Source organism: Trachypithecus francoisi, unplaced genomic scaffold (assembly GCF_009764315.1).
Source record: "Trachypithecus francoisi isolate TF-2019V2 unplaced genomic scaffold, Tfra_2.0 Lachesis_group17, whole genome shotgun sequence".
Taxonomy (NCBI): Eukaryota; Metazoa; Chordata; class Mammalia; order Primates; family Cercopithecidae; genus Trachypithecus; species Trachypithecus francoisi.
The window spans coordinates 77,533,502-77,821,859 of record NW_022681462.1 but is presented as its reverse complement, the minus strand read 5'-3'; the positions used below and the strand labels follow the sequence as shown (position 1 = coordinate 77,821,859).

General features: G+C 39.6%; 1 protein-coding gene and 1 long non-coding RNA gene across 10 annotated transcripts; one reads left to right on the top strand and one right to left on the bottom strand.

The window, feature by feature from the left end:
- The first annotated feature begins 47,329 nt into the window (after positions 1-47,329).
- Positions 47,330-263,673, top strand: LCLAT1 (lysocardiolipin acyltransferase 1). 9 transcript variants are annotated; one of them, XM_033176140.1, is made up of 8 exons: positions 79,364-79,609; positions 89,671-89,799; positions 91,973-92,053; positions 133,665-133,833; positions 141,225-141,423; positions 169,569-169,715; positions 175,445-175,561; positions 259,614-260,116. In XM_033176140.1, the coding sequence occupies exons 4-8, from the start codon at positions 133,669-133,671 to the stop codon at positions 260,114-260,116; spliced, it is 1,131 nt and encodes a 376-aa protein (XP_033032031.1). In that variant the 5' UTR covers positions 79,364-79,609; positions 89,671-89,799; positions 91,973-92,053; positions 133,665-133,668. The 9 variants fall into 9 exon arrangements, with proteins under 9 accessions (XP_033032033.1, XP_033032034.1, XP_033032036.1 ...); XM_033176145.1 differs by lacking the exons at positions 79,364-79,609; positions 89,671-89,799; positions 91,973-92,053 and adding exons at positions 47,332-47,657; positions 160,511-160,667 and having other exon boundaries at positions 259,614-263,673; XM_033176137.1 differs by lacking the exons at positions 79,364-79,609; positions 89,671-89,799; positions 91,973-92,053 and adding exons at positions 47,335-47,657; positions 63,831-64,001.
- A 5,975-nt stretch (positions 263,674-269,648) lies between these two features.
- LOC117063013 lies at positions 269,649-272,302 on the bottom strand. Its single transcript, XR_004428669.1, has 3 exons — positions 272,262-272,302; positions 270,569-270,703; positions 269,649-269,756 (listed from the first exon to the last, which is right to left on the bottom strand). It is a non-coding gene; the product is annotated as an uncharacterized LOC117063013 (long non-coding RNA).
- Between the last annotated feature and the right edge of the window lie 16,056 nt (positions 272,303-288,358).

The window sequence follows — 288,358 nt, the reverse complement described above, 5'->3', positions numbered from 1 at the left end:
AAAGATTACATAATGCAATGTATGTCAAGGGCTGGGCTCACTGATGAACGGAAGTTCCCTCTACCCTAAGCAAGGTGGATAGGTGGTGCTGGTGCCCTGGAAACACTCTGGTGCTAGATTTTACATTGGGCAGTTTAGCATGTGTGAATTGGACTTTTTGTAGAATTCAAAACAAAAACAAAAACAAAATCCATCACCATTGCTCCAGTGTCTACTTTCCAAAAGAACCACTTGTATGGACAGATTGTGGCAATTCTGTGAATAGGATAAAAACCACTGTTTCATACACTTTAAACAAGTGAATTGTGTGGTATATAAAAAAAATCTCAATCACATTATTATATAATATACGAATATATAATATAATATATAAATTATATTGTACATATTATTTCTATAATAATATAATAAATTGACTTTTTTCTCTTTGAAGTACCCTTTGAACAATTTTTAAATTTTGTATAAGTAAAATAATTTGTGGGGGTACAGTGCGGTTTGGAGACATGGAGATGTTGCATAGTGGTGATATAATTTATATATAATTTATATTTATAAATTTATTTTATAAATACAATTTATATATAATTATTTATATAATATATAAATAATATAATATGTATAAAAATATATTAAAAAAAGATTATTTGTAGATACCGGTTTTCCACTCCCAAATTATTTGGCCACACAAAGAACCAATGAGAATGAAATAGAATCACATATTGAAATATCAGTGTTTGTGCTTTTCTTTTTTACAATTCCTCAGTCTTAATTATTGTCTTCAAAACATCTGTGTCATTTGCGGGGGCGGGAATTAAGATTGTTCAAACAATAGACATTGGACACTCAGAAGGGTGGGAGGGTGAGAGCGGGGTGAGGGGTGAGAAATTACTTACAGGTAGTTTGGGTGATGGCTATCCTCAAAGCCAAGGTTTCACCACTACGCAACATCTCCACGTCTCAAAACCGTCCTATACCCCACAAGTTATTTTACTTATACGAAATTTAAAAATTGTTCAAAGTGACTTCAAAGAGAAAAAAGTCCATTTTTTTGTTCATTTGTTTAACTTCCAAATTCAAAATTTTTTTAAACCAATTTTTTTTAAAAATTTATGCAAGGAGGGTTTTGTTGGAAGAAGAAAAGGCTCTTGACAATCCAAAGGAGCCTCCCTGAAGAAAACAAGACAGAGAGTTTATGCTCAAGATTGACTGGGAGGAGCGCGGGGGAAGATCAGGCCACCCCACTTTAGCCCCCCACCCCCAGAGAAACCAGATAATGGTCCCCCAGGTTTAAAACTGTCTGGGAGTAGAATAAGGCAGGATCCCGGAGAAGATCGGTGGACTGAAGGGGTGTTAGGTGGGGGTAGAGGGGCAAGACCTGGAGGATTAATGAACAAAAATGGAGTCAACAGTGACCCAGTGAGCCTTCTCCATTGACAGGAGGCTGCCTGCTCCCGAAGGCATACCTGCAGCTGCCGTCATCAGCCTGCATGCACAGCCTGCAGAAGGTGCTGAAGAACAGCATGGTACAACTCACTGTCCTATGAGCGCCTTTTCCCCATGGCTGCGTGCTTGTCACCTGTGGATGTGATAAGTGACATTTGTTCATCCTCCCAAGATTTTGCTGAGCCTATCCTAACTTCTCCAATTGCCCAACCTGATTACTCCTTGTCAATGGCCCTGGACAGGAATAGGTCCTAGGAACAGAGAGGGAATCCTGTAAGTATCAAGTGAGCACATACTGTGGGCAGAGTCCAGCTCTACCTGGCCTCCAGCAGCAACCTGAGATCTACAGCCGTGCATGGGCCCCCACTGAGTGCTCTTTGTAAATACTTTTTGTAGGATTCCTTAGCTACAGCCAATTTCTTTTTCTTTTTCTTTTTTTAAGCTCAACTCCTGCTCCATTCAATTCTTGCATCAGCCACTGCTCTGCTCCCTGGCACCAAATGTGAAGCATGAAGAACCCATTCAGCTCATTCTGAATCATTTGACGGTTTCCAGACTCCTTAGCCTAGGGGTAGCCAAGAGGAGGAGACCTAGGAATGTGACCCAAATATGATTTGTCACCTCCATCTTTACTTTGTCAGGAAAGTTTCCAGCTCAAAGAGTGGAAGAGTTGAAAGGGAGGACAGGGAAGGACAGATTCTTCTTGTCCAAACAGAAGAAAGGAGAATGCCCCAGGAAAAATGGAGTCACTCCAGTTCTCCAAGAAGCCCCTACTCAGAGAAGTGTCCCTCTCCCACAAAGCCTTCACAAGAGAGTGCTGAGATTAAAATGAGGCGAATAACAACTCAGTGCGGATCCACGGCTGAGCTGAGTTTGGGGATGACATTTGTGTCCGAGTCAAACCCAGGCTTACCAAGCTGAGCCAAACTTTTAATTTTAAAATTATGATGAGGCTTTGTTATGATTGCTTCCAGAGGAAGATCAAGAAGAGGAGAAGCAAGACTGCTTTAAATGTTCTTTTTTCACCCCACAAAATGTACCTGATGTTGAAAAGGGACAGAGCTAAAGCAAGTTCCTGGGTGTAGTATACACCCCCAGGAGGAGCGTTGAGAATACAGAGGGGCATCTACAATCCACACTTGGGCTTTCCTTAAAGGACAGGGCCTGCAACGTGGAGATGAGGTCCCTTTGTGCCCCTTGCTGCTTGGACCATGTCTGAAGTGCTAAGATAAATGTTGACAAAAAAGAGGCCTTCCAATTGGCAGACACCCTCAGCTCATTGCAACTGCCAGCTCTTTCCACTGCCCCAGCCTGAAACTGAATACCCCAGCTCCAGAGCTAATCTGGAGTGAGGCATCGTGTAGACATCTATCATCTGTGCTTCACCAGGATCCAGTCCCATTTCCCTTGGGGAAATTGCTTCTCCATCATTCTCTGCATTACAAGGTTAGACCTCCACCTCCAAGCTCCAGAAATGTGCACGTGATCCAATTCCAATTCTGGGACTTTATTTTAGAATTTTTAGGAAACAGAGGCTCATTTTCAGTTGAGTTTGAAGCTGAGAATAAGTGAACAAAAGCTGCAGAATCTACCACTCGGAAACAGCTGTCTGAAAAGAACATCAACTTGGAGCTGGCAGATAGAGAATCACCTGAGTCCAACAGTTCCTAAAGCAGGACCTACCCTCAGTACCAGTACCTTGGGGTTGTATGAACAAATAGATTTCCTTTGTGCATAAGACAGTATGAGTTGGACGTCTGCACTTTCATGCAAAGGAATCCTGATAATACAACAAGGAGTAGGTCAGCAGCTTTGGCTTCACCTTCTGTTACACCTTAGGGTTAAACAACAATTCTTCACCTAGACTGCTCCTCCAGCTTCCTCCGAGCCTCCCACATGTCATTTAGACCCAGGACTCTGTATCCCCTAGGTGTGAGACTTAGGCACTTGGGTTACATCTAGTTGTAGGTAACTTCCTTCTCTTTCTACATTATCCCAGCCTGTATCTCTGTATTTTTTCCTCTACTCTGACTCTGCAGCCTACACCCCTAAATTGCTGTGGATTCTCTGATCAAGGCACTCTATCTGCCTGTTTGGACTTCCCAGAGCTGTTGTTTAATTGACCAGGGTCTGAACTTGCTGTGAACTTCGGGCACTGGCTGACATCTTCTGAAGTGCTCTGCACAGCCGGGTTCATTCTTCATCCTGGGAACGAGGGTCTTCAGCCAGGCAGACTGAGATCCACCCCTACAGACTCTTCTTGACTCCAGTGTGATTCAGACACATGCTCTAATGGAAACCCCAGAGGGTACCAATCAGGACAGGAAAGAGTCTGGAAACCAGGGTCTTAAAGCAGATTCAATAGCGTAGTGATATTATTATTTGGCCTGGAAAAGAGAAGGTTAAAGGAGAAACATGATGCCTTTCAGCAAATATTTGTAGGATCGTCATATAGGACTAGGGCCAGTGGGCAAATGTCCTTGGGAGATGAGTTTGGGATCAATATAAGAAATTAATTTGAATTGTTTTTATGCACTTGAGACTTTCCCTTGACTATGACAGGAACATCTTTAACATCCTTGTAATGTCTCAGATGCCTCTGACTGTGGAGGTCAACAAATATTCGTGGATGGATTCCTGGGAATGGCATCTGGGAGGAGTCTGGGAGGCTAGAGTGAGTTGGAGTGACTTTTATGGACCATATCAATTGCCCAGAGCTGGAGCAAACTCCTGAACCTCAGGAACCTGGGAATAAGAATCATTGCCCACTCACTGAGCTCATTTCCAGGGAGCTGAAATATTTCCTCACGGGGGAACAGAGAGGATTGCCCACTGCACTAAATGAGGAGGCAGCCATCTTCATAAGGCTGGTGGGAAGTAGGAGTCCATGTTTAATAATGGTAAATCTATCAAAACCAAACGGACACAGCTCACATCCTGTGGACAATAAATATTCACAGGTGAAATTTTATGAGGTTTTAAAGGGAACTTTATGAGCTTTGAGGGAGCCTTAGTATAAACTGAAACCAGCCATGGAAAAACAATATAATGTGAACTGTGGAAAGCAATCTCTGAAAATTTCTGTCACCGTTACCAAACCAAAGAAATTGTTCTGGGGGAGAAGAAAGATATGCTAGACTTTTTGCCTCTGTCTCATGATTTCTGGTGAGGTGGACGGTCTCGCCGGCAACACTTTCAGCTCCGTGAGAGTAAAGGCTATTAAAGCCCGCCTGTTTCCCACACAGCTCCTAGCGCAGTGCAGGTGCACACGTGTGCACACACAAACACACACATACACAATTTCTAAGAGATGAGGAATAACAGTTGTGAGTACTTCCACAGGAAGGCTTCACCGCTCTGGGGACTTTTGTATCACAGGTAGGAAACTTGAACTCTGAGGGTTAAGAAATGTTCCCGGCCGGGCGCGGTGGCTCAAGCCTGTAATCCCAGCACTTTGGGAGGCTGAGACGGGTGGATCACGAGGTCAGGAGATCGAGACCATCCTGGCTAACACGGTGAAACCCCGTCTCTACTAAAAAATACAAAAAACTAGCCAGGAGAGGTGGCGGCCCCTGTAGTCCCAGCTACTCGGGAGGCTGAGGCAGGAGAATGGCGTGAACCCGGGAGGCGGAGTTTGCAGTGAGCTGAGATCCAGCCACAGTACTCCAGCCTGGGTGACAGAGCGAGACTCCGTCTCAAAAAAAAAAAAGAAAAAGAAATGTTCCCAAGGCAGATAATTAATAAATGACTGACCCTAGATCTGAACCCATCTCTCTCTATCCCTAGAGCCTAGGTCCTTTCAACCACATCTGTAGTTGCCAGACTTTTGGATTTCATCAACCAATACAGTTTCAAAAACACTCAGGAGAGTTGCCAACATTTTATTCAGAGGATACTGTTAAACATTGAGAAAGTTATATTAATAACAGCCCCAAAAGATAGAAAATGATCTAGGAATAAAGAAAATGAATTGGGCTTTATGAAATACTTCGTTTCTTGACACACATGCATGTGTATGTGTATGTGTGTGTGTGCGTGCCTCTAAAAACATTGCTGTTGACAGGCACCAGACTGGCTCTTGGAACAATATTCTCTGCCCACACTTTCTCCTCTATCCCAATAGCACCTAGCACAATAGTACAATATCTTACCCCAGGTAGGCGCTTAAGGCTTGCTATTGAATGGCTACTATTCTTTGCTCTGTTCTGTTTGGTCCTCCAAAAAGATTCCAGTGAAAGAAGTTTACTTGTGTTACAGACCCAGGCAACTTGCTTCATGTTGTTTAACTTTGTATTTATGGTTCATAAAAGCTGGACTTTGCCACCACCTCCTCCTCATTTTCCCTCTAAAACAGCAAGATTTCTTCTCCTGGCAGACTTGGGAGACTCAGGATCCTCCTGACAATACAGCTTTGTTTCTTTTCACTAAAGCGATTCCATCACTTTTCCTCTGGCCAAGAACCTCATTCCCCGGGCTTCTCTGAGAATGGGGTCAGGGAGGGCCACACAACCCCAAGAGGCAAGTTGGCACCTTGGCCTGGGGTCCTGTGATTCAAGAGTCCCACCCTCTTGACCCAGCTCTTCCACTGGGTTCCCTTGGGAAATTCTCACCTTTTCTTTGGATCTCAGTTTTTTCACACACAAAATGAGAGGGATTGGACCAAAACATTCGAAGGGTGCTCCCAGCCTTGGCAATCTGCACTTCTCTTCCATCTGGCTGACTCCAGCTCCTCCCACATCAGGGCTCCTTTTGTTTGAGAAAAGCTGGAATTTGGGGATGAATTCAATGACAAGCTGGCTGTTGAGGAAGATTCTGTAATATGATCGTGCAGCTGTTCGGTGATTCTACATGAGTGTAGGATCGCTTCAGGGTGGAATGTCAAGGCTCACCAGACATTATCTTGGACCAATTCTCCTTTTTCCATGAGACCAAGTCATTATCCTCAAAAGTATTACAAATTATGCACATCCACCAGATGCTGGGAGGTGCTGAGTGGGAAGCAGTGGACCCACGCTGGGGGTCGTCCACTTCAGGTTTCTCTTTGGCTGAGATTACACTGGAGGCTAGCGAGAAGCCAGGCTATGCCCTGGAATAAATGACTTGTCAAGTCCCCAGCCATGGCCCCAGGAGGTGCGTGCACCCCCACTTAGCCTCCCATTTATCTTTACAGCAGTGAAACCAGCCACCCTGGAAGCCTACCTCACTGAGGGAAAGGCTAAGTTGCAGAGCCCAAGTTTTTTTAAAAAATGTTTTTTTGAAAAGACATTCTTGCCCTTTAATTTTAGAATAATTACTCTCTGGCACTCATCAGAACAGGGCTATTTGGATGTCATCTAGAGACAGAGAAGAAAAGGAGAGAGCTAGCAAACTGGGCTGCCTGCTGGATTGACTTTGGTTGCTTTTTCACATGCAGATCAAAAGCTTCCTGAGCAGTTAACCCTCAGCAAGGGAGTGTCATCCTCTGCAAGGAGGAGGCTCCTACAAACAGAATTTAGCAGAAGTAAGCACTTCATGCAAAGGCCTGGCATCAGCCAGCACTGGAGATTTCTGGTCGCCATATAAATATCCTGAAGATGAGCTTTGGCTCCACTCTGGAAACATCCAGAATAGTCCCCTGAAATCTACCAGCCATAAAGTTCCCCAGACTCTTGGAGATTGCCTGGTAGCCATTTCTCAATAGAGATAACTGGGGGTAGGGGTAGAGGTAGGGAAGTTCCAGTCTGCAAGATCTCTTTCCCTTCAGTGGCATCTTTCTAGGATTAGCCCTGGTGATCACTCTGAGAGCTAGAGTAAAAACAGAAAATGAAAGTCTTGGAGAAGGGGCGAGACCAAGAAAGCAGAGATGCAGAGTTGTGTATCCAAACAACAAATATTGGGAAGGACAAAATGAGCATGAGCTGATTCAGGACAGGCCTTCAAGGAGTGGCCACAAAAGAAATTTGGGGAGCAGGCAAGAACACAGAGGTCTTCAGGAGAGCTGCCTTGGGAGAAGGAATACCCAAAACTAGGGACACACCTCTGAAGAAATATCTGTGAGTGGGAGAATGGGAAAGGACACTGCTCAGGTGGTCAAAGGACCTGCTGAAGTCAAGTCCAATCTGACCTCTGTTGAAGCCTGGGGAACCCAGAGAGAAGGGTTCCACTTGCTCAGCAGTCAGAGACATCAGGAGGGAAAAAGCCACACCTAAGGGCAACTAGGAGGGTACGAGAGGGAGGAGAGAGAGCTAACAAGCTGTGCAGCAGAAATTAAAGGAGGTGCTAACCACCAAGATGGAGTCCAGGCCTTCTAAGAAAGAGCATTTTGATTTGTTACAAGGGATTATGGAGAAAGATTCAAGAAATTGAAAGGGCAGAGGGAAGCCTTCTCTTTAGGAACCATTTGGCCATCTCACCACAGAGGCTGTTCTCTTGCTCCTATTGCCTGATTCCTCCAATTTTAAGTACAAAATATGACAGCATCACAGATTCAGAGATCAACCCTGTCTCCTGATTTTACCAATGAAGATACCTAAGGTCACAACAAGATCTGGTGGAGCCAATGCCTCCTTCCTAAATTCCTTCCTCTTCTTCATCAATAACTGGCACCTACAGGGTGTGAGTCACTGGGCTGATGCATCTCTGTGCCCCCATTTTTGGAATCTGAGTCTCCTGTGGTATCTTTCTGAGTTTCTGCCCTTAGAGATTCCCCAATCTCAGCCTCTTATTTACATGAACCTGTGTCTTCTCCAGTCATAGCATATCTGTGTCCCATAGGTTCATGAGTATGCATCAGCCTTTGCCAGTCATAGTGGGCCTGTCTGCTGCCATCATTCACTGACAGCTTGGAAGCCTGTCCTGGCCACCTTGAGAGGGCAGACTTTTGTTCTCAGGCCCACATGCTCCCCATCTCCTCTCAGGGTAGGCGTGTGTGTGATTGGGTGCCAAAGGAGTGGGGAGACATGTTGGAGAGCTGGATAACATAGCATGCAAGCAGCCACTAAGACCTGCCCCGGGGTCCCTACGCATTTGAAGACACACAGATGGGAGTGATGACCATGCATGGGCCCTAGTCCAACAATGAAACTCTCTTGAAACTGTGAAACATGGATTCCCTAGATTTCGGATTTGTTATGGGTTTACTACTGAAGCCAAAAGTTTCTGTCACTTTGAGAATGGGTTAAAGTCTAAGAGGATCAATAGGGGGCCCAAGAGGATGTTTAAAACAAGTTCCGTTAAACCAAGATCCCATACAAATCCAAGACAAAAACCAGAAATGAGTCTTAGGGACGAGAAGCGAGGCTTCACGGGAGGAGCTGGTTTCTGTCTGAGAGTGATAAGCTGCCAAATCCTTGCTCCAGAGAGGAGAGTCATGGGTTACCGAGTGGCCTGTGAGTTGGGATAGAGTCAAGGGCAGAGGAAGGGCTTTAAGAAATGATCTGACAGCCGGATGTGGTGGTTCACACCTGTAATTCCAGCACTTTGAGGGTTTGTGGCAGGAGGATCACTTGAGCCCAGGAGTTTGAAACTAGCCTGGGCAACATGGTGAGACCCTGTCTCTAAAAAACAAAAAGGAAATAAAATAAATAAATAAATAAGTAAGTAAATAAATAAATAAATAATCTTTCTTCAGGCCCAGCATGAGGGCTTTGCCTAAATCTCTAGATTCCAGAGACTCCATCCTTTGTTCTTTAAAAAGCTGAGTGACTCTAGTTCTCCCTCCAAGACTCTCTAGATGCTATTTATTTCTGTTCGAACGAAAAAGCACCTATTAAGATCTTCTTCCGAGCCAGGCACAATGACTGGGACCTAGGGGTATGGAAAGGTAAGTAGGTTTGATGCCTGGTTTCACAGAACTTAGAACAAAGTCCAGAGAAGCCCAGCTGCTTCTCTGGAAGAAGCCTCAAAATATGTTGCCCAAAATGCTGAGGCCCACTCCCCCACAAGCCTGATTCCATGTAGTATCAGAGCCACTCTCAGATGGAAGCAGGGAGTCATTATCCGGCTGGGACCCTCCCATTTCCCACTCTGCAGTCATTCCTCGAGTAGCTGCCCAGAGCCTAGTGCCGAGCTGAGGCTGGTTCCTGACCTCGAGAGACATTCCTGGTCTGGATGTCCGGTCAGCTCAGCTTTTCCTGGTGAAGTAGGGGTGGGGTCATATCTGTGCCACCTGTGCCTCCTCACGTCCTTAGCATGCCCCCAGGGAGACACAGGATGCTTCTCTCCATTTCTCTTTGTCTAAAGCTTTCCTTAATGTCGGGGGATGGGGGTATGGATGGACCCCCAGGGAGGCTTTAAAAATTGAAAGCCAGTCCAGGCCAGGGCCCCCACCGGATGGCAAGAGAGCACAGGAGGAAACAAAAGTGCTTGTGTTAACAGAATGTCATTTCCCAACATGATTCAGGCCCCGGCGCTGAGGCAGGAAAAGGAGAGCAAATGCCTTCCCATTCATCACATTGGACACAGTTATTTATAGAGCAGCACCAGCTCAGCGCTGGGCTCCAAGGGCCCTGCCGTGGAAGGAAATGAGGCTGGGCTGATAGAGTCAGTGAAGAGTGAAACTCTTGCAGGCATGTGTGTGTGTGTGTTTGTGTGTAGGATAAAGAGGAGGGGTGAGCAGGCAGCTTTCCTCCCAAACTGCAGACCCTGAGCCTGGCTCTTTATGTGAGCACGAAGGAAATTGGGTGTGGAAGTGATCATCTGAGGAATTGCTGGGGGAGAAGAAAGGGAGACCCTCTTTGTCTGGAACTGAAGTGGGCCTTTGGCTTGGAAAGGGTCCCCTCGCATCCCCACTCTGATCTGACCTGCCTTTTCCCTTGTGGATGGGCACTTCCCAGGCTGAGGGCAAAGCAGACTCGTCCTAGACTCGGTAGGACATTGGTTGTCTGCAGGGGTTCTTGGTTTCACTATCACAGCCTTACAAACATCTGGCCAGCATGAACGCCTCCCTCCACCCAGATGCTGATGGTGAGCTGGCATCTGAGAAATGGATTCTGCCCTAATCAGCACCTCCATGCTCATTTTCTAGAAGGAGAGTCTTAACTGGACATGGTAAGAGAGTCCTTCTTTTGCAAGGGACAGATGGAAGGCTTCCCTTCTTTTTGACCCATTTCTGGTCTTCTCTCCTCTCTCAACCAACTGAAGGAAAAGGAAGATCTGGAGGTTGAACCCAGCCCTGAGACAAGATTGGGGTCAGGATATCATTCCAGGCTGCCTTTCTTCCTAAGCTGGATTATTCCTTCTCCTTTCATCTTAAATACCCTGCTCTCCTGTTTTCTACCTCTGGAAAGTTCTTGGCTCTATAAAAGATGAATTAACTATCTTGCCTGATCCTTACTAACACAAGCAGTCACAGCCTAGGATGAAGCTAAGGCCCTCTTTCTTTCCACAAGACTTTCTAGATGTGCTTTCAGGTCTATGGAAATGCAGTTTCTACTACATGGGTCTTTAAGGGCCTCAGATTTGATTTACTTTCCATTAATAGCTGAACTGTCCCTGAGGTTCTGGCCAGTTTTAAACATTCTTACTGGCAAAGAGGGTTTAGATAGATGACTTCCTGCACAGTCATTGGATGAATTCCCATAAGCCAAGGCTAGTGGACAGAGCATCCCATAGCAGCAAGTCACTGCTATTGCTTCCACCAGGAAAGCAAAAAAAAAAAAAAGCTCATGTGAAGGTTTGATAGGGCTGTCAGCACATTGATAAGAAATCTCCCTGATGCCCGTGTTAGCACCCACAAGATGGAGAGCTTATCTGCTTTGCACAACAACCCAGGTGCGTAAAGGGATTGCAAAGTAATGAAAAGGGAGGCCTCTGGTTCATTTATTTTTACCAATATTTTTTCTTCTGAAGACTTACGACAAAGATAGTCCAGTCATCATTTTAGCAGAAGCAGATAGGTAAGGAGGAAGCAGTATTGTCTGGGAACCAGGTGTGCCAACCCAGCTTTGCCACTGATCTACATCCCAGCTGTGATGTTGAATCAGCCACCCACCTTTCTGGACCACAAAAGGAATGACTTGAACCAAATGAACTTGAAGCTCCTTTCCAAAGTATCATAAAACAACAATAACTGGGGAGGTGGAGGTGTTGCCTGGAGAAGTTAGTCCTCACACTGCTACTAGAAGCTAACAGAGAGTAGAATAATCCTGGCTGACAGTCACTGATCTCCTAACCAATGCCAGGCACTGTACGCATCTCATCGTCAGTCCTCACAAGATCCCTGAATGTTAGGAATTATTTTCCCACTGTACAGATGAAAAAACTGAGGATCAAAGAGGTTAAACCAACTGCTCAAGGTCAGTAAGTGGCAAAAGCAGGCTTAGGCCTATGTCTTTCTGATGTTCAAGCACATGTGTTGTCTGTCCTACCGTATTACCTCTCAAGGGATCAAGGAGAACAATGTCTGTTTGTATGTGTGTGTGTGTGTGTGTTTCTTATTACTGAGTATCCTTTTTAAGGTCTGTCCCTTCTCTATACTTCATTTTTCCTTTCCATAACATTACTTATTATTATAAAAGAGCTGCAATTCTACCCACCTTTTGCTGTGCTGGGAAGAGTAAGGAAAAATGTTGATAAAGTACCTAGCCCCATATGCCACCAAATCAGAGTCTTTTGCAAGTCATGACCAGATGATCTCATCTGAAAGCTTCTGTATGTGCTGGGTGCTTTCAGTTGAATAGGATGAGTCAGATGTCAGCCTACTTCTTTTCCAAGCACCTGAAACGCACCAACTTCCTGCTCTTCTTTCCTTTGAAGCTCTGTGTTTGGTTGTGCTTGGGAGTCCCTGGCAGGGCCAGACTGTTTTTCCAGGTTTAACACAAGGCTTGGGGTACAGTAGGTGGAGGTACCAGTATATGTTCCAGTCTCTGCTAAATCATTTGTCCCTTTCTCTTTGGCTCACCCTGTTATTTTCAAAATCCATTACCCACTTTGCATTATGAGTTTCTCAGTCATTTTTTCTTCCTTCCTGTCACTCTCCTTGTGTCTCTTTGTCCTTCTCCCTCTGATCTCTATGCCTTCTCATTCTTTCTTCTGCTTAATGACTAAGTGGCTGACAACTGGGAGTCACACAGCATTATACACACAGCAGATTGTAGTCACCTTCCCATAGACTATGACAATCGTCGTGATGCCACAGTACCAGGTGTGGGGGTCCTGGAGGACTGATAAACAAGACATTCCACTTGACACCCAGCATGGTATGGAGCAGAAAAAAACACATCATCAAGAAATTGACTCACAAATAACAGTTCCTAGACAGAGACCTTGGCCTGCAGTACGTGACTATGAGAGTTCGTGTTTCTACTTTTTCCTTCTCACTGGTACCTGAGTTAATCATGAGGCTCTTTGGGCATAAGGACAACAACAGAATCTTAGAGACACAGGATATTGACAGCATTCCAGAATAATCTGGCACTCTTCTCTTGCTTCCATTCCTTACAAGTTCTACTTCAGAGGAACGTTGCAAGCAAGGTCCCCAAATGTACGAGTCTCAAAGACTCTAATCGATTTCCTATAGGCCCAAGAAACTCCAGGTTGGAAAATGAAGTTGGCATGCTTTACTGTACCCTCAGCACAAATGACTTCATATTCTTGGTAGATGGGTGAATAGCGACTGAAAAGGATTATTGCAGTAAGTAGAGGTGATATCTAGACACATTTATCTATGGGTTAAAAGGAGCTTGTCTTATTCTCAGTTCCCTCTCTGACTCTACCTGACCTTTAACATTGTTTTTCTTTCCCTGTGTCTTGGTTTCCACATTTATAAGCTAGGCTTGCACCAAGAAGAAACCAATACATAATTGGAAAAAGAAAATGCTATGTAAATAATATGAGAGGTTCTCCTGCTGTTTGCTTGACAGCAGTTCACTCAGAAGGTTCAAGATCCTTTTGATCTTAGATGAGAGGGACCAGCTGCTGAGAGAGATGAAGTCTGATTTAATCCAGAGTTAACCTTCCAGAATATCTTTGTCAATAATTTGTGATGCTTCTTTGTAGTCTAAATTCAGGATAAAGGAGGAGAATATGATTTGTGGAACTGGTAATCACTATAAACTGTAATTTCTGATCAAACCATTTTCTTTTGTATTGTTCGTGTTTCCCATATATGCCCTTCTGTGCAGACTCAAGAAACCAGTATCTGGACAGGTACTTAGGAACTCGCAAAGGCCTTTTATCCTGACTATTTAAGCAAAAATAAACAATAGCTCAAGATATCAGAAGCTACACAAAATTCAGAATGGAAAGTATGTCCAGCACTTTTGACTCCTGACTTTGAGAGGCTTTAAGATAATGTGGCTCCACAGAGCCAAAATGGAGAAAGGCTCATTTTGTTTAGGCAGGATGGGGGGGGTCACAAAACGTACTTACTGGACTACATACAACTGTCTCCCTGCAATCCTCCCTCACGTCTCCATAGCCAGATTGGAGCAGCCTGTGGAAAAAATTCCTGTCTATTTTCAGAAACAGATAAAAGCATTCAGATTATGCAGTACAAATCTCAGCCTGAAAGCAGCTGGAAAAATCTGTTTCTTGCCACTGTCACTGACCCCCCTGACCCTTGCAAGTAATGACATTCAGGCCTGCTTCTCCCTCCTCCCTTCTCCCTCCTCCTCCCTCCCAGTACCGACTGACCCATCCGCTGCACATCTGGTCCTTGTCTACATTTCAGAGCATTTATCCCTCAGAGAACTAGAGACCGTGGAACAGGAATTAAGTTTTCTTGGGATTGAAAAAAAATTATCAAGTGGTTCAAGGAGAAGATAGTGTTAAATCCACATCTCCTATTTGGATTTGGGAGGAGCATATTTACAACACTGCCTAGTCCTCTGCTCTATACTCAGGGGTCACAGGGCAGCAGGCTCAATCCCAGGCAAGCACACAGGCTTCATTTGCCAAGATCCTTTCCTGGGTAGGACAATATTCTACCCTGGGTAGAGCTGCTTGAGACCAGATGTCTCCCTGTCCTGATCTCTCATAAGCACATGAGGTCTGGGAACACTGAAGAGTTCATCAAACTGGATCTCTGGTGCAGGATTAGCTCTGGCTTTAGAGAAAAGACTGGACATCTCCACTGTCTAGGACATTCATGTTTGCAATAAATCAGTTACGGTCTGAAGATACAAAATTGTAAACACAATAAAACAGGCTTATGCTTAGTGCATTGGGGAGCAAATGTCAGTCATGCACACTTGGGAGGATCACTCTGTTAGTTTTTCATCTGGGAGGCATTAGGGGCCTCAGGGCTCAATACTGAAAATATGTCTTTCCTTCCAGAATGCTTTCTGCTTAGCATTCCTCACTGAACAATTCATTAGGTACCATACTCCTCTTACAGAAGCACTTGTCTCCCCAAGCTCCTCAAGGCAATGGGTTCACCATCCAAATAGAAGCCAAATAAAGCCAGCTGCCAATGGAGACAGACAGGATGACTTTTCTCAGGAGAATAAGATGTGTCTCTTTCCCTCCTCCCTGGTTTCCTCCTCCATCAAGCAAAAGCCTTTTCAAGAGGGAACAAAAGCTTGTCTGTCTGGCAGGTGGATGGAGCCAGTCACTGCAGCAAAGAGGGCTTCTCAGAATGGAGAGACATACAGGAGCAGAGCCATGGGCTGAAAATGTCCCAATGTGCAGACAACCCTAAGAAGGATATGGAGGCCTGGCACAGTGATTCATGCCTGTAATCCCAGCGCTTTGGGGGCCAAAGGGGGCAGATTACCTGAGGTCAGGAGTTCAAGACCAGCTGGCCAACATGGCAAAACCCCATCTCTACTAAAAATACAAAAATTAGCCAGGCATGGTGGTGGGTGCTTGTAATCCCAGCTACACGGGAGGCTGAGGCAGGGATAATCGCTTGAACCCAGGAGGTGGAGGTTGCAGTGAACCGAGATCGCACCATTACACTCCAGCCTGGGCAACAGAGCGAGACACTGTCTCACAAAAAAAAGGATGTGGACACAGCAAGAGAACTTAAGAGATGTTGCCAAGCCTTACCAAGGCTCAACAACATTTCTGTTTCTCTACTTTTACATCGAAGGCTCATATTCTGTGAGACGAGAGCCAAGGATCAATGTGGATAATGGTTATGATGTTTAATAAAAAGCAATGACTGAGTGCTAGCTAGAAGAAGAGAGAAACCATAGCTTTAATCATACCATCCAGTTAATGTGAATATCTTTGAATGCCTTATATACCTCCAGACCTCTGCTCAAGTTGGCCCCACTGCCTAGATGGCACCTTCTCCACCTGTTAAACTCCTACTCATCCTTAGAAGCCCAATTCCAGTGTCTCCTCTTCTGTAAGGCCTTCCCGTCTTCCTTCAGTGAGAATACACCACTCCTGCCCTTGCATTCCAGCAGAACCACCTCTATCCACGGTGGCATTTACTGTCTTCTGGCTTGCATTCTAGTTAGTGCAATGGGCCTGTGTCTTCCAACAGGCAATGAGCACCTTGAGGATAGAGCCAATGTCTTACTGGTGTTTTCCTACCATTCCCAGCTGAAACCTTAACATAAAATGCTTCTCAAATTGTAACATCTCACTTATGGTCACAGTAGAGTCCCAAATGCCAGCTTAGGTTCAGTGTAGTAAAGTTTAAAGTCTCTCTGCATTCCTTTTTCAAAATTTTTTTGAGATAATATTCACATAACATCTGACTATTTTAAAGTGTACAGTTCCGTGGTTTTTAGTATATTCACAAAGTTGTGCAGCCATCATTACTATCTATTTCCAGAAGATTTTCATCACATCAAAATGAAAGTTCTTCATCCCTCTTCCCTTCATTAGCTCTTCATCCCTTTCTCCCTGGCCCCCATACCTAAGGAATCACTAACTTACTTTCTGTCTCTACAGATTTGCCTATTCTGGATATTTCATATAAACGTAATTACACAATATGTGGCCTTTTGCATCTTGCTTCTTCACTTAGTGTAATGTTTTTAAGTATCATTTATGTTGCAGCATGTATCGGTACTTCAACTCTTTTTATGATCAAATAATATCCCACTGTATGGCTAGACTGCATTTTGCATATCCCTTCATCAGTTGATGAACTTTTAGATTGTTTCCACTTGTTGGCTGTTATGAATCATGCTGCTGTGAACACTCGTGTACAGGTTTATGTGCAGACATATGTTTTCAATTCTCCTTTGTATATACTTAGGAGTGGAAGTGTTGGGTTATTGGTAATTCTATGTTTAGCTTTTTGAGGAACTGCCAAACTATTTTCCATAGCAGCTGTGCCATTTTACATTCCACTAGCAGTATATGAGGGTTTTAATTTCTTCACATTGTCACCAATTCTTGTGACTTTCTGTTTATTTTTTATTTTTATTATAGCTATCGTAATGGGTGTAAAGTAGTATCTTATTTTGATTTTTTTATTGCATTTTTCACTAATAACTAATGATGTTAAGAATATTTTCATGAGTTTATTGGCCATTTGTGTATTGGCCATTTGTATATCTTCTTGGAGAAATGCCTATTCAAGTCATTTGCCCATATCTAAATTGTGTTGTGTGTCTTACTGTTGTTGAGTTGTAAAAGTTATTTATATATTCTAGACTCTTAGCAGATTTTAAGTATTTTCTCCCATTCTGTGGGTTGCCTTTTCACCTTTTTGGTAGTGGCCTTTGATTCACAAAAGTCTTTAATTTTGATAAAGTCCAATTTCTCTACTTTCTCTGTTCCTTTTTTTATTTTTTAAGTTTTTTGCATGTGCTCTAGTGCCATATCTAAGAAACCATTGCCTAATACAAGGTCATGAAGATGTATAACTGTTTCCTTGTAACAGTTTTATAGTTTTAGCTCTGCTATTTGAGTCTTCAATTTATTTTGAATTAATTATCATATATGAAGTGAGACTTAGGGTTTAAATTTATTCTACTGTATGTGGATATCCAGTGATGTCAGCACCATTTGGTGAAGACACCCATCTTTTTCTATTGAATGATCATGGCACTCTTGTTAAAAATAAATTATTTATTATTTTTTAACTGTTACCTTCTTGTATATAGCACTTGAAATAAACTCATTGGTTCATTCCTCAGATACAGAAAACTTGATAACACCAAGTTTTTTTTTTTTTAAATATAGCAATTACATTAACCTGAGTTCTTCATACACACCTCAGAATTCATCCAGGAAAAGTTAACAACATCCAAGCATTTTCACAAATAGAAATTGCCTGGAGCTGGACGTGGTGGCTCAGACCTGTAATCCCTGTGCTTTAGGAGAAGAAGTGGGAGTTTGGCTTGAGGCCAGGAGTTTGAGACCAACCTGGGCAAAAAAGCAAGACTCAGTCTCTACAAATAAATAAATAATAAATAAATAAAAATACAAGCATTTGCCTGTAGTTTCAGCTACTCAGGAGGCTGAGGCAAGAGGATTGCTTGAGCCCAGGAGTACAAGGTTACAGTGAGCTATGATCGCTCCGCTGCATTCTACCCTAACTGTGCTGTCAGAGAGAGAGGCTTCTCCAGCAGAGCTGGATAATTAAAAGGACTGAAAGGATAGCTATGGTGGTGTGCACCCATCATCCTAGCTACTCAGAAGAGTGAAGTGGAAGGATCCCTCAAGCTCAGAAGTTCCAGGCTACAGTGAACTATGATGGCACCACTGCACTCCATCTGGGTGACAGAGCAAGCCACTGTCTCTATAAATAAATAAATAAATTGACTGAAAGGAGTCGATCCTGGTCTCAGCCACTAAAATAGCTTTCATTTTTAAAAGCATCAGGGAGCTGAAAGATAGTTTTCCTTAAACTCAGTCTGCTTGTTTCCTTTCAGGCTGGTCTTGGCTAATATTGTTTCCTCTGTCTCAAGCATCCTTTATCCCATCTCATCGCACCCCATTCTCTCCAACCCCACTTTGCTCCCCACCTCATGCCATCTCCAAATGTCCAGGTTGGGCCAGAACCTCCCTGATGTTTCCCAGAGTGTGATGCCAGATTTCAGTCTTGGGACTTAGCACATTTCTATAGGGAAGAATTTTGGTTTAATGTCTATTTTCCTGCTGCAGAGCAAGCTCCTTGAAATCAGGGACTGTATCTTGTACATCTTTGCAAGCCGTGGGCGTGGAATGGAGTGGGGCACTACAAGGCTGCTGAACAGACGTGCAGGTGCACATAGGGTCAACTTACAGAAAAGAATAGTGACTCAAGAATTGGCCCTAAGAAAGGAACTAGAAAATAGAAAGGAAGAGGAATAAGAGATAACTCTTAATTCCTTCAGGAATTCTTTTTCAACCTTCTCCATACTACTTGCCTATGCTGAGATTATGTACTTGTAAACAGCTAGCCTGATCTTTCCTCTCACTATTGTGACACAGCTGAGCACGTGACCAGGCCTGGCTGCATGCGCCCTTCTCAAGCAGGCCCTGTGGGACCAAGAGGGATGCTGCTATAGGATGGAGAAAGGGAAGCTGGGAACCCTGAAGTGATCAGAATAAAGCATTTCCTTTCTTGTTTGCTTCCACGGTCATGGTAACACAAAGAACTCTATCAGGAAGCCAGTGGCAGCCAGATCATTGGAATTTGCCCTGTGGTGGAGCTGGGGATGAGGATGGGAGGATCTGTCTACAAACAACAGGTCAAAATAGAAGTAGCAAGAACTAAAATAAAAATATACCCAGAATTTAAGTTCAGGCCAATATGAAGTGGATTTTTTTCTCTTCTTAATTTTTTTTTCCTATCCAAAATGTATAAGAAACTCAAATAACTCAATATTAAAACAACAAACAAACAACTTGATTAAAAAATGAGCCAAGGGCCAGGTGCTGTGACTCATGCTTGTAATCCTAACACATTGGGAAGTTGAGGCAGGGCAGGAAGATTGCTTCAGGCCAGGGGTTTGAGGCCACACTGGGCAACATAGTGAGACCCTATCTTTACAAGAAAAATTTTAAAAAGTAATTAAATAAAATTTAAGAGAAAAAAATTGTAATAGAAAAAGAGGAAGACATACAAATGGCAAACAGGTTGCTCAGCATCACTCACTAATCATCAGGGAAATGCACATTAGAACCGCAAGAAAATGTCACCTACAACTGTTAGCATGGCTGTCACCCAAAAAGTGATAGATAAGTGTTGGCAACGATATGGGGAAAGGGAGCCCTGTACTCTGTTAGTGGGAATGTAAATTAGTACAGCCATTATGAGAAACCATATGGAAGTTCCTTAAAAAATTAAAAATAGACTTGCCATACCGTCCAGCAATCCCACTACTGGATATTTATTCAAAGGCAAGAAATTAGTATGTCAGGCCAGGCATGGTGGCTCACGCCTGTAATCCCAGTACTTTAGGAGGCTGAGGTGGGCCGATCACCTGAGGTCAGGAGTTTGAGACCAGCCTGGCCAACATGGCGAAACCCCGTCTCTACTAAAAAAAAAATACAAAAATTAGCCCAGCATGGTGGCGGTTGCCTGTAATCCCAGCTACTTGGGAGGCTGAGACAGGAGAATCTCTTGAACTCAGGAGGCAGAGGTTGCAGTGAGCCAAGATCATGCCACTGTGCTCCAACCTGGGTGACAGAGCAAGACTCCATTTCAAAAAAAAAAAAAGAAAGGAAGAAATTAGTATGTCAAAGAGCTCTCTGCACTCCCATATTCACTGCAGCACTATTCATAGTAGCCAAGATATGGAATCAATCTAAGTATCCATCAGCAGAGGAATAAAGAAAATGCATTATACATTTACAATGAAATACTAAACCACTTTGAAAAAGAAGAAAATCCTGTCACTTGTGGCAACATGGATGAACCCGGAGGACATTATGTCAAGTGAAATAAGCCAGGCACAGGGCAACAAATATCACATCATCCCACTTTTACATGGAGTATTAAAAAAGTCAGACTTACAGAAATAGAGAGTAAAATGGTGATTATCAGATACTGGGGGTGGGGTGGGGAAAATGGGGGGATGTTGACCAAAGGACACAAAATTTCAGTTGGGAGGAATAAATTCAAGAGAGCTATTGTATATCACGGTGACTACAGTTAATGACAATATATCGTATCCTTCAAAGTCGCCAAGAGTGTAGATTTTAAGTGTTTTCACCACAAAAAAAAAAAGCATGTGAAGTAATGCACGTTAAACAGCTTGATTTAGCCATTCTGCAATGTATACATATATTAAAGTATCATGTTGTACATCATAAATATGTACAATTTTTACTTGTTAATTAAAAAAATTAATTTTTTTTGCCAAATCAAGTCAGCATAGCACAATTAAGGAATCTTTCTTTTTAATTAAAAACAATCATAATTGCATAATATAATGCAACTATTTTTATACTTTTGCATACTTTCTTTTGGTTCTGTTAAAATGTATAACTCATTCTACATAATTATAATTATTATACTGTATTTATATAATATTAAATTTTATACTTTATCTTTTATCTTTTATTTTTGGAAACAGAGTCTCCCTCTGTTGTTCAGGCTGGAATGCAGTGGCACAGTCATAGCCCACTGCAGCTTCAAAGTCCTTGGTTCAAGTGATCCTCTGGCCTCAGCCTCCCAAGTAGCTGGGACCACAGGCTCACACCACCATGCCCAGCTAATTTTTAAAAAATAATTTTGTAGAGACGAGGTCCTACTATGTTGCTCAGGCTGGTCTCAAACTGCTGACCTCAGGCAGTGCTGCTGCCCTGGTCTCCAAAAGTGCTGGGATTACAGGTGTGATCCATGGACCACCATATCCAGCCTCATTTTAATTATTTTATCATAAACATTTCTGTATTTTAACCTTTTTATTATCATTATTTTAATACCTACATAGTGTTCTTAAGGCTCATAGTCATCATACTTTTCTTTGCTGTGCCCCTTTTTTCAGCATTTAATTTATCATCAATTTTGACTATTAAACAAAATTTTAACAATGTCAATCATGAAGCTTTTCTGTTTTTTATTTCTTCCTTAGTATAAACTCTTTGGAGACCGACATTAAGCTCAAAGGGTGTGAATATTTTTATGGGTTTTGATATGCATTGTCATTTTATTTCTCAGACAGGTTATAAGAATTTATATTGACATTGGTAGTGTATGGCTCTCCAGTGTCACTCACAACCAGACCATCATTGACCATCACATTTTAACTTCCTTAAGTTTAACAATGTAAATTGATGTTTCGATGTTGCTGTAGTCTACATTTATTTAATTATAACGACAAACTTTTTCTAGGGTTTATGGGCAATCTATAGTTTCTTGTTTGTAAATTTGTAAATTACTTGTTCTTTTTTTTAATTCACCTATTGAAATCTTGGTGTTTTATTTTATATTTTTTAATGAGTAATTTTTAAAGTATCAGTACATACCCTTTACCATGATTGATAAAAATATTTCTGCAGTCTCTCTCTGTTGGTATTTTATATTAGAGTTACCAGCTTTCACTACTTGAAAGCTCTTAAAATATTTATTTGGGCCTGTCAGTCTTCATGATTTGTTCTATTGCTCCAAAATTGAGAACCTATTTCTCTATTGATCTGGCTGTTTCTATGCTGAATTTTTGTAGTTTCGTCGTATAATTTGTCTATTTATATATGATTCTTAGCCCATTGCCATTTTCTATATGATATGATATAAAGAATTGATCTAAACAAAATATTTTCCAAATTTATGACCAGTGATACACATAGTTCTTATTAAATAATCTTTTCTTACTTTCATATTTATCACATTTTAAATTTATATAGTGAGATTGAGTTCTGGATCCTCTTTGTGGTTGTTTTGATATAATTCCTCTTTTTGTGATAAGTGTCACAAAAACATTTTGTTTGAATTATTTCTGTGTATTTTTCTTGAGATCTCTGGTGTTGACTACATTGACTGGAATGCAATATGTGTTCAACTGATTTTTATTGACCTTTGTTAAATTTACAATATATACACATACCTTCTAAGTTTCAATCTTGAGTATTTTTCAATTAAAAAAAATCCATTACTGGCTGATTGAGTCAAACCTAGCAATCTTTTTCTCTGTGATCTCCAGAGCATCTCAATTCCTCCCCACCTTCATTTGTTGCCACATTATTTTGGGAAGTCTGAGAAGTTGAGATAGCCCAGAATGTGCAAGTAGGGAGGCTTCCGGGTTACTTTCTCATCCTAGTCCTTGCAGCATCGCCACACCTGCGAAGCAGGCAATCTCTTCGCAAGCAGGATGGAGAAGCTCAGAGAGTGTCACCGACTTGCTCAGAGTCACATAGTTTGGAATTATGGTTCAAATCTGGATCACCTGGCTCTGAGTTTGGTATTCATACACATCCCTGACTTTATAGATCCTAAAGTTTTTTGTCTTAGTTATCTAGGCAGTACAGCTAGTAAGTTAGTGAATATTTTTAGGCCAAAGGCTGACATAATGAGATTTGTTTGGAAGGGACACTCTGGCAGGTCACCCACAATAAGTAAGAGATACAGCACAACTCCCATCTAGAACTAATTCTCACCACAACACAGACTGCAGGTGGAGATGCAGGGCAGCATTGAGGGAACCCTGACACCCGATCTGATGCATGGCATACAAGGAGGTGGGGAGGGGACCTGCAGAGCCCTTTCACTGAGTTTTGGCACACAGATTGCTAAAGGAAAGCCTCCGTGGTGGGCTTGAACATGAGCATAGAAGAGCTCTTTTTAAACACAGGCCTTGAGCTGACTACAGGGGTCACAGGCAGAATAGCAAACAGAGACAGAACTATAAATAACAGCTGCAGCTGGAAAGCAAAAGACAGGCCTGACCTGTGCATAGTATAGAAAGGACCTCAGGCAAGCCATCAGTCTCACCCTATTGCTCCCTCCCCTTGCAGAGGCCCCTCCCTGCAACAGGCATCCTCAGCTCAAGCAGAGAAAGACTGTGCATTATCATTGGAAGAGCTGCGAACCTGAACAGATTTCTTCCTCCCCAGTCTAAGGAGTTAAGACTTAAAATACAGCAAGTCAACCTCAGATCTGGGGACAAGGCTCCTCTGAGTCCACCCTGCAGGGCTGTGAGCCGATCCTTTATTTCTGCTGGGTTGTCATTGTTCAGTTCTGTCTGCTTAGCCAGATTGGAAATGGTTTGCTGGGAAAAATTATGGTGCTGTCTAACATGATGTAACAAGATGTCATCTTCTAGCTCCAACGCATAAAATGGATTTACAGGAAGGAGAGGAGGAAAAAAAAAAAAAAAAGCAAAGCCCCAGGGAACACTTGACTCAGATAAAAACCACTGGGTTTTGTTTGTGAATGTCTAAAAGCTGCATGTTATTTTACTTAGAAGAACGTGAGAACAGACTGGCATTTCAGGGGAAACAAAAGATGTGGGCTACACAGCCGAAAAAAAAGTATGCTGAGAAAACTAAAACTAATATTCATTTCATATTGCACACATATACAAACACACCGCAAACCTTATCTACCAATGACACAGACACACAAAACATGTGCCACAAATACCACCCCCCCCACACACACACACAGGGATACACACAGGAACACATACCACACCCCTTCAAAGCCTCGCCCAGGCATGACACGCACTCACCACCCACACACATTGTCGCATATCCTCCAGTATCGCCCCAACACCCTTGCCACAAAGACAAATATGCTCATTCTTTTTGCTCAAGAATCCTTTAATTCCTATATCACTGAGCCATGTGGGGGAGCATATATTCTGGGTCTAAGCTTTTCTAATGAACATCTACAAGACTGTCGTGGGCTTTTCAGAGCTCCCTTTTAGGAAGACACATACTGGAAAAGACAGTGGAAAGAAGGCCAAAGGTTTTGTGGTTCTTTTTAAATATACAATGGTTCTAGAAAGGCACATTCTAAGCCAATCCTAATATAGTACAGGGAAGTAACATGAGTAAGAAAAGATAGGATGGGGCTGGGAGTGGTAGCTCATGCCTGTAATCCTAGCACTTTGGGAGGCTGAGGCGGGTGGATTGTCAGCACTCAGGAGTTCGAGACCATCCTGGGCAACCTGGCGAAACTCTGTCCCTACTAAAAATACAAAAAGGTAACCAGGTGTGGTGGCGCATCCCTGTAGTCCCAGCTACTCCAGAGGCCGAGGCACAAGCATTGCTTGAATCTTGGAGGTGGAGGTTGCAGTGAGCCAAGATCGCACCACTGCACTCCAGCCCGGGACACAGAGCAAGACTCCGTCTCAAAAAAAAAAAAAAGAAGAAGAAGATATGATAAGGTTCCATGGTCATTTGTGTTTCTTAGAACTCCATTGCTTTCTTTCTACATTTGAAGCAAGTTCTCATTTTGCCTCGGGGGACGGTCAGTGCCTCAATTACACACATACACAGAAAATAATGGCATAGAAGGAAAGGGAAAGATTGGGCAACGCATGGTCTTTTTAGACCTTCTTCACTCACCAGCATGCTGAAGGCAGGCAGTGTTGGTAGGATGTTGTAGATTAGGAAATGACATAAAAATAATTGAATTAGTTTTATGCAGTTTTCACTGTTCTGCTAAAAAACTAAGTCCATACACATGGATGAGCTATAAAATTTGAATTTTGTAATTTCATTAAATACTCTTATGCTTATATTTAAAACTGGCATTATACAACAGAAACATAAATGATAAAATTTATGGTGATAATTTTTAAATGATCATTTTTCTTAGAAGGATCTTATATAGCAAATTTTAAAATGCCATGACAAGTTGAGAGGGAAACTGCAGAAAACAAAGGAAAACAACTTTATATTTTAATACCTTTAACAACACTCTTCTCCTGCTATTTGAACAAAAGACCCTAAATTTCCATTTTGCATGGAGCCTCACTAATTCTCCAGCAGGCCTGAGTATCTATTCTTTCTTTTTTTTTGGAGACAGAGTCTCACTCTGTTGCCCAGGCTGGAGTGCAGTGGCGCTATCGATCTTGGCTCACTGCAAGCTGCGCCTCCCAGGTTCACATCATTCTCCTGCCTCAGCCTCCTGAGTAGCTGGAACTACCGGCTCCTGCCACCATGCCTGGCTAATTTTTTTGTAGTTTTAGTAGAGACAGGGTTTCACCTTGTTAGCCAGGATGGTCTCGATCTCCTGACCTCGTGATCTGCCTGCCTCGGCCTCCCAAAGTGCTGGGATTATAGGCGTGAGCCACCGTGCCCGGCCTATCTATCCTTCTTATAAGAATGTCGGCTCCACCTGAATAAGAGTTTATCTGTTTTACCACTGTTGATAAAACGGCTTCTATATTAGTGTCAAGAGCATAGTAGGCCTTCAACACACAATTTTTGAGTCATAAATGATTGAATAAATTAATGTAAGCCCAAAATGCCACCCCTGTTCATCTGAAGGCAGAATGAGTCAGAATGCCTGGCACAAATAGCATATTTCATTCTAGAACCAGCCTATTCATTCAATTCCCCTCCAGTGAAGTGTTTATTCATTCATTTATTCAACACACATTTATGGATCATGTTTTCTGTGCCAGGCAAAGACAAATAAGCCACGGTTCTCAGCTTCAAGCAGATTACTGTCTAAAAATGGGGAACACAGTTATAAAGGGCTAAAGGTAATCAAGTGTTAAAAACAGCTTGAGAGAATTGTATGCAGGGGACAGTTGGAACACAGGCCAGTGATGCCGCGAAGGCTCTGGAAAAATGCTAGGAGAAGGAAATATGGGGTTCCCCATCATGAACCCTGGGCTCCATTATAGCAAGTCTTACTTCCCAGACTATACTGTAGAAAGCCTAGCCCTCCTCACACTCGGGATTCTCAGTGCCACCTCCACCACTCGGTACGTGTTGTCCTTCCAAGAAGGTCCTCTTCATTTCTCTAAATTTCTTTTATCCTCCAAGGACTTTGTGGGTTTAACTGGTCTCTCCCTGTAGCTGTACAACTGCTAAGCAATTTAGCCCTTGAACACACATTATTTTGAATTGTTCCATTATTGCATCTGTGTATAAATCTTATCTGTTGCCCTCCCCTCTCACATCACACAGACACACCAGACTAGGTTGGAAGAACCTGTATTCTGTCATTACATGCAGTGGGTGCTGGGTACATCATGGGTGAAGTCATCTGAACTATAATGAGAGGCACATGTGGACCCCACTCTCAAAAACTATAGGCTGTAAAGGCCTCTAGCTCAGATGCTCACTCTTTCAAGAAAGACTAAGTCTGCTTAGACAAATGTGAAGTCTTTTTCTTCTTCAAGGCGCCAGCCAGACAGGATAGGACCTGGGTTGGGAGGTACAAGGACCTACTACTGCCACCTGGGAAATGTGAAAAGAGTAAATCCAGGCTCCCAGACCCTTGTGTTAAAGCCACTGCACTAAAACAGAATCATCTGATGCAGATGAAAAAGCAATTAATTAGCTAACCAAGAGCTGTTTCCTCTCTGACTAGCCTGGGCAGATGTTCATTCTGGATTCAGCTTTTCCGTGACAATCATAAAGAGTGCCAAGACATTGAGTCAGGCTGGCAGCCGCCTGTGCCTCGGAGTCTTGTATGTCCCCATCCACTGTGGATAAAATACTGAGCTGCCAATAATGAGAATTTGCTCTGTTCTTTTCCCCACACTGGGTCACAGTGGCCCAGGGCTTGAGGCTTGAAAAATGTGTTACTTCACGTGGCTCAAAGCTGGCCAGCTGATTGGAGGACCTCAACTGATGAAAGAAGAGATCCACAGGCCCAGCTCAGTGGCTCGCGCCTATAATCCCAGCATCATGGGCGGGCAAGGCGGGCAGATCACGAGGTCAAGAGATCGAGACCATCCTGGCCAACATGGTGAAACCCCATTTCTACTAAAAATACAAAAATTACCTGGGCGTAGTTGTGTGCGCCTGTAGTTCCAGCTACTCGGGAGGCTGAGGCAGGAGAATTGCTTGAACCTGGGAGGTGGAGGTTGCAGTGAGCCGAGATCGTGCCACTGTACTACAGCCTGGCAACAGAGCGAGACTCGGTCTCAAAAAAAAAGAAAAAGAAAAAAAAAAGAAGGGATCCACGCACCACTGCAGTCCAGCCTGGGCGACAGAGTGAGACTCTATCTCAAAAAGAAGGAAAGGATGAAGTGATGATGATAAAACCCTCCAAAGCAGGCTCCATAAGGCCAGTGGATGCATGATGCAGCTGTGAGCATCAGTGAGCTCATTTCAAATAAACTGAACAAATATTATTTATTGAACACCTACTATGTACCTCACCTGAACCTGTAGGGGAACTCATGTTTGAGCTAGGAAAAATAAGACGATAAGGAGAAGTAGAAGGTTTAAGCAAGAGCGTAGGCTAATAAGTAAGGTGGCAGGCTCTAGACTTGACTGCCGGGTGCGTCACTCCCCAGATGCTTAGCCTTGAGCAAACTAACCCACAGTTTCCTCATCTGTACAAAGGGGATAATAAATAGTGCTTTCTTTATAATATTGGGAGAAAGATTATATAACATATTACACATAAAGCTGTCAGCCTAGTTGAGCCACAAGTGGAATATCTATTCGTATTATGATGATGGTGATGATGATGATAATAATGGCGGTGGTGGTGGTGACGAAGATAAAAGGAGAAAGTCATTGATTTTCTGTGGAGTATGAGACAAGTTATCCGTTTGTAAATGTATCCTTTCTCCAAACTGGTCTTTTTTCTTCCACCTCAGAGTGTACATAGGGAGTTATTGTACCTTGTGGTCACCCAATAAATACTCATTGGTGATGGAGATTCTTTATTTATTTTGAGACAGGATCTTGCTCTGTCACCCAGGCTGGAGTGCAGTGGCGGGATCTTGGTTCACTGCAGCATCAACTTCCTAGGCTCAAGAGATCCTCCTACCTCAGCCTCCTGAGTAGCTGGCCCCACAGGCACGTGCCACCATGCCAGGCTAATTTTTTTTCCTTATTTTTTGTAGAGACAGCCACCACATTGCCCAGGCTGGTCTCAAACTCCTGTACTCAAGTGATCTTGCCATGGTCTCCCAATGTGCTGGGATTATAAACATGATCCACTGTACCCAAATGTGATGGAGAGTCTGAATTGAAGATCCTGGGATAGGATGCCAATGGGTCAACTAAGAGTGAAATCTGGAAGGCAAGATTAGAAGCACTGGGTTTGGAGCCTAGGTAGGAAAGCCGTGGTTCACCATACACAGGGCTCCAGCAAAGACCTAGATACAGAGAGGGTGAGGGGCAGAGTCTGAAAAACACCAAGTCAGATCTATGCAGGCCTCAAGTCTGTGCAAAATCTCACATGTTCCATGTACAGGGATTAAAAAGGCCAATACCAAATCCTACACTGCGGTTTCTGTGTCTCCTCACCCAGGAACCACAAAGATTGGGGATCTCAGAAGCTGGGGATCTCTGTGGTATTTGGCAGAACTACTATTGCGTTCTCTCATTGTGGGGATGACCCCTTGACTTTAGAGACCCCCACATGTGTTCACTGACATAATAATGTAGGACAATAGGATTCCTCTCTAGAAAAGGACCAAGATTCCTGAATGCTTCCAATTTTCCAATGTCTCACAAAATTTTCTCATTCTTTGCCCAAACGATCCATTCTAACCCCCAGTTTTTCCTCATTCCTCTTTGGTTCTCACACTTTCCTCTCTCTTCCTGTCACACTGGACTTCGCCATTTATTTGCATTGCACCACATGTGCCTTTGCCAACCCTAGTAACTAAATAAAATAAATCTTTTTTTTCATTGCCTTGTCCTTTATTATTGCTTTGCCTTTGTTATTACTACACCATCAGGAAACTTGGATGTGATACATTGGCTGTCAGTATCCAAAAGTAATAAAACGTTTTCCCAAATCTCTTTCCAGCAGTCCATCATCAACAATCTCTTCCTACCTTGAAACGTTTTGTTTTATTGCTCCCCCTTGTACTTTGCCCATCGGCCAATCCACGTTCTGCTGGTGCCAGTTTTCCTCCTGCCACTCAGACCCGACCTTAGAGGCCACTTTCATCTCAAGCTCTGATACGTGACAGTCTCAAGGTTGTTGCTTTACTGAGTTCCTAGCTGCTCTTGGGCAGAGACCCTCCATGAGCTGTAATATTTTGCTTGCAATTTCCCAGGGTATCCACCAGCCCTCATCTCGATGACTGAGCCCAGGAAATAACTATTCTGTCTTCTTTATCTAGCTCCAAAGCTGTCTGTCCTACATAGTAAACACTCCTGTGCATGCTATCTGAGTCCTCCATCTCTTCATCACTTGTAGAATTGCTTTTATTTATGTGCTGTGTCCTATTTCATGTTCAGATTCTCTCTGACAGGATTGTTAGGGTTTGTGTATGTGTGTGCCTCAAAGTCTGATGAATCAGGAAAGACCTGGTTATTTACTTCTCAACAGAGAAGACAAGAAATGATGAAGAAATTCCATAGCTACTCTCACCCTCTCTCTAAGTTGATTTTCAGAAGCAATGCGTGATGCTTTTATTCTTTACCCCTGAAATATGCAACAGTTCCAACTTGCCTTTTGGTATGTAGTCCTTTCAATCTGAAGACACCACTTGGATCTCAAGAGCTAAGTACCAGACAGTATTTGTGGAGTAATTGTATTATGTCAGAACCCAAAGTTCCCATTCTATCTTCCTGTTGTCCCCTTAGGGGTGTTCTGACGCAGACTGGAAATTTCCACCTCCCTAAATCAAAATTGAAGTAATATAAAATGTTGACAGCCCCCAAATACCCTCTCTTTTTCCTGAATCTCTGCGTGCTGGGCCTCAGGCTGCACTTCCTGTTTACCAGTAATCTTAAGGAACAATATTGTGCTCTCTAATTCAAATTTACTTTTTAGAGGAACCATGCTCAATATGAAAAGTTTGTTTCTGAGACCCCCTAGAAGTCATTTTCCTCTTAGTTTCAACCTCCCTGTCTTCTTTAGAGGGGTGATCCTGGAGCACAAGGGGTGATTCATGGAGTTAAAGTCAAACTGGGAAGTGATTTTCAGGTTCAGCTGTGATAAACCTCAAGGATAGTGTGAACCATAGAAGTTCACACAGACGTCATTAGTGAGGAAAGAGCATTGTTCTACAACTTCTTTTCCTTTACCCAGAATCAAAAATAATGTTAACTCTAGTGTCTCTGAAGTACAAACAAAAAAGGAGAAAAAAAAGGAAAAAGAAAAAGAAACCAGCTTCCCACATTTCAGGTCCCATGTCCAGGCCAGGGACCACCCCTGCAGGCAATGCCAGTCCAAGGACTGAGCTACAGTTCGCTTGAAGCTGGTTTTATTTTTTTTCTCTCAATTCCATGAACTTCTCTCCCACTGGTTATCTCATTTAATAAAAGCTGGAGCTAGCTGGAGGGACAGGTATAGTTGGTGGGATTTTGCTCAAATAAAGCTTAGCTTTGAGGGTTTAGATGAAGGCAATTTATAGAGTCTGGTCTTAAAACTATAAAAGTAATATAAAGTAAGTCTAGCTGCACCATTTACTAGCTATGTGTTCTGAAGCAGTCTGCTAACCTCCCTGATTCTCAGTTTCCTCATCTGTGACATAGAACTAATAACAGTATTAACTTGGTAGAATTTTGTAAGATTTAAACTAAACATTCCACAGTTCTTGGCACATGGCAAATTCTTAGAAAATACTATTTATTGATATAACTATATTATAAAAATATTAGAAAATAACAGAAAAGCAATTCTGTAACTGAGGATTTCTGCATTTCAGCTTCTTTTTTTCTTTTTTTAAATAGAGACAAGGTCTCTCTATGTTGCCCAGGCTAGTCTTGAACTCTTGGGCTATAGTGATCCTCCCACCTCAGCCTTCCAAAGTGCTGGGATTACAGGCGTGATCCACCATGCTCGGGCATATTTCCGGTTTGATTTTCCAGGATCAGAAGACTTAATATTTTTTAATGTGTCAATTCTTCCCAAATTAATATAAAGATTCAATGTAATACCAATTAAAATCATAGCAGGAGTCTTTGTAGAAATTGATGTTGATTTTAATGAAAATGGAAAGGACTTAGAAGAGCCAAAACAACTTTGAAAAACAAAAAAGACAAAGAGAACTAATATTACCTGATTTGCGGACTTACTATAAAGCTACAGTAATGAAATATGTTTAGCATTGGTATAATAATAGATCAATGAAACAGAATACAGAATTACAGAGTCCAAAAATAGTCCCACACATATAGGTACCATAGATTTTTAAGAAAGATACAAAGGTAATTTAGTATAGGTATAGGAAAGACAGTTTGTTCAACAAATAGAGCTGGAACAACTTGATATCCACATGCAAAAACATTTAATAACTGATCCATATCTCACACCATGTATAAAAATTAATTAAAAATGTATTTCAGACCTAAATGTAAAAGCTAAAATTATAAAACTTCAAGAAAAAAAAACATAGAAGAAAAGCTTCATGAAGTTGGATTAGGCAAACATTTTCTTAGGCAACACAAAAAGCACAAATTGATAAATTGTACTTTCTAAATTTTTAAGCTTCTGCTCTTCTAAAAACACTGTTAAGAGAATGAAAAGACAAGCCCCACAGAAGATCTTGGCAAACTACATATCTGATAAAGGGCTTGTATACAGAATGTATGACAAACTCTCCAAACGCAATAGTAAGAAAAAAACACAGTTTTTTAAATGGGCAAAATATTTGAATAGACACTTCACCAAAGAAGATAGAAGAATAAGGAACTTCTGGCTAGCTGAACATGTGGAGGCTCCCAGAGGATGGCCTGCCAAAAGAGGGTATGAAAGCTTCATGCCCCTTCCCCTATACCTCACCCTAGGCACCACCTCATTTGCCTCCTGATCTGTGATTCCAGAATTTATTGAATTTCCCACCCACTGCTGCCTAAAAACTTCTGCCACCATGTTGTTCCCTGAACCTCTTGGATGCTAAGGCTTACCCAGTCCAGGTAAGTCTAGAGCTAGATCTGGCCTTTCAACAGGGAAACATCTTGTCTTGGATATAATCCAGTGTCACAGTTCTTCAGCTTTCCTTTGTCTTTCTGGATATTGGCTTTTCTTGGAGAGCACAAGTTTGCTGTGTTTTAGAATTTCCCTTGTGGGTTTGTCTGATTTTGTCTTATGATGTGATTTAAATTATGCATTTTAGCCAAGGCTACTTCAACTGTAGTGTATTATCTTTTTGAATGCATCACATCAGGCAGCATTTGATATCATTAACACTGATATCATTAAGCAATAATTAATATTTTTGGTTATGTTAATTTTGACCCCTTGGTTGAATAATAATATATATAGTCATAAAATGTAACAATATAATATAAATATAAACATGTAACAATATAATACAAAGGCAGAATGAGCTGGGCACTATGGCTCACACCTGTAATCCCAACACTTGGGAGGCCGAGGTGGGCAAACTGCTTGAGCCCAGGAGTTTGAGACCAGCCTGGGCAACACGGCGAAACCCCATCTCTACAAAAAATTAAAAAGTAAAAAAAAATAGCTAGGTATGTTGGCACATTCCTGGAGTCCCAACTACTTGGGAGGCTGAGGTAGGAGGATCACTTGAACCCATGAGTCTGAGATTGCAGTGAGCCGTGATCACACCACTGCCCTCCAGCCCGGGCTACAGAGCAAGACCCTGTCTCTAAAAACAGTAAAAATGAATATAAATAAAGTGTATGATTTGATACATTTGGTCTTAGGTACACCCACAAAACCATCACCACAATCAAAAACATGAACATATCTATCACCTCTAGAAGTTTTCTCATCCCTTAGCCACCCCCTTCTCTGACTTCTTTCCTGCCACCATTCCCAGGCAACTCCTGATCTGTTCTTTGTCACTATTGGTTAGCTTGCATTTTCAAGAGTTTTATGTAATGGAATCACATGGTATGTACTTCTTTGGCCTGGCTTATTTCACGCAACATAATGACTTTGAGATTCATCCATGTTGTTGCATATGTCAATAGTTCATTCCTTTATATTGTTGAGTAGTAGCCCACTGTATGAATATATTAGGTTGGTGCAAAAGTCATCGCGGTTTTTGCCACTACTTTCAATGGCAAAAACCGTGATGACTTTTGCACTAACCTAGTACTACAGTTTGTATGTCCATTCCGCTTTAATGGACATTTAGGCTGTTTCCAGTTTGGGGCTACTACAGATAAAGCTGTTATGAATATTCCTGTACAAGTCTTTGTATCGACATCTGCTGTCTTGTCTAGAGAGTAAATACCTAGGAGTGGAGTAGCTGAGTCATACACTACCATATGGTAAGTGCACGTTTACCTTTTTAAGAAACTGCCAAGCTGTTTTCCAAAGCAGTTCTATCATTTTGTATTTCCACTAGCAGTGTGAGAGTTCTAGTTCCTCTATATCTTTGGCAACATTTGGTATGGTCAGGTTTCTAAATTTTAGTTCATCTAATGTGGTTTTAGTTTGCATTTCTCTAGTGCTAGTATCTTTTCATGTGCTTATTCATTATTCTTTTTTTTTCTAGCACAAAATCTTTCTCTTTCTTAATCTTCTTCCTTTCTTTCTTCGTTTTTTCTCTCTTTATTTCTATCTTTCTTTCTTTTTTCTTTCTGACAGGGTCTCAAAATACCCAGCTAATTTTTTATTTTTTTGTAGAGATGGGGTCATGTTATGTTGCCCAGGCTGGTCTCGAACTCCTGGGCTCAAGTGATCCTCCCACCTCAGCCTCCAAAAGTGCTGGGATTACAGGAGCAAGACACCACTCCTGGCCAAACTGTACACTTTAAATACATGCAGTTTATTCTATGTCCCTTATACCTCAATAAAACTGTTTATACATTTTTAAAATCCTCATCTACATAAAAAGGAGGCAGTTTAAAGTTTAAAATTGAGGGGTCAGGAAATAACAATATAAGCATGATATTTAGGAATATGAAGCTAAGCACCAGAACTGCCACAAAAAAAAAAAAAAAAAGTTTCGGAGTAATCGCCTTTGGTAGCTAGAACTAGGACAAGTCAGTAGGGAATGGGTGGGGAGCAGAGACAAGAGACTAACGTTTTTCATTATGGATCTTTTGGTTGTGTTTGAGTGTTTGAGTTTTAAACAATGTGCAGGTACTACTTGCTTTCCATAAATAGAAGAAAAGAACATTTTAAATAAGAATTATCTAATTAGAAGGTAATTGAAAATCACTCGAGGTGGCCTTTTGGTTAATGGATGGTGAAGAAAGGCATCAAGAAACAAGGGGTCCCAGTTCAGAGACTTCTGCAATAATTTTGGTGGGAAGTACGAACCTAGAAGGGATCTGAACGTAAGCTCTCCTTGCGTGACATGTGATGCGTGTGACACCCACTCACTCTCTCTCAGTCTGAATCCCAACTCTCTCCCTGCAAGCCCCCACCTCCTCCCCTCAGCAGTCATCAAGCTTCCCATTCTGAGGCACAGCATCTGCAAGAATCTCGAGGTGGCCTGTGATGTGGGCACATGGGCACTTGGCCAAGGAGCATTGTAAGATTGGGGGACAAGGCCCCAGGGGAGGGCTGGGGGCTTCCGGGATGCTGTTAGCTAGTTCCATCACTGCCAGAACCCTAGCCTAGGTTTCTTCTTTACACAAACATATATTACAGGTTTACTACCTTACCTGCTTCAGGGAGGGCCAATGCCTGGACCCTCATTTCTGAACCCCGATGACAGAAGCCGGTGCCTTCTGGTCATTTTCACAGAATTGTTGCCAGTTACCCATAGTCTGTTCGTCAAATTCTTCCCTTCCTTTGAATGCCTGCATTCCTTTCTTGCCTGTTGACATTGGCTGTGGCAATGGAATTTTCCAGTTTCATAGAAACCATAGCAGTTTTAAGGGTATGGCTGCTCCGTAAACTTGTTGTTTCTGTTACAGCCTGAGCCCTGGAGCTCTCGATGAAACAAATATTTTATAATATGTAGGGTTTGTCGCTGAGCAGACACCACTGGTGAAAGCACCCATTACCAGGCACCAGTTAGCTAGAAAAGCCCTGCACACCGGATTGATTTGTCCTGTTCTAATTTATGTTGCTCAGTTTGTAAATAACTGTAAGCAACTCATGGCAGTAGAAGTGGACACATGGGGCTCGAGTAAATAATAGGGCAAGATGACTCTTCAAGGCAGTGGAACATTATTAAGTGAAAAAGCAGGTTATAAATGGCTAAGTACAGGATGACCCAATTTTTCTAAACATGTATATATACATGTGTGTGTATCTGGTGGATACACAAAAATAAGAACATTAAGCAGTGATTCTCTTAGATTGAGGGATTTGTGAAAGATTTGTACTTTCTTAATATTTGCTTGCCTGGTTTTTCCAAATTTTTTCAAACATGTGTTACTTTGTAATAATAAGAAAAACAAGTTATTTAAAAACATAAATGAAAACAGCAAGATCCTGGGCAAACACCATGTGTTTTGTCTGAATTCCACATTCCCCTTCATGAAGAGCCAAGACTGGTCTGACTAGTGGGGGGCCCAAATTGCTGGGGGCAGGAGAATGGGAACTTCTCACAGGTGGCAGTAGGGGACATCCAAACTGAGGAGTCAGCAACTCATGTCCCTTACAAGAAACCACTCCAAAGTTGTCAGATGGGTGGTCCAGAAAGTTGCCACAACAGAAAAGGCAGAGGCATGTATTAAAGCTGCACTCAGAAATCCAGGGACACTCATTCATGCATCCACTGATCACCTACTCCGAGCCAGAACTGTGCTGAGAAACAGGGAGATGGCAACAAGGCAGCAGGGGAGGGTCCTTAGTGGGACCTGAGGTGCAAGGCTTGTTGGCAGGGGTTGCGATGTTGGTCAGTCACCACGGCTTCATGATCCCTGTCTTGGTTCATTAGGGCTGCTACAATAGAATACCATAAACTAGGCCGGGTGCAGTGGCTCATGCCCGCAATCTCAGCATTTTGGGAGGCCAAGGTGGGGGGATCACTTGAGCCCAGGAGTTGGAGACCAGCCTGGGAAACATAGTGAAATCCCCATCTTTAAAAAAAACATAAAAAATAGCCAGGCGTGGTGGCAGCTCCTGTGGTCCCAGCTACTTGGGAGGCTGAGGCTGGAGGATTGTTTGAGCACAGGACAGGGAGGTTGCAGTGAACTGAGACTGTAACACTGTACTGCAGCCTGGGTAACAAAGCAAGATCCCATCTCAAAAAAATTTTTTTAAAGGCCAGGCATGGTGGCTCACGCCTGTACTCCCAGCACTTTGGGAGGCCAAGGCAGGCAGATCACTTGAGGCCAGGAGTTCGAGACCAGCCTGGCCAGCATGGCGAAACCCTGTCTCTAGTGAAAATACAAAAAATTAGCCAGGTGTGGTGGTGCGTGCCTGTAATCCTAGCTACTCAGAAGGCTGAGGCAGGAGAATGGCTTGAACTTGGGAGGCAGAGTTGCAGTGAGCCGAGATCGTGCCATTGCACTCCAGCCTGGACAACAGAGCAAGACTCCATTTCAAAACAAAACAAAACAAAACAAAAATAACTTAATAAAAAAGAAAGAAAAAGAAAAAAGAATCATAAACTGGGTGGCTTACAAACAGCAAAAATATGTTGCTCATAGTTCTAGTGTCTGAGAAGTCCAAGATCAAGGTGCTGGCAGATTCCGTGTCTGATGACGACCTGCTTCCTAGTTCATAGATGATGCTTTCTGCTGTGTCCTCCTATGATGGAAGGGGAGAGGGAGCTCTTCTTTATAAGGGCATGAATATCCCCCACAATCTCCACCTCCAAATACCATCACATTGGGGATTAGGCTACCACATGTGAATTTGGGTGTGGGGGCACAAACATCCTATAGAAATCCCCCCATACAGTAATCACACTGGGTTTAAACTAGGGGAACACGAACCACATGGCTGCAGTGTGGAGTCTGCTTCCCACTCTGACCCTATAGTCAATTTCTGCATTAATTCACATTTCCAAGTTTTATTTAAAAAAAAAACAGTTGGCTAGGATGGCTGTTATGATTTATTTTTAACAATTTCTCAATATGATGTACACATATGCAAAGCACTTTGACATGCACTATCTTCACATAAAGCAGGTACTATTATCCCCTTTTCACAAGAGAGTAAATGGAGGCTCAGGGAAAATAATTGCTGGTACAGTATTTACACAGTGATTGGGCCAGGGCTGGGAATATGGTTTTCTGGCCTTTAGTCCAACACTCTTGCCACTACACTATCTCACAGTTATTTGTTCATTCATCCATTGATTCATCCAACATCAGTCCTACTTAGAGCCTGTCAGGGTTATTGCAGGTGTGTCCAGAAACTCAGAGGTGGGCCCCAATAATTACACTCCAGTATCTGACCTAAATCAGTAATTCTCCATCTTGAATGCACTTACAATTGCCTGGAGAGTTTTTTAAAAATACCACTGCCTAGGCCCATTCTAAACCAAATACAATGATGATCTCTGCTATTTTGAAAGCTCCCCAGGTGATGCTAACGCATAGCTAAAGTTTAGAAGCATGGTTCTTGAGAGTAAGCACAAAGTGTGACTATTTCAGTGACTCTCTGAACCAACTTATTCTAGTGGAACTGTTCTGAATGCTGGTCTTGAACCCCTGAGCTCAGAAGTTCGTCTTGTCATCAGATACTCGCTGAGGGGTGGAGACTGAGTGTCATAGACATTGACTTTGTATTAAAATAGGATGGTGCAGAATGGTGAGAGTTCTGGGCAGCAACCAGAGGCCCCAAACTGTGCCTGGATATACTGGAGAGAATCTGAGCTCTGTATAAGGGATTTGCTTAGCTTTCCATAGTTGTTTCTATTTTCTGAGTTTTTGTATGTAAATGGGGGTATAGGAGCAGAAAAGAGAACTGAGAAGAATTAGACAAGGCTTAAAGAGGATCTCATCCAAGCTCATGTTACAACTAGCTAGGAAATTGAATCTCAGAGAGGGGAAATAACTTGAAACAATTAGTGAACAATGCTAAACAGGACATGATTCAGTGCCAAATTGTGGCTGCAGGCCACAACTGCCTACTCGCTCAGTGCTTTTGAGGACTAATGGTTCTCCATGGGTCATAGTGCATACGCACTTTCTTTCTAGGTTGATTGACATTCACATTTTCATCTCCCCTGAGGCATTTAACTGGAGCAAATTCATAAGCCAAATTAGATAGAGATGGACAGAAGGAAGAAGTAAAAAGAAGGCAACTTTCATTTGTTAAGCATATACTACATGTACTAGCACCTCCTCACAGCTCCACAAGGCCGGGACTATTTATTATTCTCATTTTGCAAATGAGAAAACCGAGGCTCAGGGAAGTCAAACTAGTTTGCCTCAAATATAGAGTTGGTATGTGGCAGTGGAACTGGATTGCATCTCGCTGTCTTTGCTATGCTTAGCATTTATGAAACCATGACTATAAATCTTAAATTCACTTCTTACTGGTAGTTTGCCTACAGGTCGATGAACTGGATGGTGTTTTCTAGTGACAAACCGAGGATCGAGACATCTACTATTGTCTCACCTCCTGTTGTTGGTTTGTTTTTTTTTTTTGCTTGAGTTATTTATTCCTATTTTCCTAAATCGATTGATGTAACCAACATAAGCTGATGTGATCATGAAACATGCATGACTTTGGTGGAAGAGATGAACACAGAGGTCAAGAAACAGGAAGTGAATCCAAGGTGAACTTGAATCATAGCCTAGGGCAGCCCCATCCAAGATAGGGAAGCCGTGGTATATACTATCCTGGGAAGAATTCCAGGGTAAACTAGAAATGAGGACTCTTTTTTCAAGCTATTTTCAATTTATCCAGGAATAGAAGATACTGTTTTCTAAACACATGAACACATTGATGACAAAGGATAAAAACACACAAATGACGTTGTCTTCTTTTGAAGAAATCCTGGAAACAGACGGGTTCCTTAACCAGCCAGGAGTACTGTTCTGTTTCATTTCACCACTATGACCCAAGCATGGCATATCAGTCAAAAGAGCTTTGTGACCTTGGATACAGCAATCATTTTTCATATCATTGTTTCTAACTATGGGGCAGCTTCCACATGCTTGCCTCCCCCTATTTGTTCCTGGAAACTGTCTCTCATCACAAGGCAACAAAATGAACCAGCCTAGATTTCTGCGAATAAAGCATGTATATCTGATCCTGGGTGTTGCTTTGCATTTTATAGCCTGGGACATTTATAGCTGAGAATACCTGAAGGTAAGGCCTATTTACTACTCTGTTGGCTTCATACGGTATTTTTCTTGGATGCCTTTCTCTCTTTTATGAAGAAAGTAATAATTTTCAGATTCTGTAAAACAGAATATGTTCCAGGATACTTAGAAACTGGCTAGTCGGTAGGCCTAAAAGGGTAAAGGGAAGGAAATGACCATATATTGGACATCTAGTATGTACCCCCATTCCTAAGGAGCAAGTATTACCATCTCAATTATATAGACGAGAGAATAAAGAAGTGAGGCACCATCAGAGGCATGACCTTCGGTATGACATGGACTCACCTGAGTGTGCATTTTGGCTACACCACCATCTAGTTCTGCAGACTTAGTCAAGATTTCTGAGCCTCAGCTTTTTTTGTGTTTGTTTTATTTTCTCATTTAGTTTTCTCTTAACAGCTTTATTGAGGTATAATTGACATGCAGCACACTGCACATATTTAAAGGTCTGTGTTTGTTCTCACGCTGCTAATAAAGGCATACGTGAAACTGGGTAACTTATTATTATTATTATTTTTTTTGAGAAGGAGTCTCGCTCTGTTGCCCAGGCTGGAGTGGAGTGCAATGACATGATCTCAGTTCACTGCAAGCTCTGCCTCCTGGGTTCATACCATTCTCCTGCCTCAGCCTCCCGAGTAGCTGGGACTACTGGCGCCCGCCACCTTGCCCGGCTCATTTTTTGTATTTTTAGTAGAGACAGGGTTTCACCGTATTAGCCAGGATGGTCTCAATCTCCTGACCTCGTGATCCACCCACCTCGGCCTCCCAAAGAGCTGGGATTACAGGTGTGAGCCACTGCGTCCAGCCGAGACTGGGTAATTTATAAAGGAAAGAGGTTTAATTGGCTCACAGTTCTCCATGGCTGGGGAGACCTCAGGAAATTTACAATCGTGGTGGAAGGGGAAGCAAACGCATCGTTCTTCACACAGTGCCAGGAAGGAGAAGAATGAGAGCCAAGTGGGTGGCGGCGGGGGGGGAAGCCCCTTATAAAACCATCAGATCTTGTGAGAGCTCACTCACTACCACAAGCATAGCATGAGGGTAACTGCCCCCATGATTAAATTACCTCCCACAGGGTCCCTCCCATGACACATGGGGATAATGGGAACTATTAATTACAATTCAAGATGAGATTTGGGTGGGACACAGCCAAACCATATCAAGGTACAATTTAAGTTTTGACATATGTGTGTGTACACCCACGAAACCATCATCCAGTCAAGATAATCCTAACCTTCTCCCCAAAAGTGTTCTACTGCTCCTTTGTAGCCTCTCCGTTCTCCTCCTTCCCACCCTGTTCCCCGGCAACCACAGGGACTGCTTTTGGTCCGTATGTGGTAGGCAGTAATAATGGCCCCCCAAAATGTCCATGTCCTAATCCTCTAAATCTGTGAATATGTTACCTTGCATGGCAAAAGGGACTTTGCGGATGAGATTTTCCTAGATTATTCTAGGCCCAACCTTATAAAGGAAAGAGAGAGGCAGGAGAGTCAGAATTAGTGAAGGCTCAGTGATGATGGAAGCAGAGTTTTCAGTGTGAGATCTGAAGATGCGACACAGCTGACTTTGAAGGTGGAGGAAGGGGCCACAAGGCAAGGAACTCAGGTGGCCTCCAGAAGCTGAGAAAGGCAAGGAAATGGAATCACCCCTAGAATCTTCAGAAGCAATGGAGCCCTGCAGACACCTTGATTTTAGCCCCGTGAATCCCAGTGTGGGAGACTGAAGAATAGCTCTTGAAAATATCCAGGTCCTAATTCCTGGAGCCTAAGAATGTTACCATATATGGCAAAAGGAACTGTGTAATTGTGATTAAATTAAGGATTTTGAGATGGGGAGATAATCCTGGATTATCTGGTGGGCCGTAAATGCAATCACAAATGTCCTTCTAAGAGAGAGGCAGAGAGAGATTTTACTATGGAAGAGAAGGTGAAGTGATGTTGGAAACGGAGACTGGAGTGATGTGCCTTACAGATGGTGGCAAAGGCCACAGAACAAGTAGTACAGATACTAGAAGCTGAAAAAGGAAAGGAAATGGATTCTCCCTTTGAATCTCCAGAAGGGACCAATGCTGCCAACGCCTTGACGTTACTCAGTAAAACTGATTTTGGACTTCTGACCTCTAGACCTGGAAGATGATGAATTTCTGTTGTTTTGAGCCCCTAAATTTATGGTAATTTGTTACAGTAGCAACAGGAAAATAATACACTGAGCCTTGGCTTTACATCTGTAGAATGAGGATAATATATTATTTCTGGGGTCATAGTAAAATTAAATCACTTAGTTTATAGCATATGGAGTTATTTTCCTACAGTCCCACTTCTTTCTCCTCAACCCTGAAAGAATGTGGTCTTTGGCATAACTTAAGTTATACTTCGAGAGGTGGTGAATATTAGCAGGGCAAGATTTGTTTGTGCTGTAGAAGCTCTGGTGGGAAGACTTTGAGATATATGAGCCCACTCTAGGGAAGGATCGTACTATACAACGAATTGTAGGCTAGGACCAAGATCTCCACAGAGCTGGTCCCTGGATAGAGAGGGCAAATGGTTAGAAAACCACCAAGAAAAAGAAGGGTTTTGTTTTTAAAAAATTTTCTTGTTATTCAGGTATGGCACAGCCAAAAGATGGGGATATAACTTCCATTGAAAAGATAATTTGTTACAGTCAAGATGACAGCACATGTCACTCCACGTGGGCCCACAGCGGGGAGCACAAAGGTTGGTCAGAATGCACAAGCAGGCCAACTGCAGTGGCTCACGCCTGTAATCCCCTGCTTCTGGAGGCCAAGGTGAGGAGGATCACTTCAGTCTAGGAGTTTGAGACAAGGCTTGGCAACATAGCGAGATCTCATATCTAAAAATAAAAATTAAAAAAAAAAAATACACACAAAGCAGGAGGAAATCATGGGAAAGGCCTTTATTGTGGTTTCCATGGTAAGGAATGGGCAAGGCAGGGTATGCAGGCTTAGGATAGGCTAGTTTGATCTCAGCAGGCTCTGGGGTGTAGAAGCTATCCCAAGTTGTCTGCTGCATTGGCCCTGGGGTGATTAGGGCAGAGGAATATTGGCCTGGAGTGTAAGAACTAGTTAGAGAAGGTGGGGGTTTGTGTGTCTGGATTAGTTGGTTTGCTTAAGAAAGGCACAGTCCTGGGAGAGTTATTTGCGATCTCAAGAACTTAGCTAACCCTGGGACAGGTAGTTCTTTAGTGAGGCCTTAAATGACAAAGCATCGAGAACACAGAAAATAAGAAAATACAGTCAATATAGGTTTCGGGATGGCCATCTCACAGTGATTATGTGGTCATCAGAGATGATTCAGTGGGGGTCGAAAATAGATGTTGAAGAGATTGGAAGGGGGCCTTAAGGGTCGTTACTATTTAGAGAAACAATAGAGAAAAGGTAACAAATATTTCTTTTTATTTTTTTTTGAGATGGAGTCTTGCTCTGTTGCCTAGGCTGCAGTGCAGTGGCACGATCTCAGATCACTGCAACCTCCACCTCCCAGATTCAAGAGAGTCTCCTGCCCTAGCCTCCTGAGTAGCTGGGATTACAGGCATGCACCACCACATCCAGCTAAGTTTGGTATTTTTAGTAGAGACACGGTTTCACCATATTGGCCAGACTGGTATCGAACTCCTGGTCTCAGGTGATATGCCTGTCTCAGCCTCCTAAAGTGTTGGGATTATAGGTGTGAGCCACTGCGCCTGACCCATTGTTTCTTGCCTTTGGATATGACTGTGACGTCTGGAGTTGTGACAACCATCTTGCGGCCATGAGGCAATAAACATAAAAATGTAAGGCCAATATGCTAAGGAGGGCAGGGCAGAAGGAGAGAAAGAACCTGAGTTGGTTGGGTGCTGTGATTCACGCCTTTAATCCCAAATACTCAGGAAGCTGAGGTGAGAGGACTGCCTGGGGCTGTGAGTTCAAGACCAGTCTGGGCAACATAGCAATACCCTGTCTCTGAGAAATTAAAAAAGCTTAGCCAGGAGGATCCCTGGGGCCCAGGCTACAGTGAGCTATGATGAAATCATGCCACTGTACTCTAGCCTGGTGTCAAAAACAAACAAACAAACAACAACAAAAAACAGAAAGAAAAAAAAGAAATGAAAGAACCTGAGTCCTGGATGTCATCTTTAAGTTAGAGTTAATTCTGAGACCACAAAGGTACCATCAGGGTTAAGAGAAATTAACAGAGGGGAATGAAGCATCCTGAGGCTAGATACAGTAAGTTAGGCCATCACACACTGTGGGCCCTGCCTGAAGGGACAAGGCGGGGAGTGGGTCCCAGAACCCAGTGAGAGCTGGGCTCTAGACAAGGAGCTGTGGTAGGTGAAGCGTGAAGCCACTGCCACCCTGCAGCCCCACAGGGAGGGAGCCAGGGGAATGCAGCCTTGAGCTCTTTCTCAGCCCACCCTGCAGAGTCCAGCCAGGGCCTCCCATTGGCTAAACCCTGCCAGAGGCAAAAGACCAGGGAGTCAGGAGAGGAAAGCAGGACAAGTCAGCATAAAGATGGGGGTGGGGCTGGGCGCGGTGGCTCATGCCTGTAATCTCACCACTTTGGGAAGCGGGGGGGTGGGGGGGTGGGGGGGTGGGGGGGTGGGGGGGGGGTGGGGTGGGGGTGGGATGGGGGGGGGGGGGGGTGGGGTGGGGGTGGGATGGGGGGGGGGGGGGGTGGGGTGGGGGTGGGATGGGGGGGGGGGGTGGGGGGGTGGGGGGGTGGGGGGGTGGGGGGGTGGGGGGGTGGGGTGGGGTGGGGGGGTGGGGGGGGGGGGGGGGGCGGGGTGGATCACCTGAGGTCAGGAGTTCAAGACCAGCCTGACCAACATGGAGATACCCCATCTCTACTAAAACTACAAAATTAGCCAGGTGTGGTGGCACATGCCTGTAATCCCAGTTGCTCGGGAGGCTGAGGCAGGAGAATTGCTTGAACCCGGGAGGCGGAGATTGTGAGCCAAGATGGTGCCATTGCACTCCAGCCTGGGCAACAACAGCGAAACTCCATCTCAACAACAACAACAACAACAAAAAGATGGGGGTGGGGAATGGGGAAGGGGAGAGATGGAGCAAAAAGAGAATAATCAGAACTATTAATAATTAGACTCCACAGCTGTTTTGTGTTAATGTAAATTTGTGACTACTTCCAAGCTGTACATTCTAGCACCAAACTCCTCAGCTACCAAAGACATGTCTTACTCCATGACTCAAGAAATCAAAACATTTCATTTCAAATGCCTTTTGAATTTCAGAATCTCACTGGATGACTGATGATATTAGGTAATGCGGAGTCTTATTCATAGAAGTTTTTGCAAACAGGGAGACTGTAGGCTATAATAAATGGGCCACTCTGGGCCTCCAGGTAAGTATCTGTGGCCTCTGCTGGCACTGGGCTGCATGTTCCTTGTATTCACTACCTTGGGAGAGACTTGCTCCGATTTTATTGGCGGCGATGTACTTGACTCTTTTCTGAGGTCTGTTATTGAGCACAGATTTTCCCTTATTACTCTCACATTTTGAAGAAGAGGGAGCAATTACATGGGCATAATAACAAAAGTACAATAAGAACTAGGACTTGAGATTTCCTGTGTGTCATAGCGTGTCCCTGAGCATTACAGAGAGTGCCCTATTAAATGTGACTATTAAGTCAATGGCTCATGAGGTTCAACAATTCATCAGCTGTGATGCTCTGTTATTGGGGTCAGGAAAGATTCAGAAACTTGTCCCTTTGGGACAGCAGAGCACAGATTAACACCACTTTTTAAGTGTTATATACTACAATGTAATACTAATAGAAATAAAGTGCACAATAAATGTAATGTGGTTGAATCATCCCAAAATCACCCCCTTCACCCTTCACCCTGTTCATGGAAAAACTGTCTTTCATGAAAGCAGTCCCCGGTGCCAAAATGGTCAGGGACTACTTCTCCAGACACCTTGAAGAAATAGATATATTTCAAAGGTGGATAAACCCCACAAGAATTCAGGAGCTTGCTACATTGGTGATATTTTAAAATAATTATTTAAAAAATTGGGGGAATAGTTTTAGACTTAGGAGAGATGTAAAAAGAGTACAGGGATTTTTCCATATATTCTTTACCCAGCTTGCCTTTATGTCAACATCTTGTGTGAGCATAAAACATGTATCAAAACAAAGAATGATCCTGGTATAATAGTATTATGTAAATTACACATCGTTTTGGATGCTGAAGTGGTCCAATGATCTCGGGCATGTCAGAACATTTTCCCCAGGATGAAAAACATGTTACTACACCTTGCACCTCTACCAAAAGGAATGAAGCATGACATGACACTTAGTAGATCTCTTCGAGTTTAGAAAGCAGCATATTTTCCCTTGGGAATTCTGTTCCTATCCATTTAGCAGTTGATGTGGAAGGTGGCTAGTGATGAGTAGCTCAGATCAAGAAAGGGCTCAGGGCCAGGTGCGGTGGCTCAAGGCTCTAATCCCAGCACTTTGAGAGGCCGAGGTGGGTGGATAGCTTGAGCTCGGGAGTTTGAGACCAGACCTGGCAACATGGTGAAATCCTGTCTCAACAAAAAACACAAAAATTAGCTGGGCATGGTAGCAGGTGCCTGTAGTTCCAGCTAGTCTGGAGGCTGAGGTGGGAGAATTGCTTGAGCCCAGGAGGCGGGGGTTGCAGTGGGCCACAATCATGCCACTGCACTCCAGCCTAGGTGACAGAGTGAGACCCTGTCTCAAAAAAAAAAAAAAAAAAAGAAAGAAAGAAAAAGAAAAAAGAAAGGGCCCAGAACTGTCCTCTGTAGTTAGTGCAACCTTGCCCTTTGGGCTGTATCACCTGACACACCTCATGATGCTAGAACTCTCTGCAATGGAGTTGCAAAGGCTATGAAGAGCCTCTGGCAAGCCCCCAAAGAACCACAGCATAGCCCTTGAAGGTTCTGGAGCATAGCCAGGCCAACTCTTAACAACAACCGAAACGAATTTAGAGATCTTTTATTCAAGTAATCTTATTTTAAAGGTAAAAAGGAGGCCTAAGGTCATAGGCGTAATAGGCAGAATTGACTTTTGTTTTGGTGTTTCTCTCTGTAGCCATTCTTCACTTTCTGATGCAATTTTAGCACATCTTAAATACTAAAATGTTTTGGAACAAACAGAGAAATTATGAAGCTGATTTAGGAAAATAGCACAGGAATCTTTGATTTACAGGGAATTTGGGGATATAATTTAGCTATGTTGAAGCTATGCAGCCAAAATGTAGATGGTCATTATTATTATACCATAAATTTTGTGAGGTCAGGAACTTTGTAATTTTAAAAATATTCACTCCTCTGTGCCTTGTTGAATAAACGGATGAGACGTATAGACACACATGAACTACTGATGAGTGGCTGTGTGTGATGTGTAGCTATGTTTATTATTTATAAGATTCTTATTCTATTTGTTGAAGGCCAAGTTGAGGAGGGTATTGCTTAAGGGAAATGAAAAGGGGTTTAACCACAGTCCCCACCATTCAGGGGCTTGCATTCTAATAGGTTAGGGGACAGACACACCATGGAAGGTGACGGAGACCTTTGGAGCAGTGTGATTAAATTGCTATGGGAACCGGGAGGAAACATTTTCTAGGACTGGGGAAACACTGAGCGTGCTGGAAAAACTTTGTGCTCCTGATCAGGGAACCGAGGTTCTAGAACTGTTTCTACTACTGATTTGTCCTGTGACTTCGCGCACCCAATTTAGGCTTGTAAATTAAACTCCCAGATTTCTGTTTTCCATTTTGCAGCTCTAGGGGTTGAATGAAATATTAGGTTCCCTCGGACAAATGACCTCCGCTAATTTCCTATTTCGTTGTTTTATTACCCTTACACCCCACCGTTTCGTGGGTCCCTCCTCTCCAGGAGGGCAGACGAGGAAATAAGCGCGGCCTCTTTAAAGGAGCTCTCAAAGAAAGGCACCCGGGGTATCCCGGGCTGTGGAGCAGGCGCGGGGCGCCGTGGACCCGGGCTTCCCACGCAGCTGGGGACGCCGTTGCGACACGGCTCTTGCAGCCAATCAGGACGTAGCCTTCCGGGACGCATTACTAGGGCGACGGCCGGACGCCTCCGCGGTTCTGGATGAATTAACGGCGGGTTCCGCACGGAGGTTGTGACCCCTACGGAGTCCCAGCTTGCCCACGCACCCCACTCGGCGCTGCGCGGCGTGCCCTGCTTGTCACAGGTGGGCGGCTGAAACTGTCAGGTGGGGATACGGCGCGAGGAAAATGGCGGCGGCGGGGGGATCTCAGAGGTGAAGGAGCGGGAGCTGTAGCCCAGGCTTTTCCTCCTGAGACTTGGGCCTCCCGCGGGCCGCGACCTCGGGTAACGGCCCCTGGCCTGGGAGTTGGGGTCCCGGTGCAGGTGGCGGTGGCGTCGCTGGCTCAGGTGGGAGGAGGCGCGGGAAACGAATTCTGGGGGGTAGAGGAGGCGTCGGGTGCGGAGGGGCCGCGGGAGCAGCGAGGGCTAGGTAGCAGCTGGGCGAAGAGTGTCCCGTCGCTGTTTACGCTAGGAGCGTCAAAACCTTCCTCCTGCAACCACAGCGGGTCTGGGAGCTGCGCCCTCCCGGAACGCAACCTGAGCTCAGCCACTGTGGAATGCCATCCACTAAAACGTCTCAGGTGGCCACCACGTGCAGGGCTTCGACGAGAGCTGTGGAGAGCAGGGGCTGCGGCTGCCTTCCCTTTGAGTCCTGCAGGCGCCAAAGGCCTGCCTGTAGGTGCCAGAGTGGCAGTGCCGCGTAAAGAAAGGTAGGCCCTAGCCAGGGCGGATACCAAACCTGATTTTTAAAGTGTATTTTAGCTTCTAATTGCCCATTTGAAGAAAAGAAGTTGAAAGATAAGGCACTTAGACGTGGGCGTGGAGATGATTTGGTTGCTTGTACTTCCTTGGTTCAGATGACTTCCCTGGAAACATTGCATCTGCCTTTAAAGTTCATTAACTGTGTTTCTTGTGTACCTGGCAGTAGATGATATTAGGGATTGAGAGTCACTTTAAGCCCAAGAAAAGTATTGAACAAATGTGTTGAAGGCATTACCAAGGTGAAATATTTAATCATATCATTAACTTATTTGTTAAAAGAAACATCATGTCATGAAATATAACTACTTGGGTTAGTTTTCAAAAAACTGACGATGAAAGCCCTTTTTGTGAAACATATGTTTTTTGAGATTAGTAAAAATAAATCTTACCACTTTTTTGTTTAGGTTTCTGTTGCACATTGGACTTAGATATGCTTGATATGACAGATAAGCATAATATTAAGTGACTTTTGTTTTTGGTAGTAGACTTGATTTTGTGGAGTAGTACCTTGTTCTGTAACTGAGAAAAACGTAATAGTGCTTGTAAGTTTCAGTCAATAGCTGCCATCTCTGGAGGGCCAACTATGTGTCAGTTTCTGTGAAAGCCAGGCTTCTCCTACTTTTTAATTTGAACATGTGGTCCTCTGCATTTGCCCCCGTGAGGTCTTTAGGCTGGCTGTTGCTGACAACCAGGAAGAAGCAATGGGGAAAACCCAAAAGATTCTTTCTTCCAAACTGGATCCGTGGAGATTTGGTCAGTTTGGCCTGGGGTTGAGATTATGTGTGGATTCTAGTCCAAACTCTGCCACTTAAAAGTGTCTTAGGGTGGCCAGGCGCGGTAGCTCACGCCTGTAATCCCAGAACTTTGGGAGGCCGAAGCAGGTGGATCACGAGGTCAGGATCCTGGCTAACACGGTGAAACCCTGTCTCTACTAAAAATACAGAAAAAAAAAATTAACTGGGCGTGGTGGTGGTGGTGGGTGCCTGTAGTCCCAGCTACTCGGGAGGCTGAGGCAGGAGAATGGTGTGAACCTGGGAGGCAGAGCTTGCAGTGAGCCGAGACCGCGCCACTGTACTCCAGCCTGGGCAACAGATCGAGACTCAGTCTCAAAAAAAATAAATAAATAAAAATTAAAAAAAAAAATAGCGTAATCATACAACTTCACTATTAGTGTCTTATCTCTAAAGTGAGTATTTCGTATTCAAACAATCTCATTGCACTGTTGGGAGGAAAAGAAAAGACAGTATGTGTAAAAGGGCTTAAAAAAGTTAAAAAAACAGTGAAAATATTTGAAATTTATTCCTCTGCATTCATGTCCTCTGCCAGGCTCTGAATCAGGGGACTTACATGTGCCAACTCAGTCATCTAGCATCACTGTGAGGTGGATACATTTATTATCTTTATTTTGCAGATGAGGAAACTGAAGCACGTTGAGGTTTAAGTAATTTGTTCATGTCACACAATTAACATTGTGTTTCCAGCCTGTGTTCTTACTGTCTTACTACTGCTATGCATACTATCTTCCTGCGACATACAGATGTGTTATGTGTTAAGGGGAAACATTAATATATGCACAAATTTTTCATTTTTAATATATATATTTTTCTTTTTCAAAGGCTCCAGTGATGTCCTAGAATGAACACATATTCAAGCCAGTAGTTTTGTTTGTGATCTTTTAGTTGTGTAAATAATCACGTTTTATTCCCTTGGCATCCAGTTGTGTGGTAACAGTTACATTTACCTTGGTTAAGTGGTATATTCATCTTACTTTTGTTGCCCATTAGTTAAAAATTTATTTTGGAACAGAGTTATGATTGATTTCTTTTTTTTTTTTTGAGAGGGAGGTTTGCTCTTGTTGCCCAGGCTGGAGTGCAATGGAACCATCTCAGCTCACCATAACCTCTGCCTCCTGGGTTCAAGTGATTCTCCTGCCTCAACCTCCCGAGTAGCTGGGATTACAGACATGTGCCACTACGCCTGGCTAATTTTGTATTGCTAGTAGAGACGGGGTTTTTCCATGTTGGTCAGGCTGGTCTTGAACTCTCGACCTCAGGTGATCTGCCTGCCTCGGCCTCCCAAAGTGTTGGGATTACAGGTATGAGCCACTGTGCCTGGCCAGTTATGACTAATTTCTATCAGGAAGCACAAATCAGTAATTGAGATTTTTGTTTTTATTACATTTTTTAAAAGAATAATTTGCTGGGGGACTTTTAAAAGAAAACTAATTTTAGTTAAGCTTGCTGTTTTGATATACTTGTGCTAATTTTTCCGGTCTTTATTTATTGAAAAAATAGGATGAGTAAAAGTGGCTAGGACATTTATTCTTTCATTGAACCTTTATGGAATAGCCGCGCCAAGTCTTTAGGATGTAAACATTAACTCCTGACCCTACCCTTGAGGAATTCGGGGAGAAGTCCCAGGTCCAGAAGTTTGTAGACAGTTGAGACAAATAAATAAATGATTAACTAAAGTGTGATAAGAACTCAAATATAGTTGTGGGTCCAGAGAGCTGTGAGAGCACGTAAAAGGGAACAGTTACCACTTCTGGGGTGGGCCTGGCCAGGAGAGGAAGGGAACTAACTGGAGGATAAAGGCACAGGGAGAAACAGAGCAAAGCCAGGACAAGTGAGAGCTCATGATGTCCAGGGGTCAGACCAGAGTATTGTAGGTGTTGCTGGGAGGGAAGCCAGGAAAGGTTAGAGCCAGGTTGTGAACTCTTAGCTAAGAGAGTGACTTTATCCTGCGGACAGTGGGAACTGTAGAAGGAGCTCGATTAGATGCATAATCTCAACTTTATGTTTTTGAAAGGTGACTTTGGTGACAGGGTGAAAGACAGACTGTAAAGAGGAGACCAGTTAAGGACAGTTTGCGTACTCCAGACAAGAGATGGTGAGGGAAGGAACCAGGCATTGGCTGTGGCAGAGCAGAGTTCACATTCCACACACATTCTGAAAGCATATTGTGAGAGTGATTGGATGTGAAGATAACAGGGTTGTGGAGGGGAGTACGTGCTTGCCGTAAGAGTAAGGTTTATTTCTTTGGAACTATATGGTTGGAAACTGGAGGTCTTCTTAACTAATTTAGGAAAAAGGATAGAGCAGGAAGTTCTTTGTTTAAAAGGTGTAGAAAGAATCATCTAAGGTATGTTTGGGGGAAAAATGCTAGGATAATGGGTATTAGAATTTTTTTTCTTTTTACATTAGGTTTTGAATATATTTGTACAGGTATCATTGTAATATGAAAGTAATCACTGATGATTTCTCTAGTTTTAAAGCTGATCTCCACTTAAACATGTGTAACACTAAAGTTGTCCAGCACCTAACAACATAACATGAATGCAGTGCAAATCGACTACAAGGTAGGGGGTGCAAATCTTGCAAAAGAGGCAGGATTTCATGAAGTCAAAGCTAGGGGGAGAACTGCTGAAACCATAAGCGCGGATAAAGAACTAGTGCCTAGAATAGGCAGAGATTCTTAAAAAGGACTCAGAAAGCACTGATCATGAAAATGATTGATAAATTTGTCTTCAGAGTTCATTAAACTTGGGAACTTCTCTTCATCTAAAGACACCACTAAGAAAATGAAGAGCAAAATATGGACTGGAAGAAGAAATTTGCAATTTATATATCTGACCAAGGACTCATGCTGTCTCTGTGTGTGTATTTGTATATGTGTAGCATAAAATAATTAATGAGAAAAATCATTTTAAAAATGTGTAGGCGTCTTGAACAGGCACTTTCTATTAGAGGGTCTCAGAATGGCCAGTATGCATATAAAAAGGTACTTAACATTATTTGTCATTGGGAAATATAAATTAAAACAATAATGAGATACTGCTATACACCTTCCAGAATAACTAAAATTAAAAAGATGGACAGTTCCAGTGTTGGCAAGAGTGTAGACCAGCTGGATCTCTTACATATTGTTGTCAAATGGTACAGTCACTTTGGAAGACTGTGGCTTTGTCTACTCCTTCCCATGATCAAATGCTTGCATTCGTTCCTAGGTATACTCAAGAGAAACTAATGCTTGTGTCTACTAAAAAAAAGTTAAAGAATGTTTATAATGCCTTTATTCGTAATCAAAAATTGGATATAACTCAGTTGTACATCAGCATAGAATGGATGAGTAAATTGTCATATATTTATAAGATGAAACACTGCAGAACCAATTGTCCATCAGCAGTAGAATGGATGAGTAAATTGTGATACAGTTATAAGATGAAACACTGCAAAACCAATAAAAGACAATGAATTACGGATATATGTATCAACATGGATGTATCTTACAAAGTCAGACATAAGATTGTACACTGCATGATTCCATTTAAATGAAGTTCAAAAATAAGTACAGTACTTCTCTGGTGACAGAAGTCAGAATAGTGATTACTCTGGGTTGGTGGTGGTGGTGGTAATGACTGGGAAAGGGCATGAGGGAACATTTTACACATTGAGATGTGTGGTGGTTACATGAGTATATGTATATGTAAAAATTCAGAATGTGTAAAAATATGAAGATTTGTGCTCTTTATGTATATACTTCAGTAATAAAAAAGAGGCTCTAGTGAGAGTATGGCAATGCAAGAACACTTTAAATGAGAAAAAACAGCAGGGATAATTATGAAAGAGGTACTTTAAAAGAATTTAAAAGGGGTGTGAGAGGCTCCAGGAGACAAATGAAGAAAAGTATAATTTTTTTTGGCTAAAATGACTGTTATATAATTGTTTTGCAAAAGGCAAATGTGAAATTAAGGCTGTCACATCATGCTGTTTTACAATTTGGTCACAAAATTGTGCCCCAAGCACTCCATCTATTCATTACTTTTTTGTCCTAAGAATTAATGCATAGTTGCAAAGTGTAATCTAAATTTTGGTCAATATAATACATGATATTTTATGAACATACTGGATTTTTTTGTTTTATTTTTTGGGAAAATTCTAAGCAGATCTCTTTTTCTTCGTTACAAAATATGGTCCTTGTTAAAGAGAAATGGCTGTGTGGTCCTCTCCCCGTGAGACACTAATTGCTGTTGGATAGTGAGGACTGCTGTAATTCCTTTGGCTGCAAGGTTTTTAATGCAGTGAGCTAAGAAAAACCTTCGGTGTGTTCCCTATGGCTGTGAGGTAATGCCCCAGGAAAGTCTATGAGGTTTATTCACACCTTTACCTTGTCCTCTCCTTGTGGCAGTAGGGCCATAGGGATCCTACTGTAAAAACTCTGGAGGCAAATGGAAGAGACATATGAGGGGTTGCCATCAGTGAAAGCTGATAGTAGAGGATTAACCGCCTTTCACAGGTGGTTACAGAACCATCTGCAGCCTTTCACAGTTGAGATTCCTGAAGACTTCAGTTGTTCACTTCCTCAGAGAAAGTGGATTACTGTTTTAGGGACAAAGATAAAGGGAAGAGTTATGGTACTCTTAGTTTTTCATCTCAAATAGGAGATCACATCTGTTTTATGTAAGTGTATATAGTTAATTCCCTTGGGAGAACTCATGGAGGAGAGGGATAGTATGTGGTGAGCTGCTATCTAGTGGTGGTGTCACAAAGAAGGGAAATGCTAGATGAAGATAAGAATAAATGATGAAGAAAGAGGAATGAGTGGTGGTGGCAGTTTTTCCAGCTCTTCCAGCTACATGTGACTGGGAGCATGGACTGAGGGGATTGTTTTTAACTCTTGACAGGGACTCTTCCCCCACTGGAATGTTTAGGTATCTTGGGAAAGGCAGCCTTGGCTGTGGCTCTGACCATTTCTGCTTTCATAATATAAATGCTGTATTAGAATTATTATTTTCTTTTTGTGTAGCCTTTAAATAAAAATTTACCTGTGTAGAGTTAGGGAGGAAAATGATTGAAAGTTGGGGTAGCTTAAACACCAAAATATTTCTTGACTAAACTTGATCATTTTTGGACACACACCATGGACTTGGTGATGGGGACAGAGTTTTAAATAAGACACGATTTATGTCTTTGAGCTTTACTGTGTAGAGAAGGAGATAAACACAAATCAATGCCTTCAGTACAGAGGTCACTGAGATTTCATCACCTCTAGGTTTTCTATGATGAAAAGTAAACATGGTAGCCATGAAACTGTTATGAAGACCATAGGTAGTAATAGCGACCCTCTCTTTTAATAATGTGTGAGTGCCAGGTGTATACTGAGTTCTGTTCTAAATGCTTTAAGTTTTTAACTCCTTTTTAACCCTCTCAGCTTCCACTGTGAAGTAAATACAAGTACTGTTATTATCTTCATTTTGCTTATGAGGAAACAGAAGCCCAAAGAAGGTACAGGGCATGGATTTGAACCTATGCAGTCTAGTTTCAGAGTCTGTGCTCTTAATTGCTATGCTATAATGCCTGTTTTAATGTACTGTAAATTTAAAATATACTGTACTTGTGTGGCTTTAAGTGTAAGGGATCATTTCAGTGAGTGTGCCTTGTATTACAAGTTATATCCAAAGTTTCTGAATATCCATGCTGAATGTAACTTACTGTAGCTACTTAGGGTGAGTCTGTCTATAATGTGGGAGATTTAAATGAGACATCCTTTTTGCCTTTTCCCCTTTCATGTGTTATAATGATTGTTTTGATAGTCTTGCATGTTCCATTATATCATTTCGAAATTCAGTAAAATATATTACCAGGTTTATTGTTTGTGTTGTACACATAATGAAATTTTATGATGTAGTGCTCAACCTGAAGAGTTTACTGGGTTAACATACTTCTTAATGAGAGTGACTACAGATTTAAACTTAGGTTTTTTTATTTTTTATTTTTGTAGAGACAGAGTCTCACTCTGTTGCCCAGACTGGATTGCAGTAGCCTGATCACAGCTCACTGTAACCTTGAATGCATGGACTCAAGTGATCCTCCCAGCTCGGCTTCCCAGAGTAGCTGGGACTACAGGCATGTGCCACCGCACCTGGCCAATTTTTCTATTTTTTTTTTGTAGGGATGAAGTCTCTCTGTGTTGCTTGGGCTGGTCCCGAACTCCTGAGCTGAAGTGATTCTTCCTCTTCGGCCTTCCAAAGGACTGGGATTACAGGCGTGAGCCGTTGCACCTGGCCCTAGGTTGTTTACAGTTTTAATGTGGTGGTTCATTAAGACCAATTGATTAAATTAAAGCAAGGATTATGTTTGCTTTGTTCACTAAGAATGGGAAGGCGGTGGAGAAGCAGGATGGAAATAATCTAGAGGACTCCAAGGAGTGCCAGAGTGACCTTATTTTGTTGAATTTCTTTATGGTAGTAATGAAACCTATACAATTTAGCTTCTCTTTCCTTCAGAGAAGAAATATACTAGAAGTCAGAGTTAATAAAGATTGAGTCTTCAATTTTGCTAGACTACTTGATAAACAGTTCTTGTCTATTGAGTAGGCTAATCTTCAGGGAACTGAGTATACATTGGATATAATTGGATCCAGTGGATATAATTTCCAAAGCTGTATTTATTTCTCTTTTTATCTATACTTTATAAAAAAATTAGGAGTGTTATATTATCATTTTGAATGGGGAACTCTGAAATTGTATCTGATTTTCTCTTTTGCATTTGTACTTAAGACTAGTCAAATATGTATGCCTTTTGCATACATATTTATTTGGAGATGGGGAGGTATTTATACCAGTTTCCTGTGGCTGCCATAACAAATTACTGCAAACATGGTGGCTTAAAACGTCAGGCATTTATTTCTCAACGTTCTGGAGGCCAGAATTCTGAAATCAGTATCAGTCAGCCAAGATCACAGTGTCAGAGGGCCATGCCACCTCTGGAAGATCTGGGGGAGAATCTGCTCCTTGCCTCTTCTAGCTTCTGGTGGCTGATGGCATTCCTTGGTTTATGGTTGTATTATTAATCTCTCCTTCTATGGTCACATTATGGCCTTCTCCACTTCTATCTGCAGTTAGATCTCCCTTTTAGGTTGAGTGTGGTGGCTCACGCCTGTAATCTGGGAGCCCGAAACCATCCTCTGGGAGGATTGCTTGAGCCCAGAAGTTGAAAACCAGCCTGGGCAACATAGGGAGGCCCTGACTCTATAAAAAAAAAAGTTAGCCAGATATGGTGGCATGCACCTATAGTCCTAGCTACTTGGGAGGCTGCAGCAGGAGGATCACTTGAGCCTGCAGTGAGCCGTGATCATGCCACTGAACTCCAGCCTGGGTGACAGAGTGAGACCCTGTCTAAAAAAAAAAAAAAAAAAAATTGGAAGTGCTCCCTATGCTTCTGTTTTCTGGAAGAGATTGTGTAGAATTGATCTTAATTCTTTAAACATTGGTAGAATTCTTTAATGAAATGATCTGGGCCAGATTTCTTTTTCGAAGGCTTCATTCAGTTTCTTTAACAGTTATTAGGGCTATTCAGATAATCCATTTAATTTTGCATGAGTTGTGGTAGTTTGTGCTTTTGAGGAACTGATCCATTGACACACAAAGTGGACGTCCTCATTACTGCTGGGCAGTTGTAGGAGTGTGAACCCCTCTTTAGGACTCTACTAATACCACTGGGAGGGGATGGCCTTCTTACCCCTGGGCTGTGGTGAAACTGACTCTAGGCCTCCTCTGATAGATACCATGCCAGTGGGGATCAGAAGGGATGTCTCATTACTGCTAGGTGGGAGGAGAAACCCAGGCTCTCCAGGTGTCTCCACAGATACTTCCTGGCAGGGGAAGGTGGTTTTATTACCACCTGGCAGGGAAGGAAGTCTAGAATTCTCCAATATCTCCCCTGTAGGGATAAGGGGTAGACACACCTGAACAACATTACTGCCTCATAAGGGTGGAAACTTAGGCTCCCCACATGGCTTTTGCTTTTGTGGGGGGTGGTGGGCCAGTTTTTTTCTGTGGTATTGGCTGGAGGGCATGTTGTTGTTCAGTTCTTTGGCTTAGGAGAGCAGGGGTTTGTGTTTTGTTTTTTGTTTGTTTGTTTTTGTTTTTAAGCTTGTTGTCTATGGTATATGTTGAGGCGAAAAGAAAACCCAGGGAACTCACCACCATGTTTTCCATGGGTCCCAAGGTGCCTATCTGGTTTGCCTTATCTGTATCTTCAGAGTCCAGAGTCTTCCCATATTTGTTTTACATATAATGGCTAGGATTTTTAGTTGTACTTAGCTAGAGCAGTAGGAAAAACTATATCTATTTGATCTTGCTGGAAGCGAAAGTTGGACAGGGATTACTTTTTTGTGGAGGAAAACATAGGGTAGAAATTGAGATGCATGAATTGGCCAGTAAGACACTGTAGGAGCTAGTTTTATGTTGTCATATACCAGGCCAGATTGATTTAGATAAAAACAACACTCTTCATTTAACAATATAAAGTCCCCCCCCCACTTTTTTTTTTTTTTTTTTTTTTTTAGTAGTGAGTAAGTCAAGGCCTCTGCGATTTTGGAGGAAAGACAAATGCAAAGCCAGCAAGTGTTTGTTAAATAAGGATTAGAAACGGCTAGGAGAGAGTGACTGAGATTGATAGTGTGATGGAGATAGCTGGGGATAGGTAGAGGGTGGCATAAGAATGGAAACGAGAATAAGAGTAAGTATAAAAGTAAAGTATAGGACTTCATCATGGTGAAAGTATTGGAGTGTACTTTGTCACTGAAGATCTTCTGTCTACTTAAAGTGAGACTTAAGAGTGGCGGTTTGAGGTAAAACCAGGTGCCACTGAATACCAAGAGCCTGAGAAACTGCTTGGGTGATTTGACTAGTAAAGGCCAGTCCGTTATTGGACTGTATAGGGGTGGGAAGGCCAAACCAAGGAATTACGTCTGACAGAAGGGAAGAAATGACCGCGGTGGCCTTCTCAGACCCTGTGGGAAAGGCCTCTACCCATCCAGTGAAAGTGTCTACCTAGACCAAGAGGTATTTTAGTTTCGTGACTCGAGCCATGTGAGTAAAGTCAGTTTGCCAGTCCTGGGCAAGGGCAAATCCCCAAGCTTGATATATAGGGAAGGGAGGGGGCCTGAACAATCCCTGAGGAGTAGTAGAATAGCAGATGGAACAACTGAGAAGTGATTTCCTTGAGGATAGATTTCCACGATGGAAAGGAAATGAAAGGTTCTAAGAGGCGGGCTAGCAGCTTGTAACCTACATGGAAGAGGCTATGAAATGACGACAGAATAGAATGGGCCTGTGAGGCTGGAAGAAGATATTTTCCTTGGTCCAAGAACCATTTGCCTTGTGTGGGAAGAGATTGATAGGCGGAAGTTTCAGTGGGGGAGTAGGTGGGAGTGACCAGATGAGAAGGAGAAAAACTGCTGTGAGGGACAGAAGTTGGAACACTAGCTGCAATTTAGCTACCTTATCAGCATAAGCATTGTCCTGAGCGATGGGATCTGATGCCTTTTGATGGCCCTTGCAGTGAATGACTCTAGCTTCCTTTGGAAGTAAAGTGGCCTTGAGAAGAGTTTTTATTAAAGAGGCATTAATGAGGGAGGACCCTTGTGTAGTGAGGAAACCTTTCAGCTCATAAAACAGCATGGTGGTGTAGGATATGAGGTCAGTATAAATATTGATGCATAGTCCCTTTACAAGAGTAAGGGCCCAAATTAAGGCAATGAGTTTGGCTTGCTGAGAGGTAGTGGATGGGGTCAGAGCAGTAGCCTCAATGATCGATGGGGAAGATACTATAGCATAGCCTGCCTTTGATGGTGTGTGGCGATTAGGCCTGGTGCAATTGCCATCACTTAACCAAGTGTGATCAGGGTGAGGAACAGGAAAGAAAGAAATATGGGGAAATGGGGTGAATGTCAGGTGTATCAGGGAGATACAGTCATGGGGGTCAGGTGTGGTATCAGGGATAATGTGGGAGGCCAGATTGAAGTCTGGGCCAGGAACAATAATAATTGTGGGAGACTCAACAAAGAGTGAGTAGACCTGAAAGAGCTGGGGAGGGCAGAAAGTATATGTGTCAGGTGTGAGGAAGAAAACAGATTTTGGAAGTTACGAGAACTGTAGAGGGTGGGCTGAGCATAATTTGTGATTTTGAGGGTCTCTAAAAGTATTAGGGCGGCTGCACGGAGGCATGATGGCTAGGCTAAAACAGTAAGGTCAAGTTGTTTGGATAAAAAGGCTACAGGGCACAGTCCCAGCTCTTGTGTAAGAATTCCGACCACACAGCCCTGCACTTTGGCTGTGTGTAATGAAAAAGGGTTGGGATAAGTTAGGGAGAGCTAGTGTTGGGGCAGCTTCTAGGGCTGTTTTTAAGGAATGGAAAGGAGTGGTGAAAGGATTTATGGTCTGTGGGGTCAGCTAGGTTTGCTTTTGTGAGTTTATGTAATGGTTTAGTCAGGATGGTAAAACTAGGTATCCAAAGGCAGAAGTCTATAACCATGCCTAGGAAGGAAAGGAGTTGTTTGTAGAAGGGATTGGGGTTTGGGAGATTAGCCAGACACGATCAGCAGGGAGAGCCCATGTGTTTTCATGAGAATTATGCCGAGATAGGTAACAGATGAGGAAGAAATTTGGGCTTGACTGAAGTAATGGGGGCTTTCTGTGAAGCCTTGCGACAGTACAGGCCAGGTAATTTGCTGAGCCTGATGGGTGTCAAGGTCAGTCCAAGTGAAAGCGAAAAGAGGCTGGGATGAAGGGTGCAAAGGAATAGTAAAGAAAGCATGTTTGAGATCCAGAACAGAATAATGGGTTGTGGAAGGAGGTATTGAGGATAGGAGAGTATATGGGTTTGGCACCACGGGGTGGATAGGCAAAACAATTTTGTTGTATCAGGCACAGATCCTGAACTAACCTGTAAGACTTGTCCGGTTTTTGGACAGGTAAAATGGGGGAATCGTAAAGAGAGTTTATAGGCTTTAAAAGGCCATGCTGTAACAGGTGAGTGATAACAGGCTTTAATCGTTTTAAAGCATGCTGCGGGACGGGATACTGGCGTTGAGTGGGGTAAGGGTGATTAGGTTTTAATGGGATGGTAAGGGGTGCATCATTTGTTGCCAAGGAGGGAGTAGAGGTGTCCTATACTTGTGGGTTAAGGTGGGGAGATACAAGGAGAGGATGTGAAGGAGCCTTTGAACTGGGGGAAAAGGTGGCAATAAGGTGTGGCTGTAGCCCAGGAATAGTCAGCGAAGCAGATAATTTAGTTAAAATGTCTCGACTTAATAAGGAAGCTGAGCAGGTGGGGATAACTAAAAAGGAGTGCTTAGAAGAGTATTGTGTAAGTTGGCACCAGAGTTGGGAAGTTTTTTTTTTTTTTTTTTTTTTTTTTTTTTTTTTTGTTGAGACGGAGTTTCGCTCTGTCGCCCAGGCTGGAGTGCAGTGGCAGGATCTCAGCTCACTGCAAGCTCCGCCTCCCGGGTTTACGCCATTCTCCTGCCTCAGCCTCCCGAGTAGCTGGGACTACAGGCGCCCGCCACCTCGCCCAGCTAGTTTTCTGTATTTTTTAGTAGAGACGGGGTTTCACCGTGTTAGCCAGGGTGGTCTCGATCTCCTGACCTCGTGATCCGCCCGTCTCGGCCTCCCAAAGTGCTGGGATTATAGGCTTGAGCCACCGCGCCCGGCCTGGAGTTGGGAAGTTTTAAGAGGTTTAGAAGCCTGGCCTTCAATACTCATAACAGTTATGGAGGCAAGGGAAACACGCCCTTGAAAAGAAGGTAATGTGGAGTGGGTAGCCTCCGTATTGATTAAGAAGAGGACTGACTTATCTTCCACCGTAAGAGTTACCTGATGGTCCAGGGAGTTTTCTGAGGTGATCGGGTAGCGTCAGTCTCCAGCTGCTAAGCCAAGGAGGTCTGGGAAAGAATCGGCCAAGGAACACTGGGTTTGGGCTCCAGGGGCTTTAGGAGCAGCGGTGATACGAGTCAGACAGTCCGACCTCCAGTGGGGGCCCGCACAGACAGGGCACGGCTTAGAAGGAATCCTGGGCTGCCGGCATTCTAAGGCCCAGAGGCCAGGCTTTTGGCATTTGAAGCAAGGTCCACGAGAATGTTTTGAAGGAGCCTCTGGGAGCCTTGGCTTGGAGGTTCTGAAGTTCTTGTATGCTGGAGACGTGGTTGTGGGTTGTCTTACTGCGGAGGCAAGTAGCTGTAACTCAGAAATGCGTTGCTGTCTGGCTACCTCCTCTCTACTATTGTACACCTTGAAGGCGAGGTTGATTAATTCCTGTTGTGGGGTTTGAGGGCCAGATTCCAATTTTTGGAGGTTTTTCCAATGTCAGGAGCTCACTGGGTGATAAAATGCATAGTAAGAATAGGGTGGCCTTCTGGCCCCTCTGGGTCCAGGGTGGACTGGGCTGGGTTTTTGTCTTTACCTTGGGTAGTTTCTTTAAATTTGTTAAAATTAACAGCTTTGTAAGCTGCCTTGTTAAGCCCTTCAACTAGGCAGGAAACCATGTAATCTCGCCTAGCTATACCTAGGGAATCTGCCTGATAATTCCATTGGGGATCTTCTCAGGGAACTGCTCTAATGCCTTCCTGGAGGTCTGGCTCATGAAGCTGGTGGTTATCATCGTGAGATTGGGCAAGGGAATAAACTATTTCCTGTTTATCTGGGGAGAGGGTAGAAGTTAGGATGACATTTAGGTCACTCCAGGTTAAATCGTAGGACAGAGTTAGATATTGGAATTCCCGTATATATTTAGTGGGGTCGGATGAGAAAGAGCCTAAACACTGGCTGATTTGGGAAAGGTCGGATAAAGAAAAAGGAGCATTAACCTTGACTATGCCTTTAGCTCCAGTCACCTCTTTAAGAGGAAATTGTTGGACGGGTTGTGGAGGGCTAGTCGTGGAACGAAACTGTAAGCCAGACCGGGTGTGAGGAGGGAAGGTGATAGAAGGATTATAGGGTCGGGGAGCAGAGGCTGAGGACGAACTGGGACCTGGCTTGACCTGGCGAGGGGCACCCTGGGGAGGAGAGGAGAGATCAGATGAGTCCATAGAAAAGGATTCAAAGGACTCAGAGCTTGGGGTGGAGACTGAAGGAACAGACAGGAGAGAAAGAAGAAAGATTTGGATGAGTCTCATTGGGAGCAGAGACTAGGGAGGAACCAATGTGTAAAAGAATGCCTGGACGTCAGGCACCTCAGACCATTTGCCCATTTTTCGACAAAAATTATCTAGATCTTGTAGGATAGACAAATCGAAAGTGCCATTCTCTGGCCACTTAGAACTACTGTCGAGTTTGTATTGGGGCCAAGCGGTATTTGCAGAAGAAAATAAGACACTTAGATTTTAGGTTAGGTGAGAGTTGAAGAGGTTTTAAGTTCTTGAGAACACAGGCTAAGGGAGAAGAAGGGGGAATGGAGGGTGGAAGGTTGCCCATAGTGAAGGAGGCAAGTTTAAAGAGAAGGGTAGAGACACGAAGAAGGGGGTGGGGAGCAGCCCTGGGCTGCAACATGGGTGAGCAGCCAAAGCAGGCGTCCCCGCAATTGACTTGCCACCAAGGCAACGTGGGTGAATGACCAAGGCAGGCGTCCTCGCGGAGATCAGACACCAATGGAACGTGGGTGAATAATCAGAGAGGCGTCCCCGCAATGATTAAACACCGAGGGAAGGCTGCCTTCCCGAATCCATGACCAGTGCTAGAGTTTTGGGTCTACGGATAAAATGTGTTTCCTTTGTCTCTACCAGAAAATGAAAGGAATTGAAATTAAGAGAAGGGAGAGATTGAAGGGTGGCACCAAGACTGAAAGGAAAAAGAGGTTGAGGGATATTGGGAGAGATTGGAGAAGATAGTAAAAAGAGGCCACTTACCTGATTTAAAATTGATGAGATGTTCCTTGGGCTGGTTGGTCTGAGGACCCAAGGTCGTAGGTAGATCTCTTCATGGAGTGAGGATGAGGACAGCGAACTGGTCTCCTGAAGGAGTCCCACTGACCCGGGTCTTTGGCACCAAATGTCTCACGTGTCCGTGTGAGGAGACCACCAAACAGGCTTTGTGTGAACAACATGGCTGTTTATTTCACCTGGGTGCAGGCGGGCTGAGTCTGACAAAGGAGTCAGCAAAGGGTGGTGGATTATCGTTAGTTCTTATAGGTTTTGGGGTAGGCGGTAGAGTTGAGAGCAATGTTTTGGGGAGAATTATAAAGAACCTTCTTAAGGGTGGGGGAGATTACAAAGTACATTGATCAGTTAGGGTGGGGCAGAAACAAGTCACAATGATGGAATGTCATCAGTTAAGGCTATTTTCACTTCTGTGGATCTTAAGTTGCTTCAGGCCATCTGGATGTATACGTGCAGGTCACAGGGGATATGATGGCTTAGCTTGGGCTCAGAGGCCTGACACTTGGGGCGGGATCTAGGCTGTGATTTTGCCCTTGCTGTTCAATTCTGGCTCAGGGAGAAGCGGAAGTTCCAAGGACCTGGCCAGTGTTAACATTTCAGCTGCCCTCTCTCTCTGGATCTTTACAGAGGTGGCATGCATATTGGGCTCTCACCTCAGTCTTTTGGCATTCCCTTCCCAAGCACTATGACCCAGCTTCCTGAGTTGCCCTGTGCGTTAATCCATTCAGTAGTCAGATGTTTCAGGTCCCTGGGCCCATAACTCCATGAACCATCTGATTAGCCCAGTGCACTGTTCCCAAACTCTGCTTTCTCTTTTTTCTCCCATTTATCATGTTCACAGGCTGAAATACAGAGTGGGTACTCTCTTCTGGGAAGCTGGCAACAAATGGATGATGTGATATATGCATTCCAGGGGAAAGTAAATTGTGATGCTTCTGAATCCATGGTCAGTTAACGAGACAGTTTCTAGCTACTGAACGTACTTTAAAAAGCAGGACTCTAAAAGCTCTGGGTAAGTCTTTGTAATGATTTAGATGCTTGAGTTTTTTGTCTTGCTTCATGTATCTGAACACAACGCTTTTTGAATTGATCATAGTTGTTCCTGTTTATGTTGTATTGTTGACATGTTCTATGCTTGTTCTGTAACCTTTTCATTGAAAAATAAGTATTTATTTCTGTTGGAGGGAGATAAATGTCCTTTTTTAGAAAATAAAGTAATACATTTCTGTGAAAGAACAAACTCAGCATTTCTGTTTGGCATTTGGTTGTGTTATTCTTTTTGGATCTTTATTTTAAAGATTAGGTACCATTTTGTTTAGAGTCAAAAATACTAAATCTTTTAGACGTTATCCCTTACACTCTCTGCTGCATGCAGTAACTTGCTTTTGTTTGACATAGCAGCTTAAGTGACACCATTAGCTGATATCCTCCTTTGTGAGGGTTTCGGGAGTCTTGTGGTGGGGGGGCGTTCCATCTATGTGGATAACTCTGACAACTGATTCTGGCCATATCCTCTCTCATCTCTAGGCTTATGATCTCCATCTGCCCAGTGTTCATCTGCAATCTCTGGTTGTCACCTCAGTCTCAATTTGATTAAAACTAAATTCATTCTCAATCCCATATTCGGTTTCCTGCCAGGATATGTCTGTCTCTGTCTATTTAATTGTCCAGGCTTGAACCTTTGTAGATAATTTCGACACCCTCCCTCTCAGCCTTTTTCTATTGCTGCTGCTTTTGTAATGCTTTTGATGTTTTTTCTCCTGATCTTTATGCTTTGCATTACTTCAGTAATCTACTAGTCAGTTTCTGAAATTATAGTCTCCATTTCTTGTGTATGTGATATGATGAAGAATCTAGTATATCTGGCCTTTGTCTTTGGTTCCTGACAATGAGCTTCAAAAAATCTTGGAATTTCCTTATAGATGTATCTTTTGTTATTCATAACAAGAGTCTCTCTTGACTACACCTGAGTTTATCCTGATAAGGTGACTCTGGGTGGGCCCTTAGATAGTTCAGGAAAGGAGCTGTCCACATCAGAGAGACCTTGGAACTTTTAGCCCCATCGCCTGGTCTCTGGGGAGGGGACAGTGACTGGATAGCAAAGCCCAGTCATCTGGCTAGTGATTTAATCACTCATGCCTGAGTCATCAAGCCCCACATAAAAACCCTGGAATAGCAGTGAATGTACTGGTTTGCTAGGAGGATGACACCTGGATTTCTTCAGGAGAGAGCAGGGAAGCTTTGCGTCCCGCTGCCCTCTTTCCTAGACCTTGCCCTTGTTCTATGTACCTCTTCCATTGGGCTGTTCCTGAGTTGCAGCCTTTGTAATGAAACTGTGATTATTTAAGTATAGGGCTTTCAGTGATTTCTGTGAGAATTGTTGAAACTGAAGGGAGGTTTTGGGAATCTCTGAATTTGTAGCCAAGTTGGACATTAGTGTGGATAGCCTGGGGATGTCTGAAGTGAGGGCAGTCTTGTTGGAAACCTTGCTCTTTAACTTGTGGGATCTGATATTAACTCCAAGTAGTATCAGAATTGAGTTGAATTGTAGAACACCTAGTTGGTGTCAGAGAATTGGTCTCAGAGTGCAGTGTGCTTACCCTTTGACAGGCATTGTGGCATGTGTGCTGTGTGCATTATTTCATGTAATGTCCACTATGGTTGGGTAAGACCTAGGGTTTTAAAAATTTGTTTCTAGTTTTTGGTGTTTTTGTTGTTGTTGTTTTGTTTGTTGTTTGAAACGGGGTCTCACTATGTTGCCCCCACTTGTCTTGAACTCCTAGGCTCAAGCAGTCCTTCTGCCTCAGCCTCCTGAGTGGCTGAGACTACAGGTGTGTGCCACCAGGTGTGGCCCAGGTCTGGTTTTATCAGCTTTGTTTTACTGGTAAGGAAAGGAAAGCCATAACTTTCCCAGTGTCAGAGAGCAAGGAAGTGTTGGCGAAGTCAGTGCTTTCTGACTTTAAAGCCCTTTACTTAACCCTTTATGTTAGGCCAACTATCTTCCTTGCTGTAGACATTATTACCTTCCTCTCATCTGGCTGCGGTGGACCACTTTTTCTAAATTGAACTTTTATCACATCATTTTTGAACTCAGAACTTTACTCTCCATTACTGTAGGATAAAACCCATGATTTGCAGGCAGCCATTCAAGGCCCACTGGAGTACCATAGGCTCAAATTAATGCTGTCCCAGTCTTTATATACAACAAAAGAAAACAAACACCTATTGTGTTTCTTGGATAGGCCACTCAGTTTTTATCTCCAGCAAGTTGCACTGGAGATGAAACTGTGTCTTCTAGTTACTTGTAAAGTATAATTGGAAAGTTAGAGTATATGAAGAGAAGGTCTGTGTAAAAATAACACATGCTGACCAAGTCAGTAGTACAGGCGAGAAGATGCTTCTGGAGTTCAAAAGAGGCACAGCTTCACTAAGCAGGTGTATCTTGAGCTTAGCATTGAAGAGATGGTAGGATTTTGAGAATTGTGACTGAGGGTAGGTAGGCCCCTTCTGCTCAGGAAGACCATGAGTGAACTGGAAAGACAGTGCTGATGACAGTGAATACTTAAGTTTACCTGGGGGAAACTTCTGAAACCAGGGTCTATTCCTTGTCCCCAGACAAGTTGAAAGTTGCAGCATAGTGTTTTAACTGACAGAGCTTGTGCTAATCTTTGTCCTTTGAAGCTAGAGTTGTTTAGAATGAACCAAAATCTATTTCAGGGCTAACCTATGTGATGAGGTTGGATGATTATGTTAGTTAATACTAATTTTAAGAATTACCTTTTTTTGGTGTTACCTGAGCTGATCAAAGGAAATTTTAAACTATAAAAGTTCAAAAATATTTTTGGTAGTGGAACATGAGAATAAACATATTCAAGGTAACCAGTCTGAACGAGGGATCATTCTTCAGCATAGATAAGATTTGGTAAAATAGATAGTTTTAAAAAGTCTTCTTTGTACATGAACTCATATCATTATACCCAATCTCTTGGTATTTTTTAGGGTTAGAATCTCTCCTGACCATAGTGCTAGCTACTTGGGAGGCTGAGGCAGGAGGATTGCTTTAGTTGCTCAATAGTTCAACACCAGTTTGGGCAACATAGCAAGATCCTCTCTCTTAATAAAGAAAGTTAACTTGAATGCTATATAAGTAATATTTATACATTTTGGAAAATAAAAAAAATATAAAGAACAGCTCAGAATTACATTACTCAGAGATAGTTGATAACTGTGTTTATTTTATAGTGCCACTTTTATTTATGTTATTACCTATACAATTTTGTAGCCTACTTTTTTCACTTTATATTAATTTAGGATTTTTCTATGTCATAAGATTTTTCGAAAACATGGTTTCTATTAATATATACACATATTATTGTACATAGATATTTCTTTTTGTTTTCTCCTTTAAAAACAGTCATTTATTTTGTAAGTTGCTTTCTTCATTTCACATGTCATGTCTGCCTTTCTGAATGACTGCTTATGTTAATGTCTAGTCAGCCCTCTGTATCCACAGGTTTTACATTCGTAGATTCAACCAACCATGGATCAAAAATATTTGAAAAAGAATTGTCTCTGTACTGAACATGTACAGACTTTTTTCTTGTCATTGTTCTCTAAACAATATAACTATTTATATAGCAGTTACATTGCATTAGATATTATGAGTAATTTAGGGAAAAGTATGTTAGAGGATATGAGCAGGCTGTATGCAAATATGATATCATTTTATATGAGGAACTTGTGCATTTGTTGATTTTGATGTCCTCAAGAGGCGCTGGAACAGATCCCCCATGGATGTTGAGACGATTGTGCTTCACTTTTTAAAAACTGGTTGCATAATATTTCAGTTATATGGCTATGCCGTAATTTAACCATTTCTCTGTTGATGGACATTTATGCTATTTCTAATTTTCACATACAAATAGTGCCTCCATGAGCATTTTTATCTTATCTTTTCTTACTTTTATGAGTACTTTTGTAGGATACAAGTTTAGAATGAAAATACTAGGTAGGCCGGGCGCGGTGGCTCAAGCCTGTAATCCCAGCACTGTGGGAGGCTGAGACGGGCGGATCACGAGGTCAGGAGATCGAGACCATCCTGGCTAACACGGTGAAACCCCGTCTCTACTAAAAAAATACAAAAAGCTATCCGGGCAAGGTGGCGGGCGCCTGTAGTCCCAGCTACTCGGGAGGCTGAGGCAGGAGAATGGTGTAAACCCGGGAGGCGGAGCTTGCAGTGAGCTGAGATCCGGCCACTGCACTCCAGCCTGGGCGACAGAACGAGACTCCGTCTCAAAAAAAAAAAAAAAAACAAAAAAAGAAAATACTAGGTAAAAATGTATATGCATTTTATAATTTGCCAGCCATGCTGAATTTGCCTTTTAAAAGGACTCTATCAGTTGATTCTCTTAGCAATTTATGTTTGAGGCCTTATTTTCCTATACCCTCACTTTGCTGGATACTATCATTGTCAAATATGAAAAAGTAATTGGAAACATGGTATCATGTTACATTAGTCTGATTTCTTTGCCTATTTTTAGTGTTCCTTTTTGTATATGACTCTTGATTCTTGGCTCATTTTCCTATTGTAATTCTATAATGTTTTCATATTTTACATGTAACTCTTAATTCATCTGGAATTTATTTTGATTTTATGGAATGAAACTGCTTGATTCTGGAGGAGATTCAAGGGCTAGTGGGTCTTGAAATTGTGTGTCTGGAAAAATTTAGAGGATAAAAATAAATTTTGCTGCCTTTGGAAAGTAGTTTGTCTCAAATTTATTTAAAAACTTAGTTTATTATTACCCAACTCTATAAAGTATGTTGGAGCAATAAGAAAATCTTACCAACAAAAAGACCCCTTCTTACCAATATAGAAGAGAAAGAACGCTTTGTTTTTATTTGCATGTCAGATACATGCAGATAGGTAGTTTGAGACTACAAAATTTGAGCAGAATTTAACTCATACAGTCAAACAGACAAAACTTCTCTTGTATTCTTGGGACAAATGTGATAGTTTCCTGTGCACCTGATGAAATTCCCGAGTTAATTTCAGTGGTGTTTGTTTGCAATGTCTAGGATCAGAAGGCCTATGACTTTGGCATTGTAAATCTGGAAACTAAGATAGTATCTAATTCCTGACAAAAAAGCTTGGCCTATTAGGGTTTTTTTGTTTTTGTTCTTTTTAAATTTTTATTTACTTTTTGTTTTATTTTTTACATAGAGATGGGGTTTTGCTGTGTTTCCCAGGCTGGTTTCGAACTCCTGAGCTCAAGCGGTCAGCCCTCCAGCTGGGATTACAGGCATGAGCCACCACACCTGGCCAGGCCTGTTAGGTTTTTAAAGAGACCATCTGTGGTAGGCTGAAAATGGTTCTCTAAAATATTCAAGTCCTAATCCTGGAACCTGTGAAATGTTACCTTGTATGTTAGAAAATGGTTTTTGTAATTAAATTGAGGATGTTGATGTCTAGGGCACTTATCCTGGATTATCTGAGTGGTCCCTAAAAGCAATCCTGTGTATCTTTATCAAAGGGAGGCAGAGAGAGATTATATATATACAGAGGAGGTGGAGGCACTGTGACCAGGAGGCAGAGATTTGAGTGTTAGGGCCACAAGTCAAGGCATTCCCACAGCCATCAACAGCTGGAATAAGCAAGGAACAGACTCTCCCATGGAGCCTTTGGAGGGAGTGTGACCTTGCTTTTGCTCTAATGATACTGCTTTCAGACTTTTTTGGCCTCTAGGAGTGGAAGAGAATAACTTTCTGTTTTAAGCCACCAAGTAATTTGTTACAGCAGCCATAGGAAACAACTGAACACCCTAAAGACAAGAGGGCTGTCTCCCTTTTATTAAACAAAGATTCATTATATGTACTATGTTAATTATTGTGAATGACTCTTAATTCTTATCTCCTCTTTGCTAATCACCGTTATTTACTGGTTTTCAGTGTTGAATAACAGGCTAAACACTCTACCAAAATGATGTTAAAATGAAAAGTTAACCTCAATAGTAAAGTTCATAGGGAAATATTTTGACTTTTTTTAAGCCTGGAAAATGAGTAATTTAGAATCATTTATATTATTTTGAGATTTGCTTTTGAATCGAGGACAATAAAGTCTATTTATTTCTCTTATTAGTGAAGAAAGAACAAAAGTCTTCTTTAACAGAAAGAATTTCAAGTCCATTATATTTTGTTAAAACTTTCCCCCTGCTGTACAAATTTTATTTTTTTCAACCAAGTGGTAGATTATATAACTAATGTTACAATTAATTTTTTTCTGTTTTTTAATGACATATAACTTCTTATATTTTTGATAAAGTAACTCAAGAGTTGTCTAGATAAGTTGTATTTTTTTCAGTTTGCTGACACTTATTTTTCTTGCTTGATTAAAAATGATTAATTTCCTAATTCTGCTTTTGCCTGTTTTTGCTGACAAACTTATTTTTCTTGCTTGATTACAAATGATTAATTTACTAATTCTACTTTTACCTATTTGATAATTCTTTATTTTATTAGAATTTTTAGCACTTTGTAAATTTTTTCGTAAAGAACCAAGCTCATTTTAAAGTTCCGCTGTTTTTTTATGTTTCTTTTCCTTTTTTTTTTTTTGTTTGAGACAGGGTCTCACTGCCACCTAGGCTGGTCTCGAGCTCCTGGACTCAAGTGATCCTCCCACCTTGGCTTCCCAAAGTGCGGGGATTATAAGCGTAAGTCAAGGTGCCTGACCCTTTCTGTGTATTGTTATCAATCATTTTTACTGTCATCCATATTTCTATTTTTGTTTTTTAATCATACCTTTTATTTTAAAATTTCGACTGCTTGATTTTAAAATTTGGATTGCTTAGTTTATGTTCTGTTTATTTAAATATTATTTTAGAAAGTAGTTCAGTACAGCTTTGTATGAATCCTGTAACTTTTGATATGTGATATCTTTATATTTTTTCTAAATATTCTCTTGCACTGGTTCTAAACTTTGGTGAATATCAGTCTCAGCTGGCAGGCTTATGAAAAATGCAGATATTCCAACTCTGCTTAACACTCTGGGTGTAGGGCCTGAGCTTCTGCATTTTTAACAAGTTCCTCACCCCTTGGTAATCTGAATGCAAATCAGCATTTGGGAACTACAAGTCTTGTATATTTTTAATTTTTTTCATTAATTCAGCAATTATATAGGAAGGCTTAAGAATTTCTAATCATAGGCCGGGCGCGGTGGCTCAAGCCTGTAATCCCAGCACTTTGGGAGGCCGAGACGGGCGGATCACGAGGTCAGGAGATTGAGACCATCCTGGCTAATACAGTGAAACTCTGTCTCTACTTAAAAATACAAAAAACTAGCCGGGCGATGAGGCGGGCGCCTGTAGTCCCAGCTACTCGGGAGGCTGAGGCAGGAGAATGGCATAAACCCGGGAGGCGGAGCTTGCAGTGAGCTGAGATCCGGCCACTGCACTCCAGCCTGGGTGGCAGAGCAAGACTCCGTCTCAAAAAAAAAAAAAAGAATTTCTAATCATTAGGGTTGTTGGTTTTGAATTATTAATTCTTAGTTTTATTGTGTCGTAATCAGAAGCTTGCCTTGCAAAATTAATTGAAATTTCCATTGTGGTCATTTGTAAATGACCTCTACTGTGGATAGTTGGAAGAAAAAATAGCCATTTGATATATATCTATTTTTTTTAAATTGAGGTGAAATTTACAAGAAATAAGCATTTTAAAGTGGACAAATCAGTGGCATTTAGTACATTCATGTGTTGTGCCACCACCACTGCTATCTAGTTTCAAAACATTTTTATCACCCCAAAGGAAACTATGTACCATTAAGCAGTTGCTCCCTTCTCGCCGGCCTCTGGCAACCACCAGTCTGCTTTCAGTTTCTGTGGATTTGCCTATTCTGAATATTTCATATAAATAAAATTATGCAATATGTGACCTTTTGTGTCTTCTTCACTTAGCATAATGTTTTCAAGGTTTATTTAACTCTTTGAGAAACTGCTATTTTATATTCCCACCAGCAATATATGAGGATTGCAAATTTTCCATATCCTTACCAATGCTTGTTATTTTCCATTTTTAAAATTGTGCCCATGCTAGTGGGTATGTAGTGATATCTCATTGTGGTTTTGATTTGCATTTCCCTAATGATGTATGACGTTGAGTAGCTTTTCATATGCTTGTCAACCGTTTGTATGTTTTCTTTGGAGAAATGTCTATTCAAGTCCGTTGCTCATTTAAAAAAGTTATTTGTCTTTTTGTTGTTGAGTTGTAAGAGTTCTTTATATATACTGGATACCAGACCCTTGACTTGTGGATTTTTCTTCCATTCTGTGGGTTGTCTTTTAATTTTCTTGATGGTAGTCTCATGTGCAAAAGTTTTTAATCTGGATGCAGTCTTGATTTTTTTTTTCTTTTGTTGCTCATGTTTCTGGTGTCACATGTAAGAATCCCTTGCCAAATCCAAGGTTGTGAAGATTTACCCTTGTTTTCTTATAAGAATTTTGTAGTTTTATCTTTTGTGTTTAGGTTGCTGATAGATTTTGAGTAAGTTTGAGGACACCTTCGTTCTTTTACATGTGGCTAGCCAGTAGTATCATTTGTTACAGATACTGTTCTCTCTCTATTGAATGGTCTTTGCACCTGTCTTGAAAATCAGTTGGCCATAGATGTATAGTCATAATTCTGGACTCTCAATTAATTGGTCTACAGGTCTTGACCTCAGTCTCCCAAGTAGCTGGGACTACAGGCCCGCCACCACACCTGCCTGGGACTACAGGCATGTGCCACGGTGCCCAGCTAATTTTTTGTATTTTTAGTAGAGAACCAGGATGGTCTCAATCTCCTGACCTCGTGATCCACCTGCCTTGGCCTCCCAAAGTGCTGGGATTACATGCGTGAGCCATCACACCCGGCCCTAATTTTTGTATTTTTTAATAGAGATGGGGTTTCGCTATGTTGGCTAAGCTAGTCTCAAACTTCTGACCTCAAGTGATCCACCCACTTCAGCCTCCCAAAGTGCTGGGATTAGAGGCATGAGCCACCATGCCCAGCAAGAATCTGCATCTGATTGGTTGGGTCAGGAATGAAATCACACAAGTGTCAAAATGGTCTTGTGTGCCGAGTCAGTTTCTGGGTGGGGGTTACAGGGCCAGTTGAGCCAATTTCATGTTATGAGTAACCCCGGTGGTGTCAGTTGGTCCACCAGAATACTAGGTCTGAAAAATACCTCAAGAATCAGCCTTGGGTTTTACAATAATGAGGTAATCTATTGGGGTAATCGGGGAAGTTACAAGTCTTATGACCACTGGCTAGTGACTCTTGTCTAGTAAGTAATTACAAAAAAGACAACCAAAATAATGTCTTGTTATTATTTAACTATGCCTAAGTCTTAGCAGAATTCAGGCCCCTACCATAATTCGGACTTTGTGTCCTTTTGTTAGTTTTTACAAAGATGGTTTTGGTCTCTAAACAAGGAGGGGATTAGTTTTGGGAAAGGACTATTATTATACTTGCTTTAAGGTTAAAATATAAACTAAATTCCTCCCATAGTTAGCTTGGCCTATGTGCAGGAATGAGCAAAGACAGTTAGCTTATGAGGTTAGAAGCAAGATGGAGTCAGCTATGTTAGGGTTTTCTCACTGTTATAATTTTGCAAAGGTAGTTTCAGTACCACACTGTTTCGATTACTGTAGCCTTGTAGTAAGTTTTGAAATTGGGAAGCATGAGTCCTCCAGCGTTGTTCTTTTTCAGTATTGTTTTGGCTATTTGGAACCACTTGCAATTCCATTCATATTTGATGATTGGCTTTTCCATTTCTGCAAAAGTTATTGGAATTTTGATAGAGATTGATTTGCAACTGTAGATTGCTTTGAGTAGTATTGCCATAACAGTATTGTCTTTTATTTATTTATTTTCATTTTATTTATTTATTTATTTATTTTGAGACAGAGTTTTGCTCTGTTGCCCAGGCTGGAGTGCAGTGGTGCGATCTTGGCTCACTGCAGCCTCCACCTCCCGGGTTCAAGCAGTTCTCTGCCTCAGCCTCCTGAGTAGCTGGAATTACAGGCGCCCACCACCACGCCCGGCTACTTTTTTGTATTTTTAGTAGAGACGGGGTTTCACCATCTTGGCCAGGCTGATCTTGAACTCCTGACCTTGTGATCCACCCACCTTGGCCTCCCAAAGTGCAGGGATTACAGGCGTGAATCACCATGCCCGGCCTATTTATTTATTTTTTAAGACAGAGTCTCACTGTGTTGCCCAGGCTAGAGTGCAGTGGTGTGATCTCAGCTCACTGCAACCTCTGCCTCCCAGGTTCAAGTGATTCTTCTGCCTCTGCCTCCTGAGTAGCTGGAACTACAGGTGTGTGCCACCACACCCGACTAGTTTTTGTTTTTTTAGTAGAGAGACAGGGTTTCACCATGTTGCCTAGGCTGGTCTTGAACTCTTGACCTCAAGTGATCCACCCGCCTCAGCATCCCAAAGTGCTGGGATTACAGGCATGAGCCACTGTGCCTGGCCAGCACTGTCTTTTAATCCCTAAACCTAGTGTATCCTTACATATATTAGATTTTCCTTAATTTGTTAATGTTTTGTGGTTTTCAAAGTGTCTTTAACCTCCATGGTTAAATTTATTCCTAGGTTTATTCCTTTGATGATATTATAAATGAAATTATTAATTTTCCTTTTGATTTGTTTATTGCTGGTGTATAGAAACATAGTTGATTTTTATGTGTTGATCTCGTACCCTTCAACTTCGCTGAATTTGTTTATTAGCTTCAGTAGTATTTTTATGGGTTCCTGGGGATTTTCTGTACATAGGATCATGTCATATGCAAATTCTTCCTCCTGATTTGGATGAATTTTATTTCTTTTTCTTGCCTAATTGTTCTCACTAGAAATTCTAGTTCAATGTTGAATAACAATGATGAAAGCAATCATCCTTCCTGATTTCAGCAGGAATGATGAAAATTCCTGATTTTAGCAGGAAAGCTTATAGTCACTTTTTCCCTGAGTATGAAGTATGAACATCATTGTTATGAACCATTGCTGTGGGTTTTTCATAGTGTCCTTTTCTTTCTTTTAAATATTTAACATTCTTCTGAGTGGAGTTAACTAGAAAACTTTAAAGAAGCTAATTTAAAGTTTTTGCTAGTTTATGGGACATAGTTTCAAAATTCAGAACAGAAGAAACATCCACATAGTTATAACTTTTGTCCTTAGGGCTTACATGGGCAAGAATATACAGAAAGCATTTATGGAAAAGGAGTTAAAAGGAGACAAGACTTTCAGAACTCACTGAGTAGAAGGTTCCACTTGTTTATTTGGCTTTACTCTCTAAACTGTTGGAGTTGACAGTTAATCCCCTTCTAAGGCTTTACTTTTTGTCACTGGCTTGTAAAACTGGAAAATTTGCCCAGATTAAGCCTTTTGATGTTTTATTTTGTGTTAATTTCTTTCTTGATTTGAGATAAATGTTTGTAAACATCAACCAGTTTTTGTTTCTGAGGCCTACACTGGAGGAAAGGACCGTAATTACTAATGTTGCATCAGAAATTGCTCAGACAAATGGAAACTTTTTCTTTTCTTATAAAAGTGGAAGTGCTCCTAGTGTTAGAATGCACATTATTCGTGCATTTGGTAAAGTGTTCTATTGTCTTTTTTGTAGGCATTTTAATGACATTCAGATAGGTTTTATGCAAAATATTTATGGTAGGCCGGATCTTAAAAATATTTTTTGTCAGGAGGTGGTTACCTTTCCAAGTAATTTCAGGAATTTTCAGTTTTCCTAAATATTTATAGGAAGAAACCCAGGTTCTATTAGAATATTTTGTGTCCACAAGTCTTGCCAGTGCCTCCTACTTGCCCCCCACCATACCTTGTAATGGAACATTTTGTGCCATGCATTAGATGAAACTTTTAAGTCACAGTGATGAGAAAGAAAAAAGATTGGCTGTGGATAGTGTGTTGCAACTATTTTTGCATGAAATTATAATTACACCTTTCTATCTTCTCTGGAGTTGAAAAAAAAAATGATTTGTTGTCTGTGAATATAGTTGATATTTGTGTACCATGTATCCATGGCCTCACCAGTCAGGGGAGAGCAGATTTCCATCTTGGAAAATAGTTTGTCTGGAGTGAATGTTTCTGATTAATTCATTATGTGTATATGACAATTATATGTGTATGATAGTTACATATGTTAGACAATTATATGTGTCTAACTATATTACATATATAACTACCATACGACAGTTACATATGCTATACATGAAGACATATATGTGTGTATATACATATGTAAAAAGTTCAGAACAAGGTTATATGCTTCTTATAGTAAAAGGAATCTGAATCTGTTACGTTGTTTTAAGTTAGTGTCCTTGGGATAAAGAGAGCAGTTAGATGGAAGAGAATCTGGTAGGCTTAAAAGCCACCTGATTCTCCTGATTTGGGTCACCCGCATCTGAAACATCCTCTTTAATTTGGTTATCAACATGTTTTTTCATCCCTTTATTTCTTCTCTAATTCCTTATAATCTTGATAATTTATGAACCTAAACAAAGACTTTTTGTGTTGATTTCTTCAGTGACATAAAAATTAACCTACTTCTATAAATGGATAAATGAACATGGATGCATTCTATGGAGCAGAGTCTACCAAAATTAATTTTTTTAATCATCTGAAGCACATTGTGCTGTTGGATTGACCATTTTCCTCAGTTGTTTTAACTGTTTACAGGGAATGAAGATGAGTGAGCAACAGGTTGTGGTTGCTAGAGTTCATGTCTTCACCATTATCTGCAGTCTGAATATTGGCTCTGAAGGTTCTGAAACCTGGTTTCCTAGTTGTGTGTGGTGCTCATGACTTAATTTATACCAGTGAAATTTATAAGGGATTGATTTTCAAAACCCAAAGGCTTGTTTGTTAATTTACATGGGCAGTGGACCTTTCCAGTCCAATTTGCTGTTTGGATTGTTTTTGTGTTGGTATCGGAGTATCAAACAACATCTTACCAATAATAAGAAAGCTGTGTAGTGTGTTAATATAATGACTTTGCAGCTATGAAAATACATGTGTAAAAGAAAAACTCATAATCAGGAAAGAAGACAAATGTTATACCTGGTTCAATAGAAAAGTAAAATAACCCACAAATTTATATGGAGTAAAGAAATGTTGAAATGAACCCAAATGGAGACAAAACTGGTTTGTTGGGGAGGGGGAGCTGTGGAGAGACCCTGGAGGTCAACTGAACCTCCTGCCTGACAGGATAGAATTTACATGTCCCTCAGTTAACCTATAGCCTACAGAGTTGTAAAATAGCTCCCATCAAACAGAATCTGATAAAGTGTAGAACTATGCTATAAATCATGCCTAGTTTTCCATCATGTTTTTCTCTACATATTACTGTGAATTGCAGTGAGTGGGGATTAAAAGATTTTTTTTTAAATTTGAGAGACAGGGACTTGCTATGTTGACCAAGCTGGACTTGAACTCCTGGGCCCAAGTGATCCTCCTGCCCCAGCCTTCTGAGTAGCTGGGAATACAAGCATGTGCCATAGATATTTGAGTATAGTTCTGGATCCTCGTTGAGCATGATGAGGTTTTAAAATTGTACCATTACCTGGTTAATGAATGAACAGTTTTAATGATTTGGTTTTAAATAATTTAACTTTTTTTTTTGATAGGACCTCACTCTGTCACCCAGGCTGGAATGCAGTGGCATAATCTCGGCTCACAGTAGCCTTGACCTCCTGGGTTCACGTGATCCTCCTGGCACAGCCTCCTGTATAGTTGGGACCACAGGTGTGTGCCACCAAACATGGCTAATTTTATAAAAATTTTCTGTAGAGATGAGGTCTTATTTTGTTGCCCAGGCTGGTCTGGAACTCCTAGACTCAAGCAGTCCTCTCACCTTGGCCTCTGAAAGTGCTGGGAATACAGGCATGAGCCACCACACCTGGCCTTAGATTTGTTAGTTATACACAAATCCAGGTTCAGATTTACCTTGCTAGTCTTTGTGTGTGTGTGTGTGTGACAGAGGTTCTCACTGTTGCCCCCGCTGGAGTGCAGTGGCACAATTGTAGCCTTGAACTCCTGGGCTCAAGTGATTCTCCTGCCTCAGCCTTCCAAGCAGCTGGGATTACAGGCATGTGCCACCACCACTGGCTAATACAAAGTTTTTTGTAAAGTTTTTTGTGTTGCCCAGGCTGGTCTAGAACTCCTGGGCTCAAGTGATACTTCTGTCTCAGACTCCATAGTTCTGGGATTACAAAATTGAGTCATGGTCCCTTACTGGTCTTATAGAAACTTACAATTTTCTTTTTGGCACTGGGTCTTTTTTTGGATAGCTGGTGGTGACTTGGAGGCTGGCTGCAAGGGGCAGTATTAAATGTAATCTGGTACTGTATGCTTTTTTTTTTTTTGTAAACAAGTAACCATTGAAATTGTATACAATTATTGGGAGGCTATATAATGGTGTTGGAAAGAGTCCAGCCCTGTGTTAATCTGTATTACTGACCTATACAACAACATTTGCAATTACTATGATTTTCGACCTAATTTGTCAGAATCTTCATTTTAATTCATTCTGAACATTTTAATGCATGTTTAAATAGAATAAAGTTTAAATTGGCGTGCCTGTTTTATACAACTCAGCCCAGTATTTTTCTTTTAGGCAGAATAAATGTTGAATGATTCCTTCCTTTTAGTGATGATTTCTGATATAGTTTCTCCTAATATGTGATGCCCTCTAGTGAATTCAGCCTTGCAGAAATATTTTGAGAAGTGGTAGTCAGTGTAATGAAATCTCAAGGAACATTCTAATAATTAGAACTATTCCTTTATGCTTTGTTGAGATGCAAGTTTCTGTCGCTGTAAGTGTTCAAGCAAAGATGTGATAATCCCCTATGAGTCTTATTGTTGAATGGAGTGAAACTTTTCCAGATGACTTCTAAAGTCTTCTTCAGCTTTGTGGTTCTAGCTTCCATATAAACCAGTAGTCTTCAGCCAATAAATATTGAACATTCACTGGGCCTTAAGCACTGTCCTGGAGGGTTGTTCAAAGTTCCAAAGGTAGTATAGGTCATAGATGTGATTTCAAATAACTAATGCATCAAGAGGATAAAATAATAGTAACTAACCTTTATTGAACATTTACTCTGTTGCTGGAGCTGCTGAAGACAGTTACTTTGTCATTTAATCCTCACAATAGTCTTTAAGTAGCTACCACTTTTAGTCCAATTTATTTTTGTAGATATTGGGGCCACAGAGGTTAAATAATTTGCCCAAGCTCACACAGTAAGTGGTGGAACTAGGACTCGTTTATGTAAAATAATAGTGGATAGGAGGTGAATGGCAGGCCAGCGATCAAAGTTTCATCTGTCTTTATAGCCACTCCACATCACTTGCATTATCGCCTGAATTCCACCTCCGCTCAGATCCGTCACTGCGTTCGATTCTTATACGAATGCAGACCCTGTAACTGTGCATGCAGGGGATCTAGGTTGCATGCTCCTTAGGAAAATATAATGCCTGATGATCTGTCACTGTCTCATATCCTCCACTCCTCCAGATAGGACCATCTAGTTGCAGGAAAACAAGCTCAGAACGCCCGTCGATTCTACTATTATGGTGAGTTGTATAATTATTTCATTATATATTACAGTGTAGTAATAACAATAGAAATAAAGTACACAATAAATGCGCTGTGCTTGAATCATCCTGAACCGCCCCTGCCCCTGCCCCTGCTCTCCATGGAAAAATTGTCTTCTGTGAAACCAGTCCCTGGTGCCAAAAAGGCTGGGGACTGCTGGTTTACAGGCTGTCAGCTCTCTGAGGGTGTATTTAGTGGTCTATATTAAGCTAGCTCAAATTACTTTTGGATACCTCTTTACATTGTTACACTTAAGTGTATGATTCTCTTATTAACTTCAGTCACAGAAGTGATAGTTAATAATTTGTTCCTAAGTTTTGCAGTTCATTTTAATTTTTGGCCCATAAGGTATTTTACTTACTGTAAAGACTTACTTGATAAAATGACACAGTCTTATCTTCTTTTTCCTTTAAAACATCCGTTCTTTGAGGTTTAGTGAATCAACTCCTCATTCCTATGCCTAAGAATCCTTTGAGGGATTTATGACTTGTAGGTTTCTTTTGATTTTCAGAGACATTTACCATGCTCTTTATTGGATTTTAAGGCCAGGGTAACTGTTGTTCTTTTAGTTTTTATCACCTAGACTAAATAGAAATCGATTTCTCCATTTGCAGGTAAATTAATTTCATCAAATTAGAGCTAGCCTTTTGATGCTTTGCATTGTACCTGTTTGTGGTGTATTCAGGTCAGTGCTTGTTGTATGGAGAAAATATAGAATATATCTTCAGTCTAATTACTGGAAAGATAATGTGAGCCTTAAAGAAGAAAGGAATATTATATTGTGGTATATAAGGTAGATTGTTCTCATTTCTGGAAATTTTTTGGTGTCCATTTATGAAATGGTTTATTTGCTTCAAAGTATCTGTATATAGCCTCTAATGGGTACACAACTAAGTCACAGATTGTGACCGCAATGGCCTGAGCACCCCTTAGTCTTCATCTCTCCCTGATTTCACTTCTGTGCATACCTAAAGACTTGATGTTATCAACATATCACTTTATCTTTCCATTTAGGCTATCACTGAGTAATGAGAAGGAATGTGAGAAGAAATTAAATTGGAGACTTTCCTAATGAAAGGAGAGACACTCAGAGGTGCCCAGCCTAGGATTTTAAGAAGTCTAGAAAGATTGAGCAGGGCTCTCGAGAAGAATATTTTAATGCAAATAGGAGGTTAGGAAAATCCTGCCTGCCTCCATGCCCGTTTTGGTAAAAACAGAACAACTTTTTAAGACTTCTTGAAATTTTACTATTTTCCTTCTATTTTTCTAATTTCTCTCTCTCCCCGCAGAAAGTTTCTCTAGCAGTGAAAAATCTCAAAGGGTTATTTAAGGGATAGGAATTAAGGAATTCTGTGGTCTGAATTCTGTGGCCCAGGATTTGGAAACAAAAAGTTAAAAGTGTTAGTGAGGGGTTAAAAAAAAAAAAAAAAAAGGCGTAAGCCAGTTACAGAAGCATTTGGAACTGGGGCTCCCATACTTTAGGAGTTAAAACAAGAGACTGGGGTGTTAGGAGATAGTTTTATAAATCATTATTTGAAGTTAAGCATTTATTCATAGTGGTTAAAGACTGTTATTAGTGCTATTTTCAGGTACATTTTTGTGAAGTTGGCTTTTGTAGGCTGACCTGAAAACCTAATCACTTTGTATAATGTAATTGTTTGGGAAAATGCATCTGAATTCCAAACAGCTGATTTAAATGCAGAATTTTAGAATGCTACCTGCTCATAAGTTGGGACTGTTGTCTCTGTTCGTATTTTGATAGAATTCCCAATTTGGTTCATTTCTAATCCGGGAAACAAAATTTTATTTGACTGTAGATGAGGTAAATCTCTATAGAATAGTTAGATGTATAAAAATAAGTTACTTCTTAGCTGAGTGTGGTGGTGTGTGCCTATAGTCCTAGTACTTGGGAGGCTGAGACGGGAGGATCACTTGAGCCCAGGAGTTTGAGGCTGCCGTGAGCCATGATTGTGCCGCTGCACTCCAGCCTAGATGACAGAATGACAGCCTGTCAATAAATAGATAGATAGGTAAGTAGGTAGCTAGATAGATTTAAAAAACCGGACATAGACACACTTACACAAATAAAGTAACTTTCATAACCAGAAACTACAGTAATCTTTGGCATAGTATTTGTAACTTAAGACTTGGTTTTATATTGTGCAATAATTTTAAAAATCTTTAGGTTAAGATTCAGATGGACTTGCTGACTTGTGTTACATTGTAAAAGGGGAATCAAGCCTCCAGGGATATACTTGGTTGCCCAATTGCTGTGTTTCTTTAAGTATTTTTTCCCTTTTAGGGCCTTTGTTTCTTCATCTACAAAATAAGAATGTTTGTAATGGTATTATTCATATAGCTCAACCTTGAAAAATACACAGATGTCAAACAGAATAAATACATTTTGGGATATTTATACAGTGAAATACCGTATAGCAATGAAAAAGAAGAAACCATTTTGGCACTTACTTATATGGGTGACTCTCACAGACATGTTGAATAAAAGCAGCCAGATGCAGTAGAGTATATCCTTTTTTTTGAGACAGGGGCTCATTCACTCATCCAGGCTAGACTACAGTGGTGCGACCATAGCTTTCTGCAGCTTCCAACTCTGGGGTTCAAGTGATCCTCCTGCCTCAGCCTCTCAAGTAGTTGGGACCACAGGCGCACGTTGCCATGCCCATCTATGGAGGATCGCTCAAGCGATCCTCCCATTTTTGTAGAGATGGGATCTCACCATGTTACCCAGGCTGGTGTAGAACTCCTGGGCTCAAGCAATCCTTCTGCCTCAGCCCCCCAAAGTGCTGAGATTATAGGTGTGAGCCACCACACCTGGCTGTGTCTATGTTTGTTAATTCCATTTAGATAAAGTTAAAAGACAGGTAAGACTAATGATGGTCATATAATTCAGAATTGTGGTTACCAGTGGAGTAGTTAATTATTGGGAAGGGACATGCATGAAGGAGGCTTCTGGGTTGCAGGCAGTACTCTTGTCTCAGTCTGGATATATTGACTTGTAAAAATATTATGTCATATACTTAGGATTTGTATATTTTACTGAACACTACAGTTTTAAGAAGGCTGAAAGTGTGTATCAAAATGAAACACAAAAAAGGAGAAAGTAAAAAACAAAAGATTGACTGGATTGGGAGCCAGGAAAACTGAGATCAGACTTCAGCTCCACCACTAAACATCTGTGATTTTAGGTAGCTCATTGACCTCTTTGCCTTAGTGATTGTATCTGTAAAATGGAAATAATCCCTGCCTTCTGTATTTCAATTAGGGTAAACACTTTCATCCTTTTATATTGCGTTTCATTACATCATAGAGATAAACCTTTGAAAGCACATTGGAGGCTATTAAAAATATTCTGGATGTAAAGTGACATTATTTTCCTGTTCATACTTTTATACTTGTTGTATTAGTATTCTGTTTAATAAAAAGGACCCCATATAAAAATAGCAAAAGGGCCAAAGACTGGTCAGCTGAACCACATTTGTTACACTTACCTTTTTTTCTTTTTTCCAGACAGGGTCTTGCTCTGTCGTCCAGGGTGGAGTGCGGTGGCCCAATCTTGGCTGATGCAACGTGCCCCTCCTGGACTTAAGCTATCCTCCCACCTCAGCCTCCTGAGTAGCTGGGACTACAGGTGTACACCAACATGCTTGGCTAATTTTTATATTTTTTCTTTGTAGATGTAGGGTTTTGCCATGTTACCCAGGCTGGTCTCCAATTTCTGAGTTCAAGTGATATACCTACCTTGGCTTCCCAAAGTGCTTAGATTACAGGTGTGAGCCACTGCACCTGGTCTATACTAGCTTTTGAATTCCTGGAAAAAATATAAAGTGACAGGATCAATTTATCTGACTTTTTCTTTTTTATATTAAGCCCTCCATCAAGTAGAAATTGAGCTCTTTCATGCAGGGTATGATGCTTCATGCTTGCAATCCTAGCTCTTTGGGAGGCCTAGGCGAGGGTATCAGTTGAGGCCTGGAGTTCAAGGCTGCAGTGAGCTGTGATCCGTCACTGCACTTTTAGCCTGGGCAATAGGGTGAGACCCTGTTTTCTAGGGTCGGGGAAAATTCGAGCTCTTTCAAAATGTGCTGGGGTTTTATGCCGAGGATATAATAGTGCACAATATCAATATGGTCCTTACAACTACAGAACTATAGAACTAAGATTCTAGAGGGAATGACAGGTGGAAAACAAGGAAACAGACAAATGAATAAACAACCGCTGGCTGTAATAAGAGCCATAAACGAAGCACTCAGGACTGAGACATAATCACTATTGAGAAGAACTTGTTTTAAGTAGTGGTCAGCCTTAGTGAGAGCTTGTTTAAGGAGTTGACATTAAGCTGACACCTAAAACTTCAAGAAGAAACAGAGATAGTGAAACAAAGTCTGAGAAGGTAGCCTGGACAATTTGTACTAAGCGCTGAGGTACGAAGTGGCCTGTTGGAGAACCTGGCAGAAGAGGTTAGCACGGAGGTGGAAGAGGAGTGGTAATTCGATTTTTACTCTAGGCTCAGTGGAAAGCTGTTAAAGGCTTTTAAACTGGGAAATTGTGTAACTGGATTTACATTGTAAGATTACACACAAGTGTTGGGTAAGTAGATGAACCTGTGGGTCTGGAACTAAGATAATGTGTTGGAGATATTTTGGTAATATCAGCATAAAGATAGCACAAAGGAAAGAGGAAGGAGGAAGAGGATAGAGAGAAGACAACTGATGTCTGAGTGATAGGAAGCTTCAGCATTTAGAGGTCTGGTAGAGGAGGGGGAGCCAACCAATCCAACCAGGAGAGAAGGATCACCGACATCAGAAGAAAACCTGGAGAGTGGTGTCACAAACCCCAAGAGAGGCTAGCATTTCAAGGAGGAAGTGGCCATGCGTGTGGAATGCTGCCAAGAGGGTAGAGTAAAATGAGGACAGAGAAGTAGCTCTTGGATGTGGCTACATGAAAGTGGACTGTTTTGCCAAAGTGGTTTCAGTGGAATGGTAGAGGCCGAAAGCTGACTGAAGAGGGAAGTTGATTGAAGAGGGAATGGGAAGTGAGGAAGCAGAGACTGTGTGTGTAGTTAATGATTCATTTTTCTGGACAATCAGTTTAGATTTATACTTTGCTACCCCCAAGTATTTGAGGAGTCTTAAAAACTCATTCAGTAAGCCTAGGGGTTTGCATTATCCATAAATGGCTGTAGGAATTTAGTATTGGCCTTTGACTTCCAGTAATTTTTCTTTGGTTAGCATTTAATTATTAATTTGAGAGATTCTGAATTTTGTAGGAGGCTTCCATGTATAGTAAAGCTGAGTATTCAATCTGTTAACTTCTAGAGAACTAGTATTATAAATAAATTGAAACTTGGATTGTTTACCTTTTCAAGGAAGTAATTACAAGCCTTGAAAGTTGTGCAAAAGCTATTTCATCTTGAAACACTTAGAAATTCATTTTGGTTTTTTGTGATTACAGTGTTCAGTAAGACAGACATCTAAATAGGGATTGCATTTGGCGGTTATGTACATGTTCTTGTTCTAAACTAAGCACTGTTTCTGTGGTTTAGATTTTTCCTTTATAAATAGAATTTTAATCAGTGTAGGTTAGATATTTTTCCAGGCATGTTATAATTAGCACTGGCTACAACTTAATCCTAAAATGTGTATAGTAAATCTAATAATATTTTATAAGCACTCCTGCCATTAAATGAAAGCAGGAATTATTTGAATATTTTAAAAAATCTCTAGTGTATATCTTTCCAAAACTGTGTGGAAAGAATGTATGGCTCTTAAAAAAATATTAATATATAACTTGCTTGGTCTTGTCACTGAGACTGATGTTACTTATATTTTGGAGCCACATGGTCTTATATGCCATGATAGCTCATTCATATATTCTTTTGAATATACTATGTAGTAATGTAGTTACTGGAAGAAAAAGCATTGCTATAGGATCTACTTTCCAAATGTGATATGTCTGCCAATTTAGGCCCAGTGATTTGGGAGGCTGAGGCAGGAGAATTGCTTGAGGCTAGGAGTTCGATTAAGAGCAGCCTGGTCAACATCGTGAAATCCTGTCCCTATTTTAAAAAAAAAAAAAAAAACCTAAGGACAAGCAGGTTGGATTACAGGACATTATTTAGTAGTATGGTTAAGGAGCACCTTCTCTGGTGTAAGATACACTTGGGGATCGGTCTCAGCTTTTTAGAATCTTAGATCATCATGAACAGGGAAAGTCAGAGAAACTGGCATAGCCAAGAGGAGCCACGGGAGACATGATGGCTAAATGTAATGTGGTATTCTAATGGGACCCTGGTGCAGAATAACGTTAGATAAAAGCTAAGGAAATTTAGATAAATTTGGACTTTAGTTAATACAAATACAATATTGCTTCATTAGTTGTGACAAATGTATCTACTAATATAAGACATTAATATTAGGGGAAACTGAGTATAGAGTATATGGAAATTCTGTCCTATCATCACAATTTTAAAACTACTCTAGGCCAGGCACAGTGGCTCACACCTCTAATCCCAGCACTTCAGGAGGCTGAGGTTGGGGGGATCACTTGAGCCCAGGAGTTCGAGACCAGCTTAGGCAACATAGGGAGACCCTGTCTCTATAAAAATAAAATGAAATAAAATTAAAAACTACTCTAAAGTAAAAAAGTTTATTAAGAAAAAGAATGTATTTTTATAACCATCTTTAGAAAATACAACCTGCCATACTTCGTAACTCTGATTATATGATTTAACCTTAGTAGACCTCACTGTCTTTATCTTTAAAGTGAGGATATAATGTGTCTACCTCCATAGGGTTCTTCTGAGGATTTAATGAAGCACTGCAAGCAAAAGAGCCTGGCAAAGTGTCTGGCATAGTGAATGCTCAACAAATGCTACTAGTGATGATGAAAACTCATCTTTAATTTTGTTTTAATGTCTGCATGAGCAAACCCACATTCCTACATTTTGGTTGAGCTATACGAGATCTGGCATTGCAAACCAGACCCAGTTTAGGGTCTAGACCTACCATATCCATTTCCAGTTGTCTTACCTTGAATTTAAAACTAAAACTCCTAATGGATTTTAAAAGCAATTCTACTTTATTCTCAAGCCTTAAATTTTATGGGCAGCATAGTGAATGGGAACGAGTACTGAATAGAAATTAGGAGACCTGACTTTTAGGCCCCAGTTTGCCACTAAATAGTTCGGTGATTTGGGGAAATTTCTTTTACCTTTTTAGAAACTTCATTTTCTCGTTAGTAAAATGAGAATGTTGAACTGGATGCTATTTATTTGTGAAATTGAGTTACATTGATATCTAAGTGAGAAATGGGCTTCGGAGCAGTAGTCACCTTAGAGGTTTTGCCTTCCCAGGAGGCCTCCTAGGAAAATTAGTCTATTACTCATGTTTACATCTCATTTCGGACCAAATATAAGTGGCCCTGCTTGCTGATCCATCATATTCTCTGTATTAGGTCCCATGAGACTCTTTAATTGCTTCAGAAACTCAAATTCGCTTTCAAAGTTTGGAGATTTGTTACCATTCATTGAGGATAATTAATAGAATGTGCTAAAAGTTCTGCAGGGATTTCCCATAAAGGAGTCCTAAAAATATTATAAGTATTGACAGCATTGTGGGAGTAAGTATTGTGGCCTTCCTAAATCAGTCATTTTGAAAGCCACAGGGCTCTTTTGGAAATAATTCTGGCATTATTATTATTTTTTTTTTAGTGTATTTACTCATTGTACAATGTGATTCTAGTTTTGAGACTTTTAAACTTTTAGGGTCCTCTCAGTTTCATTATAACTTCCTGGCTTTGCCATTAACCAATATTATTTTATTGTAATTTTAAGATAATAGCACTAGGAAAGTACTGTGGGCAAGAACTGTGTTGTGCAGAATAAAATCTCTAATGTAGATCTAGTTTCTGTTTCTTTGTCCAGAAAGCTTGGCCACACATTGTATAAATGTTAGCCATCAAATTTTAATATGACTAGAACTATTTTGATCAGAGTGTTTAACTGTGTGTACATTTGAGAGTGTAACATTTAGTAACATATTTGACAGTTTAAAAAAAGTGATTTCATTTTAAAATAAGTTGAACTATTTATTAAATATTTCATTTTTCCATATGTGTTTTAAATTGAATTTCAGTGACCTAAAATTCTGTTTTTAGAAATAACTTTGCACATCTTTTACTATGGTGTGGTATGGTATATGTATGTTAAATTTTTTAAAAACAGTAACTCACTTAAGGAGAAAGTTTGTTAAACCCTGACTAATTAAATTATCCAAACATGAACAGACTGCTATATGGTACCACTACTGGTTTTTGTAATATTAACGAGTCACTTAGTGTGATCTTTCACCAGTGAATAATTGCATATTTTCCATGGAAAGCATTGTGATAAGAGTTATATACTACTATTAGAAACCATTAACTTTAGAAATTATCAGCAGATGTTTTCCATGCATGGTCGGCTTCATTTGGTTTGGTTCCCCCTTAGCCGAATAGTTCTAACCTGACTGGAAAGATATATGGCTAACATTTACATGATGTGTTTGGAACGTAATGAAACACTACACTAGACTTTCAGTTAATGGAATTGGTACCGTTTTAATTTTTTGGACAGCTTTTTTCTCTATTTTTAAGGAGGTGTCATATGCAGTGTCATCTTTTTCCATACTTGCCATTAGTGATATGTAAGGAAGAAAGGTTGAAGAAGTGATTTTTTATAGAACTATTATTTTATTAGAGATTAGGAAATAACTTTCTTTAATAAATTCACATTTCCATTGTCATAAATGGTTCCTCTTAAGTGTTCACTTTTTTTAAGATTAAAGTTTAACACTTTCATTCCAAATAAAATTTATTTTTATCTCACGGTTGAATGATGACATTTGAATTTCCCTAGCAAAAAGAGCACTTTACTTTCTTCATTGCTATCTTTAATGTTAACTAAACATTTTCCTCTGTAACCTGTAGTAAATAGGAAAATAGTAGATTATGCCATTTTTAGTGAAAAGTAGTTCGTTTAGGAATGGAACTTTGGGTTAATGCTATAGGAACATCTGGATTAATGCTATAGCAGATTGTTTTTAGCATGCTAATTTACTACTTTCTTAAACTCCCTTTTTGGCTTAGTATTTGTCATATATGTTATATATTTATAGAATAGTTTGAAATTGGGTTCAGAAGAGTCAGATACCTTTCTACCTTTTCAGCATATATTTTGAGTATAGTTTATATGTGTGGTCTGGTAAGCCTTTCTGCTCACTCCCAGGTAACTCTTGTTTTGTATATTTAAACCCTTATGGCTTTTAGGAATAAATCTTTTGTAATTTCCAAAGCAATACAGGCTTGTTAGAAAATATTAAACCACTAAAAATACATGGTAAACTGGAAAGTGACGGTAAATCCTCATTGCCTGTGGCATAAAGACTGACTTTGTTATAGTCAGGAAAGAGCATTATCTTAGAAAGAACTTTTGACAGCCTTAACTGACCTGTTAAAATTTTTTTTTAATATAAAAACTTAAAGCATGAAATTTTTATATTGTTACCACATTATATATAAGTTACAGAAGTTGAATTATAAAATTCAGCATTATTAACAAGATATGAACTTGTATTTATTCTCATTTCATTGTAGAATGGTAGAAAATTTGACATATATTGGGGATTGGTTTTAAGTTTAGCGTTTGAGAACCACTGAACTAACCACCCTTATTCTTCTCTCGCTGCTCCCCAGAATACAGCCAGACTTGTCCTCACTCTTCTAGTGTACTGTTACTTAGCTTTGATTTGCTTGTTTTTGTTCATGTGGTTCCCTCCTTCCCAGTCATGTGCCACCCATCCTCCACTGTTCATTTCAAATCCTCCAGTGGCAGAGACTACCAGATTCCTACTAGAATTTGTTCTCTTCATCCTGAACCTGGAGCTAGCTAGCTCTTGTTTTCCTTGTGACTGAGTTCTAGCCAATGGAATGTGAGTGGAAAATGATATGTAGTGTTCCTCCACATTCTTTCCTTTTTTACTAGGTAATGTGAAACCATGGAAGTGCAGAGCCACAGTGCAAGCAGCCTAGGTCCCTGAATGACTATGTAAGAGAATTGCCCCACCAATGTGAGCCTTCCTCCTCCACCCTGTGATTATTACATATGCAAGAGGTAAATTACTTTGTTAAGCCATAATGTGTTCGGTGCTATTTGCTACTTCAGTTCCACCTACTATAATAACACTACTTTTTCTAGGAGGTAGTTCCTGACCATGCTAGTTCACGTAGATTATTATTATTTTTCTCCTAAAATTCTATGATATTTACTAGGTATTTTTAATTCACATTTTTAAGAACCGAAAACAAAGGCAGAAAGTAAGATGGTATGCATTTAATTTATACATGTCTTGCTCACATAGATGGTAGGCCTTTGGAAGAAAGTGACTTTGCCTTATAATTCTTTTGTATTTCCCATGGTACCCAGCTAAGGCACTCAGTAAAGACTTGAAAGAATGCAAAGTTGGGAACAAATCTTTAAAGCATAGATACTGGAGTCTGCAATGGTGTTAAGTTCAGTGAACTTCATTTATTTTAGTTTTCTCTGATTAGACGTCCTTGATTATAAAGGAGAAAAATGATATAGAAAATCCATAATTTAATAAGTTGAAACAGACATAAAATAATGACATTTGTAGTACGGCAGCCATTTCCTTCTTTCCTCTCTCTCCCTTTTTCCCTTCTGTAAACATTAAACTTTTACAATGTGTCATGTTTTGGGCCCCGGGGAGTACAGCAGTTAATAAAACAAACAGAAATCTGCCTTTTGGAGTTAACAGAAAATAAGTAAAACATTTGAAATGCTAAATACAACCAGTCCTAAGAAAAATAGAGATTTAGGGTGAGTGAGCAGCAATATGAGTGGTGCTTGAAGTGTGTTAAATGGGGATGAGATGTGTTAGGTGGAGTTGAAGTGTGTTACATGACGCTGGTGTTATAATTTAAGTTGTACAGTCAGCAAAGTCCTGTCTGAGGGAGTGACTCTTGGGCTAAGTGCTGAACCAGGTGAATAGAAACCATGTGGCTACCTGGAGAAAGAGCTGTTAAGGAGAGCAGACCACAAGCACTCCTTAACCCAGGGTGAGAGTGATGTAAGTGTTCTAAAATTGTGATTATTGCACTACTCTGAATATACCAAAAATCATGGAGTTGTACACTTTAGAAGTGTAGATTTTATGGTATGTGAATTATATCTTAATAAAGCTGTTAAAAAGAAAAACCATCAAAGCTTTAGAGGTCTTCAGCATCAACCCAGGGAAAAACCCTGGTTTCCTTACTGCCCTTTTTAGAGTGTTTGGCTTTGTAGTAGTTGTAGTTACCACAGTGAATCACATGAATTTTTTTCCAGTTAGGTCTAGAGACCGTGAATCACAGCAATCATTAGGAATATTAGTAAATTTGTATCAGATTGCTTTGGCTGTAAGATTTTAAAATTTCCAACACTAAAATTTGGTCATGTATGTGCAATCTTCATAGCTTGCTGCTAAAGTAACAGTAGATTATTATCCACTTATAACTTGGAGAAAAAAGGTAATGTTGGCTTCATGCTCAGTAATGACTGATTTGAGATTGAGATTGTGCTGACTTTGCAGCCACATCCCTCACCAACATGGCAAGTGCCTGATGGCACTGTCCTTGAAACTGTCCTTATTTTCTATTTTCTTTTAATGGTTTATATTGAAAACAGCTTGGTTGTCCCTGACTCTTGCTTTTTCAGATTCTGACTCTTAGATATTATCTTTCATTATTTCCTCTGGAAATAAGTTTTAGCACTCAATAACTCCCACATTCCAGATTCCAGCCACCTAGGCTGCATTAATTTAGACCCCTTTCCCTAGACACTGAGAATTGTAGAGCTATAAAGAGTCTTAGAGTGCAGAGTTGTGTAACAAGTCAGTGCAAGGCTTGTGTTAGGTTCTCAGCAATCCTGAATTCTGTCCTCAATGTCTGTTTCCCAATATCATTACTATATTTCCATAAGGGATTAACAAATGATGCTCCCCCAAGGCAGTCACCTTGACCATAAGGAGATTCTTCAGATCCTATTACAATGTTAAAATTATGGACTCGAACTTTGTATAATCTTAAACCATCAAATCATTTCCTCTCAATCTGTAATCATTTTTTGGCCCAGGATCAGTTTTCCATTGTACTGATATGTTAGCATATGACCTCATCCTGGTTTACAGTTGAGAACATGTGACTTAGACTATAGATCTAGCCCTAGATCTGCTACATTGTGACCCTGGCAAGTATCTTAATCTTATTAAAGACATTTTGTATTTCAGATATAGTTCTGATAGCAGCATTCCCCTTTCCACCTTTGTACCACACAAGTGAGTGGGCTTGGAGAATACAGTTCTCAACATGTGAGTACAGTGAAAGCGTATTTAATGTTATCTTCTTTACCTTCCTAGACTCAGTGGGGAAGAAAGGGAGGAATTTCCACTCCAAGAAGTACAACTTCTTCACAGTTTCTTACTACATAGGCAAGACAAGGTGGGGAAAGAGCCTATTCTGTCCCATCTGGTCAAGGAAGAAAGGGTAATTCTGCTAAGAAGTCTGTGTAAGGCAGGGATCAGGGGGTGCTCTGTGGCTGCACCCCATCCTGAAGAGAGCCAGTGAGGACTCTAGTTGCTTCGTACAAGCAACCCACCATTGCACTTAAAACATGCAAAAAACTGGTCACACTCTTAAACTTCACGTGAAGCGTTTGTGTCTAAATCCAAACTGATGTGTCTTAATCTAGCTATACCAGCCTCCTTTTAATAACTAATAATAACCAGCATTTACTCAGTATGTGTACTCTGCTCCAGTTGCTGTTCCAAATACTTTATATGTATTAACTCGTCTGATTTTCACAACCCCTTGATGTGTAGGTACTGCTATTATCACCTCTGTTTTTTACAACTGAGGAAGTAACAGGTTGGAAATTTCAGTTATTAAGTGCCCAAGCTAGGCTTCAAACCTGAATAGTCTGACCACAGTCTTAGCTAATTTAGGGGCTACCCTGTTTTTTTTTTTTTTTTGAGATGGAGTCTCACTCTGTCGCCCAGGCTGGAGTGCAGTGGTGCCGTCTCCGCTCACTGCAAGCCGCGCCTCCTGAGTTCAAGTGATTGTCCTGCCTCAGCCTCCCAAGTAGCTGGGACTACAGGTGTGGATAGGTGCGAGCCACTGCGCCCGGCCCGGGGCTACCCTGATTTTGAAGAGGAGTTTGACTGTAGGAAGACCTAGGACTCAAAAAAGGAAATTTTCCTGGTAACCCTTACAATACACTAAATTATTTTACTTCTCTGGGTTTCTTCATCTGTAAAGTAGAGTTTTGAGAAACTAGGTATTTTAAATGCTTCCTGTTGGAAAAGTCTAAGATTTTGAATTATAATACCAAATTGTTACTTGTTTTCAACAAATTTAATACAGCGTGGAATATTTAATTTTGTAGTCATCAGTATGCAGTATACACACCTATGTGCAGAAGTATATTAAGCAGCACTGTCCAATATGGCATCTACTAGACTAATACATAGCATTGACCATTTGTGATGTGGCTAGTCAAATTGAGATATGTTTTAAGTGTAAAATACACACCAGATTTCAAAGACTTAGTATGAAAAAATAAATGTACAGTGTCTTGTTAATAATTTATTTTGGATTGATTACATGTTGAAATGGTAACATTTTAGACATACTAGGTTAAATATATATTTACTTTTAAAAAACGTAGCAACTAGAAGAATTAAAATTACGGTTGTGGCTTACATTATATTTCTGTTGGATATTGCTATTGTAGAAAGTCCTAAATGAGAAAGAAGGTATAGTTTATATGGGAAGGAAACTCATCTGGTGAAATAGAAGATAGTACGTATCTGGTAAGCCCAAGTACATCTGTAAATATATTGGCCATGGATAAAAGTATATGTTTGATAAAATATATTAATTGAAACAATAGATATATTAGTGCCATGTGTAATTCAGTAGTATATTTATTGAGCACTTACCATATACCAGCCACTCTTCTAAGCACTTTACATATATTAACTCAATACTTATCATAAGGTAGGTACTGTTATTACTCATGGAGGCACAGTGAGGTGGTTAACTTGCTTTTAAGGCTGCATTGTTAGTGAAGTGAGTGATAGAGTTAGACAGGGTCTGTATAGTTTGCTTCCAGAGCCTGTGCTGTCAACCATTGTGTTGTATTGCCTCATTAAACTAGGTGACCTTATGATTTACTGTATTTCTGACTCTCATTATTTCATATGGTAGTATGTGCATAGATAACTCACTAGAATTTAAAAGCTTAGCAGATGGCCTTAGTACCAGTTTGTATTTATATTTTGCTTGTAGATTTATTTTTAATTTCCCAAGAGTGAATATTTATTTATAGCTACCACTTCTAAGGCTGGTTGTTTATGCCTTAATTTTAGCCTATTAATTGCATTTGTGGTAGTACTCCACAACTTTTGTATGTTATATGTAGATGGTGTAACTGTACTTTCAGGGAGAAATGTACATGGCCAAATAATAATTTAAATTAGTGATAAGAAAAGGGAATATAGGAATTTGCTGTTGGATTTACTCTGCTTATAACCTTTAATTGCAAAAAAGATAAAAAATGTGTGTTTTAAATGGTTTCATTCCTAAAGGGAAACTGTAATGCTATGTCTAGGTTGAGCATACATTAGGCATGTATATATCATATGTATCAATACATATATTTAAGTACCATCTTATTTAACTTGTAACCTAAAATTTTAAAAAATACACATTTTCTGGCTACCCAGTAGGTGAGGATCATACAAGAATAGATGTAACAGGTCTCTGACATGTAGAAATAAGACATACATGAAAAAAAGTGAGATAAATATCAGTTTAACACAATAACACTATGTACGTTATGAATAGATAAGTCTTATACTTCTAGGGAAAGAAGGAGACTTTTTTGAACTGATGGTTTGGGTAGGGTTACTGTAGGAAGAGAGAATTGAGCTGGACTTGTAGGATGGGGTTGAATTTCCTTAAGAGGAGTAAAGCGGGTATATGAGCAGATGCTTAGACATGAGGTATAAATTGAGCTTGGGCAATAGAAAGAATTCAGCTGTGGCTTGAGTAGAGCGTTAAGAAGCTGAATAGTTAGAGGAAATTTCAAAAATTAACTTGGGGCCAGACTGTAGAATACCTTGAATTTTAACAGTGGGAGTTTGGACTCCTTAAGAAGTTAAGAGTTGGGGGCAGAAAAACAGAAAAGAAAAAAAAAAAACCCTTTGGGTATAGGATACTTTTTCCTTGAGTTACTGCTTATGTGATGGACATCACTAATAAGTTATATTCTTGACCTAAAATGCTAGATATTTTTAGTTCTTGGTGATAAGCAATACTGAAGAGCTTGCTTTCTTTGTTACTAGTAAAATCTAGTGCATGAAATTGACTTGTTAGCATAATGTCAGATTTCTTGGTTGGAAGAATTTTTATCACATAGCAAATAACTTGACAGTTGTCTATTTTTAGAGATGACAAATCAGTATTTTGCACTGACTCTGTGAATTTCATTTATACATTTCCACATACTGTAAATTTATCCCTTTATTTTTGGGGCACACTTTTTTTTAAAAGCTCTGGCTTATTTTGGCACCACTACCTTATTAGCCCAGACCCGTGGGCTACATTGTTTAACCTGCTGAACCCCATGTTTTTTCTTTGTAAAACTGGAAAGGCACTGCCCTCCCAGGGGTGGTGAGATTGTCTAGTGAAGCAAGACAGTTGCAGTGATGTCTGGCACACGTGGAGGTAGATACTCAGTAAATTTTGTCTCCCTCCCTCCTAAGATTGAAATGGTTGTGAGCAGAGACTTAAAGTAGACTTTCTTATTATTTAATACAGACTTTCATATAGTGGAGCTCAAGGAAATTTGGAAGGCAGTAACTTTTGTGAAGTCTGACTTTGTTGTAACTTGGATTTTTAAAATGTTGATATATCAATAGAACTTAGTGATGTTTTAAAAAATAAATTGGCAACTGTTTCATGAGAATGTACATAAAAAACTGAACAATCAAAGGACTGAAGTATTTCTACAAAGTCATTTTATTTCATGAGCTAAAAACTGTGGCATTGAAAGCAAATGAAGTCCAGGAGGAATATTGTCATACCAAGTATGTTCTAGATCATGCTGTTAAAGAAGTGCAGTTAAATTTTTTTAACTGACTTTTTTTTTCTTTTGACATACATCAGTGTTAGTATATGTGTAGCTGTGTAACCCCCAACTCTAGTCAAGATACAGAACAGTTCTGTCACTCTAGAAAACTCCTTGTGCTATCCCTTTATTGTCACATTCTCTCCCTAACCCCTGGTACCACTGATCTTTTTTCTTCTTCCTTTATGGACTAGAATAATGGGGGCTGTCAAATCAGATGAATATCTTAAATATGATACCAACTAAGATAAAATGTTGAAATATCAAATTAGGTAATGGTCATGGAAGTTCTTAGTACATAGAGGCATTAGTTATTTAAAAAGTAGTTTTGACCAGGCGCGGTGGCTCAAGCCTGTAATCCCAGCACTTTGGGAGGCCGAGACGGGCGGATCACGAGGTCAGGAGATGGAGCCCATCCTGGCTAACACGGTGAAACCCCGTCTCCACTAAAAAATACAAAAAAACTAGCCGGGCGAGGTGGCGGGCCCCTGTAGTCCCAGCTACTCGGGAGGCTGAGGCAGGAGAATGGCGTGAACCCGGGAGGCGGAGTTTGCAGTGAGCTGAGATCCGGCCACTGCACTCCAGCCTGGGCGACAGAGTGAGGCTCCGTATCAAAAAAAAAAAAAAAAAAAAAAAAAGTAGTTTTGACTGGGCGAAGTGGCTCGTGCCTATAAACCAACACTTTGAGAGGCCGAGGTGGTAGGATCTCTTGAGGCCAGGCGTTCAAGACCAGCCTGGTCAACATAGTGAGATCCTCCCATCTCTACAGTCAGTCAGTCCAATAACTCAATAACCAACTAAGTAATTAAAAATAAATAAAATAGAAAAATAAAAAAAAATTGGCCAGGTTATGATGGTGTGTGCCTGTTGTCACAGCTGTTCAGGATGATGAGGCAGGAGGATCACTGGAGTCCAGGAGTTTGAGGTTGCAGTGAGCTATGATTGCGCCACTGCACTCCAGCCTGGGCGACAGAGCGAGACCTTGTCTTAAAACCAAAAAACAAAAAGACCAAAACCAAAAACAAAATAGTTTCATATACAATATTAAGTCAGTGGGTGAAGTTTAGCAGAACTCTTCTACAGAGTCAAGTTTGTGTAAACTTTGACAGCTTTTTTCTTCAGAGGCTTTTAGGCTTATTTTTGAAAGACTTGTTTCACATGGTCCTGATGGCTGGAAATCCCTGTATTGTCTTTTAACCTCATATTGTTCCTAAGTGAAAGTGGACAATAATATTTGCCTTGAAAGGTTATGATTATTAAGTGTTATGATATGCAAAAATATAAACCTGTAAATATAAGTATACATACATATATGTAAGTGTGTGTATGGGGGGTGCCTAACCTATAGTAGGCATTCTTTTATTTATTTATTTTTTTGAAAAAAAAAAAAAAATCTGCAGTAGCTTTGGAATGTTGGCTTGCTAAAAGGGTGCCATGTCTTCTTAATTTCTGTATTCTCTCCCCTGCTCTTCCCATGGAAAAATTGATCAGTTGATCCTCAAAGCTTCGTCTTTCTGTTTTAATCATTTTTGATACTTTTTTTGAAATGTATCACCAATTTTTCTGTTTGCGGGTGGAGGGAAGTATATTAAATCTATATATTTATCTTAATGATTCCAGGTTCGTTTCACGATATAACCATTCCATGAAGTGTGATTTTTTTTTTTAATTTGATCATTGGAGCATATGGGCTGAATCTTTGCCAATCCCAGAACTTGCTTTTGAACTTGTGTTTGTCAGTTCCTGTTATAAGATCATTTTGCTTTTGACATTTTAATCTTTTCTTAAAAGTAAAGTACACAGTATTCTGATATGTAATATTTTAGGCAGTAAGATGTAATTGCTTTCCTACAAATTTATTTATTTAATCAAGTGCAGAAGCAGATTTAGGATTTTTTGTTCTTGCCCACAAATCATTATGTACACTCTCTTTATCAGTGTTCTTTGTCTCATTATTTGTGCTCAAAATATTCATAAAATCAGTAAATTATAGAACTGGAAAGAACCTTCAAGATCATCTAGTCTGTTAATGTTTAATTCTGTCTAATCCAAAGCCCCCCTTTCATATTAAATATTTCTAATAGTCTTCTTACTAATACTCTAATACTCTCAGTGTCCTGAAATGAAATTCCTAATGAAAATTTTTACCCCATAAAAAAATGAATCAATATAGTAATAATTCTCTATTTGCAATATAAAGGAAAAATAAAAGGAATATAATTTAAAATGCAATATAAGGTATGATTATGCTAGAAGTTTAAAAAAAAACAGAAGAAAGAAAAATCACCAACAGATTCCAAAATGTTCTTAGAGGGGTAGTGCCATTTTGTTGAGAACCACCAATGGAGCCCCAGTCTTCTCATTTCATAGGTAAAGAAAGTAAGGGTGGGGATGAAAGGACAGACGAGAGGGTGTTGGATGGATTACACAGGTGTGGTTGTTAGTAGAGTGTGAGTCCTGGAGTATAAGTCTAAGCAGTCAGTAGGTATCAAACTTCTTTGCCTCATGATTTTTCTAAAGATTTACATGAAAACATTTTTTGTTTTTTGATGAGATAGGTGGTTATGTATTATTCTTGACTTCTTGCTGTGGAGATACACATAATATATTGGGGTCTGTATTAGTCTGTTCTTGCATTGCTATAAAGAACTATCTGAGACTGGGTAATTTATAAAGAAAAGAGGTTTAATTGGCTCATGGTGCCACAGGCTGTACAGGAAGCGTGGCTGGGGGTTCTCAGAAAACTTACAATCTTGGCAGAAGGCAAAGGGGAAGCTGGATTGTCTTACATGGCCAGAGCAGGAGGAAGAGAGAGAAAGGGGGAAGTGCTACACATTTTTATGAACAACGAGATCTCATGAGAACTTATTATTATGAGAACAGCAAGGGGAAAATCTGTCTCCATGATCCAGTCACCTCCCACCAGGCCCCTCTTCCAACACTGGGGATTGGAATTCGACACGAGATTTGGGTGGGGACACAGACCCAAACCATATCGGGATCCCTCTTTCTGAATTAGTTGGTTGCGGGAATCCTGTAGGGTAAGGCCAGCTCACTGTACCTTTTGCCTCTGATTCTGTCCTTGGCACAGAGTAGCCTCTCAGTTAGTGGAGTTTCCTGGGGTCTTTCTTCCGGGTATTGTATAGGTGATGGACATGTGGACACGCGTATGATAACTAGAGGACATTCAGCAGGATCAGCGATACCTCCAGTGCTTCCATTATCTGGCTTTATGACTTGGGCACAAACCCATTTTTTCATTTGTAAAATTCCTACCTTTTCTGTCTTGTAGGTTGCCGCAAAGGTCAAATGAGAGTGTAATGGAAAGTGATTTGTAAACTCTATGTAATGTGTCATATGCAAATGCAATGGATTAGTGTTAAGCCTAGCATCCTCTCTCTCTAGAGTTATAAAGATATTGTGGTCCTATTTTTTATTATTAAAAATGCTTATCTGAATCTCATTTCAGTTCCTTGAACCTAACAAATACCTACCTGCCCAGGGATGTGGGATACCATACACACTGCTTTCTTCAGCCCTATCTTCACCTAGGCAGCCCCCAGTAAACCCATAAACAAAAGCCGAAAACCAAAACAAAACTTCTCTACTTTAGCTCTACTACTGTTATTATTTCTGGCCTTCCTGTAAGAGCATACAACTCTTGTTATAGCTTTCATAGCCCTTATTACAATGTCACTATTTACTTATTTCAGAATTAGATTCCTCTGCTAGATTGTAAGTTTCATGAGACTTTTATGATCTACTTTATGTGCTTGTGTATGAAGGTAAAAGTATTCTTTCCAAAATATAGTAAAACTGATACTTAGGGAAGATGCCCTGTATATATCCTCTAGACTCCACATTTTCTGATATAAACCAGAAGTGCTTGGAGTAAACACAATACAAGGCAACCCTAATACCAGTTCCTTTTTACTTTAATCCCACTAACTCATTTAATTTCTTGGAGAAGTGCCATCCCCAATAACTTCTAGAATGTTGCTTTTGTAATTATTAGTTATGTGGAATTTTAGTAGCTTAACTTTTTATATTTTTTAATCTTTACACTGAATTGCTTTTTTATCAGGATTCTAGGTATAATCAAGGATAAAAATCTTTTAGAGAAAAACTGAATTTTTTTATTATTTTCTATTTTTTTTTGAGACGGAGTCTCGCTCTGTCGCCCAGGCTGGAGTGCAGTGGCCGGATCTCAGCTCACTGCAAGCTCTGCCTCCCGGGTTTATGCCATTCTCCTGCCTCAGCCTCCTGAGTAGCTGGGACTACAGGCGCCCGCCACCTCGCCTGGCTAGAAAAACTGAATTTTTATTAAGAATGGTAGACTTTGCATTAATAACTATTTTTGTAGCATTTTGTTAAGTATCTGAAAAACATTTTATTATTTTGTAAATAATTTTGTTGCAAATAAATTGTAATTTACTCATTTGTAGCAGCCTCTGGCAAATTTTTTCTCATTCACTTTTGGACTTAATGCTTTTGCTTAAGTTTAGTGATTCAATTTTCATTGTTGATTCTTTGAATAGTTATTTTTAAAACTTTCTTTACATTCATAATCTAGGCCTCATTAATTTAAACTGAGCTTTGCTTTGTTGGTCTTCTTGTTACTTTGTTTCTTCTTATTTTTTAATGCATTGTCAGCCATACTCTTCATCACCTCATTTCAGCGATGCCAATAACTTAGGGTATTCATATTAGTAGATAACTGTCACTCTGATATTATTGTGAACAATATATGGCATTTTTCTCTGCCTGCACCATGGAGTCCTCCTTTCTTTCATAGCCTGGAATTTGTGCTACACAAATGTAAAGTTGTTTATTAGAAACAGTTCAGGATTTGGAGTTAAATGGATGTAGGTTTAAATCCTGTCTCTGCTGCTTGCCAGTTATATGGTCTAGGTGAAGCAATCTTGTTTGAGGTGTTACCCAGAGTTCTTTGTCTCACGACCAAGAAAATTAAGGAGCGTGGCCACCGGGAGTGAGGTTGGAGCAAAAGTTTTAATAAGCGAAAGAGAAAAACTCTCTACAACTGAGAGGGGGCCTGAAAGAGGGTTGCCAGCTGTGAGGCTGAGTCCAGGGATTTTATGGACTGGAAAGACGAGGAATGTGTTGACTGGTCTGCAGGCTGTTTTGGAGAAAGCACCACTTAGAGGTATGTTAGTGTAAAGAATTGGAGGCAGAGGTGGAGGCTCGGCCCAGGACCTCGGCCTGGGACCAGTCGGGCTGAAGTGAAAGCTTGGCCTGGGACCAGTCAGGGGCTGAAGTGATGATTCACCATATATAAATGAAGACTTAGCCTGTGGCTAATTACAGAAAGGTAGACATATGTCAGTAGATAAAAGTAAGAGACTAAGGCATGCCAAGGGGAGGGAAATGTGTCAAAGGGTTTTGGGTTCACAGAGTAAGCATTCCATTGAAGGACATGGGCTCTTTCTTATGTGGGGCCTGCAGTTTGATTTTCAGGCTTTTTTGTTTGAAGGAGTTTTAACAAGCAAGGACCCACCCCAACTGCCTGCCTGACGGGTTTCTTACTTTATCCTCTCTCATGGTTTCTTACTTTATCCTCTCTCATGGGCATGTTTAAATGTTTCTGAACTCACTTTCTGCATCTGTATAATGGATATTATGGTTAACCACCTTACAGAGTTGTAAGAATTGGAATATTGTATGTAAAGTTTTTTGTACGGTATTTCTCTTTTCTTCCATGTCTTTTAATGATTTCTGAAAAAATACTCATTTTTAATGCAACCAATTTTAATACAGGTAGAGTAGACTGGAGAGACCAGACTGAGAGTGGGAAGCCTGCCCTTAGGCTCCTTCTATCTCTAAAGTTATATGTTTGTGACTAACTTTAAATGAAGATTATATAAGGTGTAAAACAACTACCAGGCAGTCTGGATAAAAATTTTCTTAGCAGTAAGGAAAATAAACTGTCAAAACTGAATCTGATCTCTGTTACCTCATCTAGAATAGAAAGGGTTTGCCTGGGCCACTGATTTCAGATGATGTTCTTTAACACCTCTAAGAAGGAGAGGTCCTGGCAGAGGTGAGGAGTGGGGCTGGGCTCTGAAATAGAGACTGTGTTTTGTTGTTGTTGTTGTTTTTGGAGACGGAGTTTCGCTCTTATTGCCCAGGCTGGAGTACAGTGGTGCAGTCTTGGTCCACTGCAACCTCCGCCTCCTGGGTTTAGGCTATTCTCCTGCCTCAGTCACCTGAGTAGCTGCAATTACAGGTGCCCGCCGTCACGCCTGGCTAATTTTTCGTATTTTTAGTAGAGATGGGGTTTCTCCATGTTGGCCAGGCTTGTCTCGAACTCCTGACCTCAGGTGATCCACCCACCTTGGCCTCCCAAAGTGCTGGGATTACAGGAGTGAGCCACCGCTCCCAGCCTGCTGCTGTATTTTTACTTGTTTTATATGAGACTTCTTGGTGGGATTTTTGGATGAAGAGTTTCATGATCCAGAATTTTGCAAGCCAGTGGACTAAGTTATCTCTAAAGCCTCTTTGAACTCTGAATTTCCATGGTATATGATTGTATAAGCAATGTGGTTTTTAGATTGATCAGATTTTCAAGGATGGCTTCCATAGTATTTTAATGATTATACTGTTCTGAAAATAGTCTCTTTTTGTCCATCAAAGAGTTACATCTGTATATCCTATAAATAAATTTTTTTTGTTTGTTTTTTTTTGTTTTTGTTTTTGTTTTTGTTTTTTTTTTGAGGCGGAGTCTCGCTTTGTCGCCCGGACTGGAGTGCAGTGGCCGGATCTCAGCTCACTGCAAGCTCCGCCTCCCGGGTTTACGCCATTCTCCTGCCTCAGCCTCCCCAGTAGCTGGGACTACAGGCGCCCGCCACCTCGTCCAGCTAGTTTTTGTATTTTTAGTAGAGACGGGGTTTCACCGTGTTAGCCAGAATGGTCTCGACGTCCTGACCTCGTGATCCGCCCGTCTCGGCCTCCCAAAGTGCTGGGATTACAGGCTTGAGCCACCGCGCCCGGCCCTATAAATAATTTTAAAAACATCCTATGAGTACCAATTACCTTTCTTAAGTCTTCATGAGATTTTATTACCAAATAAAGTCTTTTTATTGACAGTCACATTAACTATCTATGTTTTTATTTATTAATGGTAAGAATGTGCTACATGAAACACTTTAGGATAAATAGAGTTCTATGGTCATTCTCCATCTGTTACTTAACTTTGATTTTTATAAATCTAGAGAATAAAAGGGTCAGCATTTTAATAGCCAAGCAGATGTTTCAGTAATTAACCCTGTTATTATTTGTACAAAATATACTTTTATATAAAGCCATTGTCTTTGAGAATAAGTAAAAAAACCCCACCCATTTTATTAACATTAGTAACATTCACACAGAATTCCTTGGTTGATAGAATTCAATCAGAAATGCTTTGAATAAAAAATTATTTGATTCTATTCATATTATGAGATGTTAATCATGAAAGCATCTCAAGTATTTAATAAACAAAACCTAATGCCAATAAGTAGAAACAGAATAATACTGCCTATAATATATACATAAGAAATAGATCTCTTATTTCTACTTTTTCTTCAGTACTTCATGGTTTTTTGACTTCTCAGGTTAGAATTATTTTGTAGAATAGTGACTATATATACTTTATCTGTGGCTCTACCTCATTGCCTAGATAAGCTTGTTTCATGAATGAAAATTACACAGTATAGTTTTATGAGAGTTAAGCATGTCTCTAGAATTTGTTTCTAGCAGAAGACTCTCTTTGGCTGCTGCTGAATTGTTTTTCTAAAGCAATAGTGCCTTAATTCTTTTTAGTTACAAACTCCTCTGAAAAATGTTAGGGATCCTCTCTGCAGAAAAATACTTACACATAGTAAACAGATTTAGGGGGCCAAACCCTTGAAGACATTTCATGAATCACTGTGGGTAAACTACCCTTTGCTGTGTGAAAAACAGATTGTAAGAGGGAAACTGATTTAAATATTTTCATCATTTTGCTTGTATTTGTTAAAAGAAAAAATAATATGAATGACAGATGTGAAACCAGCCCACTTGTCCCATGGAACTGATTTTATAGTTTCTTTTGAATAAACATAGAAATTGACCCTCCCAGGCTTAAAACCCGAGAAAGTTACTGTTGTCTTATCTGAGTTCCTTTTTCAGGAAACCAACCATCAGGCCTCCCAGATAGTATAAAGAGAACTGAAACTTACCAAATCACCGTATCTGGACAGTGAGACACCAGCCTCTTCACCCGTCATGATTGACCGACCCAACCACCTGCTGCCTGTTGACTGTCTCCTCTTCCTTACCACTCCGTAATTCCATTTTTTGTTTTGTTTTCTCTCTCTCTCTCTCTGTCTCTCTGTCTCTCTCTCTCTCTCTCTCTCTCTCTCTCTCTCTCTCTGTGTGTGTGTGTGTGTGTGTGGTGTGTGTGTGTGTGTAGTTACATTTCTTTCCTGCTTATAAACTCCTGATTCTAGTTGGGCAAGAAAGTGAATTTGAGACTGATCTCCCATCTCCTTTGCTGCACATCCAGTTAAAGCCTTTTTCTCTGGCAATACTCATCTCAGTGATTGGCTTTCTGTGCTGCAAGCAACAGGGACCTAGACTAAACCCTCAGTGCTTTGGTAACAGATGTCTTTGTTTTATTTGGCAAAATGGTGGTGTGTTCATTCAGTTTGCATTAATCTGTAACTTTAGAAAAGTCTTTTATTAAAGATAATGACATAACTATAGATTTTGTAAAGAATGTGAGCAGTTTGTGTTTTAAAGATTTGATTATAGGCTGAGTGCGGTGGTCAACATGGTGAAACCCTGTCTCTATCAAAAAATACAAAAAAAAAAAAATTAGCTGGGCATGGTGCCCCATGCTTGTGGTCCCAGCTACTTGGGAGGCTCAGGTGGGAGGATCAGTTGAACCCAGGAGGTGGAGATTGCAGTGAGCCAAGATCATACCACTGCCCTCCAACCTGGGTGACAGAGTGAGCCTCTGTCTCAAGAAAAGAAAAAATAATTGATATAATATGAAACATGAAGGAAAGCATTTTATTCCTTGTCTAGTCAAATCACTTATTGGATGCCCTCCCCTGAAACAGTGGTATTTTATGCCTTCCAGTGAATATCAATGATGTTATATTAGAAAAAAAGATTAATGTCTGAATATCAACTTTTATATATATGAAAAACATTGGACCCATTTAACATTGTATAATTCAAATTTTATACTTTATGTTAGTGGCTAGTGCTACCCTCAGTGATACGTATGTTAGTGATGGACTTTTTGTCCAGTCCTTTAATACAAGAAATTCCAACTTCTGATTTTTCTCTTCAGAACAGATGTTGCTGGGATATTTTTTGTTAATATGTAAGAATAATACTAGTTGCACACAATTTGCAAAATAAAAGTAAGGGAGGAAGGAAAAAACTATAGTCTCACTATGCAGGGACAGCCATTGGTAACATTTTGATGTATTTCTGTCTCGTGGTTTTTTTGTTCGGTGATTTCACTCTTTAGCTCTTTAGTTTTTGGTCCCTTTTTGTTCTCTTGCTTTGCTTGTGTTTGTTCTTGTTTCTAATTTGTAAGGCGATGGGTATCCTCACAGTTTCTCTTTTCCTTTGGCATTCATGACTTCCAGGGCAGAATTGGTTAGTTATTCATGTCTTGGTAATCTCTCAGCTAAGTAACATATTATTTTTTTTGTTTTGAAATATAATTCACATATACAATTCACTCATTTAAACTGTACAAGTCAATTGTTTTTAGACTGTTCACAGAGCTGTGCAACCATCACCACTGTCTAATTTTAGAACCCCCCCCTTCATAAGCTTTGTACTAATTAGTATACCTCACATTCCCACGGTCCCCCTAGCCCCAGCCCTAGGGAACCGCTGATCTGCTCTCTGTCTCTGTGGCTTTGTCTGGTCTGGGCATTTCATATGAATGAAATCATTTACTATGTGGCCATTAATGATTGGCTTTTTTCACTTAGCATAGTGTTTTCAAAGTCCATCTATGTTGTAGCATGTGTCAGTACCTCATCTCTCTCTCTTGCTCTTTTTTTTGTAGTATAATGTCTACTGATAGATATACCACTTTTGTTTATCCGTTCAACAAGTGAAGGCTATTTGGGTTGTTTCCACCTTTATTATGAATAGTGCTGCTATTGATGGAGGACAAGTGAGCCTCCAAATTGAGGCTTAACCCAGGAGGATTCTTGGCTTTACCCAGGAAAGAATTTAAGGGTGAGCCAATGACAGCAATCATTTATTGAGCAGTACTGTTCCTTGCGGAACAGGGCTAACTCATAGGCAGCGGGCCCAGAATAGGCAACGTATGGTCTCTTGGCAGTTGCACTTATGCTTACTTAAACCTACTTTCAGTTACATGCAAATTAAGGGGCAGGTTATTTAGAACTTTCTAGGAAAGGAGCCATAACTTCCAGGCCCTTCCCAAGGAAGGGGTTGGTAACTTCCAGGTCATTGCCATGGCATTTATAAACTGTCGTGGCGCTGGTGGGAGTGTCTTATGCTAATGGACAATGAGGGCAGCTAGGGATTGCTTTCCTTGCCATCTTTGGATGACTGCCTGTTTTTTCACTTCATCTTGTCTGGGCCAGATCCTGTTTTGACCAGTAGGGTTGTGACCAGAAAACAAGTCCTGTGGGTCTCCTATCTCATATTTTTTTTGTGTGGACATATGTTTTCATTTCACTTGGGTTTATATATCTAGGACTGGACTTGCCGGATCATATTGTAACTCTGTGTTTAACATTTTGAGGACCATAGTAAGTAATTTGAAAAGTAGTCCCTTAAATAACAGCTAGGTGGAATATAATAGAGTTACCCTAATCATTCTGAAATAGTTTCACATAGTAGAGTTCCACTTAGTGTGGGTTTATGTGGTTTTAACTTCTACATCTCGTAAGGAAACTTTGTGTAGTAACAGGAAGTTGTTGAAATATAGTGTACTTGCTATTTGTGCAGAAAAAGATGGTGATATTTTAAAAAGTTTGCTGCTAATAATTCAGATTGTTTGAAACAATTCGGAGAAAACAAAACCAAACAGAAATCTGAGACCATGGAAAAACTTCCTTGTGACTAAACCAGTCACTGTGCAGTGTGTACCATAAAAAATAATGTCAAGAAGTCCGCTTCTTTATGTCTTTGCATTTTGTCCTAGCTTGGCTGAGCACTGTCCTCCCTCAAGACTTAGGCCTTGTTTGTATCTTAATTTCTTTTCTGTGTTTTAGTTGATTTTCCTTAGCCTTCTAAAGGCCCCTTTCTAATGGAAAGAACACTTAGCCGGTCACAGGAGATGTGAGGTCTTAGCCTGACTGTCACAACTGGCCTCTGTGAGTACAAACCAGGACCTTCAACCTTCCGGCTGCTCACTTCCTTCATAGGTGTGCTGAAAGATGTTTAAAGCTCAGTGATTTTAATTGTAGATCTAGGCCTGTAAGATTTTATGAACTCACTATCACGTACCTGCTAATTTTCTCAGAATGTGGCATTTAATATATTCTTTTTTGTCATTTCCTTCCTCCCTTATTGAAATACATTATTCTCTCCCCACCTAGGTGATACCCATAGGAGGGTGCAGACTCCATGTTACTATCCTTGTACTTTGCCCAAAGATGGTTAATATTTGATAGTACAAATAATATATGAGTTTTTAATGACTGTGGAATGACTGACTGATGCTTATTTGCTGTTTAAATGAAATGATTAACTTGGTAAATTTAGACAGATTCTTTCTCCTTTTTATTTTTTTCAAGTATATGCTTTTGACTAAAGTAAACATGAGTATAGTCAGGAATGACCATTCTGTTTTTGGTGACTTTTTAAATATCTATTTTCTGCTAGAACTTTCTTCATGCTTAAGGGACTTGTGTGTGTGTGTGTATGTGTTTATATATGTATGTGTATATATAAACACATATATTACACATATATATACAACATAAACATATATACTACATATATTACATATAATATGCGTTACATATATATAACATGTTACATGTAACATATATTTATGGGCTCATGTTTTGTGTAGATGTATTTAATTTCAGTAAACCTGCTTTCTGACAGTCTATATGCCTTCATAACTTAGTTATTTTATTATATATTTTTCTGGTTGTGTCTCATGAAGGGAAAAATAAAACATGAGCTTAAACTTCAAGTGGACAGAGATAAATGCTACTCAGTAAACCAAATGATAGTTTTATTAGGCTCAGGATCCTTGGTGGTACCAATGTCGTTTTAGTTTACTAAGATACTTTTATCATTCCTATCTCAATTTATGTTTTCAGTCTTTCTAATTTGTCTCTGAAAATTTACTTTGGGCTTAATGTATGGCAAGCAATCATCTGCCTAAGCCGGTATGGGTTGTTTCTACCTTAACATTAATCATTTTTGCTTTGATTATGGGATCATGGAAAAATCGCAGTTACTAGCAGGCAGCTTACTTTGGCTATGGCTAAGCTACTTCTTTTTTCTCTCCCCTTCTTTTTCTCCCTTCTTTCCTTTTTACCCTATAAGTAACAAATGGAAATGTTCTCTATGAAACATTAGAGAAAGGTTTAATTTCCTTTTACCATCATCCTCAGTCACAGCTGTCCCATCCCATAGAGGCAGCCGTATGTGTCATGGGCAGGTATTCTAGACAGATCTCTGTGCATTTGTAATTATTTATATAAACCATATGGCATTAAGCTTTTGGGAGGAGGGTGTGGTTTCCTTCCTTCCAAGAATGGTATTGCATTTTCTCTTAGCAATACATCTTGGAGAGCAGATCAATTTAGAAAATACAGCTTGATTGCATTCTTTACAGCTGCTGCATATTGTGTCATAGTGTTTGGATGTGCCATAGTTAGTTTAGCTCTCTCTCCATCAGTGGACATTAATGTTTCTCCTTTTTCTGTTACAGACAATGCTGCAAGGAAACATCTTTGTACATTCAGTTGAATATTTCTCTAGGGTAAATACTAAGAGGGAATTAATGGTTCTCAGAATAGCAGTAGCTACTTAGCAGTTTGCCCTCTAAATTGGGTATTCCACTTGATACTCTCTCCAGCTCTGAAGGCGAGGACACCAACAATGATTTTTAGAATATCGGGCCAAACGTATACTTTTTTTTTTTTTTTTTTTTAACAATCTACAGGAGAGGGGAATCAAGTTTTATTGTTTTTCTTGAAAATAGTGAAGTTGAACATTTCTTTGTATATTTATTGACCGTTTGTATTTTCTTCCTATAAATTGCATATGTCTAATTAGATGATTTACAAAATATCCAGGTTAAATTATTTTATACATGTAACATTTTTGGGTGAATATTGTTATAATATACATATAGAGAAGTACATAAATCACAAATTTCAGTTTTAATACAGTGAATGCACCCTGTGTAACGAGCAACCAATTCAAGACACAGAGTATTACCAAAATCTTAAAAGGTCCCTAGTGCTTTCAGTTGCTACACCTGCTCCACACCTCCCAAGGATAACCAGTACTCGGACTTGTAACATTATAATGTAGCTTTTCTGTTTTTGAACTTCAGATAAGTAGAACCATACAGCATATACTCGGCTTCTATGTATTATCTTGAATTTTAAGCAAGATAATTATATCAGGGTTTAGAGAACTGTGAATATTTAATTCACACTAAACCTTTCAGTAAACCTCTAGAGGTAAGTAATAAGAGATACATCATGTCATTTTGAGATAAACCTAACCAACTTTGTTCTGGTTTAAGAACTCTCAGAATAGACTCCCCCCAGGGAATTATCAAGCTTGTTTATTGAATCCATTAATGGTTCAGAGTCCTTCCTTGCTTCATTTTGGGTACATATAACTGAAGTTTGGCCCCATTCTGCTCTTTAACTGTCCTGCTGTGTTTGCTCAGAATTGGTGAACTGGGCTTTTATTTCTGCTAAGTTCTCCCTAACTAAAAAGCTTGTTATCTTGTAACTTCTTTTTGTTCCTAAGAAAGTATTATTCTTTTGTACTGTTTCCGGAAGAATAAAACTGTGTAGTTTGTTCCTTTCCTGTTGTCTGTTTCTTTTTTCCAAAGGGATAAAGGTTTTTTCTTTTGATGATTTGTTTATTAAAGGAGTATACTTTTCTGTCTTTGGAATATTTTTAACATAAATTCTTAAATATTTCTAGTGGTTTCTCAAAACCATACTTTAATAGAGACATTGTTTTAAAATTAATAAGTAAAGATGAGTAAGGTCACTAATGGTGACATTCTATTTTTAATTAATAGTCGCTTCCTAAAAGTAAAGTTTTTTAATAATAAAAGACACATGTGATAATGCTATTAAAAATACAAATAAAAGATTGAAAGAGGAGAAAGAGATAGTAATAGCCACAATCTTTCTTCCTGGAATTGAATGTTAAATTTAGCTATGAGCATTTGAGACTCAAAAGGAAAACAAATATGGTTCTCATTGAGGGAATAAAGAAGCATACCATTTCTTCAGGGAGGACAGTTTATGTTACTAAGTTCTGAAAGAAAATTACGTGGATTCTTGTAGATTGCACAGAAAGGCTTGCATAAACTCTTTAACAGCAGTTAGAAAATACAGATATGTTCATCAGCATGAGGCTGTGCAAATTAGCATCTATCTATAGATTTAAAAGAAATTAATTAGCTCATAAATATTTCACTAATGTTTGTGGAAAAAAACAGTTTGTGTCTAGTTCTGAAGCTTACAAGAAGAGTGGTACATAAATAATGAACATAGTTAAATTCCTTCAGATTGCAGAATAATCTCAGTAATCAGGTTCTGATTATTTTAGCTGTCTTTTAAAATGTTTCTGTTTTTATTGCTAATGATAATTTTGTAATAATGACTTATTGTATATGCATATACTTTATATGCAATAATTGACATTAGTGTTCACTTTATTTGATTTTGTCATTTGAATCAAAATCAATGTGTTGCTTATAGTTGTCTTGGAAAAATTATAAAGTTGTCTGATATATTTGTTTTAACTGACTCCCAAGGATTGCTTTTCTAGTAGAGTATTTGATTGGAGATTATAACAAAAAATAATTCCAACAGGGATTAATTGATGTCTTTTGAAAATTTTTATTAAATATTTTTATTTACGTTCAGGCTTACATGTGCAAGTTTGTTATATAGGTAAACTTGTGTCATGGGGGTTTGTTAAACAGATTATTTTGTCACCCAGATATTAAGTCTAGTACCTGTTACTTATTTTTCCTGATCCACTCCCACCCTCTGCCCTTCAACAGGTCCCAGTGTGTTTTGTTCCCCTGTGTGTCAATGTGTTCTCAGCCTTTAGCTCCCACTTATAAGTGAGACCATGTGGTATTTGGATTTCTATTCCTGCGTTAGTTTGCTTAGGATAACGGCCTCCAGCTCCATCTATGTTCCTGCAAAGGATATGATTTCATTCTTTGTTTATGGCTGCATAGTATTTCCTGGTGAATTTGTACCACATTTTCTTTATCCAGTCTACCATTGATGGGCATTTAGGTTGATTCCATGTGTTTGCTATTGTGAATAGCTGCAGTGAACATACACATGCACGTGTCTTTATGATAGAACAACTTATATTTCTTTGGGTATATATCCAGTAAGGGGATTTGTGGGTTTTTTAGGTCTTTGCAGAATTGCCACACTGTTTACCACAATGGTTGAACTAATTTACACTCCCACCAGTAGCATATAAGCATTCATTTTTCTCTGAAACCTTGCCAGCATGTGTTATTTTTTCTTTTTAGTGATAGCCATTCTGACTGGTGTGAAATGGTATCTAATTGTAGTTTTGATTTGCATTTCTGTAATGATCAGTGATGTTCAACTTTTTCTCATATGCTTGTTGGCCACATGTATGTCTTCTTTTGAAAAGTGCCTGTTCATGTCTTTTTCCCACTTTTTAATGGATTTTTTTGCTTGTAAGTTTAAGTTTTTTATAGATGCTGGATATTAGACCTTTGTCAGATGCATAGTTTGAAAAAATTTCTCCCTTTCCATTAGTTCACTCTGTTGATAATTTCTTTTGCTGTGCAAAAGTTTTTAGTTTTCTGAAATTCCATTTGTCAATTCTTGCTTTTGTTGCAGTTACTTTTGGTATCTTCATCATGAAATCTTTGCAAGTTCCTATGTCCAGAATAATGTTGCCTTCTGGGTTTTTACAGTTTTGAGTTTTACATTTAAGTCTCTAATCCATCTTGAGATGATTTTTTTGTATAGTGTAAGGAAGGTGTCCAGCTTCAATCTTCTTCCAGAGTCATTTACTGAATAGTGAGTCCTTTCCCCATTGCTTGTTTTTGTCAGCTTTGTTGAAGATCAGATAGTTGTAGGTGTGATGCCTTATTTCTGGGTTCTCTATTCTGTTCCTTTGGTCTGTGTGTCTGTTTTTGTACCAGTACCATGCTGTTTTGTTTGCTGTAGCCCTGTAATATAGTTTTAAGTTGGGTAGCATGATGATTCCAACTTTGTTCTTTTTGCTTAGATTTGCCTAAGCAAAAAGCTCTTTGGGCTCTTTTTTGGTTCCATATGATTTTTAAAATTGTTTTTTTCTAGTTCTGTGAAGAATGTCATTGGTTGTTTAATAGGAATAGCATTGAATCTATAAATTACTTTGTGTAGTATGGCCATTTTAATGATATTGATTCTTTCTATCCGTGAGTATGAAATGTTTTTCCATTTGTTTGTGTCATCTCTGATTTCTTTGAGCAGTGTTCTGTAGTTCTCCTTGTAGAAATCTTTTCACCTTAATGATTAACTGTATTCCTATTTTATTCTTTTTGTGGCAGTTGTGAATGGGATTGTGTTTGTGATTTGGCTTTCGGCTTGACTATTGTTGATGTATAGGAATATTAGTGATTTTTATACATTGATGTTGTTTCCCGAGACTTTGCTAAAGTTGTTTATCAGCTTAAGGAGTTTTTGGGCCAAGACTTTGGGGTTTTCTAGATATAGGTTCATGTCATCTGCAAACAGGGATGATTTGACTTTTTCTCTTCCTATTTGGATGCTCTTTATTTCTTTCTCTTGCCTGATTGTTCAGCCAGGATTTCCAATACTATGTTGAATAGGAGTAGTAAGAGAGAGCATCTTTGTTTTGTGCCAGTTATCAAGGGGAATGCCTTAACTTTTGCCCATTCTGTATGACATTGGCTGTGGTTTTTGTCATAGACTGTTCTTATTATTTTGAGGCATTTTCCTTCAAAGCCCAGTTTATTGAGAGTTTTCAACATGAATGGGCTGTTGAATAGTATAGCTGTCCAGTGGGAATATATTTTCTGTTTCTAAATTCACCATGTGTTGTCTCCATATTTCAGGATTAGGTCAAAGCAGAGAGTACTTTTTTTTTTTTTTTTTTTTTTTAAGGCAGAGTCTCGTTGTGTCCCCCTGGCTGGAGTGCAGTGGCCTGATCACTGCAACCTGCGCCTCCTGGGTTCAGATGATTCTCCTGCCTCAGCCTCCTGAGTAGCTGGGACTACAGATGCGCGCCACCATGCCTGGCTAATTTTTGTGTTTTTAGTAGAGACGGGGTTTCGCTTGTTGGTCAGGCTGGTCTCAAACTCCTGGCCTCGAATGAACCACCCGCCTCAGCCTTTCAAAGTGCTGGGATTCCAGGCATAAGCCACCACGCCCAACAAAGCAGAGTACTTCATGACAGATAAAATCAGTGTTATCAGCTGATGTGGAAGCCAAATGTTGCAGGGAGAGCAGGAATTTTATTAGCACGTGGTCAAGAAGCCAAGTACAGATTAGAATTTGTGCCAGGTTCACCTGGGCATTCTATTCTTGACTCAAACAGATGGTTTGTTTAGTAGCAAGGATTTTGGTGATACAGCTTTCAGAGAGTCTTCCTCTTGTGCCATCCTCTCAGAATTTGGACTGAATGCCTTCTCTACCTAATGTATAATTGTCATCCTGAAATCTCCCTTTCAGGATCATCTTTGTTGACCTCTCATCTATGATGATCTCTTGTTTGCTGTATTTCAAATCCCTGTTAGTCTTTGTTTACTTCTTTTAGTGGAGCCCATTTCCCAGTAGCTTCTTTTTAAAAGATTTTATGGGAAGTCACTTTTACACCTGGCATGTCTGATAGTGTTTTTCTACTAACTATTCTAACACTTGCTACAGGGACGGATTGGAAATAATTTTCTTTAGAGTCTTGCAGTCATTGTTGTTTTTGTCTTGCTCCTGGTGTTGGCTGCTGAGATGTTCAAAGCTGGTCTAATTTTTAATCCTTTGTATGTGACCTGTGTTTTCCTCTCTAGAAGGTTTGTGGAACGTTCTTTGTCTCCACTGTTCAGTAAGTTACAGTGGTGTTCCTTGGTGAACATCTGTTTTCATCCATTATCTTTGCTTTTAGTAGGCTCTGTTAATGTGGAATGTCATTTTCTCCAGTTCTGGGGGATTTTTTTGAGATTGTTGTTGCTGATTTCTCCCCCTCCAATTTCTCACAACTCTCTTTTTGGCCCTTGTATTACTGGCATATGGGACATCATGTCCTGGCCCTTTCATATATTCTTTCTACTTGCCATCTCTTCATCTTCTGCTGGGCTTTTTGGGAGATTTTTTCTCAACTTTATTTTCTAATTCTTTAGTTGTATATAATTTTTGCTAATCATTTTTGCTGTTTTAAACTTTCAGTAGCTCTTTTATTCTCTGGATATTTCCTTTCTTCATTTTATTTTCCCACAAGAATATGTTATTGTTTCCTGATTGCAGTATTTATTGTCTTTTTGAAAATGTTATAGTTTTCTTTGAAGTTTTCTTTTCCCCTGAATAGTTTATTTCCTTCAAGTATACTTTGTTTTTTCCTGTTTAATTTAGTCTCTAATGTCATGTTAGAGTGTTTGCACAGAAGTCTCATTATCTATTCCTAATAAAAAATGGGTGACTTAGAAAGCCATTAGAGGCTTGCACATAGGTGAGGCGTGTGAACTTTGGGCTTTACTGAGGGGTGATTTATGTGAGCTGTTTATTAGGGAATCCCTCAATGTTTCTGTGTTTTCGAACTCCTGACCTCAAGTGATCTGACCGCCTCGGCCTCCCAAAGTGCTAGGATTACAGGCATGAGCCACCGCGCCTGGCCTGTTTCTGTATTTCCGTCTTTCCTCATAACCTGGTCAGGCTTCTCAGAGAGTATACTCCTGTCTTCTGCCTAGGAATGTGCTGTTCAATCCTGTGGCCACTACCCACATGTAGCTATTTAAGTTGAAATAAAATTAAGTTAAAAATTCATTTCCTCAGTGGCACTAGCCACATTTCAGATGCTCAGTAGCTACATGGAGCTAATGGCTGCAGTTTTGGAAAGCATAACTAGGGAACATTTCCATCATTGCAGAATGTTCTATAGGACAACTGGCATAGGACTAAGGATCTTGTTGCCAGCCATCTGAGAGCTCATCCAGGGAAGATGGTCTGAGGTTTTAGCATTCAGGATTGAGTGTGTATATGGTCACTCAATCCCACTGTTCTTAGAGTGGTAACCATGCCCTAAACTGTGCATTTCCTAATTGGGAAACTCAGTTTTACCTTCTCTAGAGAATAGACATGCAGGTTTATGCTGGGGTAGGAGAGGGACAGTTACCCAGAGGTGCAGAGAGAGAAGGGAATCTAGGAATCCACCTGCCCCTCCCTCATTACCTAATCGTCTTTATTTTGGCACACTGCCATTCATCTCCATTTGCTCCAGCAGTACCTGATGCTTCCGCTTCCCAGGCCTTAGGAGGATTCTGTGGGTTTGTTCTCAACTTTTTCCTCTGCTGGCTTACACTTTGTCTTTTCAGGTCTGCCAAGATAGTCAACATTTGGCTTTCTGCTTTCCAGCTTTTAAAATATTGTTCTTTTTTTTGGTTATTCTTTGTAGGTGTGGGATTTTTAGTGTGTTTTTTGAGAGAGCAAAATTAGATATTTCATCTTAATGTGAAATCTCTTCAGACCTTTTTAGTTTTTAGTTTTTTGGAATTCTTATTTTATTTCATGACACATTTGTTTTTATCAAAATTAACAAATACATGTAAGCAAAAATATAAAAAATTAACCACTGTATGTCATGCGCATCCGTGTGAAGAGACCACCAAACAGGCTTTGTGTGAGCAATAAAACTTTTTAATCACCTGGGTGCAGGCGGGCTGAGTCCGAAAAGAGTCAGCGACGGGAGATAAGGGTGGGGCCGTTTTATAGGATTTGAGTAGGTAAAGGAAAATTACAGTCAAAGGGGGGTTGTTCTCTGGCGGGCTGGAGTGAGAGTCACAAGGTGCTCAGTGGGGCAGCTTTTTGAGCCAGGAAAAGGACTTTCACAAGGTAATGTCATCACTTAAGGCAAGGACCGGCCATTTTTACTTTTGTGGTGGAATGTCATCAGTTAAGGCGGGGCAGGGCATTTTCACTTCTTTTGTGATTCTTCAGTTACTTCAGACCATCGGGGTGGACCTGCAAGTCACAGGGGATGCAATGGCTTGGCTTGGGCTCAGAGGCCTGACATTCCTGCCTTTTTATATTAATAAGAAAAATAAAACAAAATAGTGTTGAAGTGCTGGGGCAGCGAACATTTTTGTGGGGTGGTATGGAGAGAGAATGAACACTGTTTCTCAGGGCTGCTTCAAGCGGGATTAGGGGCGGCATGGGAACCTAGAGTGGGAGAGATTAAGCTGAAGGGAGATCTTGTGGTAAGGGGCTATATTGTGGGGTTGTTAGAAGGAGCATTTGTTGCATAGAATGATTGGTGATGGCCTGGATGTGGTTTTGTATGAATTGAAAAACTAAACGGAAGACACAAGGTCTGAATAAAAGGAGGAGAGAATTAAAGGACTAAGAATTGGGAGGACCTAGGACATCTAATTAGAGAGTGCTTAAGGAGGCTCAGCATAGCCTTTCCCTGCAAAGATTATTTATTTACTTTAAGAGGGAATTTAGAGTAGCGGTTTGGGATAGCACCGGGAGATATCAGCTGTGATGGCTTGGAGAAACAGTGTAAACTAGCAGTGTAAACACCAGTAGGGCATTTATGAGTATTTGAGAACAGTGAATAGGAGTATGACTAGACAGAAGATAGTAGGGGTGACAAGTTATTTGGGGTGCAGTCTAGTTGGTCTGGTGTCTGGAATGAGACTGGGACTTAATAAAAAGGAGTGTCCACACAGGAGCTCAAATGGGCTGGAATCTGTAGCATTCCGAGGACAGGCCTGAATTTTGAGAAGGGAAAATGGTAAAAGTATTGTCTAGTCCTTTTTAAGTTGGTGACTGAGCTTGGTGAGGTGTGTTTTTAAAAGACCATTAGTCCGTTCTGCCTTTCCTGAAGATTGAGGACGGTAAAGGATATAAAGGTTTTACTGAATACCAAGAGCCTGAGAAACTGCTTGGGTGATTTGACTATTAAAGGCTGGTCTGATATCAGACTGTATAGTGGTGGGAAGGCCAAACTGAGGAATTATGTCTGACAGAAGGGAAGAAATGACTGCGGTGGCCTTCTCAGACCCTGTGGGAAAGACCTCTACCCATCCAGTCAAAGTGTCTACCCAGACTAAGAGATATTTTAGTTTTCTGACTCGGGGCATGTGAGTGAAGTCAATTTGCCAGTCCTGGGCAGGGGCAAACCCTCGAGCTTGATGTGTAGGAAAGGGAAGGGGGCCTGAACAATCCCTGAGGGGTACTAGAATAACAGAAGGAACACTGAGAAGTGATCTCCTTGAGGATAGATTTCCACGATGGAAAGGAAATGAGAGGTTCTAAGAGGCGGGCTAGCAGCTTGTAACCTACATGGAAGAGGTTATGAAATGACGACAGAATAGAATGGGCGTGTGAGGCTGGAAAGAGGTATTTTCCTTGTTCTAAAAACTATTTGCCTTGTGTGGGAAAAGATTGATAGGTGGAAGTTTCAGCAGGGGAGTAGGTGGGAGTGGCCAATGTGAAGGAGGAAAACTGCCTTGAGGGATAGAAGTTGGAATGCTAGCTGCTTTTTTAGCTAACTTATCAGCATAAGCATTGTCCTGAGCGATGAAATCTGATGCCTTTTGATGGCTGCTTTTTTAGCTACCTTATCAGCATAAGCGTTGTCTTGAACAATGGTTGGGGGAAGAAAATAGATTTTGGAAGCTATAAGAACTGTAGAGAGTTGAGCATAGTTTGTGATTTTTAGGGCCCCTAACAGTATTAAAGCAGTGGCAGCCGCTGCGCCCAGGCATGAGGGTTAGGCTAAAACAGTAAGGTCAAGTTGTTTGAACAGAAAGGCTACAGGACGCGGTCCCAGCTCTTGTGTAAGAATTCTATCCGCACTAACCATGCCTAGGAAGGAAAGGAGTTGTTGTTTTGTAGAAGGGATTGGAGTTTGGGAGATTAGCTGGACACGATCAGCAGGGAGAATGTGTTTTTATGATAATTATGTCGAGATAGGTAACAGATGAGGAAGAAATTTGGGCTTCACTGAAGTAATGGCGGTTGTCTGTGAGGACTTGCAGCAGTACAGCCCAGGTAATTTGCTGAGCCTGATGGGTGTCAGGGTCAGTCCAAGTGAAAGAGAAAAGAGGCTGGGATGAAGGGTGCAAAGGAATAGTAAAGAAAGTATATTTGAGATCCAGAACAGAATAATGGGTTGTGGAAGGAGGTATTGAGGATAGGAGAGTATATGGGTTTGGCACCACGGGGTGGACAGGCAAGACAATTTGGTTGATAAGGTGCAGATCTTGAACTAACCTGTAAGCCTTGTCTGGTTTTTGGACAGGTAAAATGGGGGAATTGTAAGGGGAGTTTACAGGCTTTAAAAGGCCATGCTATAGCAGACGACTGATAACAGGCTTTAATCCTTTTAAAGCGTGCTGTGGGATGGGATGTTGGCATTGAGTGGGGTAAGGGTGATTAGGTTTTAATGAGATGGTAAGGGGTGCATGAGCAGTCACCAAGGAGGGAATAGACGTGTCCTATACTTGTGGGTTAAGGTGGGGGGATACGAGGGGAGGATGTGAAGGAGCCTTTGAACTGGGGGAAAAGGCGGCAATGAAGTATGGCTGTAGCCTAGGAATAGTCAGGGAAGCAGATAATTTAGTTAAAATGTCTTGGCCTAATAAGGGAACTGGACAGGTGGGGATAACTAAAAAGGAGTGCATAAAAGAATGTTGTCCAAGTTGGCACTAGAGTTGGGGAATTTTAAGAGGTTTAGAAGCCTGGCTGTCAGTACCCACAACAGTTATGGAGGCAAGGGAACCAGGCCTTTGAAAAGAAGGTAATGTGGAGTGGGTAGCCTCCGTATTGATTAAGAAGGGGATGGACTTACCCTCCACTGTAAGAATTACCCAGAGCATCTGTGATGGTCCAGGAGGCTTCCGAGGAGATGGGGCAGCGTCGATCTTCAGCCGCTAAGCCGAGAAGGTCTGGAAAGGAGTCAGAGAGCCTTGGGCCAGAGCTCCAGGGGCTTTGGGAGTGGCTGCCAGGCGAGTTGGACAGTTCGATTTCCAGTGGGATTCCACACAGATGGGACACGGCTTAGGAGGAATCCCGGGCTGTGGGCATTCCTTAGCCCAGTGGCCAGATTTCCGGCACTTGTAGCGAGCTCCTGGGGAAGGAGTTTCTGGAGGAACCCCTGGCAGCTGCGGTTCAGGCATTTGGAGTTGTGGAGATGTGTGCTGGAGATGTGGCTGGGGTTTGTCTCACAGTGGAGGCAAGGAATTGCAACTTAGAAATAAGTTGCTACTTGGCTGCCTCTAGTCTATTATTGTACACCTTGAAGGTGAGGTTCATTAAGTCCTGTTGTGGGGTTTGAGGGCCAGAATTTAATTTTTGGAGCTTTATTTAATGTTGGGAGCAGATTGGGTAATAAAATAAAATGCATATTAAGAATAAGACGGCCTTCTGACCTTTCAGGGTTGAGGGCTGAAAAGCATCTCAGGGTTGCTGCTAAACAGGCCATGAACTGGGCTAAGTTTTTTATATTTGATGAAAAAGAGCCTAAACGCTAACTGATTTAGGAGGGGTGGGATAAAGAAAAAGGAGCATTAACCTTGACTGTACCTTTAGCTCTATCCGCTTTTTTAAGAGGAAATTTCTGGGCAGGTTGGGGAGGGCTAGTCAGGGAATGAATCTGTAAGCAAGACCAGGTGTGAGGACGGGAGGTGATGAAAGGATTGTAGGGTGGGGGAGCGGAGGCTGAGGAAAAATTGGGACCTAGCTGGGCCTGGTGAGGAGGGGAGAGGTCAGATGGGTCTGTAGAAAAGGAAGACTGGAAAGACTCAGCGACGCTTGGGTTTGGGACTGAGGGGACAGGCGGGAGGGAAAGAAGGAAGATTTGGGATGAGGCACATTGGGAACAGAGACTAGGGAGGGACCGATGTGTAAAAGAATGCCTGGATGTCAGGCACCTCAGACCGTTTTGCCCATTTTACTACAAGAATTATTTAGATCTTATAGGATGGAAAAATTGAAAGTGCCGTTTTCTGGCTATTTGGACCTACTGTTGAGTTTGTATTGGGTTCAAGAGGCATTGTAGAAGAAAACAAGGCATTTAGGTTTTAGGTCAGGTGTGTGTTGAAGAGGTTTTAAGTTCTTGAGAACACAGGCTAAGGGAGAAGAAGGAGGAATGGAGGGTGGAAGGTTGCCCATAGTGAAGGAGGCAAGCCCAGAGAAAAGAAAGAGTAGAGACACGGAGAGAAGGAATTGGGGGTTCTTGCCCTCCAGAGAAGCGGGAAAGGGGTCAGGGTGTGAAAAGGGATTGGGGTTCAAAAAGAGGTTGGGGCGCAAAATAAGAGGTTGGGGTGCAAAAATAAGAGGTTGGGGCACAAAAATAAGAGGTCAGGGTTCAAAAATAAGAGGTCGGGGTTCTTGCCTCTCCCCCAGAAAAGCAGAGAAGGGATAGAAACAGGGAGAGAAGGGGTCAGGGTGCTTGCCCCTCCCCCAGAAAAGCAGAGAAGGGGTAGAGACAGGGAGAGAAGGGGTTGGGGTGCTTGCCCCTCCCCCAGAAAAGTGGGACTTACCACTTAGGGTGAAGGACCAAGGCAGGTGTCCCTGCAGCGTAGTCAGACACCTCTGAAACGTGAGTAATCAGAGAGGCATCCCTGCAATGATTAAACACCAAGGGAAGGCTGCCTTCCCCAGTCCATGACTGGTGCCGGAGTTTTGGGTCCATGGATAAAATGTGTCTCCTTTGTCTCTACCAGAAAATGAAAGGAATTGAAATGAAGAGAAGGGAGAGACTGAAGGGTGGCGCCAAGATTGAAGGGAGAAAGAGGTTGTGGGATAGTGAGAGAAGTTGGAGAAGAGAGTTAAAAAGGGGCCGCTTACCCGATTTAAAATTGGTGAGATGTTCCCTGGGCTGGTGGGTTGAGGACCCAAGGATCTTTCTCATGGAGCAAAGAGCAGGAGGACAGGGATTGATTGATCTCCCAAGGGAGGTCCCCTGATCCGAGTCACGGCACCAAAATGTCATGTGCGTCCGTGTGAAGAGACCACCAAACAGGCTTTGTGTGAGCAATAAAACTTTTTAATCACCTGGGTGCAGGCGAGCTGAGTCCGAAAAGAGAGTCAGCGAAGGGAGATAAGGGTGGGGCCGTTTTATAGGATTTGAGTAGGTAAAGGAAAATTACAGTCAAAGGGGGGTTCTCTGGCGGGCTGGAGTGAGGGTCACAAGGTGCTCAGTGAGGGAGCTTTTTGAGCCAGGATGAGCCAGGAAAAGGAATTTCACAAGGTAATGTCATCGCTTAAGGAAAGGACCGGCTATTTTCACTTCTTTTGTGGTGGAATGTCATCAGTTAAGGCGGGGCAGGGCATTTTCACTTCTTTTGTGATTCTTCAGTTACTTCAGGCCATCTGGGCAGACATGCAAGTCACAGGGGATGCGATGGCTTGGCTTGGGCTCAGAGGCCTGACACTGTATAATGTATGTGTAAAAGGTTATCATATTCTAGATAATGCTTTGTAACTCCTCATTTTCCTTATGCTCATATTGTTCTACTGGATATCTTCTCTTTGCCCTCTAGACACGCTCACCATTCTTTTCTTTTGTCTGCCTCAGGAGACCCGGGGGTGCACTTTTCCCTTATTTCCAGCTGGGTGAGGTCAAGGAGAAGGGAGCCCTTACAGGAGGTAAAAGGGTGGATGGAGATTAAGGAGAGGATATTTATCTCCAGATAGCCTCTTTGTGGCATAGTCGTGAGCTTACTATGCCCCTCTATTAAAATCAGACCTATTAATACACCTAGAAATACATGTACTGACATGCACAGATATACACAGATGTATACATTTTTTAAAAAATTGACTTGTTAAGGCAAAAATGGGAGCATGCCATCTATTATATTTTGCAGTTGGTTTTATTTACTACATATCAAGGATACCCTATCATATCAGATGATGTGAGTTTCCTTATTCTCTTGAATGCCTGCTTAGTACTTCAAAATAAATGTTAAAATAAATGTTCCCCCTTCTCTTATTGGTAGGCTTTATTATTGCCCACTGTTTATTATTACAAATTATACTTACATGAACAATATTGTACCCATTTCTTTGTGTACTCCTATAAATATTTCTGCATGATAGAGTTCTTGAAGTATAATTATTAATTAAACATGCACATTTTGTCTTGACAAGTACTGCCTTATTACTAACCTAAAGGGTGGTACTTAATTTACAATCTTAGTAGCAAGAGAGAAAAATACATTTGTATCTATAACCCTGCGAATGTTAAATATTGTGAGTATTTTCAGTTTTTCTAATGAGATAGAAGGAAAATGGTACTTTATATTTTACTGATCACTAATGAACATATTTCACAAAAGATGTGTTAGGATTTTTCATTGGAAAATTTGTTGAATCTAAACTGAGTTTAGATTAGTTATTAATGTGTAGTTATATATAAATATACAGTTTTGCTATATTTAGCTATATGTATTTAAATACATAAATATCAATAAATTATATGTAAGTCAGCACAAGTTAATTTTTCATTTTCCTCTATTTTTGGAAAAAATGGGGAATTTCTAGGGTTCCCTAGTTACTAGAGTAAAATGTAAGAAGTGCAATTGTAGTGTAATGTAGTTGGGTGGTTTTGTGTGTACTTTATTGACCCCTAGTCTCATGAATAAATGAGCTTGCATTTGCTTAAACAATATGCTTAATTTGTTATATGCTTTTATTATTCATTATTTACTTTTTAGCCTTTAAACTCTCTGCATTTGAACTCCTTTCTCTGTGAAAGGAAAATATCTTGGGCCCCCCAAATCACTAAGCTAAAGGAAGAAGTCAGGCTGGGAACTGCCTAGAGCAAACCTGCTTCCCATTCTATTCATAGTCTCCCCTCTGCAAACTGAGATAAGTGCATATCTAATTGCCTCCTTTGGAGGGGCTAATCAGAAACTCAAAAGAATGCAATCATTTGTCCCTTATCTACCTATGACCTGGAAGCCCCCTCCCTGCTTGCAGTTGTCCCACCTTTCCAGATGGAACCAAATGTTCATCTTACCTATGTTGATTGATGTCTCATGTCTCTCTAAAATGTATAAAATCAAACTGTGGTCTGACCACCTTGGGCACATGCCATCAGGACCTCCTGAGGCTGTGTCACAGGTGCCTGTTCTCAACCTTGGTAAAATAAACTTTCTAAATTAACTGAGATCTGTCTCAAATTTTCGGGGCTCACACTGCATTTTCTGAGAATCTTCTTGGTTATAGGTTTCTTACCTCACTCAATATAAACAGTGTCAGGAACTCATTAATAGAACGAAATCTTTCATTCCTTTACCTGTAAATACTACTGATAAATCAACAGCTTGCTTTTGAGGCTTTTGTTTGGATGAGGTGAGAATGTAAAGTGCCAATTTTAGGACATACTTGACATTGTCAAGGGATATAACAAGGTCCTTTTGAACCTTCACATTTACAAATCTATGAAAGCATATCACTTCCCCAAAGAAGTGCATATGAAGTAAGTAGAAGAGAATAAAGGCTTTTTGAGATTAGGATACTAGACCATTGGCCAGAGTCATTAATTACTACCTAAATGGTTTGTTTTTTGACATCAGCCTTGCAGTGTTCACAATTGAGCTTTGAGTTTCAGCACATTACTTCCATGTTTTGACCTTTGGATTATTCATGAATAGTTGAATCTCTAGGTGTTAGATATGTAAATGCCAAGAGCCCTCTGTTAAGTTCCTGATAAGTATTCGGTGAGCAAAAGATAGCGTATATTTAGAATTTCTGTGTTAGTAGAGGCCCCAGAGACGTTTTTCCCTAACCTCCTAACTTTATAAGTGAAGTGTCCAGGTTAAGTAATGTGATTGTGATCCTCTGGCTGTTGAGTGTTGGAGCTGCATCACAGACCTCTGTGATACCAGCGTCTGTCAGTCCTGGGATTTTTGCCAACAAGTCCCATGCACTCTGTTTAGATCCAGAGAAAGCTCTGACTCAAATGGTTATCTACACCCTCTAGGAACTATTGTTTACGGGAATGCACCTTGATGGGGCAACTGGTTTGTTATGAAGCACTCAGGAACCCATCTTAGCTCTAGAACTCAACCCTGAGCACACAGGCAATGTTGGGCACGCTGGTAAAGGACCACTGGAATCCAGCAGCCCAGACCCCTTTCTTTGTCGGTCAAGAAAGGCGGGAAAACAGGTGCAGGACTGCTGCATCAGTAGCGTAACTAATCTGATAAGCAGAGGTCCATGGTAGTTACGCACCCTGGAAAGGAATAAGCATTAGGACCATAGAGGACGCCGTAGGACTAATGCTCATCGGAAAATGACTAGGGGTGCTGGCACCCCATGTTCTTTTTCCAGATGGGAAACGTTTCCCCCAACGCAAAAACGCCCCTAAGATGTATTCTGGAGAACTGGGACCAATTTGACCCTCAGACGCTAAGAGAGAAATGACTTATATTCTTCTGCAGTACCGCCTGGCCATGATATCCTCTTCAAGTGGGAGAAACCTGGCCTCCTGAGGGAAGTATAAATTATAACACCATCTTACAGCTAGACCTCTTTTGTAGAAAAGAGGGCAAATGGAGTGAAGTGCCGTATGTGCAAACTTTCTTTTCATTAAGAGACAACTCACAATTATGTAAAAAGTGTAATTTATGCCGTACAGGAAGCCCTCAGAGTCTACTTCCCTATTCCGGTGTCCCCCTGGCTCCTTTCCCAACTAATAAGGATCTCCCTTCAACCCAAACTATCTCCAAAGGAAATAGACAAAGGGGTAAACAATGAACCAGAGAGTGCCAGTATTCCCCGATTATGCCCCCTCCAAGCAGTGGGAGGAGGAGAATTCGGCCCAGCCAGCGTGCTGGTACCTTTTTCCCTCTCAGACTTGAAGCAAATTAAAATAGACCTAGGTAAATTCTCAGATAACCCTGATGGCTATATTGAGATTTTACAAGGATTAGGACAATCTTTGATCCGACATGGAAAGATATAATGTTACTGCTAGATCAGACACTAACCCCAAATGAGAGAAGTGCCGCCATAACTGCAGCCCAAGACTTTGGCGATCTCTGCTGTCTCAGTCAGGTCAATGATAGGATGACAACAGAGGAAAGAGAACAATTCCCCACAGGCCAGCAGGCAGTTCCCAGTGTAGACCCTCACTGGGACACAGAATCAGAACATGGAGGTTGGTGCCGCAGACATTTGCTAACTTGCGTGCTAGAAGGACTAAGGAATACTAGGAGGAAGCCTATAAATTATTCAGTGATGTCCACTATAACACAGGGAAAGGAAGAAAATCCTACTGCCTTTCTGGAGAGACTAAGGGAGGCACTGAGGAAGCATACCTCTCTGTCACCTGACTCTATTGAAGGCCAACTAATCTTAAAGGATAAGTTTATCACTCAGTCAGCTGCAGACATTAGAATAAAACTTCGTAAGTCCACCTTAGACCCAGAGCAAAACTTGGAAACCCTATTGAACCTGGCAACCTCGGTTTTTTTTATAATAGTGATGAGGAAGAGCAGACGGAACGGGACAAATGGGATAAAAAAAGGCCACTGCTTTAGTCATGGCCCTCAGGCAAGTGGACTTTGGAGGCTTTGGAAAAGGGAAAGGCTGGGCAAATCAAATGCCTAACAGGGCTTGCTCCCATTGCGGTCTACAAGGACACTTTAAAAAAGATTGTCTGACTAGAAATAAGCCGCCCCCTCATCCATGCCCCTTATCAAGGGAATCACTGGAAGGCCCACTGCCCCAGCAGATGAAGGTCCTCTGAGTCAGAAGCCATTAACCAGATGATCCAGCAGCAGGACTGAGGGTGCCTGGGGCAAGTGCCAGCCCATGCCGTCACCCTCACAGAGCCCCAGGTATGCTTGACCATTGAGGGCCAGGAGGTTAACTGTCTCCTGGACACTGATGCAGCCTTCTCATTCTTACTCTCCTGTCCCGGACAGCTGTCCTCCAGACCTGTCACTATTTGAGGGGTCCTAGGACAGGCAGTCATTAGATACTTCTCCCAGCTACTAAGTTGGGACTGGGTAACTTTACTCTTTTCACACGCCTTTCTAATTATGCCTGAAAGCCCCACTCCTTTGTTAGGGAGATACATCCTAGCAAAAGTAGGAGCCGTTATACACCTGAACATAGGAGAAGGAACACCTGTTTGTTGTCCCCTACTTGAGGAAGGAATTAATCCTGAAGTCTGGGCAACAGAAGGACAATATGGACGAGTGAAGAATGCCCGTCCCATTCAAGTTAAACTAAAGGATTCTGCCTCCTTTGCCTACCAAAGGCAGTACCCTCTTAGACCTGAGGTCCAACAAGGACTCCAGAAGATTGTTAAGGCCCTAAAAGCCCAAGGTCATGCAATAGCCCCTGCAATACTCCAATTTTAGGAGTATAGAAACCCAACGGACAGTGGAGGTTAGTGCAAGATCTCAGGATTATCAATGAGGCTGTTGTCCCTCTATACCAGCTGTACCTAACCGTTATACTCTGCTTTCCCAAATACCAGAGGAAGCAGAGTGGTTTACAGTCCTGGACCTTAAGGATGCCTTTTTCTGCATCCCTGTACATTCTGACTCTCAATTCTTGTTTGCCTTTGAAGATCCTTGAAACCCAATGTCTCAACTCACCTGGACTGTTTTACCCCAAGGGTTCAGGGATAGCTCCCATCTATTTGGACAGGCATTAGCCCAAGGCTTGAGCCAGTTCTCATACTTGGACACTCTTGTCCTTTGGTATGTGGATGATTTACTTTTAGCCACCCGTTCAGAAACCTTGTGCCATCAGGCCACCCAAACGCTCTTAAAGTTCCTCGCCACCTGTGGCTACAAGGTATCCAAACCAAAGGCTCAGCTCTGCTCACAGCAGGTTAAATACGTAGGGCTAAAGTTATCTGAAGGCACCTGGGCCCTCAGTGAGGAACACATCCAGCCTATACTGGCTTATGCTCATCCCCAAACCCTACTAACTGTCAGATGTGCCTCCCCCTGCACTTCAGGCCATACATTTCAGTTCCTGTATCTTTAACCTCCTTGTTAAGTTTGTCTCTTCTGGAATCGATGCTGTAAAACTACAAATAGTTCTTTAAATGGAGCCCCAGATGCAGTCCATGACTAAGATCTACCTCGGATCCCTGGACTGGCCTGCTAGCCCATGCTCTGATGTTGATGACATTAAAGGCACCCCTCCTGAGGAAATCTCAACTGCATGCCCCCTTCTATGCCCCAGTTCAGCAGGAAGCAGTTAGAGTGGTTGTCAGCCAACCTCCCCAACACACTTGGGTTTTCCTTTTGAGATGGGGGAACTGAGAGACAGGACTACCTGGATTCCCTAGGCTGACTAAGAATCCCTAAGCCTTGCTGGGGAAAGTGACTGCATCCACCTTTAAACACGGGGCTTGTAACTCAGCTCACACCTGACCAATCAGTTAGTAAAGAGAGCTCACTAAAATAACCATCAGGCTAAAAGCAGGAGGTAAAGAAATAGTCATCTATTGCCTGAGAGCACAGGGGGAGGGACAATGATCAGGATGTAAACCTAGGCATTCGAACTGGCAGTGGCAATCCCCTTTGGGTCCCCTCCCGTTGTATGGGAGCTTTTTTTCACTCTATTAAATCTTGCAACTGCACGCTCTTCTGGTCCGTGTTTGTTAGGGCTCGAGCTGAACTTTCGCTCGCCGTCCACCACTGCTGAACGCTGCTGTTGCAGACCCGCCATTGACTTTCACCCCTCTGGATCCGGCACGGTGTCCGCTGTGCTTCTGATCCAACAAGGCGCCCGTTGCCACTCCCGATCAGGCTAGAGGCTCGCCATTGTTTCTGCGTGGTTAAGTGTGTGTGTTTGTCCTAACTGAACTGAACACTAGTTGCTGGGTTCCATGGTTCTCCTCCATGACCCACGGCTGCTAATGGAGCTATAACACTCACCACATGGCCCAAGGTTCCATTCCTTGGAATCCGTGAGGCCAAGAACCCCCCAGGTCAGAGAGCAGAAGGCTTGCTGCCATCTTGGGAGCGGCCCACCACCATCTTGGGAGCTCTAAGAACAAAGAAAGATAAGAAAGACATAAGGCTTTCTCACTAAGTTTCTATAAATTCTAAAATTCAGAATAATTTTTGTATGAGGTATTAAAAATTTGGTTTATAACTGTAAATCTTTATTTTATAGCCTATTTAAAAACAGGTATATATTTAACTACAGATGTAATATATTCTTGAAAAGGAAGCATAGTGTAACATTTTAGCCCGAGTGTGGACGCTGACACCAAGTTACCTGGCTTCAAGTTCCAGTTTTGTTATTTACTAGCTGTGTAGCCTTAAGTAAGTTACTTAACCCCTTGCTGCCTCAATAGCTTTGTATGTAAAATTAAGGTAATGAAAATACCTACATTATGAGATTGCTGTGACTGGTGAACAGGTCGGCATGTAAAATATATGAAACAGTGCCTGGAATATTTTAAAAGCTAGATACATTTTAGGTGTTACTGTAATTGAAATAATCCAGAAAATTAGAATTCCCCATATTATAAGAGAACAGTAAATATTGTCAGATTTTATATCACATGGCATAATTTTTTAAAAATTTATTAAAAAATCTACAAACAGTAAAGTTCCCTTTTTAAAAAATATACTTTCTATGGATTTTCACAAATGTGTATAGTCTTGTGACTGTCACAGGTGTGTGAACTGGAACAAATCCATCTTAAATAGGAGCTGGGTAAAATGAGGCTGAAACCTACTGGGCTGCATTTTCAGATGGTTAAGGCATTCTAAGTCACAGGATGAGATAGGAGGTCACCACAAAATACAGGTCATAAAGACCTTGCTGATAAAACAGGTTGCAGTTAAGGAGCTGGCCAAAACCCACCAAAACCAAGACGGCGACAAGAGTGACCTTTGATGGTCCTCACTGCTACACTCCCACCAGCACCATGACAGTTTACAAATGCCAGGGCAACGGCAAGAAGTTACCCTATAAGTTCTAAAAAGGGGAGGCATGAATAATCCATACCTTGTTTAGCATATCATCAAGAAATAACCATAAAAATGGGCAACCAGCAGCCCTCAGGGCTGCATTGTCTGTGGAGTAGCCGTTCTTTTATTCCTTTACTTTTGTAATAAACTTGGTTTCAGTTTGCATCATGGACTCGCCCTGAATTCTTTCTCGTGTGAGATGCAAGAACCCTTTCTTGGGGTCTGGATCAGGATAGCTTTCCTGTAACATAACCTAACCAGGAAATAGAACAGTTTCCAGTTTCCTCAACCCCCTAAACTTCTTCTTTTTTTATTTTTTATTTATTTTTTTTGAGAGGGAGTCTCACTCTGTTGCCAGGCTGGAGTGCAGTGGCGCCATCTCAGCTCACTGCAACCTCCGACTCTGGGTTCAAGCGATTCTCCTACCTCACCCTCCCAAATAGCTAGGATTACAGGCACATGCCACCATGCCTAGCTAATTTTTGTATTTTTCGTAGAGACGGGGTTTCATCATGTTGACCGGGATGGTCTCGATCTCCTGACCTTGTGATCTGCTCCCCTCGGCCTCCCAAAGTGCTGGGATTACAGGCCTGAGCCACCTCGTGCCCGACCAACCCCTACACTTATATTGTGTTGTTTCTTTGTAGTCAAACCATCTCCCTACTTCTAATCTTTGCCAACCACTGATCTGTTTCCCTATCCTTTGGTTTTGCCTTATCTGAAATGTCATATAAATGAAATAATCCAGTAAAAGATTTTAAAACCATATCTTTTGTTCAGCATAATGCATTTGAGATTAACCCATTTGTTGCATGGATCAATAGTTTGTCTTTATTCTGAGTAGTATGTCATTGTGTGGATGTACTACGGTTTTGTTTATCCATTCTCCCTGACTGACAATTGGGTGGTTTCCAGTTTTTGGTAATTATGAATAATGCTGCTGTAAATAATTATATATAGGTTTTTGTGTGAACATACATTTTCATTTGTCTTAGATATTTAGTAGAATTTCTGGGTTTTATTGTAGTGTATATTTAGCATTTTAAGAAACTGCCCAACTTTTCCAAAGTGGACATCCCATTTTGCATTCCCACCAGCAGTGTTTGCAAGTTCTGGTTGCTGCATATCCTTGTCAGCTCCTGGTATTGTCAGTAGTTTTATTGTTTTTAAAATTTTTTTTTAAGCTATTCCAAATAAGTATATAGCTAGCATAATTTGGAACCAAGTTTGTCCATCAAACTCTTGAGACTTGGAAGAAGATACAGAATAGGGCTAGATTAAATGCAGAGCCACATAGGAGCTCATAAGAAAGAGATGGAGGGACCATTAGATTTGTGAGAGCTTTGCAATTTCTGTCATATTCACTGTTATAATCTCCAGATGACTAACATAGTGTCTGGCACACAGTAATTGGGATATCTTTGTATGTTTATTGAATCATTGAAAATCAACAAATGATTGAAAGGGAAGGAATAGAAGTAGAATGGAAATAATTTTAGATTAGATTTGGTCTGAGTAATCCCAGTATATTCATGTGACACACACCTTTCTACCCGTTTAAGTCTATGTTTAGAGGCATATTTCAGGGCTAATTTCTGGCTCCTTAATAGGAGAAAGAGAGCATGATATAGCAGAAGCAGCAGTAAGCAGAAAAGATTTGATGCTACTAATTTGTTGTGTGGATTTAGGAAAGTCTTCTTAACTCTCCTAAGCCTCAGCTTCATCACTGCATAATGAAAATATTTTATTATATGATAGCTAAGTTACTTTATTTTTTTTTTCTGTTAATCACATCAAATCAGAAATTGGTGAGGAAGAAACATGCCAGAGCCTTGATGGGGGAAGCATTATATATGGATACACCGTGAAGTGTAGCTCTGCAGGGAGTTGAGGGGTGAGTGTCTAAACATAGAGCTAGCTAATCACTAATTGGCAGAAAAAAAAAAAAACAACAGTAGATAAAGGTAGTTACAGGGGTTTCAAATAGAGCAGCAGCATTGCAGGACTGGGGGGCGGGGCGGGTGTATAAAAGGAAGTAGGCATTGAGAATACCAAATTTAGATGTTTATAGGGTTTTTTTTTTCTTTTTCTGGGGAGAAGCTAGCTATAGTGTCATTAATGCAAAGAGGAGGACCTGAGCCTCAGAGAAAGCAAAGTTGAGGATAGGTGGTAACAGACCACTCCAGGCCCCACGTGTGAGCTCTGGGAATTGTTCAGCCTGCTGCTTTCCAGTAGTCTTTTTCTCTACCATTGTTACTCCATTACCCCACCTCTTAAAAGTTTAGATCTAGAGTTTAGCAAAAAGCCAGCTCTTAGTTGATATTTATTCAGTTTGTACTTTGAAGGATTTTGTACACGGTACTGTCAAGTATCAGTAGAAATTTTAAAATAGTAGTCGGTCAGGCGCAGTGGCTCACGCCTGTAATCCCAGCATTTTGGGAGGCTGAGGCGACCAGATCATGAGGTCAAGAGATCCAGACCACCCTGGCCAACAGGGTGAAACCCTGTCGCTACTAAAAATACAAAAATTAGATGAGCATGGTGGTGCGCGCCTGTAATCCCGGCTGCTCCAGAGGCTGAGGCAGGAGAACCTCTTGAACCCGGGAGGCAGAGTTTGCAGTGAGCCGAGATCGCGCCACTGCACTGCAGCTTGGCGACAGAGTGAAACGCCGCCTTAAAACAAACAAACAAACAAAAACTTAGTAGTCAGTCTTGATTGTGTGTTTTAAGGGATTTGACCTGTTTTGTTGTTTGTCTGATATTTTTAAAAAGCACCATGACATTTGAAAATGTATTCTGTTTCCAAAATATTCAGAGGTCTTGATCTCTGAGATACCTTTTTGCTACATAGATTTTAAGGCCGTTTTTTTTTCATCATTTCAATGTTTCTAACAATTTTATTCTGAGGCAAAACACAGTTTTTCTCTAACATAGTTTAAGTTGTAAAATCAAATGTTTATTCATATTAGACTATGTTTCCAACAAGCATTTATTTGAAAACATCAGTATGATGTTCTGGTTATGAGGACCCCCTACGGTAATCCTTTGGAAATAGCCAGTGAAGAGTCTAAGTTCTACTTAACCCTTCAATTCTACTTAACCCTTCAACTCATAAAAAGCCAATTAAAGACCAAGTACCCAAGATGTTATTTTCAGATTCTAATATAAAGAATTAATATTTCTGGATTTTAAAAAATTTCAATGTACTCTGCTAACTTGCGATTGTTTTTAGGTGTATAGTAGTCCCCTCCTTAGCCACAGTTTTGCTTTCCGCAGTTTGAGTTACCCAAAGTCAACTGTGGTTTGAATGTTTTATGGAAAATTCCAGAAATAAACAACTGATGGATTTTAAATTTGTGTACCATTCTGAGTAGCGGGATGAAATCTGATGCCATGCCTCTCTGTCGCATTCAGGATGTGAATTATCCCTTTGTCCAGTGCATTGATGCAATATATGCTATCCTGCCTGCCTGTTAGTCCCTTAATAGCTGTTTCTGTGATCAGATTGACTGTCGAGGTATAGCAGTGCTTGTGTTCAGGGAGCCTTTATTTTACTTAATAATACTTTATTAATAATATTATTAATCTCTCACCACACCTAATTGGTAAGTTAAACTTCATCATGGTATGTATGTAATGTATATGAAGGGTTTAGTACAGTCTGTGATTCAGGCATCCACTGGGGGTCTTGGAATGGATCCACAGTGGGGACTGTTATACTCAACTTGGGAAACTTGTCTGTAGTTTTTAGTCAATTGCTTCTAGTTCTGGATAGGAAAACACTCTGGAATATTTTATGAGTTTGTGTTAGATAACACCTTAGAAAGGAAAATACATGGTTTTATGATTTAAAAAAAGGCTTCTTAAACTAGATAACTCTTTTTGGAGGTCGGATATTTGCTCTGTTGAGAGTATCACTTTCTTTTTTTTGAAACAGTCTCACTGTGTCATCCCAGCTGGAGTGCAGTGGTGCGATCTCGGCTCACTGTAACATCTACCTCAGCCTCCCATGTAAGTGGGATTACAGGCACAGTACCACACCTGGCTAATTTTTGTATTTTTTGTGGAGATGTATTTTAGTGTTTCACCATGTTGGCCAGGCTGGTCTCGAACTCCTGGCCTCAAGTGATCCGCCCCCGCCACCCCCCAGCCTCCTAAAGTGCTGGGATTACAGGCGTGAGTCACCACACCTGACCAGAGAATATCAATTTCTAATGTACTGGCAACTTGTTAGACCAGTAGAGCATGTAGGAGGGTCACCTCTTATATTGTTTATTAGAGCCTTTCTGTAGCCCTAAAATTAGTGATCATTTTGTGCTCCATCATCCTGAAATTGAATTCGAGCCGTTAAATGTATAGTAACAAAATATATCCTTTTTTTTTTTTTTTTAATATCTTTCAGAATCATGGCGTCATGGAAAGGGATTTACTTTATACTGACTCTGTTTTGGGGAAGCTTTTTTGGAAGCATTTTCATGCTGGGTCCCTTTTTACCTTTGATGTTTGTAAACCCGTCTTGGTATCGCTGGATCAACAACCGCCTTGTGGCAACATGGCTCACCCTACCTGCGGTAAGTTACACACCAGAGGAGACTATCTGCTTGTACTAGAGTGCCCCCTACCCTTGAGAGACACCTAAATCCATGGATGTTCAAGTCTCTACAGTATTTGCACATATCCTATGCACATCCTTCTGTATGCTTTATATATTCTTTAGATTGCTTATAATACCAAATACAACATAAATGTTATGTAAGTAGTTGTTATTGTTAGGGAATTGTATTGCTTAGGGAATAATGACAAGAAAAAAAAATCTGTGCATCCTCAGTACAGGCTCAACCATCCTTTTTTCCCATGAATATATTTGACCCATGATTGGTTGAATTCACAAATGCAGAACCCAAGGATGTAGAGGGCTGAATGTGTTTTGCTTTGTTCCATTGGGCTTCTTAGATCTATAGGTTGGTTGGTTTTTGTTTTTTTTTTTAAACTGGGAAATTTTAGACCATTATTTTTTTCACATTTTTTTCTGCCTTATTCTCGCTCTCCTCATTTTGGGAACTACAGTTATATGTATGTTAGATTGATTATCTTGTCACATATGTCACAAAGGCTCTCTTCCTTTTCTTCCCCTGTATTTTTCATATTGAATGATTTCTATTTATCTGTTTTCAAGCTCAATGACCATTTCTTCTGTCATGTTTAGTCTGGTGTTTGTTCATCTAGTAAATTTTTATTTAAAATACTATAAGTTCTGGAATGTATTTTGAAAAGGGTTCTTTATTGGTTCTGTTACTTTCCTGAGATTTCTCATCTATTTATTAATTATAGCCATATTTTCCTTTAAGTCAGCTGGATGATGTCTAGTACCTTTTACTCTGTTAGGGCTGGTCTTTTAGGCAAAATTTCTTCTTGCTTTTTGTAATGTAAGTATGCTTTGTTTTTTGATTGGATTGCAAGAGTAGTTGGCAGGATCTCTTAATGTTCATCCAGCAACTTGTTATTGTCTACCATGTACCTAGTATTTTGCTAGGATGCAGTGATGAACAGGACAGATATGATCTCTGTCCTTGTGAAGATAATAGTCCTCTACCTAAAATGTCTTATCCTAATTGTCAATTAACAGAGTTGACTAATTTCTTTTCTGGTTTTCATTTGACTAAAACTCTTTTTCTTTTAGAGGACAGAAGTTGACTTCCCAGACCATTAATTTTTAGAGTTACATTTTTAAATTAGCTTTAATGATATGAAGCCCAGTGTTTCATTGCAACCCTAAACATACCATTTACCATAAAATACTCATTTTATGTTGCTTAACCACTATCACTCTCTATTTACAAGGTACTTCTCTATATACATATATTAAGTAAAATAAGAATACTGTTCAGTTTACATAATATTAATCATCACAAGTAGATACTTCTAAAATGTCATCTACAAACTGTATGCTAAGTAATGTTACTGTCATCGTAAAATCAGACATTTCCTACTGTCTGATTTTACAAAACAGACATTTGACTGTTTTCGTGTCATTTATATAACTATTTTTAGTGTTTGTTTCATCATCTGTAAAATAAATTGGAGTAAATGATCTTTGAGATCTATTCTAGATTCAGAATTGTATATCTGATTGTAAAGCAAACATTCAGAGGTAAATGATTTTTTGTAATAGTCATGTATTGTTACTGTACTTCATTTTCTAAATGTCATCAGTTTTCTGTAGTATATAATCTTTTAATTATGAACCACACATTTTTGTTGAATCTTTCTGCCAAAACCTTGAGAGTTCTGAGAATTGGTAAAAATTAATATAATTGTAATGCTTTTACCGTGTCCAGTCACTAATTTTTGGAGAGCGAGCATAAGCAGGGTGCTTATTTTCACAGACATTGCAGACAGGTATTTGGTTTCACTGTTGGCCTTCCCACTTTCTAGTCATTTGAACTTGGCTAAGCTCCTTAGCCTCTCTGTAAGCTTTTGTTTCTTCGTCTCTATAAAAAGGGATCTTAATACTACCTACCTATATCAGAAAGTCATTGTAATGATTAAACGAGATAATAAATATATAGCCTTTTTAGTATAATGCTTGCCATTTGGTAGATACACAGTAAATATTTGGTATTATATTAATTTTAGTTTTAGTTTTAGTTTTGCTTTTATATTTTAGGCTAAACTGGTGTTTTAAAGAAAATTCAAAATCTAGTAGCTCAAATACGGTAGAACTGTATTGACTTACAGGTCCAGGCTGGCAAGGTACCTATGGTCTCTGATGTCATCAAAGGGTCCTGATGTCATCAAGGGTTCAGATGTCTTCTATCCTATTAATCCACCTAGCTTGGCCTCCAGCCTGGTATAATGTCTTCTTGTATTTGGTCAAGACTGGGTCACTGCCACTTCTTTGCCCCACTCTGGAGGAAGTCCAGAGCAAATGCTTCCTTTCTATATCAGTGACTCACGTGTCTAGTACATAGCAAGTTGCACATATCACTTTTGCTTACTGTACTGGTAAGAGCAGCTAAAAACTGTAGTAGAATCTGGGAAATGTCTTTTTTTTTCTGGGCAGCCATGTACACAGTTAAAACTTACTCTGGAAGAAATGCTGGTATTCATAGGACAAGTTACTAAACAAATTCTGCAATAGCTATTTCTACTGTTATTAATATTAGTAGCATTACTATTACTGCAGAATTACATTATACACCCACAGTATTTGTACAGTTTCAATTATATACACTAAGATAGGTAAGGGAAGAGTGGGCAGAGAAGAGAATGAATTTTTTCTGTTTCATATGAGATGAAATGGGAAGTATGAGTGGTTCTCTACTGAGTATGATTCTTATGTTTAAAGATAGATATTTTTAAACAATATACAAACCAATCACTTTGTCTGATGGTCAGGTAGGGTAATAGCAATATAGTACAATTTTGGGAGAAGATTGGCCGAGCTGGACTTACTGATAGTGTAATCTTTTGAGATGCACTATCCTAGGAGATTTTCAAAGATAATTTCACCTATTCCTAACTTTTGTCTTATTAGCTGTTTGGACAGTTTAACACATAGGTAAGATTTAACTACCACAGTACTAGTAAAAAATTAGTATACATTTGGAAAACTGCTGTCACTCAGCTGTTTAGTTTACTAGTTACAGCATATCAGGCAGAGAACGTTTTTTTAGTTAAGAAATGTATAGATGTTGAATTCCTTAAAGCTAGGTTACAGAAAAATTGATATCCTAGTTTTGAGATAGTGAATGTCTCTGTTGAAAGAAACAGAGAAGAACTATCAAGGGTGTCTTTAATCGCCTTTTATCTCATACTTGTACAGGGAGCTAAAGGAGTTTTTAAGCAATAATAAAATATATTATTTTTAAATTCAGAATGAATTTAATCTGAAATTTATTCTTATCCCTTATTGATGTACTTTATTTTAAGCAATCCCAAACAGTTAAAAATAATTTTCCGCTAAAAATAAATTAGGATAAATGCACTTAAACTAATTATTGCTTCACAAAAATAGTCACAAAATGATCTTCTCTTTCGTTAAGTTTCTCTTGTGGATTAAAATGATTTCGTTGGCAAGATTTTTCTTGTCTTACTATTTTTAAGGAGCACATTTTCTGTGCTAAAAGAGGCATAGCAGTGAAGTGTTTTAGAATCTTAGAATTAGATGAGACTTAGAGGTCACTTTGTCTAACCTAACTCTGTGGGCAAGAATCGCTTCAAGAACAATCTGCAGGGTGACCATTCAGTCTTTGTTTGAATGTTTCTATAATTTGGAGTGCATGTCTTTGTTCCTTTCATTTTTGGACAGTTCTGTTCAACATAATCAATATTGTAAGGGTCAAACTCAGCATGTGCTCAGAGCAGTTTTTGCTTCTCAAAATTTTAACTCTAACCAAACAGTCTGATTACTACCTGGGATTATGAAAATTACTTGGAGTTCTGTTCTTTCACCATAAATCATGCCTTAGGAATTTAGAGGTCATTTTCTAACTGTCTACCTAGGGCACAAGTTTCTTCCACAGCCTTCTGATCTTTTGATACCATTCCAGTCCTAGCATAAAACAGGTGTTCAATAAACATAGATTGCTGAATGTGATTTTTGTTTGTACTGTTGCTCTTAACAAAGTGGGTGCTCAGTGTCTTGAAGAATGAGTTGGGATTGCAAAGCCTCAAGTAGCTAGAGATTTGGGGAACCAGACTTAAGCTGAGCCTGAAAAGCAAAAGCAGATGTGGAGATGAGTTGTTATTACCTCAGACTAAATAAAGATCCATCAGAATGATAAATGAGAGTGAGAGCAGCAGGCATGATGGCAAAACTTTCTCTGTCATCTTGAGAGGAACCACTCTCATCTTTGTGTTTTTATACATGATGGAACACTTGGACATAGTAAGTAGTGGTATATAAAAGATTCTTGGAAAATGCTTCCATATTTCTATTAAATAATACACAGAGAAATCTTTGACCAATTAGGTAAAAATTATCAGAATTGTTACTCTTCAATATAAGAAACAATGCATTATAAAATTTTGTAAGATTTATTACTGTTGACACTATTATCTCTCTCCTATACTAGAAATAAAATAAACATGAGAAATATGAGAATAGTGTCTTTTTTCCCAGTCTTTTAGTCTGGATTATTTGAATTCTGGAGTTCTTTATAGATATTACTTTATTTCTGTGTAGTATATTTGTTTTTCTGCCTTTGCAGGAGCTGTAAATAAGGTTGACTGGATATGTCTCATCTGGTATTACAACTGATTAATGTGGACTTGAGATCTTGGCTGTCCAAAAGGTTATTTATAACTTTCAGGCATATTCTGATAGAATGCTGGATATCAAAGGAGAGAATGTCATGTTATATGAGATGTTCCTGGACACCTGGTCTTGGTGGTGGTTTTTTTTTTTTTTTTTTGAGACAACATTCTCTTGCCCAGCTGGAGTGCAGTGGTGCGGTCAGATCTCACTGTAACCTGAAATTCCTGGACTTGAGCAATCCTTCTGCCTCAGCCTCCTGAGTAGCTAAGGCTCTGGGCATGTGCCACAATGCCTAGCTTTTAAAAATTTTTTGTAGAGCTGGAGTCCTGCTATGTTGCCTAGGCTAGTTTTGAACTCTGGGCCTCAAGCGATCTTCCTGCCTTAGCCTCCCAAAGTGCTGGGATTACATGTGTGAGCCACCACACCCATCCCAGTCTTGGATTTTTAAATTTTGTTATTTTTCATAATGAAAAGCAAAGGATTGTTTGGAGTCCATAGGTATCATATGTTAGAGATTGCATATATAGGGTTAGATATGAGGTTTGGGATTTATAGGCTTAAGATTTTTAACTCTTGGCCAGGCACGGTGGCTCACGCCTGTAATGCCAGCACTTTGGGAGGCCGAGGTGGGCGAGTCACGAGGTCAGGAGTTCAAGACCAGCCTGGCCAACATGGTGAAATCCCGTCACTATTAAAAATACAAAATATTAGCTGGGCGTGGTGGGCGGGCGCCTGTAATCTCAGCTACTCGGGAGGCTAAGACAGGAGAATCGCTTGAACCCAGGAGGCGGAGGTTGCAGTGAGCCAAGATCACGCCACTACACTGCAGCCTGGGTGACAGAGCAAGACTCCATCTCAAAAGAAAAAAAAATGACATTTTTTGCTGTGGGTCCAAGCCTGGAGGACTCTGCCATGATCCTTTTTACCAGGACGTCTTACATGTAGGTATTTCACTTTCAAGGGACTTTTTAGAGTAGGGGTTATAATTAGTTGAGCAGTTATAGACCCTTTTGAAAATCTGATGAAAACTGCAAGCATTTTACTTAACAAAGTATGTGTACACATTGACATATCTTTATATACAGCTTAAGAGGAATACATTTTTATTGACCTCTTGGAGGCCATCCTTCTAGGACATAATAGGTACTGGATTAAATACCCATGCTGAAAGTGAACCTCAACTGTGGGAAAGTAACTTAATGAGGACCTATGGGATATCTGTAGCTACTTAGACCAAATGGTTTTGTATCAAGATGTTAACACCTTGACTCTGTAGCAATTTGGACATACAACTTTTCTAACTTCTTTTTACTTTCTAGTATATTTCTTTAGCTAGTATTATTTTGAACCTGTGTTTTATTGATCCTGTTATGTTTTTCAAAGTCTTACTGTTTCCTATTTCATTTTTTTAAAAATGCTTTTTTTGTGTGTGAAGTGTAGCAAACATACCAAAAAGTTATTAAAACACAAATGTACAATTTAATGAAAAATTTTGAGTGTAACTATCAACTAGGTCAAGAAATACAGCATTGTCAGCTCTCCAGCAAGCTACCTAGACTTCCAATCAAAACACCCTCCTTTTGGTAGAAATAGTTATTCATCTGACTTTTAAGATAGTTATTTTCTTCTTGTTCTTTATAATTTTAGCATCTATATAATCATCTTTAAAATATCTTAATCTTTTAGAAAGTCTTGTATATTGACATTTATTGTATATATTTTTGTTTGTCTTGCTGTCTCTCAAAATTATGCTTCTGTGTGTCTTTCATGTTGCTGTAGGTACTCATAGTTCATCTACTTTCATTGTTGTATCATTTTTCCATTATATGAGTACACCACAGTTTGTCTATTGGCTGTACCTTGTTTAAGATTATCATGATATTCGCCAAGAGAACTTTTGATTCTGTACTGTATATTTGCCTTTAGATAAATTTCTCTCTTTATTAATAAGTCAAATATTAACTAGTAAATTTGTTACATGTAAATAATTTGAGAATTCAAATAAGAGTTTGAAATCAATAATCAGGTTTTATTATAATCTGTTATTTTACTTTCAAGAACTCGTAAGTCTGTAATATATTGTTTTTCTAAATATTTCATATGTATTGTATACCTGGCCCATCAGAAAAGTGAATTAAGCAAATTCAGCAAATATTTGAACATTACTATGTTCCAGGTACTAAGGCTTGTAGTATTTTAGTAGATGTATAGTTAATTTATTCTTTATATAGTGTCAAAATAAGTAAGATCTATGTTTTTGTTTTTAAAACATCATAGTACAGGAAGCTATAAAGTGAACAGTTTAACTTTCTGGGATTTTTTTCCCCTGTACTCAGTGCTAATTCTTTGACTATTCTTTCTAGAAAAAAGGTAATAATGTTACATATCTATATCCTTAAAATATTACACAGTAGAATCTTGATATACACCTTTTATACTTTCTTTTTACTTAATAAGGTATCTTGATTTCAAGGACAATTAGCATTTTTTAAACTAGGAAATCACAGAAACTTAAAATAGAAATAGTGCTTGATATTCTTATTCTTCTAGATAACGTCACCACCCAATTTTTTATTATAGAAGCAAGGATCATGGGAAATACTAACTTTTGTATATTAGAAATCTTAAGATTTATTTATAGGGCATGATAAAACTTACCTATGGAAAATCATATTTTTCTCTATGTCTGCATTATTTTCTTAGGCATTATTGGAGACCATGTTTGGTGTAAAAGTGATTATAACTGGCGATGCATTTGTTCCTGGAGAAAGAAGTGTCATTATAATGAACCATCGGACAAGAATGGACTGGATGTTCCTGTGGAATTGTCTGATGAGATATAGCTACCTCAGATTGGAGAAAATTTGCCTCAAAGCCAGTCTCAAAAGTGTTCCTGGATTTGGTAGGTTATTCATACATTATTTTAAGTGGCTTATTCATTTTGCTGTAAAACTGACGTAAGCATTAAAGCAATTCCATTTTTTTCCTCATTGGGCTAGAAACAATCTCAGGTTCTTTTGTCTTTAGTGGATCTGTTATGGCAGATAACTTTATTTTAATCTCTTTTTAAAAAATCTTACGCTGAAAGAGAAAATAAACTGTTCTCAAGGAAATGGATATATAGTATCTGAGGACCACCACATTGAAGAATATGAATTAATAGTTTAGTAACTTTTTATTGCAGGTAGTACTTGTGATTTCGGCCAGAAACTGGTCTGTGCTGATAAACTACTTGACATTGACTGATTGATTGATATGCATGTAGTAAATATTAATTGAATACCTAGGTTCCAAGCATTCATTATACTAGGTGCTAGTACTTTCTGAACTTCCCAATCTATAACTTTAAAATGTTTTAAAAGTCTTTTTATTTTGCTTGTATAATATAATAGTAAAGTTCCTGGAAATGTTTATTTTAAATGGCTAGGAATACAGCATGTTCACTGTGTGTTGGAGAAGTAGGGATATTTCAGCATTGCATGTTAAAAATAAATGGCCTCCTTTCTCAGCTTGCTACTTAATGTGAAATAAGGGAGGGGAAAGATTATAAATATATTCAAATCAGTTATTCCCATGGGTATATGAAGTACCCACTGTATCCTCCTGACAGCCTCATTAATTACATTTATACTTCTGTGGTTTACCTAGGTAACACTTCTTACTTATTTAAATTATGTACCCTCTTAAACCATGCCTCTATTAGTGTACTGACATGGTTTATGATTTGTGAGGGCAAAGGGCAGGCCCTCACAGGATAGACTAGTAAGGTGTTTGTAGTTGATTTACTGTTTTTTTTTTTGTTTTTTTTTTCGTTTGAGACAGAGTCTCGCTCTGTCACCCAGTCTGGAGTGCAGTGGCGCTATCTCGGTTCACTGCAAGCTCCACCTCCCAGGTTCATGCCGTTCTCCTGCCTCAGCCTCCTGAGTAGCTGGGACTACAGGTACCTGCCACGATGCCTGACTAATTTTTTTGTATTTTTAGTAGAGACGGGGTTTCACTGTGTTAACCAGGATGCTCTCGATCTCCTGACCTTGTGATCTGCGCGCCTCAGCCTCCCAGAGTGCTGGGATTACAGGCGTGAGCCACCGCACCTGGTCAACTGTTTGTGTTTTAATTGCCTTTATACTTATAGCTTTATCTTTCTCTTTGCCACTTTTCCATATAGTGATCTCAGGGTAGTCAGATTTCTTACATGGCAGCTGGCTTTCCCTAGAGAACAGTCTCACTTGAGAACCAGCAAGAAGCTACAAGGTATTTTATGACCTAGCCTTAGAATTCAAACAACATCACTCCTACCGTATGTTATGTTGGTGGAAGCAGTTACTATCCTCAAAGATTCTAGAGGACGGAACATAGACCCCACAGATTGAAGATGTGTCAAAGATCTAAGTATTTAAAAACTGCCACATCCCTAAGAGGACTGATAAATAAAAGAGAAGGCACATATTACCAGTAGCAAGATTGATTCTACATGAGATATACCAACAGGATATTAAGAATAACATTATGCCAATGACTTTAAAAGTGTATATGAGATTTAAAAAATACAGAAATGCAACTGACAAAATCTGACATCAACAGAAAATGAAAAAGCCACAGTTATGTGTCTAATAGAGATTGAATCCATAATTAAAAGTCTTCTTACAGAGGTTTTTGAAGGACAATGGCAGCTGTATATTTTTCTTCTCCCCAATTTTAAAAAATTTATGAAATCAAGCAGGAGAGGAAAGAAAACCATGTATTACCTATCTCTTTTAGTATGAGAAGACAAATAATGCCATAAGCTTTCAATTGATTTATGAAGAGAAGTAAATTCCAAAACATTTCCTTCTGCCCTCCCATCTTTACAAATTTAAGAGTGCTAAGAGTGGGGAGAAGAAGAAGAAGATTAAGAGTGGAATGGCATGCACCTGGGGCTTGCCAGCAATTCTGTCCCTTCTAGTGGTAGAGCATTGTGTGCATGCATGTGTTCACCCCCCAGGGTCAAAAAAAATTTGCCTTCCCAGCATTCTTGCTTCCAGTAAAGCCACACTACAGCATCCACAAACAGCTGCAGCCTAGGCCAGTGAGGCACTCAGTAGACACCACTGATGTTGATGAAAGCTGAAGAAATCATATGGAGTCTATATTATTGTTCTTGCACGGAACCAAAGTCAAAGCACCCTGCCCAACTGAGACTATACAACATATCTACAGGAAAAAGTTTTTCCGTATACAAGCTATATCATAAAATTGGAAAAAGTGGCTGTTCTATTGTATGCACAGATACCAGTGTAGGGACACAGGAAATGTGAAAAAGCAAGGAAACTTGATACCTTCCAAGGAACACAAAAATGCTCCAGTTAATATACCACAAAGTAAAGGAAACCTATCAAATGCTTGAAAAGGAATTCAAAATAAAGATCTTAAGGAAACTCAGCAAAATACAAGAGAACACAGATAAAGGATTCAACACGATCAGGAACCAATTCATGATCTGAATGAGAAATTCAGGAAAATGGTAGATACCATAAAAAGAATCAGAAATCTCAAAACTGAAAAATTTAGTAAATGAAATAAAAATAAAATCAAGACCTTCAACAATAAACTAGATGAAGAAGAAGAAAGAATTTCTGAACCTGAAAACATGTGTTTTCAAGTAACCCAGTCAGATCAAAATAAAGAATGAAGAAAGTGTACAGAACATGTGGAACACCATTAAGTGATCAATTTTTGCATTATGGGAGTTGGAGAAGAAGAGGTGAAAAAAGGCATTGAAACCTACTTAATGAAATAATAGCTGAAAACTTTCCAAGTCTTGGGAGTGATAATGGACATCCAGATACAGGAAGCCCAATGATCTTCAAATAGGTTGAACCTGAAAAGGGCTTCTCCAAGGCACTTTATGGTCAGACTCTCAAAAGTCAAGAGAGAATTCTATAAACAGCTAGAGAAAGGTGTCAAATCACATAAAAGGGAATCCCCATCAGACTAATGGCAGATTTCTTAGCAGAAACTTTACAGACCAGGAGAGAATGGGATGATATATTCAACGTGCTGAAAGAAAAAACTGCCAGCCAAGGATACTATAACTGGCAATGCTATTCTTTAGAAATAAAGGAGAAATAGTCTTTCCCAGACAAGTGAAAATGAGGAAATTCATCATCACTAGACTGACTGTAAAAGAAATGATTAATTACTTCTGCATCTGGAGTAAAAAAATGATATCTAAGCATTATGAAAACATGCAGATAAAACACACTGATAGAACAGATATGTAGATGAAAAAGAGAAGGGACTCAAACATTAACACTACAGAAAAATCACCAAATTGCGTAGATAAACAATGAGACAGGAAGAAAGGTACAAAGGATATACAAAATAACTGGAAATCAATTTAAAAGTAGTGGGGATAAGTCTTCACCTATTAATAACCTTAAATGTAAAGCATTTAAATTCCCCAATTAAAAAATGTAGATTGGCTGAATGAATTTTTAAAAAAAGACAAAGCAGGACCCAACTATATGCTGCCTACAAGAAACTCACTTCACCCACAAAGATACACATAGACTGAAAATGAAGGAATTGAGAACGAAATTTTATGCACATGGAAACCAAACATGAGCAGGAGTAGGTATAGAGTATCAGACGAAATAGACTTCAAGTTAAAAAAAGAAAAAAAACCCACAACATAAAAAGCGACAAAGAAGGCAATTACTAATATATAGTGATAAAGGGATCAATTCAGCAAGAGGATATAACAATACACACACACACCCCCACACCCACACACCCGAAACACTGGAGCTCCCAAATATACAAAGCAAATATATCTATATTTAGACCCCAATATAGTAATAGTTGGGGATTTCAACACCTCACTCTCAGCAACAGATAGATGATCTAGACAGAAAATCAACCAAGACATATACTGGATTTAAACTGCACTATAGACCAAGTGGACCTAACAGGTATTTAAATAATATTTCATTTAACAGCAACAGAATATACATTATTTTCATCAGTTCATGAAACATTCTCCAGGACAGATCATGTGTTAGGCCACAAAACAAGTCTCAGCAAATTTAAAAAGATCGAAATTATGTTAAGTATCCTGGCAGACCACAATGAAATAAAGTTAGACATTAATAACAAGAGGATATTTGGAAACTATACCAATACTTGGAAATTAAACGTGCTTCTGAATGACCAATGGGTCAGTGAAGAAATTAAGAAGGAAATAAAAAAAATTTGAAGCAAATGAAAATAGAAACATAACATACCAAAACCTATAGGATACAACAAAAGCAGTAGTAAGAGTGCAGCTTATAGCAGTAAATGCCTACATCAAAAAAGTGAAAAGACTTCAAATAAATCACCTGATGCACCTCTATGATCTAGGAAGGCAAGAACAAACCAAACTGAAAATTAGCGAAAGGAAAGATATAAGAAAGATTAGAGCAGAACTAAACAAAATAGAGACTAAAGCATACGAATGGTCAATGAAACGGAATGTTGATTTTTTTGGAAAGATAAATAAAACTGATAAACCATTAGACTAAGTAACAAAGAGAGAAGATAAAAAAAAAAAAAAAATTAGGCCAGGTGCAGTAGCTCATGCGTTTAGTACTTTGGGAGGCCAAGGTGGGTAGATCACCTGAGGTCAGGAGTTGGAGACCAGCCTGGCCAACATGATGAAACCCTATCTCTACTAAAATACAAAAATTAGGCGGGCATTATGGCAGGCACCTGTAATCCCAGCTCCTTGGGAGGCTGAGGTAGGAGGATCACTTGAACCCAGGAGGTGGAGGTTGCAGTGAGCTGAGATTGCACCACTGCACTGCAGTGTGGGTGGCAGAGCCAGACTCCATCTCAAAAATAAAAAATAAAAAAATAAAAAAATTAGAAATGTAATAAAAAATTAGAAATGTAATATGAGATATTACAACTGATCCCACAGAAATAAAAAAGATCATTAGAGAATATTATGAGTTACTATATGCCAGCCAATTGGAAAACATAGCAGAAACTGATAAATTCCTGAACATATAAACTATCAAGATTGAAATAGGGAAACAGAAAACCTGAGCAGACCAATAACAAGTAATGAGATTAAATCAATTATTAAAAACATCTCCCAGCAAAGTAAAGCTCAGGATCAGATGGCTTTACTACTGAATTCTACCAACCTCCCCCGAACTTTTTTTTTTTTTTTTTTTGAGATGGAGTTTGGCTCTGTCGCCCAGCCTGGAGTGCAATGGTGCGATCTTGGCTCACTCAAATCTCCACCTACCTGGTTCAAGCGATTCTTCTGCCTCAGCATCCTGAGTAGCTGGGACTATAGACGCGCTCCACCACGCCCAGCTAATTTTTGTATTTTTAGTAGAGATGGGGTTTCACCCTTTTGGCCAGGATCTCTTGACGTCGTGATCTGTCCGCCTCGGCCTCCCAAAGTGTTGGGATTACAGGTGTGAGCCACTACGCCCGGCCTTTTCTTTTCTTTTTTTTTTTTTTGACAGAGTCTCACTCTCACACATGCTAGAGTACAGTAGCATGATCACAACTTACTACAGTCTTGAACTTCTGGGCTCAAGTGGTCCTTCCACCTCACCTTCCTCCTGAGTAGCTAAAACTGTTACTACAAGCTTGCACAATGATGCCTGGCTAATTTTTTAAAAAATAAAACTTTAGAGCCAAGCATGTTTAGTCAGGATCTAGACACTACTAAATGTTCTCTTTTAATGTTATATATACTGTGTTAACAGGCTTGGCTGGTCTACCTTCAATTTATTTAAAAACATGTATTATAAAACTATATAAACAAAAACCGTATATCACTGTGTATGGATCATGCTAAAGTAAACCGCTAATCATTTTAAGAAATCTTCTCTTGGATAAATGGTTTGTATTTCTTAATCATGGTCTATCTTAAATTAGATGTCAAAAAAAATTTGAGTAATTCAATTTGGGTATAATTTCAGGAGAAGGAAAAGGTAAAAGAATCTCTATTGTTATTATGTGCTGTGTGCAGAATACTGTGTAAGGGACTTTATGTACATTATCTTATTTAAAGGTCACAACTGCATATCATAACATAATCCTCTTAAAGAAAATGGAGTTTAAGAATGTTAAATAATTTGCCTTGTTCCACATAGATACTATGGAGTGGCAATAAATTATGAAACCGGGTCTATTTAGTTCTAGAGTCAAGGCATAAAAATATTTAATTTTAAATAAAATGTTTAATTACTTAAATTTTTATGTATTATAACTAACAGGTACATTGTACAAAATCAAAAGCTACAAAGAGTTGTATACAGAAAATAAATTTTTGTCTCATCCTGGCTCTGTAGTCATTCGGTTTCCCCAAAACAGTTGTTAACAGTTGTTTTCAGAGCTATTGCATGCATGAACAAGCAGATTGTTTTCTTCCACTTAATTTTGTTAAATAGAAATGGGTGTAACAAAATACATACACTGTTCTTCATATTATTTTAAAAGTATTTAGCAATATATGTTGGAAATTATTCCATGTCAGTGTATCTGTTGCTGCATTATTTTAAAATGATATCATAGTATTTAAGGATACATGATATTTTTAACCCATCCACTGTTTAATTTTTTCCAATCTTCAGCACTTACTAATAATGTTGCAGTGATTTTCTTTGTCTATGCAGTATTTCACATAAAACTGAATTTATCAGCAAGAGTTGAAACCTGGATCAGAATATGAGAGATATTGTCCATATCCATCCATAGGGATTAAATCAATTTATATTTTAAACAATGATACATATGCTGTTTCATTACACTCTCAAAAACATGGTGCTATGAAATACCTGGGTCTTTGTCAAACTTATAGTTAAATAAAGAAGATATTTCAATGTAGGTTTATGTTTATTTTTCTTTCTTTTCCTTTCTATTTTATTTATTTATTTATTTATTTTTTTTTTTGAGACGAAGTCTGCCTCTTGTCCCCCAGGCTAGAGCGCAGTGGTGCAATCTCGGCTCACTGCAACCTCGCCTCCCGGATTCAAGCAATTCTCCTGCCTCAGCCCCCCAAGTAGCTGGGATTACAGGAACCTGTCACCACACCCAGCTAATTGTTGTATTTTAAGTAGAGACGGGATTTCACCATGTTGGCCAGGCTGTTCTTGAACTCCTCACCTCGTGGTTCGCCCGCCTTAGCCTCCCAAAGTGCTGGGGTTATAGGCGTGAGCCACCACACCCGGCCATATTTTTTTTTTTAAAGGTGATGAGGCTGGACATTTTTCTGATCAGCACGGGAGTTTTTACCTGCTCCATTTCCGACCTGGGCGGGTTCACCCCTCCTTAGGCAACCTCGTGGTCCCCAGCTCCTAGGAGGTCACCATATTGATGCCGAACTTAGTGCAGACATCTGATAGGGATAGCGCACTACAGCCCAGAACTCCTGGACTCAAGCAGTCCTCCAGCCTCAGCCTGCCGAGTAGCTAGGACTGCAGACACGCTGCACCGCGCCCAGCAGAGGCTGAACATTTTTCTATTGGAATGTTAGTCTTTATCCTTTTGGGTTATACGAATTCTTAGTAGAAATATTAACATTTTGTCTGGGGTGAGTTGCTAATATTTTCTCTGTCTTTTGTCCTTTTTCTTTAAGTTAATTTTTTTCTAGTGGAAATAATGTTTTTATGCAAACTGATTAATCTTTTATGTCATCTGGATTTTATAGCAAACTTAGCTTTTCCATCATGCTTTTATGGTTTCACTTGTCATGGTTATTCTGGTCTAAGCTAGGAGAGCTGGGCATGGTAATTCCAGCTTTTTGGTTGGCTGAGGAGTTGAGTCCAGGAGTTTAAGGCTACGTTGAGCTATGATTGTACCACCGCACTCCAGCCTGGGTGGCAGAGTAAGACCCTGTCTCTTAAAAAAAAAAAAAAAAAAAAAATTATTAAACAAAAAAATCTAGAGGAAAGGGACTTCTTGTTTATCGCCCCAAATAGCTACTCAGCCCGGTACTCTTTTCTGAATAAGTAATCTTTTCTTGATTAGTTTGAAAATGTCACATTTTATCAGGTTTTATTTTATTCTGAATTTCCATTTGTTATAGGTTCTATTTCCAGGCTTTCTGTTCTCTTCTGTTGATCTAATTATGCATAAGTACCATGCTGTTTTATTTACCATACCTTTCTATTACTTTTAATGTATTACTTACATTCAATACAATTAACCAGTTTTAAATTGCATATCGTCATGTGACTCACAACAGATGAGTTAATTGTATCCTTGTGCCCTTTTGCACCCAAACCCCTGGATAATATGGTAAATGTGTCTTTAACTTTCTAACTTACTTCCATACAATTTTTCCCCATTTACATTTTTACCAGTAATGTAAGAGAGAGTTCCAGGTGTCCCATATCCTTGTCAGCATTAGGTATTATCAGTCTTTCTGACTTCAGCTATTTTTGTGCCTTTGTTGTGGCAACTTACTGTGGTTTCAATTTTCATTTCTTTCAAGACTAGGGATTTTGATCCTCTTCTCATGTGCTCATTGGCCATTCATACAGCATGTTTTGTGATATTTCTAGTCATATCTTTTCTCCTTTATGGGTTGTTTCTTCTTTATTGCTCTATAAGAGTTCTTCGAAAATTCTGGCTTTATAGATATGATTTTTGCAATTTTTTACCCCAGACTATGGTTTACCTTTTTACTTTTTTTAACCTGTCTTTCAAAGAGCACACGTCATCTTCATGAGGTCTTTTTAATCCATTTCTTCTTATTGTTCTTTCTTTGTCTAACCTTGTGTCACAAATATTTTCTTCTCCCAAGAAGTTTAATGGTCTTACTTCTTAACTTTGTGTATGACCCATTTTGATTCAATTTTTATTGTGAGTCAGGGTCAAGGTTTATTTTTTTTCTATACAGCTTTCCAGTTTTCCAGCAGCTTTTATTGAAAAGTCTGCCCACTATCCACTGAACTAACTTAACACCTTTTTTGAAAATTCGTTGTCCGGTAAGTGTTATTTCATCAATATCACACTGTCATGATATTGTAATTTTATAGCAAGAATTGAAATCAACAGTTATTTTAAAGTTTTTTTCAACTATTTGAGTATTTTTCCTCTCCATTAAAATTTTAAAATAAGCTTGGTAATTTCTTCAAAAAATCCTCAAGATTTTTATTGTGATTTAATTCAATCTAATTTCCCTTTGCAGTACTTGTAGTTTTTCATATAAAGGTCTTTCACAACTTGCATTTGATTTGTTTCTGCATATTTTTGATTCATGCTATTTTGGAGTTGTTTTAAATTTTTACTTTCCAGTTGTTTGCTGCCAGTTTATAGAAATGCAGTTGAGTTTTGTATCTTGCAACTTTTCTAAATTCAACTATTCTGCCTGCTTTGTGGGTTCCTTAGGGTTTCTATATTCATAATCACATTGCTTGTATGTAAATATTATTTTAATTTTAATATTCAACTTTTATACTTTTTGGGTTTTTTTGCCTTACTGCAGTGGCTATTCTTTTAGTAAAATGTTAAGTAGAAGTGTTGAGAGCAGACATCCTTGCCATGTTCCTGATCTTAGGTAGAAAGCCTTGAGCCTTTCACTGTAGAGTATAGTGCTAACTGTAGATTTTTCACAGATGCTCTTAATTAGGTTGAGGAGTTCCCTTCTATTCCTGATTTGCTGTGACTTTTATCATAAAATGGTGTTGAATTTGGTTTTAATGCTTTTTCTGTACCTATTAAAATGATAAGATGAGTTTTCTCCCTTGTTCTATTAATATGTTAAATTGCATTGGTTAATCTCTGATGGTAAACTAACCTTACATTTCTAGGATTATCTCCACTTTTTTATATGTTGTTGGATTCAATATGCTAATTAAAGGGTTCTTATATCTGTGTTCATTAGGGATTTTGTTCTTTTTTCTTGTGAGATACGTATCTGTTTGTGACCTCATAAAATCAGATGGTCAGTGTTCTCTCCTTGCATGTTTTCTGTTAAGAGTTTGTATAGGACTGATGTTATTTCCTCTTTAAATGATTAAAGGAATTCACCAGTGAAGCCATCTAAGCATGGAATTTTCTTTAGTGGGTGTCTTTTTAATTACAAACTCAATTTTTTGAGTTGTTATAGAATTCTTTACTTCTATTTCTTGTAATTTTTCTTTTCAAGAAATTGTGTTATCTAAGTTGTCAAACTGAAATGTCAAACTAAGGCATCAAGTTGTTAATAATATTTTGTTAATTTTTTAATGCTTAAAGAGTCTGTAGTTAATCCTTTCCTTTATTTCTCACTTTTCTTGTTCAATCTAGCTGGAGTTTTGTCAGTTTTTTTGATTTGTCCTTCTTCCCTAAAATAATCAGCTTTTGGTTTCATTGATTTCTTCCCCTCCCCTCATCAATCTGTTTTTAGTTTTACTGATTTCTATTCTTATCTTTATTATTTCCTACCTTTTATGTTCTCTGGGCTTAATTTGCTTTTTAAAAAGTTTTTTAGTTTCTTAATATTGAAGCTTAAGCCATTGATCTGATACCATGTTCCTTTTTTAACACAGGTGTTCAGGACCTACATTTTCTTTCAGCACTGCTGTAGTTGTATGTTGTATCCACATATTTTTCTGTGGACTGCCTTTAGCCCGAGGCTGAAAGCTTTGGAGAAGGGAACATACTCTTAGAGCTTTCCATCTTCCTTCTTGCAAGTGAACATGAGCTCCCACCAGTCTGTCTGATTCTGCTCCCTCTCTAGTACCTTCTGATGATTACCTTTATCTTATGTCCAAATTTTGTCATTGTTTTCTACAGAGACGATTTGACCGATAGGGTCTTAACTCCATCATGCTAGAAAATGGAAACTGCTTAAGGACTTTTTTCCTTTTTAACTGTTAAGAAAAAGATTCCTGAAGCATAGGATTTTAGACTTGACATAAAATTTAGAGATTACTTAGTTTATCTCTGTGCAATACAGGAATCATTCCTGACTCATTCTTTCTTCAATTAGTTACTAAATCCTAGTTTTTCTCAAAATATGAAAATGTTCTGTTGCCAATTATGCTGTTAGTAGCTTCCAGGTTACAGCTGAGCTCCTGATAGCTTGGTCCTTTGGATTATCCTTTCCTTCCTTCAGTCCCACCTTTAAATACCCAGTAGGGCTAGAGTCTTCTCAACTTCCCCTCTGTGTGTTACTTCTATCAGCTTTGAATACCTGATGTATGTCCTGTGCCTAAGGGATTATTCTCTTGTTTATCCTGAGGCCCACTTTGGATATTGGTTTATGAAGGTGGATACACCCTCCTACCCCTTACCTTACAGAAATTCATATTAGACTTATGGTCCATAATCTCTTTCCTTGACGACTGAGTGTTTATTTCTCCTACTCTGTACTGGTATAGTCATTTTTATCATTCCAAACCTGTCCTTCTGCAAGACAAGAGGAAAATTCATCTTGAGCCCCTGTTTAAGTATTTCGTTTTTAACTTTTCCATTTGTTTATTTTCTTTTCCTTCCTGAGTTATAAGCTATTTATAGAGTATCTTACCCATTGTAGGCTCTTAACTATTTGTAAGCTTGATAGGATTTCATGAGAATGCAAGCTACTAATGAGAACAGATTTTGGATTGGAGAAAAAAAGATTTTAGAACCTCGAAAGCAAACAAATACAGAGTAATTTAAGCAAGGCGTAAGTGTAAGCAGCAAACAAAACAGCATGTTTGCCAATGAGAGTTAAAAAGGGAATTAAAGTTGGAGTTTGTAGGAGGAAATGATAGGGAAAAGAATGGATGCATTGTAGTGGTCAACTATATACTGTTTGAGACTATACCAGTTTTAACTTGTTGACAATTTGGTGTAATTTTAGGGAGTGTATTTAAGATTGCTGTTCACGTTTTTTTTTTTCAAATAAATGTTTGCTTACCAGATGTTTAGAATATAATGATCTGGTCTATTTAATTCTTGTGCAAATGACTAAAGGAAAACACTGTATCTGTAATGCCAGATTGGGAAATGGATGAGAGTTTAGAAAGTTCTTTTCTTAAAGTATAAAAAAGCAACAGACCTATGTAACAGGGTAGGAAATAAATCATTGTGGGTATTTAGATTTTAGGTCAAGTTATAAAGAGTTTGTTAAATTAACTAAACTGTTTAGAATTTATTAAGATATACAGAATGGATTTTAAGAAAAAATGTTTCGTAGAGTTCAACTCTCTACCATCTCTCTGATGGTACTGCATATGTAGATTTTTACTTTTAGCCAATTTTATGACCACTTAATAACTAGTGAAATGAAATATTAGACTTAAAACTGTCATAAAAAGTCCATTTGCCTAGTGATTTTGTGCCAGGAAGTGCATGTGCCAATTGTACGTATCCAACTCATGGCTTCTTGGTTTCTCTGGATCATTAATCACTCTAGAGTGAGAAAAGAGTTTGAGCCTTTTAGAAAGCATGAAAAGGAGAGTAATATTAAAGAGATAGTGATTTAAAACCTGGCCAAGTCATGGATTAAGCCAGAAATTTTCCTGATAAGACCTCATGATTTCATATTAAATTGTTATGTAATTCTGGAATTCTAAAGCATTACATTCTGCAATGTAGTGTGGTGGTGAAAACTAGGAAGGTCACACATTGTAACATATCTGGATTATTCAGAGTGAGATCAGAGAGAAGCCAGCAGGAACAGCGTGGCCTCTGATGAATGCTTTCATCCATTCTCAGTTCTTCAAGACATACGAAGACTGTTACTGGATATGCAGAAGTTCCTGTAGTGGTCTGCTTTCACAGGATAATGGAAATTGGTTAGGAAGCTGTTCAGAAGTTCAGCCTGCCAGAATATAAACTGCCAAAATATTAAATAATTTTTTTAGTCAAATCTGATGAAATGATTAGAATTTTATTTTACATGCTGTTGGTATTTTACATATGAATTTTTCTTTTTAAAGATCGTGAATAAAAACAACTCAGTTACAATGTGTTGTTTACCTTTTTAGTACACTATAGGAACATGATTGTAATGCATGCTGCTGTTAACATGAAAGTGGTTCAATACAGTGATATGGGAATTGGAAAGACTCATGTGGTCAGATTTCCGGTTTGATCTGTAGTTTATTGGTGTATTTATAAACATTACTATAAATTTGTGTAAATAAATGTGCCACTGCCAACACAGTTTTAAGAATTACTAAATTTATTGAAGTCACCTTAATTTTATTTACTATCACATGTTAACCACAAAGAATAGATGTCTATTTGACATATTTAAAATTTATAATGCCTAACTTTACCTCCTGTGAGAAAGAAAACTCCCCCTTTCTTACCAACTTCCTCCTACTTAAAACAGACATTCACTAAAATTAGAACAAAGTCATGAATATTTTCAACTCTGTCCAGTTTGGTGGGTTCTTTTTTAAATTCAACACAATTTCATGCTGCTCTCCTGCTCATAACAAGAAGAATAAGATGAATGGATTCATCTTATTGATGAATCTGTTAAGATGAATAGATTCATCTTATTGGTGATTTTGTGCCAGGAAACGTACATGCTAGTTGTCCCTTCCCAAATGGTAGAAGACGCCCCATGGGACTCAGTAACACTCCACTCCTGCCAGTTCCTTTAGTGCAATCATAGGCATCAGTTTTTCTACCTACACTAGGTAAAGGTGCCTTATTACCCAAAAGTAACAACAGCTCGAGCCTTCCTGGAATGAATCTCTGCAGCTAGTGTGTTTGAAGCTCCACCTGTGACTCTTTCTTCAAAGAGGGCTTCTATTCAAGGATTCCTGGCTACTTATTAACTGTGCTATAGCTATTACTATCACAGCAAAATTTCTGATGTCCTGGCCTTCTTTATTGCATTGATTAGATTATGATATCCTATTAACTGATCATATAAAGCTTCACAACAGCCTTCCTCTCCTGTATTATTCCACATATTAACTAAAGGCCAGAAGTAGGATTTTACTAATCTTAACAGTGAACCACTGTGATGCACACATCCTATGGCAGAGAATGAATATACTTGATACTGGCTTTCTCAGCCTCCTGTCAGCAGGGATGGTTGTTTGAGCCAGTCTAACCAAAGGGTCTTATGGGAGAGTGTTGGAGTCTCTGCAAAAGATATTCCTCCTTAATAAGATGAAAGAAGTCAGTGAAGGGCCGGTGCCACTCCTTTTCGGCTTGTGGTCAGTATTGTGTTAGCACCTGAGGCTTGCAGCTTTTGCAAACATTCCCTCAAAGAGGGGGAGGTCCTCAGACATCACGAGGATGGCATAGTAGAATGGGAGATACTGGCTCCTGAACTAGCGTTGGGGCCAGACTTTATTTTATGTAAGAAGCATAAACCCAAATTGTTTATATGACTTTTAGATTAGTATTCTGTTATTTATAGCCAAAAGCATCCTGATGTAACTTGCTTTCCCCTATTTCACCAAGCCATAAGAAATGTATCCATTGTTTGATTTACTCATTCAGTAAATTTTATTAATGCTAGTCATGAATGAAAATTTTTATGAAAACCATCAAATAAAGTAGAATATATTAAACATATTTTAGTTCTGTTGCCTGGAAGACACACATACATCTCTGCTTATTTTTAGATATGTAACAAATTATTTCATTTTAGCAATTCTACTGGCATTTGAAACGTAAGTTTTGGTAATTATTGATTTTGTAGTTTTGGTTGCCAGCGTTGCTTGGCTGAGATGAGTTTTCATGCATGGCCTGGTAAGTAGTGGAGATACACTTTTGTGACAAAAAGAGTCAAACTGTAAAATATTTGAAGAGATTTATTCTGAGCCAAATGTGACTGACTATGGCCCATAACACAGTCCTCAAGAGGTCCTGAGAACACGTGCCCAAAGTGGTCAGGGTACAGCTTGGGTTTATATATTTTAGGGAGCCATGGGACGTCAATCAAATACATTTAAGAAATACATTGGTTTGGTTCAGAAAGGCAAGACAACTTAAAGCAGGGGCTTTCAGGCTATAGGTAAATGTAAACATTTACTGGTTTACAATTGGCCGAGTTTATGTGAAGACCTGAGATTAATGGAAAGGATTGTTTAGGTTAAGGTAAAGGATTGCTGGGACCAAGTTTTTTTTGTGCAGAGGAATCTCTCAGATAGCAAACTTCAGAGAGAGAGAGAGCAGGTTGTAAAATGTTTCTTATCAGATTCAAAAGGGTGCCTGGCTCTTAGTTGATTACCTCCTAGATCTGGAAAGAAAGGAAGGAAAACAAAGGGTGATAGGGATTCTCTATAGAATGTGGATTTTTCCCACAAAAGACTTTTCAAGGCAATTTCAAGGTATGGCAAGGTAATATATTTTGGGGTAAAATATTTTGATTTTTTTCCCTTGTTATGCCTGAGTAAGACTGGAAAGTAACTCACAATATACAGGGTTAAACAAAGCTCATGTGATGAGAATTTATGGTTTGTAGGGCGTGATTCTCTAGATCCCTTAGAAAGGAATTTGAGCAAGATAAAAAATTAGAGCTTAGTCCTCACTTTCTTCCATTGGGAAGAAAAGAAAGGTTTAATTCATTTAAATCACCTGCCAGGCAGTTTACCAGGATTACCCTTCTTTCTAGAATGACATTGAGAACTAAGTAATTTTTTAGGATGACACTGAAATCTAAGTAACTTAAATGAAGCTTTTGTTTTGAATGTGTTAGCTGACTTCTGAATAGAGCTCAAGCCCTGAGCTGTGTGAAGTTGACAGTTTCTTTGGCCAGGAGAAATGGCTCGGAGCTTTAAGGTTATCTAATCAATCACTTACTGACATTAATGCAATTGGTTACCTAAATTGGATATCCTGTTGATGTGTACTATTTCTAATACCTCAGCAGATTTACATTGCGTTAGGCTGCTAGATGTCCCAGATGTGAGCTAGGAAGTGAATTTCACCTCTGCTACTTTTAGTACCCTCAGGTCTGCTGAAAATTGAGGAATTCCTTTGCTTAAATTAATAATTACATTCTAAAATTATCTGAAAGATGTGCTTTTATAACGGTAACTTCAGTAGAAAGAAATACAGAATTTGGAGAGAGATTTAGGGTTTTGAATCTGCTTTGTATTTGATGGAAAAACACAAATGAAATAAATCATATAATAATCAGTTTTGAACCAACTTTGAAATGGCACTTTGCAATAATAATAGAAAAGATATGCAAGATGAACCCAACTGTATCTCAGAGTTGGTAACTTTAATAGATAATTTGACTCCCGTGCCTTCTTTGTTGTTCTTTGTCTTGTGGCTAAGTATCTGTAAATTGTGCAGCTATTTTAAAAGAGAAAGGCAACATTGTAAGACCTGGGGGAAAAATGAATTCGCTGTTGTATTTATTTTATATGTCATTAAAAATATATGGCTTTTCCCCATTTATTTCTTATAACAAATCTTACAGAAAATATTTTCCTTATGCTTGAAGTCAGATGTTTCTGAGTGTTACACTGTTGTGTAATGAATACCAGGCAGGGACATATTATGTAGCCAAGAATTAAAAATGTTCTTCCACAATGAAAATAATGTCAAGACTGTATCTTTAGAAATGCTGTTAATGATAATCTTCAGTTATTACAACCAAGTAATATGGTATAGTAAGCAAACTCCAAATAAGATTATTTAGGTCTTGATTTTGAATGGAAAATGGCCATTAATTGTGTATTTTTTTAGTCAAACAGAAGTTTGCATCAACAAATAGATGTTCTAAAGTAAACTTTTTATATGGAATCATTTTAGATTTATTGAAAATTTGTAAGAACAGTACAGAGAATTTTCCTATCTTTTTCACCCAGCTTCTCTGATGTTAACATATAGTATATCTGTCAAAACAAGAGGTTAATTTTGATACAATACTATTAACAATGGACTTTATTCGGACTTCACCAATTTTTCCACTAATGTCCTTTTGTGGTTCTAGGATCCAATTGAGAATACCATCTTGCTTCTAGTCATTGTATCTCCGTAGTCTTCCTTCATTTTGTGATAGTATTTTCTTGCTTTTCATGGTGCCTTTGAAAAGTACTGGTTGGACATTTTGTAGAATGTTCCTCAGTTTGGGTTTTTCTGATGTTTTCTCATGATTAGACTAGAGCTGTAGGCTTGGGGGTAGAATACTGCAGAGGTGAAGTACCCTTCTCATATCAGAGAGATTCATGATATCAGCCTGACTTATCCCTGGTGATGTTAATCTTAATCACTTAGTTAGGTGGTATCTGTCACGTTTCTCTACTGCGAAGATGCTGTTTTCCCCTTTACATTTACATACTCTATCCACTAAGCACAGCCCACACTCAAAGGCTGGCTGTTGGGGGAAAGGAATGAAGCTCCACCTCCTGGAGCATAGAGTATTTATATATATTATTCATACCTCTGTGAAAAAAATTTGCCCCTACTCCCCATTTATTTAATTAGTAATTTAATTATATCAATATGGACTCATTGATACTTATTTTATTTTTTAGATTATAATCTGGTACTATCATTATTTTGCCACTGAAAGTAATGGCTAGCTTTGGCCATTGGGAGTTTTCTTTTCTTGAGACAAGGTCTTGCTCTGTCATCCAGTCTGGTGTGCGGTGGTGCGTTCACAGCTCACTGCATCCTTGACCTCCTGGGCTGAAGCAGTCCTTCTGCCTCAGCCTCCTTAATAGCTGAGACTATAGGTACATGTCACCTTGCCTGGCTAATTTAAAATAAATTTTAAAAAACAACTTTTTATTTTTTTTGTAGAGAAGTGGGGGGGTCTCGCTATGTTGCCCAGGTTGGTCTTGAACTCCTGGGCTCAAGCCATCCTCCTGCCTTGGCTTCCCAAAGTGCTGAGATTATAGGCATGAGCCACTGCGCCCAGCCTGGGAGTTCCTGAAGATTGGCTCTTGTGTCCTTTTGACATACTACCATCTTTTTTCTTTTAACCACTTATTTTTTGGCACTTTAAATTCTCCAGGTTCATCTTGTATTCTTCCTTGCCCCATCCCTAGACTCAGCATTTCTCTAAGGAGCCCTAGATCCCTTTTTTTGAAGAATGACGTGAGAAACTAGAATCTAGGCACTTACTATGCTCTTTATTAGTTTCCTATTGCTGCTTATACTACAAATATAGAGTGGTTTAAAAGACACAAATTTATTATATAACAGTTTTAGAGGTTTGATGTGGGTTCTGCTGAGCTGAAATCAAGGCATTGGCAGGACTGGTTTCTTTCTGTAGGATTGGTATGGGATCTGTTTCCTAGCCTTTTCTAGCTTCTAATGGATGCCTACATTCCTTGGCTTGTGGCCCCTTCTTCCGTCTTCAAAGCCAGCATTGGCTGGTTGAATCCTTCTCACATCAGCACTAAGTCATCTTGTGCCTCCCTCTTCCACTTAAAAAAAATTATTTTTAACTTTCATAGGTACATAGTAGGTATATATATATTTATGGGGTTTCCCTCCCACCTTTAATGACACTTATGATTACACTGGGCCCACCAGAATAATCTAGGCTAATCTCACTATGTTAAATTCACCTGATTAGCACTCTTAATTTTCCTTTGCTGTATGACGCGGTGCATTCACAGTTCCAGGAATTAAGATGTGGACATCTTTTGGGGGATGATTATTCTGCCTACCATATGTTAATCGCTACTGGGATGTCTTTGATTATAGGTCCTCTTAGTGTGCACAGCTAGCAGTGTACTTAGGAATCAGTTTTGCAACAGGAAGAAATATCTCAGATAATAACTCATTAAGAAAATTGGTCAAATTTCCAGTCTCATAATATGAAAGATTAGTTTGGTCTCTCTCATGTTAACATGAACCCCAAAATTGTAATCACAACCAAGAAGCCTCAGTGTCAAGCAAGAATTTTTACTATCTGCATGTATATATGATTATGTTTGTGGAGTCTAGTGAAATTTGTAGTACAAGTGGTTTCTCCATTTTTCTCCACTTTTTGGTGTTTCAAGTTTGAAATTATATTTAGAATTAAGTTTGTTAGAATATTATGTAATTATTACTTGCTCGTATTTTATACTTTGATTTCTATCTTGTATTTTCAGCACAGTCACATTTGAAACCTAACGATACAGGCATACTACAACAGGATTATTGCTGCAAAAAGGTCATAAAATTACCTCTCATCAGAGTTTTTAAAAGCCTTCGTGGAAATTAATCATCTTAGAAGAGGGATGTGGAGAGCATTACCCAGTTTGTAATGTGAGTTCAGAAAAGATAGATCTTCCCTAACTTTGTCTATCCAGCATTTAGCACCCTAATAAAAGCTGAAATTCTGAAAAGTATAACTACTTATTACTTAATTCCCTGATTTATTTGTATAACTACTATTATTATGGACAGATCCACACTCAGTAAATACAGTATTTTCTTATGATCTTTGTGATAAAAGTTTATATAAAATTTGCATCTGTTCTATTGTTCATTCTCATTTAATAGAGGACTATGGGTAGCATTTCCTTGGTTGCATCCACATCCTTAATTCAGGATTGAAAATAATGTTGAAGGAGCAGTTGTCTATCTTTCTTCTGCCTTGCTTTTTGCTTCTGGTGTCATATTCATAGTGCCATAGTAGATGCCATAGTGAGTTACTATGAGTACAACAGTGATAAATTTTACCCTATTGTTGAGATTCAGTTATTAGAGCATTAGGTGAGTAGTGCTGATGTTTTCATTACTCCCTAAATTATATTCATCTACACTGAAATGAAAAAAAAAAAGTTGTGAAAAGCCTTACTTTTTATTAAGAATGCATAATGCCAAAATACACATTCAAGTATAGTTATTTTTTTCCCTCCCTAGGCAACTCTAAAACTTGGTGAAAGGGAATGTAAGTCAAAACTAGGTTCTAAAATGATGAGCTAGGTTTGGACAATAGAGTATGCCCAGGGATTACTTACAACTGCTTTGAGAAGGCAATGCTGATAACATAAATGAGGTTTTAGAAAGAAGATAGCGGTAGTGGAGCTGTGCCAGAATATACAGATTCTATCTTTATAAACCTGCCAGACTCCCAGCCCTCGTCTGAGAAATTCAGGTTAAAGACAGAATATCCCGCAGTGGAAAAGTATGAAAAAGACAGATTATATATGCTAATTTTAACGAAACAGGTTGCACTATCATGAGCTCATAGAAATATGAAATAAATGTCATTAAAATGTAATTTTTGAGGATCTCAACATTAAGAAAAATCTGAGTAACACTTTAAACATGGATAAAATTTGCACTGATGACAATGAAATGGAAAAAAACCCAAAACCCTTGCCAGGTATTCCTGTGATTTTTCTTTATGGGGAAAAAAAGAGAAAAACATTTAAGCTAAAGGAAGTAAAAAATATTTAGAAATATTGGCTTGGAGTTTCTAGAAGGTAGAACAAAATATTAGAAAAGTTTTATAGCAAAACCTCATGGGTATTGCTACCACTTCCATCCCACATGGGGAGCAAGAGGTTTTCTCACTTGGAATGCTGAAATACATTCGACCTGTCAGTATCGTTCAGTCTAGAACATCCTTTACAAGTATGAGACTCTGCAGAATTAGTAAACATTCAAGGAAAATGTTAAACAGTATCTAGTACTAAAAACTGGAAAATCTAATCTCTGTTGAATAAATAATTCTCTCAGGACAATTTAAACTATGTGTAATTAATACCTGTGGAAAGATTGAAGTATCTATGCAGAGAGGCTGTTTAGTACAGTGATTTAAAAACATCAAGTTTGGTGTCAGACTGCCTGTGTTTAAAATCTGGTTTTACCACTTACCATGTCTTTAGCCCTCAGTGTCTCTCAGTTTCCTCATTCATAAAATAGGGATAATAATTTTACTTATAAGGTTGTCTTGAGAATTAATTGAATTAGTGAAAAATGCTTGGAACAATATTAGACATGTAGTAAGCACACAGTAAACCTTTTTATTATAATTACACAATTTGTTCCTAAAAATAGCTGCTATGAAAAAGACCACTTGCAAATCTTGAAGATTAAGAATATGATTTTTGAAATAAACTAAATTAGAACAGGTATAGCTAGCTGACAAATTAGTTAGATGATCAAGCCAAGGGATTATCCTTAAAGTTGTCAAATGGCAAAGAAATGAAAAGTATAAGAGGAGAGATCCAGAAGTTTTAACATCTAACAGAATTTCCAGGTGAAAATATGAGAGAATGAAGATAAAAAAATATATCTTCTTAAATGGAAGGAATGTTTTCTATATTAAAGAAAGACTCAAATATTGGAAGAGTTTACCAACTGTGGGGCAGAATTAATGAAAAAAGTTCCATACCTAGACTAACACTAATGAATTTCTATAAAACTCTGGGTGAAGAGAAAATTATAAAAGCTTCCAGAAGAAATAAATAAATTACCCAATTAGGAAAACTTAGTTATCTATACAAATTTGTATAGCTGGATTTCTTACTAGCCATATTCAATGATAGAACACTACAGAAAATTGCTTTGATATTCTGAGGAGAAAATGATTTGGAACCGCAAAATTCAGTTTTTAGCCAAACTAGCCTCTAAAATTGAGAACAAAACAAATACATTTCAGTAATGCAAAGACTCAAACATTTTTAAAAATAAATTATTTTGAGGAGAACTAAGAGAAAGACATAGGCAACAAGAAGAAATGATGAGCAAAGAAGCCAGCAAACTTATGGTCAAATCTAAATAATAATAAATGTTTCTGTCAAGTTTAAGGAATGTGTTAGTTATAATAATACTTACAGTAATTATTATATAATTGCTGTTGCAGTAAAATAGTATTTTTTGCAGCTATTGGGTGATGTCTACAAATCTTATAAGAAAGGCAAGAAGAAAGCATATCCTTTTTAATATTATTACTATTTTAAGAAATTTAAATTTTAACTAAACTTTAGTGATAGAATTGAGGGCATGCTTTTTTGTTCGGGGGTTATTATTTATTAACCCAATGTTGATAGAATTAGATGTTTAAATACATTTGTCAAAAATGGAAGGGTGAAAATATTTAAAGGGCGAATTCTAAAAGAAGAAAACGGGGTATACAATTTCCAAACCACTACAATAGGGGTCAAAAAACTATTTTGTAAGGGACTAGGTAATATTTTAGGTTGTGGTCCATACTATCTCTGTTGTACCTATTTCTTCTGTCATTGTAACAATGAAGCAGCCACAGGCAATATACATAAACAGATGGGTATGGCTGAGTGCCAATAAAACCTTATTTATAAATAAACACTGAAATTTTAATTTCATGTAATTTTTTCATATCACAAAACATTCTTCTTGTGGGCCATATATACAAAGTCAGGCAGCAGAGTAGATTTGGTCCATGGGCTGTAGCTTGCTCCTTTCCGCATTAGAGAACAAAGGGAGGGAACAAAGGAAATTAATTTCAATTAAGACAGAAAATGGGAGAAAAATGGACCAGGGTAGGGGGAGCAAAAAACTGCAAGGGAGTATAACAAACAGGAAACATAAAATGAGATATCAGGAAAAGAAAAAAGTTATCCCAATAAATGTGAACAGCATAAACTTTTATCATAAAGAGAAGAAATTCTCAGGACATAGCCTGAATGATAACAGGGTACTAGACAATCAGGATGTATGTCTACCATAGAGCAGTGCTATTGAAGTATGATTTGTGTAACAATACCAGTCAGCAAACTGTTAAATTCCACAATAAGATAAGAACAGAAACAGAGTAAGTTAGAGTATTTAGAAACTTTTCTTTTTGTTGTTGAAACAGAGTTTTGCTCTTGTTGGCCAGGCTGGAGTACGGTGGCCCAATCTCGGCTCACTGCAACCTCCACCTCCTGGGTTCAAGCGATCTCCTGCCTCAGCCTCCTGAATAGCTGGGATTACAGGCATGCCCTACCACGCCCGGCTAATTTTGTATTTTTAGTAGAGACGAGGTTTCTCCATGTTGGTCAGGCTGGTCTCGAACTCCCAACCTCACGTGATCTGCCTGCCTCAGCCTCCCAAAGTGCTGGGATTACAGGCGTGAGCCACCGCGCTAGGCCTAGAAACTCTTATAATAATGTGACATTGTTACCACATCCATGTGTGAGATTATTTTTGTACTAACTCACTGAATTTCACAAAACTCAGTTCATTCAAGTTTGGAAAATTAAAAAGAGAAAACTGGTTTGAGAATTGCTACTAGAGAATACAATGCAGTTATTTATAAAATGAAGTAGTTCCCTATGTATAGACATGGTCAATGAAATAAACACATTGTAGGACAGTGTAGAAGGTATGATCCTGTGTGTATGTGTGTGTGTGTGTGTGTGTGTGTGTGTGTTTACAACCAGTCTTAACTGGAACTAACATGTTTTTTAAAAGCACCAATCATATATATAACAAATTTTCAAGGAGTGGAAAAATTCACATCAATTTTTTTTTTGAGATGAAGTTTCACTTTTGTCACCCAGGCTGGAGTGCCATGGCACAATCTCGGCTCACTGTAACCTCTGCCTCCCAGGTTCAAGCAATTCTCCTGCCTCAGCCTCCCGAGAAACTGGGATTACAGGCGTACACCATCACGTCTTGTTAATTTTTATATTTTTAGTAGAAACAGGGTTTTACCATGTTGGCCAGGCTGGTCTCGAACTCCTGACCTCAGGTGATCCACCCCCCTTGGCCTCCCAAAGTGCTGGGATTACAGGCGTGAGCCACCATGCCCTGCCCACATCAAATTTTTAATCATGATTACAAATAAGAGATTATGACTGGTAGAGCACGATTGAGGGAAGTGTAGTGATAAAGGAGTATTTTTATGTTTTAGTCTACTTACATTTGTATTATTTGACTTTTTTTTTTTTACAGTACATGTATTTCTTTTATAATGCTTTTAAAATGTTTTATTTAAATTAATAATCTCTTGGCCTTTTAAATAATTGCCACTGGTCAATTGAATGTCCATTCAGAAAACAAAGACTTTTTAACCTCTGCTTCACATAATCCACAAAAATTCATTTGAAATGGATCAAGCATAAACTAGTGAAAGTTAAAACAGTAAAGCTAATAGAAAAACACATGAATGAGTTTGGGATAGGCAAAGAGTCCTTAAGGAGGACACAGAAAACACCAAGTACATGGAGAAGATTATATGTTTATATTCTGTATATGTATATGTGTGTGTCTGTGTTTATAGCTGATGGACTTCATATTCCAAAAACTAAGAAAAAGACAGACAAATCAACTAAAGAAAAAAAAGGTTTGGAAGAGGTACTTTACAATGAAGAAATCTGAATCACTAATTTGAATGTGAAAAGGTGCTCTGTTGGCCAGGCATGGTGGCTCACTCCTGTAATCCCAGCACTTAGGGAGGCCGAGGTGGCTGGATCACCTGAGGCCAGGAGTTGGATCACCTGAGGTCAGGAGTTTGAGACCAGCCTGGCCAACATGGCGAAACCCTGTCTCTACTAAAAATACAAAAATTAGCCGGGCATGGTGGCGGGTGCCTGTAGTCCCAGCTACTCGGGAGGCTGAGGCAGGAGAATTGCTTGAACCCAGAAGATGGAGGTTGCAGTTAGCCGAAATCACACCACTGCACTCCAGCTTGGGTGACAGAGCGAGACTTCATCTCGAAAATAAATAAATAAAAAAGGGTGTTCAGCATTATTATACAGGAAATGCGAATCAGAACTACTACACGTGAATTCTAATGGCTAAAATGAGAAGAACTCCTAAGATTAAGTGTTGGGGAAAATATAGATAGAGCAGTTGGAACGATCATACATTTCCGGTGGGAGTGCCAATTGGTATAATCACTTTGAAGAACTGGTGCTATCTACTGAAGCTGAACAGACATAAACCCTATGAGGCAGCAGTTTCACTGCTGGTTATCTACTCAACATAATTGGGTGCTCATGTTCAACAACAGACAGGTACAAGATTATCTGTATCAGCTTTATTCCTAATAGACAAGGAATCTTCATAAAAAGTATAAACTGTATATTGGTCTACAGTGGTATATTTATATAATTGACACCAGCAATTATATCAATACTGGCATTGCAAAGAAGAAAATACTGCCACACAACAACATAGATGAATCTCACAGACAAAATTATTGAGCATAAGAAGCAAAATACATAAGAATATATACTATGTGATTCTACTTATATGATTTATGGTGTTAGAAGTTGGAGTAGTGGTTTTCTTTTGGAAGGTTAAGTATTGACTGGGAATGGGACACATGGGAGCATCTGAGGATTTTAGAAATGTTTAGTATCTTAATTGAGTGACAGCCAGGCATATATGTATATGTGACAATTTATTAAGCTCTATACCTATATATACTTACTGTCTGCACACTTCACTGTGAGTTACACCTCTATAAAAATGTTTAAAAAAACACCAACTCAGTCATTACCCACTCATCTGAAATTCTGTCATTATTATGTACCAAATCCTTAACATATTCAAGGACTTTTATCTAAGTCTTGCATTCTTTTCCATTCACCTATTTTTGCAGGTGTACTTTTGATTTAATCATTGTTGCTTCATAATACACTTGTTTAATGGTTCATGTCTTTCTTGCTTATTATTCTATTGCAAAGTTATCTTGAATATTCTCACCTTTTTATTATTATAGATCATCTTTAGCTTTATTTAGTTTTTGGCTTTGTCAAATAGCCAAATTCTCACACACCCTCATGCTATTGAAATTTTCACTGGAGATCATTGGCATCACTGGTTGAGTTCAAAAACATTGTGTAATCTCTCCATCTCTTTCTAGTTAAGTAGTTGTTTTCATGTGACTCTTGCAAGGTAATTAGGTTTATTTCTGCACATTTTGGTTTTGCTGTGTGTTACATTTTACAATCCTTGATGCTATATTCTTGGTATTATTGTAACTTGTTAATTATAACAATAGTGCCTACCTGTTGAACACTCTGTGCTAAATAATCTTACTTGTTTTTCACATCAATCCCCCTCAGGTAAATAGTGTTGCATTGTGCTCATTTTATATTTGGGTCTGAAGGGTGAATAGCTGGCTTGTGGTGGTTTAACTGCAGAGCTGTACTGCTTACACACACTGCTCTGTGGGCCTAAGTGTCCTCAATGAAGGACAGATGTGTGGGAGCAGGCAGTGCGGGGTCACGTCCAATATTGGTGGATGAGACTGACATTATAGTGACTAGTAACTGAATGCTTATCAGCAAGACCTATACACTGAAGTGAACTTTTTAATACATGCTTATTTATATATGTAAAGTACAGTATTCTAGTTTGGACTTACCCAAACCAAATAGTGTGGTGTGTGTGTGTGTGTTGTGTGTGTGTGTGTGTGTGTATGTGTATTTTTTATTTTGACATGGAGTCTTGCTCCATTGCCCAACTACGTTGTTATGTGGCTGGAGTGCAGTGGTGCGATCTCAGCTCACTGCATCCTCTGCCTCCCAGGTTCAAGCAGTTCTCCCCCCTCAACCTCCCGAGTAGCTGGGATTCCAGGCAGCTGCCATCATGCCTGGCTAATTTTTGTATTTTTGTAGAGATGGGGTTTCACCATGTTGGCCAGGCTGGTCTTGAACTCCTGACCTCAAGTGATCCATCGCATCGGCCTCTCAAAGTGCTGGGATTACAGGCATGAGCCACCATGCCCGGCTATGTGTGTATTTAATCACTGGTAAATACATTATTTTTATGTATTCTCAGGGTACTGCTGTATTTACCAAATGATGATAGCTATTGTCTTAGTTGCATTCTTTGCTTCCAAGGAACCACCAGCTGAAATAATGAGAGTTTATTATTCCTCTATTCCTGCATGGCAGGAAGAGAGGTGGATTCTCAGGGATATCCAAGAGGTGGATCTGTAGACTGGCCAGGACTTGTGGCGATTAAAACTGTCTTTTGTTATGAATCATAGTCAGCTTTAGGGGGCTTGGCTCATCTGAAGCTTTTGCCCTTCACTCTTGCATGCTTTTATTTATTCTTTTTGAGATGGAGTTTCGCTCTTGTTGCCCAGGCTAGAGTGCAATGGTGCAATCTCAGCTCACTGCAATCTCTGCCTCCCGGGTTCAAGCGATTCTCCTGCCTCAGCCTCCTGAGTAGCTGGGATTACAGGCACCTGCCACCACGCCTGGCTAATTTTTTGTATTTTTAGTAGAGATAGGGTTTCACCATGTTGGCCAGGCTGGTCTTGAACGCCTGACCTCAGGTGATCCGCCTGCCTCGGCCTCCCAAAGTGCTGGGATTACAGGCATGAGCCACTGCACGTGGCCTCTTGTATGCTATTTTTATCCTGCCTCAGCCCCTCTGCTCTTTGGTCTGTCCATTTGACTGTGTGCTACCAACTTGTCTGGTTTCTCTGTGGTCCTAGGTGAAATTTCTGAGGGGGAACATTTGGTTGGCCTAGGTATTTACTGTGTTTGCCCAAGCTCTTCATGCTTTGTGGGCTATTGGACAGACTATTGGATTGGCTGCCTCAGTTAGGTATCTGCCGTAGTAATTCTGGTCATTGTGGCCAGGGGGAGATGGCTGGTCATCTAAACATGGCACATCTAGGACTCCCTCTTCAAAGAGCAAGAGTGATTTGCCCTAGAGAAAAGGAATGTAGTCACAGTGTACACTCTGATTAGTGTGTTTAGTACCATTACACAATTTCCCTTTTCAATGCAATAGAAAGTGGCTAACATTGAAAACAGCAGTTGGATTTAGAAACGAGTAGTATCAGAAGGGAAATATTAAAGAGAATGCTTATACACTTGACAACAGTCTTTTGCTTACTGCTCTGTAAGCTGTCAACACATATTCTTTTATCTCCTGTAGGTATCTTGGTTAAAATATCTGTTTAGCTAGGATTGTTAAAATTTTGGATAAGTTAGTGATAAATACTAAGGAAAAATTCTTTCCTTAATATTTTAATAGCTAGTTTTCGCTTGAAAAGATAATTTTGAGAATTTTGCAAACCTCATGATTACCAAATCTCTTTTAGGATCTTCTCATATATATATGTTAGTTATTTAAGCCAAGATCAGTGCTGAATTTATGGTATATCATGAAGCATTTATGATAATAATTTATAGTAAAACCAGAAAACTGAAATATTGTAGTCAATAATATGTGGATATTGGCAATAAAATTATAGGTAAATACTTGTTAAATTGATTCTAGGTTGGGCCATGCAGGCTGCTGCCTATATCTTCATTCATAGGAAATGGAAGGATGACAAGAGCCATTTTGAAGACATGATTGATTACTTTTGTGATATTCACGAACCACTTCAACTCCTCATATTCCCAGAAGGGACTGATCTCACAGGTAAGGTAGCCTGGGTTTGGCACAGTTAGAAATCATGTAGTCTAAACTTCTCATTTCTCAGAAGAAGTAACTGAACACCAATAAGAATAAGGGCTCTTCCAGGTGTGGTGGTCCATGCCTGGAACCCTAGCTACTCAGGAGGCTGAGACTGGAAGATGGATTGAGTCCAGGAGTTTGAGACCAGCCTGAGCTACATAGCGAGACTTCATCTCAAAACAAAACAGATCAAAACAAAAAAATTAATGGCTCATCCCTAAGGTCACTCGGTTAATCAATAGCATGTTAGGACTCAGAACTCTTGGTTTCTAGCCCATTTAATTTATAGTAGGCAACTCCAAGAGGTCATATTATTCATACTTGCCATCTTTGAACTTTATATTTTAAGCCTCAGAATATATTTTAAAATATCAGGCTTTTATCCTTATGTAAGCATAGTTTTAAAATCATGTTTTAGATAATGTTTATCCTCCTCTACCTGGGTTTTTTTTTTTTTCCCCTGCCTGTTATTTATATTCTCTTATCCTCTTCTAAGGTATTTATCCATTAAACCCTTCCTACTCCTCAGCTTCTTCCTCATAAGAAAAAGATCTGATAGTAAGTAATTTCAGTTATTGTTGATTTACATTAACAGGTTACCCGTCTCCTGATATTTAAGCCCTATCCTTGCTACAAGCAGGAATAGCTTTGCCCTTCTTCAAGAAAACTCAGCCATCATTGAGTTGTAGCGAGGACACAGGAAGACATGTTTATAACTTTTCTGCCTTCGTAAATATTAAACTTCTTTTTTTTCTTCTTCTTCTTTGAGCCTGCCACCTCGGCTGGAGTGCAGTGGCATGATCATGGTTCACTGCAGCCTTGAACTCCTGGGCTCAAGCCTATAGTATTTGGGCCTACACCAGATACTACCACCACACCTGGCTACCAGATTTTAAACCGTATAGGCTAGGAATTGCCAATGGATTTCAAGAAAGTCTTACAAAAACTATAAACAAAATACTCAACAGTCTGTCATCCTTACTAAATCAATAGTTTTCACACTTTTTAAACCATGGATTATTTTTGCAGATGAAGCCTTCTAACAAGGATGTTAGATGATAAGACAGATAAAAGCAGAACTGCTCTGGTTGATACTGGGAGGAGTGGCGGTGGGGGCATAGCTTAGACAGAAAGTACTTCTGTAGAGTCTTTGGACTCAAAAGACCAAAATTTACTTTTAATAGTCCCAATAACTTCAGAAAAAATACAGCAGAATTTGAGAAGGATTCAGTGGATCTTACAGCTCTGCTGTATAAGGGAAGACAGGCTGAAGCAGGAGAGAACTGAAGTCGAAAATCTCAAGTAGTATGGAGAGGTAGAACATGAACTGAACTTCCAAATTTTTGGTAATAGATTAAGGTAAATGAATGTACTGTTCACACTGTGGACATAATAATTTATGGAACTCATTACAAAAGAGAGTTCAAGATGAAAAATAGACATTACATACATATTTAAGCAAGTAAATAGGTGACTGAGCTGTAATAGATTGTTAAGGGAAATTAAGGTATTTTAAGATTTACTGGAGGTAGCAATTAAGAGATCTTTGACACATCTATTGCAGATGGAACTGAGCTAAATGAACGGTGACACTTTTTATATACTAGTCAGATCTCTAAAATATACGCCAACTGTGTAGTATTATTTGAATTTTTATAGTTGCGATTCTAAAAGTGGTTGTATCACAGAGGATAATACTGAGAATAATGGCTGCTTGTTAAAGCTTGAAAATATATTCTTGTAAGTTGTAAGTTGATTTCCAGAACTAAATTATCATTAGGAAATTATAAGGGATAGGCGGCCATATTTAAATTTTATAATATTTAGAATGTATAATACCTAAATTTCGATATTGAAATATCAGCTTTATTTGAGTATAGAAAGCCATTTACTGAAATGATAGATATATAATTTGTGAATGCGAAAATGTACACCAAAGAATGCCAACTTTGAAAGTTATTTGGTAAACAAAAACTAATGAAAGAAAGGTCATATGTTACTGCTACATTAATGTTAATATGTTCATACATTAGACCTTCAGAGTTATAACATGTATATGTAAAACTTTTTTCATTCTATATTCTCAGGTTTCTTTTTATAGGTGATGAACTCTACATATAGTGACATAATTTTGGAGTCCAGAGTGCTCACCATTACATGATGTAGTTAGTTGCATATGTATTTTAAATGCAAATGATATTTACCTTTAAAGCTAGACTTTGCCAAGGAGAAAAACAGACTGATCCTGAAGCTTTTAAATATTTTTTTAACAGTATAATACAGATAATTTTATTGAGCTGGTTAAAAAAAGATCAATTTTAAAAATAGGCTAACAAAATATCTCCAGTTGGGAAAAGTATCTGTTAATTAAAAGGTATTTAGTTACTACCATACTAACCTTAAACTGGGTTTTTCAGCCCAGTGAGACTGTTTTATAATTTAAGTTCTCAATCTAGCTGGCATGTATATTTAAATTAGTGCATTTAAATCTAACTTTACATGTATTCTATCTTCATATTTTATTGTTGGTTATAACTTTTTAATGGAAGCAATATATTTTAATTAGGGAAAATTTGGAAACATAGAAGTGTGCACAAAACTTGCTATAATCCCACTGCCCATAAGTGAACACTATTTTAATGTTGTTCCATTTCTTTTGAATCATTTGGTCACATGCAGACATATGTGCACCATCCATATTTATTCTTTATTCTTGGGTTAGGGAGTTCTATATTGTATTGGCATATTAGTTAGGGTTCTCTAGAGAAGGAGAACCAGTAGGATGTATATATATAGAAAGAGGTTGAGATTTATTTTAAGGAATTGGCTCTTACAGTTGTGGAAGCTTGGTAAGTCCATGATCTATAGGGTAGGGCGGCACAGTGGAGATCCCAGGAAGCAGTTGAAATTCAAGGCCAAAGGCAGTCTAGAGGCAGAATTCTTTCTTCCTTGTTGAGGAGAGGAGGGCACCTCTGTCTTTTTCTGTTAAGGCCTTCATTCACCTGATTTGATGGGGCCCACTCCCATTGTGGAGGGTCATCTGCTATACTCAGTCTACTAATTTAAATATTAGTTTCTTCTAAAAAACACCTTCCCAGAAACATCTAGAATAATATTTGACGAGCGACCTGAGTATCATGGCCTATTCAAGTTGACATATAAAATTAGTCATCACAATTAGTATTTGATGATTTTGAGTTCCATTTCCCTGATTTGGAAGGATTCTAACAATTATATTATTGCATATAACTTAACACCTACTGTACACATACAACTTAATTCTTTTTAATTCATATATGAGTGCCTGGATCTTTATCCCTACTATCATGAAGTTTACGTTCTATGAGGAAAGACAGGTGATAAACTAATAAGTTAATAAAAATATGTCAGTCCTAAGTGCTATGTGGAAAAATAAGGCAGGATAAGGAGATAGAGAGTCATAGAGGGAGTGTAGGGTGCTGTTTTATTCAAGATGGTTAGGGAAAGCCTCTCTATTAAGTTTCTATTTAGGTAGGGACTAAATGAACAAAGCAGAAAACCATGCAGCTGTATGGGTGAAAGGCATTCTGGGTGAAAGAAGGAACAGCAACTGCACAGATCCTGAGGTGGGAACATGCCCAGCTGGTTTGAGAACAGCTGCTAGTAGTCCCATGGGTGGAAGAAGTGCAGGAGTGGGATAGTTACAGGGAGAAATGTGACAAGACAGGCTGTGGTCAGAAAGTGGGATGCTAGTGTACTTATTAGCAATAATGGAGTCTGGGGATGGGTAGATGAACTAGGGGGTAGATGGAAAACTCTGCATCTCTAATCTCTCTGTATTTCTGATCATTTTTACCTTCCCACATTGTGACTATTTGTTTTAGAGCTGTTTATACTTGTACTCACATTCTACAACAGTTCAGTTTTGCTTTCAGAATTCCCAGAGTTTTATAAACTGAAAGACCAAACTAAAGGGTTGTTACTACTCATCTTTGTGGTGTCTCTGGGATTCCGAATCCCATTTAAGGTCCTGTCAGCTGTCTATAATATAAATATTGTTTTGTAGCCCCATGCCCAGGATATCCTCAAATGAATATGAGAGGAACTTACTACTCTTCGTGTGTAGGGGCTTTACTTTTGACTTGCCTGGCTCAATTCGTCTATCATGAAATGATGTAACACCTTCTATAGGAGTGTTCTTTGAATATTTCAGTGTTATGGAAGGCATCTATGGTTTTTGGAGACTTTGAGGATTCAGTGATCTTAAATTCACTCCTAGTAAAGTTGTGTCAGTATAGGTATTTTTCTTGTAACTGGGAATAATAGTTTATAAATTTCGGAATGTAACTGAGGATTGCGGGTTCTAATATCTGCTGTCATCAGAAAGTATTTCATGATCTCTCCCAGCAGTTGAGGCCAAATTTCTGAACACTTTACTTTTTCCAAATGTATTTGCTGAATAATGGGTTTGGTTCTTCTTGGAACTTGTAAAGTTACCTCATGGAATGGAAAAAGAAGGTTTTGCCAACAACTGGAACATGTACTTGACTCCGTAACTATATTCAGCCAAACCATGTTCAGATGTTTGTACATGATGTGCTAATCATGTGCCCATTCCGTTATGGAGTGGTTGGGTTAGTAATATTAGCATACTCTGTGCCTGAGCAAGGCAGATATTTCAGTTTACATAGAAGGCTTAAATTATTGGGTTTTAAAGAATGTTGATCCGATATATTTGATTGCTAGTTATTTCTTCTGGATGTCTAGGTCATTATATTTTGTTAGTGTCTTAGTTTTGTTTTATTAGCATTTTATATTTTAATATTTCAATTTTCTTATATAGGGATTGTTTGACAAAAATTTTAGTTTATTAGCATTTAATTTTCATAGAATATTGACTTTTATGAAATCTTTTAAAGAAATTAAAATATTTGAATATGAATTTCAGAAAATGTATAAAAATCTGTTTATGCCTTTGTTATAATTTTTTTTAATTCTAGTAAGTATAACCGAGCATCTCAGCTTTGAAATGCATTTTAACACTTTTTTTCTTTAGTCTTAGAATATAGCCTCGAAATGTACTTTGAAACTCTGTTTTCCTTCTTTTTCCACTAGACACTTCCTTGCACCATGTATGCTTATCTACTATATGCTTACTTAGAAATTCCAGAGGCTAATTTTGAAACAAACCAGGCATGGAGGCCCTGTGGAATCCTCCCATTTAGGGGGAGTTGTGAACAATTAGTCCACTACCACCAGGCTGAAGTCAAATAATGCCAAGTGGACCTCTGGATGGCCAGTTACCCGAGATAGCCATCAGAACAAGACACACAGACCCTGTGCCATCCACACATCTCCCATAGCAAGTTTCCTTTTAAAAACACTATGATAAATTTTAAAACTTAATATGGGACTTTAGAACACTAGTTCCCTATCTTCTCAGTTTGCTGGCTCTCTGTTTAAAACCTTCTTTCACTCCCACCAAACTTGGCCTTTCGAGCAGCAAATAGCCAAACCTGGGTCTGGTTACATAAGTAGGTCTGGGTATCTTGATAACGGATCATCTGCACTGTTTGTATCTTCTTATTTGACTCAGTATTCAGTCATTATGGAATAACTAACTGCTATTTTTATCAAAAAATTCTGTACTTCTTTCCTTACCTCATTTATTTTCCTTTAGTTTATGATTTATAATGGTCCATTGTTTTGTTTAGAAAACAGCAAGGCTCGAAGTAATGCATTTGCTGAAAAGAATGGACTTCAGAAATATGAATATGTTTTACATCCAAGAACTACAGGCTTTACTTTCGTGGTAGACCGTCTAAGAGAAGGTAAGCACCCATTTCAAAATGTACTTTTTAATGAAAGTGGCAAAAATTGCTAAGCTTTATATATAGCCCTTTAGAGTTCATAAAAGATTTTTTAATACTTTATCTCAAGAAATTAGGTACTGTATTTTTATTCCAAGTTGACCTATGTACTAAAATGTTTTGCCGTGTATTCTTGAGAGATATAAAAGAGATCTCTGTAAAAAATTCTTTCCCCTTTTTTGGAACAGACATAACTCTATGTTACATACTTTTATATATATACACACACACATATAGCATATGTGCATATGTGTATATGTGCATGTGTGTGTGTGTATGTGTATATATATATATGTATGTATGTATGTATATATAGAGTTAGGCTATAATTCCATTTTAGGATATTTCTCCAAGTGGCAAAAGTGTCTTTTTTTTTTTTTTTTTGAGATGGAGTCTCGCTCTGTCACCCAGACTGGAGTGCAGTGGTGCTATCTTGGCTCACTGCAAGCTCCGCCTCCCAGGTTCATGCCATTCCCCTGCCTCAGCCTCCCAAGTAGCTGGGACTACAGGTGCCCGCCACCACGCCCAGCTAATTTTTTGTATTTTTGGTAGAGACAGGGTTTCACCATGTTAACCAGGATGGTGTCAATCTCCTGACCTTGTGATTCACCAGCCTTGGCGTCCCAAAGTGCTGGGATTACAGGCATGAGCCACTGCGCCCGGCCAAAAGTATCTTAAGAGTATCTTATCACTTAATCCATTCCTCTAGTACTCATGAAAAGCAAAAAAAAAAAAAAAGAGAGAAAAAAATCTTATCACTTAAACTAACCATATGTTCGGCTCTTAGGGTTTGAGAATATATCATTCTCTTACTATTTTAAGCTATAGAGAAATATGACAATCTGAAAAATAATTTTACTTTAATTATTTCACTCAGTCCACCAAGTAACTGGTTGGTAGGAAGGGAAGTGCCACTACCTTTACTATTTTATAGTGAAGTAGAACTGGCATCCAGTGTGGTAAGTACATTTTCACAGGTTACTTGAGTCAGGGATAGAACCTCCTTCTTCTGCTTCCTTATTTGTGACTCATCACACTTCTTTCAAACTACGTCTATTCGGGGGCATATATGAGCAGAAAGTGATTCCGTTGATGATGTCACACCCATTTAAATGCTTAAGTTTTGATGTAAATGAAAACCAATTGTACTTTTTAATTATAGTTCTGCATATTTGCAAGTTTATATATTTATACACATTTGTACATACAAATAACACACATATGAAGTAACTATTTGGAAACATACTGAAGTGTTAATTTTATAACAATTCAAAGCCCACAGTCAGCTAACAGAAGAACTGTGTTTGCACATTTCTGCTCTTCACTCTGATTTCCAGTAAGCATATTCTGTAATGGTGATCTCTATGACAAATTACCACCTTCATCTGGTAACTGATATATTTTCATAAAACTGCTGTGCATAACATGAAAAGTCTTGAACCATTATGTAAGAAAAGGTACGAAGTTCTTCTTTCCCTAAGTGGCATCACTATTGTTCTTTTAGGATTTAATACGCTTTAAGATAAAAAGTATAACCTGCCAAGATGAAGCATATTTATAACCAAGCACCCATGATTTAAAGAAAGGTTCACAATCAATCAAAATCACATGCTATGGTAAACCAAAAATGTTATCCATATTAGTTTGGTTTGCTTTTGAAATTCTGTGATTACAACTAATATGACATGGACTTGTGGGCTTGACATTCCTATTGGATGTGATTAGTGAGTGCCCATCTACCCATAGAAGTTCATGGAGAATACAGTTCTTCATGCCTGTGGAGTAGGGTGGAGAGGCATGAAGACATTCAAGTAGTGATGCTTTTTTTTTTTTTTTTAATTTGATACCATTTACTGTGGCATGTAACTTAGACTCACCCTTCTCATTCAACAATGTTTTTCTATTTTACAGTATTTAATTATTTCTTTAAAGGTATTTCTGACATCATAGAACAATCTATAGAGCTCTGTTTTGAAATCTGGAAAATATTTTAGTAGCAAACTGATTTATAACTTTGGTGAATGTGTATTAGTCCTCACTCCAAGCACTAGTCAGCAACTACAATATGTAATTTTTCCTTCCAGTTGTGGCAGCTGGTCTGCCCAACATTCCTCCTATATCAGTAAAAAGAAACATAGATGATTCCATTTGTTTCAGTTAGAAAACAACAGTTAGATGATTTTATTTGTTAGAAACATAGAATGGGACTTGTATACTATAATAATAAAAATAAAAAATATGATGAGAATAACTGTAATAGTATAGCAGCTAACATTAACTGAGCATTTACTAGGTACCTAGCATTATGCTGGGTGTTTTATATGCCCATGATCAATTCATCTTCACAACAACTGTACGTGGTAGTTACCATTATAAATATTTATCTCATTGTGCAAAACTGAAGCAGAAATGAGGTAAAGAACCTCATCAAAATTATTGGAATACAGTTTGTCTAACTCAGCTCATGTTCTTTCTACTGTAACTAGTTGCTGCTTGTATTTATAGTATGATTTTAGTTAACAAAATCTCCAGATCATTAAGCACCTTTCTAACACTAGTGAGCTGGAATATTTTCTTTAAGAAAGAGTTTAATAGGAAAAGAATTTAAAAAGAAGCTAAATGGCCAGAACACGGAGAGATGGTAGTCACCAGGCGGGTGGTTGTGATGCTGCCTGAGATAACGGGGGAGCAGAGCAGGCAGAGGCTAAGGAGGCATCAGGTGGGGAGTTGAGGGCAACTCTCATTTCTTGGGGGTTTAAGTGAATAAAAAGAGAAGAAGTTTCATTAGTGATCGGAGGTGAGGAGGATCTTAGAGGTCATCTAGTCCAGAGTTCCCTTTTTGAATGGGAATCTAAGACTCAGAAAGGGGCCCAGCCTGGCTTTCTGATCTTTAAGCTCATTAAAACTTGAGATCATCATATAGATTTATTTGAGTTTTAGGTTGGAAATACGTGTTTTTGAATTCAAAGAAAGCAGTTTATATTTCAATCCATACTTAGCTCATATGCTTAAATTCTAAATATAAAGGAATGAAGGATGTAATCTTTCCACTATTACTCTAGGGGAATACAGGGTTAACCACAAAATAAAAATTAAATTCCCACTAGGTAATTTGGATCAGCACAGCTGAACCAAATTCTTCAGTTTGTATTCAGGGAGAGAGAATTGCTGACTTAACATGCAGATTACATAATTAGTGTCTAATAGTCCTGTTTGTGGGACTCTTGATGTTTGTCTACAATAGTTCTCATGTGCTCTGAGAAAGTTGATGGCTACCTAGGAAATAAAAGCAGTATACCAATCATAGACAGCGTAGTCTTCAGTAGCATTGTTAGACGATTTTAATTTCTTAGATTTTTGCTTAGTGCTTAGAGCTAACAATCCAGTCTGTCTGTGGCCTACAGTGGAGGACTAAAGGTGACCAACAGAAACCCCTCTCTGTGGCGCACATTGCATTTATAATAGTCAGCAAGCCTCTCCCAGGGTGGCATTTCAATTACTCTTTTGAACAGCCAGCATGTTTTAGGAGGCAAGGAAGAAAGACAAATTATTGAAATATTGGGTGCATTATATATCATGCACTCTGACCTTTTCATACAGCCTTTTATTGCTGGAAACTATGAAATTGGATAAGACCTTTCCGTTATGTTAAATAAGATGTGGTTGTACAGTAGACTTTTGACATTTGCTAGAATATTTTCTGAGACAATTTCCATTTCCTCAGTTTTAGAAATATTTTTGTGGATTAGTAGCTTTTGAGACCATTTTACAAGGAACATGATAGAGTGCAACAAAACCTAAATGAAATTTGTACACTGATCAGTGGATAAGCACCCAGATCACCTAAGTGGCCTGGTGACCTGCACGTCATGAAGCAGAAATTCTTTAGATTTGCCTCAGGAGAAGTATACATGACTGTATGTCAGAGACCTTTGATGTCTCTTCATGTTGAATTTTCAAATGCCATGGTATTGCTTTAGACCATAAAGGGAATTCATATTGTTTTCTTTGTTCCTTTTAGTCACTGCCCATTTCGCCCCCGCTTTCCCTCCAGCGAAAAATCTGAGCTGCTCATTTAGGACAGATCTTGTTGTTGCGTTGAGTGAAAAAAGTCATGATAGCCTTAATGAAAAAGGATAGAAGCCTGTCTTTGTACTTAAAAACAACCATCTAACACTTACCAAGTTCTTACGATGTGTCAGGTATTGAGTTGTGCATGTTTCTTTACCTTGCCCATGCAGTAGAATCAACCATAGCGTTTTTTAAAAATACAGATACTGAGGTCCAAGCTCAGACCTATTGAATCAATCTGGTGATGGGGACCTAGACTCATAGCTACTTCTTTCACCACTCATACGTATCCCCTAATTCTCCTACCTAAGCTAGGTGGTAGTTTGCCCTGTGCTGCACCTGTGGAGCCTGGCTCTGTTTAGCAACTTTCGCAGGGTCATACTGCTGCTGAGCAGAGGAACTTTAAACTCAAGTCTTTTTGATTCCAGTGCCCATGTTCTTTCCACTCTATAATAAGCTTACAGTTTTTCAAATGCAAAAAAAAAAAATTATTCTTTGTAGATTTTTTGTTTTCTATTTCCAAGATTTCTGCTTGATATCCTTGGCTCTACTGTGAGTTCTGTTTAAATGAAAATATATATATAAAGGATTTTCTTTTTGTAAGCCTCTTTTATTTTTCTCATTTCTGCCTTTACCGGTTCCTCCTCCATTTCTCTAATCTTTAAAAAAACAAAACAAAACATGACATTCAAACTGTCTGTCCTTTCAAATTGTGGTTCCATTCTCTGGCAGAACCTGGGTTGAAAGAGGGAAAACAAAATTGTGGTTCAATCGTTTTCTTTCTTTTTGCCATCAAATTGCAGAAACAGCTTGATGACTTGATTTTCTCAACACTGGTTCATTTTTTATTAAAAATAGATAATAGTTTTTTAATTGTAAAAACAGAACATACTTACTGTTAAAAAATTGGAAAATTAATAAAGAAGAAATTAAAGGCATTGACCCTGTTGCACAAGCCAGAAACCTGGGAGTCATTCTTGGCTTACCCCCCTCTGCTTTTCAAATGCTGTGAAATCCCAAACAAGGCCTTTTGGTTCTACCCCTTAAGGATCTCTCAAATTAATTCTTTTCATTCGCAATGCCATACTGGTCTGGGCCTTCATTGTATGTTCTCTGAATTATCATACAGCTGCTCAGCTGGTCTTTCTAGCTCTGGTCTTGCCTTAACCAGTCCTTTCTCCACTTTGTAGCCAGAGTCAAGCCTTTTTCTAAATGAGGGTGGCAGCACACTGAGGTAGGTGTCCAGGCACTGGAGTCAGGTCTCACAGAATTCCAAGGTTAAATCTACTCTAAGATGATTTACCCAGGCCTTCTATGACCTACCTCTCTGGCCGTATCTCCTGTCTCCCTAGTTGTACCATTTGTTCTAGCCTTATTGAACCACACTTCTTTCCCAGAGTGCACAGTATGCTGAGCCTTCCCCACGGTATCCTCTTCCTCAACCTGTAGATGTCACCTTAGATAACAGGTCATCCAGGAAACCTTCCTGATTTTGTTTGGCTTGGTTGGGTGCCTTGCCTTATATTCCCTGTATGAATGCTTTTCCTACTAGCTATATGTAAATTTTTCTTACTGTAGTATCACTTGTTTAGTTGTTTATCTCCTTGACTGTTTTTTTCTCAACCCTTTAGCAGAGGGCCTGGCATATAATAGATACCCTTCAAATTTTTTGAGCCAATCAACTAATTGGTCAATGTAATTTTATACCCTGTGTTCCAGTAAAGATTTAAAATGGCTAACATAAATATGTATCATATAATAATAGCAGTGCCCCAGCCTGGTCAAGATGGCGAAACCCCATCTCTACTTAAAATACAAAAATTAGCCAAGCATTGTGGCACGTACCTCTTAATCCCAGATCTTCAGGAGGCTGAGGTATGGGAATTGCTTGAACTTGGGAGGTGGAGGTTGCAGTGAACTGAGATTGCACCACTATACTCCAGCCTGGGTGACAAAGCCAAGACTCTGTCTCAAAAAAAAAAAAAATTAATAATAATAATAATAACAGCAGCACCAAAAGTAAGAGAAGAAATCAAGGTGAGGGAAAATAGGGGTAAATTTTTAAAAAACTAGATGTGAGGTTACTATACAAAACATGTTATAAGTTTCTACATTCCTGTATAATACGAGTCCAAACATTGGCCCTGAGCTTTCTGTACCTTTTATACAAGGAAACTGAAGTATCATTGACCATGTGTATAAGGTCAAAGCAAGCCAGATGATTAAAAGAAGCATTTTTGAAAAACTTGGAATATCTCCCATGGCTCTTCACAAAGGGCACATTGTACGTTTCATGACCAAGATCCTGAACAGCATCTTTATGGGAAATATAATGAAATTTTTAGGACTACTCCACATAGACTCATCATGGTTGTCCGTGTTGGCTAATGGAATAAACACATTCCATTACATGAGAAAGAGCAGTCTCACAAAAGCTCAAAACACTGAGACTCTATATGGATTTAGAGTGTCTCAACTCTAAAGGTATAGATAGACTGCATGTCCTTCAAACGATTCTCCATAAAAAGTATTTCACTCACTGAGGATTGGATGACAATTAGTTCATGCTGAGTTTGATTATTCTTTGTAAGGCATCTGTTCTACAGATACTTTGTGTCATAAAGCACTGCAGAGTCAAGGGCGATAGCAGTAAGTGGATCTAGGAGTTGGACTGAGGGAAATTACAGAGCTTACTGAGATTTCACACATGAATTGAAGGCCTACCTCCAAACTGAGATCTGCCAGCATGTCCTTAGAAAACAGTGAGGAGTATGTGTTTTTCGTATCCTCTGCAATGCTTGCACATAGTAAGTGGACCATTGCTGAAAGCTCAGGTCCTGGTCTGTGTGGCTCTTTTGGTCTTGTTTATTGCTGTGCTCTTCACTCCAGTCATGTGGGATACACTTTACTCATGCTGTTTCTTCTCCCAAACTGTTTCTATTTATCTGGCTAGCTCCCATTGGTTCCTCCAGACAGCTTAAGTGTCTTTTCCACTTCAAACAATTTTCTGACCTCTCCAGGTTACTGGAGTTCCCTCATCTTACTCTCATCATGATCTATACATTTCTGTTAATAACCAGTAGTTTTTTAGTGGCTTTTTTTTTTTTTTAGTCCATCTCTCTCATTGGACTTGAGCTCCTTTAGGATAGAGGTACTGTGCCGTATTTGTTTTTATATCTGAGGTCCTAATACCATGCCAGGAATATTATAGATACTCAATAAATTTATAGTTTGGTACAAATTCTTAAAGATGACCTAATTTTAGCATCTCTCTCATACACACATATGCACATCTGATTAGCAATTCTTCCTACCCGCTTCAGTCTAGTGATCAGACACTTACAGATTTTAATTTATATGGAGTCTTTTCATTGCAACAGAGATGAGATTTATGGCAGTGCCAGAGGGCCACCTGAGGTAGATGCACAGCAGATAATAACTATCTTAAGACACTCTCTTCTTTTTTTAACTACTGGAGGATAAAAGGGTACTTTTTTTCTAGATTATGTATACTATTAGAAGAGAATTACAGAAAAACGTTATTTGTAACTTAAATGAATAAGGTCTTGGCATGTGATCATGTAAAATTCAATATGGAAATGTGGTTCTTAATTAAATGTTTCCTTTATTTGTATCTCAATGAGTTTCAGATTCTAATATGGTGTTAAACAGATAGTTATTGCAACCTTGTGTTTCTCTGTACCACTTGACTTCAATAGGAGAAAAATTTTGCCCTGGGTTTATTATATACTATTTCTCTACCACCAGCCAGCTATAAAAATGCCTACTATTGTGAAAGGTAGGTCTGGGTTATAATTATTGCGTGTCTTATGGCACCATTAATAAAAAATTTTCAAAATATATGTTCTTTATTAGATTATCATTTTCATAGATGAGTGAAAATTATATACAGTTGTATTTTACTCATTCAAAGGCATGTCTGTGCCTAAATATTGGTGCCCTGTATAATGTTTAATATATTTTTTAAGAATGACACACTGAAAAATGCTGATAACTGTGACCTTTACAAAATGTGTTTATTTCAAAATTCAGAATTTTGGAAGCAGCTTCTGTGAGTAAAATTTGTGGAATTGCCTTTGAGTGATGACTTTCTGTAGACTGTACACTGACCATAAAGAATATTGTTACATACATTGAAATAATTTTGTCGGTTTCCCATTAGAGGGCAAAAGTGAGAGATAGAAACAACTACAGAAGGTGTGAGTAGCTGTGTCATCACAATGCTGTTTACTCACTGTGTGGCAGATGGGCACTACATGTTTATGTACTTAGAATCTCGTTTCCAGTAAAACAGAGAAGAGAGTTTCAGTGAATATGCAAAATGTATGTAACAATATACTTTAGGTTCCTGTTCATATGAAAAGCAAAATTCTCAGCCAAGGTTAGATTTTGACCTGAGTCTAAACCCCGTGGACCTTTGAATCCAGAAATTCATCTTAACAGGAGCTTATGCCTGCCTTTTGGTTTTATACAGTATGCAGTTTCATTGTGAATGTATATGCTTCTTTTTTGGGTTTGTCCAAAAAAGGTTTACCTTGTTTCTTCTTTGTTGTTGACATATGTCCATTTCATTATTTTTAAAGTCTATGCCTTTTCTTTTAGCTTTATCGATTTTTTCTTCCTTATTCAAAATATTCTGTCTGCATTTTTCCAATTATTAGAACCTTTTTTTTGCGTTTTTTCATAATTGATATTTGTGTGAGTATTGCAAAGCAATATTAAAACAGTACTCACTTGCTGGAGTGTATATGTGTGTACACATGCAAAACCAAATTCATATACCTCACTTGTAAAAAATATGAAACTAAATACAGAAATTGTTTACTTATTAATGTTGAAAGTTATTTGCACAGCTCTCTAAATGAAAGTAGTTTTTTCCATTTTATTTTGCATAGATTATATTTTTATGTTATATAAAATTAATATTATCGTGTAACAATATATTATTATATATATTTTGCACATAGCCTCCCTATACATATCTGACTGCTAAAAAGCATGCAAACTCACCTTGTCATAGAATCTGGGCTGAGCAAAACTAGTCCAGGTTCATTTATCCTGTGTTGGCTACTCTGCACTGCATAAAGTGTAAGACATTGAAAGAATGTCAGTAACTTCTAAATCAGCAAACTTTCCCTAGTGTAGTTACGTAGGAGAGTAAAGCTTAAGTGTTCTCAGTGACTTTCACTCCCTCCACACAAGAGTATTGCATTTGGCCACATGGGGTAAATTCCAAGGATGATCCTACTTGGTAAGATTACTGATGTTGAGAATCTATCAGAAGTGCATGTGTACACAAAAGGCATATTTTTAAGTGTTGTATTTTGTGATAATTAATAACTTAATCCACATAATTTCATTATGGTTCACTCATCTCTTTTTCATAGGAAATGTACTTGAAAAGGAAATTAAAATGAAACCACTGATTTACATTTGTTTCTCAGTTTATGTTTTATGAAGTACCTTTTCCAGTGATAGTCTCATTTGGTTATAATACGCTAACAGACAGTAATCTACAATGTGTTGCATCTTTTCATTTTAATATTTTTCCTTGGGAAAAAGATTACTGTCTTTACTCTCTTGACAGCAAGCTTCATATTTGTGCTATTCTTCTTCTTGTCTTTGACCATGGCAATTACCTCTGTTGTTCATGCTACCTGCCAGATTTTGATGACCGAAATATTTTTCACTAAGAAATATCTGAGTATTGTTAAGTAAACATCTGTCTGTGATTCCTTATTATTTACCATATATAACATTTTAAAATAGTCTACATACACTACATGGGTATTTGTAAACTTTTAAACACTTAGCCTTTGAAAGTGTGAGGCTGCCACACAATTTCTTAGACCTTAAATGTGAGAAATTTATGTTGATAGTTGTTTGTCTTATCTCTACATTCACAACCACTTTCTTTGAAGTGACAGATTTCCTCTCCAAAAACTTAGAATGCTTTGGATTAATTTTGCATTGTATAAATGTAGGCTGAAAGTAATTTGGGGTTCCATGTGGAAATTCTGATAACTTGTGAGACTGCAGTACCAAAGTTTTAAAATCCTATTGTATATTCATAGTTTATTTATGACTTATATCTTCCTTGTTTCATCATAGAATTTTAAATGGCCTTTAGCAGAAGATAAATAAGTGAAATGTGGCCCAGCGTGCCAAAGTCAGGTAATAAAGTATGTATATGCATAGGACTGGAAGGGAAAGCATATTATCCAAGCTAAGGAAAGCTGCTCCTGCTAGTCAAACATTGAGCCTTAGCACCGATCTCTTTAGAAGTCAAGGCAAAATGGTCTTTCCTGTAATTTTCTCATTGCATTAAGTTCTTGGTGACTTACAGTGGTAATGAGCTAACTTACAGTAGAAGAAGTGTTAGTCAATGCCTTTTCTAGGCACAGTTATCACTCATTGGCAGCAGATCTACGTTCAGTTAACTAGCATCTCTCAAAGCTAAAAAACAAACGTTCCTATTTTTGTGGACTGATCTTAGATGTCATTATTATAGAAGATCTACCAACTTGACCATATGTTTCAGGAGAGGAACTTCATATTGTTCCTTATGTGAGTACATGGAAATTACTCATAATCTATAATCCATGGTGCCTAAAAAGAATTGAACACTTTTTTCTAGCTCATAAGATTTACTTGTTTTCATTCAGAATGGTGTCTTAATGACCACAACAGGTTCATAATGTTAAATCCAAAAGAAGTTACCAAATAGTTTACCAATTAATTTTAGTTATGGAAATTATTAATAACCTTTTGGATCAGTAAAAAGCATCTTTACCATGTTGGTTCTATTATTCACTCATACTTATTTTTTACTTATTAAATTCATTAGAAAGGGTCTCTGTTGCCATGGCGCCTGGCCTGTTCCTTTTGTAATTCAAGGAGACAGTAGCCACTCTTATATGCCTAGATTAGTTTTAACGAAGGCTTTTATTTTAAAACTTTAGGGATGGACATTAGTAAGAACTGAAATTAAGAAAGACTTGACAGGAAATACTGTGACTTTTGTTTAGACTTGATAGATGAATAGAGTTTAGGCAAAGGAGAAACATACTACAAAAAGCTTGCCCTGTACATACTATCTTTAAAGTTGTATACACAAAAGGTGTTTATATTTAAGTATTTTTAAGAAAATGTCTTTGTTGTAAATGCATATGATCTGAATCTTAGGTAAGTCCTATGTGTTGTAGTTAATATCATGTGATCAAGGCATACTAGTGACAGTATCACAATAAAAATGCATAATGAACACATCTTTATGCATAAATTTGGGAGGTTAGTATGTGATCCAGTGTCACAGAAACAGCATACAAGTGCAGAGTAGAAAAGAGTTGTGGCTGGCAGATTAAGATAATTTAGGGAATAGGACTTTGAATTCGATCTGGAGGAATGGCAGGATTTGAACTGGTAAAGAAATTGGCAGAGTATAGTCAGGGTTAGATACTCGGCAGTGGAGACCAGCCTTTTTGTGTGGCAAGAACTAAGTTAGAGAAGTAGTCATGAAGTGTCACTTCTAACAAACTATATAGGAAAGAGTGGGAACTGTGAAAGTTCTAGTATTTATGACTTTATAAATACTCCAAACCTGGTGAGAACATTGTTCTCTTCTTAGTATTCTAAGACAGTTTATTATCTTCCTAAGCAGTTTACTACTTGTTCTAAGATAAAATAAGACCTTTAGAATAAGGCTTTAGCATCATGATAGTTATCCCAAAATAGTGTCTTATTTTGAGACTTCTGCATGAATTATGTTCAGTTAAAAGAGACTCAGTAAAAGTAATTATACCTCATGTTTTTTACATTTCCTTTGATCCATGAGTGAGGTATTTACAGACTATATGATGGCATATAGTAGGAAAAAGACTATGATTCATCCCAATTACAAAGATGTTTCCTAGGAAAGAAACTCTGGAGAAATGTCTTATGTCTTTACTAATGGTTTTGAGACTTAAACAAATAAATCTTGTCTTTTCTGTGTATGGCTGTAAATGGTCATAATTTTATACTTGCAAATATCAATTTGATCTGAATCAAACTTCTCCAGCGTAGTTGGCCTATTTGCAAGGTTAGGTATCCACGGGCTGTAATGGATGTGTGCTCTATAAGATATCAGCGGTTTATCTGGATTTTAGGTACTAGTAACATCTTTGAACATAAAATCTGAGAAGTGTCCTTCGGGTGCAGCAACTATAATGTATTTGGTGACCTTAGAGAGAGGATAGTTTTACAAGAATGGAGGCAACAGGAACCAGATGTAAGTGAAGAGTGATGTAAGTGGAGATAGTTAGTTTAGATGACTGCTACAGGGAGTTTCCTGATGAAGGGGAGAGGGCTGGGGCATAGACAACAGAAAGGGGAAGCTGCATCAAGGATGAATAAGAGAGTTTAGCATTTTTAAATGCTGAGAAGATTATGTAGAAGAACAGCTGAACGTGAAAGGATTAACAATGGAGCAGGTTTCTGAGAAATCAGGAGAGTATAGGAACAGAAATCAGGTTAAGAGGGACTCCTCATTTTGTAAGGCAGGAGGCAAGGTTCAGCATGAATATATATTTTTGTTTGACTTTATAAATACGCCAAGCCTGGTGAGTAAATTGTTCCCTTCGTAGTATTCTAAGAGAGTTTATTATCTTCCTAAGCAGTTTACTACTTGTTCTAAGATAAAAGACCTGTTGGCTTTAGCATCATCATAGTTATCCCAAAATAGTATCTTATGGTTGGGAGTAGGTGGTGAGAAAGTGAGGGATGCTTTGCAGGAAGGTCCTGTGCTCTCTGTCAGATCAGAGGTTAGGTAATCTGATGATGGTAGGGTACAAGGGGACGGAGGTGATTAATAAGAATTTGGAATAGTTGTTGTGGTAAATGAGAAAAGGAAGCTGACTAAAACCAAGTAAGAGCATTGCTAAGCTCTCAAACCTTGGGCTACAGAGCCAATCTGGGCTCTTGCCTCTACTTAAGTTCCATCCAAAGTGGTGACTTCACATGCCTCACAGTGGCTCACTCCTTCCCACCATCTGCAGTACTCCCATCTCTTCTGCTTTTGATCAGATACCCTTGTTCCTTTATGCCTATCTCAGGAAGATCATTTCTTGATCTCTTCAGCTGGAAGTCCTATCAGTCCCCCTCCAGTCTTCTACAACAGTTGAACCCATCTTAAGACTCACACAGTTTCTGGGTGATTAGGAAAATAGAATGTTGAAGAGACATCTGCGCTCCCATGTTCATTGCAGCCCTATTCATAATAGCCAGGGTATACAATCCACCGAAGTGTTCATAATCAGATGAATGCATAAAGACAATGTGATGTGTAAATATATACAATGGCATTCTATTCAGCCATAAAAAAGAATGAAATCTCATCATTCCCAGCAACATGGATGAGCCTGGAGCACATAATGTTGAGTAAAATAAATCAGGCACAGAAAGATAAATTCTGCATCGTCTCATATATGGAAGCTTTAAAAGTTGATCTCGTAGGAGTAGAGAGTAGAATAGTGGTTACTAGAGGCTGGAAAAGGGAAGGGAAGTAGCCAAAGGTTGGTTAATGGATACAACAGCACAGCTAGATAAGAAGAATAAATTCTAGTGTTCTGTAACACTGTGGGGTGACTATAATTAACGGTAATTGATTGTATACTTGTAAATAGCCAAAAGAACAGATTTTCAGTGTACTCAACACAGGTAGTAAGTGTTTGAGGTAATGGATATGCCAGTTACTGATCTCATCATTACACATTGCATACATATCTTAAAATAGCACACTACCTCGTAAATAGGTACAGTTATTTGTCATTTAAAAATACTAAAAAGCAAGAATAATCATGTAATTAGAAAATATATTTGTTCCTCTTTACTAGAGTGTAAGCTCCTTTGGGTCAAGGAGCTTCCAAAACCACAGTAAAAGCATTGAATCAGTCAGTCTCTGTTTCTCCTTTCCCCCTCTCCTCACCCCTGCCCCTGCCCCACCCCCCACCCAGGGCAATGGTGCTAAATTGTTCAATAAGTATTAAATGAATGTATTAATGAATGTAACATATACTACAATCAAATTGTATATGAGATCAGTGAACTTCTATAGGAATATGTTTGTCAGAATTCTTTACGAGGCTAATAACCCACAGGCACCACCTTGAAGAACATTATTTTATGAGGATATCTAACTCCTCTACAATGGCAGTGAAATATATTGTATTTGTAGGTGATTATCCTAACTTGGTGGCTCAGGATATTTTGTATTTGGCTTATTTGCACTCTCCTAGCCGTAAGGAGCTTATGCCAAGCACAATCTCTTGTCCAACTTTGCTTATTATGTAGCTTTTACAGCAACTTTTCTAATAGTTTGGATGTAAATGCCATAATGTATCATAAGCCCAGATTCCTTTTAAAAATTTCATCCTCGTAGCCTTCCTTTAAAATTTTATTTTAGTTTATTTCTCACTCACTGACTCACTGTGCTGTGTTGAAGGAACTTTGTATACCAAGTGCAACATCATATTCTATTGGACCTACAAGGTTTGGCTAGGAGAGGAAAACTCAGGATGAAAACATCAAAGAGGCAGCAATTACAGAAAATGGGAATGTTAGATGTCACAGAGTATGATGGAATATGCCTGAGAATTCTCACCTTTTATGCAGCCTTAAGTTCCACTGGCTAATAGCTTGTAACATTTACATAAATTGAAGCAGATTGCTGTTCTTTTATAAAGATCATCCTCTTTTATGACTTCACAACTTTTAATAATTCAGATATTTGTATTCTGCTGACCATTTTTTCTGCACTATAAACCAGTTCATTTTATTTTATACTCTAATTAGCTCTTTATCTAAAGTGTTTTTATTTAAAGTGTTGGCACACAAGTTTAAGATAAGCTAAATTAGCCAACAGATATGACTAGCTATTGGGTATTAATCAAAAGGATGATAGTATGGCTTATTGTTAAAATAAAACTCAGTATTTAGATCTTAATTTGCAATTTGACAAGCTAAACCAGAAGTTTCTCAGATGCATCTAATGCCTCTTCTGCTGTCTTGGGAATAGAGATAGCAATTATAACTCAAATTTCATTTCTGTAAACTTCAAGATCATGGGTTTCATTGTTTCATTAAAGTGCCATCCAAAAATAGTGTTCTACATCACCACAATAGCAGTGTTGTCCTCTGGCTGCCATTGTCCTTACCCAAGGCCTGAAAAACACATACTTGATTTTTTTTTTTTTTTTTTTTTTTTCTGTTTCAGTATCTTAGTCCATCCACTTGTAAACAGATTTCCCGCCACAACCCCCAATGCAGTTTCTGTCTGGCAAGATAATGCTGAAACATTATACTCTCACCTTGGGGAAGGGTGGTTGGAAAAGATAAAACCCTTAGCTTCCAGGTCCATCTGCTGAAATTGTCCGAATTTGGCCAGTGTATTATATCAAGTGATAGCACATGGAGAGAAAAGAAGAAAATGAATCTTGACGAGTAAGCTGCCATCACTCGTCAAGAGTGGCGGTCTCTACCAATACTGTTAGATTTCTACCCATTGGATTTTTCAGGCTCCTAATTATTGGTATGTATATTATAGGTGGTGTTTGTATAGCCACTCAGGATTTTAGATTTGCTTTGGTTTGGTTTTTTTCCTGTTGAATTACGTGGGGATGTTTGAAATAAACAAGAAGATAAGGGAAGGGCTCTTTTCTTTCCTTTTACTTTAAGTTCCGGGATACATGTGCAGAATGTGCAGATTTGTTACATAGGGATACGTATGCCAAGGTGGTTTGCTGCACCTGTTTACCCTTCCTCTAAGTTACCTCCCCTAGCCCCCCACCTCTCAGCAGGCCCTCCTGTGTGTTGTTCCCCTCCCTGTGTCCATGTGTTCTCATTGTTCAACTCCCACTTATGAGTGAGAACATGCGGTGTTTGTTTTTATTTCTATTTGGGACTGTCTCCTCCGTCAAACTTTCTCGAATCCTGTCAGCCAAACTTGTCTTTTCTTTTTCTGAATCCCTAGAGCAGTTTAACTATACTTCGTATATTAAGATTCCTCAGGGTGTGTTGTAGTTGCGTGCATGAGCCTCTCTTCTCTACCCTGTTAGCCTGTTGACTGCCCTGTTCTTGCTTCCTTTTTTTACCCGCACTCAATGCATCTAGCCAAAAATAGCTTTCTTGTTGTTGCAGTTGTTCTTGTTATTAACTGTTCTGGCTGGCTGAATCACATCTAGAAAGGCTTTAATACTAAGGAAGGCTTCTTGTTGACTTTAATGAATTCATTCAAGATATAATGTATATGGTAGGTACAGATGTCACAGTCTTGAAGAGGGTTAAAGAATATCACTACTTTGTGTGGTATAGAGCTTGATGGTATATGGCCACACTCTGACAGTATCCTGGAAGGTTCTCTTGCTGTAATTCTTTCTAGTTTATTTTCTGTGTATAATTAGACAGTGCTTTCTAAGTAGCAGAATTTAGTTGTAGATACTGATGCAGCTTAGAAAAAATGTTCTATGATGGCAGTTAGTCCAACTTTTATCTTCTTCAGGGCCATCAGGCCTCTGTAATAATTAGAATCCATAAAAACTGGCTATATTCTAGACTCTAATATATTATAAAAGTTTTATGCTCTTCAGTGATGTCTTAAGCACATCATAAAGCATCAGTGATCCCTCCAACAATGTTCCTTGGTGCTGGTGATTTGGGTGATTGGAAAAGTTTGCCAGTGGAAGAACCACTTGCTGCCCCGATAAGGAACCAATATTACTATATTTCAAAAAAAAAAAAAAAAAAAAACCCTCTAGGCTTACCTAAAGAACATGTGTAGAGGTAAGGTTTTATATATCAGAGTGATGCTGTAGCCAAGTTACAGTCTCTGTAAATATGGGGTAAATGAGAAATAATCTTGATCATCGGGATGATGGGCTCATTTTTCAAACTACCTCTGTGTTGACCATGCTATCTGCCTTATTGCTTTCATTCACACATAGCTGTCTCCTGACTCCACAACTCTTCCTTGTTTCCCTCTCAAGTAAGAGCTGTTCATTCTCTCGTATCTCACTACCATATAATGTTCTTAATTTACTTCTGATTTATCCATCCTGGAGTTAAAAAACAAAAAATACCCTGAGTCAAAAAACATTTTTTGAGCCTTTTGTCATCTAAATATAGCAACCTTTACCTCTCTCAGATACCAGTCAACCCTTCACTACATTCTCTGCCTCAGCCTTTGTTTCACTGGAGAGAGGAGACTTAGCACCTGGCTCAGTCTTCCATTCCCTCCCTAGTCTAGCCATCCTCTTAGGTAAGTTCACTGTCTGTGTGATAACTCATGCCAGTTCCATGATCTCCTCATTATTCACACTACTTCATACTTTGGATCTTGTCTTCAGGAATTGCTCCACCTGTTAAACGTTAAATTGCAACATCTCACTCTCTAGGCTAGTTTTAGTCTCATTAAGATCTCTCTTCCCTTAATGCCCTTATGCTTTTTCCCTATCCATAATCATCCTTCTGTGTTCATGCTTTTCTCTCTTCTCAGTTATACTCTGTGGTCCATTGCTTAAACCAAACTCTTGCTAGTATCTTGAACACCTTAGCCCTGTTGCCCTTGGGTGGCACACAGTCAGCAGAAGTGCATTCCTGGGTCTTGCCTGCTGCTTGCCTTCTCTTTATCTGCACTGGCTTTTAGCTCTGCTGGAGAAAATCCCCTAAACCATGCAGATTACTGCCAAAATAAACTCTTGGTTGCTGTATTAGTTTTCTAGGACTGCCGTAACAAATTATCATAAACTAGGTTGCTTAAAACAGTAGGAATGGCCAGGCACGGTGGCTCACACCTGTAATCCCAGCACTTTGGAAGGCTGAGGCAGGTGGATCACGAGGTCAGGAGATTGAGAACATCCTGGCTAACACGGTGAAACCCCGTCTCCACTAAAAAAATACAAAAAGATTAGCCAGACGTGGTGGTGGGTGCCTGTAGTCCCAGTTACTCAGGAGGCTGAGACAGGGAAATGGCATCAACCCGGGAGGCAGAGCTTGCAGTGAGCCAAGATCATGCCACTGCACTCCAGTCTGGGCAACAGAGCAAGACTCCATCTCAAAAAAAAAAAAAAAAAAAAAAAAGTAGGAATTTATTCTCTCAGAGTCTGTAAGCCTAGAAACCTGAAATCAAGGTATTGGCAGAGCCATGCTCCTTCTGAAGGCTTTCGGGAAGAGTCCTTCCTTGCCTCTTCTTGGTTGCTATCAGTCTTTGGCATTCCTTGATTTATGGCAGCATGACTCCAGTCTTTATATGGCCTCCATCTTTATATGGCCTTCTGCCCTGTGACTCCCCACTTTTAAGGATGCCACTCATGATACCCACCATAATCCACAATAACCTCATTGTGACTTAACTAATTATTTAGAAATAGGTTCTTTGCAGATATAAAGTCACATTCTGGGGTTCCAGTAGACATTAAATTGGGGGACACTCTTCAACACAGTACGGTTGCTGACTTCAATGCTGGCTGACCATTTTTCTGTTTCCCTAGTCAACCATTCCATTCTCTGCAGTAGCAATTTCAAGCCTCCGCTGCCCATCCTCAACACTCTTGCCCCTGCTTCTCTTCTCTTTAAGCTCTAACTTACCAATCGTTCCTTATCGTCAGCATTTAATGTTGTTCAAATGTCTTTAGTCTTTAAAAAGGAAAAAAAAAAGACTAAAAAAAAAAAAAAACTATGCAACTACACAGACACTTTTTATAACCCCTTCACCATTCACCCCTACTCCAGGCTTCTGCACTACATCTGTCTTTGCTTCAGATATAAGCTTCTTGGAAGAGCTGTTGATGAATTGTCACTGCACACTTATTCCCTAATAACTTCAGAACTTTTTGTGATCAGTCTTCTACCTCTTAGATTCCACTAAACCCGAACGCTCTCTCAAGTGACATTGTGGTAAATTCCAGACCTTGTCTTTTCTTGCTCTGTCACTAACACTTGATCCTAATGGACACCCCCTTCCTCTAGAAACATTCTCTGCCTTGAGACCAGCTTAGGGAGAACTAGTGAAGAGGATAGAACTAGAAGACTTACGAGATCTCTTTTAATTCTAATATTTGATCATTTTCTGAGATTTCAAGAATCTTCTGTTCTCTTTTTTTAATAGAATGTCTAGGCAATTTGTAGTTATTTAAACATGATAGTGCTTTTTTATGATGTTGAGACTATGGGGTGCAACATCTTTCTCATGCGGTTACTGTAATTTCAAAGGGATTATTTTTGGTAACTATTTGTTATTGTTAAATTTCTCAGAAATAGAAAAGCACTCTAGGGAAACTTTAAATAGACAAGAGCTCTACTGAATTTAAAACCCTAAGATCTGAAGATATAGACTTTGATGCATTAAATTAGTCTTTTGAAGTTCTGAAGTCTGAGAAGTCCTCTTGTAACATTATAAGGTTTTTATATTTATAAAAATAGGCTTATTATCTAATTTGATTTTTCAAAGACAACAGGATGGTGAACTTGTAATATAAGAGAAAGAAGAAACTAAACATTGTAAAAGTTAAGCAAACTTGAATCGTTTATAATTTCCTCTTTCCTTTTTTTTTTTTTTTTTTTTTTGAGACTGAGTCTCGCACTGTCACCCAGGCTGGAGTGCTGTGGCCGGATCTCAGCTCACTGCAAGCTCCGCCTCCCGGGTTCACGCCATTCTCCTGCCTCAGCCTCCCGAGTAGCTGGGACTACAGGCGCCACCACCTCGCCCAGCTAGTTTTTTTTTGTAGTTTTTAGTAGAGACGGGGTTTCACCATGTTAGCCAGGATGGTCTCGATCTCCTGACCTCGTGATCCGCCTGTCTCGGCCTCCCAAAGTGCGGGGATTACAGGGTTGAGCCACCGCGCCCGGCCTAATTTCCTCTTTCCTAACAATAGTATGAATAACTCATTGGTTTATGGTAACTTTTTTTTAAAGAGCTCTCCTCTTAGAAAAATAGTTGAACTCTCTTGGAAGTAGAACAATTTGATTTTTATCCAAGATCAAGGATTAAAAGATAATTGACCAGTCTTTAAGTGTTGGAGTAATTCCAAATGTCCCTAAGTCTTCCTAGCCTAAAGATACAGATGAGATTATATTAATACCAAAAAGTTCTGTCTGGAAGCCTTCTTCAGCCTAGCTGCCAAACTTCAGCATCTCTCCCCAAATGTCCAACAATAATTTCCAAGTATTTCTGTCTCCTGATCTCTGGCCCTCTGGTAGAAGTCTTCCTTGCAAAATCCATGTGAGGAAGCCACCTTGATCAGGTCACCTCATAGCGGGCTGTATAGGCCAGAAGCATTGCTTCACACCTAGGGCATGGCTCTGTGCGCTGATGACATTTTCAACCCTCTAAGGGCCAAGTGATTCTGTCCTCTCTCTGTCCTGAAGGAGATCCCTCCTGGGAAGCACTTCTTCATCTCCTTCAGCTTTTAATTCAAATCTTCTCTCTTTCTCTAGGACTCAGACCATATCCTTGAGGATAAACACCTTGCTCTCCTCTCATGTCCTTTTTACCAGTTTCTGCTCATGTGGCTGTGTCCCCAAACATCCTCTTCAGAGACCTCTTCCCCACTGCCATATCATTCTTGCACATACATGGGGACGAGGAGAGTGGATGAAAATTTATACTGCAGATATCGTTAGAGCAGTTAAGAGCCAGAAGTCCTAACCAGACTCTGAGTCCTCAAACTCTCTTCTCTTTGTGCCTTAGTTTTGTTTTTTGTTATTTTTTGTTGTTGTTGTTTTGTTTGTTTTTTTGAGACGGAATTTCACTATTGTTGCCCAGGCTGGAGTACAATGGCACAATCTCAGCTCACTGCAACCTCCATCTTTCGGGTTCAAACGTTTCTCCTGCCTCAGCCTCCTGAGTAGCTGGGATTACAGGCACGTGCCACCACGCCCAGCTAATTTTGTATTTTTAGTAGAGACAAGGTTTCTTCATGTTGATCAGGTTGATCTCGAACTCCCGACCTCAGGTGATCCACCCGTCTCTGCCTCCCAGAGTGTTGGGATTACAGGCATGAGCCACAGCACCCAGCCACTTTATGCCCCAGTTTGTTCAGCTGTAATGAATTAATAAAAGACCCAATTAAATCCAGTCAAATAAAATTGCAGAAATCTTCAAAGGTTACTTTAAAAAACTTAACATTATGAATTGCTATAAACTTGATAGACAAGATTTTGGTAAACAGTACATTTTGTAAATTCTGTAAATTGGTTTTTTGGCATTGACCCATTAGCAAATTGGCGTGCTTTCCAGTTGATTAGATATTAAATTCCAGTTAGGTTCACTTGGGACTTCCTACAGCCATAGTTCTTTCATGACAGTAAACTTCACAAAACAGTTTTAAAAATATTAAATAATGTCTTCCAATTGAAATATTGTTCCATGTTTAGTTTTATTGAGAACAAAATGTGTCCTCTCTGGTAGGGAGGTGTATGCAACACAATTAAAATAGTTCCTCAAGGATGTTGTGTTAGAGTACTGTCCAACATAGCTGGATGCTGACTTTATTTTCAGTTGGATGAATTGAGAAAAAGGTGGATAACTGGAGTATATTTATCCTAAATCAGGAGAGTGACTGAAGGATGTCATGTTGAGGGAAAAAAAAAAGCAGAGAAACAGGACAGTATATTGCTGTCATCCAGAGGGACACTTGCCTACTGAAAATGTAAATTAGACATATAACAGAATAAGAATGTCTTTCTCCTGTTCATCTCATTCCTAAGTTGTGAAAGTGTTGATGAGATGTCTTTAAGCACTAGTGTTGTTGGAGTGAATTGAATGTACTTAGTACATGGGGTATCTTCTTGAAAAGCAAATGAAAAACACAAATGTGTATATACACAGGTAGCTTTTATTTATAATGGTGTCTATTTTATCTTTGATATTCAAAGCATATTAAAGTATCCAATTATGAGTGGTGAACTTTTACCTACTAATCTTTTAGTTCGTTTTCTTTGGGTCTGCTGCTCCTACTCATGTCTTTGACCAATGTTTAGTAATAGGCCAGGATTCTTTTTCCATTCATCCAGTGTTTGAAAGGGTCTGTTGTAATAAATCAAAGCATCCAAGAGGTGATTTAGACTAAGTTTTTCTGCCTTCTATATGGCATTTTAAATTCTATTTTATGGAATTTTGTTTTGAGAGGTGATAATCATGTCTCCTTACTCAAGGACATCTGTCTGCCTTCAGTGTTGCCTTTCTGGTACATTTCATTTCATTTACATAATCATTCTACTCAGACTTTATCTAGAGAAGTTTTTAGAATCTGTTATGTCCATAAGAATTCTGTATCCTTCTGCTTAGGAAAGTCCTTCATTTAAATAAACACCTAGTGATTTGAGAACATTTGTGAGTGAAGATGTGTCTTGAAATCTCACTTAAAAATAATTTTTGCCAGCTATTTTAAGTTCAATTATTGACTTGAAAATACTTTAACTAAGGCTTGTGATAGATTTTTTTTGGAAATAGGAAACAGTAGTCAATTAGTTATTCCCTAGCTGAAACAACTTTATAGATGGCAGGGAAATCACTTGATTTCTAAAAAGAAGTGAAGAATGAATTAGAAGGAATAAAAGATTTTATTTACCCTACCAAGAGGCAGTAAACCTATTTATTACCCATTTTTATGTGAAGATGGACCTAATATATTAGTATATTCTGAGAGTGATGAGACAAGGCTTTTACAGGGAGGATGAAAATAAAGAAGCAAGTTACATATTTACTTTGGAATGGAAACTTGACATTAAAACAGATCATCTTATGTTTCACTGTTTGAAACTCAGTAAGAGTTTCAGAAACTAATTATCTAGCAGCAGTGGCATGGAAATATATTAAATATACATAGAAAACTCTGATACTTGAGCATAGAAAAGGGCCAGGTTACTTTTATTTTTACACAAATAAAACAAAGTTCAAAGGTGGTAAATATGATTAAAATAAATACTAAGTACTAATAACCAGCAAAGAAATGCCTAGCCAAGACATTTCATTTCACAATGAAATACACTGGGTGATTTGTAACATCAAAGCTGCTCTGCTGTCCTAAATGTTCCCTCTTCTCAGTCCTTCAACTTCCAGGTAAAATTGGAGAACTGATACATGTATTGTGACTTTTGCAGTTTAGGGCATTAGAAAAACAGTTTGTACAACTGAAAGTGGAACTAAATATTATGGCTATTGAGGAAAATAATGTTACTTTCCAAACTAGAGTATAGTGATCACATCTGTAAAATGAAAATACCTGCCTCAGGATTAGTGTCAGGAACAAATGACTTCTGTGTAAAGAGCTTAGCTCAGTACTGAGACCACCCTAGTGTTCCACACATCACCAAAATTATTACTAATGAACTGTTGAAGGATAATTTCCAGCTGCTGAGCTTTGAGCAGTGGCCTTAAGTACAATATTTATGTTGCATCCTTTAAAGTCAACAAATGAAAGAGTGCTTTTAGAACTGGTTTTTTGTTGTTGTTGTTGTTGGTTTTTTTACTTTAAACAAAGTAGTATGTTTAATTTTTAAATTAAGTTATTGTCTACAACTGTTAGAAACAACTCTTCTATATATTCATGTTATGTGTGTTACATTACTGATAGAATAATCATTCCTATAAAGTTTTATTGACCACTTGCTATGACCAGGCTCTGAAAAAACAAAATTAAGAAAACAGACATGTCTTCCCTAATAGACTAGAGCCCACAGTCTATTAAGGGAGACAGACATGTGAACAGTTAATAACACGCTGCACACTATTTCAACTTTCTTTACTTATCCCTTTGCCTCAAATACCCTATCTAGTCCAGAGCTGAATACCTATACACTTTGAAAATTGGCTTGGTTATTGCCCTTCTTAGAAACTTTCTTGCCTTGCCCCTTCTACCATAGTTAGTCATTCCTTCCATTGAATGTTCCTGTATCTTCTACGTTTTTACATTGTTGTCCTCATCACATAGTATAATTATTTGTTTATTTACATGTTACCTCCCCTACCAGACTGTTAATGTCATGAGAGGTATTGTTCATCTTTGTGATCCCAGCCCTAGTGCAGGACTTGGTACTTACAAAGCACTCCATAAATGTGAATGAATGGATACTGTCAACCTTTTTGCCTTCTTCAATCTCTTTCCCATATTCCAACATGCATCTTTGAAAGACACTGACAGAACACCAAAGAAATGAACCAAAACTCAAGCATGGAAAGGAAAATTGAAAAATCAGTTCAATTGATAGGAAAGCATTATTTTTCTTTCCTAACTTATATTCATAGACCAACCTGGGCATCATAGGGAGACCCTGTCTCTACAAATAATAAAATATTAGCCAGGCATGGTGGCACATGTCAGTAATCCCAGCCACACAGGAAGTTGAGGTGAGAGGATGGGTTGAGCTTGCTGGGAGGTTGAGGCTGCAGTGAGCCGTGATTGCACCATCATACTCCAGCCTGGGTGACAGAGCAAGACCCTGTCTAAAGAAAAAAAAAGAGATATATTAACGTATAGTAAAGTCCTAGTAATGTCAGTTTCTCAATTGAAAATGAATTATGTTGTTTATAAAACTGAACTATCATATCATTATTTCAAAGACAGGGTTGCTAAGCAGAGTAACAATTTGATCAACACTACTGAAGATTGTTTAATCCATTACAAACATTTTAGTAGCATCTATTTAAATGTAGTTATACATTGATTACAAATAATCATCTGCTTATTAAAGTAGGTCCAATAGGACCTGTTATTTACCAGTCTGCTACTAACACTTTTTAAAAATTTTTATTGATATGTAACAGTTGTGTGTATTTTTGGGGGCATGTGTGATATTTTGATAACTCTATACAATATGTAACAATCAAGTCAGAATAATTGGACTATTACTTCAAACAGTTATCTTTTTGCATTGGAAACATTATATTAATAATTCTTCCCTTCTAGCTATTTTAAATATATGCAATAAATTATTAACTATAATTTCCCTACCAAACTAGAACTTACTCCTTCTAACTACTTTTGTACATCTTAACCAACTTCTCTACATCCCTCCCGACCTTCCCTTTCCCTTGCCAGCCTCTGGTAACCATAATTCTGCTCTTTGCCTCCATGAGATCCACTTTTTTAGCACCCACATACAAGTAAGAATGTGAGATATTTGTCTATCTGTGCTTGGCTTATTTTAATATGATTACTTCCAGTTCCATCTATGTTGCTGCAAATGACAGAATTCCATTCTTTTTATGGCTGAATAATATTTCATTATGTATATGGAATACATTTTCTTTATCCATTCGTCTGTTGATAGACCGGTTGAGTCCAGCCGTTGTGAATAGTGCTGCAATAAACATGAGAGTGCAGTCATCTCTTTGACATACTGATTTCCTTTCTTTGGGATATATACCCAGAGGTGGGATTGCTGGATCATCTGGTAGGCTCTATTTTTTTTTTATTTTTGAGGAACTTCCATACTGTTGTCCATGGTGGCTATACCATTTTACATTCCCACCAACAGTGTACAAGGGTTCCAGTTTCTTTGCATCCTTGTCAACACTTGCTATCTTTTTTTTTTTTTTTTTTTTTTTTTTTAATAATAGCCACACTGTTTTCTATAATGGCAAACAGTATGGAACTACTTTATATTCCCACCAAGAATGTATGAACATTTTCCTTTCTCCACATTCTCACCAGCATGCTATTTTTTGCCTTTTTGATAACAGCCCTTATAACTGAGGTGAAATGCCGGGGTTTTTGTTTTTGTTTTTTTGGGTTTCTTTTTTGAAATGAGTTTCACTCTTGTCACCCAGGCTGGAGTGCAGTGGCGCAATCTCGGCTTTCTGCATCTTCTGCCTCCTGGATTCAAGCGATTCTCCTGCCTGAGCCTCCTGAGTAGCTGGGATTACAGACCCCCACCACCATGCCCAGCTAATTTTTGTATTTTTAGTAGAGACAGTTTCACCATGTTGGCCAGGCTGGTCTCGAACTCCTGACCTCAGGGGATCCAAGTGCCTCAGCCTGTCAAAGTGCCAGGATTACAGGCGTGAGCCACCACCTATCTCATTGTGGTTTTGATTTGCATTTTCCTGATCATTATTAGTGATATTGATCGTTTTCTCATATACCTGTTGGGTATTTTATGTCATCTTTTGAGAAACATCTATTTCAGGTGTTTTGTCCATTTTAAAATCAGATTATGTGCTTTTTTGCTATTGAGTTGTTTGTGTTCTTTATATATTCTGGTTCTTGATCCCTTGCCAGATGGATAGTTTACAAATAGTTTCTCCTATTCTATAGGTTGTCTCTTCACTTTGTTGATTTGTTTCCCTTTGCTGTGCAGAAGCTTTTTAGCTTGATGTAATTCCATTTGTCTGCTTTTGTTTCCTGGGCTTTTGAGGTCTTACCCCAAAAAACTGTAGCATTTCACCGAGTGTTTCTTTGAAGTAATTTCGTAGTTTCAGGTCTTACATTTAAGTTTTTAATCCATTTTGAATTGATTTTTGTCTATGCTGAAAGATGGGTATCTAGTTTCATTCTGCATATGAATATTCAGTTTTTTCGGCACTGTTATTAAAGAGATTGTCTTTTCCCCGGTGCGTATTCTTGGCACCTTTGTTGGAAAATAAGTTGGCTCTTAAGTGTGTGGATTTATTTCTGGGTTCTCTATTCTGTGCCATTGATCTATGCATCTGTTTTCTCCCAGTACCATGTTGTTTGGGTTACTCTAGCTTTGCAGCATAATTTGAAATCAAGTAGTGTGTTCTTTTTGCTTAGGATTGCTTTAGCTATTCAGGGACTTTTGTGATTCCATACAAATTTTAGTGTTGTGTTTTCTATTTCTGTGAGGAATGTTATTGATATTTTGATAGGGATTGTATTAACCTGCAAATTGCTTTGGGAAATACTACTAGCACTTTTCTTTAATAAACTGTACTTGAAGTAAAGATTCTTATAAAAGTATGAACTGGAAAATAGTTTCTCTTCTTTCTAATTAATCCATTTAAAGAGCTTTAAATGCCCTATTCTTGGTATTGAATGGCCATAGATTAAAGGTTTAGTTAGTAGTCCCTACTACTTGGGAGGCCAAGGCAGGCAGGAGGACTGCTTGAGCCCTGGAGGTGGAGACTGCAGTGAGCTGTGGTCGCGCCACCACACTCCACTTTGGGCAACAGAGCGAGATGCTGTCTCAAAAAAAAAAAAAAAGACATTAAAATTCTAATTCTAAAATTTTGTCGTTCCACTGACTCCCCAATTCATTTTATTCCACCTATACAGTAAAAAATTACATAAGAAATGTAATATAGATTTTATGTTTTAATAAAGCTTTCATAGTTTCACACTTGTTTTTAGGGCCTGGAAACTCAGATATGTGCTAGGAGCCTTTTTCATTATAAGCTTTATTGTGCTATTTGACCTTTTAATCTATGTTATTTTTAGTCTATATGTTATTCTAATAAAAATTTTAAAAAATCAAGTTTCATAAACTTGTTCCTGCCAGAATACATGTTTTTCTCCCTATTCAGTCCTCCTAATTAGTATAGTTTTTTCCAATACTTTCATGGGAAAATTTTCAAACATATAGCAGAGTTCAAAGAGGCTTACAGCAAACACCCATACACACACCACCTAGAGTCTCCTCCAAGCATTTATTTTACTTCCTTTATCAAGTATCTGTTTCTTTTAGAGAACTGATTAGATGAGTGTTATCCTTGATTAGAGCTCTTTTGTGAATTCCTTCTTTTTTGGCTTGTTTTCTTAATTTGCATCAAGTTTTATTGCTGTTTCATTTAGCTCTGTGTGACTAAGATTCCTTCGTGTGTGTGCATGTGTATGTGTGTATACACACATTTTCACAACCAGAATTTCCAGGTGTTTACACCAAAGTAGCCAATTACCACTATTGGATTAACTATTATGTGGGAGAGTCTCTTGTATCTCAGCACAATGTATAAAATTGTAATTTTTTTCTTTTCTCCTCTTAGGAGTTCCATGTTAATTTAAATGAAACAATGCGTAATTAATACTTCTCTAGGAAAAAACCAAGCAGATTTTATTGGATATTTTTAAAGGTGTCTACAAAGTTTATGCTATATTTGAATCTTGCTGTATAACCCTCAGATATTTTACTCAAGTATAAAATAAGCATTATTTTAATATATACCTGTCTTTTTCCAATAAATCATATGCCTAAAGCCTATCCCATTCAGTTATGCTAGTCTCCAGAAATGATTGCCTGGTGACTTTATTGGTTTTGTCTTTACCTCTTTTTCTTCTCATTTATGTTTTTTAAACAATTTGAATCACAGCCTTTTTGTGAATAAGAGATTATGTATCCTTTATTCGTTGAAACTTGAATCAGTTTTCCCTGTGTTGTCTGGTACACACCCGTTTCTTATCACTGAAACTCTCCAGTCTCTTACCTCTTTTCTTCCTAGGGACTGCTCTGTAATATGTTATTACTGGTTTACAGCAGCCCTCCTGACCACTATCCTTTGTGGGGTTTTTCTTCCCCGTTCCAGGTCTTTCTCTTAAGTCGGCCCTCTTTTTGATTTTTATAGTGGACCCACATGTTTTCTTCTCTTAGGCTTTAGTAATTCATTCAAATCACTAACATCTTGTTTTCTTCTCTTAGGCTTTAGTAATTCATTCAAATCACTAACATCTTGAGTGTAATTATGTCCCAAGCATTATTGAGCGATCAAGATGCCTCCACCTTATTCCTATTCTGCTCAACTTGGATTCTTAGTGCCTCCTGAACACTTTATGCCCATTCCCAATCAGAACCTGTGCCCCGGTTTGCAATGCCTTTCTCACCCATTCCTCGCTATTTCATTCTTACCTAGTATCCTTCAGCACCTAGCTGCTTTGAGCTTTTGCTGAATTTAATAGGTACATTGCAAATACGAGGTTTCTTTATATCAAAGTAATTTTATCTTAAGTTCCAGGGTACATGTGCAGGGTGTGGAGGTTTGTTACATTGAAAAATGTGTGCCTTGGTGGTTTGCTGCACCTATCAACCCATCACCTAAGTATGAAGCCCAGCATGCATTAGCTGTTTTTCCTGATGCTTTCCCCACTCCCACCCACGACAGGCCCCAGTGTGTGTTGTGTGTTGTTCCCCTAACTGTGTCCATACGTTCTTGTTGTTCAGCTCCCACTCATAAGTGAGAAAATATAGTGTTTTCTGTTCCTGTGTTGGTTTGCTGAGGATAATGGCTTCCAGGTCTATCCATGTCCCTGCAAAGGACATGATCTCACTCCTGTTTATAACAGCATAGTATTCCATGGTGTATATGTACCACATTTTCTTTAGTCTGTCTTTGATGGGAATTTAGGTTGATTCCATGTCTTTGCTATTGTGACTAGTGCTGCAGTAAATATATGCATGCATGTATCTTTATAATAGAATGATTTATGTTCCGTTGGGTATATACCTAGTAATGGGATTGCTGAGTCATGGCATTTCTGGTTCTAGGTCTTTGAGGAATAGCCACACTGTCTTCCACAATGGTTGAACTAATTTACATTCCCACCAACAATGTAAAAGCATTCCTGTGTCTCCACAGCCTTGCCAGTATCTGTTGTTTCATGACTTTTAAATAATTACCATTTGGACTGGTATGAGATGGTATCTCATTGTGGTTTTGATTTGTATTTCTCTGATGATCAGTGATGTTGAGCTTTTTTTCATAAGTTTGTTAGCCATATAAATTTGAGAAGTGTCTGTTCATGTGCCTTGCCCACTTTTTTAATGGGGCTGTTTTTTTTTTCTTGTAAATTTGTTTAGGTTTCTTGTTGACTCTGAATATTAGACCTTTGTCAGATGAATAGATTGCAAAATTTTCTCCCATTCTGTAGAATGTGTTTGCTCTGATGATAGTTTCTTTTGCTGTGCAGAAGCCCTTTAATCAGATCCCATTTGTCAATTTTTGCTTTTGTTGCAATTGCTTTTGTTGTTTTCATCATGAAATCTTAGCCCATGCTTATGTGCTCAATGGTATTACCTAGATTTTTTTTTCTAGGGTTTTTATAGTTTTGGGTTTTTCATTTAAGTCTTTAATCCATCTTGAGTTAATTTTTGTATAAGGTTTAAGGAAGGGGTCCAGTTCCAGTTTTTTGCATATGGCTAGCCAGTTCTCCCAGCACCATTTATTAAATAGGGAATCCTTTCCCCATTTCTTGTTTTTGTCAGGTTTTTCAAAGATCAGATGGCTGTAGTTGTGTGGACTTATTTCTGAGTTTTCTATTCTGTTCCATTGGTCTATGTGTCTGTTTTTATAACAGTACCATGCTATTTTGGTTACTGTAGCCCTCTAGTGTAGTTTCAGGTCGGGTAATGTGATGCCTCCAGCTTTGTTCTTTTTGCTTAAAATTGTCTTGACTATATGGACTCTTTGTTGGTTCCATATGAATTTTAAAAGAGTTTTTTCTAATTCTATGAAGAATGTCAATGGCAGTTTAATGGAAAAAGCACTGAATCTGTAAATTGCTTCGGGCAATATTGATTCTTCCAATCCATGAGCATGGAATGTTTTTCCATTTGTTTGTGTCCTCTCTGATTTCCTTGAGCAGTGATTTGTAGTTCTCCTTGAAGTGGTCCTTTACTTCCCTCACTAGCTGTATTGCTAGGTATTTTATTCTCTTTGTATCAGTTGTGAATGGGAATTCATTCATGATTTGGCTCTCTGCCTGTCTATTGTTGGTGTATAGGAATGCTTGTGACTTTTACACATTGATTTTGTGTCCTGAGACTTTGCTGAAGTTGCTTATCAGCTTAAGAAGCTTTTGGGCTGAAGAGATGGGGTTTTCTAGATACAGGGTCCTGTCATCTGCAAACAAAGACAATTTAACTTCCTCTGTTCCTATGTAGATAGGCTTTGTTTCTTTATCTTGCTTGATTGCCTTGGCCAGAACTTCCATTACTAGGTTGAATAGGAGTGGTGAGAGAGGGCATCTTTGTTTGTGCTGGTTTTTCAAGGGAAATGCTTCCAGCTTTTGCCCATTCAGTGTGATACTGGCTGGGAGTTTGTCATAAACAGCTATTATTAATATTTTGAGGTATGTTCCTTCACTATCTAGTTTATTGAGAGTTTTGAATATGAAGGAATATTGAATTTTATCAAAGGTCTTTTCTGCATCTATTGAGATAACTATTTGTCCTTAGCTCTGTTTATGTGATGAATTACATTTGTTGATTTTCATATGTTGAACAAGCCTAGCATCCCAGGGATGAAGCCAACTTGATCATGGTGGATAAGTTTTTTGATAGGCTGCTGGTTTCACTTTGCCAGTATTTTATTGAGGATTTCTGCATCGATGTTCATCAGGGATATTGGCCTGAAGTTTTCTTTTTTTTGATGTATCTATGCCAGGTTTGGGTATCAGGGTAATACTAGCCTCATAAAATGAGTTAGGAAGGGGTCCCTCCTTTTCAATTGTTTGGAATAGTTTCAGAAGAAATGGTACCAGCTCCTCTTTGTATCTCTGGTAGAATTTGGCTGTAAATCTGTCTGGTCCTGGACTTTTTTTGGTTGGTAGGTTACTACTGCCTCAGTTTCAGAACTCATTATTGGTCTGTTCAGGGATTCAGCATCTTCCTGGTTCAATCTTGGGAGAGTGTATGTGTCCAGGAATTGATCCATTTCTTCTAGAGTTTTTTTGTTTTTATTTGCAGAGATGTTTATAGTATTTTCTGATGGTTGTTTGTATTTCAGTGGGGTCAATGGTGATATCCCCTTATCATTTTGTATTGCATCTATTTGATTCTTCTCTTTTTTCTTCTTTATTAGTCTAGCTAACAGTCTATTTTATTAACTTTTTCAAAAAACCAGCTTTTGGATTGATTTTTTTTTTTTTTGAAGTGTTTTTCGTATCTTTGTGTCCTTCACTTCTGCTCTGATCTTGGCTATTTCTTGTCTTCTGTTAGCTTTGGAGTTTGTTTGCTCTTGGTTCTCTAGTTCTTCTAGTTGTGATGTTAGGATGTCGAGTTGAGATCTTTCTAGCTTAATGTGGGCATTTAGTGCTATAAATTTCCCTCTTAATACTGCTTTAGCTGTGTTCCAGAGATTCTAGTACATTGTCTCTTTGTTCTTATTGATTTCAAATAACTTCTTGATTTCTGCTTTAATTTCATTATTTATCCAGGAGTCATTCAGGAGCACGTTGTTCAAAATTTCCATTATGGTTTTCAGTGAGTTTTTTTTTTTTTTTTTTTATTTGAGAGAGAGAGAGAGTCTCACTCTGAGGCCCAGGCTAGAGTGCCAGTGGCGTGATCTCAGCTCACTGCAACCTCCGCCTCCCGATTCAAGTGATTCTCCTGCCTCAGCCTCTCAAGTAGCTGGGATTACAGACGTGCACTAGCATGCCAGGATAATTTTTGTGTTTTTAGTAGAGATGTGGTTTCACCATGTTGGCCAGGCTGGTCTCAAACTCCTGACCTCAAGTGATCTGCCCACCTCAGCCTCCTAAAGTGCTGGGATTACAGATTTGAGCCACTGCACCCGGCCTTTGAGTGAGTTTCTTAATCTGAGTTCTAATTTGATTGTGCTGTGGTCTGAGAGACGATTATGATTTCAGTTCTTTTGCATTTGCTGAGGAGTGTTTTACTTCCAATTATGTGGTCTATTTTAGAGCAAGTGCCATGTGGCACTGAGAAGAATGTGTATTCTGTTGTTTTGTGGTGGAGAGTTCTGTAGGTATCTATCAGGTCCACTTGATCCAGAGCTGAGTTAAGGTCCTAAATATCTTTGTTAATTTTCTGTCTTGATCTGTCAGGGGTGTTAAAGTCTCCCACTATTATTGTGTGAGAGTCTAAGTCTCTTTGTAGGTCTCTAAGACCTTGTTTTATGAAACTGCATGCTCCCGTATTGGGTACATATGTATTTAGAATAGTTAGCTCTTCTTGTTGAATTGAACCCTTTATCATTATATAATGCCCTTTGTCTTTTTTGATCTTTGTTGGTTTAAAGTCTATTTCATCAGCAACTGGTATTACAAGCCCTGCTTTTTTCTGCTTTCCATTTGCTTGGTAAATTTTCCTCCATCCCTTTATTTTGAGCCTATGTATGTCTGCATGTGAGATGGGTCTAGTCTTTTTATGTAGCTTGCCATTTTGTGTCTTTTAATTGGGGCATTTAACCCATTTACATTTAAGGTAATATGTTTGAATTCGACCCTGTCATCATAATGCTGGCTGGTTATTTTACAGACTTGTTAATGTAGTTGTTTCATACTGTCATTGGTCTGTGTACTTCAGTGTGTTTTTCTAGTGGTTGGTAATGGTTTTTCCTTTCCATATTTAGTGCTTCCTTTCTTGCAAGGCAGGCCAGGTTGTGACAAAATCCCTCAGCATCTGCTTCTCTGTAAAGGATTTTATTTATCCTCTGCTTATGAAGCTTAATTTGATCGGATATGAAATTCTGGGGTGGAAATTCTTTTCTTTAAGAATGTTGAATACTAGCCCCCAGTCTCTTCTGGCTTGTAGGGTTTCCGCTGAGAATCTGATGGCCTCCCCCTTGTAGGTGACCTGGCCTTTCTCTGTGGCTGCCCTTACCATTTTTTCCTTCATTTTGACCTTAGAGAATCTGATGATTATGTGTCTTGGTCTGTGATGTACTTCTCATGGAGTATCTTACTGGGGTTCTCTGGATTTCCTGAGATTTGAATGTTGGCCTGTCTTGCTAGGTTGGGGAAGTTCTCCTGGATGATATCTTGAAGTATATTTTCCAACTCAATTCCATTCTCCCTCTCTCTTTCAGGTACCTTAGTCAGTCGTAGGTTTGGTCTTTTTATATAATCCCATAGTTCTTGGAGGTTTTGTTCATTTCTTTTCATTTTTTCCCCTCTAACCTTAAATGCCTGTCTTATTTCAGCAACATAGTCTTTAAGCTCTGAGATCCTTTCCTCCGTTTGGTCTGTTCAGCTATTGATACTTGTGGTTGCGTTGTGAAGTTTGCGTGTTGTGCTTTTCAGCTCCATCAGATCATTTATGTTCGTTTCTAAACTGGTTATTCTGGTTAACAGCTCCTGTAATATTTTATCGTGGTTCTTAGCTTCTTTGCATTGGGTTAGAACATACTCCTTTAACTCAGTGAAGTTCATTATTACCCATATAACAAAGTGATATTTATAACAAGGGTTTCAAATAATCTACAGTTTTGCAAAAGAGCTCCTGAATTTTGGGATTCTAAATTTGAATACTATATGTTACTCCTTTTCTACATGCCAGTAGCTGTTGTAATATTTCTAGGCTATTTTTCAACACTAAGTTGCTTTGTAAGTGAACATAATTATTCAAGTGGTAAAACAACGAAGCAGAACACTAACTTCACTTCAGTGTATTATTTATTTTGGTTAAGGACCAATAAGAACAAGATTGTGGGTTTATTCCCATGTGGGCCAGTTAATACACCAACAAATACTTACAGTATTCACATGAATATGACTAATTTAGTACAGTCTCATGGTCAGCAGTGCAAGCTTCAGATCCCAAGATTAATAGTTTCAGAAAACAATATGTTTTAATGAAAGTACTTTTTTGGCAGGTTTACTTCCTTTAATGCAGTGCCAGAGATATACCAACAAAGTGACATAAATGTTGTGTATAAGTTCTCCTTAAATAGTATAATTTAATTGGCATGTCATTCATATATATATATATATATATAATGATTATTAAACTATAAAAACTTCAAAACAGTTCAATTAAGAAATAGTATAAAATTGAGAACAAATCACATTTCGGGCCAACTCCAACAGTGGGCTGCCTAGATACGATGAGGGCACAAGGCATCTGACAAGCTTTCCTTTTATTAGGTAGGAGACTTGGTTGTTTTTCACCCAAGTCTTCTTTCTCAATAGGATTTCAGGTGACAGGCAATAGTTAGATGTAATCAAATAAACAAATAAATGAAAGACCTGTAGGGCTTTCATGGGCAAATAAAGGGTGATAAGTGTGTTTGAGAAAGATGCTGCTTGTAGCTGTGTTAACAGTGTAACAGATAGATTGCTGAACTTTTAAAACCAGACATTTTCTGTTACTGTGTATCTTACTAGATCTTTCCAGCAAATTGGAAGATGCACACTAGGAGGAGTTATAGTTCATTCCTTCTGCACCAGAATACCAGGTCCAAAGTATTTTAACTCTAAGAGTTAAAGAGAACTTTGAGAAATTTTCAGGAAGCCAGCCTTTGGTAAAATGGCTGCAATGTGAGTTTTGTTTCAGAGGTCACCACCTTACCCTTTCAGTAATTCCTATCATTGACTGAGATCCTGCTGTTTTTTGGCCGTCTTAGACTTCTGCCTAGACACACCTGCACTGGGAATTGTTTTGTACTCTGTTCCATCCAAAATAATCGCCTCTCTGTCTCATATCTTTAAAGTTTTTCACACACAGATTAATCAGTTCCTTCCTAATGACTTTTTTCTTCCTCTCTCTATATTATGCACATTTAATATCAGCTTTTATTTTAATGGTGTGAAATAAAGGAGTTTCTAATGGTGGAAAGTTTTAAAGCATCGTGACCATCTACGTTGATAGCAGGTTGATCCTGGAGTGCTGCTCTTCACACTAGCTCAGTATTAGCTAAGCCCTGGCTTCCCATCCCTGTCTTTTGATTGAATACGTATACATTTAGACAAAGATAAGAAGATGTCTGGAAGTACAGATTGTACAACTTCCTTCCAGGAACAGTGGAACAGTTTACAGCATGGATTTGAGAACTGGAAAGAATGGAGTTAGAATCATAATTTCATGTCTTATTAGCTGTGTGACCTAGGGTGGTATATTTAACATCCTCTTGGTAAATGAGGATAATAAAACTTTACCTAACATTCTTATTGTGCTGCTTCAGTGAAATAATACATGTAAGAAATTTAAAATATATGTGGCACAGTACCTGGCACAGAGTAAACACTCAGAGAATTGTTTTCTGAATGTTGCAGCCTTTGCCACAGAGAATAAACAATAAATTATTCAATGAATAATTTTAGAATTTAAAAAAGAATAAATAAATTTAGAATTTTAAAAAATTTTAGAATTTAGAAATTTCATGAGTGTCTAGAGTGTCTAGAGATACAGTACAATGAAAGAAAAAGACCTAACACAGATCATAATCATCATTAAATTTCAGAAGACCAACAACAAAGCAAGGATCCTAAAAGCTTCCAAAGAGAAGATCAAAACTTAGAATGACATCACATTGTCCAAGGCAACACTGGTAGAAAAAGTGGAGGAAACCTTTAATTTTTGCTGGTTTTTTGTTGTTGTTGTTTTTGATTTTTTTTTTTTTTTTTTGAAGGAAAATGGTTTCCAACTGAGAATTCCGAGCATACTCAAATTCTCAATCAAATTAGAGGACAGAATAGGCATTTTCAAACATTCAAGATCTCATAAAATGTATCTCCTTTGCACCTTTCTTGGCGAACTGTTGAAGGATGTATTGCAACAAAAGAATAAACCAAAAAGGGTGCTCAAGGATTTAGGAAGGAAAACAACATATGAAGATAATCTCCAGGATTATTATGTTGAAGGAGGATCCAAGGATGACAGCTGTGCAACATGCATGTAAGATTATAGTCCTGATCAGAGTTGGGACATGAAGGGTTCCAGGAGGAATGGCCCCAAGAAGATGAAAGTGATAGATCATCTGGCATATTTGAATGTATGGGAAGGAGATTCGTACTTCTAGCAGAGAGTTTGGGTCTAAATTAGTGACAGGTCTCTAGAAAATTAAGAGAAAAATAAGGTAATTATTAACCAGGGAAAAATGATTCATGGAATAAGAAATGTAATTGCTACTACATAATTATACTGTGAATATTTACCTAGCTGTATAATATAAATACTAAATATTGAACTTACCAAGAATTATGATATAACTATATTTGGACCATGGAAGAACATAGTTCTTCTCTCTTTGCTGGGGACAGCAGAAACACATGTCCCCAAGTGCCCTTTTGATTAAGGCACAACTAACTCTGGCCAGAGAGCAGATGTAATGAGTGTCATTTTGGGGCTATAACAGTGTGACCCTTCAGTCCCCTCTTCCCATGCCTCAGCAACTTGCAAGGGACAGGGATAAATTGGAATGTATCCAGTAGTCTGGAAATCTCTTCTATGTTCTTTAGGACTGTGACTTCTTAGCTTAGAGAAAAGACAACTAAGAGAAGATTTGACAGCTGTCTTTTAATCACCATTGGTAAGCGTTTTCTGTAGAGGGCCAGGTAGTAAATATTTAGGCTGTGCAGGCCATACAGTCACTTTCCAAGCTACTTAATTCTGTTGTACTGCAAATGAATATGTGTTCCAATAAAACTTTATTTATGGACATTGAAATTTAAATTTCATAGAACTTTCCGGTGTATAAAATAAAATTACACTTTTGCTTTTTTTCCCCAGCCATTTAAAAAATGTAAAAATCATTCATAGCTCTCAGGTTGTACAAACACAGGTGGAATTGGTCCATGGGCTGTACTTTGCTAACCCGTGCTTTAATATTTGAAGGATTGTTATCCACAAAAGTTAAAAGCATCATACTGTTTGTTTCTAGAGGACAAACTAAGGAGTGGAAATCCCAGAGGGATAAACTTCAGCCTCAAATTTCCTTGGGTAATAAGAGCATTTCTACAGATTAGAGCTGCCTGCCAGGAAAAAGGCTGCCTCAAGGCATCTCTGTCCTTGTCGCCCTCACACACAGGTGGGGGTTGCACTAGATGACCTCTGTGCTCCCTTTTCATGGTTACATTACATGGAACTGTAACACAGTTAACATGGGTCATTCTGATAAAACCATTGTATTGTTTTCCAAAGTACAGTAACTTCCCACCAGTTTTAGGACAGTGCTTTAGAAAAAAGACCAAAACGTTTGTGTGTATTGCCTTAACTATTTTAAATTAAGCATTTATAGTGTGGAGATTTACAGAGACTACTTGCTAACCTAAACATGTTTGCACACAGCAGTATTTTCTAATTTAAATTCAATCATAATATCCAAACAGCCCTTGCTTAGTCAAGCTAAAGGTATAAACTTCATTTTTATCACATTAGGCCACCTGGAAGCTACAATCAGTGAGTAGTCTTGACGTCAGTAGTCTGTCTGCTTCATTAAAATGTTAATTTCATGGCTTTAATTCCCTTTATAAAATGTACCAATGCAGGACACTGTATGCAGATTTATTCTAAAGCAGACCAATTTGCATATTGTGCTTTTAGTTTATTCAGACTTTCTCTTTGTATTGCTGTTAAGAACTGCTTTAGTGTTTAAGAAAGTGTTCAAACGTTTAGATATGTAAGGCATTTTCAACCTAAAATGAATTTTAAAAGAATTCTGAGAAAGCTTAATTTCTTCATCAGTGATACGATTCCCACTAAGAGTGAAATATACATTTTCCCCCTACAACTCTGAAACTGCACCTTTAAAGAAAGAAAGGTATAATAGCAGTTTTAGCGAATGATCAGAGTGAATCTAGCGCCTAATAGCGAAATGGATGAGCAAATCTTTTATGTCAGTGGTCCCCAACCTTTTTGGCACCAGGGACTGGTTTTGTGGAAGACCGTTTTTCCACAGATCGGGGAAGGAGTCAGGAGGATGGTTTCGGAATGAAACTGTTCCACCTTGGATTATCAGGCACTAGATTCTCATAAGGAGCACACCACCTAGATCCCTCGCCTGCGCAGTTCACAGGAGGGTTCTTGCTACTATGAGAATCTAATGCTCCCCGCTCCACACTCCGCTGATCAGGCAGGAGGTAGAGCGCAGGTGGTCATGCTCGCTTGCCTGCTGCTTGGCCTGGTTCCTGATGCAACTGCCCAATGGGTTCACCTTGCCCGCTGCTTAGAGCCGGTTTATCAAGACCGGGGAATTGTAATGGAGAAAGAGTAATTCACTCAGAGTCGGCTGTGCAGGAAACTGGAGTTTTATTATTACTCAAATCAATCTCTCTGAGCATTTAGGGATCAGAATTTTTAAAGACAATTTGGTGGATAGGGGCTTCAGAAGTGGGGAGTGCTGATTAGTCAGGTTGGAGATAGAGTTATAGGGGGTCGAAGTGAGTTTTTCTTGCTGTCTTTGTTCCTGGGTGGGATAGCAGAACTAATTGAGCCAGGTTACTGGTCCAGGTGGTGTCAACAGATCCATCGAGTGCAGGGTCTGCAGAATTTCTCAAGCACTGATCTTAGGGTTTACAATAGTGATGTCATCCCCAGGAGCAATTTGGAGAAGTTCAGACTCTTAGAGCCAGAGGCTGCATATGACCCCTAAACTGTAATTTCTAATCTTGTAGCTAATTTGTTAGTCCTACAAAGGCAGACTGGTCCCCAGGCAAGAAGGGGTCTTTTTGGGAAAGGGCTGTTCTCAGTTTTGTTTCAGAGTCAAACCACGAAATGAATTCCTTCCCAAAGTTAGTTTGGCCGATGCCCAGGAATGAACAAGGACAGCTTTAGGTTTGATTTCTTTCACTGGCATAATTTCCTTAGTTATAATTTTGCAAAGGCAGTTTCACTAACAAGCCACAGACTGATACCAGTCCTGGGAGTGGGGACCCCTGTTTTATGCCATGTTGTTCCCGGACCAAACTGAGGGTTGGGCTGCCGTTTCTCCTGGCGCAATAACGAGATGCAGATGAACTGGTGGGGGGAGAGAGTTTTTATTTTCTATAACCGGTTACATGGAGAAGGCCTGGAAATTACCACCAGACCAACTCAAAATTACAAAGTTTTCCAGAGCTTATATACCTTCTAAACTATGTGTCTATGTGTAAGGGTGCCTTCATCTAAAGACATAAGTGATTAACTTCTTTTCATCTGTAACTGAGGTCTGAGTCTTGAAGACCTTCCTCTGGAGCCTCAGTAAATTTAATCTAAATGGGTCCAGGTGCTGGAGTGATTACCCCTATCTTGTCTCCTGCTAAATCACAGAGATTTGGGGAGTTTCTTCAGATCCCCAATAAAACTTGTTCAATCATGCTTTAAGGTCCAGGAAAGTCCTGGGCAAAACTCTTGGTGGGCTTCTGTTACATTCCAGCCTTTGTATAAGGGCACTGGCTTTTAATATTTAACTTAACCACTCAGTGAGACTTGGCCTACCACAGTGTGAGGGCCTCTAAGTTACTTATTTTTTGAAACAGAGTCCTTGTCGCCCAGGCTGGAGGGCAGTGGTTCAGCCATAGCTCACGATAACCTTGAACGCTGGGGCTCAAGCAACCCTCCCACCCTGGCCTCCCCAACAGCTGGGACTACAGCCATGTACCCCCATGGCCAGGCTGGTCTCAAACTCCTGGCCTCAAGTAATCCTCCTGCCTAAAGTGCTGTTATTACATGCCTGAGCCATTGTGCCCAGCCTTAAATTATCTTTTATGTTTTGAAAGCGCCAGTGTAAATACCAAGCTTACATTTTAACTTCTCCAAATCTTGAATTCTGACTGACTTCTCACAAGGGAAGGTTATACTAGACCAAGAGGCTGCTGCTGCCCTGACAAACTAAGGATGTTCCGGTCAGTGCCCCCAAACCAGTTATCAGAATGATTGTACTGCATAAAATCCAGATTCAAATGTTCTGTATGCCTAGACCTCTGTGAGTATCTATCTTATACTTTCCCTTTCACATATTTTTCAGTATCTTTCCGTCATGCTGATTTTCCTCATAACTGTTTTCTTCTTTTAGGTCTCCTTTGCAGAATTCCTTTCCTTCACTGGTCTCCGGGGTAAAAATCATTGCCTAAAGTTCAGTCATCTGCCTTCAGCTCTTTTTTTTATTTTGAGACAGAGCTTCACTCTTGTCACCCAGGTTGGAGTGCAGTGGCGCAATCTCAGCTTACTGCAACCTCCGCCTCCTGGATTCAAGTGATTCTCCTGCCTCAGCCTCCCAAGTAGCTGGGATTTTAGGTACCCGCCACCACACCCAGCTAATTTTTGTATTTTTAGTAGAAACGGGGTTTCACTGTGTTGGCCAGGCTGGTCTCAAACTCCTGACCTCAAGTGATTCACTCGCCTTGGCCTCCCAAAGTGCTGGGATTACAGGGGTGAGCCACCATGCCTGGCCCAGCTCTTCTAATAGTCACTCCCTTAGAGTGTATCTTCCTGATTGTGACTGTCACTGTCATCTGTTTGCACATGATTCCCAGATTTATGCTTCTCAGTAACCTGTATCCAAAGGTCTGATCTGTGTCTCCAGTAAGTGGGTTGGATAATATTATTTAGATATTTGCTCTGTCACCCGAAATACAGTCTATCTAATACCAAACTCCTTGCTTTCTCCCTGGCTTCCCATTCCTCTTCAGTAGTGCCACCATTCTTATATACTCTCAAGCTAGAAGCATTCCACGAGGTAGTTCACAAAGATTTAATGCAGAAATAAAATAGTTCATCTGTTATCACCTCAGGACTTCATGGAAAATAGAATTAAACAATAAAAATAAAAAATATAAACTTTAGTTCTCTACATAAGCTCTAGTAAGGTCAAGACACTTTTATAAGTGATGATACCAGCCATTTAGTCCATCTCTAAGGAACTGAAGGTCCTGGGAAGTTAACCATGTCAATGTAGTTCATTTTACATTATTACCTGAAAATATGTGGCTACCCTTTGAATATTTTTTATGATTTTAAGAAACAAAAAGACGTCAGAAGGAGCCATATCTACTATATCATCTATAAGGTAGATGCCTAATGATTTCTCATCAAAACTTTAGCAAAATTGTCCTAATTTGATGACAGGAGTGAGCAGGAGTGTTGTTGTGGTAGCGGAAGACTCCCTGGTGAAGCTTTCTCAGGTGTTTTTCTGCTAAAGCTTTGACTCACTTTCACAAAACATTCCCATAATAAGCAGATATTATTGTTGTTTGGCCCTCCAGAAAGTGAACAAGCAGAAATGGTTGCAGCGACCATTGCTTTGGACCAGTCTGCTTGTGGTTTGAGCAGACCACTTTCACCTCCTGGTGGCCATTGCTTTGGACCAGTCTGCTTGTGGTGTGAGCAGACCACTTTCACCTCCTGGTGGCCATTGCTTTGGACCAGTCTGCTTGTGGTGTGAGCAGACCACTTTCACCTCCTGGTGGCCATTGCTTTGGACCAGTCTGCTTGTGGTGTGAGCAGACCACTTTCACCTCCTGGTGGCCATTGCTTTGGACCAGTCTGCTTGTGGTGTGAGCAGACCACTTTCACCTCCTGGTGGCCATTGCTTTGGACCAGTCTGCTTGTGGTGTGAGCAGACCACTTTCACCTCCTGGTGGCCATTGCTTTGGACCAGTCTGCTTGTGGTGTGAGCAGACCACTTTCACCTCCTGGTGGCCATTGCTTTGGACCAGTCTGCTTGTGGTGTGAGCAGACCACTTTCACCTCCTGGTGGCCATTGCTTTGATTGTGCTTCATCTTCAGGGTCACACTGGGAAAACCATGTTTCATCTCCTGTTAGAGTTCCTTGAAGAAATGCTTCAGGATCTCAATTGCACTTTTAAAACATTTCTACTGAAAGTAGACAAAAGTCTATAGCTGATCTGGGCATAGTGCTTTTGACGCCCATCAAATAAAGTTTGCTCAATTTTAATTTTTCAGCCTGTACTGTATAAGCTAAACCAATTGAGATGTTGATGGTGTTGGCTATTGTTTCTGCTGTTAATCATTGGTCCTCTTCAGTTAGGGCACAAATAAGATGCATTTTTTTCTTTGAAAATTGATGTAGATTGTTTGCCATAGTGGGTTTTATCTTCAACATTGACTCATCCCTTAAAACAAACTATCTGATTCCAGATGATTGCTTCAGCCAAGGAGTTTAAGACCAGCCTAGGCAACATGGTGAGACCTCGTCTCTACAAAAAAAAAAATTTAAAAATCAGGTGTGGTGGCATGTGCCTTTGGTGTCAGCTACTTGGGAGGCTGAGTCAGGAGGACAGCTTGAGCCCAGGAGACTGAGGCTGCAGTGAGCCAGAATGCCCCACTGCACTTCAGCCTGGACCAGAGCAAGACCTTGTCACAAAAATACACCAGATTATCCATTTGTAAACAGCTGATATCTTTGGGATATTGTCTCCATAATCTTTTTATAAATCATCAATAGTTTCACCATTCTTCCATCCAAGCTTCACCATCAATTTGATGATGTTCTTGCTGCACTTCTAGCAGGATTCATGTTGCTCCGACAGGGGATCTTTTCAAACTTGATGTCTTATCCTTCTTAGTGCCTCAAACTAGATCCTTTCAGACATGTTATAACAACTTGGTATGAGTTTATTTTGGTGTCAAAAACTTTGAAATCCATGTGTAGTTTTTTCATAATAGGCATTTTGCATGAACTTTTTAAAGACCCATTGTAGAACTGCCTTAGTTAATTTTTTAAGTAAGAATTTAGCATGTAACGTTCCATTCTGTGTTTCCTCACTGAGTGTATCATGCAGCTCTTTTCTTAGATACATGACTGAAGATCAGATACAACTATAGTGAGTTCTTGGTATCTGTGGGAGATTGCTTTCAGGACCCCCCAGACCCCCAAGGTTAGCAAAATCCATGGATGTTCAAGTTCCTTATGTAAAATAGTGTATTATTTGCATGTAACCTATTGAGAATCCTCCTGTATACTTTAAATCTTTACATTATTTATAACACCTATTATAAGGTAAATGCTATAAAATAGTACGTATTATTTAGGGGGGAAAAGTCTGTGTATGTTCAGTACAAATGCAGCCATACATTTTTTTTTCCCAAATGTTTTTGATCCACAGATGTAGAACCCACAGATGGAGGCCTGACTATATTTCAGATGCAAAAAGAAAGGGAATTTTAATTTTTTAACTTTTTGACCAATCTGATACCATTACCACCAGTTGTCTTGGGTGACTAGGACATATGAGTCATTAGTACCACATAAGTTTAAAGTTACTATTTTAAGACAGTTTGATATCTCTTGTGGATACTTCAATGAAAATAATAGTTAACAAGGTTGAGACATTTTCAGTAAGCTAAGTAGAACAGCTCTGCAGTCATTCAGCAGATGTTTATCAGATGTCTATAAGTCAGCATTGAACTAAATGCCATATGGCATACTCAGACATTACTCTCAACAAACCTATATAATTTAATACAATTTCTATTAATAATTGAGTTGGTGAGTTTTTTTTTAATTATGAGATTAATATTCTACCATGAAGACACATGCATGTGAATGTTTATTGCAGCACCATTCACAGTAGCAAAGATGTAGGACCAACCTAAATGCCCATGAATGGCAGATTGGATAAAGAAAATGTGGCGGCTGGGTGCAGTGGCTCACACCTATAATCCCGGGACTTGGGGACACCTAGGCGGGTGGATCACTTGAGGGTCAGGACTTCGAGACCAACCTGGCCAACATGGTGAAACCCTGTCTCTACTAAAAATACAAAAATTTGCCAAGTGTGGTGGCACATACCTGTAGTCCCAGCTACTCAGAAGGCTGAGGCAAGAGAATCGCTTGAACCCGGGAGGCAGAGGTTGCCATGAGCCGAGGTCATGCCACTGCAGTCCAGCCTGGGCAACAGAGTGACACTCTGTCTTCCCCACTCCACAAAAAAAAGAAAGAAAATGTGGTACATATACACCATGGAATACCATGCAGCCGTGAAAAAGAACAAGATTCTGTCTCTTGCAGGAACGTGGATGGAACTGGAGGCCATTATTCTTAGCAAACTAATGCAGGAACAGAAAACCAAATACTGCATGTTCTCACTTGTAAGTGAGAGCTAGATGATGAGAACTCATGGACACAAAGAAGGGAACAACAGATACTGGGGCCTTTCAGAGGATGGGAGAAGGAAGATCAGAAAAAATAACTATTGGGTACCATACTTAGTACCTGGGTGATGAAATAATCTGTACAACCAACCCCTGTGACATGAGTTTACCTATATAACAATCTGCATATGTACCTGTGAACCTAAGATAAAAGTTTTAAAAAATGATAAAAATAAGACACACTAACTTTAAAATAACTCACATATACAAAGGAACAAAATAAATGAAAGCCGCCCTCTCCTAACCCATCAAATCCTTCTTCCAAAAGATAGTTATTAATAATTCCTCGTAATTCCTTCTAGAAAATAAAATTATATGCATTAAAAAATTATGAGATTAAAAGCTTCCTCCTTCCATATCATTGAATGATGAATTCCTAAAGTCTACAACTATATTTGGCAGTATCAAGTATTTGTTCTCATTTGAGTATATTCATCAGAGTCTAGACCTGATTCTATGACTTCTTTTAAACCCTAAACACTAATAGGATCTAGAATGACATCTTCTCAGGGAACCCCCTGAGCATAGACACATTAATATGAAACCGACTTTGACCTTAGAGTTTAGGGCAGAATCTGCACCCCACCCCCACCCCACTGACACTGTTAAGTGAGCTCTAACCAGCTGCATCTGCTGCAGTATATGAAACAGCCTTAGAATCACTGAGCTGCTTCTCTAGACTGAAAGGCACACCAGAATGTAAGCTTAGCTTTCATTTTATATGTGCAATCAAATGTTTCTGAGTGAGTCTTGTTGAGTGTACTTTTGTTACCAAGTTGTCTTTCCTAACCTTCTCAGTGTGGGCAATATTTTCACATATAAACCCATGGATAAGAATGTTGGAGGCTGCATCTAAAGAAAGATGTGAAGAGAATCAAGTCAGAGAAATCTGAAGTTGTACCAGGACTCTAGCTGAGTCAGCTATAACAGAAATTCTGTAGAGAGAAAAGGAGCTATCACCCCAAGAGCCACTGATGGGTTTTCATGAGAATGTTGGCTAAGTGCAGCACCATAAAGACAAAACTGGAGAAAAAGATGAATGATCACAGGAGAATATTAGTTTGTATGGTCATCCTACTCATTTATAAACATTTAATTTTCTCTGTCAGACTGGATATAAAAGTTTTGGGTTCTTTTTTTTATGAAGAAGAGATTTATTCATATTAAGTAGCAAAGTTACTCCAAGCAATATAAATTCATTGGAATAAAAGATAACGTAGCTCACCCTGAGAATGTGATCGACCATATAATTTCTCACTTTATTGCAGGTAAATGAAGGAACCACTTAAAAATTCACATGTGGGCCATAATTCTTTTAAACAGAATTAGATATTCATAATCATACCTGGAAGAGTAATGGAAAGCTTTTCCATTCAGAACGATATGCAGCAAAACATACCATAGCCTAGTGCTTTACTGTTGGACACATTCTCAGAACAATGTGTTTCTTCTGCTGTGGGTAAATGTTAATTAGTTGGTGTTTTGTTTCAGAAGTAGAAAGAATTTCAGTTAGATTTGCAGTGTAATAAAACTAAGATGTGTACGTTTGCCTAAAACACTTCTGCTGCTGAACCTAATGTTTTGAGAGACTTTTGAAAAGATAATGTTAAGACCAGCTGCATCCTTCCAGATTGTAACTTTTAAAAACTGTGCTTATTGAGAACACCAAAGCACAATTTGGAGGACTTTGCTCCAGTCCCTTTGATGTAATGGAAAGGGCCAACTGAAGCTGGGAGGCAGGAAGCCTGGTTTTTAAATGTAGTCCTTCTATTCAGCAAACTGTAAACATCTTTGGAAAATCACTTAATCCCTCTAACCTTCAGTTTATGAAACTGAAGTGAGAAATTCTGAATTATCTCCCAATATTAAATTCTTGTCTCTAACCCTTAGGCCTGTTTAGAACCAAATGGACCTAGGTTAGAACCATTACCTTATCCCTTACAGGCTTTATAAATTACTCAACCTGAGTTTCAAATCTCAAGGCCCACTTCACGGGGTTGAATATTGAATAAAATCTTACGAGAAAGTACTTAGCATGCTATTTGGCAGTCAGTTTGTTTCTTTTTTCTTAGTCATCAAAATATAAAGGAATTATTCCTCCAACCGGTATTTGTGTGCATAGGATGTTCAAAACAACATGCAGAAAATAAAAACGAGAAAGACATGCAGCCTGCCCATGAGGAGTATATAATCTAATCCAAGAAATTGTTATGGTTTGACAGTAACACTTAACATAAACTAAAAAAATGGTTAAGTGCTATAAGAGAGGTCCACATAAAGAGCTGTGAGATTTACAGAAAGATGACCACATATACCTTGTGATACGGTTTGGCCGTGTCCCCAACCAAATCACATCTTGAATTGTAGCTCCCATAATCCCCACATGTTGTGGGAGGGACCCAATGGGAGGTAATTTAATCATGAGGGCAGTTACCGTCATGCTGTTCTCATGCTAGTGAGTTCTCACGAGATCTGATGGTTTTATAAGGGGCTTCCTCCCTTTTGCTCAGCACTTCTCCTTGTTGCCTCCATGTAAAGGGGAACATGTTTGCTTCCCCTTCAGTTATGATTTTAAGTTTCCTGAGGCCTCCCCAGCCCTGCAGGACTGTAAATCAATTAAACCTCTTTCCTTTATAAATTGCCCAGTCTCAGGTATTTGCTTATAGCACCGTGAGAACAGACTAATACACCTTACCGAATTCTAGAGTTCAGATGCCTTTGTAGTAAAATAATAGATTCATATGTGAGAATTAAGGGAAACTGAGAGGTCACAACAGACGCATTCCTATATCTAAATATTTGGCTTCCATTGTATCACTTGATCTACAACCACAAACTAAAATGATGCACTTAACCAAAGAGATATAAATAATATTGTCCTAGGAACTTGTAGTACTCCAGTTTAGAATGGGTTTCACTGGCTGAGACAAACCATCCCCTCCTCCTTTTCCCATGATGTGTATTAAACATGTAGTGTTCCATGGCAGTGGGAGGCTGACCTTTAAATCCTTGCTTTGAAAATTGTGTGTTGGCTCTTCCTTTCTAAATATGCCATTATTTGAGGGGATAACGTAGCTAAAGATTTTGTGTGTGTGTGTGGCTCTATAAAGGGCCTGATTTGTATTTCAAGTGTCTATTAATTATTTAAGAATACTCTTAATTACTTAATGAAGAGCTCAGGTTCAGAAGAAGAGTCATCCTCTTTACAGGGCATTATCATTATTGGTCTAGAGCATGGTTTCTCTTACTATTTTTTACTTGATCTCTTTTATCCCTATATACTACTCCCATTTCTTCTTCCATAGGCAGTCATTCTGATATATGTAACGTGTATCTTTTTTGGTTCTTTGCGTTTCTGTGAAATGTTTTTGTTTTGTTTTATATTCCTATATCACCTTTTCACTTAGCATTTTGTTTTAAAGATACATTTGTGTTATTTTGAGCCTGTCTAGTGCTTGGCTTCCGACCACCAGCTTCTCATGCTGTGTCCCTTCCACCTCTTGCTTATTCAGGTTTCTAAAAGCATACACCCATGTAGCCTACAACTGTCTCCATTACAAAAGCATCACAGGAAATATCCTTATAGATGCCTTCTTGTGTACCTGTGTAAGAATTCCTTTGGGATATACAGTTGTGCAACACATGATGATGTTTTAGTTAGTGGTGAAACATATATATGATGGCAGGATCATAAGATCATAATGGAGCTAGAAAATTCCTATCACCTAGTGACAGCATCGTATGTTTGTGATGATGCTGATGTAAACCACTATGCTGCCAGTTATATAAAATGGTAGCACATAAAGTTATATACCGTAAGTAATGGTAATAAATGACTATGTTACTGATTTACATAGTTACTGTACTATACTTTTTATTGTTATTTGAGTGTAGGCCTTCTGCTTATAGTAAAAGCAGTGAAACAGCCCCAGGCAGGTCCTTCAGGAGATATTCCAGAAGAAGGCATTGCTCTCATAGGACATAACAGCTCTATTCTTGTTTTCACCTCTGAAGACCTTGCAGTGGGACAAGATGTGGAGGTGAAGACAGTGATATTGATGATCCTGACCCTGTGTAGGCCTAGGCGTGTGTGTGCGTGTGTCTTAGTTTTTAACAAAAAGTTGTAAAAAAGGTTTTTATAATTAAAGGTTATGGAATCAAGATAGAAAATATTTTTGTACAGCTGTATAATAGGTTTGTGTTTTAAGCTAAGTGTTATAAAAGAGTCAAGTTTTAAACATTTAGAAGTTTACTCACACCTGTAATCCCAGCACTTTGGGAGGCTAAGGCAGGTGGATCACCTGAGGTTGGGAGTTTGAGACTAGCCTGGCCAACATGGTGAAACCCCATCTCTACTAAAAATACAAAAATTAACTGGGCATGGTGGCGGGCGCCTGTGTTCCCATCTACTTGGGAGGCTGAGGCAGGAGAATCACTTGAACCCGGGAGGCAGACGTTGCAGTGAGCCAAGATCGTACCATTGCACTCCAGCCCAGGTGACAGAGTGAGACTCCATTGCAAAAAGAAAAAAAAAATTTTTTTCAGAAGTTTAGAGTAAAAAAGTTACAGTAAGCTAAGGTTGACTTATTACTGATGAAAGTTTTTAAAATAAATTTAGTGTAGCCTAAGTGTACAGTGTTTATAAAGTCTACAGTAGTGTACAGTGATGTCCTAGGCCTTCATGTTCACTCACCCTCACTGACTCACCCAGAGCAACTTCCAGTCCTGCAGACTCCATTCATGGTAAGTGCCCTATAGAAGTATACTATTTTTCATCTTCTATACTGTATTTTTACTGTACCTTTTCTATGTTTAGACACACAAATACTTAGCTTTATGTTACAATTGCCTATAATATTCAGTCCAGTAACATGCTGTACAGGTTTGTAGCCTAGGAACAATAGGCCATACCATTATAGCCTAGGTGTGTCATAGGCTGTATGCTGTCTGGGTTTGTGTGAGTATGTGCTATGATGTTCCCATGACAACAAAATTGCCTAACGACACATCTCTCAGAACATATCCCTGTCAAGTGACACATACTTGTATGTCCAGGAGTAGTACTGCCAAGTCATAGGGTTTGGTAACCTTAATTTGACCAGCCCCAAATTATACTACATAATAGATACTCACCTCTGAACACCCACTGGCAATGCACAAGGGTGCCTGTTTCCTCTCATTCCTATGAACACTTGGTATCATCCAGTTTTCTAATCCTTGCCAGTCAAATAGGTATATTTTAATTTGGTTTGGTCGGATTACAAACGATTTTCACATGCCTGTTATTTTCTGGGCTTCCTCATCTATCCATTCCTGTTTATATCTTGTCTATATTTCTGTTGGGATTACTATAGTGACTTGTTAATTCTCACTAGTTCTTATGTTCTAGATATAATCCCTTGTTCAATTTTAGACATTGTAGGTATGTTCTATTTTATTACATATTCATTGAACAGAAATTCTTAGTGTAATCAAAAAGTTTTTGTCTTACGACCTATGCTGTTGAAGTCTTGTTTTTAAAAACCTTCCTTGTTACTTCGTCTCCATTTTCTTTTGTTAATTGTGTAATTATTTTTTACATTTCAGCTTTATCCATCTGGAGTCCTTTACATGTGTTGTTTGATGTGAGGATCTGGTTTTATTTTTCTCCAACACTGTGTACTTAATCTGTTGTTCTCCATTGATTTGTGATGTTACCTTTATCATATATTAAGTCCCCATATATTCATGAGAATGACGTTGAACTCCATTCTGATACTTGTTTTTCCACAACCACTTGATTCTTTTAGAATGTATTTTCCATAGTGAAGACCCAGTTTCTTCTAAATCTCAAGGACCTAGTTTATGCATGTATTATACCAGGATAGCCTTTTTGTGTGCTGAGCTGTTGAGGCATTTCAGCCCACAGTAATCCTGTCCTCCTTTGAACTCATAGTGTTCATTCTCTACTACACTCACCTCACTTCTCTTAAAATTTTATATTAACTTGTATTCATTTCCTGTGTTATTACTTAACTTTTCACATGTTTATATCGTGTACTTCAACTAGATTATAAACTCCTGAAAGGCAAGAATTGCTTCCATGTCTTTAAATCTCCCATGGTAGCTGTAGCTAGCACAGGACTTACAATCATTATCATAACCATGATGTAGTGAGCAATTACTTAACTCTTTTATCGATACTTTTGATGTGATGAATGCATGTCTTAACATAATTTTAAGCACATAAGGGCAATGACCAATTTTTTGAAGAATATAGAACAAATATGCAGTTTCTACATGTACAAATTGAACACAGCATACCCCCTGCATTTTTTAATAACTAGAACTTTGTCACATCTTACTTCCTCTATTTCTTAAAAAGTTTTAGTTTACTAATTTTTTCTTTCCTTCTTTATTAATTGCACTTTTTTTAGGTTTCCTTAATAAACCCTGTGAAAAGCAATGTGCTAAATAAATTATATGCAGGGCAAAGCAATACATTATAATTAGGATTTCATTATCATTTAATTAGGCATTCCATTATTGAATTGATGCCTCTGGCTTCTCCTGGTCTCTGTCTAATCCTGAAACAAATTATTTTTGTGGACAAATATTAGCCTATAATAATTAGAGTATTCATCTAAGCTAATGCTTTTCATCAAATTTCCTTCTGATTAAGATAGCTCCATAAGTACAGACTGATTTAATTTAATATGATTTATCCACTTGTGCATCAAGGTCTGGTGGAAATTGTTTTTAACACCAGAGAGGATTGTGAATATTAAGATCATCTTTATATTCACAGATCTCTCAGGTATTTAAGACCTTGTTGTTTGAATAGTTATATAAGCCTAGGTCTGATGTCACTCTGCTAAATTCAAGAGTATCTCAAGTGCTGTAACAGGCTGTCATTAAAAACAATACAGATTCTGTTTTATATTAAAATATTGGAGCTTAGAGTTAGTACATTCTTGTGTTACTTGGGTTTGGGAATCTATTTTCATTCCAACTGGTTGGTCCAACACATTTAATGTCTTTTCTGTTTTACCAGAAGTTCAGTGTTATTAAAAACAAGTAAATCATAGATATATATTCTGAATTAAGGGCCTCCACAGACATGAATATAACTTTTTAAAAAATTTATTGGACTTAACGGTTATTATTTCCTCACCCGTTACCATCCTTATGCTTTTCTTCTATTTTTTTAATGCTGGCCATGTAATAGATACCAAATACTGAGTTTAATTTTTTTTTTCCACGTCTTCCTTGATCATCTTTTCCCCCAATATTCCTCCCTTAATTTGTTAAATTCTGGCTTCACCACCTGCTCTTCTACTTTTAGCTTTTTTTTTCTTTGTCCTATCAGTAGTCGACAGACTCATTAGCCTTTTTCTTCTGACCTTTTTGCTCATTTTTTTTCTTTTTGGTACTTTTATAGTCTTTCCTTCTTCATTATATGTGCATGAGAATGTTTACATTGCTGTATGTGAACATCATAAAGCTACATGAATTAATTCTGTGAAACCAAAGCATATATTCTAATTGGCTGCATTATATAACTAGGCTTATATAACTATTCAAACAACAAGGTCTTAAATACCTGAGAGATCTGTGAATATAAAGATGATCTTAATATTCACAATCCTCTGGTGTTAAAAACAAATTCCACCAGACCTTGATACACAAGTGGATAAATCATATTAAATTAAATCAGTCTGTACTTATGGAGCTATTCTTATTTCCTGAAAATAAACTATATAATTTGTCCTAATTATAATTTAGCTCCAGTTTTAGGAAATCCCAGAGAACAGGAAGTATGTGTGTATACACTCACACTTTCAGTTGAGGGTGAAAGGGGGTGCCATGAAAGCAAAAGGAAAGACATTCTAGCATGTGGGACTTTCTGAGGTCCCATTTCCAGCCACATCCTCTTTATTTTCAGGTTTCTGAGAGTTGTTAATTCTTCTTTCTCTCCCCTTGACTCTGCTCTGCCCCATGTGTGCTGTTCTCAGAAGACAGTGGTGTGTATGGTAGGAACCTGAGTCAGTAGGGTGAAGACTTATAGAAAGAAGGTATCTTGGAGTCAGGACTGGAAGCTGAGGGATAACAGGCCAAGTCAGGCTGAGATTCTTAACTTGTCTGGGCTCTGGGCATAGCAGCAAAGAAGAGCTTACTTCATCTGGGTCAGCTGAGGGAAGTGGTTCATGAACCGCTTAGCAGACCACTTGAACAAATAGGAGGAGGATGATGCAGAACTCAAGTGAAGTACTGTGGTCATTTGCAGAAGAGATTCTCCTGGGAGGAGGTCAGAGTAGAAATGAGAGTATCATGTCCATAAGGCAGCAATTACTGTTTTCAGAGCCATGTCTGCACTGATAGAAATGCCAGCTCTGTGAAATATTTTTTCAAGCTGGTGGGACTCCCATGTGTTCTATGGATAGAAAGAAAAAAAAATAGCACAGTAGAAAATGAAGACTTTCTGTGAGGAGGTTGGTGGTTCTAAAGACATAGTCTTGAGAATTGATTAGGAAACAAATACTTCTGCAGTAATACCATGATTAATGAAGAGGCCTTATTCGGGAATGTTTAATGAAGTTTCTGTTGTTATCATAGAGAAAATGAAGCAAGCACAGGGGATTGCACTCCAGAATGTCAGGAAAGAATTTTAGTTTAAAAATAACACTATATGTTTTAACATTGTCAAATATGCTATAAACTAAAGAGTATTTGTCTCAGGGTTTGAAGGGAGAGGGAAAGAGGAGCATATCAAACTCACATAAGCTCTTTAAACCTATAAAAGGCACTTATCATCATTGAAGAGGTCTCTAGCTTCCTGTCCTTGTGGCGCCCTGTGCCTATTCGGATGTTGGTCAGTTAGTGCCCTTGACCTGCTGTTAACACCACACACATGTGACCTTGACTTCCCACCATATCCTCTGAAACATTATTATCTCAGCTTGCCTGACAATTCATGAAGAACCCCGGTGCTTTAACAATAATACAGTGATTGCACAGATAGCGAATGGCAGAACTGCAGAGTATCTAAGGCTTAGCAAAGAATGTCTCATGTTCCAGAGCAGAAGCATAAATTCCTGTCTGCCTTCTCTGCCATGGTCTGGAGGATCATTAATCACAATTACTTTCCAGTGACAGTCTCTCATAATGCACCTTTCTACTGCAGGCTGTTAGGGAAGGCTCTATTCTTAGGCTCTCTGCCAAGAAGTACCCCAGAGAGAGAAGCTCAGCTCAGTTTCCCCTTTTCTGCTTATTCAATTTATATATTTCCTGAGCTCACTGAAGCAGCACAGGAATACCCCAATGAATAAAATAAACAAAAATTCAGACAATAAATAAGTTTATAGTATGTCAGATGATGGGGCTTACAGAGAAAATAAATCTAGGAAGAGGGAAGACTGAAGTAGGGTAGTCAGGGCCCCCCGAAAAGAGGAATTTGGGGGAAGAGGATCCCTTGTAGAAGGAACAGTAACGTGCCTGAGATGAGAGTGTGCCTAGTGTGTTCAAAGAAGAACAAGAAACGCAGTATGGCTAGACCACATCAAATCACATGAATAGTAGCACAGAATGAAGGCAGAAAGGTAAATGTTGGCCAGATAGGCCACCAAGAGAGTTTGGTGTTCTCTCCGAGATGGGCAGCCACTGGGGAGAAAAGGTGAAGGGGGAGGGGTTATAAGATTGTGATTAAGATTATTAAAGGATTACGCTGGCTGTAATGTTAAGAAAAATCTGTGGGTCGGGGAGGTGGGCAAACAGAGAAACCAATTAGAAAAGTATTTATAATACTCCAGGAAAGAGAAGTGGAAAGTGAGGTAAAATTAGTGAGGTTGTAAAAAAAATGGCTGGATTCTGGATATATTTTAAGGTGGAAGCAATAGAATTTTTTGATGGGTGGAGTATAAGGAAATGAGAGGGAACTAGTGTGGCTGCAAGGTTCTTGGCCTGAATTGAAGGAAAGACAGTTTTGCCTTTTAACTGCAACAAAGACTGTGGGAAGTACAGGTTTTGGGGGAAAGGTCAAAAAGCAGTTCCATTTAGGCCATGTTAAGTTTGAGCTACTTATTAGACATCCATAGGGAGTTATGAAATTAGTAAATATATGAGTCTAGAAAGGAGAGAGGCAGGAGATACACATTTGGTAGGCATGACCACATATGATAATTAAAGTTGCAAGACTGAAAGAGATCACCTAGGGAATGAGTGTGGATGAAGAAGAGTAAGATCCCAGCCTAGTTAATAGTAGGCAGTATAGTATTAGGGATCGGAGAACCAAGCCATCCGTAAAGGAGACTTCAGAGTGGCCTGTGAAGTTGGGGAAAAGCCAAAAGAGTAAGGTGGCCAGGAAGCCAAGAGGGAGGGAGGCATTGGGTTTGGTACATAAAGGTCACCGAGGACAGTTCTGGTGGAGTGATGAGGGCAGAAGCTAATGGCATGGGTTCAAGAGAGAAAAGAAAGAGGATTGAAGACAGTGAGTATAGACAGCTCAGGAAGTTTGGCTGTGTAAGTGAGCACAGAGATGAGTGGTCACTAGAAGGAGAGGTGAGCCAAGAGGGAATGATGGGAGAAGTTATAATATGTTGATGGTCAAGACAGAATGACTGATTAAAGGGGAACTGCTGGGGCTCTGTTCCTGAGTAGGCAAGAGCGGGTGAGATAGAGGACATAGAGGGAGGGATTGGCCCTAAATACATGCATGGATAGATCATCCTTAGAAAGAAAAGAAGGCAAAGTGTACAAACTCACAGAGCACTAGGAGAGTCGATAGGGTGGTACGAGTTTGTGCGAGTTTCTTTTTATTGATTTTTCCCAGTGAAATAGGATGAGAATGAAGGATGGTGAGGAAGTTATTGGAAGTTCTTGAGAAAAGCAGAGTCATGAAGTCCTCAAATCCAAGCAATTGGGACACAGAATGGACTAAGGAAATATGTATGTTGAACAGTACTAAGGGGCTGCTTTTGGCCAGTGATCAGGAATTTACCAAGGACTCCCAGTAGCCTTCATTCCCTGCCGAAAAACTTAAATACTTCACCAAAACATGTGCCTAATAGGCTCAAATAAGTTTCTGGGAGAAAAGGGATACCACACATCAAAAAGTATTTAGCCATAAGACCTACGTAAATGTGTAAAGTGAAAGGAAATAAAACCTTAGGAATTGGGCATTCAAATCTAGTTTGGCTTAATTACTTTCTGAGTCTGTGGTAAGGAATTTATCTGGGAAAGGTACATTATATACTGCAAAAAATACATCAAGAGTACTAAATCAGATTACTTGCCGGTTATGTCTTAAGACTGATTGAATGATCAAGACTTATGACATCTATTCACTTTGGAGTATAATCAGTGAATTGAGCAGCTTATGTAAGGGGTTGAAATGAGACCCTTCCCTACCTTGGAAATGGGTAGAAGGCACTAGACAGAGGGAGAGTTGTGGTCTCCACTGAGTTACCCTTCACAGTTTACCCAGGCGAGTTTCATCTATAAGAATTGTGCATGAGTAATTAGAAGCTACTCAAAGGTGATTTTGATACAAGCTGTCACACCATATGCACAGCTGATAGGGAATGTTGCTGTTGAATTGCAACGGTAAGTGAAGGTTTTTTTGTTGTTGTATTTTGGTTGCTGGTTGAGGGAGTACTTAGCAGGAGAAAGTTGAAATGGATGTTTAAACCAGTTTCCAAATGTGTTGAGTTTCTGTATCATAGCATTGATTAAAAGCAAAAATACATCCTTCAAATCTGAACCAAACAGATTAGATGCCACACTGTCATTGTAATATTTGCTCTGAGTTTTACAGGAGGAATTGAAGGGTGCAAGAGTGTGTGTATGTGTTTGTTTTGTTTGATACACCTAAGCCCTGCTACTACTGTGGCAATCTAATAAATTAGAGCTCTATGCTTCTAAAATACTGATTGCAAAACACATTGTCTCTCACTTCTAATATTTTTCGTCTTTTCTCTGTGAATTCTAATTGAACTGTTTGTAATTGCTTCAGAAGTATGTTGATGCAATCTTTTTCCTTTCTAGATAGTATCAAGAAAACATGGTAGTTATTATTTGTGACCCTGAAGGAAATTAACGTCCTAGAAATTTTTAAATGTCAGCTTACACTTAAAGTGATCCCTTAATTAGGGAATTATATCTTGCATTAACCAGGAAAGGAAAAATGATGCAAAATAATAATGAAAACCTTGTGGGATATGTTAATGCTTATTTGAATGAATAGGAAAACATCCTGTTTCAAATAAATTCTAATACCAAAAAATTGAAATCATACATGTGAATACATTTGTTTCAAACTCTAAATAATGTTTTCTAACATTTTGGTTTGACAAGAATCCATGTAACCTTTTAGAAAGCTCTGTTTAGACTATAGCACATATTACAGATTTGTGATATTATATCACTTAAATTTTTTTAGGTCAAATATTTGAGATGCCTTAATAAAACAGCTTTTAGAGGTAGAATTTACTTGCTGTAAAATGTATGCATTTTAAGTGTAGAGTTAGATGTCTTTTGTTAAATGCATAGAGCCACATATCTACCCACAGTCAAAATATGAAACATGTCCATCACCCCCAAAGGTTCTCTATGTACCTCTGCAGTCAGGCCCCTTCCCTGAACTTTGGTCCCTGGAACCCACTGATCTGCTTTCTGTCACCATTGTTTTGCCTTTTCTAGATTTTCATATAAATGGAATTATACAGTATATGTGGTCATCTGTGTCTGGTTTCTTTAAGTTAGAATAATGCTGTTAAGTTTCATCCATATTGCTGCATGAATCTATAGCTTATTCCCTTTTATTGCTGATTGGTATTGCATTGTGTGGAATATTCCACAATTTCTTTAAACCATTCATGGACTGATAGACAACTGGGTTATTTCCGATTTTAGGATATTATGTATAAATTTGCTACAAACATTTGTGTATTAATACAAAAATTTGTATGGGCATATATTTTCTTGGGCACATACCTATGCTGTCATTCTCTGGTTTTCCAGAGTGTGTAGACTGGTTTACATTTCCATTAGTAATATTTGAGGGTTCCATTATGTTCACCATCCTCACCAAAACCTGATACTGTTAGCCTTTTTAACTTAGCCATTCTAGTAAATGTATATTAGAATCTTATTGTGGTTTCATTTATGTTTCCCTAATAGTAACTGAAGTGTTAATTTAAGCATATATTCCTGGGCTTGTCTTTCATATACCTTCATTGGTGATATGTTAATTCCAATTTTTTATCCAATTTAAAACATGGGGTTACTTTATTATGGACTTGTAAGAATGTTTTATATATCTTAGATACAAGTTATTTATAATATATTTGATTTGCAAACATTTTCTTACAATCTGTGGCTTGCCTTTTTATTTCCTTAATACTGTCTTATGAAGAGTAGAAGTGTTTAATTTTGACAAAGTACAATTTTTCAATTTTACTTCATTATTTGTGCTCTTCAGTGTCCTATGTAAGAAACTGTTGCCTAGTCAGTTCACAAAGATTTTCTGTGTTCATCTGTTTCTAGACCCCATTCTATTTCATTGATCTGTATATCTAACTTTCCTCCAGTACAGTATCATCTTGATTACTGAACCTTTATAGTAAGTCCTGAAATGAGCAGCTAATGCCAAGCCTCCACCTTTTTCTTTTTCAAAATTGTTTTCTTATTCTAGTTCCTTTGCACATCTATATAAAATTTAGAATCAGTTTGTTAATTTATACACAGAAACAGACCAGAAATTTTTAGTAGGATTGCTGTGAATCTATAGAGCAATGTAGAGAAATTTCATCTTAATAATACTGAATTTTCCAGTCTATGAACATGGTATATCTCGCCATTTATATGTGTCTTTCTCTCAGTCATGTTTTATAGTTTGCATTCTTGCACATATTTTATAAAATTTACTACCAAGTGTTTCATAAATTTGATATTGTAAATGGTGTTTTTAAAATTTCAGTGTTCCAAAGAAAGAAACAACAGACACTGGGGTCTACTTGACAGAGGAGGGTGGGAGGAGGGAGAAGAGCAAAGGAGATAACTATTGGGTACTGGACTTAATACCTGGGTGATGAAATAATATGTACAGCAAACCCTCATGATGTGTTTACCTATGTAACAAACCTTCACATGTCCACCCCCTCATGACGTGTGTTTACCTATGTAACAAACCTTCACATGTACACCCAAACCTAAAAGTTAAAAAAATAAAATTTCAGTGTTCAGTTCTTCATTGCTAGTATCCAGAAATAGATTTAATAATGAATTTGTATCCTGTAACTTTGCTAAATCTATTTACCTGTTCTAGTAGTTTTATAGACCCCTAAGGATTCTCTACATCATAGTTTGTGAATAAAGAGTTTTACTTTGATCTGTATGCCCTTTTTTGTTTTTGCCTTATTGCAGTGATTAGAATCTCTAGTGCCAGGTGTCCGGTAACAAGTGCTATCATGTAGATGGTAACAAGTCAGGTAACAAGTGCTATAGTAGAGCTACATGGCTTCTTAATGTTATTTTAGATATGTGGAATTTAGAAGACCAAGAACAGTCCACCTAATGACTTGGGTAATTTTTCAAACACATCTTCCTACATAATCCCTGGTTGAGCATCTCTGCCCTAGTGAGCTGCTAGGAGTAGGAAAAAGGTTGAGAACCACTAGTTTTGATTATACATTAACCTTGTATCTTTATATACTACTTATAGACACTAGAACTAGATAAAAATTTTGCTTGTAATTATAGCCCTAGCCAAGTGAATACTGGTGTTGAAAAGATGGTAATATGAAACTTACTTCCCACATGGCTCTAACACCAAGACCATAGCATTCTCTTTTGGATTCAGGATTCAGGCTCCAGACCACCAGATCTGCTCTCCAGCTCACCCTGGCATTAGTCAGTAAACCTCTATAAGGTGTCTGCATTCCTTGCCACTTTCACTTTCTGTCTTATCCCACCGATGAAGGTTTTTACAGATATGAAACTTTACAAGATATTCTAGTGCTAATAAAGAAGATACTTTACTCGTGCACCTATTTTTAAAAGAATTTCTGGATGTTTTCCTTGTGAAAAAAGGTTTGGGATTAACTGAGAAAGTGGGCTGAATTAGAGGTGAGGAAGGCCACTATTCAACCCAGCCCAGGTACCTAACTTTGTCATTAATAAGCTGAGCATGCCAAATGCAGCAAGAATTCATTCTGAGTACTAAACTTAGAAGCCACCAGGATCTTCAGGCAAAATTGCAGTATCGACAGAGCTTATCTTTGCCTTCTTCCCTTTAAGTTTTTCCCTCCAATCCTTAGTCATTTCGTGTCCCAGAGTTATCCAAAATCATACCTAGCAAGATTTATCTACCAGGTTCCAAAGTGGGAATAAACTATTTCCAGTGCCCTAAACAAATCTCCTACTATATGAGCACAAGTTATGGTAGTTAACTGTTATGACTGAGTAATTCACTCTATCATGTAAGTTAAAATTGTTGTTGCCTTAAATAAATCTTAAAATAATTTTAATAGGCAACATTCATTGATCACTTACTTAGGATAATCTCAATTAATCCTCTCCAAGGTTGTGTATGTTTCTCAGGGCCATACATCAGCAAGGAGTGGAATTAAGCAAAAAAAAACCTAGGGTTTTGTCTGATTCCAGAACCCAGCTTTTGACTACAACTTCCCATGGTCCTCTCTGCTGAAAACCATCCCCATAACCCAATATGTATTTCCCCAGTGTGGCCTTTCCAACCCCTGTATCTGATCATCATCTCGTGGAGTGCTTGCTAAAATACCGATTACCTCATCCCAGCCCTACAAACTAAGGGGGAGTCTTTGGGAATGAAGCCCAGGACTCACTTTCAATTCTCCAAGTATTCTTAGGCAAGTAGAGTTTGAGAACTACTGTCATAGCCTCTCTTCCTCAACTAAGGAACAGATCTCTGTAGTTTGTAGTAACTGCTGTAAAATGGCAGCTTCGCAGGGACCTATTTTCCATAGGAACCTGCAGTTCACCTGTTCAGACAGATTCAGAAAATTAAACGTCTCCATTGTGTATATAGCTATTTCTATATAGTTGGGTTATCATGCTTCCTTCTTCTCAAAATATACCACTTTATAATTCAAAACTACAATAAAACTTTAGAAGAAATGTTCTTCCCCAAAATCAAGACTACGAAAAAAACAATCCTTGTCATTAGATATTTCTTAATGAATACTGTATTCTAGACTGCCATAAAACATTACCACAAACTTTGTGGCTTAAAACAATAAAAAAATTCATTTTCTTACAGTTCTGGAGACCAGAAATTCAAAATTAAGATGCTGACAGGTCCACAAACCCCTCCCATGGCTGTAGGGGAGAATCCTTACTTGCCTTTTCTAGCTTCTAGCAACTCCTGGGATACCTTAGCTTGTCACTGCGTAACTCCAACCTTTGCCTCTGTCTTCACTATATTTCTATATGTAAAGACACTTTTTGGGATTTAGATGACACCTGAATCCACAATGATCTCATCTCAATCCTTACCTTAAATCTGCTATGATCCTATTTCCAAATAAGGTTACATTCTTAAGTTCCAGTGGCCAGGTATTTTGGTAGGACACTGTTCAACCCACTAAAAGTTCTTATTTACCCCTCATGTATTGTTATTCTCCCTGCTTAAATTTTAGGATCAGTAACTACTCATCCAGATGTTGACTCTCATGTTCTAACTGAATTTAAACAAAAAGTTACTACTACAATGAATGTTCTGATGTTGCTGTGGAGTGAATGAATGTTTGTGTTCCCCCAAAATTCATATATTGAAGCCTCAATCTCCCATGTGACATATTTATTAGAAGGTGGGGCCTTTGGAGGAAATTAGCTTATAAGAATGGAGACCCTCATGAAAGAGATGAGTGCCCTTATAAGAAAGGACAGGGGGAAAAAATGGCAGGTAGGAGGCAGACCTAACTCGCAGCTCTGACTTGGATGGACAGAGCAGCCTGTAGAGACTCACATCGTGGGCTTTCGATCCAAGAAATACTGCAGAAACATAAAAGCTGAGAGAATCCACAGACCCCTTGAAGGAAGCAGCTTGCCACTGCAGGCTCCGTGAGACAACCAAAAAACTGTGAGCGACCGAAGTATGAGAAGGGGAACCTGAAGGTCCAGATCATGTGAGATGGATTTGACCTTACCTGGAGCTGAGATGAATTTAAGAGAGCCAAGCAAAATACAGGGGTAGAGGAAGCAGTGGGGAGAGCCCCGTGGGCACTCTCATTCCCAGGGAAGCCATTTCTGACTTTGTCTCCCAGGGGTCCTTGGGGAGGACTGCCAGTGGAATTGGGGAAAGACCACAGGGAAAAGGAATCTTCCAGCTGAACTTTGTAACAACTTTGATGGAATGTGAAGTTTCCTGGACAGAATCTGGTGAAGGTGGCAAACGGGGAGTGCAGATATGATCACAGAAGATGCAGCAGACTGGGAGGTACAAAACCTGAAAGGCCTGCTTGCTTTCTCAGTGAGGGGGGTTGTAGCCTGGGGCAGGTTCTCAACCCTGCTCACTGGCTGCCTGGAAATAAACTTGGAGGGGACACCGGAAGAGTGAGACCAGCCTTTCAGGCTGCGTGGGAGCTGGGTGTGGCCTGTCACTGTTCCCTGGCGACCTGTGTAACACAGCAGAGGCAGCCGTAATCCTCCTGAGAACGTAAGTCCATTGGCCTGAGAACCACAACTTCATCCCCCACAGCAGCCACAGCAAGCCCTGCCCAAGTAGAGCCTGAGCTCAGACCAGCCTAACCCTGGCCTCACCTGATGGTCTTTCTCTGAGACCTGTCCTAATAGCTGAAGACAAAGGACATAAATTTCTTGAGAGCTCTATTGTCCCTCCTACCACCTGAGAAACCCAAATACTTATCCAGAGGGCCCTAGGGCAAACTTGTATCCTCCCTATACTACCACAGCTGATGCCTTCTGGAAAGCGCCACCTCCCGGCTGGAAGTGAACCAACACAAAAAACAGCACACTAAACAAAACTACAACCAAGGATCCTCAGAGTCCACTCCCCGATCAGGTGCTGGTAACCACGACTGAGACACCTGAAAATGGATTACATCACATGACTCTGCAAACATTCCCCATTAACCAGCCAAAAGCCTGGTAGCTCCACTGGGTGGCTAGACCCAGAAAAGAAATAACAGTCACTGCAGTTCAGCTCTCAGGAAGCCTCATCTCTAGGGGAAGGGGGAGAGTACCACATCAAGGGAGCACCCCATGGGACCAAAGAATCTGAACAGCAGCTCTTGAGCCCCCAGTCTTTCCTCTGGCGTAGTCTATCCAAATGAGAAGGAGCCAGAAAAACTATTCTGATAATATGATTTAAAAAAAGGTTCTTTAAGAGCCCCAGAATATCACTTTAGCTCACCAGTAATGGATCCAAACCAAGGCAAAATCTCTGAATTGCCAGTAAAAGAATTCAGAAGGGCAAGTGTTAAGCTATTCAATGAGGCACCAGAGAAGGGTGAATACCAATTCAAAGAAAATTTTTTAATGTGACAGGATATGGACAGAAAGCTATTCAGAGAAATACATAGCATAGATAAAAAAAACAATCAACTTCTGGAAATGGACACACTTAGAGAAATGCATAGTACACTGGAAAGTCTCAGCAATAGACTCAAACAGGTAGAAGAAAGAACTTCAGAGCTGAGACAAGGCTTTCAAAAATAACAAAGACAAAGGAAAAAGAATGAGAAAAAAGAAAAAAAGCCTCCCAGAAGTTTGGGATTATGTTAAACAACAAAACGTAAGAAAAATTGATGTTCCCGAGGAAAAAGAGAAATCTGAAAGTTTGGAAAACATATTTGAGAGAAGACTCAAGGAAAACTTCCCTGGCCTTGCTAGAAATCTAGACATCCAAATACAAAAAGCTCAAAGAACACTCAGGAAATTCATTGCAAAAAGATCATCACCTAGGCACATAGTCGTCAGGTTATCTAAAGTCAAGATGAAGGAAAGAATCTTAACTGTTGGCCGGGCGCGGTGGCTCAAGCCTGTAATCCCAGCACTTTGGGAGGCCGAGACGGGCGGATCACGAGGTCAGGAGATCAAGACCATCCTGGCTAACATGGTGAAACCCCGTCTCTACTAAAAAATACAAAAAACTAGCCGGGCGACATGGCGGGCGCCTGTAGTCCCAGCTGCTTGGGAGGCTGAGGCAGGAGAATGGCATAAACCCAGGAGGCGGAGCTTGCAGTGAGCTGAGACCCGGCCACTGCACTCCAGCCTGGGCGGCAGAGCGAGACTCCGTCTCAAAAAAAAAAAAAAAAAAAAAAAAGAATCAACTGTAAGGCAACACATCAGGAAACCAACCTGTAAAAGAAAAACCTATCAGATTAATAGCAGGTTTCTCACCAGAACCCAGCAAGCTAAAAGGGATTAGGGTCCCATCTTTAGCCTTCGTAAAACAATTACCAGCCAAGAATTTTGTATCCAGTGAAACTAAGAAGCTTCATAACTGAAGGAAAGATACAGTCTTTTTCAGACAAACAAATGCTGAGAGAATTCACCACTACCAAGCCAACACTACAAGAACTGCTAAAAGGAGCTCTAAATCTTGAAAAAAATCCTCAAAATACACCAAAATAGAACCTCCTTAAAGCATAATCTCACAGGACCTATAAGACAATAACACAATGAGGAAAACAAAAAAGGTATTCAGGCAACAACTAGCACAATGAATAGAATAGTGCTTCACATCTCAATACTAACATTGAATGTAAATGGCCTAAATGCTCCACTTAAAAGATACAGAATGGCAGAATGGAAAACAATTCACCAACCAAGTATCTGCTGTCTTCAAGAGACTCACCTAACACGTAAGGACTCACATAAACTTAAGGTAAAGGGGTGGAAAAGATACTCCATGTAAATGGACACCAAAAGTGAGCAGGAGTAGCTATTCTTTTTTTTTTTTTTTTTTTTTTTTTTGAGACGGAGTCTCGCTGTGTCGCCCAGGCTGGAGTGCAGTGGCGCGATCTCGGCTCACCGCAAGCTCCGCCTCCTGGGTTCCCGCCATTCTCCCGCCTCAGCCTCCGAGTAGCTGGGACTACAGGCGCCTGCCACTGCGCCCGGCTAGTTTTTTTGTATTTTTTAGTAGAGACGGGGTTTCACCGTGTTAGCCAGGAGGGTCTCGATCTCCTGACCTCGTGATCCGCCCGCCTCGGCCTCCCAAAGTGCTGGGATTACAGGCTTGAGCCACCGCGCCCGGCCAGGAGTAGCTATTCTTATATCAGACAAAACAAACTTTAAAGCAACAGCCAGTTAAAAAGGACAATGAGGGACATTATATAATGATAAAAGGACTGGTCCAACAGGAAACTATTGCAATCCTAAATATATATGCATCTAACAGTGGAGCTCCCGAATTTGTAAAACAATTACTACTAGACCTAAGAATGAGACAGATGGCAACACAATAATAGTGGGGGACTTCTATACTCCACTGACTGCACTAGACAGGTCATCAAGACAGAAAGTCAACAAAGAACAGTGGACTTAAATTATACCCTAGAACAAATGGACTTAACAGACATGTACAGAACATTCTACCCAACAACTGCAGAATATACATTCTACTCATCAGCACCTGGAACATTCTCCAAGATAGACTGTATCATAGGCCACAAAACAAGTCCCAATACATTTGAGAAAATCGAAATTATATCAAGTACTCTCACAGACCACAGCAGAATAAAACTGAAATCAACTCCAAAAGGAACCCTCAAAACCATGCAAATACATGGACCATTAAATAACCTGCTCCGGAATGATCGTCAGGTCAACAATGAAATGAAGATGGAAATTAGAAAATTATTTGAACTGAAATATAATAGTGATACAATCTATCAAAACCTCTGGGATACAGCAAAAGCAGTGCCAAGAGGAAAGTTCATATCATTAAATGCCTGTATCAAAAAGTCTGAAAGAGCACAATCTAAGGTCACACCTCAAAGAACTAGAGAAACAAGAACCAAACCCAAACCTAGCAGAACAAAAGAAATAACCGAGATCAGAGCAGAGCTAAATGAAACTGAAACAAACACAAAATACAAAAGATAAATGAAACAAAAAGCTGGCTGTTTGCAAAGTTAAATTAGATTGATAGACCATTAGTGAGATTAACCAAAAAATGAAGAGAGAAGATCCAAATAAGCTCAGTTAGAAACGAAATGAGAGCTATTACAACCAGGGCCATGGAAAAGACAAAACTGCCATCTGTAACTTAACCAGAGACATTCACCTTCTACTCTCTAGTTGTCTTACTCCTGAAGACAGCAGCTTGCCCCCTACCTCACTGATAATATCCCATCTTCAGCCAAATTTACTTTTCCTCTCTTTGGAGAAAAGAAATTGTAGTAAACCCTGTTATAAGCAAAATCACACAGAAAGATGGTAGGGAGATTAACAACATTAGACTTTATATTGGGGCGTATTTTTTACAGGGTTAATCTGTATTGTTATCGTGTATTTTGCAGATTTACAAGAATGTAATTTAAACAGTCTGCTATGGTTTTGATGGGTACAAAACCAGATCAGTCTGACTCTGTAGCTCCTGCTCTTAGTATGCCATTTTTAGAAAGTAGAGTAGCATAGTGGAAAGGCTTTAGAGTCACACAGAACTGACCAGTAACTATGATCTTCAACAAATGACTTCTCTGTGGCTCAGTTTCTGCAACTATAAAAGAAATAATCTCTCAAGGGCTCCTACGATACTTAAAAGTGACTGTGTGCACTGATAAACTCTGTAAGGGCAAGCATTGTTTCTTCTGTTCACCCATGTACCCCAGATGACTACAGCTGTGACTGGCACAGTGAGTGCTCTGTAGATAATTTGTTGCATGAATAATGCCTGGCACATCAGAGGCACTCAATAAATAGTAATAGCCATGTGCATCATTAATCATCTTCAATCCTAACATCAGAGCATAGAAACTATAATAGTATGCTGTCTCTGGTCTCATTTATTTCAAAGACCAGCAAATTAGTAGATTATGCACATGCTCATGCTTCTTTTAGGCTTTTATTGTTTCATTTGCAGGGCTTTTGGCAACTTGTAAACAAATTTGTTGGGCCCAACAGTAAGATAAAATATACTTTGTTACTGCTCTTGTTTTCACATTGAATTTTGAATGCCCTCTCTCAAAAATGATATTGAAAACAAAGAAGGTATACTAATTTAAAAGATTATGAATGCATGAATTTACACATGTAATATATACAAGTTTGTGATTATCACATGTGTAGATTCATGTTTTCATAATCCTTTAAGCTCTTCTGTATTATGATTTTAGTTTCCTTTACTATTTGTAATCTTAAATATTTATGCTTTTTCGCCTCAGTCACATCCATAGGGTTTAAGTATCTTCTTCATCTTATCAAATAACTAACTTCTGTATTTATTTTTTAGTTTTATTTTATTAAGTGCTGCTTTTTATCTTTAGTAATTTTTTTTCTCCCTCTAATTTTCAATATGAGTCGTTTCTCTTTTTCAGTTTTCCCCTTTTAGTAATGAAGCATGTAAGGTCATAATCATAAGTTTTTCTTTTTATTACTGTCTTCATTGTATCCTATAGATTCTCTTTTTCATTCCTTTTTAGATAATTCATAATTTTCCTTTTATCTTTTATCCATGGTTTATCTAAACTTTTTATTAAAAGAGAAATATTATTTTATTATTTTTATGGAATCTTGATGTCAGAATGTGCATCATAAAGTCTCAGTTTTTACAAAATGTGTTTAAATTGTCTTGCCACTAGGTAAGTAATCAGATTTTTATAAATGCTCATGGTTACTAACACCTTTAAAATATTTTTGAGTATCAAATGGGTCTGTGAGAAACACTCACCCGTCCAAACCCAAAGAATGGACTTGGAGGCACAAAGAACAGCAAAAGTGAGACTTTTTAATAGCGTCTTGCAAGATCGAGTGTCTGGTAGGCAGGCACACCCAGGGCAGCTACAGCAGATAATTTATCTCCTAGCACACAAGTCCCTCCCCCAGTTCCCCATTGGTCGAGTACTATGGGGTTACAGTCTTCTCTGATGTCACCTGAGTTTCATTATCCGCCTTCATTTATCCGCCAAGGTTATACCCTGGTCCCCTTCTCCGCTTGTTTCGATTTCCCAATAACAAAACTTTCTTCCTTTTTATAGGCTAACCCCTCCTCTACATTCTGTTTGCTTATTGTGACCTTCTAGGTGCATGAGCCATGCAGTTTGTTATGTTTGCAGGCTGGCTGCCAGTACTTAGACTTACCATGCCTTAAAAATGGACCATTTAAAATATTTTCTCACAGGTCCGTATAAATCTATTAAGCCAAATTTATCAATAGCTATTCAGTTCCTTTATTTAACTAGTTTTTATCTACTGGAGTTGTTCAGTTACGGTAGAAGTAGTGAAGCCTACACTATAATTTTATTATTTTTCAATTTCTCTTTGCACTTCTTTCCTTTTTTCCTTTTAACTACTAAGACTTTGGTTCATATAGGTCTTTGACTAATATTGTCTTTAAAACAAAATTCTACTCTTAGATGCTGAAAAGATATTTGATAAAGTCAAGCCATTCCTAATAAACACTAGGAAAATAAAATAGAAGTTAACTACTTTGAGTTTTACCAAAACTCAGCAGTAAGCATCTTATATGCTAAAGATCTCATTTTAAAACCCACATTTTAAATTCAAAACTTTAAGTAAATGTTAATGTAAGTAATTAAACTACCAAAAGACTGTAAAATTGACCATAAAACTGTTTTTGCTGCAATCTATAAGGTCAAAAAGTCTACTAAAAGTTCAATTACAATAAAAAAAATTTGTAAGTTGTCTATATATAAACATACAACAATAGATTTGTCCCTATTCTAGCAGTGATTACCTTAAAACAGAAATAGAAACACTGTTGTATTCACAATTATGTGATAAAAATTATGAAATTGTTTAGGAATAAATTTTTTTAAAAAGGTCACAGAAGCTATGTGAAAAAAACAAATTTATTAGAAGACATAAAACAAGATTTGAGCATTTGCTCAAATGGAAAGAGAAGCCATTTTCTTGGATGAGAAGATGATAGAAAATTGCCAATTCTTCCAAAATAGTTATGTAAATATCTGCAAATACAATTGCAGGACAGGTTTTTTGGGAAGGGTATAAAGTATTTGTTTTTGCAAAACAGTTTCCCAGGAGAAGCCAAGTATAGTTTGAAAAAGAATACAAAGGCACAGTTGCTTTACCAGATATTGAATCACTAAGAAAAACAGTGTGGTCTAGAAGCAGGAATACTCACAGATCAGTGGAGCAGAAGAGAGAAGGGAAACTAGATATCTACATATGTGAGAATTTAATAAATGACCAAGTTGGTATTTTAATACAAGAGGAAAGGAGATTGGTGCCATAATTGAAATACCAAGTTGGTATTTCAATACAAGGAGAAAAGAGTTGTTGTGCTTGAAAAACTGATACCTATTTGAAAGAAAGGAAAGCTGGATTATAAAGCTAAAAGAAAAAAACGTGTTTCATCTTTCAGAGAAATATAGGATACATGTATAATTTAGGGACTGACAGACAAGACTAGGAATCCAGAAGCTATAACAGAAATTTTCTTGACTAGACACACACACGTGTTGGAAAAGATGCCATGAAGTCAATAGATAATAGATTTATAAAAATACTTGCCACCCAGTGTACAGAGGACTAATAATCTGTGCTAAAGAAGGGACTTTGCAAATTGACTAGATGGAGACAAACGACTTATAGAAAATGGATAAAGAAAATGAAGCTGCATTTACAGAGGAGCAAATCCAACAAAGTAAACCCAAGAGTGGCTATATGGCAAAATAAGTATGTAGAAAACATTTACTATATATATGGTAGAGGGTAAAGAACTCTTGCAAAGCCATAAGATGACAAATACATTATATTACTACTATGTTTTTCCAATAAGCTTATTTTTTCTCATCAAAGACATAAAAATACAAAATGAGGCCGAGCGTGGTGGCTCACCCCTGTAATCCCAGCACTTTGGGAGGTTGAGGCAGGTGGATCACCTGAAGTCTGGAGTTTGAGACCAGCCTGGCCAATGTGGTGAAACCCCGTCTCTACTAAAAATACAAAAATTAGCCGGGCTGGTGGTGCACGCCTGTAATCCCAGCCACTCAGGAGGCTGAGGCAGGAGAATCACTTGAACCCGGGAAGCGGAGGTTGCAGTGAGCCGAGATTGCGCCATTGTACTCCAGCCTGGGCAACAAGAGCAAAACTCCATCTCAAAAAAAAAAAAAGAAAAAAGAAAAAAATATACAAAATGATATACTTGGGCAAATTTCTTAAAATTACAATACCAGGCATTAGTAAAAGTGTGAAAAAGAAAGCACTATTATACATTCTTGGTGTGCATTTAAATTGATGTTTCTGGTCAGTTTCCAATATGTAGCTAAAGCTTATTAAGGTGTTCATATTCTTGTTATGAAGGTATCTATTTAAACGTGACTTTTGTGGAAACAACTTAGAAATATGAAAACAACTTTTTTATGTGATATCTGTATAATCAAATATTGTGGGTCTATAACATGTTTTAGAAAGTCTGTAACAACATCAATGGAAAGATGCACGAAAAATTAATTATACAACAGTATTACAGTATGGTTCCATTTCTAGATTTTTTTTTTTCCAAGGCATATGTTATGTGTGTATTTATCTGCTGGAGAGGCCATAACACGATAACACAGACTGAGACTGAGGGACTTAAACAAAAGGAATTTATTTCCTCACTGTTTATCTTGGTCTTGGAGGCCAGAAGACCAAGATCATGTGTTGGCAGGGTCAGTTTTTCCTAAAGACTCTCCTTCATGGCTCGCAGATGGCCACTCTCATGTGTCCTCACATGATATTCTTTAGACATGAACACTCCTGGTGTCCCCTCCTCTTCTTATGAGGACATCAGTCGTACTGGATCAGGGCCTCACTTTTTTTGCCTCATTTAATCTTAATTACCTCTTTAAAGGCTTATCTGCAAGTATAGTCACATTGAGGGTTGGGGCATCAACATAAATTTTGAGGATACAATTGTTTATAACAATATCCATTTCCATAGATGTTTTATGTGTATAAGTATCACCTATACTTTGGGGAGGAATAAACAAATGGAAGGATATATACCTTAAAGGAAATCAGTTGGTATGATTCCAGTTTTTTTCTTCTATACACTTAACTTGCATTTTCTTCACTTATCTACAGTAACTTCTGTTACCTTTTGTAATAAGGGAAATGTTTTTTTCGAATTCAGAGAAGTAAAGTATCACATGAAAAAAGTAAGTGATAATGCTAATATAAAATTACTTTTAACTTTGGGAGGCCGAGACGGGCGGATCACGAGGTCAGGAGATCGAGACCATCCTGGCTAACACGGTGAAACCCCGTCTCTACTAAAAAATACAAAAAACTAGCCGGGCGAGGTGGCGGGCGCCTGTAGTCCCAGCTACTCGGGAGGCTGAGGCAGGAGAATGGCATAAACCTGGGAGGCGGAGCTTGCAGTGAGCTGAGATCCGGCCACCGCACTCCAGCCTGGGCGACAGAGCGAGACTCTGTCTCAACAAAAAAAAAAAAAAAAAATTACTTTTATATCTAAATATGAAGCACAGAGAAAACAGCCTTCTACTTTTTTCAAATAATCTTGAAGGCCCACATGTAGGACTATCTGTAGTTGTTATGAACCCCAACTCTTCACTTAAGAAAAGTCCATTTCTCAGCACTGGCTTTTTAGGATGAATGGCATTGAGTCACCTAAAAGGGACTTGATCTCATATGAACCAAAATATACTTTGAAATAAAGTATGAATCTTTGTGATACTGGAGAAATGCTTCCTTAGGGTCCACATATATATCAGTCAGATTTGCATGCTGTTAGGGTAACAGTAGAAGGTAAATAGAACACTCAAAATAAATGGAAAGCCTGTTCAAAAATAGAAAATGCCAGAGTTTCTCCTGTAAGTTGTAATTGATGATTAACTCCCACCAGTTGATACTGTATCAGTTAGTGTACTTTAACTGCTTATAGCCAAAAACCTAATTCAAACCAGGTTGAAAGGTAAGGAAATGCATTGACACAGCCACAATGTTAGCAATAGGGTACGTTTAAAGGTTAGATTTTGACACCCAGCCATCTGAGCAAGGTCCTGGTACCTTCTGTCTCCATTCTGACCTCTATGATGTCAGCTGTATGTGGTTTTCTTGTGGCTTTCTGTATGTGATTTTCTTAGGACTTTCTCTTGGGAGCGAGGCAACTTTCTCTAGAAGTCCTAGACGTACACCTTCATATATCATTGTCCCAAATTGAGTGGTGAACTTATTCCTGAACCAGTCCCCAGTAAGGGATATAGGGTTGCCATGATTAGCTCAGGTCAGTATCCTAAAAGGCTCTGCTTCTGTGCTGTGGGAGATGAGTAGACTGAATGTTAGAGAATAAACGACAGCATGCCCTACACCACACTTGGCATCTCTCACAAAGGAAATATTCAGGATGCTGAAGGGCCAGTGTGATTATAATATGATGTCCTTGAAGTATCAAGATGTTGCCAGATCCAGTAGAGGTCAATGTTTATCACACTTGCTAGGAAGCTCAATATAGTAGCAAAGTTACTTTTCCTTTTATTTTTAATGCGTTATGTAAAAAATATTCCTTGCAAATTTCAGATGTTTTTACTGAAGAAGCTTGAAATTAACATGTACTCAGCCTTAACTTTCCATGGTTGATAACTGATAAATCATAGAAATTATCAGTAAAATATAGACATAGTAGATAAGTACTGTTAATAGCTAGGCACTTGCGGCTATTCATTTTTATATGTGAGAGTTCCAAGAGCTGTGATTTAAATTTCACATTGCTTCTTTTTTAACTTCAGCCTCAGCAAGTGCATACTGTTATTCAGATTTTCAGTGATCTATTAATGTATTAAAGTCAAATTTTGGAACATGTTGACATATTTCTATTCTGTCTAGAAAATTAAACTTGTTTTGAACATCCAGAGAACCAGTATTCACTGGGAGAGATAAACAGCACTGAAAAGATTCACCATTTATACAAAACACAAAAAGTGCAACAGATTTAGGATAGAAATGTGAAAATAGCTGTCTCTAAAACTATCTGTAAAGAATCAAATTGAAGTTGAATAAGCAAGACTGTTCACAAGTATACCATTTTTAGTTTTAACTTTCCAGCTGAAGGTTAACTTTGAAGCTCAAGATGGTTCTTATTTAGAAAAAGATTGAGTACTATCCTTGACTTAATAAAGAACAACAACAAAAAGATGGAACAGGTGGCCAGTGATCCTAGAGCACAGATTATCAACTTCTAATTCTGAATGCCATGGGAGAATTTAATGTCTACGCTTCGCTTAAAATGTCTAAGGAGTGAGTTAGGTAGGGATGGAGAGGAATATATGCCAGACATCATAGGGCTCAGAGCTAGAGTCAGTCCTCTAAACAGCTTTGCTTCGGTGCTGTGGGAGCGGAGTAGACTGCATGATGAGAATAAACCACATCATGCCCTATAACAGACTCATCTCTCTCAAAGGACAAGTAAATCTAGAGAAGGAAGGAAGGTAAAGGATAGCAACCTAAATCTAAATTCACATCAAGTAGGAACAGTGATTATCCTACCTAGAGGAAGAATAATGATGATACCTGTGAAGAGTATGTGCCAGGCACTTCTCTAAGCACTGTAAAGTCCACATCCCATTTGCTCTTCACAAAACCCTATGAGGGTAGGGACTGCTGTGTCCATTTACAGCCAAGGCTCATAGTGAGCATGCCAAAGTCATCGAGCTGGTCAAAGGCAGGACTGAGAGCTGCCTGACTGCACCTTTTGTTCCCTAAGTATTCAACTTATGTAGAAGGAGAAATGAATAATGTTCCTAGTAGGAAACAATAGTATTTTAATACTCAAAGAAAATGGTACTGTTAGAGCCTTAATACCAGTTGGTTTTAAGTGTTTCATGCATACCCTTTTATTTTGAAGCTGAAAGGTATATTATTTATTGGTATTTTTAGTCTAAATATATCTGAATTAGCCCATTCGAGACTGCTTTTCAAAATGTACTGACTAGTGCCAATCTGTCATGCTTTATTATTAGCTATGTACTGTTACATGTCTGTGTCAAAGTGGCACAGTGAATGATTGCTGAGTTACTAAATCCAAATTTTATCTTCTTGGAGTAATTTTTCTTTTTAATTTGAAAAACAATGTACAAAATCAGCAGCCTCAGCATTTCCTTTTAACACAGATGCATCTTAGATGACAAGCTGCTTAACTCAAAACTCTAATCCATGCAGTTAGATTTGTGAATTTAGATCTGGAAAATAGAAAATAGATTTTTATTTTAATTTTTTTAAAGCAGGTGTTAAAATGTAATCTTAAATAAGTTACATTTGGCCAGGCACAGTGGCTCACACCTGTAATCTCAGCACTTTGGGAGGCCGAGGCAGGCAGATCACGAGGTCAAGAGATCAAGACCATCCTGGCCAACATGGTAAAACCCCATCTCTACTAAAAACAAAAAAATTAGCAGGGCGTGGTGGTGTCCACTTGTAGTCCCAACTACTCGGGAGCCTGAGGCAGAAGAATTGCTTGAACCTGGAAGACAGAGGTTGCAGTGAGCCAAGATCGCATCACTGCACTCCAGCCTGGGGGACAGAGCGAGACTCCATCTCAAAAATAAATAGATACATAAATAAAATAAGTTATATGTTTATGTAATCTGCATATATTTGATTATGGAATGGAGAAAGAAAAATTTTAGTTGTTATGAGATCACTGGGTTAAAAAAATGTGTTACATTCAAAAGCTAGCAGAAGGCAAGAAATAACTAAGATCAGAGCAGAACTGAAGGAGATAGAGACACAAAAAACCCTCCAAAAAATCTATGAATCCAGGAGTTGGTTTTTTGAAAAGATCAACAAAATTGACAGACGGCTAGCAAGACTAAGAAAAGAGAGAAGAATCAAATAGATGCAATAAAAAATGATAAAGGAGATATCACCACCGACCCCACAGAAATGCAAACTACCATCAGAGAATACTATAAACACCTCTATGCAAATCAACTAGAAAATCTAGAAGAAATGGATAATTTCCTGGACACTTAACACTCTTCCAAGACTTAAACCAGGAAGAAGTTGAATCCCTGAATAGACCAATAGCAGGCTCTGAAATGGAGGCAATAATTAATAGCCTACCCACCAAAAAAAGTCCAGGACCAGATGGATTCACAGCTCAATTCTACCAGATGTACAAGGAGGAGCTGGTACCATTCCTTCTGAAACTATTCCAATCAATAGAAAAAGAGGGAATCCTCCCTAACTCATTTTATGAGGCCAACATCTTCCTGATACCAAAGCCTGGCAGAGACACAACAAAAAAAGAGAATTTTAGACCAATATCCCTGATGAACATTGATGCAAAAATCCTCAATAAAATACTGGCAAACCAGATTCAGCAGCACATCAAAAAGCTTATCCACCATGATCAAGTGGGCTTCATCCCTGGGATGCAAGGCTGGTTCAACATTTGCAAATCAATATACGTAATCCAGCATATAAACAGAACCAAAGACAAGAACCACATGATTATCTCAATAGATGCAGAAAAGGCTTTTGACAAAATTCAACAGCCCTTCATGCTAAAAACGCTCAATAAATTCAGTATTGATGGAACGTACCTCAAAATAATAAGAGCTATTTATGACAAACCCACAGCCAATATCATACTGAATGGGCAAAAACTGGAAAAATTCCCTCTGAAAACTGGCACAAGACAGGGATGCCCTCTCTCACCACTCCTATTCAACATAGTGTTGGAAGTTCTGGCTAGGGCAATCAGGCAAGAGAAAGAAATAAAGGGTATTCAGTTAGGAAAAGAGGAAGTCAAATTGTCCCTGTTTGCAGATGACATGATTGTATATTTAGAAAACCCCATTGTCTCAGCCCAAAATCTCCTTAAGCTGATAAGCAACTTCAGCAAAGTCTCAGGATACAAAATTAATGTGCAAAAATCACAAGCATTCTTATACACCAGTAACAGACAAACAGCCAAATCATGAATGAACTTCCATTCACAATTGCTTCAAAGAGAATAAAATACCTAGGAATCCAACTTACAAGGGATGTAAAGGACCTCTTCAAGGAGAACTACAAACCACTGCTCAGTGAAATCAAAGAGGACACAAACAAATGGAAGAACATACCATGCTCATGGATAGGAAAGCTCAATATCATGAAAATGGCCATACTGCCCAAGGTTATTTATAGATTCAATGCCATCCCCATCAAGCTGCCAATGAGTTTCTTCACAGAATTGGAAAAAACGGCTTTAAAGTTCATATGGAACCAAAAAAGAGCCCGCATTGCCAAGACAATCCTAAGTCAAAAGAACAAAGCTGGAGGCATCACGCTACCTGACTTCAAACTATACTACAAGGCTACAGTAACCAAAACAGCATGGTACTGGTACCACAACAGAGATATAGACCAATGGAACAGAACAGAGTCCTCAGAAATAATACCACACATCTACAGCCATCTGATCTTTGACAAACCTGAGAGAAACAAGAAATGGGGAAAGGATTCCCTATTTAATAAATGGTGCTGGGAAAATTGGCTAGCTATAAAGCTGAAACTGGATCCTTTCCTTACTCCTTATATGAAAATTAATTCAAGATGGATTAGAGACTTAAATGTTAGACCTAATACCATAAAAACCCTAGAAGAAAACCTAGGTAGTACCATTCAGGACATAGGCATGGGCAAGGACTTCATGTCTAAAACACCAAAAGCAACGGCAGCAAAAGCCAAAATTGACAAATGGGATCTCATTAAACTAAAGAGCTTCTGCACAGCAAAAGAAACTACCATCAGAGTGAACAGGCAACCTACAGAATGGGAAAAAATTTTTGCAATCTACTCATCTGACAAAGGGCTGATATCCAGAACCTACAAAGAACTCAAACAAATTTACAAGAAAAAAACAAACAACCCCATCAAAAAGTGGGCAAAGGATATGAACAGACATTTCTCAAAAGAAGACATTCATACAGCCAACAGACACATGAAAAAATGCTCATCATCACTGGCCATCAGAGAAATGCAAATCAAAACCACAATGAGATACCATCTTATACCAGTTAGAATGGCAATCACTAAAAAGTCAGGAAACAACAGGTGCTGGAGAGGATGTGGAGAAATAGGAACACTTTTACACTGTTGGTGGGATTGTAAACTAGTTCAACCATTATGGAAAACAGTATGGCAATTCCTCAAGGATCTAGAACTAGATGTACCATATGACCCAGCCATCCCACTACTGGGTATATACCCAAAGGATTACAAATCATGCTGCTATAAAGACACATGCACACGTATGTTTATTGCGGCACTATTCACAATAGCAAAGACTTGGAATCAACCCAAATGTCCATCTGTGACAGACTGGATTAAGAAAATGTGACACATATACACCATGGAATACTATGCAGCCATAAAAAAGGATGAGTTTGCATCCTTTGTAGGGACATGGATGCAGCTGGAAACCATCATTCTTAGCAAACTATCACAAGAACAGAAAACCAAACACCGCATGTTCTCACTCATAGGTGGGAACTGAACAATGAGATCACTTGGACTCAGGAAGGGGAACATCACACACCGGGGCCTATCATGGGGAGGGGGTTTGGGGGAGGGATTGCATTGGGAGCTATACCTGATATAAATGACGAATTGATGGGTGCTGACGAGTTGATGGGTGCAGCACACCAACATGGCACAAGTATACATATGTAACAAACCTGCACATTATGCACATGTACCCTAGAACTTCAAGTATAATAATATTTTTTTTTTAAATGTGTTAATCTGTCATTGGACTGTATAATTGGATCCGATACATAGGCATGAACAAACCTGGATTTCTTCACTGTACTATGCATGTAGAGACTACAAAACCTCTTTCCATTCTTTTGTTTTAAACATACAGATGTGTAAGGATTTGGGCTCCCTCCCGTTCTCAGTGAGCTGGGACTCTTGTAATAGTCATGGGCTCAGCTTGATGTGCTTAGAGACACTTCATGCTGGATATTACATTCGTAAAAGTCAGTCATAGCCTTTAAGCTTCTGTTACTTAAACATGAATAAAGTACTCAAGATTTCCTCACTCTGAGACTAAAAATTAAGATTTGAAATATTAAGCAAGTGCTTCATTCTTCCAGGGAATAAACAACTATGGGCCCCAGTGAGTGTGGTTGTTCTAATACAGTGCTGGCTTTATAAAATATTAAAATATTAAACTTTCCAATAGTCACAGTGTCTGAAACAGAACCCATTTTCTAAACCCCATATAGGCAGATGACAGAATAGACAGCATCTAGATTTATAATTTAAACCATCTGGCTACACGCGGTGGCTCACGCCTGTAATCCCAACACTTTGGGAGGCCTAGGTGGGCTAATCACCTAAGGTCAGGAGTTTGAGACCAGCCTGGCCAACATGGTGAAACCCTATCTCTACTAAAAATACAGAAATTAGCTGGGCATGGTGGTGTATGCCTGTAGTCTCAGCTACTCAGGAGGCTGAGGCAGGAGAATCACTCGAACCCAGGAGTGGAGGTTGCAGTGAGCTGGCGACAAGAGTGAAACTCCGTCTCAAAATAAAAATAAATAATAATTTAAAGCATCTAAAAAGCAATGAAATCTTTTAAAAATGGCTTTTACTGGTGGCAGCCACCTTAATTTGCCTTTTTAAATGTCTGTTGTTTTCATACCAAAAGATTTAAAGGCAGTATAAATCCTTTGTAACTGCAGGAACATTTTTTTCTTACATATTACAGTATTTTAGCCCAGTTATAAATGGTAAATGAAAGAGGCACATCTCAACTTTTGACTATCCATTTCATTGTCACTTTCATATGAACCAAGCCCCAAGGCCATGCTACCCTCTTTTACCTGTTCCCTATAAGGGGAAGCTCAGTTGTCTGTTGGTACTGGCTCCCTGTGCCAGAGGCCATGGTGCCAGAAGGTCGTGATAGGATATGAGAAATCAGTTCTTATTCTACAGAATTTGGCTCTTCTAGTCAAGAAGTACAGAGTTACATGTGGCTTTGTGGCTTTTATGTTTGGAGACATTTACTTAATACAAAGCTTTAAAATTATCAAGACAGGCCAGACGTGGTGGCTCACATCTATAATCCTAAGACTTTGGGAGAATGAAGTGGGAGGATCACTTGAGTTCAAGACCACTCTGAGTGACAGAGCAAGACCCCTGTCACTATATACATACACGAATATATATATATATATAATAAAAGTATCAAGATAGTCAACTCTCTCTCCATGTATAAAAGCCATTCTCCATTTCCTCCTCTCTTGCTTTTGGAGTTAACACATTTTTGAGTCTCTATGATGCTTAAGGGAAAGCCTAGACTGCCAGCACTGCTCAGAGAAATGAGTGCCAAGGTATAAGCTGTCTTCCTTCTCTCCACACCTAGTTCCCTTAATCACTTTGTCTTTTTTAGTTTCTAACATTACAGCGTTACTCTTTACTTGCTTATAATATAGATGGCATTTTAATTAAATTATAATATCATTCCAAACTTACAGATTTTAAACAAGCAATTTTTAAAAACTTTTGGAATGTTACCTTTTTGTAAAGTGAACCCTTTCCCCCCCTTCACAAGATTGTTATAATTCTTTCAGAACCAAGACTTTGTAGAACCCAAGTTGAAAAAAAAACATACCATGGAAGAAGTCATAGAAATGGTAGTAGGTGCTACCATCCAAGAACTTACTATGTGGCAAGTATTATCCAAAGAGCTCACCATACATTAGCTCACCAAATTGTCAACACAACTCAATGGAGAGAGCATTATAATTATCTTCTATATTTCTAGATGAGAAGATAGCAGACCATACAAATATTGGTCAATTACTCATTTCTAGAGCCTTTTTAGTGGAGGGCACTGTGCTAGTTACTAAGTCTAAAAGAGCAAAGACATGGTCCTTGCCCTTAATGTACTTGAGCATCTAGTAAGGGCACAGGATGGCAACCAGGTACCCAAATGAGGTTATCAGTGCATGTGCTTTAAGCATTCACAGGAGGCAAGGCCACTTTGGGCCTTGGTACTTGAACAAGCTCCTTCTTAGAACCCTTGGCATTTGAACTAGACATTGAAGGGATTTGAGATGAAATACTTCAGGAAAAAAGGCTGAATATTTGAGGCAGAGGGAGTATTTTTGGCAATTTTGTGAAATATTCGTTAGAATATTTGTGTTGAGTAGAAAAGTTAAATTAGGAGGCCTCTAACTGGCATTCTCAGGGCCCAGGCGAATAGTGCTGTTGACAGTGGTATGGAAACAGTATTGAAATGTAATTTCCCCCCACATACTATGTTGGTATCAGTGGACTCCAGGAGCTAAAGTTAGAGGAAAAGAGTACAGCCTAGTAAACAACCTTTATTGAGAATTTGCTATTTAAGCCTCACAACAACCTTCTTAGGTAATCTGTAGATATAGGAACTAAGTAAGCCATAGAGAGATTGAGTAACTCAGCAAGAGGCAGAGCCAGGATCCCAGGCAGTCTGTATCCACAGCCCTCCACACTCGGTGCTGCCATGAATCTAAAATCTTTCATCAAGGAAAATTTCTCAGTGGTGCCATCAAACTTGCCATCTCAAAACTTGCCATTTCTATACTGAACATTATAATCCCACAGACACATGTGGTACACACACACACACACACACACACACACACCTTTACTGTAGATCGTCAAGAAGAAGGAAAAAAGAAAGGGGCATTCTTCTCACCATTTTAATACCTATCTGTAAAAACACATGACTATATTTGATCCATAAGCATTAGGAACCACCTGTATGAGAAAGGCTGGGCCACATGAATGAGCTGTTCCTAAGATTTTAAGATTGACTGTGACAGTCATGTAGAATGACTGAGTAGAAAGGTAGATGGAGCTACATGGGGAAAGGAGATTGGTCAAGGCTATTGTGAAAGGTGATATTGATGAAGACCTATAATCCTGATTGAGGAGAGAAGTATTTGGGCAGAAGGTAGAAGCAGAAGTATTGATTCCAGAGGAGTTTTGAAAGTAAATGAAATGTGAACATAGTTCTGAATCTGGCTAATTGGCATGACAAGTTACAGGAGGCAAAGACATCTTATTTACCTCCATGTGAGAGAAAGAAAAGGGTGAGTGGCATTGAGGTAAGGCAACTAAAACAAGGATTATGGTCACGGTTGATGGGCAGAAATGAATGGCCTCTGAGGTCTGCAGATAGAGAGTGCTCTAAAATATTAAACTAGCTTGTACTGTCTAGTCAAGGAAAAGCTTCATCTTTCATGAAGTAATACAGACGAAAGATTGCTTGGTTTTTTAATGCAAGTGAGTTAACAGGTGAGACATATTAACATCTTATGGAATGTATCATAGTCTATCAGCGATGGAATAGGGTCTTTTTTGGATGCTTGATCGGACGGCCCACCTTTCAGCATGTAGATTCCCACTGTAGCATACAAGGCAAGTGGTCAGCCAGCCCTTTCTCAAATGGTAAATAAATCACCTCTTGATAGCTAAGTCACAAAGCTTTTCCCATGGGCTTCTGACTGCTGGCCCAGTTCTTTTTTTTTGAGACGGAGTTTCACTCTTGTTGCCCAGGCTGGAGTGCAGTGGCATGATCTTAACTCACTGCAACCTCTGCCTCCTAGGTTTAAGCACTTCTCCTGCCTCAGCCTCCCAAGTAGCTGGGATTACAGGCATGCGCCATCATGCCCAGCTAATTTTTGTATTTTTAGTAGAGATGGGGTTTCACCATGTTGGTTAGGCTGGTCTCAAACTCCTGACCTCATGTGATCCACCCACCTTGGCCTCCCAAAGTGCTGGGATTATAGGTGTGAGTCACCGTACCCAGCCCCCAGTTCTCTTCTTTGGAGCCAAGCAGGTCTGGCCTAGTCTGTCTTCAAATACAGCTCCACTGAAGCTTTCTTCAATGAGCCTTTCATTTGCACTTCCTCTACCCCCTACGAACAATATACAGCACTCCTGAAGGGCTCTCCTTTCCACTTTGAGTCTAAGCCTGTTGATGTAGGCTTTTTCATTTATAAAGTAGCTCTCATTGAGTGCTGATTATTTTATAATTCAGTTATGAAACCAAATTGAAGCCTGGTTCTTACCCTAAAGTAAATCACAGAGTAATGAAGACTGAGAAACATTTGCAGAAAACTTGAAGAATCATTTTTTAAAAAGCGAATATAACCTAACCCGTTCAGTGGACAGGGTAAATATGGGGCAATTGCTTCGTATCTTTATTACTGCTATTGAGGTAAAATGTAAAACGTGAAATGTGCATGTCTTAAGTGTACAATCTGATTATTCTGACATAGGTAAACATCATGTAATCCACACCTGAATCTAGAGTGTGTCACCCAGAAAATTTCCTTATGCTCCCTTCTCATTGTTTCCCACTGACTGTTCTGATTTCTATCAGCACAGATTAGTTTTGTCTGCATCATATGGTTCTGTAAGTAATCAAAGTCCTCATCAAAAGTTTGTCACTGAAGGTAGCATGGTTCAGAAGAAAGTAACATTTAGAGACTCCACACCAACAAGCCGTGTGCCCTTGGGCAAAATACCAAACTTCTCAGCCTCATATAAAGAATTGGATTAAGTGATCCTCAAGGTCCCTTACAGATCCAACACTCCACCTACATTTCTAATCTCTATGGCCCCACCATCTACTCGGTACCCTGAGCCAGAAACAAACCTAGATTCCCTCCTCCCTGCTCCTCCTCCCCATTCTCCCACATCCAGTTGACCACTGTACAGTATCACATCAGTTCTTCCTTGTAACTTTTTTGGACATGTCTTTTTTGGCCCCTACCTCCTCTTCATTTCTTGCCTGCTGTACTGTAACAGCCATCAAACTACTCTCTCTTTTACCTCTGGTCCTCTCTCAACCATTCTGGTCACTGCCCCCAGAGAGTAATCTTTGCTAAAATGAAACATATGGGTCCCTTCTGTCTGAAATCCTTAAGTAGTTCTCCACCATTTAAGATGCTTCTCTGCTACCTACAGAATTGAGTTTAAATTCTGAAGAATGATAACATGAGGGCCTGGAACACGTGGCTGCTGCCTACTTTTAGTGTTCCCATCCCCACTGTGCTTTTCTGCCGAAACATTTGTTCTGCCACTACCCCACCTCATTCCTCTCCTTTACTAACCCCTTATGTGTTCCCATAAGGTCTATTTAGGCCTTTATGCATGCCTGCTTCCCCAGTTATGTTGAGAACCTCTTGAGTGAGGTTTAGGACCATGTCTTACTTGACTGATTCTATCTCCAGCGTCTAGCAATCTGGCCTGTGACTGCTGAAAACACGTAAGTGAAAACACTTAACCCCTTAAGTTAAATTCAGGATGACAGGATACAGGATCAGGATCTTACTTGGAGTTCAAGTTTATTTATCTATTTATTCTTAAAGACTGAGTCTCACTATATTGCCCAGGCTGAACTCCTGGGCAATAGGGATTCTCCCACCTCAGCCTCCCGAGTACCTGGGCTACAGGTGTGTGCCCCTGTGGCTCAAGTTGATGTTTTTAAAAATAAAAAAGTATATGGAACTTTTCACATGTTTCTCACTACCTAAGTCTGATTTTAAGTTTTTCTTTTCAGTAGCTATCATGGTAACATTGGGTTCAAGGTGAGAAAGTCTACTTTTATTTGGAGAGATAGGTATATTAATAGGAGGTATCAAAACTGAATTCTGTTGGTGTTTAAGGTGCTAGCCCTGTAATGTTTAATTCCCATCTCAAATTTGAGTTAATGTGCTTAATGGTTTTAGAATGGCAGATTATTGTTTCTGCAAATGAAGATATTTTCTTTCTAAAGATTGTTGTGGTAATTAGCAAGCAGGCAATAAAACTAAAGATGACTGGTAAATATTGACCCTAGGTGTCCAGGAACACCAGTATCTCTAACCTTTGTTTGTTCATTGTGGTTCACACTGTTCTGATTTTTCGGTTTCTGGTGCTGCCCTGCAGTGTGAATCAGCATTATCACCCAAATTGAGCACTGCTTAATCTATGTTTTTATCTTTTCAAAACCTAGGTAAGAACCTTGATGCTATACATGATATCACTGTGGCGTATCCTCACAACATTCCTCAATCAGAGAAGCACCTCCTCCAAGGAGACTTTCCCAGGGAAATCCACTTTCACGTCCGCCGGTATCCAGTAGACACCCTCCCCACATCCAAGGAGGACCTTCAACTCTGGTGCCACAAACGGTGGGAAGAGAAAGAAGAGAGGCTGCGTTCCTTCTATCAAGGGGAGAAGAATTTTTATTTTACTGGACAGAGTGTCATTCCACCTTGCAAGTCTGAACTCAGGGTCTTTGTGGTCAAATTGCTCTCTATACTATATTGGACCCTGTTCAGCCCTGCAATGTGCCTACTCATATATTTGTACGGTCTTGTTCGGTGGTATTTTGTAATCACCATTGTAATCTTTGTGCTGCAAGAGAGAATATTTGGTGGACTGGAGATCATAGAACTTGCATGTTACCGACTTTTACACAAACAGCCACATTTAAATTCAAAGAAAAATGAGTAAGATTATAAGGTTTACCATGTAAAAACCTAGGGCATATTTTGGAAATGTTCTAAACCTTTGTAAGCTCAGATGCATTTTTGCATGACTATGTCAAGTATTTCTTACTGCCATCATTATTTGTTAAAGATATTTTGCACTTCGTTTTGTGGGAAAAATATTGCTACAATTTTTTTTTTAATCTCTGAATGTAATTTCGATACCGTGTACATAGCAGGGAGTGATCGGGGTGAAATAACTTGGGCCAGAATATTATTAAACAATCATCGGGCTTTTAGCAGACAAGGAACACACACATTTTTCTTAAAGGCCCAATCCTAACAGACTCACCATACCAGAGGCAGATCTGGAATTCGTCAACAATGGCCCGGATCACATGCTGTTACTGGACTGCCCAGGTCACCTCACTGAGGTGAGTGCTGTTCCTCCAGGTACTAAGGCAGGTGGTGCCCAGGCTCCCTCCCTTGGCACACTTCTTCCTGCACCAAATCCATCTCATCCTTAAGATCAGAAAACGGAACCCCCTTGTCGTGAAACTGATCACGCGTTTTGACAGGAAGCCCTTCATTATTCATAACATCCTGTGCTGACCAAGACGTCAGAAAACCACCTGTGCCCTTTTCTCTCATGGAAGATAAAACCTGGACTCAGGGAGCAACCACAGGCTCTCCACTTTGAAACTTTAGTTTGAATTTTAAAAGATAGGAAGTAATACAGTTTAAGTTCCTTTCTCACACTCAGTATTGCATGCTTAGTGCTGGTTTCCTTACAACATTTTGGCAGGTGTAGCTTTTTTTGTTAAAAATGGTGTACATGAAGTCACATACTTTTTTAAAGGAACACTTAGAACATTCTGTTATTCCAGTCAGAAACCGTCTTTTGAAATATTTCTTTACAACCTACCCAAAAAGGAAAGTTGTTTTTTCTACATTTGTGTGGGTATCTAACATCTACCATTAAAACAACAAATGGCTTGCAGACAGGGCGGTAATGGTTTATCCTAAATTATTCAACCCCTTGTAGCCTTGACAAATTTTACCTTAAAACCAAAATGAAAACACAAAAATTAATCCTTTATAATGATAGCAAGTGACCTTTCTTTTTCGTTTTAGCCTTCCTTTTTCAATAGTAATATTTAAACCCCCTTTTGACCAGTTGTTTGCCCAAATATTCTTGTCATTTGGAGTCAGTGGAAAATCCAACACACCAAGCACCAGTCTCCTTCTGAGGCAGAAGAAAAGTGTTGTTGTCATTTTCACTTTGTTGGAGCTGCACACTTTTTTTTTTTTTTTTTTTTGTCATGTAAGAGGGATGCTGGTCAGAGCTGCAGAAAATATGAGGCAATTAAAAGTCTTTAGCTGTTAGCAAACCTGTCAGTTTTACTGCTGCACTGAACCAGCCTCAGAAGCTACTAACTGCTTTATGTACTCTTTGGGCATGAATGCCTTCTCTTTAATTACATCTCATTTTTGCTTGACAGTGACCTACCCAATAATTGCATCATGCATTGCCATGAAAGGTAAACACATTGTGAACTGAACTTACCAAGCAGATTCTGTGAGAAAGCACTGGTCGAGGCTGAACACTGTTGCACACATCATTTTTATTGGAAGAGTATTAACTGGTGCCTCTTCTGAAACACAACTCTTATTCCGCAGCTCCCCCAAAGCTGTTTCTGATCCTGCTGGGAGCAGCTAGTTATTATGCACATCTGCTCCAGACCCAGCTCTTTAACTTCATGATTTTTATGGCTTGTTTTCTTTCTTTTTTTTTTTTAAAGCACCTTTTTTGGTTGTTTCCCCTTAATAAAAGAGGTTTCTAATTCATGTTTCTCTAAGATTTCCTTTGGTTGTATTTAGGAGCACAAATAGTTTTATAATCAGGATTGCATTTTTGCTGGGTAAGAGAAGAGCTGTGCTTTCTACCCCAAAGTTGCTGGTAATGGAGCCCGTCTGCCCTTCCTACAAACTCAAGAGGCTCATTGTTCAAGGTGTAACAACATTTCATTGCATGCCCTCTAATGCTTTGAAACCTTTAGAAGGGAAAATCTCATTTTTTACAATTTTGTTCCTTTTCATCATAGAAAACATGTTTAAGATAAAATACAAACTTTACCTACCCCAAATTCATAAAATACATTTAGTGCTGTATAGCACTAAAACTTAGGGATATAGACACTGTACTTGCTTTTTAAGAATTAGAGATAGTAACTCCAAAAATAATTGTCCTTTTTACTTTTTTTTTTTGCAATAAGGCTCTTGAAAATTGTCATTATGTGTTTTCCCATACATTCATCTGTGTGAAAGTCTTTTTCTTCTTTGATTTAAAAAAATTAAAGAAATATACAGTTAATGGTTTAGAACTTAGAACTACTTAGAATTTATACTAAAGTGTCAGGAAGAAATGAATTTAGCTTCAATAATTGTGACTGGCCTCAGGAATTCTCCCTTCCACACCTGCCCGCCTCACCACACCAGAGCCAGAGCAGCTGCTTGTCTGCAGCAGGACAAGCTCCTACGTACGCACTTGCAGTTCTTTCATGGTAAGCTCAATGGACTTTGAATTGTTTACAGTGCTATATGTCCAATTGTTAAATGTACCATTCTGAACGGTGTTAAAGCAAGTGTGGTTTATTTATGACATGAACCATGCTACTTAAAATAGGAACTCACAAGGAAGGGCACTCATTAGGTAACAAGTTCTTATACCAAACTTCCTTGATGAAATAAGCCAAAATAATCCTAAAGTTCATTAGAAGAACTTGATAAAAGATGCAAATAAATGTTAAAAAGAGCCCGTAATTTTAGTACTCCTATAAAATCCTTGTTTGTTAATGCTATTAAAACTCAGATTCAAGGGAAATAACAGCTTCCACTTGAGTCACTTTGAAATTACTTAATTCAACAGCCCCATGTTAGAAATCATATATTGGCAGCCAAGACTCTGAACTCTGCGGAAACATTTGTTTCACCCAGACTTCAGACTCTAGCCCTGACTACGATGCCCTGTGTGCATTACAATAAAGACTCCAACGGAGGGAGCCTGTTGGTGTTAAATTGTTTACATTTCTTTATACAAATAACGTGCTTTCAGTGCCTTAGTTACAGCTCCCTTTCTTTTTCTTGTTCCAAGGATTCTGTAGTATGTAGTCTGTTTCTTAGGTAAAGTCTCTCTTTGCTACTGAAAGGGAAATGGTCTCTAAACACTGGTCACTGTAGCAGGTAAACACTACTCTAATGTGGAGAAGTGAGCTTCATGCTGAGGTAGTGGTTGCCTTAGAGCTGTTATTTATGCTGTAGAAAACGAAAATGGTTTTTGCTACCTGATAAGCTTCAGATTAGTTATAGCCCTAAAGTTATCCTGTACCTACATTAAATTTTCATTTCAGAAGAGGATCTTGGTTTTGGTAATTCATTTTTTTTTAAGATCATTATGTGCAAAACACCAAGTTTTAAAAATAACTCACAGAATGGCCTTAGTTGTCAATGTCTGACGGTGTATTTGTGAGTTGTGGTATCTGTAATCCACATCCCAGAATAAAGGAGTGAATTAAATAGTTTGCATGCGTGTTACGTTCTGTTTTTGCAGGAACGACAAGTAACTGCAGGTGAAGGTGCTACTTTTTTTCCCCCGCAATGCCTTGCATTGCAGTGTCTAGTGTTAAGGAAAAAGCTGGCCAGATAGGTCTCTTTTTTCCCCACAGATATCAAGAAAAGTGGCCTAATCAAGAAAATAATGTACTACTTCCATAACTGAAACAAAGTCCAGGCACCACAATTGAATTCAGGACTCAACGAATGTCATCAGAACTTGCTTTTCCTCCATCTCTTAGCACAGCCATCTCTTAGCACAGCCTTGCTATTGAGAACAATTTGGTTGTTCCACAAACATGGGATCTTACATAAATATCAGCATCACCAACTCTTAGCTAAGATAAATGGGACTCTGTGCCCCGGTCCCTGACCTCACGTTGGGGAGTATATAACTATGAAAGCAAATCTTGGACCCAAATCTGACAAATGTATAAAAATGTGTTTAGCAAACAAACACATGAGAATCATGGAGTCTCTTGTAATGGGGCCTTCTGCAATGCCCCACTCTGTCTTCTCAAGTGAGCACCTGAACCAGTCAATTGCCCAGATACATGATGTGTATTACAGCCCTGGGTTACTTGCGGAGCCTGTTGAGTAACCTGGACTGCATGGATGGGGGAGGGATGAATTTTAAGACAAAAATTAAACACTTGTTATCAAGAACAGGATGAACTGACACTGGATGGCCAAATGACCACAAATGTCCACCACAACTATCAAACTTCCCAACCTCCCAGTGGAGGGAGGCTGGAGCAAATGAATGTGATTTCCTATGCAGTGAGAGACATCAAGAGGCTGGGCAGCCTTGTCCATCCACACCAGGGGATATCTGGGAACCTAAGGGTTCTCCATAGCTGTGTCTGGACAGTCTCATCAACAATTGGTCCGTCTGAAATTCAGTCATTGCCTCCACACAGATCAGTATTGAGAGCATTTCCTTATGGGAAGTTTCTTGAAGTGTAAATACTACAGCTCTAACGTCTCTCCCTGTTGGCAGAGGCAGTTCACATTCTCCCACTGCTGTAGGTTCAGAATCTTGCAGTGTTCCTCCTTCCTTGACACTCAAGCTGTCACTACCAGCCACGTCTTCCTCTTCAGGGCCGTCCTTACTTCTGTTCTGCACACCACAACTATTGCATCAGACCTGGGCAGGTCTGGCAACATCCCATCAGTTTCCTGCTCCCACATTCTCCCCACGCCAGTCTTAGTGCACTAGACTTGTTCCTTGATCATACTGCGACACCAGTTGTATCATGGAGCTTCCCATCTTGTAACTCAGTGCTTCCTTCCAACTGCTGGATGGTCCAGACTCCTCTGTCTCCCATGGGGCCTCTAGCTCAGCCTTAACCTTGTTCCCAGGCATTTTCTCCTGCACGAACCTTTTCATACCAGCACAACTGGTTGCCCAAACCTCCTCATTTCCCCTCTCCCTTTCCCAACTTTGCACATATTTCTCATTTGTGAAAGGTGCTTTCTTAACCAGGCCAAGTCTAGTTGAACCCCACTTTTTCTCTGAAGCTTATCCTGATCAGTCTAGCTTGAAATGTCCTCCTCCTATCATGGGTGATATTTCTCTGCAGCTCTCGGTTGACTGTATTACAAGCTGTCTTACGTTACAGTTATTTTTCAGTCTTATCATCTCCGTTGGATTATAAGCCTCTGGAAAGACTAGATAAGGGTATCTAATATTTCTTCTACCCCAAACAGTGTTCAACTCAGCCATTCTTTTTGCACAATACATTCTTAATGATAATTGCTTGAAGTTATTCATAGAACATCCTGTTCTAAATGAAAGCTGGGTGGAGAAGTTTACAAATTTAAAATTTTAAAATAATAATAATTGAAGGCCAGGTGCGGTGGCTCACGCCTGTGATCCCAGCACTTTGGGAGGCTGAGGCAGTCGGATCACCTGAGATCAGGAGTTGGAGACCAGTCTAGCCAATATGGTGAAACCCTGTCTCTACTAAAAATACAGAAATTAGCTGGGCGTGGTGGCGGGCACCTGTAATCCCAACTACTCAGGAGGCCGGGGCAGGAGAATTGCTTGAATCCAGGAGACAGAGGTTTCAGTGAGCTGAGATCACACCACTGAACTCCAGCCCGGGCAAGACTCTGTCTCAAAAATAATAATAATAATAATAATAATAGAAATGCAAGCCCATCTACTTCTGAAAAATAGGGTTTTTGATAAGAATAAAATTATTTTGATATGATTCACCAAAATATTAGTATCTGAACTGTTAGAAAAGTGGGCTCAACATGTGTGCCTTCTAGGAAGAAGCCTAGGTCAGGTGATTTCACCATGCCCTCTTCTACACTTGAGCAGAGGAGAACTTGCCAAGGTCTAACATAATTGTTACACATTTACCCTTGTCCCACAATGCTGCTTCTAAGAACCTACTCCAACAATACACTGGCCAAAACAAAGATAATTGTAAGGTGCATAAACAAAAGTCCATAGCTCTCTCCATAAGAATACTGAAAACAACCTAAATGTCTGTGGTGGGGAACTGATTGAATAGTCCATGGTACAATTATACTGGTTACCATCTTATCTGTTCCCATCTTCATAGCAGCATTATTCACAAGCACCAAAAGGAGTAAGCAACACAAATATCCATTGGTGGATGAATGGATAAACACAATGTGTTGTGTAGATAGACGCATACACACAGACACTGGAATATTACCCAACCCTTAAAAAGAGGGAACTATTATTTGTGATGGGGATGAATCTGGAGGATATTATACTAAGTGAAATAAGTCAATCACCAAAAGAAGACAATACCTACTTTGGGGTATATTTGTTAAGAGTAAAAATGGAAGCTCATCTTCCTAATAGTCTGGTAAGTGCTTAAGCTTAAGGGTTTTGTTACTTACGGTAAGTAGTTTCGAGTCTACTTCTGAAGCAATTGGTGTAGGGCTCCACCTAGACAATGCAGGCAGCAGGTCAGCCAGTCCTGGGCAGTCGTCGTGCCAGCTGAGTGGCTGGTGTGTGGGAAGACCATCCCACCATAGCCATCTGCCTGGGGGAGCTTGTGGGGATTCAGGAACCTTCTGGGGGAGTGTAGGAGGGGGATTGCCACCCCTCATCCAGTCCTGGGTCTTCCAGCCAAAGTGTCAGTCCCTTAGCAGAGCCAGGAAGAGTTCCAGATAAACATTCACCAAATCCAGTCAGCTCTTCTCCCACCATAGCGTCTCCCCAAAGGCCTCCCTCTGCAAGCTCTCCCCAAAAGCTCCCTTGACATGACCTCTCAAGCATCCCCGCTTGTGGGGAGTGAGCAGGGAACAGACAGGGCTCTCTCCAGCCTGGCGCCAGGCTCTGTCTTCTCCCTCCCAGGCCAGGACTCTTAAACCAGGTGCATTAGAATCACCTGCAGAACCTTAATACCTGCATCCAGACCCCACCCTCAGGACCCTGACTTCATTGGTCAGGTGTGCAGCCTGAACCTCCAGAGCTGTAAAAGCTTCCAGGTGATTCTCATGAGCAGCCAGGGTGCCCGCCCTTCTAAGACCTCAGACTTAGGGCTTCCCCTCTCTAGGCCCCTGGTCCCTCATTTGCAAAATGAGCATTTGGTCGTAAGTGTTCTGGAAGCCGAGGTAATTTATAAGTTGATGGCATTCAGTAAATATTAACTATTTACTGGATGTGGGGCCCTGGCTTAGGACTAGGGACGGTGCAAAGATAAATAAGCTTTATTTGGCTGGGCGCAGTGGCTCACACCTGTAATCCCAGCATTTTGGGATGCCGAGGTGGGCAGATCATTTGAGGTCAGGAGTTCAAGGCCAATATGGCGAAACCCCGCCTCTACTAAAAATACAAAAATTAGCCGCATGGGGGCATGTGCCTGTAGTGCCCCCATGGGAGGAGGAGGAGGCAGGAAAATCACTTGAACCCAGGAGGCAGAGGTTGCAGTAGCCAAGATCACGCCACCGCACCCCAGCCTGGGTGAAAGAGCAAGACTCTGTCTCAAAAAAGAAATAAGCTTTATTCTTTGCCCTATGCACACGTGTATGTGTACACGCACCCTTTTCCTTCCAAAAAAAAAAAAAAAAAACCCAGTGTTTGTGAAGCATTAGCTTCCAAATGTGAAGCCAACCAGACAGAAGTGAAGAGGGCAAATAAACAAGAGGGCGTCCTGTGCGAAGGCGCAGCCGTGTATCTGGTACAAAAATGTGGGTGCAGGCAGGCCTGAAGGCTTCCCAGACATATCTGGTGAGCCCAGGGCACCGACCCTGTTACCACCTTGTCCATTGCCCAGGGGCTAAGTAGGTGTTGTGGACAGTAGCTGGCAGTGCAATCTCCAGAAACCATTATGGAATACAAATGACCACAGCCTGCTCCCTGTAACCCTTTATATCCACCTTGCTGACAATGGGAATTTTCTATCCCATGGGCTGGCTGGAGAAAGGGCTCTTCTCTTCAACTCTTCATCCTGTAAGATTGAAACTCCATCTAAGAAATAACCCCTTATGGCCAGCACCTGCCAGGGAAGGGAGCAGCAGACTTGGTTCCTCAGGGTTGGTTCCTTCAGCAGCAGGGAGTGGGCCGAGGAAGCGGGTGGACTGCTCAGGGGGTGCGAGTGCACAGTGACAAATGTGAGCCTGGGCCTTCAGCCAGGCGACAGCAGGCACAGGCTTTGAGGAAGCATGAGATCATTCCAAGAAGGAGAAGGGTGCGCAGAGCCAAGAAGATGTCCCCCGCCTGCCTCTTCCGGTGGAGATGACTTCACTCATCCTGAGGCTATGATGGCTGTAGAGCCAGCTGCCTTGATGAGCCAGCCCGGGGTCCTGCTCAGGAGAGCCACTGAGGATGAGAAGTCAGCCATGGGTCCTTCTAGGGAAGTTGTGGGGGGAATAGTGGCTGGAGACAGGGTCAGCTTCATGGGTGTGCAGCTGGTGCATTTGCATAGGGCCCTGCCCTCAAAAGGGGCCCACCCTTGGTTTAATGCTCTGCTGTTGCTGTCTTGAAGTTCTCAATAGTTTTTGAACAAAGGACCTCCCATTTTGTTTTTGCAGCAAGTCTTGCAAATATTTGCAGCTGGTCCTTGCTGGTGGCTATAGTAGGCTGAGGAAAGTCTGATTCAGAATCATGGTCCTCAACCCTGGCTGCTCATGGAAATCACCCAGGACACTTTTCAAAACTATAGGCAGCCAGCCTTCCCACCCAACCCCAGAATGAAGACAGGCACCCTCCCTGGTGATTCTCACGCACAGCCAGGCTGGAGAATGTGGATTTCGAGGAATGATGCTCCCTTGCTTGTAGCCTGTAAGCAGCCCTGGCTGAGCTGTGGCACCCGCTCCTGAAGAGGCCTCACTGTGCAGTCTGGCGTCATGGAGCCCACTATGCTGTCCAGAAGGCCTCTCCCCTGTCTCCTGGAGACCACACAGACCTGAAGGTCAGGACTGGATCTTACTCATATTTGTACCAGTCACACAGCTGGTGCTCAAGAAACTTATTTTCCCTCTAACTTGTTTGAACTAAACAACAATATGAGCTCTGAATTGTTTCATTGCCTCCTTAAATTGTGGGGCTAAAACACCTCATGACTCACTAGCACAAACTGCTCCTACTAGCCAGAGGAGTGTGGATGCTAAAGAAGGACTTCTCATCTCCGGCTGAAATTCCTCTGCTACTCCTGAGCTCCAGCTACTACTTGAGAATTACATTTCTAGTACAGCTCCTTCAAAGCCTAATTGGCTTCTCAGATATTTCAGTTGTCCTGTTGTTTCTCAGAAACTTTAAAAAGTTTAATTTTGAAATATGTATTTTTTTTCACGCGTGTGAAGTGCACTGTGTTTTGCTCGTGCATTCTGTGCAGTCTTTCTGTGTTTATTTTTGCGGAAGGCATTAGAGATGAGGAGCCTGCTGTTCTCACGCAGCACACAGCCCAGGTAGAAATAGACTCCGTTAGCGTGAGGACAGGTGATGATAGATCAAGGGGTGATGGAGACTTTCTGAGATTCCAGCAGTGCCAAAGAGTTTGAAGGTGGGAGAGGGTAGGTCCTGTTGTATTATAAGTTGTTATGTCCCATTTGGTTACAATACTCTAGAAAAGCAGAAAAACTATTTCTAGAATATTCTAGAAAAACGTTTGGGTCCTGAGACCTCTTTACACACTTACAAATTATTGCAGCCTCTAAAGAACTTTATGTGGATTATATCCATCAATATTTACTATAACAAATATTCATACGTATATTACATATATTTATATATTTATGTTTATGAATATATGTGTATATATTTAAAATAAATGTTATACTATGTTAAAGTAAATGATTAATTTGTATCAAAAATAACTATTTTCCAAAACAAAAATTTAGCGAGAAGTATGGCATTGTTTTACATTTTGCCCGTCTCTTCAATGTCTGGGTTACTAGAGGCTAAATTCTCATACCTGTTCCACAGTCAACCTGCTGAATATCGCATGTCATATAGCCTCTGGACAACGCCACTGTACACTTTTGAGAAAATGAGAGTGAAAAAGGCAAATAACATCTTAGTATTTCCCCTGATGCTACCCAATCAGAGAGCAGAGAATACCGTTTTGACCTGATGGACTCCCTGAAAAGGTCTCGGGGAGGAACAACAGGTGTCCCCAGTGTAAGAACCGCTTTCTGGATGTCTGTGTCTGGCATGTGATTTGGCAGCCGGGGCTGTGACAGGGAGGAGTTGGGGACAGCCAGGCCTGGTGATCAGGAGACAGGGCTGTGGGCCCAGCTCCCTTCACTCCACAGCTGTAACACTGAGCACGTCCCTTCCCATCTCCCAGCTCTCTGCATCTTAGTTTCCTCATCTGTAAACTGATGACATGGAGCTACACCAAAGGATTTCACCCAGGCTAAATAATAGAACTACCTGGAGAGCTGTGGGAATGTCCAAAAGCCAGACCTCGCTCCAGACTGATGGTATCAGGATATCGGGATGTGAAGCTGGGTGTTAGTATCCGGAAAAGCTCCCCATGTGGCACTTCGAAAGGTCACGAGTGCCGACCTAAAGGCGAACCCAGACATCAAAGCTGGAACAATTTGAGCAACAAAATAAATAATGATAGAATGAATAACCCACAGGGTACAGGAAATATTCATACGTTCATAGTAACAAAAAATTAAATACATTGTAAATGGGGAGAAGGAGCCACTCTTCCTTACAGTAGCATTCCAATGAATAAATGTTGAAAAATGACGGAGATAGCAAACCACCATTTGGCAAACACCACAGTAATAATCATTGCAGACAGGAATCATTGATGGATACTGAATTGAGTAAAAATATATGAGAAATGTGATATGTGCATAGCCTTGCAGTGTCTCCCCAGGAGCTAGCATTAATTACAAAGGGAAAAATAATAACTTTATAGAGAATAAGTCTAGCAAACACCATCTTAAGTGATCAAGGCCAAAACCACCAGGCCTAAGATATATTGATGTCAGGTATTCCCTGAGAAAGACACAACATTATTCTTGCAAAAAATACTTCATCTAATCCTGAGAAAACTTCAGACTACCTAAATTGAGAGACGTTTACAAATCAGCTGGCCAGCCCTCTTTGAAAGTGTCAAGGTCAAGAAAGACAGAAGCTGAGGAATTGTTGTCGACTGGGGAGACTAAGGAGACATGACAACTACATGGAATGTGGGATCCTGAATTGGATCCTGGCGAAATGTGAATATGCTCTGTAGATAAGTTAATCATATTGCGTCAATGTTAATTTCTTGGGCTTGATAACCGTACTCTGGCTACGTAAGATGGCAGCATTTAGGGGAGCTGAGAGAAGTGTACACTCCTGCCTCAAGATTCTTTGCTCTGTAGTTCCTTCTGCTGGGGGCACTCTTTTCCCAGATATTCGCGTGATTTGTTCATTCATTTTCTTCCTATCTTTACTCAGATATGTTGAGGCATGAGATGCCATCAATTTTTCCACCAAGGGAGAATGTCATTAAACCAAGCTCTGTGCTCCCCATTCACTTTTCAGAAGCATCCCACAAACTTCTCATTGAGAGCGAGAAGGAAAATATCAAGCAGGGGAGGGGCCGGGCCAGTGCACCCACCATGGTTCTTGGCCAGATGAAAAGAAGGTCAGGGGATATGAGCCATGAGAGGGGCCTGCAAATATCCAAATGGGGGTAGTGTTAGGCAGGACAAAAGGCAGCTTCCATCCACCATACTTCTGGCCCAGGGCCCAGGGCCAGAGTCAGGCCCAGCCAGGGCTGGCCAAGAGCACCCTCTACCCTCAGCTCACCACTGGGGGCCAGATGTTTCCAGGCTCTCCCTGATCAGAGGAAAGGGCACACAGACCAATTTGTACCCCAAATTGTCCTGTTTGGGATGCACATCTGCTGTAATGATGGAAGGAGTTCAGACCCTGCCAAAGAGTTTTACAGAAAACTAAAGAAAATCAGCTGGGCATCATGGTTCATGCCTGTAATCCCAGCACTTAGGGACACCGAGGCGGGTGAATGGCTTGGGCCCAGGAGTTCGAGACCATTCTGGGCAATATAGCAAGACCCTGTCTCTAAAAATATATAAAAATATATTTAAAAATCCATTACCTTTTTCCGCCCATTCTTTGATTCAAATCTCACGGCATTCAGTGATGGAGAAAAGCTGGACCAAGCATATTATGTCCCTTTCTCAGATGTGGAACTTAAGACTTGCTTAAGTTTTTTCCCAAGATCACATAGTTAGGACTCAATCCCAAGTCAGCTTTTCTGGGGAGCAGCTAAGTCTCTGTACTGTTGCATATTATCCAAGACCAGTCACTGTGGCCAATGAGGCAGTGTTTGGGTTCACTGATGCTATACTTGGGCTATGGAGGTGTGTGTTTGAATCCAGCTCAGCCACTTAGGAGCTGTGTAATCTTGGGCACAGCCCTTAACGTTTTCAGGGTTCATGTTGCCATGATACGGATAACGTATGAGAAAGCGACTTGCAAACTGCACAGTATCATGCTTGCTACTTATTAGCATTTGTATAAGGGCAGCAATAAGGGTCACTATTTCACAGCTTGCTATGATGATCAAATGACCACAGTGCAAATAATAGCTGCATATATAGAGTCTTGTTCTACACCAGGCACTGTGCTGTGTACACATGTGAATCATCTCTTTGAGTCCTCCTTATAACTCTATGAGACAGTGTTTGAGTTTTTCTATTGCTGTGTAGCAAACCTCTAAAGCCCTAGTGACTTCATAACAAGAATCACTCATTATCTCACAGCTCTATGGGTTGCCAAGGCATTTTTTCTGCCTCCTGTGGTGCTGGGTGAGCTCTGCAGTGGCCTCAGTCCTGTGGCTGGCAGGCGGTGCTGGCCACTGATTGGGAGCTCAGCGAGGCTCTTGGCCAGGGTCCTTGACTCTCCTCCCCACAGGCTTCTCCACGTGCCTGCTTGGGCCTTCTCATGGTGTAGTGGTTGAGTTCTAAGAAGGAATATTCCAAAGGATGAGCTCCGATGTGCAAATGTTTGCCAAACCTCTGTTTGCATCACCTTTGGTCAAAGCTTGTCCCAGAGTCAGCATGGTTCACTGGAGCTACCAAGAAACAGCCTTCTGCAGATAGGGACTACTGCTATCCCCATTTTACAGGTGAGGAAACTGAGGCTTAGAAGGGGTAAGTGACTTGACCAAGGTCACAGAGTTACTAATTGGCAGAGTTTGAGCTGAGATGGAAAGATTTGGCAGACTTGGCTCCGGGGTCCCTGCTTTCACCCTTTCACGTATGGACTGGTCAGCTGCAAAGGCAAGGCTCCCTGTAAAGCTCCAAATGTTGCTGCATCCCCTTTCCCGGCCCACCCACCCCAGCAACCCCCCTCCCCACCCCCTGCCTCCTTGGCCAACTGTGAAGTGCTGCCGCTGAAATGGTCTTTCTCTCCCACCACACAGTGAGCTTAAGTCCCCTCCCCTCTCCTCTTCAGCTTCCTCCCTGCTTTCTCCTTGTTCCCTAGAACCATGAGGCTGTCCTCCTTGGGGCTGCCTCAAGATGTTCTCAGAGGCCCCTGGGAGCAGAGGTTTAAGTTCAGCCAAGAACAACTATGGGGCAACCAGGGCATTCTGAGGCTGGACTTGATCCCATGTGGGGTCTCAGCCTTTTGGGGCCCAGGTCCTTTCAGTGCCCCAGAGGAATCATGAGGCCACTGACTCCATCTAGGGGCCCCTCTGGGCTACTGTGAGTCCTGGGGCATCCCCTGATTTTGCAGCCCAGGCCCTGTGGCTACAGGGGCAGTGGGGGCACTGCCCTCCAGCGGGGCAGCCAGCACCAGACTTGGCTGCACGTCCACCAAACTCTGTGAAAGACCTTGGCCAAGTCGCTTCCCCTCTCTAGGGCTCAAGTGCTCACTGCATTATGATGGTGGGTTGACTGGAGAAGCCTCCTAAGAACCTCTTCTAGATGTTGGGAAGAGGAAGCAGGAGTTTGGTTAAAGCTAGCAGGAGAATGTGCAGAACTGGGCAGCTCCAAAGTGAGGTCTTTTGCTCAGCAGGTGGGGATAGGAAGATATCGGGATGGCCAGATACACTCTGATCAGCATCTCAGCTGTCCTTGCTCACTCACTCAGTCAGCATCATGGAGTCTCCTCTGTGTCCCGCTGTGGCTGCAGGCCGTGAGGGTGGGCAGTTCTGCGGCAAAGCCACTGAGCTGAGAGTGGTTGGAGGGGAGGAGGGCAGGGCCACTTCACATAGGACCTTGCAGGCAGCTGTGAAAAATGTCCATTGCATAGCGTATGTCCATTGGAGAGTTGTCACAAGTAATGACATGACCTGCTTTATGTTTTAAATAAACAGATCACTCCCATGCTGCATGAAGGATGGGCTATAGAGGTTAGAGTAGAACTGAAGGATCAGCTCATGAATTCAGGACAGTTACCTGGGCGAAGGCCACTACTCACCACATAACAGGGAGCACCAGCATCTCTCACTCCCTACTTGTCTGCCAAACCTGCTATGGAATTCCTTGGATTCCTTGTTCTATGGCCTGGTGACTTCACCCTCCTCCCATCCATCCCACCAGCTCTCGGTGGTGTGTCAAAAACCTGCTGTGTGCAGACCCAGGCAAAGGCAAGCACTGGGCTCTCAGGCCCCAGACCCTGCCCTTGTAGCCACGCCTGGTCTCCATTCCACCCACTGTTTGCAGATACCCAGGGGATAATACGCTCCTATCTCTGAAATTCCAGGCAGCCTTGAAGAATTTCAGGGGGAGGAAGTGTCCCATGTTGGCAAACTTCCCATTATGCAGCAAGACCTTCAAGGAGGCCATAGGGTAAGGAATAAAGGTGCCTTCTTTCCCCTCCTTTTCCTTGGGCCACTGAAGATAGAAAGTGAGGAACCCTCCCCTTGTCTTGGAGCCCCTATCTCAGGGTTCGGTGCTTAGCTGATACCATATAATGAGCTCATCCTGGGTGCTGCTTCTCCCCTTGTGTACTCCTGACCACTTACCACCATGACTGGCTGAGCCACCATGCCCAGCCCAGAACTCAGGTTTTCTGATTCTTGGACAGCTTGGTCTCCTGAGAAGCCTTTTTCTGGACTTAGAAGAGCTGAACCGATAGAGGCAAGTGAAGTGGGGCTGAGCTCCCTAGCCCAGCCTAATTCTCAGTGCCAGACCACCCGGATGATGTCTAAACAGACATTTTCTAGATTTATTCTGGTCACAAGCTTCCCACAAGAGGAAGCTTGGCCCTGAAGTTCTGGCTGGTGACTTATTTCCTGTCCCCTTTATACCTCTGCGAAGAGTTCCAATTCATTCATTCAACAAGTATGTATGGGTTTCTTCTATAATAAGCAAAATAGTATGCGTTTGTATTAGTCTGTTCTCATGCTGCTAAAAAAGACATACCCACCACTGGATAATTTATAAAGGAAAGAGGTTTAATTGACTCACAATTCAGCATGGCTAAGGAGGCCTCAGGAAACGTACAGCCCTGGCGGAAGGGGAAGCAAACACGTCCTTCAAATGGCAGCAGCAAGGAGAAGTGCAGAGCAAAGTGGGGGGAAAACTCTTTATCAAACCATCAGATCTTGTGAGAACTCATTCACTATCACAAGAACAGCATGGAGGTAACCACCCCCATGATTAAATTACCCCCTACCAGTCCCTCCCACAACACGTGGGGATTGTGGAAACTGCAATTCGAGATGAGATTTGGGTGGAGACACAGCCAAACCATATTAGCACTGAGTACTTAGAATATGCCAGACTATGCATATATTTCTTATTCAATCAACAGTCTGAGTTAGATTATTGTTAGTATTTTTCCCCTGCTTAACTGAAGAGGAATAAAGACTCAGAGGGAAGTGAGTTGCTAAAGTACACCATGTTGGATGGTGCTGTGTTAATTTGGTTAAGCTGGGGGCTATACTCCCAGAATTATCTTCCCTGTAAGGCTCCAGGTTATTGGAGCCATATAGAGTCAGCCAAATGGCAACTGGTATGAGATTTGGAAGACAGAAGTAGAGCAGAGGCCATTACTCTCTGAATGATTGTCATGGTTGCATATGGTGTGAAACAGATGCAAACGTGTCTGGCAGGTCCCAGCTTGTCCTCGCTCTTTTCTGCTTCCCATCTAGCTTGTCACTCTGACTTCTGGCGCTCCTGACTAGTAAAGGCTCCAGGCCCTCAACCGGAAGACTGACTGTGGACCAGCAGAGAAGGTAGCCAGGTGAAGCCATCAGTTTTCCACAGACCTCTCTATGAACTTCCCCTTTGTTGTTTCACCCCAGGGACTGGAGAAATGCAAAGGTGCAAGTTATGTTTTTGGTATCCATTGTGACATGAGATCACCTCTGGAAGAAACTTTGGTTTTATAAAGACTCAAATATAAAGAGATTTTGGCATCTTGGTAGCCAAAGTTCCAGGGCCAAGACCTTATACAGGCATGGTATCCCCATACCATAGGAAAAAAACCCTCTGCAGAAGTCCAGCCCTCTGGACACTCAGTGTGGAAGTCTCTGGAACAGTAGGAAAATGGATTCCCCCAGGCCAGGACTGGAAGATGGAAGTCAGGCACACAAAGTGCTGATGAGGCTGTTATGGAATCCTAAGAGTCACAGCCTAAGGCATATCCTGTAGTCCCCAGGTCAAGCAGGTGGGTACCAGGGGCTCCAGGTTCCTCCACAGTGCCCTGGGAAGAGACAAGTCACAGAGCTTGAAGACAGCAGCCAATGTCTCCTTAGAGCTAGAAGACTTCCAGGAACCACGGGAAGAATCAATGCATCATTCCCTTGACTCAGGACTCAAGACCCAGTTTAAGCCACTTTGAGCTCAGCATGGTGCAGTTTGCCATAAAGAAGTGTTTCAGCTATGTATGAAAGAGGCAGAATTCAAGACTTGAGCAAGTCAGTTAATCCTCCTGAGCTTCAGCTTCTTGATCTGCAAAATGAGGAGGTGACACCCACTTCCCAGGGTGAATTATTGAAAATGGTCAAAGTGGGCATGACTTGGAAGCCCTCTCCGAATGCAAGGGCTGAGAGCAGTTCCTTCATAAGTAGAGGGTGTCGGGAGATAGGATGAAGAACTAGCTGGGGAATCAGAACCCTTGGTGTTCAGTCTAGGCTCTGGCTCTTGCCATCAGCATGACCTTGAGGCTCTGATCTTTGGAGGGAGGCAGAGGTCAGCACTAAAGGGTGTCGAATCTCTCAGTACTCTCCCAGGCCAGGTTCCCACACCCTAAATCTCACAAATCCCTCTTCTAGCAAGGTGGAGGGCGATGAGACATGAGAAGACATGCTTGAGACATGATGAGATGTGACCTCTCATGTTTCCAGGAGTGGAAGGAGGGCTCCATTGTTGTGCTAAAGGAAAGACAAGGCTGGGGACTTTCCTTCCAATGTAGCAAATACTTGGAATCCAGGAGCCCTTTGGTGTAGGGGTGCCTGTGGGACTCCTGTGGTCCTGCAGATCTTCCTCTTTGTTATGTTCTTATGTTTCGAGGTTGGCTTTTCCATCCTCCTCTCTTTCTTCTTTCTTTTTCCCCAACCACTATATCATGCACTACATCTTCTTTCGCATGTGTCTCTTAGTGTTCTCTTCTTCCTTCTCTTTGTCGTTTTCCTCCATCATCATTATTAGCAAAAACGAGAGCTGATGGTAAAAGTGGTGCCCAGGGAGGGCAGGTGACTCATCCAAGGCCACACAACAGCAACTCTTATTGAGCTCCTACTGTGTACCAGGCACCCTGTCCCTTGGGACTGTGATGCCACCCCTGGCTGGGAGAGTGTTTATTCCCACCCTGAACAGCCATGGGCAGAACTGTGAAGGCAGGATGAAGGGAGACTTCCAAAGGCCACCCAGGACACTGAAAGCAAATGCTCACAGAGAACTTCTAATCAGCACCTTATAAACTAGAGAAGTTAGGCCTTTAGTGATCGAAAAGATAGGGGCAAAGGGTAAGATAGCTAAGGTGAAAAAAAAAATCATGAAAGCTGTGGTTGGATCAGTGGACATGAACTCATTCCACAGTAGAGCCTGGAAAGGAAAGAGAGAGGGAAAATAAAAGGCTACTTTCCATGATCAATAATAAAATTGTAGAAGCCGTTCTGCCATATGGTCTATGAGGCTCAAACTCTGAATGCCCCTAGAAAGCAGGTGTTGGCTGTTTCAGAAAAGAATGGTTCATTTTATTTGAGGTCCCTACATCATTTGACAATCATCCCTTGGTATCATTCCAGAGAAATGTATGGTCCTGGTTCAACTAAATTTCATTCCTAGACACTGAAAAGTGGCACCTGGCAAAGAACATGCAAATAGCAGGAAGGTGGGGAGGGGTGGCTGATGATGTCTGTGACTCCCTAGGCTCCTGAGATGACCATGGGTGGCGTGCTGGCCCTCCCCGAACCTGTCATACACAACTCTCCACGGGAAACAGATTCCATGTCACTCTGCTTTTCAGAGGGTACGGGCATCACACTGAAAATGTGATCACACTGATCACATTTTCAGTGTGATGCCCGTACCCTCTGAAAAGCACTTGGTCTCCCTCAGATGTGAACGTTCCATGGGGTTAGTCATTCCTACTGAGTTCTTGTGCAAAAGTATGCAGTTGATCACAGAAGCAGCTCATGGAGGTTGGTAACACTTAGCTTGAAGTGAGAAGGCTGCACGGAGTACAGGCCTTATCTGACCTGACAGCTGTTGTGCTGGGTGTAGTTAGTTCAGGACATGAGGCTTCTCTTTGGGTAAAGCTTTTATTAGCAGTGCTGGGAAGCTGATCAAGTAAAAGCACATGATGCTACTTGAACCATGAAGCTGTTCTTCATTAAATGTGTGGCTTTGGGTCAGAGTAGCGCCTGATCTACTGACCTGCCCCCAAACACTCTAGCATAAGATGAGGGGTAGCGAATTGGAAGGAGAACTAAATTTGCATAAACCTGCTAGGTTTTATGGGAACTTTAAGTAAGGAGTCTTTGAAGCAATCATTAAACTCTCTAATGTCAGGATTGACATTACCATCTCCACCTTCAGCAAAAGTCAGCCCTTCAACTCCTGGGCAAGGGGTACTCCAGAGAAGACAAAGTACTCACCACAATGCAGGGAGAGGGGATGGCGGTTGAAGATCTGAGCCTCAGCTTGGTTAAGATAGCAATTCCTAACTATCAAGAAGAAACTGTGTAAATTCTGACTGTACAGCTAAATGTCCTAGACCTTGAGTAGAAAGATTATTTAGAACTACCCAGCATCCATCTAAAAAAAACAGCAAGATTGTTCATGAGATTATAGAAGCTCTAGCTATATAGAGTGAAAGGTTACTTGCTTGGAGGAAAAGTCTCCTACTTCTTCGAGCAGAAAGAGCTGGATCTGGCCTTGACCTTATGGTCAGCATCCCAGTGCCAAGGACCTGGTAGAGTTGGACTCCCAAAGAAGATGGTGTTGAGGGGATGACCCTTTCATCTGTCCATGACTGGGCTGTGATTCCATGCCAGCAATGAAACAGACTCTTGGCCCAAAAGTAGGAGATCTCCATTTCATCAGTCAACTCTTTCATTAGCTGCCAGCTACTATCTCTATTCAGGGAATCCCACAAAAGGAGTCTCACCAACTGCTAAAGACACAAAGCCAGTGGCCAGGTATGTTTGAAGAGGCAGCTTTCCTGGACCTTTTTCGTGGACTCAAGCTGCCCCTCCACCTTCTGCCGTCTCCACTGCTCCCGTTCTGCACTCTGCTCGCCAACACCCCTCCCCAGTAGCTGCACAGGAGACTCCAAACTCCTGTCTGCTGTCCCCACGGGTGCTCTTCTCACACTAACCAGTGCTCCCTCCCTTCCTAGCTCCTTTCTCATTAGCGTAGCACTTGCTTTATCTCTGCTAGCAGGTTTTAAGGGTCTTATGAACAGGACCCCTAACTTGCACTTTTTTCTCCTGCAGAGCTCAGTACCATGCCCTGCACATAGTAGGAGCTTAAAAATAGCTTGTTGCATGAAAGATCTGAAGTAGCAGGGGCTGGTCCCTTAGTAAGTTGTGTCTGTCTCTTCCAGACAACTCCTTGGCCTACTAACACTACCACCAATAATTAGCGAGTTGATTGCTTGCATTTGTGGTGTTCCCCAGTGCCCAGCAAACCCTCTCACTTGGTCCTTACAACAACCCTTCTCATCTATAAGTTAACCAAACACAGGGGTGAAAACTCCAGCCTCCCCAGGAAGTTGACCGGGTGGGATGGCTCTGTGTCCTCCTGGATGACCAAATGGCCAGGGCCCATGTGGATGTTCAGGAACCCAGGCCCAGCAGCTGCACACAGTGGTAGGAACTGTGAGACCAGGACTGTGTGCAATGAAACAAACAAAGCTTCCTCAGCTTGAGGGCTTTTCTGGTTCCCCACAGGGAGACTGTTAAAAGCTCAGCTTCAAACTTTAGAGGACCTTTCAGCCCACATCTGGAGGCCATTTCACATCCAGCTCACATCTCCAGGAAAAGCAGCCTGCATTTCATCCTGCTCCACGTCCTCCCTTAACTGGTCTGGCCCGCATTCCCTGCCCCTCAGGGTCAGAATGAGAAGCAGGCACATTGACTTGAGTGAACTCATTTGCTCTCCTGTCGCCTCTGCACCTGCTCCCTTCTGGGCTATGAATCCAGTCGTTTCCACAGCAAACAGTCATAAACAGCCGGAAGGGGACCAGGACTTCAGGTGCAGGAGGAGGAATGGGGAGTAGCTGCAAACGCTTTGGCAAGGCCCACTTTCATACAGATGTTTTTAGCCATAAACCGGGGGAACTGCAAAGCAAGGAGTGGGCCAGGTTACTAATGACAAAGCCTGCAAAGTGCATTAGGCCGAGGCTCAGACAGTGACTCAGAACTTCCTCAGAGTGCTGGGCTCCACCTCACACAAGCTGGGGTGGGAGAGGGGCTGGAGGCTTCAGGGACATTGAGTGTGCAGATCAGGAAGTTCGTGCTGAGAAGACCCTACTTGTGCAAAGGCATGGACACCCCAAATTCCCAAGTCCATGCTCTGTTGTGGCATCAGTCCCCTTTCCTAAATTCTAATTAGCAGCATTCCTGAAATGTCTCTAGTTCACCTACTGTGTGCAGGCTTTGTGACTAAGACACAGTGTCTGCATTCTTGTTTCCAACCATGTGGGTGATGGGTACATGCACAGCCAAAGATAAACAGGTCAGATTGTGTCTTGCACTGGGGCAGGGGTACAACATGCAGGGGAAACACAAAGTGGAGCAGAATGGAGTAATTGGTCTCAGGGCTATGGGACAAGTCCTTGGAGGAGGTGGCAGTGAGGTGACCCTTCATAGGGGGGTAGGATTTCGATAGGCCTGGAAGGGATAGCACAGTGCAGTACAGGGAACAGCATCTGCAGGGAAGGGGATGGAATGTGCCAGGCAAGCCATGTCCTGGGAATGGCAAAGAGCCTAGTGTCCTGGAGCATGGCATGGTTTTGGCCATAAACAGGGAGGATGGTGCTGGAAGTGTATGTAAACCCAGACCAGAGAGGGCCCAAAATGGCAGGAATAAGGAAATTATTGAGAGTATTTTACCTGTGAATTAGTCACCAACTTTTATTTTAAAAAAAGAGAGATTTCATAGACAAAGTTGGGTTCTTGCATCCTATGAAACTCTAACAAGTCTGGCAATTTGGGGTCTCCATTCTCTTACAGCTCTACTTACCTGTAGCTGGGCAGTGGCTGCTCCTAAGCAGGACAAGCATCCTCCAATCTGCCGCAGTCCTCACCACTCCCTGTGGTGGCCCTTTTATCAACTCGCCCCGGCCTGCATCCCTTTGGTCATCTGCCTGCCCTCCATGGAGTTTGTGGTCTCTGCTGTAGACCCTGAGGAGATGCCAGCGATGCCAATGGATGGTGGGAAATTCCCGCCTCATTGTGTTTAGGAAAATATTTTGAGCACAGTGAGAAGTGTGTAGCTTGGAGTCAGTAAGGCCAGTGAGATGTTCTTGAAAGAGTCCTTGTAGAAAATGAGATGCCCAGAAGACCGAAGCAGGGGAAGCAAGGAAAGGTCAGATTGGGAAGAAATTCATAAGTGTGACTGGCTTTGATCATGGATTAGGCGAGGAGAATGAAGAAGAGGGAGAAGAAGCTGAAGTGAACTCCAGGATTTCAAGATTAGGATTCAGAGCAAAAGGTAGAGTCATTTGAGGAGGTAGATGTGCGAGGCAGTGCTGGGCACTGGAAGGGGCTCTGGAAGGGGATGGTGGGTTCTGCTCTGGCGTATACAGTTTGAGGTTCTGGGCAGAGACTGGAGACTCAGAGGTGTGATTCTCTGCAGAGATGACACTCATGGGGACAGGTGTGGTCAGAAGGGCCTGTTAAGGGAGGAGGTGGAGTGCAGCCGTGGTTCCTCACTGCTCCACTGGCAAGCTCAGCTCCACCCTGAGAAATTCATCACAGCTTGTGTTGTGAGGATCCCTCTCTGGAGATGCTTCCTCCCCAAATCTGTATGTTGAAATCCTAGCATGGTATTCACTAATGTGATGGCATGCAGAGGTGGGAGGTGATTAGGTCACAAGGGTGGGGTGGAGCCTCCATGAATAGAATTAGTCCCCTCATAAAGGAGACACCAGCGAGACCCCTTACCCCTTCAGCCATGTGAGGACACAGTGAGGAGATGGCCACCCCTGAGCCAGGAAGTGGGTCCTCAGCCAACACTGAATCTCCCTGGATCTTGGATTTCCCAGACTCCAAAACTGTAAGAAGTAAATGTGTGTCATTTAAGCCACCCAGTCTGTGGTGTTTTTGTTGTAGCAGCCCAAACAGGCTAAGACAATCTCCCTAAGCGCATTGCTTACCTGAAAAGATGTGTCCTTCAAGGGCACGGCGACGGCCACCACTGCTTCTCAGGCCCAGAGGGGCAGAGGGTGTGGGCCAGGCTGGGCCTGAGTCACATGGAATAATTTTGTCTCTTGTTCCTCTGAAGCATTCCTGGAGGATGGGATGGGGTAGGGTGAGGTGGGGCTGAGTCATTTGAGCCCCTCCAACAGATGGTGGAGGGCAGTGAGTCACAGCTCTGGTTCTCAATCAGAAGCAGAGTAGAGGCCTGAAGAGAATGCATTGATGGCCAGGTCTGCGATGCCCAGCTTGCTGGTAACTGTCTCTTAAACAATGACAGTTGTGGCTGCCACTGTGGAAAGCTTCAGTGTTGAGACTTTTACATGTGTTTCCTCACTGGATCTCAGTTTCTAATTATACCTTCCTTTGTGTGGATATTTGATGGTCGCATCCACGCTGGGCTCTGTGGGAGCAGGGACTGGCCCTTGTTTTGCTCGTCGTCAGATCTTTGGCATCCAATCCATTTAAAATGGAAGACTGAATGAACACATTAATGAATGGCTCCATTTGGTGTTAAATTTTAATATAAAGTATGTGTATGTATAACCTATTTATAAATATTTACATGCTATTTCATATATGGAAAAATAAGAATACAGCAGACATGAAAATTGAGCTTGCCTCCTAGAAACAGAGGCTGGGGATTCCTGGGTGATAGGAAAATATATTTTCACTTCATGTGTTCCTCTCTCCCCCCCATCATCCTACTTTTACAATCAGCAAAAAAGGTTTACAAAGTAGATTACACTAATCGCATTGTTCCACAACTCTCTCTTCCACTGAACCCAATATGGTGGGTATCTTTGGTGTCTGTCAGCCTGGCCTTGATTTTGCATCCTTATGGGCTGCTGATCCACGTTCCAGTTCTCTTGGAGCCCACTCTCTGTTGGGTGGACTCCACACTTGGGTTTGGGGATGCTGGTTTGCCCCTCACCTCTTGGGTGCTGTATCAGTTTCTGGAGGAAACGTGGCCTGCATTACAGCTGGCTGGGATCTGGCTCTTAGAAGTGGACAAGGTGGGGAAGTGGCAGAAGTGAGTGCTGTCCTGAGGACCCCAGACAGATGAAAGATGCAGTCCAGGCTGAGTAAGGGGAGAGGTCAGAGTCCAATAGAGCCAGAAAGCTATGGGGTGGTGTGCACTGTGTGCTGGGTGATCCTGGTGGGCAGGCTGGGGCTTCCATAAAGAGGGAGGACTCTGTCTAGCTAGGCCTCTTGGTCCCTGATGCCAATGATGGTTGTTTTCACAGGCTCAACAAATCCAGAGCCAGCCTTTTCTGCCAATTTCCCCTCCTGCAGACCCTAGACAGGATCTGGATCTCCCAGCTTTTGTCCAAGGAAGCTGCAGGCAGAAGACAGTGGACGTGCTTGAGAAACTTTGACTTGGGAGTCACAAGACTGGATACAGTCTTGGCTCTATTAGTTACTCATGCAACCCCTCTGAGCCCTGTTAAACTGAACTAAATTTGGCCTGAGGCTGCCTTCCTACTTTGAGTTCTTACATAGCAAACTGCAACTTAACTTTGTATGTAAACAAACTGCAAATTAATGAAGAGTATATTCCTGTAAAAAATATCTGAGTTTCAGCCAATTAGAGCAGCTGAGCTTCAGCCAATCACAGGCTACCAACTGATCAGATCATGTCCTTATTAAGGCAGATGCCCAGCTGTAATCAATCAAGAGTTTTCTGTGTGCCACTTCCTTTTTTCTATCTGTAAATACTGCCTGCTCACGTTGCTAAGTATAGCTCTCTGAACCTCTCCTGGTTCTGAGGACTGCCCAATTCGTGAATCATTATTTGTTCAAATACTCTGCTCAATTTATCTAATTTTTTTCTCTTACCAGCCCAAATTGACTTCCATTATATCAGGTTTTAGGATATATTCACTTAATAGCATGCAAAGTGGTTTCACATGATTATTTTAATTTTCCTTTCTATGTTTATTCCCCCTCTTTCTTTGTTATTTGTGTCTTCTTTTTCATTTCTCAATTTACTCTTTTCCAAGGATCACCTTTTGAATTTATGTATTGGTCCTATGTTTCTCTGTTATTAATTACTTTGTTTTTATATTTTCCTTCCTGCTGTTTTTCCTTTGCTTTCTGAATTGAATCTTATTCGCCTGTTTTATTGTTTGTTTTTTTTTTACTGATATATCTGTCAAGGATTATTAATTTTCCTCGGAGCACTGCTTTATTTATATCTTCATTGGATTTAACATGTGTACTTTTTTTTAAATACACATACTTAATTCTATTTGTTTCTATTTTCCCCTTTAACCTAAGAGTAATGAGTTTATTAATTAAGAAAGGAGTTTATTAATTTTCCGATGAAAGGAATGTTTTCAGGATATTGTTATTCATTTTTAATTTTATTACATTTATTGTGACTAGAGAACATCACCTATATTATTTATTGAGGTTCTCTTTGTGGCTTAATGTAAGGTTTTCATGAGTGCTTATCTTCACTTGGCATTGAAAAGGTGTGTTCTCTAGTATTAGGGTACAGTACTTGCCCTATGATCTTACTAAGGTTGACTATAACTTGACTTATTTCTCTTTGTTTGTTTTCTTGATCTGCCCTAGACCAAGACATAAATTTAAATCTCTTGTTATGGGTGTTTATCAATTTCTCCTGATTTTTTCCATTATTCTTACTGTACAAAATTTGCTACTGTGTTGACTGCATGTTCATAATTCTTACATCTGAGTTGTGAATTATAACCCTTGGCATTATAAAGTGTCTTTGTCTTGTATAGTGATTTCTGAATCCTCCCTTTCCTTACATTAACTTCGTGAATCTTGATTTTTTTCTTACTGGCATTTACCGAGTGTAATGTTGTCCGTTCTTCCATTTTCAGCCTTCCTGAATCATTTGGTTTTAGGTACACCTTTTGTACGGTGCACAGAGTTGGGGTTTGCTCTATGAGTCTATCTGAAATCTTTTTAAGAGGTGGATTTAGCTCATTTACATTTATAGATATGACAAATACATTTGTTTGGGGTTTTGTCATATAATTATTTTTTTTTGAGACAGGGTCTCACTGTTGCCCAGGCTGGAGTGCAATGGCCCAATCTCAGCTCACTACAGCTTCTGCCTCCCGAGTTCAAGCAATTCTCCTGCTTCAGCCTCCCAAGTAGCTGGGATTATAGGTGTGCCCCACCATGCCTAGCTAATTTTTGTATTTTATTTTTATGTTTATTTTTATTTTTTCCATAGAGACAGGGTTTCACCATGTTGGCCAGGCTGGTCTTGAACTCCTGGCCTCAAGTAACCTACCTGCCTCAGCTTCCCAAAGTGCTGGGATTATAGGTGTGAGCGAGCCACCACGCCTAGCTTTGTCATATAACTTTGTATCATGTTTCTTGTTTTTACTTTTAATTTTTACTTATCTTTTAGTTTTTACCCTGTGGTTTTTATTATATTATTTATTCTTTTTTTATTCTTTTATTTATTATTTTATTCTTTTTCCTTTTGGCCTTGTTTCTTTTGTGTATGTGGTTCTTCTCATGTTAAGAAGGTAATTGTTGTTGTTTTTCTAGTATTTATCTTTAAGATTAAAGCTTTGTGTAATGGCCTTAGTGTTCCTTAGGCAGAATATATTAGTTCTTTTCTATAAATAAGAATAAAACTAGCATGCCTCCTTTTCCCTTTCCTCTACAATGCTCTCCTGGTTTATGAAATTATCTTTTTGCATTTATCTTCATCATGTTAAATATGCACATACTTCTATTGCCTAACTATTAAGTTTTTTCATTATCACATGTTACAGAGAAGGCGATTAGCAAAACTTACTTTGTTTCCAGTATTTTTTTACGGCTCTTCTTCACTTAAAATAATTGTATTAACTATATATTGTCAACAGATATGTTTACATTTTGACTTGTGACTCACATTTCCATTTTTACTTTTGTTTTTACAGTCCTGCTCTTGAGTTTACAATAAACAACTTCAAATAACATTGTACCATTAGACAGTAGTGAAAGCAGCTCAGCACAGTATAATCCAATTTCCTTCCTCCCATTCCTTATGCTATTTTTTGTCATACATTTTACCTGTTGTAAAGAGACTTTTAAAAGGAATGAAAAGTCTTTTCTATTTACCCTCATTTTTACCAGTTCCAGCAATCTTCATTTCTTTGTGGAGATCCAAGTTTCCATTTGATATATTCCTTCTGCCTGCAAAAGTTCCTTTGCAAGTTTTTATAGTGAATTCCCTCAGGTTTCTTTGCCTGAAAAGTATTTATTTTGCTTTTGTTTTCAAAAAATATTTTTGCTGGGTATAAAATTATGAACTGACAGGTTTTTGGTTTTCTGCCCCTGCCCTCCCCAGCACTTTAAAGATGTTTTTCTAGCTCTGGATTGCGGAGATTAAAAGTCTGCTATAATTCTAATCTTTTACTCCTGTTTGCATGATACCCTCCTCTTTGGTTGCTTTCAAGATTTTATCTTTATCTTTGGGTTTCAGTGGTTTGACTATGATGAGCTTAATTTTTGTTTTGTTTTTATTTATTCTTGTTGGAGTTTGCTAAGATTCATGGAACTATGAATTAATTTTGGAAACTTGCTTTTAATTAATTTTGGAAAGTTCTTGGACATCGTATATTCAAATAGTTCTCTTCTAGCCTCTCTTTTTCTTTTCTTTTTTTCTTTTTTAAGCTGGAGTCTTGCTTTGTTGCCCAGGCTGAAGTGCAGTGGCACAATCTTAGCTCAGTGCAACCTCTGCCTCCCTGGTTCAAGCAGTTCTCCTTCCTCAGCCTCCTGAGTAGCCGGGATTACAGGTGCACACCACCACGCCCAGCTAATTTTTGTATTTTTAGTAGAGACAGGGTTTGACCATGTTGGCCAGGCTGAATTCAAACTCCTGACCTCAGGTGATCTGCCTGCCTTGGCTTCCCAAAATGCTGGGATTATAGGCATGAGCCATGGTGCCAGGCCCTCTCTCTCTTTTCCTTCTGGGATCCCAGTGTTAGATAATTGATATGGATATTGTCCACAGCTTTTGGATGCTTTTCTCAATTGTTGTTTTTATTGTTTCCATTTTTTGCCTCTTTGTGTTTCAATTTGGATAATTTCTATTGATTGACCTATCTTTAAATTTACTGTTTCTTTCCTCTGTTGCATACAGTCTGCTTAAAAGCCTTCAAGAAATTCTATATCTTTTTTTTATTTTGGCATCTCTATTTGATTATCTTTTATAATTCCATCTCTGCTGAAATTCTCCATTTGTTCACATATGTTGTCCACCTTTTCCACTAGACCCCTTTCCACCAAATAATCATAATTATTTTAAAGCCCCTGATACTTTCAGCATCTGTACTGTCTCTGGGTCTGGTTCTGTGAATTGTTTTATCTCTTTACAATAAGTTGTTTATTTT

Bases quoted from the DNA above. Each gene is read 5' to 3' on its own strand.
- LCLAT1 (XM_033176138.1), top strand. From the start codon at position 133,669: ATGGCGTCATGGAAAGGGATTTACTTTATACTGACTCTGTTTTGGGGA. The intron at 133,834-141,224 runs GTAAGTTACACA...TTATTTTCTTAG, and splicing joins CATGGCTCACCCTACCTGCG to GCATTATTGGAGACCATGTT. The intron at 175,562-259,613 runs GTAAGCACCCAT...TTCAAAACCTAG, and splicing joins GGTAGACCGTCTAAGAGAAG to GTAAGAACCTTGATGCTATA.